Here is a 231,107-nt window from a genome sequence, read left to right as displayed (position 1 = left end):
GATAGAGGTCCCATTTCCTTGAAAGATTGGAGGTTCTAGCAGGGGAGTGCAGCTACTCGTACACCCTTGACTGAAGAACAGTCCTCTCTGTCAGGGACGGTAGTCCTCTTCAACCCAGTGTGCAGCTTTGGGAGGGACACATATAGAGCAGTGAGGGAGGAAGGGGATACCCACTTAGCCAGCCAGATCAGTCGAATCAACCCTTGCAGTCAATGGGGTGACACATGTCACAGATAGATCGCCTTCACATCCCCATTTCCAACAATAACTATAGTTTTCCTTTTATTCAACTAATATATATATTTGTATTTTTCCAAAGTTAGAAGCAGGGAGGCAGTCAGCAAGACTTCCGCATGCACTCTACCAGGATCCACCCGGCATGCCCACTAGGGGGCGATGCTCTACCCATCTGGGGCACTGCTCCATTGTGGCCAGAGACATTCTAGCGCCTGAGGTGGAGGCCACGGAGCCGTCCTTGATGCCAGGGGAAAACTTTGCTCCAATGAAGCCTTGGCTGCAGGAGGGAAAGAGAGAGACAGAGAGGAGGGAGAGGGAGAAAGGTGGAGAAGCAGATGGGCGCTTCTCCTGTGTGCCCTGACTGGGAATCGAACCTGGGACTTCCACACGCTCTACCACTGAGCCAACCAGCCAGAGCCCTATATATTTTTATTTTTAAACCTTTTATTGAGGTATAATTTCATACCATAAAATTTACCCATTTTAAGTGTACAATACAATGATTTTTAGTAAATTACTGAGTTGTGCAGTTTCAGAATATTATCTTCTCAATAAAATCCCTCAAGCCAGTTTACAGTCAATCCTCATTCCCACCCCAGCCCCAGGCAACTACTAACCTATGCTCTGTCTATAGATTTGCCTTTTCTGGACACTTCATATAAACAGAATCATATAACATGTGGTCTTCAAGGCCTGCCTTCTTCTTACATTATACTTAGAAATAATGTGCTCAACCAATATTATTGAGCAGCCATTTTATATCAGGCGCTATCAACTAGACAACTAGTAATCAAAAAGAGACATAAGGTTCTTAGTCTATTGGGGGAGACAAACAGCAATCATATCATCATAAATGTAAATTTTCAATTGTTTCAAGTTTCTCTGAGGACAGAACTGAAGTAACGTTTTGACTAAGGAGACTGAAGAATAGTTGTTAATTAGGCAAAGCAAAGGATTTTATACTGATGGAATGGATGTGTCCAGGAGCAGAAAGGAATGTGTTTACAAGGAACTGAGAAAATGTTGTTTGGCTGGAGTTCAGAGAGAGAATAGTGGCAGATAAGGCTGAAGAGAAAAGCAGGGGATCTAACCAAATTGGGTCTTACGAAGTCATGCTAACAATTTTGATTTCAAAACAAAAGGGAAGCCGAGGAAGTGTTGTAAATTGTGTTGGGGGATCAAGATGGGAGACATGACAGGTTTGTTTTGAGAGACCCACTCTAGCTGCAGACTGGATAAATTGGAAGAGTCAACATGGATACAGGGAGGTCAGCTGGGAGGCTGCTGTGTTAGGTGTGTCTCTTCGGGTCCTCACTGTCATCTAATGCAGATCTTGTCTGGGTGTCATTCACTGGCCTTCATTATGAGTTCCGCAAAGCCAAATAGCATGGGTTAAATAATGGGCTCTATTGTGGAAAACAAAAATTTATAGGGATGGGACAGCTAGAGAAAAGAAGGCAGAGACTACTCATCCTCCTATCATCCTGTGGGGAGGCAACCTATGGGCTGGAATGTTTGGTCTCAATAAGAACATATCCACAATTTAGTACCGCTTTTTATAGGGCAGGTGTGAAGACACAGTCTTATCAAAGGCGCTGAGCAACAGGCAGTTTGGATTTAGGATGCCAGTGGTTTATAGAGTTTTTCTGGTATTGGGCAAACAAGTGTGTTAGGCTTGCTCCCTGGGACTTTGCCTGATTGGTGCATGAGCACAGGGCAGCACCACGTGTGTATAGTCTATGTGATGCGGCAGATTGTAGATTGCTGATCGCCTGCTGCCACTGGGAGGTGCCGTTTTATGCTATTGTTTGCCTGGCCTGTTTGCTCATCAGCCCTGAGAGAGAGAAGCAGTTTTCCATGTCTGCTTGCTCGTCTACCATTGTGAGACTCCAATAAACAGAGTGGCCCACCATTTTCTGGCTCCAAAGTTCCTCTACCATCTGCCTGAATTCAGTGCAAACCTGCATGGTTGCAACCCTCAGCATTACATCTGGTGCAGCCGGCAGGATTCAGAACTGATTGGTATGGAGGCACCAACACCTTTGAAGGGTGGTCATTGCTCTCCACTGTATGGCTCCCCATGGTTCTCCCTTTGGGGTCTGTGGGCTGAGTGGTTTTTACAGCCCTGTGAGAAGAGAACGAGCACCAGCAATGGCATGAAGTGGAATGAGCATTGGAGAAGGAGGCCGACTGGGTTTGAGAGCTGCAGTGTGAGATGCAGGCTGAACACCAACGGTGCCTGAAACTGGAGTGATCTCTGGAGAAGGAATTACAGGTTTGTGAGCTCCAGTTTGCCCTAGAAGTGGAATGCTGGCACCGACAGTTGGTGGGGAAACAACTGTGGGTTCAAGAGCTTGACTCTCAGCTTCAGGCTGAGAGCCAGCAGCCACAGGAGCCAAAGCAGGTGCTGAAGACGGAGCTGCATTTGAGCAGACAAAGTGGCTCTGAGCCAGTAGAAGCAGATGTTTCTGACTCTTCTGAAAAGGTTTGGGCTGAGGCTGCCATTCAGACTTAGAGCCTGGCCAGTGATCACGCACAAGGTAAAAACCCAGCAGCCAAGAGTCCCTCAGGTGCAGGCACAACCCTTTTCACAGGGGGTGGAGCACTCCATGGTCCAGCCCGACACCCAGGCAGAGCTGATGGAGTGGGGGGCACAATTCAGGCAGAAACCTACTGAGCCCCTGGCAGCCTGGTTGCTACAGTTGTGGGACATAGGGGGTGGATGGCATCATGCTCTCTGGAGCAGAGATGGAGAAATTGGCCGCTATTATCATGTACTCCTCCTTAAGGCAGTGTCTTCAGAACTGCCATGACAACCCAGGAAAGCATACCCTGTTAGAATGGGTGACAGCTGCCATTTGTACAGTCTGGCATAATGCCAGAGACTTGCCAGGAGCAGTGACTAGGTGGCAATGCTACAGTGAGCTAACCAAGGTCCTTTGGGAACTAGGTATGAAGAATGCTGCTTTCAACCTGAGGTCCCGTGAGCCAGATGAGGAAGTGTTTATGGCAGGTATGAGGGCCCTCATTCTCTGCAGTGCCCCATCAGCCCTATTTGGGTCACTAGTGGCTATCTTGGGCCCCTATGGGAGCAGCCCATCAATGCAGTTACGCAGATGGTAGCAGATTTGGGGGAGCTGGAGGCAGCATGGGCTCATAAAGCAGTGAGGGCTGCTGCCCGTAATGCCTGCACCCCCCCACAACTAACAAGGGAAATGGGCCTGTAAAGGTTACCTGGACACACCCATAGGTAACTTTGATTGCAGATGGGGCAAATAGGGAGAAATTAGACGGCAAGTCTAATAAAGTTCTTTTGGAGCTTTGGCAGCAGCCTAAACCAGAACAGAGATTCCAGCCACTGAGATGAAAGACCCCAGCAGCTACCAATAAAATGGCTGGTGAGTGGGTGGCCTTGGCAGCTGCCAAGAAAATGACTGGCATTCAGGTTGCACAGTTGCAGGATTACTTGTTGGAGACAGCTGAGGGAGAGGAGGATCCTCCTCCAGACCCACTGTTCCAGTTTGAATAGGGGGAAGGCCGAGAGACCCACGAACAGGGATGGGCAGGGAGGCCTGAGGCCCCATGTGAAATTGATAATCCATTGATTACCTTCTAATGTGCAGCAGATATTGGCATTAGAAGATAATAAGTGCTTTTTTTTTTTTTTTTTTTTTTTTGCAGTGGCAGCAGCAACAAATAAGAGAACTATCAAGGCGGCACAGGCCTTGAATGTGTTTGACTACACCAGGCCCTTTAAGCTTGCTGAGGGATTTGGATGAGGCTTGTGGCAATGGACAGAGTGCTTACAGAAAGGCGGTGAAGTCCGTTAGTAAAGAGCTGTTTGCCTAGTTGCCTGTAATGGACCTTTACTTTGGTGATGTGCACGGACAGCATTGTGGACTGATCATTGAGCAGTATAATGGACTCTTGGACTGCAACTAGAGGCAGGCACCGGTTCCCTTGTTAGATGGACATGCTGCTTTTGGACAATATGAGAGACCCTGATGGGGGGTGTCATGGCACCTGTGGAGGCCCTCCTGCATTGGGAAGATGCTCTCATCCAGTTGCAGAGATGCACCAAGGACACTTTACAGTTTCCAAGGACACAGCCCTGGACTATACAGGCCTTCCTACCTACTGTTGTGTAGGAGGCTAGAGATGGGCCTCCAGTTAGTACCTTGGGCAGAGAGCTCAGGGAGAAATTGTGAAGGGCACCTTTGTAATTATTGTAATTGTGTAACTTGTGCTGTTGCTGTAGTCTGTTTGTTTATGTAATATACCTCACTCCTCACACAGGGACCATCAGGGAAGATGTCTGTCATGTAGATTGTGAAGGGAGCAACTCTAAAGGGGTGGAATGTTGGGCAAACAAATATGGTAGGCTTGCTCACTTGTACTTTGCCTAACTGGTGCATGAGCACAGGGCAGCACCGTGTATACACAGTCTGTGTAGGGCTGCGGGTGCTTGCCCTCAGGGCGGCAGATTGTACATTGCAGATTGCCTGCCACTATTGCGAGGGGCCATTTTTTGCTATTGTTTGCCTTAGAAGGGGTTCTTCCCTGGGCCTGTTTGCTTGTCAGCCCTTAGAGAAAGAAGTAGTTTTCCCTGCCTGCTTGCTCGTCCGCCATTGCAAGGATCTAATAAATGGAATGGGCCACCATCTTCTGACTCCACAGTTCCTTTACCGTCTGCCTGAATCCAATGTGAACCTGCATGGCCACAACCAATGGCCTTACATCTGGGAATGCCACCTATCCATGGAATGTTACAATTTCCACTACTTGGGTGAACAAGACACTGGTGTGGGACCTGAGCTTGGGTGCAGTCCCTTCCCCCCAGGTCCTAGGAGAAGGGGGAATCCCCAGCCACAACTAGCTCACTCTCCAGGCAAGCCAGAATGAACTGCCAGGTCACAGTCCAACAGTCCTGCTCTTTGCACTGCAGGGGCTACTATAGTTTAGGTATTGGTTGGCAGTTTTGGGGAGTTTTTTGAGATGGGCCATATAGTAAATAGTTTTTGGCTTTGCAAGCCACTCTGTCACAGTGACTCAGGTCTGTTCTTTTAGCAAGAAAGCAGTCATAGACAACAGATAAACAAATGAATGCATCTGTGTATCAATAAAACTGTATTTACAAAAATAGGCAGCAGCTCACATTTGGCCTGTGGGCTGTCGTTTGCTGATCCCTGGTCTAGGCAAGAGATTATGGTCATTTGAATCAGAGAGATGGCAGTGGAAATAAAGTATTTTAGAAATATTTAAAAGATAAAATATGTAGGACTTGGAAATGATTATGGGAAAGGCAAGGGAGAACAAACCTGTCAAGGAACTCATTCATTCATTCCACAATGTTGAATAAGGGCCTATCACAGGGACAGGCACTCTGCCAGCACAAGAGATACAACTGCTAAAAGTTCCCTGCCCTCATGGAGCTTATATTAAATTGGGGGGAGGGGATAAATAAATAGGTGATGGTAAGTGCTAAGAATACTAAAGTAGCCAGAGTGACAGGAGTAGCCTGGGAAGGGGTAAGGCCGGTGGCCATGGCCTTACAGGTTCCCATTGGATTCAGGTAGATCAGGGGTCCCCAAACTTTTTACACAGGGGGCCAGTTCACTGTCCCTCAGACCGTTGGAGGGCCGCCACATATAGTGCTCCTCTCACTGACCACCAATGAAAGAGGTGCCCCTTCCGGAAGTGTGGCAGGGGCCAGATAAATGGCCTCAGGGGGCCGCATGCCATAGTTTGGGGACGCCTGTATCTCTGCCTACTTGCTTGTCTGCAGTTGCGAGACTCTAACAAATGGAAAGGTCCACCAATTTTTGGCTCCACAGTTCCTTTACCATCTGCCTCAGGGGTCCCCAAACTACTGCCTCAGCTGCAGGAGGGGAAGAGAGAGACAGAGAGGAAGGAGAGGGGGAGGGGTGGAGAAGTAGATGGGCACCTCTCCTGTGTGCCCTGGCCAGGAATCGAATCCGGGACTCCTGCACGCCACTCCTGCCACTGAGCTAACCGGCCAGGGCCTATTTAATTTTTTGAATAGGTAATCAATTTACATATCCAAAATGTAATTACGAAGTCTTCCTACATCCTTCTTCTAGCTACTCAGTTCGTCTTCTCAGAGGCACCCGTGTTACTCATTTTTTAAAATGTTATCTTTCCAGTAATATTTTATACAAGTATGTGTACTATATATTCTAGCCATTTTTTTACCTAAATTTTAGTATACCAGATACAGTGCTGTAAATTGTTTTTCCTGTAATTTATAGTTCACATTTCTTGTCTGACTAGTATTTCTTTGTATAATTTAATGATTTAAGCAAATCAGTTTTCCAATAATTTCTTTTTATAAATAATGCTATAACAAATAACTTTGCATTCCATAATCTTGCTAAATCATTTACAAGATAGCGTTTCGAGCTTCAGGGACATTTGTCATTTTGATAGGTACAATGGTGGGGTTTTTTTGTTTTTATTTTTATTAAAGTTATACAAGCATACAGATTAAAGAATCAAATAATTCTACAGGGTTTGTTATATTTTTAAAAACCTAGAGACATCTGTTGGGCAGATAAAATATATTATGCTCACTTTGTTAAAGATGGCGCTGCCCACGTGGAGGCCGTTACCCAGGTGATATTAATGTGTGTTGGCCATGGGCTGTGGGCAGGCAGAATCCTTGTAGGCTTGGTTTTGGGATTAAGCCTTTCCTACCCTTTTTGATGTGGGGTGGTACAATCCAATCATGCCTCGGAGAAGTGACTTTGTATTAGAGACTTCCCTATTTTGTATATTGGATTAAAGGTTTTGAATCTACACTATAAAATGGGGGCAGAACAAGAGTTTGCGCTCTTGGTTCCTGAGATTATCATTAGAGGAGAGAGCAGAGAGGAGAGCAGAAAGAGGCCATGTGGCCAGGAGAAGCAGCCAAGATGGCGGAGTATTGAGTGAGAGGCCAGTTTGTGCAGTTTGATGCTGGAGAAGGAAGGAGAAGGGGAACAGAGGTGAATAAGTCTGGTGAGCTAGAAACCTTTGATTCTAGGAAACTCGGATAAGTCAGTAGCTTTGTGAGCACTGAATGTGAGTGGGTTTTGGAACCCAGTGTGTGTTTTTACTTGCCCGCCGGGTGCAAGCTAGAATTAAAGATGACAGCCCATCAGTTCTTGGCTCCGGTGTTTCTTTACCGACTGTCCGACTCCAAAGCGAGCCTGCATGGGCTGGGCTGCTGTGATGGTAGCCACGGCCACTGGCTTACATCATTTTCAGAGGCACTACTTTTAGCCCCCCCACCACACACACACACTAAAATTTTTTTTACTCCCATGACTCTACATGACACACTGCTGCCTAAATTTCCAGTTTTAGCATTATCCATTGGCTTCCCACTATGGAGGATAAAGATTTGGCTCTTTCCTACCCTGTCTTCATTACACACATTTATCTGCACACCTTTCCAAAGGGCCCTTCCTAAGGTGGTTTCTAAGGGCTCCCAGGCGGCACAATTCGACTAAGCACACAGCACTTCACCTTGGTTGTGACGCTAGACCACACAGAAAGCCGCCCGGAAACGGGCAGGGCGGGGGGCGTTCCCTTTCCATCCCACCTCCTGCGCCTTTCCTGCGTCCGGGCCTCGTAGGCTAGGCCAGAAAAGAGGCGGAACTCTGAGATCTGGGGGAGGTTTCTCCGCCGGACCTAAATGCGCAGTGCCCCGAGTGTCGCGGGAGTAGCTTTCCGGTCCCTTGCTCCCGCGACATGGCCTTCAACTTTGGGGCTCCCTCAGGCACCTCCGGCACCGCTGCAGCCCCCGCAGCCCCCGCGGGTGAGTGATTCCCCCAGACCTTCTCCTGGGAAGGAGGGAGGCTTCTGGTCCGCCTCGGTTTGAATCTCGGGCTTTGGGATCCTGGGGTTTACGGCAGGCGCGGAGACTTAAGGGCTTTGGAAAAGGGCGGGCGGCAGCAGAGCCGGTCCGGGCGGCTCCTAAGGCGGCCGCGGGGGACTCGAGGCCCAACCCGGAGCTCGCACGCTGCGCATGGTCACTGCTGGGCCCTGCCCTCCGCGGGTTCGCTTCCCGCCGCTGGGGAGTTGGGCTCCGAGAGACCGGAGCCCCGCCCTCTGCGCACCTGGGCTTCCCGTGCCGGCGGGAACGCTCGCGGGGCTCGGTGCTGGGCCCCGAGGGAGTAGGGTTGGGGTCCCGGGCGCTGCCCCACGGCTCCTCCGTCCCGGCTCCCGAGGGCGGGAGCCTTCGCCCCGGCTCCTTAGGCCCTCGCTAGAGGACTTCTCGCTCCTGCTCCTCCCTCCTGTCTCCATCTTCGCTTTCTTAACTCGTTTGGAGCGAAGTAAAGGTTTGTCTTTTGTTCACTTCTGTGAAACTTCCTACAGACTCTTCTAATCCTGTCTTGCTTTCTTTTCTTTTTCTCCTTCCCCCTCTCCCCTTTTAAATTTTGTTTGTTTGTTTGTTTCTTTGCCTACACGCCTAGCAGGATTTGGTGGGCTTGAGACTGCCAACTCCACCGCCAGTGGGTTTAATTTTGGGGGTTTCGGATTAACTGCTAATCCTGCAGTGAACTTTAATATTGGGAATTTCGGTGTTCCTACTACCTCGGCGACTCCGTTCAATTTTGGTAACAGTCTGGCAAGTGCAGGTAGATACTGCGGGTCGTATGTGTAACGAATGCTGGGAGCTGGAGTCCAAGAACATTTAGTGATTCCTAAAATTTGGTAAAGAACAGCTACTTGGCTGTTAAGAAAAGGAAATTTATATCCTAACGTGGAATCAGTAACAGTTGTGTGAAGTTTTGACTGTCTTAAGAGATTTGGTTTGGTGAAGTCTTGCAAGTCATACTATTCCTTTGTTAAATTCGTACTTAATGAACAGGGTATAATTTCCAAGTGGTAAGAATTTGGAATGGATTAGTATTTTTGAATAGAACATATTTTCCAAATTATTAGATACCTCTTCCAAAGTAAAAGCTCAGTAATCAGGACCATTTTCCTGGGTTTCTTGGACTCCTGCAGTCACTTTTCTCCCCCATTTTTTTCTGCATCTTTCATTGGAATTCCATTTGATTGTCCTTGTGTTTTCCAAGAGAAGTCTTATACGAACAGCAGTAACCTGTCTTATTTTTTAACATGTATAATAATAAGGCATTTCTTTGTTCAACTCAGCAGATTAGTATACATTTATGTAAGATATGTAATTATAGAAAGAATCCCCATTCTTTCCTAAAAATTTTAAGAAATGATCAGAGAGTGCAATTTAATTTATTGTCAGCATTGAGTTCTAAAAGTAGGCTAGACATCTTTGCATTAAAAAAAGATAATGGTGAAGATTTTACTATCTAGATGGATTGTTTAAAGTTCATTGTAAAATTTGCAAAACACAAACTTCAGGTGAAGTGTGTATAGTATAAATTTAAAATAGGTATTTTACAGACAAAAACCCGATAGAAAAATCTTGTTCCTCAGCTGCTCGTATATGAATTTATTGTCCATATTCTCTTACATTATGCCACTTATGCCCATGCCAATTATATGCATTTGATAAACTTCCTTCAAAGTTATTTATTCCCTGAAACTTACTTGGGAAGCCTGGTAATTTGTGCACTCACTTATTACTGTATTGTATCATCTTAGCATCTGATTTGAAAACATTTTAAGGAATACTTAAAAATTCCAAAGATAAAATAATCTATTATTAAGATATATTTAAAGTGATTATGTATTACTATCATTTGGTATATTTACTTTTCTCTGGTTGCTTAAAATTGGCACTGGGTAAAACAGAAACATTATTTTCAAATTTCTGTTTCCTGACAAAGTCACCCAGTTATAATTCATCAACAATAATAAATATGTTGGAATTTGCTTGATTTTATGTTCATTTGGAGTTATCATTGTTAAGTTTTGAAGTGCTAATATAATTGTGTTTTAATTACTCTTATATACATATGTTCATTAACTTTGCCTTCAGCAGAGGGTTGATAGAAATTTTTGTCTGGTTTTTAATTTTATATCCTTGCAGATCCACTATTCATGATAAACATGATAAAATACATGATACGATTATGGCTATTTTTATTAGGTAGCCAATTCAGCATATGTCCTTGTTTTTCTATGGAAGTGAGGAGTAATGAAAAAGATTAAGAACAGTGTTCAGTATCAAAAATGTTTAGTTTTGCAGTACTGCACTAGAACATATCATACAAGTAGATAGAGTGGTTGTACCTGCATACAACATGCAGTCTACTGAGTTAATTTTCCATATCAGAATTATATAATAAATATCAAAAGGTTGGCTTTTTTTCCTCCTTATATCTTCTGTGTTGCAGTATTGATGAATCTCTGTCTCTTACGCCAAAAATATATGAAATTAAAAGTTAGACTCCCAGAAAACTTGCAGCAGAGCTCAGAGCACACTAATGGTTCAAACATCTGTCTTAAAAGTTTTTTTGGCATCACATTGGTAATCAGGTAAAGACTGACAAGGGAACAACATAATACAATTTTAGATTAGCTAGTATTTTATTCCATTCCTATGTCAAGTTAGATATAGTTAAGATTAATTTTGTTTCTAGACTTACACAAAAAAAGGAATTTCTATATCTGTCCGAGTTGCCAAACTGATAGATACCACAGAGGCTTGTGATAGCCACTTGTGGGGGTTTTTTTTCTATCCTTCATGAAACACATTCTTGTTGTATAGAGGTCAGTGTATTGGTATGTTTTCTTTGAAAAGTTGCTTAGTCTCAGTGGAAACTAAGTAGGAATATAAGCTAAAGAAGAATATAAATTAATTGACCAAAGCCAAGATTGCAAATTGGCAACACACTGCTATTATGATGTGTTTGGCACACTGTTTTAAAAGCATTTGAATTAGTTGCAGGAAAAAGCCCACAAAAAAACACAAAACAAAACCAATTGAATTAGGGTTAAAAATTCTGTAAATTTCATTTCAAAAATCTGGATCTTCTATTTCTTTTGGAAGAATATATGTATATATAACACTGCTCAACTACCATTCTCCTGTATCAGTAGTCTGCTGGAATTTAGGAACTGATGCCATTTTTAAAAACATAGTTCATATTGAACAGTTCCACCACTCATTAATGTTATCAAACTAAATCTTGTAGACACTTGAATTTGGGATCCCTACTCCAGAAGTATACTGCTCACAAAAATTAGGGGATATTTCAAAATGAATATGAAGCAATAAAATATCCTCTAATTTTTGTGAGCAGAATATATATGTAATCATTTTAGAGTTTGTTAAAACATAATGGCAGTAGGCTTAATATATTATGTCAGCTGTAACTGTTAATCACCCTGTTAGTTGAAAGGTATATATTGCATTGTGGCATTCTAGTTTAAATTACTTTGTTGCGTAGTTCTTGCAACATTGACTTCTTGATTAGTAGAATATTTTTTTTAATGATGTTCAAAGTAGAAAAAGGAAAATTAGATCAATATATTTTGTCTTTATATGTAGCAGTTACTTATAATTTGAAAAAGAAGTTACCTTATGTATACAAAAATTCTTTTTATTTTCTTTATCCACTTGTAATTAGGTGGGTTTGGAGGATTTGGCACAGCACCTACTACAACAGCAGGTTCTGCATTCAGTTTTTCTGCTCCAACTAACACAGGCTCTACTGGTAAGAGAACAATATTGAGTCATTTGTAGAAGTAAATGAGCTAGAGGTCAGATTTTTTAAATTTAGGCAATTTCAATTTTTCATTCAAAGGACTCTTCGGTGGTACCCAGAACAAAGGTTTTGGATTTGGTACTGGTTTTGGCACAACAACTGGAAGTAGTACTGGTTTAGGTACTGGTTTGGGAACTGGACTGGGATTTGGAGGATTTAATACACAGCAGCAGCAGCAACAACAAACTAGTAAGTATGAGGTATTCATTTTCCAATATAAAATTAAAACTATATTGCTAACTTTTTTGAGTGTATGTTCAAAACACTTTAATGCATTACAAGAGTTATAAATTTTATTTTTAAAGAGTTATAAATATTATATTCCACAGGATTCCAACAGCTGTTTTTCATGTGTATATATGATGGTAACTGGGGAGAAGACTGATTGACATGATTAGGATTATAAATCCTCTGTGTTTAGTATCATTCCATTCAAATTTCTGTTGTTGCTAAAAAAAAAACAAAACCCCCAAAAAACACAAATATGGAAAACTGCATAAAAACAGCTTAATGAATAATATATACTGCTCACAAAAATTAGGGGATATTTCAGAATGAATATGAAGCAATAAAAAAGGAAGCATTTTATTTATTTTTTATTAAACAAGAACATCAGAAAAGCAAACAAGTCAAAGAAAGTTGTTTGATTATGCAAATGAGATGCAAAACCAAGTTTTATATCATTGGTGAAAATACACTATACAAAAGGCTGAAAGTACTGGAGTATCTGCACACATGTTCCCTGATCCCCTAATTTTTGTGAGCAGTGTATAAGGTGAACACCCTTGTAACCACTTGCCTATCAGAGAATCTATAGAGTCCTTTTTTCTTTTTTTTTTTTTTTTTCTTTCATTTTTCTGAAGCTGGAAACAGGGAGAGACAGTCAGACAGACTCCCGCATGCGCCCGACCGGGATCCACCCGGCACGCCCACCAGGGGCGACGCTCTGCCCACCAGGGGGCGATGCTCTGCCCATCCTGGGCGTCGCCATGTTGTGACCAGAGCCACTCTAGCGCCTGAGGCAGAGGCCACAGAGCCATCCCCAGCGCCCGGGCCATCCTTGCTCCAATGGAGCCTTGGCTGCGGGAGGGGAAGAGAGAGACAGAGAGGAAAGTGCGGCGGAGGGGTGGAGAAGCAAATGGGCGCTTCTCCTGTGTGCCCTGGCCGGGAATCGAACCCGGGTCCTCCGCACGCTAGGCCGACGCTCTACCGCTGAGCCAACCGGCCAGGGCCTCCTTTTTTCTTTTACGATGATCATTTCTCTTATGTGTATAAACAGTATTGCTTTGTCTTAAATCTCTTTAAACTTCCTTTTTTAGCTTTTTTATTTTTCAGTTTGTTGAAATTAGCTCATTTGTTCTATAGAACTTTTCAGTCAGGACTTGACTGATTACAGTCCTGTGGTAAAATTTAACATATTCCTTTGTCCCCTGTATTTCTTGGTACAAATGGAAAACCAGTATCATTTACTATGAAGAAAAGATCAACATTAAGTACAAAGAAATATAATAGTGTTCATAAATTCTAGCCAGCGTGACCAGGCAGTGGCACAGTGGATAGAGCGCTGGCCTGGGACGCTCAGGACCCAGATTCGAAACCCCAAGGTCCCCAGCTTGAGAGTGGGATCATAGACATGATCCCATGGTTGCTGGCTTGAGCTCAAGGTTGCTGGCTTGAGCAAGGGGTCACTGGCTCTGCTGTAGCCCTCCAGTCAAGGCACATATGAGAAAGCAATTAATGAACAACTAAGGTGTTGCAGCTATGAGTTGATGCTTCTCATCTCTCTCTTCATGTCTGTCTCTCTCTAAAAAAAATAATAAATTCCAGCTAGAAACCTTTTTGCCTTAAGCTCTGAGCCTTAGACTTGTTTAACACTTAAAAAGTGAGATAAGCAGTTGTTGTGAAACATTAATGGTATATTGGCACCAAACTGAGCCATTTTTAGGAAATAGAATCAGATAAAAAATTTTAATTTATTTTTATTATTTTTTAGTTTCTTTTTTATTAAGTGAGAGGCAAGGAGGCAGAAAGACAGATTCCCGCACGTGTCCCAGGATCAACACGGCAGGTGCCCTGTTGGGCAATGCTCTCTGCCCATATGGGGCCACTGCTCTGTTGCTCAGCAACCAAGCTGTTTTAGTGCCTGAAGTGAAGCCATGGAGCCATCCTCAGTCGTCGTTGCCCCCCCCCCCCAACTTGATCAAATCATTCAAGCCATGACTGTGGGGGGGGGGGGAGAGGGGGAGGAAGAGAGAAAAAGAGAAAAGGAGGAGGGATAGAGAAGCAGATGGTCGCTGTGTATGCACTGACTGGGAATGGAACTGGGACTTCCACACACCAGGCTGATGCTCTGAGCCAACCAGCCAGGGCTGAGTCAGATAATTAAGAGACTTTCATGTTAGGTGAATTAGTCCATTTAGTAACTCAGCTGTTTGTTGCTTGATGGTTATGTCGTGTACCAGGGGTACTTACTTATCTTGCACTTTGGAAATATTGATCTGATCTAGCAACTTTGCCTTTCTTTCTTTTGGAGAAGTTGTAACATAGAGAGGTTAAGTAACTTGCCCAAAGTTACACAGCCAGCTAAAGCTTTATCCTAGAATCCTGATTGTTAGTCTATTAATTTTTTTCATTATCTCTTTGGAATAAGAGAAGGAAAAGTGTTTATAAAGCTGATCTTGGTAAACATTGATATAGTGATTCTTCCTGTTTATTTTGTATACTCCAATTTATATTTATTGGAGTATACACCAATAAAGGCTGTTATAACACCAATAAAGGCTGTTAAAAGATAATTTTGCAACTTCACAAAGTTTACTTTTCCATAACCATGTTCTTTTTTATTTTTGGTGTGGGTCTAATATTGTGGCTCCAACTTTGTGTTCTGGTAATGGAGTTAATTGTATTAAGATGATATCATTAGAAAAGCAAATTTAACATTAGAAGGATTGTCCTAGTATATTAGTTTCTTATTGTTGTCATAACAAAGTATCACAAATTTAGTGGCTTAAAACAACAAAAATTTATTATCTTACAGTTCTGTACATCAGAAATCCAGAAATGGGTTTCACCGGGTTGAATCAGTGTGTCAGCAGGGCTGTGCTGCTTCTGCAGGCTCTAGGGGACATCTGTCCCTTTGCCTTGTCCAGATTCTAGAGTCTCTCTGGATTTCTTGGCTTATAGCCTCTTCCTCTATCTACAGATTTCACTTTGATGCTGACTTCCCTTTTCCCTTTTAAAGACCCTTATGATTATGTTCAGTCCTCTTTGATATTCCAGGATAATTCCAAGAAAATGTTTATTTTTTTTCCAATTTAATTTTAAGCACACGAGAGAGAGACAGAAAGGGAGAGAGATGAGAAGCTTCAACTCAAGAGTTGCGGCACCTTAGTTGTTCACTGATTGCTTCTCAAATATGCCTTGACCAGGGTGCTCCAGCAGAGCCAAGTGACCCCTTGCTTAAGCCAGCAACCTTGGGTTAAAAGCCAGTGACTATGGTGTTGATGTCTATAACCCACTCAAGCTGGTGACCTCAGGGTTTTGAACCTGGGTCATCATCCCAGGCTGGTGCTCTATCCACTGCTCTACCACCTGGTCAGATTCACTTTTATCTCTCAATCACATCTTCAGAGTCCCTTCTGCTGTATAAGGTAACATATTTACAGGTTAGGAGGATTAGGATGTGGATGGACATCTTTGTGTGTTTGGGGAAGGGGTCATTTTCTCTACCTACGACTCCTAGGATCTGAATTAATTTTTTTTTTTTTTTGAAGTACTAATTTTGGGGTATATTTTTAGCATTAGGTGGTCTCTTCAGTCAGCCTGCACAAGCTCCTGCTCAGTCCAACCAACTGATAAACACGGCAAGTGCTCTTTCTGCTCCAACGCTGTTAGGAGATGAGAGAGATGCTATTTTGGCAAAGTGGAATCAACTGCAGGCCTTTTGGGGAACAGGAAAAGGATATTTCAACAATAACATTCCACCTGTGGAATTCACACAAGAAAATCCCTTTTGCCGATTTAAGGTATCAGTACAACTTTTGATCTTCACTTGAAGAGTGTGAAGGAGAGAGAATATGATTTTGGGGTTTAAAATAATACCAAGGAAATAATTGCTTGGTTTTTCAGTACTTCTTGAACAATTATACTTTTGTTTTAAAAATAAAAAAATTGTAAAATTGAAATGATTTCATATATGTGTGATTGAGGTGACTAGACTAGAATATGACGGAAAGGAGGTGCGACTAGAATGTAATTTATAACTGAGGAAGGAATGTTAACAGAACTGGAATGGTCTGCTTGATATCCATTAGAAGGAGACAAAACTAGAATTTAGTGGTGTTTATCTAACATTGTCCAGGAAAATACACCCTAACCAGCATACAGGATTATCTGTCTGGTTGGCATATGTAATTCTGTTGTCGCTACTATAGCTGGGTGTCAAAGCCATTAAAACAATGTAGTCTGTACTGTGTTCTGATTCCATGCCTAATAAAACAACCTTCTTATTTGAATTTGACTTTTCAGATTCTGTTCCATCAGCCAGTGAGAGTATTTAAGTCAACCTGTGGTATATTTTTCATGGCAAAGTAATATATTGCAATCCAGTTTACTTCAGCCTTTCAGTTTGATTTATACATAAGCCTGCATTTGGAGCTGCAAAGCTTATACTCAGACCCTTGAACATGGTTAAGCAACAAAAAGTGGCCAGCTGATCTTACTCTTGTTAGAGAACATCTCTTTATCACTCTGACAAAAAGAAAGGGTTTTTGAGTGTGTTAATACCTTTAATTAATACCTTTATTTAGTGAGTAAGATGTATACAGTAGATATAGGTTGAATATAACAATTCAATTTTTTCCTTTTTTAAAAGAAATTGATAACATGGTTTTAAAATGCATAATGAACTAATTTAGAGTGAATTTAAATTCTTTTTAAAAACTTGCATTATAACTGGTGGCAAAAGAAAAGGCTTTTTTTTTTTTTTTTTTTACAGAGAGAGAGTCAGAGAGAGGGATAGATAGGAACAGAGAGAGAGGAGAAGCATCAATTATCAGTTTTTCGTTGCAACACCTTAGTTGTTCATTGATTGCTTTCTTATATGTGCCTTGACCGTGGGGCTACAGCAGACAAACCCCTTGCTCAAGCCAGCAACCTTGGGTCCAAGCTGGTGAGCTTTGCTCAAACCAGATGAGCCTGTGCTCAAGCTGGCGACCTTGGGGTCTTGAACCTGGGTCCTCTGCATCCCAGTCCAATGCTCTATCCACTGTGCCACCGCCTGGTCAGGCAAAAAGAAAAGGCTTTTAAAGATATAGTTCATGAGTCCAATGTATAGTAAGGTGTAACTTACACTTTGGGCCATGCCTTTTGCAGTTATTTTTTACGATATTTGGAGTTGTTTTGGCTGTGTAGAAGCACCCAACAACAATGGGTATTGGAAGTTTTTCAGAGACAAAAGCTACTTACTCTGTTGCAAAGGAATTTTTAATTTCACTCTAAGTTTATTATGGGATAAAAAAATTTCTTTATAATGGTAATGTTGTAGGGCACAAGCAGGTAAGAATCATTATTTCCTTCACTACCAGACATTAACCTGTTTTCCTCATTTTAGCAGCTATCAAACTATTAACATTAAATACTGAATTTAATACTGTACATGTTCTTGATATCATTTATTTTGTCATCCCACAGGCAGTAGGTTATAGTTGTATGCCCAATAATAAAGATGAAGATGGACTAGTGGTTTTAGTTTTCAACAAGAAAGAAACAGATATTCGAAGCCAGCAACAGCAGTTGGTAGAATCGTTGCATAAAGTTTTGGGAGGAAACCAGACCCTCACAATAAATGTAGAGGGTATTAAAACATTGCCAGATGATCAGTAAGTACAGTAATATACTAATTTCTGAGTGCCTTGGTCCAGAGAGTGAGCAAGTGGTTTTTTTTGCTAAAGCCCCAGTTAAATTTCAGAGCAGAATTTTATTTATCAGCTAGTGATTTTTCAATATTTATATAGAAATATTTAAAAGCTTTTTTCTTAATCTTGGATTTTGTAACTTATTAGATGGTAATAATTTTTTAGATTTTTCACTTAGACAAACAGCAAGAAACATTAATCATGGCTGTATGAACATCAAGTGCCACAATGACTTTAATGGAAGGTTCTAACTGATTACTTACTATTCATGTTCATTTATGGATAAATATGATTAACTTCCCTTTCCTATAATTTTCATAATAGTGGCAAGACATTTACTTTAGGATAATAAATGAAGTCAGATTTTACTTCTTGCTCTTACTTGCAGTAAAGTAACCCATAAGCTTTAATAGAATCTCCAAAGTATTTCTTGAATCTAGAAAAAATAATAAATATTTATATAGAACTTTGCAGCTAAGCAAACCTTTTACAAAATTATTTGCCTGTCTCATTTTAACTTTATCATTTAAGTTGATTTATAAGTGGAACAGAACATTGAGAGTTGTTATTCAAGATTAAAGAAAAAAAATTTTTTTTTACTAATTTTAATGGGGTGGCATTGATCGATCAGGGTACATAAGTTTAGAGAAAACATCTCCAGGTTATTTTGACATTTGATTATGTTGCATACCCATCACCCAAAGTCAAATTGTCTTCGATCACCTTCTATCTGGTTTTCTTTGTGCCCCTCCCCTCCCTCCACCCCCTTCCTCTCCTTCCTCTACCTCCCCAAGAAAAGATATTTTAATTCTTTTACAAAGCAACCATTTCTTTATTCAGCTAGTGCCCTTTTAAAATCACAAGCTGCATTGATATTTGTGACTGTGAGTAATATGCTGCATACTTTATAACTTGTTTACTTTTTTCCCCAGGACAGAAGTTGTCATTTATGTTATTGAGCGTTCTCCAAATGGTACTTCAAGAAGAGTTCCAGCTACAACACTATATTCCCATTTTGAACAAAGCAATATAAAAACACAACTGCAGCAACTTGGTGTAACACTTTCTATGACTAGAACAGAACTTTCTCCTGCACAAATCAAACAGCTTTTACAGAATCCTCCTGCTGGTATGTTTCTGTGCCCATAGACTTGAGATGAAAGACTTAGAAATATATGCTCCCTGCATTTGGGAGGTGTTGAATGGTTATTAATGTTAATAAAACCAGTGTCAGCTTATTTATCACTTTTGCTTATTTGGGTCATAGTTTTTAATTTTATTCATTTGTCTAGTGTTTTTGCTTTTTGTTTTTAAATTAATATATCCTGGGCTGGCTTGGTCCTCCCCCTTCTTGCTCCCCCTTTCTTGCTCTTCCCCCTTCTCTCTCTCTCTCTCCTCTAAAATGAATGAATATCTTTAAAAAAAAATCTTTAAATAAATAAAGTATATAGCTAACATTTTAGAAATTTTGGGAAATAATAAGCTGAAGAAAAATAGTCTATAATTCATCTTCTCAAAGGTAATTTACTCTTAATATTTTGATTTATTTTTTTCTAATTTATGTTTGAGTCTTCAATTAAAACCTGAATGTGTTATCATCATCAAAGAGTCTCCATCCCCCCATATCTCTCTCTCTCTCTCTCTCTCTCTCTCTCTCTCTCACCAATTGGGGGGGGGGGGAAGATTCTCATATCCTTTCCCCATTTTTTATTAGATTTTTTTGTCTTCTGGTTAATAGGAGCAGTTTCTATATTCTGAAGTACATCATATCATATAGGTATTTCCTATCTATTTATACCTTTCTTTAGCTTTTGTTTTTTAAAAAAATTTTTTGTAGTCATATATGACAGTCATTTTTCATTACAGCTATGGGTTTTGTGTTTTACTCTGGGAATGTCTTTCATAAAAATATTATAAAAATGGAAAATGGTTCTTTTAGAAAAAATATTTCTTTGTGGTAGGTGTTGATCCTATTATCTGGGAACAAGCCAAGGTGGATAACCCTGATTCTGAAAAGTAAGTGTATCCTCATCTTGTTTTCATATAAGAACTAGTATTTGCTACTAGGGAAGCAAACAAATGCATGATACTAATTATAATTCTTACATTTTAGGTAAGTTTATTTTCATTTCTATTGCTTTATAAAGAATGTTGACTATGGTAAGGCAGCACATTGAAATATGAGTACCAGTACCCTAATTATATTTGCATTTAATAAATGCAACTTTTTACTGAACAATATTTCCTCATTTGTAAAATAGGGAGGTTGGATAAAATCTCTATGGTGTGACACTGATGATTTTATAGTCATAGCTCTGCCTTTAAACTGTAGAAGTTTAATGTGAAATTATATGTTATGAAAACTTTATTAACTTTTATTTTGTAATAATAGATAAGCTGAAAATTGACTACTTGCATTTCTTCAGGTTGATTCCTGTACCCATGGTGGGTTTCAAAGAACTTCTTCGAAGACTGAAGGTTCAAGATCAGATGACGAAGCAGCATCAGACCAGATTAGATGTAAGCATTTACCTTCATTCTCTGGCCCTGGGAGGAGTACAAGGGATCATAGAGATTTCTTTTTACCACATGTTAGTTATTATTTTGTCTTACAGGGAACAATATGGTATGTACTGAAAATTAACAGGTACAGTTTTAGATACCTTTCTTGTAGAGCTGCCAAAATCACATAAATCTGATTTGGTATATTTCAACGATGATTTGGTATATTTTTCTAATTTTTGGCTTAGAAAACTAATTAGACTTACAAAAGTAGACTTGTAATCAGTAACATAGAGGTTCTTAAAAGTCACCTCCAGATTTACTAAATGGAATTCCTGATGAGATATTCATTTATATTGTTTCAGTAATGAAAAGCTTACTGTTTTATGAAGCAACCCATTTCACTGTCTGCTAGCTCTAATTAATACAAATTATCTTTCTTACTTGGATCCATTAATTTCTGCTCTTAATTTGTTTTGGGTGTATTTTTCTCTTCTTTTTCTAGTTACTTAAGGTAGCAACTTAGGTTATTAATATGAGACCTTTTATCTTTTCTAATATTAGCATTCAATGCTATTAATTTCCTTCAAAGCACTGCTTTACTTGAACCCCACAAATTTTGATAATGTATTTTCATCTTTGAGTCAGAACATTTTTAATTTCCCTTGAGAGTTCTGTTTGACTATTGGATTTTTTGACTGATGGATTCTTTAGACATATTTTTATTTCCAAGTATTAGTATTTGGAGGTTTTTCCTGTTACTCTGTTTTGGGTTTCTACTCTAATTCTGTTATGCACAGAGAACTTTGTATGATTTCAATTCTTTTAACTTTGTTAAGGTTTTTAACCCACATACCTTTGAAAAAGATGTGTATTCTGCTGTTCTTGGGTAGAGTTTTCTCTTAGCGTGAGTGAAATCCAGTTGGTTGATAGTTTTTTATATTAATTTTACTGTTTAGTAGTTCTATTGTGAGAGGAGAGTTGAAGTTTCTAGCTACAAATGTTGATCTGTCTTTTTCTCCTTTTTGTTCTATCAGTTTTTGCTTCATGCATTTTGAAGGCCTGTTGTTAGGTACATACGTATCTAGGATTGTTACATTCACTTGGTAGATTTACCTTTTGTTATGTAATGTCCTCTTTGTCCCTAGTAATTTTCTTTGCTCTGAAGTCTGCTTTCCCTGATAGTAACATAAAACCTGTCTAGCTCTCTTTGGAAGTTGGTATGGTATATCTTTTTCCATCCTTTTACTTTCAACCTACCTACAGTCATGTGCCACTGAGAATTGTGTCCTTAGGCACGTTTTATCTTTAAATGTCCCAGAGCGTACTAACACAAACCTAGAGAGTATAACCTGCTACGCACCTAGTCTGTATTTGTCTGGTGTAGCCTACGGCTCTGGGCTACAAGCCTGCATAGTATATTATTGCACATAACAATGTGAGATTAAATCAATCACAAGAGAAAATGATCTAATCAGGAGATTGGGTAAGCAAGAGACAGGTGGCTGCTGCTGGCATAGTGCAGCATACTGTTGTTGTTTTAAAGATTTTAATGGATTTTAGAGTGTGTGTGAGAAAGGCCTGGGTAGCAGGGAGGAGTGGGAAGCACTGACTCCTAGTTGCTTCTCATGTATGCCTTAACCCAGCAAGCCCAGGGTTTCAAACCAGCAGCCTCAGCATTCTAGGTCAATGCTTTATCCACTGTACCACCACAGGTCAGGCTGCAGCTGTTGTTTTTTCAATTACAATTTACATTCAATATTTTCTATTAGTTTCAGGTGTACAGTGCAGTGGTTAGACAACATAGACTTTACAAAGTGCTTCTGCCAATACAGTGTGTCTGTAAAGTCATGGTGCACTTTTGACTGGTCACAGGAAAGCAACAAAAGATGATAGAAATGTGAAATCTGCACCAAATAAAAGGAAAACTCTCCCAGTTTCATACTTATTCAGTGCAGTTCGATGTGGGCTCACGCACAGATTTTTTAGGGCTCCTTAGGTAGCTATCCCATATAGCCTCTGCAGACTTGTCACTGACTGATGGCCTACCAGAACAGGGTTTCTCCACCAAACTGCCGGTTTCCTTCAACTGCTTATCCCACCAAGTAATGTTATTCCTATGTGGTGGTGCTTCATTATAAACGCACCGATATTCACGTTGCACTTTGGTCACAGATTCTAATTTAGCGAGCCACAGAACACACTGAACTTTCCTCTGTACCATCCACATCTCGACTGGCATGGCCGTGGGCTGCTCCGCTGAATACACGGTGTTACGTCATCATCTGCGCATGTGCACATGCTGCCACATCATCCTACAGAAACTGAGAGGATTTTCCTTTTATTTGATGCAGATTTCACATTTCTATCGTCTTTTGTTGCTTTCCTGTGACCGGTCAAAAGTGCCCCATGACTTTACGGACACACTGTATTTCAAGTACCCCCTGGTAGCATACATAGTTAATATAATATTATTGACTATATTCCCAATGTTTTACTTTACATCCCTGTGACGATTTTGTGACTATGACTTTGTACTGGTTCATCTTTTCACTCAGGCCCCCAGCCCCTTACTCTGGCAACCATCAGTTTGATCTCTGTGTCTATTGGGTCTTTATTTTCTTTGTTCGCTTATTTTGTTCCTAGGATTCCGTATGTAAGTGAAATCATATGGTATTGTCTTTCTCTGTCTGACTTCACTTTGCATAATACCTTCTAGGTCCATCTATGCTGTCGCTATGGTAAGATTTCATTCTTTTTTATGGGCAGGGATATCCATTTTATATACATACCACCATTTTATATACATACCACCACTTTTTTAACCGCTCATCTATTGATGAGCACTTAGGGTTGCTTCCATTTCTTGGCTGTTCATTGTAAACAGCACTGCAGTGAGCACAGGGGAGCAGATATTCTTTCGAATTAGTGTTTTGGGTTTCTTCAGATATATACCTAGAAGTGGAATCGCTGGGTCATAAAGCATTTTCGTTTTTAAGATTTTGAGGAACATCCATGCTGTTTTCCACAAGCTGCACCAATCTGCATTCCCGCTTACAGTGCACAAGTGTTACCTTTTTTCCGTATCATTGCCCACACTTGTGTTAAAGGATAGCCTTCTGACAAGTGTGAGGTGATATCGCATGTGGTTTTAATGCATTTTTCTGATGATTAGTGAGGTGAAGCATCTTTTCATATGTCTTTTGGCCATCTGTATGTTCTCTTTGAAGAAGTGTCTATTCAAGTCCTTTCCTCATATTTTAATTGAATTTTTTGGAGTTTTTTTATTACTGAGTTGTATGAGTCCTTTATAAATTTTGGATATTAAGCCCTTATCAGATGTATCATTGGCTAATATGTTCTCCCATCCAGTAGGTTATTTGATTTTGTTAATGGTTTCCTTTGCTGTGCAACAAGTTTCAGTTTAATGTGGTCTCATTTTTTATTTTTCCTTTAGTTTCCTTTGCCCAAAGAGATAAATCAGAAAAAATATTGCTAAGAGAAGTGTCAGAGATTTTATTGCTTATGTTTTCTGCTAGGAGTTTTATGGTTTCAAGTCTTACATCTAAGCCTTTAGCCATTTTGAGTTTATTCTTGTATATGGTGTAAGGAGGTCAGCTAACTTTCTCTTCCCTTCCTTCCTTTCTTTTTTCTTTGCATGTATCTGTTTAATTTTCCCAACACCATTTATTATATAGACTGCCTTTACCTATCTATTCCTTCCTGCTTTGTCATATATTATTTGGGTTTATTTTGGGTTCGTTAGTCTGTTCTGTTGTTCTATGGTGTGGGTTTATTTCTGGGCTCTTTGTTCCGTTCCATGGATCTGTGTGTTTTTATGCCATTACCATGCTATTTTGATTCCTGTAGCCTCATAGTACTTCCAATTTTGTTTTCCTTAAGTGAGAAGAGGGGAGATAGTGAGACAGTCTCCCATGTGTTGCTCCCCTGCCAGGATCCACCTGGCAACCCCTGTCTGGGGCCGATGCTCCAATCAGCTAAGCTATCCTCAGTGCCCAGGACTGAAGCTCAAATATAGCCACTGGCTGCAGGACGGGAAGAGAGACAGAAGGGGGAGAGAAGCAGATGGTTGGTTCTCTTGTGTGCCCTGACCGGGAATCAAACCCAGGACATCATATGCTAGGGTGACACTCTACCATTGAGCCAGCCAGCCAGGGAGAGAATTGAATCTTAACATGTTCATATTGAATGGTTTATTATTACGTTTCTTTACTTGTTGAGGTCTTTTATATCCTTTGAAACAATTTTAAAATACTCTCTTTAAAAATCTTGTGTATCCTTTCTTGGGTTAATTCCTAAATACTGTTAATGGTAATGGCTTGATTTTTTCTCAGTTGGTGCTGGTATAAAACACTACAATGACTCTTGTGTGCAGAAGCCCTCCCATGCTTTTCAAAACTAGGATTGGGAGGGTGCCTAAGTTTCAAAATACAAAACGCGGCCACCTAATTTTATCCCTGCAGCATGGCCTGATATTGGGAAGTTTCCTTAAAAGGTGACATGTGCAGGTGGCCATGCTAAAAATTCTTCTTTTAATATCTCAGTATAAGCCATTGCCATAGAATAGTTAATTATGATAGAAACAATTGCAGGATTAATTCTGATTGGAAAACTTTAATGAAATGGGATTTTAACTCAGTCTATAAGGTTAATTCTTCCAGGCAGAACCTTGGAATTTCAGGCCAAGCAAAGAGCAAATCGGATATCCAAGGCATAAAAATGTGTTTGGTCATATAATTAATATCCTTCCTTCTTTTTTTTTTTTTTACAGGGACAGAGAGAGAGTCAGAGGGATAGATATAGACAGACAGACAGGGACGGAGAGAGATGAGAAGCATCAATCATCGGTTTTTCATTGCAACATCGTAGTTGTTCATTGCTTGCTTTCTCATATGTGCCATGGCCGCGGGCCTTCAGCAGACTGAGTAAACCCCCCCCCCCCCCCCCCCCCCCCCCCCGCTCGAGCCAGTGACCTTGGGTCCATGCTAGTGAGCTTTTTGCTCAAGCCAGATGAGCCCGCGCTCAAGCTGGCAACCCCGGAGTCTCGAACCAGGGTCCTTCCGCATCCCAGTCAGACACACTATCCACTGCGCCACCGCCTGGTCAGGCCTTTCTCCCCTCTAAACTGATCACTCCCTCCAAAGTACTTGTTAACAGTTAATATTGGACCATACTGCATTTTCCACAAATAGTTATATTAATTGTCTATTAAGGCCCATATTCTGAATGTCACTTTATAGCTCTTTTCCCATTCATGGCCTGGTTGTTGGCTCTTTTTCATACTATTGCCTTAAATTCCTTAATTATTTCTGATGTATATGTATTATTTTTCTATACATTTTGCCTCATCAATAAATTTCTTGGAGCTCCAAAGAAATTTTTGAATGGCACTTTTTAAGTTTTAGCTATACAAAGGGAAAGAAATATAAAGACAGATTTAAAGAGAAAGATGACTCTCAGGCTTATTTTAGAAATTAGGCTTTGTATATAGGTGAGCCTGATAAACAGTTGTGATATCTATACTTGATTTACCTTAAAAATTTTTTTTAAACAGATTATAGCTGAAGATATTGGTGAATTACAGAAGAATCAAACTACAACTATGGCCAAAATTGCACAATACAAGAGGAAACTCATGGACCTTTCCCACAGAACCTTACAGGTAGTAATCTATCTTTTCAACATTTGTAACACTATATATGTGATAAAAGTGCTAGATATGGATTTTTTGCAATAGAAAAAACAGACTAAAAGGTAATAATAATAATGATCTGAAACTGAAAGCAGCAGACTTTCCCAGTAAAACCTGGAAATTGGTGGAGCAGTCTCTCTTATTGGGGGGTGGAGGAGCTATAAAAAGTAAATTATCTTGATATAAGGAAAGCATGCATCAGAATATTAATACCTGGTTTTCATAAAATTAGAAAAATACATTTTTGATTTTGAGTGCTAGATAAGGAAGTGTAACCATTAAAGGATGAAAAACAATAGTAGGACTTCCAAGTTAACAAAAGGAAATAAAAGAATGAATATCAACAAAAACTGATTATAAACTCATGAAAACAGAAACATGTCAGAATCAGTGGAGTACAGCAAATGCTCTATCCAGAATAGAATGTATAGCCTTAAAAAGTCATTTTTACAATATAAATACAAATAATAAGGAACTTAGTACTCATTTAAAGCCAAAGGAAACCAGTGAGAAAGATGTGAGATGTGCAAAACAAAAATGATTAATCATAGTAGAAAGAATAAATTGAAAAGCTGCTTCTTTGAAAAGACCATTTAAATGGCTAAACATCTCCTAAGTCTGAAGACAAAAGAGATTAATAAATCTAAAGAAGGAAAAAAAAACTAGTGAGAAAGCAAACATTACCAAAGATATATACAACAATACTGCATAAAATTCAGAGCAACAAATTTGGACACTAGAGGGAATAGATTATTTCTCTAGCAAAGTTAAGATTACCAAAATTAATTTTTACCAGAGAGGTAAAAATTTTAAATTGACAAATAATAGAAGCAGTTGGGGAAGTTATTAATTGTGAAAATATACCAAAGCCTGATAGTTTTATTGCTGAATTTTGTCTCATCACTAAAGAGCTAATTTTAAAGTTATTTTAAGTATTCTAGACAAAAGGAAATTATAGACAGCCTCCCCATTTTGAAAAACAGCTTTTTTGAGATATAATTTACATACTATATAGTGTATGCATGTAAAAGTATATAATTCAGTGGTTTTTAGTGTATTGTCTTCTGTAACCATCACCACAATTTTAGAACATTTTCATCATCCTGTAAAGGAACTCCATACCCATTGGCATCACTCCACATTCTAAACAAACCCCCCCCCAACCTTCTGTCTCTTTGGTTTTGCCTATTTAGGACACTTCGTGTAAATGGAATCATAATCTGTGGGGTTTTTGTGACTGGTTTCTTTTACATAGCATGTTTTTAAGATTCATCTGTGTTACAGCATATAACAGTAGCTTATTCCTTTTTTAGTGTTAAATATTCCATTGTTTACCACATTTTTACTTACCTATTCATCAATTGATGAACATTTTGGTTGTTTCCACTTGTAGCTGTTATAAATAATGTCACTGGTAACACTTGTGTACTACAAGCATTTGCATAACCATATGCTTTCATTTCCCTTGGGTAACCTAGGATGATTAGAATTGCTTGATCATATGGTAACTCTTCCATTAACTTTTTGAGGACCTGCTAAACTTTTTCAAACCAGTTGCACCATGCTACATCCCTGTTTTTTAGTACCTCAAAATAAAAACCTATAAACACATACTTGTTATAGAGATGCAAATTATGCTAAGTGAAAGAAGCCAGATTTAAAGGCTATATATGGCATGATTCCATTCATAATGACATTATGCTCAATACAAAACTGGAGATTATATGTGGATTATACCACAATAAATCTGACCAATAGCCTGACCTGTGGTGGTGCAGTGGGTGAAGCGTCAACCTGGAAACACTGAGGTTGCTGGTTCGAAGCCCTGGGCTTGCCTGGTCAAGGCACATATGGGAGTTGATGCTTCTAGCTCCTCCCCCCTTCTCTCTCTCTGTCTCTCTCTCCTCTCTAAAAAAAAAAATGAATTAAAAAAAAAATCTGACCAATAATACAAAAATGCAGAAATTCTAAATGAAATAAAACCAAAGAGAATCCAATTATTTATCAAAATCTAAAGAAATGTGCTGTAATAAGTAAGACTTCAGGAATATGGGATGGGTTCTATAACAGGAAATCCATCCATTTGATTCATATTAAAACATTAAAAGCACTCTGGCTGGTTAGCTCAGTGGTAGAGCATCTGTCTGGTATATAGTTGTTCAGGGTTCAATTCTTGGTCAGGGACACGGGAGAAGTGACCATCTACTTCTATATGCACACCCCCCTTCCTCCCTCCCTTTCTCTCTCTCTCTCTCTCACTCTAGCTCTTCTCCTGCACCCATGGCTCCGACTGGTTCAAATGCTTTGGTCCCAGACGCAGAGGATGGCCCTGGGAGCCTCTGCCTCAGGCATTAAAAATAGCTCCATTGTGAGCATGGCCCCAGATGGACAGAGCATCGTTCCTAGATGGGGGTTGCTAGGTGGATTGTGTTAGGGGTGCATGTGGGAGTCTATCTCCCCTTCTCTTACTTAGAAAAAGAAGAAAAAAAATTAAAGGAAAAATACACAGTAAAAACTGTTACCAAAAATTAACAGCAAATATTGCAAGAAGCAAAGCACCAAAATCACATTCGGAAACTAAACCTTTATATCCAGTACTATTAGTGTTATCTTGGAGGTTTTCATTAATATAATAAACAGGTAATTAAGTAATATAAACATTGGAGAATAGATTATCTTTTTGCTGATGACATGACTATGTCTAGAATAAGTTATAGAATGTGGTAAGATGTCTATTTACAAAATAAATGTACAAAATTAGTGTTTTATATGGAAACAGGAAAATATTCTATTCAGTATGATGAGAAGATCTGTAATATACTTAGAAATATATTCAGGAGGAAAACTTGAAATCTAATAGTATCTACAAATAGAAGATAAACTATGTTCCTAGATGAGTAAACTAATTAATCCACTTTATGAAATTTAAAATGAATTTGAACTTTAAAATACTGATGATAATCTTTCACTTCATAAATAGGTAAGGGTTTTAATGAATAGTTTCTGAGGAACAAAAAATAGTGCAAGAACTTGTCTTACACAAATTTTAGATCCTATGTTAAAGCTCTTGTAGTCAAATCAACATGGGATGGGTGTATAGTTAGACATGAAGCTCCAGAAAACAGAATAGAGAATCTAGAAATTAAATGCAAGTATATCTTAAAATTTCATACAACAAAAGTTGGATTTCAATTCAGTGGGTTTATTTAATAAATGGAGTAACTGGCTATCCATCTGGAAAAAAATAAAATTGGACCACTGTATCATACCATACACAAAAATAAGGTGGGTTAAAGTCTTAATTCTAAGAAATTTATGAGTCTAGGGATGGGAGAGACTTGGCCAGAAAGTATAAAACAAAATTGGCGACATAAAAATTAGAAAATTTTGTATCGCAGAAGATACCAGAAAGAAACTACTTGTTAATAGTTAAGTGATAAATTTCAGGAAAAAAATTTGAATTTAGATACAGCACAGATTTTGGCTGTAGTATAAATATTCACATACAAAGAAGTCCTGGCCCTGACCAGTTGGCTCAGAGGTAGAGCATCAGCCTGGCATGTGTAAGTCCGGGGTTCAATTCCCGGCTAGGGCACACAGGAGAAGTGCCCATCTGCTTCTCCACCCCTCCCCCTCTCCTTCCCTCCTTCCTCTCTCTCTCTCTTCCCCTCCCACAGCCAAGGCTCCATTGGAGCAACGTTGGCCCAGGCACTGAGGATGGCTCCATGGTCTCTGCCTCAGGCGCGTAGAATGGCTCCGGTTGCAACAGAGCATAGCCCCCTAGTGGGCATGCCGGGTAGATCCCAGTTGGGCACATGCTGGGCGTATGCGGGAGTCTGTCTGACTGCCTCCCCGCTTCTCACTTGGGCGGGGGAGAAGCCCTATAATTTGACAAAAAATTTGAAATATAGGCAAAGAATGTGTTAAGGCAGTTCATAATGTGGAAATGCAGATTAGAGAAAAAAATGTGAGCTACCGGTATACTCACTAGGTTTGGAAAAATTTAACCACCACAACCAATTGCTGACAGAAAAGTGTACTCTCATGTGGCTTGTGAATTTAAATTCTTAGGTTTTTTTGAGAAAGCAATCTAGCAGCTTTTGTTAGACTAAAAACATGCTTTTTAAACCCAGCAATCTCATTCTTGGGTTTATATTAGTAAAGGTACATATTCCAAAATGTTTATTGTAGCATTGTTGATAGTGTCAAAACTAGAAACAAAATATATGCTCCTCAATAGGGGAATGCAATAAATTGGTTGTTAATGCATGAAAAATTATTTGGCCATTGGAAATATCATTGTACTAATGCATCTTGCCTAATAAAAATGGACAATTTAAATCTTGAACTAAGATTCACACTTTGTTGTTAATGAATTATTCAGCTGATTTCTTCAGCAACTGATTGTAGTAAAACTACTTGCAGAACTAAAAAGAAATGATTCTCTTGGTATTGTGGGTCTTCTTGTATAGGTCCTAATCAAACAGGAAATTCAGAGGAAAAGTGGGTATGCCATTCAAGCTGATGAAGAGCAGTTGCGAGTTCAGCTAGATACAATTCAGTGTGAACTAAATGCACCTACTCAGTTTAAGGTAAGCACTTAAATGACCACAAAGTAGGATTTGTTTCAGGTGGATCTGCAGAAAAATATAACTTGGTCTTAAAAAAGGGAGATTTTGCAAAGTTTTTAAAAGTATTTTGTTCTCTTTAATCAAGTTCCTTTCTAAAGTAGACACTTAATCATGATGTTTTTGGCTTGTATTAACATTTCAAATAGTGTACAGAAGGAGAATTATACACCTTTTAATACAGAACCATACTTTTAAAACATTCTCTTTTAGAAGTGGTTGTTATTTTTGGTAGTAGTAATTTGACTTAGTCTTATTTTTAGGGCCGACTAAATGAACTGATGTCCCAAATCAGGATGCAGAATCATTTTGGAGCAGTCAAGTCTGAAGAAAGATATTATATAGATGCAGATCTGTTACGAGAAATCAAGCAGGTAAGTTTTGCTCTATAGTGTGTTTTTTTTTTTTTTTTTTTTCAAGTGAGAGGAGGAGAGATAAGACATATGCCTGCCCCAGTGACCCCCTTCTATGGCCGATGTTCTGCCCATCTGGGGCCATGCTCGCAACCAAGCTATTTTTAGCACTTGAGGCGTAGGCTCCACAGACCCATCCTCAGAGCTTGGGGCTGATGCGCTCAAACCAATCAAGCCATGACTACGGGAGGGGAAGGGAGAGAGAAAGAGGAGGGGGAGAGGTAGAGAAGCGGTGGTTGCCTCTGCTGTGTGCCCTGACTGGGAATTGAACCTGGGACATCCACACACTGGGCTATGCTCTACCACTGAGCCTAACAGCCAGGGCCACAGTGCACTTTTTAAAAAGGTGAGTTCACCACTTCACATCCGTTAGGATGGCTATTATCCCCCCAAAAAAACCCAAAATAAGTGTTGACAAGGATGTGAAGAAAATGGAACCCTTGTGCATTGCTGGTAGCAGTGTAAAATGATGTAGCCACTGTGGAACACAGTTCCTTAAAAAACTAACAGAAGCCTGACCTGTGGTGGCGCAGTGGATAAAGCGTCGACCTGGAAATGCTGAGGTTGCCGGTTTGAAACCCTGGGCTTGCCTGGTCAAGGCACATATGGGAGTTGATGCTTCCAGCTCCTCCCCCCCTTCTCTCTGTCTCTCCTCTCTCTTTCTCTCTCTCTGTCTCTCCCTCTCTGTCTCTCCCTCTCCTCTCTAAAAAAACAAAAAACAAACAAAAAAAACAATTACCATATGACCCAACAATTCTGCTTCTGGGTATATACCTAAAATAATTGAAACGAGCAACTCAAATATTTGTATACCCATGTTCCTAGCAGCATTATTCGCTATAGCGAAAATGTGGAAGCATGTGAAGTGTTCATAGATGGATGAGTGGGTAAACAAAATACGTAGTGGAATATCCAACCTTTAGAAAGGACATCCTGACACTACAACATGGATGAACCTTGAAGACATTATGCCAATGAAATAAGCCAGTTTGAAAGGACCAATATTTTATGATTCTATATATTTATGAGGTACCAAGAGTAGTCCAATTCATAGATGAGAATGGTGGTTGCCAGGAGCTCATTGGGAGGGAAAATGGAGAGTTAGTGATTAAAGGGTACAGAATTTCAGTTTGGAAAGATGAAAAGTTTTAGAGGTAGATTGTTTCATGCTGTTAATGTACTAAATGCTACAGAATTAGATACTTAAAAATGGGCATTTTTATTATATTTTACCATAATAAAAAATAAGTAAATCATTATCTCCCCCACTGCCCCCAAAATCAAAATGAATAGGGGTAATAGAGACACCAAGTTCCCTAGACCCTACTCAATGTGTAGGTGGCGGCAGCACCTGGGAGGTCATTAGAAATGCAGTCTTTCCTTACTCTAGACCTGCTTAATATGCATTTTATCAAGATTATGAAGTAATTTATATGCACGTAAATTAAAGTTTAAGAAATAACTGCTCTATATCATATTTTTCCAACCTATGTGCCGCATAAATTATAAGTATGTGTAGTTACTGACCCCCCTCAGCCCTTGGGGTCCTGGGTGAATGCAGGGCCGGCCAGAACCTCCAGCTCTTTGCTAAGGCTCACATTGTATGAACAAGTTGAGAAGTACTGCTCGAGCTCATTTCCATGAGTATAAATACAGATGGGTTTAATGCAAGCTGTTCAACCACTGACTGTGTGTAAAGAAAATATATTAAGATGGTAAATTTTGTGGAACATTCTATGTAAGACGGTTAGCACGGCACTGAGGGTTTTAGGTGCTTTTAAATGTCATCCATAATTCTCAGTTTATTATGTATTTTAGAATGAATATTTCCATTTTATGCCATTAAAAACTATTTTGGTTCCTAGGTTCTTAGAAACTATGCATACACTCAATTATATTCCATTGTAAATATTTGCAATAAAATTAACTGAGAGATGCCAGCATGTTGAAGAACTATGTTAAAGAGTTTGTATATGCAGTGAAATGGGAAATAATATATAAACACCTACCTAAAATGATGAAAAGTAGTATATTATTTTGGGATTGAATCAGGGCCCCTGACCTAGCTTATGATGTTAAGCAAGTTACTTACCTGCACCTCTATTTCTTTATCTGTAGAGGAGATAATGTACACGAAAAAGGTGCTCAAAAGATTTTAAATGCGTTAGTACCTATGAAGCTCTTCAAATCGCCCTAATACCTGGGAATGACTCTTGAAAGTGCTCTCACTATTAATAGTTACTGTATACTCAATACCCCAAAATATGAAAATTCTGTTTTCAGAATGATTATTTTGCTACTCCTCTGTGTTTGAGTACCTTCTTGCATTGTTTTACTATTATACCCTTTGATTATCAAAGGTTGGGAAAAGGAATTGAAAAAACACCTACATTTTCTGTAAAATTTCTGTTGAAGATATTGTTCCTTAAATTTGTTTGACTTTATTGCTTTTTTACAGTATGTATTTTAACATAAGCAATATAAAAAGTATTAGCAAAAAATTACTGTGTATGCCCACTATATTTAGAGCATCTACTGAGGGCTGTGTTGCCGGTAAAATAGTGAATAGTAGTCATTTTTTCCTGTGAGTAGCTTGCAGTTTAATAATGTATTAATATTTCATTTCTTCTAGCATTTGAAGCAACAACAAGAAGGCCTTAGCCACTTGATTAGCATCATAAAAGATGACCTAGATGACATAAAATTGGTAGAACATGGACTGAATGAAACCATCCACATCAGAGGTGGTGCCTTTAGTTGACAGATCATAGACTTGTGGTAAAGGTTTGTGAAATGCATCTTCTTGCTCCATCAGTCCTTCCCTAAAAAATGAAACTAACCAAGTGGAGAAAAAAAAGAAAATCGTCTCCTGGCTTGGGTTTTTGAGAAGGTTACTGACAAATTATTGTTCTTCAGATTCGAAATAACTCACTTCACAGCTCTTCAAAGACAGCCTTTGAAAGATTGTATCTAAAAGCTGTTATTTACTTTGAGATGTACATAAATTACCAAAAATATGTACTATTGTACATTTTTACAACAGAATTTCTTAAAAATAATCAGTGTTTAATGATTATTCTCCATTGAGCCTGTACTCTGCTTTCCATAGCAAGTAAATATTCAATCGTCTCCTTTGCACATAAAATATATGACTACTTGGCTGTTGGAGATTTGTACTTCAGAATATAAATGTACATCAGTTTTTATATTTGTGAACTCATCTGTAGGAAGAGTAAAGAAAATCCAAGAGTATTTAATGATTAATGTGGTTTTCTTTTTATTCTATAAAGATTTGAAAATATATTTTTATATTATTTTACTTGTTTGGAATTTACAGAACACATGTAAGCAATTAGGATATGACAGAATTACATTTTATCATTTTTGCAACTCTTATTTAAACTTTTTTTATTTCTAAAAGAAATGAAAGCAAATAAATTCTTGATTGTAATTACTGTTATATAATTCCGTCTGGTGCTTTCTTTGGCTCTGGAAGAATAGCCATTCATGTCTGCCACAATTCAAGAATTTTAGTCTTTTGAAGTCTTATTTTTCCCTCCTGAGGAAAATAGATTAGTGCTGCTTATTTGACTTGGCAAATAAAACTTCAGGTATTATCTAGGGTAGATAATTTCCTCATTCATCATTTGGATCTAAAAACACTAGAAAACCTGAATTAGACATCATAATGTGAAATAGTGAGTCTTTCACAACCAGATAGTTTTAAACAACTTTTCTTACTACAAATTGCATACCTGGCTGCATCACGTTTGCTCCTCTAGGAAATGCTTTAACTTAGCATTTCTGTATGATGCTTTGGCATGAGCCTTGCCACTGTGTTTATTATGGGGATAGTGAGGAGCGTGCAGCACTGCATACCTACCCAGAGGCCATCCTCTGTGACCCCACTGAAAGAGTATCTGTCCAGCGTAGACTAGGGAACAGCTGTGTTGGAGACTAGGAATTTAAAAATGATTGATTTATTTCCAAGTTAGCTGCTAGAAGTTTGCAGCCACTTGACCAAATTTATGGCATGCAAACTTGTTCTACTGCTTTGTATACCACCCTCTTTCATACTACTTTCCTCATTGTTACAGTTCCAACAATGTTGGGAGAGAAAGTTCTTTCCTCCTTGGGCCAGAAGATGGGCATTTCCATCCTTCTCATCCACGTAGCTGACTAGAAGGTATCTGTTCCTCTGCACACCCTCTTACCACAGGAAGAGTTGATCTAACTGATGAGAATTGTTACACACTGAGCCACATTCTCTGAAGACCAAATCACTACTCAGTACACCATGCTCACTCTCTAGCTTTTTACTTTTTGTGTTCTGATATTGTTAGGCTCCTAATTTCACAAGATAAATACACCTAAGTAGGGCACAGGGTTTGCCTTTTAAAGGTACACCCAGTAGGCCTTCTAAGTTTTGATCCCAGTGGTGACTTACTGCATGTGTAAGGCAGACTTGATCTATACTACAGATATGTTCCAAGCAAATATTAACCAAGTTCTAGATTTGGGTGAGTAGGAGGAAACAAGACTCAGTTTAGGCTCAGTATGAAGTTGGTGTTCTCCAGCACAATTTACAGAAGTTCTATGTGTAAGTCTTCAGCTGGCTAATGGTTCTTTTGGTGAGTCCACTCAAAGTTCTGAGCATGAAGAGGGGTAAATGGTGGAATTAAAGAACACTGAACCCCTGTCACTTAGATTTTTTTTTTTTTTAATAGATCAGTGTTTTCAACCTCTGGTCTGCAGACAGTTCTATGAGAAATTTCACGCCGGTCCGCAAATGACCGTTCTGATGTTGTCTGAAGATTATAGACCAAATAATCTTAGACAAATTTGCTTATGCTCTGGTGACTTTTGCCTTAGCAGTCCCTGAAATAATTCTATTTTCCCTGGTCCCCAAGTGTAAAAATGTTGAAAACCGCTGGTTTTGAGTTTATGTAAGTTTTCCTGTATCTTTGAAAGTGGCTTTAAATCCTATTTTAGAAACACTGACAAAGTGTAAACAACTGCCAGTTACCCAGTGCCCCGTGCCTAAATCAGTCTCTGTTCAACCATTACGACACCTTGGGGAAAGGGTTATACCGTAAAACCTCATTTCCCTTGCTTATTTATTTAGCATGCACAGAGTCCTATCTACCTTCCAGGATTAACATGAGATTCAAGTTAGGGACTGTTTGTGAAGCACTTGGTAGTAAACTGTTGTGTTTACAGAAACACAAAGTGTTCATATATTGAGGGATGATACTCTTTGAAGTCAAATGCTAATCTTTCAAAGATAAGTAGAACATCTTTAAAATTTTAATTGTTTTGTAACAGTGTGGGGGATGTAGAGGATTTTATGCTAAGTGAAGTAAGTCAGATGGAAAGATATACCTATGATTTAATTTGTATGTGGAATTTAAAGGACAAAACAAAGACTCAGACACAAACAACAGACTGATGGTTACCAGAGGGGGGTTATGTGAAAAGGTGATGGGATTAAGAAGTACTGATTGGTAGGTAGAGAAGAGTCAGGGATGTAAATTATAGAATAGGGAACATAGTATTAACTATGTAAGGGGCCAGGTGGGTGCTTGAAATGTGGAAATCATATACTTTTTAAAGTATACGATTGTCAAACCACTATGCTATACACCTGAAGCTAATATAGAATAATGATGAATATAAACTGTAATTGAAAAGGAACAAAAAATCCCCTCTGCTCAAATTCTAATTCAAGAATTAAATTCCTGTTAACCACTAACATTGGATATTTCAGTATTGGCAAGTCTACTAAAATTATATCTAATAACCTTTAAGTATTTTATTGAATTCAATCAGGACTATAGTATTTTGTAATTATAAGATTAATAATATACAAATAAGGGAAAATGATTTTATGACTTGATGAACTTTCTAAATTTGCAAAGTGAGTAACATAAGTCGTTCAACATTTTATCAATTGACTTATGCCAACAAGTGAAAAATATAACATTCCTTTTGATCATTTCCTGTGGGATCCCTGTAGTGCATTTCAAGTAATAAAGAATATATCAGACTACAGAGCAACAAAGAGATACATAGCAGAAGCACTGATGAAAATGATGAATGTCCCCAGCGGTGGGAGGAGCATTTTGCCAGAGGATGCAGAGGGATGGGTTTTGGGACCTGCAGCTGGAGCTGGACCTGGACCTGGAGCTGGAGCTGGAGCTGTTAACAAGAACACACAGTCATTGACAAGTCTTTTTAACATGAAGTTCATCCACCAACACCATACATCCTGAAGATGAAGCTGCATTAGAAACTAACCTGAAATACTTCTAAGCAGGAACAATTTTCAAATAAGTGTCATTAAGATTTTAGGCTACATTTTCATATAAAAGATGGGGGCAAGAGTAGGTTTACAGTTGTATGTATGGAAAGTAATACAATAAATAATACAATAAATTTGGGTACTCACAACTGTAAACCTACTTTTGCCCCTACCCTGTATTTCATTAGGGTGTGCTGATACAGGTTTTTATCTAGAATTCTTAATTTTATATTTTCATTTTTGCATGTATAGGCAAGGTAAGGTTGACTGTTGTCTATTTCAAGTAAAGTATATTTCATATGGCCCTGGCCGGTTGGCTCAGCAGTAGAGCGTCGGCCTGGCGTGCGGGGGGACCCGGGTTTGATTCCCGGCCAGGGCACATAGGAGAAGCGCCCATTTGCTTCTCCACCCCCCCCTCCCCTTCCTCTCTGTCTCTCTCTTCCCCTCCCGCAGCCAAGGCTCCATTGGAGCAAAGATGGCCTGGGCGCTGGGGATGGCTCCTTGGCCTCTGCCCAGGCGCTAGAGTGGCTCTGGTCGAGGCAGAGCGACGCCCCGGAGGGGCAGAGCATTGCCCCCTGGTGGGCGTGCCGGGTGGATCCCGGCCGGGCGCATGCAGGAGTCTGTCTGACTGTCTCTCCCCGTTTCCAGCTTCAGAAAAATACAAAAAAAAAAAAAAAAAGTATATTTCATATGCATATAATCATACCTACCAATGTACAACTGAATATAGCTGCATTTTTTAACACTTAAGTCCTACAAGCTCATTAAAAACTTTAATTTTTTCTCTCATACATACAGTTTTTTGCTCTGGAGAAAACCGTTTCCCTTCTAGCTGAACTAGTGGAGAGGAACAGTGAAGCCCATCCATCGCAGGATCTGTCTCACATTGCCCTTATACCAGATCCCTGACTTGCAGCTGTGTTCTGGCTTAGACTGTGCAAGGCGGGATTGACTAGAAGTGTCCAACTGGGATCACCACTCAGTTTTCATAAGTGAGGCAAAGAGAAACAGCAAGTAAAGTTTATAAAAACCCTTGATTCATTTTGTCAACTTACTTGCCTTAATTACAAACATTCAGTTACATGTATACAGGGAAGTGGACAGGCCAGATGGACTCATACATTAGTTTGTTATTATAGAGCAGTGGTTCTCAAGGGGGCAGTATTGCCCTTTAAGGGACAGTTGGAAATTTTTGAGGGTATTTTTTAAAAATTTATTTACTGATTGATTTTTGAGAGAGAAGAAGGGAGATAGAAACATCGATTTGTTGTTCCACTTATTTATGCATTCATTGGTTGATTCTTGTATGTGCCCTAACCAGGAATCAGAGCCACAACCTTGGTGTACCAGGATAATGCTCTAACCAACTGAACTACCTGGCCAGAGCTGTGAGGGCGTTTTCTGATTGTCACAAGGGTGAGGTGGAAGTAAATGGTTAATTTTGCACCATAAAAAATCAACCCACTTCCACACAAATTTCAAATGCACTGCTAAACATACTCATAAGTTAAAAACCTATTTATAATGCTCAACCCAGAACTTAAATCAATTTTATATATAAACAAAAGTATTTTTAAAATTTTTAATAAACATTAGTTTCTATCTAGTACCCATAGTATTTCTACACTTTCATTTTCTTATACTTACATAGCTTCCAGTCTTCTCTTAAATCCAAGTTTATTTGCTAAGTAAACAATCTGTATATTACATTATGTCTTCTAGTATAGTCTAGGACAGTGGTCAGCAAACTGTGGCTCGCAAGCCACATGCGGCTCTTTGGCCCCTTGAGTATGGATGGCTCTTCCACAAAATACCACCTGCAGATGCTACCTCGATAAGGAATGTACCTACCTATATAGTTTAAGTTTAAAAAATTTGGCTCTCAAAAGAAATGTCAATCGTACTGTTGATATTTGGCTCTTTTGACTAATGAGTTTGCCAACCACCGATCTAGGCATTAACAATATATATAACGTTACAAATTATAGTCAGGATGTTATGTTGATTTTTTATGGGTGCAGGTAGGTCTTATCTGTGAATCATTTCAAGATAATATAAGGCTTTATAAAATATTTGTCATAAAAAGGGAGAACTGGGTTGACAGTGCTGAGAACAATTGCTCTAAAAAGTCCTCTTGATACACAGTTAAAAATGACTGCTATAATAAAGGTCAGGTTGCCCCCACCATATATGCACATATAAGCATTAGCATATGACATATTGTTATGATGCCTTAAATTCTTGAAACTCTGTTCCTTTAAGAAAAAATAAGTTTCTAACTTTTTCTATATTGCAAACATCAGTAAGGAAATGAGATATTTCTTACTAGGGTTGTTGATATCTTGACTTTTATATTCTAAAATAAAAATAAATTTTTAGTTAACTGCACTGTACGCCTTTTTATCCAGAAGAGAAAAATCTGATTAAATGATTAAGCAAACTCGGTCATTTCTGGTAGTGGGCCCGAGGGGTGGGTGTTAGGGTTAGAGGTCGGTGTGAGCTTGGGGGAAGGGTTTATCACTTGCACTTGGGATTTTCTTTTTTACAACATATATATTTCCATTTAAAGAATTAAAATTTTTATTACAAAAATGTTTACATATTGAATTTAGATTCCCAAATACAATATTAATACCTACACTTTATTGCGTGCTTACTGTCAGTCATTACAGAAATGCTGTATGTATCTGCCACCTTTATTTTTTTTTAATTTTTTTAATTTTTTTGTATTTTTCTGAAGCTGGAAACGGGGAGAGACACTCAGACAGACTCCCGCATGCGCCCGACCGGGATCCACCCAGCACGCCCACCAGGGGCGATGCTCTGCCCCTCCGGGGCATCGCTCTGTCACGACCAGAGCCACTCTAGCGCCTGGGGCAGAGGCCAAGGAGCCATCCCCAGCGCCCGGGCCATCTTTGCTCCAATGGAGCCTTGGCTGCGGGAGGGGAAGAGAGAGACAGAGAGGAAGGAGAGGGGGAGGGGTGGAGAAGCAGATGGGCGCTTCTGTGTGCCCTGGCTGGGAATCAAACCTGGGCTCCTGCACGCCAGGCCGACGCTCTACTACTGAGCCAACCGGCCAGGGCCTGCCACCTTTATTTTTTACAGTCCTAGAATTTAGGTATGGTTATCACTATTATAAAGATGTTTCTCAAAACTTAAAGTCAGAGGTAATCAATGGTACCAATGTCTGATTTCAACACTTCTATTTCTGTTTATTGTACAATACTACCTCCAAGTGTGTGCCTAGCATTGAAATATTGTTACCATATTTTGACAACTTTGAAGCCAAATTCAGTTCTAGGAGCCCAGGATAAAGGAGTTTTATAACCATCTGGGTGAAAAACAAGTATCACAAATGGAGTAAAATTTGAGAAGTTTGAGTCCTGGTTATCTCTTTTTAGCCTTTTACAGGTTCCTTAACCCTCCTATATTCCATACCCTCATCTCTAAAATAACAAAAACAGTATTTATCTTGGATTAAATGAGATTTGGTGTAAATGTTTTGACAAGAAAAAAAGAAAAGCGTGCACTACACACAGGAGAGGGAACAATACAAAACAGTCCCTAAAAAACCTACGCTGCTCATAAAAATTAGGGGATATTGTTTCGTTTTCACTTTGAAATATCCCCTAATTTTTGTGAGCAGTATATTTGTTGGAAGACATGGAGAGCACAGTGAGAACCATGGAATGGCTGGTCCCATTCTGTACAGTTCTCATACACGCCTCTTTGATGATGCTATTCCTGTGACTACAGATTCCCTCACAGTAGCCAGCTCACCCTGGGAAGCCTCCTGCTCTGTTCTGCGATAGACAGGTGCAGCTGGAAGCCAACTGTTCCAGTTTCAGGTCAATCGCCCTTTCATCTGCTTGGCCCAGGGAGCCATAATAACAGCTCACATAGAAAGTTCTTAATATTTCCCCCTTCTAGCTTGCAGACTGGGATGTCAGAAGCTATACAGCCCAGGTATCCTCCCAGACTCCTTAAGATCGAGCTGACTGAATAATTACAGTAAAGGACTCAAAACCTTGTGGCACCTCCACCCTCAATAAAAAAAATTTATTACCAGGTTTTTCAGCTGGTTGTACCACTTTTATTCCTAAATGAGAAAAGATTTTCAGATGATAATAAAGACAGCTACCATTTACTACTATTTTAAGCTGCTCTTCATTTGCCTGTATTTTATCTCATTAGGACTTGAATCAGTCCTACAAGTTTTCTTCATTCTACAGATGTGAGAGGGGAGGTACAGAAAATTGAAATAACTTATAAAAGTTACCCAGAAGAGACGGTCAAGATGGCAACCTAGGTAAATGAGGCACTCAAATCCTCCCACAACCACATCAAAATTACAACTAACCAACAGAACAACCATCACTCACAGAACTACATGAAACCAGGTTGAATGGAAGTCCTACAACTAGGAAATTAAGAAGCCACATTGAGATTGGTAGAAGGGGTGAAGATGAAGAACTGGCTGGTCCCACACACCCACGTGACAGTTTAAAATCGGGAGAGAGATCTTGGCTGTGGAGGAGCCCCTGAGGAGCTAGCATTCCCAGCCCCACACCAGACCTCCCAGCCCAGGGTTCCAGAGGCTCCAGAGAAAACTAAATGAAATGGAAGCAAGCAAACTACCAGATAGAGTTCAAACAATGGTTATCAGGACGCTCAAGAAACTTAGAACTTCAAGGAATTTAGTAAGAACTTCAACGGCATGAAAAAGCACATAGAAACCATAAAAGAAGAACCAGTCAGAAATGAAGGATACACTAACTGAAATGAATAATTTACAGGGAATCAACAGGAGAGTAGATGATGCCAGTAGAGTAGTAGTATGGGGAAGAAAAGTCCCCATAACCTCTGGCTCTAAATACCAATGGGGGTTGTGGCTGAATGATGATGGAGGGCTGCTGGAGTCCCAGAAAGTTCCTCTTAAAGGGCCCACACACAGACTTACTCCCTCTGAGCTCCAGTGGTGGGGCAGCAGCTTGAAAGGAACCAGGGACATACTGGGAGGAACTGAACTGTCTGACATCAGGGTGATCTGGTGGGGCAGGAATGGAGACAATTTCCTTCCAGACAAAAGTGCTGGGAGAGGCCATTGGTCCTTTTATGAGGCCCCCTCCCCCACAGAGCTGACAGGCACCATATCTGAGTCTCCATCAACCTGGCTCATACTGTTTGCCCTGCCCTGGTGATTCCCTGAGACCTACCCCAACCAACTTGCAGTCCCACCCAAACCGTTTCCAGTGGCTTTTCCATATATCTGGTCTCTTTTGCCTCATGCTTTGGACTTTCCTAAAATCTCTCAAGCAAGCAGCATCTAGCCCCTGTGTACCTGTACCTCTTGCTAAGTGGCCCCAGGCCTGGCAGTAGTGGCAGCCAGTCTTGGTTAGCAGCTTGGCCTCTTTTGGTCACGTCCAAACCCAGCACAGTATCACAATCTACAAATCACTCTGTAGCTCATGCCAAGTGGCCCCAGGCAGGGCACAGGCAGTGGCTGACCTTACACCTCCCAGGAGGCCCCAGAGCCAGTGCACCCAGTGCACAGCTTTAGACCACACTGGATTATAACCCTAACACCTCCACGAGTCACACTCAAGATATGAACTGGTGAGCATCAAAGCCCCTACGAAGTAAGTCCTGCTCCATTGGGATGACTCCTACACAGCAGCTCCTTTGCTATAGTTGCAGCCAACCCTTACAGCCAATCAGCTTGGGGGGGGGGGGGTGTCAGTCTCTCCCAGTGATGCCAAATGCAGCAAGGCTCAACTCCAACAGGACAGTGTATACAACCCACACAGGGGCACACCTGGAACGCCCAGCTCAGGTAACTAGGAAGGGTGTGCCACTGGGCCCTACAGGACATCCACTACACAAGGCTACTCTACCAAGCCTGAGAAACGTAAAAGGTCTACCTAATACATAAAACATAGGGAAGCAGCCAAAATGTGAAGAGAAAGAAGCAGGTCCCAAATGAAAGAAGAGGAAAAATCTCCAGAGAAAGAACTAAGTGAAATGGAAGCAAGCAAACTGCCAGATACAGAATTCAAAACAATGGTTATCAGGATGCTCAAGAAACTTAGAACTTCAAGGAATTTAGTAAGAACTTCAACAGCATGAAAAAGCACATAGAAACCATAAAAGAAGAACCAGTCAGAAACGAAGGATAAACTAACTGAAATGAAGAATAATTTACAGGGAATCAACAGAGTAGATGCCAAGAATCAAATCATCAATTTGGAATATAAGGATGCAAAAAATAACAAATCAGAAGAGCAAAAGAAAAAAATCCAAAAGTATGAGGATAGTGTAAGGAGCCTCTGGGACTTCAAGTGCACCACCATTCATATCATGGGAGTGCTGGAAGGAGGAGAGAGAGTAAGAAATTGAAAACCTATTTGAAAAAATGACAGAAACTTCCTTAACCTCATGAAGGAAATAGGACATACAAGTCCAGGAAGCACAGAGAGTTCCAAACAAGATGAACTCAAGAGGCCCACAGAAAGAAACATCATAATTAAAATGCCAAAGGTTAAAAACAAAGAAAAAATCTTAAAAGTAGCAAGAGAAAAGCAGCTAGTTACCGACAACAAAGCTCCCATAAGACTGTCAGCTAAGCCTGACTGGTGGGGGCACAGTGAATAAAGCATTGATCTGGGATTCTGAGGACCCAGGTTTGAATCCCCAAGGTCACTGGCTTGAGCACAGGCTCACCAGCTTAAGTGTGGGATCATAGACATGATCCTGTGGTTGCTGGCTTGAGCCCAAGGTCTCTGGCTTGAGCAAAGGGTCACTGACTTTGCTGGAGCCCCCTGGTTAAGGCAAGTATGAGAAGTAATCAATGAACAACTAAAGTGCTGCAATTCTGAGTTGATGCTTTTCATCTCTCTCTCTCCCTGTCTCTCTCTTGCTTAAAAAACAAACAAACAAAAAAAACCTGTCAGCTGATGTCTCAACAGAAATTTTGTAGGCCAGAAGGGAGTGGCAAGAAATATTCAAAGTGATGAAAAGCAAGGACCTGCAACCAAGATTACTCTACCCAGCAAAGCTATCATTTAGAATCAAAGGACATATAAAGAGCTTCCCAGACAAGAAAAAGCTAAAGTTCATCACTACCAAACCACATGAACAGCCTGACTAGGCAGTGACGCAGTGGATAGAGCGTTGGACTGGGATGCAGAGGATCCAAGTTCAAGACCCCGAGGTCGCCAGCTTGAGTGCGGGCTCATCTGGTTTGAGCAAAGCTCACCAGCTTGGACCCAAGGTCGCTGGCTTAAGCAAGGGGTTACTCGGTCTGCTGAAGGCCCACGGTCAAGGCACATATGAGAAAGTAATCAATGAACAACTAAAGTGTCGCAAAGTGCAACAAAAAATTAATGATTGATGCTTCTCATCTCTCCGTTCCTGTCTGTCTGTCCCTGTCTATCCCTCTCTCTGGCTCTCTGGCTCTGTAAAAAAAAATAATAATAAAAATAAATAGATAAATAAAAGAATAAAATGGTAATAAATACATATCTATCAACAATTTTATCTAAAAATCAATATAAACTAGCAGAACAGAAACAAACTCACAGCTACCCAGAACATTTTGACAGTTGCCAGATGGGAGGGCAGTTGGGTGGGTGGGTGGGGGAGAACGGGGAGGGGATTAAGAAGTACGAATTGGTCATTATGGAATAGTCATGGGAATATAAAGTATACATAGGGAATAGTCAATAATATTCTAATAACTATGTATTATGTCAGATAGGTACAAGACTTACCAGGATAAACAGTAAGTTATCTCATGTCTAATCATTAGGTCTACATGTGAAACTAATAAAATACTGTATGTATGTCAACTGTAATTGAAAAATAAACATGATTTAAAACAAACCACAAAGTTACCCAGACAACAATGGCAGAGGAGAGATTACATGAAGCTGGGTCTCTCTGTCTACACAGTCCCTGTCCATTCCCTCACCCTCACTCTCACCCTCTCAGAAGTTGTGCCTAGTAAGGGGCCTCTGAGAGTACTTTGCTCCTCAGGTCCAAAGAGGTAAAGAGGTGTCACACATAAGGTGTCTCATCAGTGTTGTTAGAGGTTCACATGAACCCTCACTGCAAATCCACACCAAGCGTTTGCCATGGCACCTCACTGAGTCTATCTCTATACCAGGAGAATACTGTATTTTGTTACCTGGAGATCCTAGATGCTGAGATGTTAGCCAAAAGATACCACCTGTCAGCTTCTGCATGAAGTTGAAGTTTCTATGGAGTAACTTTAGTTAAGAACCTAGAAGGTGCTAGACTGCATGTGTCCAGGTTCCAGCAGTCTTGCCTTTTGGCGGTGCCTCTAAGAGAGCTAACTTTACTGCTCTAGGAACAAGAGTAAAGGCACTTTCTCTACTGTCTTCCCCAACTAAGCCTTTGCAGAATGACTGGCAGGCAGCTGTAAAGGAAATGCTAATGAATAACAAGTCTCATGATAATATTCTCCTTAATGCCAAGGGGAATCCGTTTCACCTCATACAGTGGTCCCTGGTCTATCGCAGGGATTAGGTTCCAGAACCCCCCCACCAATGATAGGCGAAAATCTGCAAAGTAGCAACCTTATATTTATTTTATTATTTATATATATATTTTAAGGCTTTATAAACCCTCCCCACACCTTATAAACCTTTCCCACACTGTTATTAACCTTTCTCACTTATTTTGCTTATTTTACCACAAAAAAATCATTAATAAATATATAAAAATACCTATATACCGCAAAATCCTGTGATATAATGAAAAATCTGTGATACAAAATTAGATAAATACAATTTAAAAATCGTGATACAGTGAGACCACAAAAAGTGAACCACAAATGGTGAGGGATGACTGTACTTGGGCTCAGAGACAGAACAGAAATCTGTCTTACCGGGTATTTGGATGGGTTCATGGCTCTTCATACCTAAGGACAGAAATGAATATTGGTTAATGTTAAGCAATTATGTTGCATTGTTAATACTTCCTTTTGTTTATAGGTCCCCCATCTCCAACCCTTAAAAAAATGGAAAACAGTTAACAACAAAAACACCTTTAGATGGCTCTTCATTCTATAACTGGACAAAGTCCAAACTCCTTAGCCTGGACTTCAAGACCCCCTGTGATCTGGCCTGTATGTCTCCCACCTTATCTTCATAAGGCAGTCTTTAGTACATCAGCTTTTAAATGAAACAGTACTGGGCGTAAGACTGCTTGGTTTGGTTCTGTTATCATTATTGTTATTCGTTCTAAGTGATTACGCAGACTTCTTAACCTCTCTGACCTTCAATTCCTTATTTATGCAAAAGAAATACATACCTTGCAGGTTTGTAGTAAGTGATGATTAAAGGAGACACATCACAAAAGTGCTTACACATGAAACATAACAGCACTCAATAAATGAAGTCCTTCTGTTCTGGCTTAACTCATTCCTCAAACTCTCTGTGCCCAGTAATGCCCTTGGTTCTAGGAGTCCTTGTGCTTCCTCTTAACCTTGTAGCTAGTCTCACAGAGTGAGTAAAAAGATTACTTATGGCCCTGGCCGGTTGACTCAGTGGTAGAGCGTTGGCTGGCATATGGAAGTCCTGGGTTCAGTTCCCAGTCAGGACACAAAGGAGAAGCGACTATTTGCCAGATAGATCCTTGCTAGGTGGATCCTGGTCAAGTCAGGGCATATGTGGGAATCTGTCTCTACCTCCCTGCCTCACTTAATTTAAAAAAAAAAAAATTACTTACCAGGTAAGACAGTGGACTCCTGGTTTTTCATTCCTAAAGATGAGAATAGAAACTATTTAATGAAAAATGCATTTGGCTTGAAAAATCAATTTAACCTTATATTTATAAGACTATTTATACAGTGGAAAACTCTAACAGCTTTGAGACATGACAGAGGACAGAGTAAAGGAGAGAAGATTTAATCCACTGAAGCCTAATTTTTGGTAAGAACAATGGCTAGTGACCCCAGGATCTCTTGCCCAGTCTAAGTAAAACAGCTGTTATGTATTTCTTTCTTTCTTTTCTTTTTTTTTAGATTCAGTCCAAGGACTTTCCAACCAATATTTGTCATGATGTATTTCTTTAAATAACATTTCTTATATAATACATTATAATTACAGATAATTCAGAAAAATATAGGAAATTATTAAAAATTACTCTTAATCACAAATATCAGAGCTACTTGTGCTTAACATTTTTGGTATCTTTCCTTTCAATATCTTTGCTATGGATACATATATCCACATACATAATTTTAGCATATTTTCCATTATTATTGAGACATAATTGGCATACAACACTGTATACATTTAAGGTATGCAGTATAATGACGTAACTTATACACTGTGCGATGATTAACATAAGTTTAGTTAACAGCTGTCATCTCATATAAATACAAAAAAAAAAAAAAACAAAAGAAAAACAACCCTGTTTTTTCCTTGTGAGAACTTGTAGGATCTACTCTCTTAGCAACTTTCAAATACACACTACAGCAGTGTTAACAACAGTCACCGTGTTGTACATAAAATCCTCAGTACTTATTTATGTTACAATTGGAAGTTTGTGCTTTTCCACATTTTAAAACAAAATTGATATTATACTTTATATAGCTGTTTTATATCCTGTTTTTATTTGCCACTGTATATGAGTACTTTCTCATATCCTTAAATATTTTTCAAATTTAGTGTTTCATAATATGGGCATTTTATTTAATAATACCCACCTGTGGGACAGTAAAGTTATTGATAAATTTTAGAAACCATAACACTATGTAAATATTTTTATACACATTTTATACATAAATCTTTATGATTATTTCTTTAGGACAATATATAAAAGTGTTAAAACTGAGTTAAAAGGTATGAATATTTTTAAAGCTAGTAATACTATCGAACTGTCTTCCAGGAAAGTTCCAATTTATAATCTCACCACTAATTTATGGGTGTTCCTGTCCTAGCATCCTTGAGGACATTTGAATAATATTATTTTTTAAAAAGACAAAAACGAAAACTTGGGAATATATTAAATAATCAAGTAGACATAGCTAACAGCATCTGTTAGATTGCTGGAAGCAGAAATAAATAAACAAAATCATAATATTAATTTAGAAAGAAAAGTAATGTCATTTTTTAATGCCCCTGTCCAACACCCTAGGTTACAAGAGTTTGTGGAATAATTTGTCACACTTCCTCTATCCATGTAAGTGCCAGCATAAAGCAGAAAATAATAGGTTCACTAGAATTAGTTGTTCCACAGCAAAGAGGAAAGACTATTCTCCCACCCCCACTCCACCCCCAGCACCTCCCAGCCCCAGGCCTGGGGGCCTACAGGCTGTGAGTGGACACGTAGCCCTGCCCACCTTCCCTCTCCACTGCTGCCCCACGTCTGTGGGATGTTTTGGTTCTATGAATAAATGTAATTCCCTTCTGGAAAAATGATGATCTAAAGATTGTCATCTAATAGACACAGCGAAGCTGCTGTACCATCTTTATAAAGAAGTCTATCAGAAACTCAGGAGGGTCCCTGATATATCAAACTAGCGAGCTAAAGTAGTTCTTGCCTCTTTCCACTGTTTCTTACTATGCTGTGCCCACCAGCACCCCCCCCCCCCCAAGGGAGCTGTCTTGCAAATGTAAGGCCCCAGAGTTTATGAAATTGTCTTACCATGGTCTTCAGGCTTCTGGTTTTTATCACCTAAGTTTCAAAAAGAAACTTTAATTTTAAAGATAAAATAAAATCATTGGAAGTCAGTATAGGTAGAGCAAAACTATTTTCAGGAAATATGGCCATAAAGAACCATTTGGTACATCAATCAGTAAATTAATGAATGCTACTAAAGTTAAGTGTCAGCCAGAATCTAAATGCACCTACCTGGCCTAATTGGGCTGTAACCTTCCTCTGGTATCTCAAGAAAAACGATCACATATAATAAGTCTCCTGGGGGTTCTCAATGAGCTAGAAAAATGTCTGTCTTGAAGAGTTAGCTGAGGTCTCTGCAAAGTGACCAGTAAAACTTTTGGCTGCTCTAGGCCAATAAGAAGTGTTGCCAAGAAAGTCCTCAGGGGCATGAAATGTTTCACATCAGGACAGGAGATTATCTTCCTAACATCAAGTAAATTGCATACTTAAGGCAAGGCCAGATACCTTTCTCTTTTCAGTAAAAAAAATTTTATTGTAGCAGCATGAGCCAAACACATAGGGAAACTTAATGCACAGAAGTGATTTGGGCCATGTCACCATAATTGCAAACTCAGGGAGGAAATAACATCTTATTACTCAGATATTTTAGTCAGATGATACCAAACATTAGCATATTTCGGAGGTGCAAATGACTAACTGCTACTTTCATCTGAATGGTGTCACATAGGTGACACACAGGTGACTGAATATAGAGTCCTCAGACCTCCCAAGAGGGACTAACTCTTCAGGTGCCACCAATCTCATTCCCCAGAATCTTTCCATATTGTTCAGCTCTCCAGAGTGCCAACCCTCTCACTTAGAGAGAGGCAAATTTCCCCAGAATTGATTTTTTCCTTTTTCCCTCATATCTGCCAAGTTACTCCTTCATATCTACAAAATACTCTCTTTCCTCAGCTAAGGATTATTTTTAAACATGAGAGCATACTTACCCGGTCTGGAGACATAGATGGGTTGAAAATAATCTGAAATATAAACATGTTTTCATTATACAGTACTATGCTCAGATGTGACTGTCAGGTTCAGTCTATTTTTAAACATTTATTAATGATAAAAATTTGAATTGCCTCACATTTAAGATACATACAAAATTTGGTGAGATGAGAAATACAAAATATTCAATATCAAAAACAAATGTGGCCCTGGCTGGTTGGTTTAGTGGTAGAGCGTTGGCCTGACGTGTGGATATCCGGGGTTCAATTTCTGGCGAGGGCACACAGGAGAAGCATCCATCTGCTTCTCCACCCCTCCCCTTCTCCTTTCTCTTTATGTCTCTCTTCCCCTCCCACAGCCAAGGTTCCACTGGAGCAAAGTTGGCCGGGGAACTAAGGATAGTAGCTTCATGGCCTCCACCTCAGGCACTAGAATAGCTCCAGTTGCAACAGAGCAATGATGCCCCAGATAAGCAGAGCATCGCCCTCTAGTGGGCATGCCGGGTGGATCCTGGTTGGGCATATATGGGAGTCTGTCTCTCTGCCTCCCCTCTTCTCACTTCAGAAAAGATACAAAAAAAGAAAGAAAAGAAAATGCAAATATATTTATTTTAATTGCATGAAGAAGAATTCATAGGAAAACCAGCTAGGAAGACAGCTAGAAATAGACCCTTAGTTCAAACCTCTTAATGAGAAAATCTTCAAAAACCACCCAAAGCATGCATTAGAGCCCAAACTATTTTCTGGCAACTTTAGTTCAAATATTTTGGGCCTATCTAGTAATATTATTCTTGAATGCTCTTAGCATTCCTATTTACCTCCCCAAGGCTTTCCCATGATCCTCTAAGCAAGATTATCTTTTGTTACATCCTCCTATTTTTCCCTGAGGAATCTAAAACAGACTGCATTCCCATTATATCCTCCCACCTTGAGCCATGTTCACTCTATTCCTTCATTAGTCTCCCAAAGATTATTTCCTAAGATATCAAAACACAGAGTTATCATTCTAACTCCATACACAGAAGTCATGTACGGGCATTCAGGAGTCCTTAAGCTCCTGCAAGGATAGGTTAGGGTGACAGTGGAATGGTACCACATGCCCAAGATAAATGCAGTGTTAGAGAGGACAGCCACAGGCAAGGCTAGGGGAGGGCTGGGGGAGGGATGCCACCAGCATAGGCTCCTGGGCCTTCCACCTGCAAAAGGAGAGCAGCAGTACAACTCTGCCTTGAGAAAATGACGGCTGACAGTATGGCAGTATGGTCAGATGCCTCTGACCCCACCTGTGAGAAATAACACTGCTAAAATTCCCATGGTAGAGATAACACTTGAAAGCATCACTTACCCATATTCTCAACACAATTTGAAGTTTTTAGTCCTGAAACATAAAGAAAAAGCTTTATTAGACACAATCTACCCTAATAAAGAGTTCAAACTGGTCTGTGGCTATTAGTAATTAATCTGGCAGCTCTATCAGACCCATAAGTTAGTGCGATGCACACTGTGGAACAATTACATTTCTAATTAATTATTTTTAAAAATTTATTGATTTTGGAGAGGAAGGGGAAGAGAGAAAAGGAAGGAGTGAGAGGGAAGGAAGGAGGCAAGAAGGAAAGGAGGGTGGAAGAAATATTCATTGTTCCTCTTCATTGTGCACTAATTGGTTGCTTCCCATATTTGCTCTGACCAGGGATCAAACCTGCAACCTTGACATTTGGGAAGATATTCCAACCAACTGAGCTAACCGGCCATGGCTAACACTTTTGTATTCATATTATAGCCATCAAAAAGCAGTATGGTCTTTGATAAAGCATCTAACATTTATGAAATTCAGCTTTCTTATCTGTATCTTTTAGTGGGAGACTACTTCAAATGACCTCCGAAAGCCCATCCAAAGCTAACACTTAATGATTCTAGTTTATGATTAGTCTGAAAAAGTTAGAAAATTTACTTATCTGTTCAATTAATCTTCTCTTCAGATACTAAATGTTCTCAACAGTAAACCTATGTCTTTATTATGACAATTCTTATACATCAGAGAAAAAGAATCTCAATCAGAGCTTCAAGATCCTTGAATATATGAACAAAGATCCTTCACATGTGTATGGAGAAACAGAGTAGGTCTGCCCCCAAACACTGATCTGTATAAAGAAATGCATGGTTTTTGGGGAACAGGAACATGGCATCTAACAGGTCCTAGAGACTTCTTGCTAGTGATGCCCTGGAAAAAAATCATCAGTGCAGCAGCAGTTCCCCTCAGACTTGACATAAAGGGAAATCTGTTAGCCTGCCCAACAGTAATGAAGGCAAGAATGTCAGTGAAAGGGTGCTTAGATTTAGTGCCAGCACGAGCCATGGAGGGTGTCCCAGAATGCCACCAAAAGGTCGAGCTATCCTACAGTCTCTTCTCTATGACTGGCTAACTCAATTATCTGAGGATAAGACTCTCCATCTAAGATGAGGGAGTTCCTGAAAGGCCTGGCTACACTATGAGCTGTGATCTTCTACGAGGTGCTCTCAAATCCCGCTACATAAAAATAATAATAATAAAAAAAAATCCTGCTACATCTGTGCAGTTTGAACCAAGAATTCAGGTGACTTAATCTAGTTTCTACTGGTCCAGCAATTGGTACAGTTCTTTTAGAATCTGATGGTACCCTGAGGCTAATCTCAGGTGTTTGGCTAGACTAGACATTTAAAAAACAGTTCTAGAGACAATTACAAAATGTTGCCTTGCCGCGCTAACCAGTGTGACTAGTAATTCCAGGTCCTGAGGGAGAACGGCGTGGAATTAAGAAAATAGACTCACCAAGAAAAGAGGATGGGATTGGGAGGCCTCTGCAATGCTGATGGCAAGATCAGAGAGCGAGAGCCCCCAATCTTGCTTTATTATATAGCGTAAACCAGGGGTAGTCAACCTTTTTATACCTACCATCCACTTTTGTATCTCTGTTAGTAGTAAAATTTTCTAACCGCCCACCGGTTCCACAGTAATGGTGATTTATAAAGTAGGGAAGTAATTCTACTTTATAAAATTTATAAAGCAGAGTTACAGCAAGTTAAAGCATATAATAATAATTACTTACCAAGTAATTTATGTTGGATTTTTGCTAAGTTTGGCAGAATAAATCTTTATAAAACAACTTACTATACTTAAATCTATCTTTTTATTTATACTTTGGTTGCTCTGCTACCACCCACCATGAAAGCTGGAACGCCCACTAGTAGGCAGTAGGGACCAGGTTGACTACCACTGAGTTAGAGCTTAGAGCATCGTCCCAAAACACAGAGGTTGCTGGTTTGATCCTCGATCAGGGTACATACAGGAACAGATCGATATTCCTGTTTCTCCTCATTCCTCTCTAGCTTAATCAATAAATAAAATAAATAAATAAAATAAAAGCTCTAGTTATTGTCCTTGATAGTGTTTCAAACAGACTCACTTTAATGATCGAGTTTTTGGCCCTTGGTTCCCATTAATTAACTGTAGATGGCAGCAGAGGACATTGGTTAGATTTCAATTTGGATTTAAATCAACACAAAAGTGCAGTGACCTAGCTCTGTCAGAGCTCTCCAAACAAACAGTGCATGCGAGCTTCCATAAAGGTCTCCCCTTGGGACTGGTTTGAGCATTAACCTGCCGTGTGCCCTCTGTCTGACCTTGTGGGCATGCCCACAGAGGTGTGCCCCCTCCCCTTTCCCCTTCCTTACATGGAACTCATAATGCACTTGCCCATGCAGGTCTGAGCCCCAGATCATTCTGGTTCAACCCAATGGCTCCACCCCTCTTTTTCATCATAATCCCACTCATAAATATGAACCCTGTGGGCTTCACTGTCCACTCTGTCAATCAACCAGATACCAGTGATTGATCTGACCTATAGCTACTACAGCCAGGGTTTCTGTATAACCAATGCCTCCACAAATGACATTTGGCTAAATGCATCAGGAACACCAAAACTGGCATCATTTTGTCATTTTGTCAGTCCATATGCAATTGGGTTTCTAGCTATGATGTGCTAGTCAAGTCGAACAAGTTCTGCAGTGGGGGTCGGTGGTCCTGATTTGTAGTGTTTGCTGATTTTTATGGTATAACTCAACCATGGCCAATTTCAAGCTACCGTGATATAAGAGAAACTGGGAAGAGATACATGCCTACAATCAACTCCCATGAGTTGATATGAGCTTCCTCACACTGGCTTGCTTTTTGGTCAGTTAATGTATGGTTGGTGAGGGGTATGGGGCACCTTTCCTCTCTATACAAGTTTACTCACTACAGTCATCATCTGCCCCTCGAGGTGAGTAGTCTCACTTACTTGCAACTCAGGGCCAGAATCAGGGTGAAGCAAATGAGGTGCCAAGTGCAAACTTGAAGGAAGCACTCATTCTTAGGATCGTGCAAGTACAAATTCTGCAAGTGTACAACCCTGAGACTGCGGATCTCCTTAAATTCTGTGTCCCAGGCCCCTGAACGGCTACATAGCTTCTGAAAATTAAATCATAAGTGGATCAGACTCTCACTCAGGCATGACGTCTCATTAGCACTTCCTCACCTAGTCTTTTTTATCTCATAGGGCCTTGGCTACATTGAGTCAAAATCTAAATGTCCATCCCACTTCTGAGGCCCTATTGCCTTGTTCACTCTGCTGGACCAGCAGCCATGGTTTAGGGTTCAGATAGATAATCACACTAATAAGACCCCAAAAGGCCATCACCTCACCAGCTTTGCAGAAGAATGCAAGGCAGGGAACACAGCATACTGTTTAGCAATAGGACAGCATGAGATACATCCCTTCCATGCAAGTCCTTAGAACAGTCCAGGGCTATTAGCCCCCAGAATGATGCTCAGTTATAAGGAAACAAGACTACACAGATGGGTGCAGGAACCATCCTAACTTAGTAGCCTTATGCTACAAATCTGAAACAGAGACAGTATCTCCTATACCAGTTCATAAATGTAATTCCAGGACTCAGCAAGAACAGCTGGCTATGTCACAATACATTCAGGAAATCCCAATACCGTGGCCCCCTCCCCCAAGTATTTAGAGTTAATTCCCAATCCTCCCAGATCAGATGCATGTTACCAATCAAGGATTAAGTCTACCATTAGTCATTCCACCTTTCTAGATTTGAGAAAAAAAGTGCTAGAACATCAACGGAAGGCCAATTTCATAGGAGGAAGTAGAAAGAATATTTACATACAGGGCACAACATCATAAAATTTCAGAATGTTGGGGACAAAGAAAATATCTTAAAACCTTCTGGAGAAAAAATAAAAGGTCCCATTCAAAGTTTTAGTAATTAGAAGGGCTTCACATTTTTCAACAGCAGCACCAGAAACTAGAAGATAGTGGAGGAACATCTCCAAATTCTTAGGAAAATAATTTCTGAAACAGAAATACAAATTGTCTGACTGGTGGTTGCACAGTGTGTGAAATGTTGACCTAGAACCCTGAGGTGGCAAATTCAAAACCCTGAGGTCACCAGCTCTGAGTGTAGGCTTCTCAGAGTGGAGTCACTGGCTTGAGCAGGGGATTGCCCACATGATCCTAAAGCTTGCCAGGTTGAGCCCAAAGGTTACTGCTGGTATGAAAAGCCCAAGATCACTAGCTTGAGCAAGGGGACACTGAGATGGCCCCAGTCAAGGCACATATGAGAAGCTCAATGCATAAGTAAAGTGAAAGCAACTGCAAGTTGATGCCTCTCACCTTCTCTCTCCCTTCCTGTCTCTCTCTCTCAAAGAAATAAAAAAATCTATACCTATTATTATTCAAACATAAAGGTATATTTTTCAGACATATAGTTTGAAAAAAGAAAATTTAGCCTGATTTGTGATGGTGCAGTGGATGAAGTGTTGACCTGGAACGCTGAGGTCACTGGTTCAAAACCCTGGGCTTGCCAGGTCAAGGCGCATACGAGAAGTAACTACTAGGAATTGATGCTCTGCTCCCCACCCCACCCCCACCATTTCTCTCTCTCTAAAATCATTTTTAAAAATCTTTAAAAAAGAGGCCTGACCTGCGGTGGCACAGTGGATAAAGTGTCGACCTGGAAATGCTGAGGTCGCCGGTTCGAAACCCTGGGCTTGCCTGGTCAAAGCACATATGGGAGTTGATGCTTCCTGCTCCTCCCCCTTCTCTCTCTCTGTTTCTCTCTCTCTCCCTCTCTCTCTCCTTTCTAAAATGAATAAATAAAATTTAAAAAAAATCTTTAAAAAAGAAAAAAAAATTTGCCTCAATGTGTCTTCTCAGAAATCTTCCAGAGAACCCTTATCCCACCAAACAAAGGAATCACTCAGAAGAGGAAGAAATCCAAGATAGAGGGGATTCCTCACAGGAGAGAAGCAAGAGAAAGTCTCAGAATAGTCCTGAGGAGAAATGTCAGGATATTCAACAGGCCTGCAGAGCATGTCATACAGCAGGATGACGGGGGAATATAGAAGGTATATGTCCAGAAGGAAAAGAGAGTATCTGACTGTACTAAGAGGAGATTTGTATTTCTAAGGATGTAGAGGTAAATTACCGATGGGATATAAAAAACTAAAACAAACAAACAAAAAAAAACCCTTAAAACTAATAATCCTAAGGTAAAAAAAGGTACTTAGAGAGGTGCCAGTCTTTATTACACTGTGAGAATGAGAAGAGGGAAATGCACAAATACTAAGGAGGAAGGTGGTGATTATGAGAAACTTAGGTTACTGACTGAAAAGCTATTCCTAATTCCCTACTCCCTTGTTTCCTGCACTGTACAGGCTGAAAATGCTATTAACCCCCTGCCTACAAGGTTTTCTTATAGTTATGAATGGCTGTTCTAGTCAATGACATGTAATCAGAAATCTACTAAGAGTTTCTGGGAAAATGTTTACTTTCCTGATTAAAATAGGTAGATTAGGCTGTCATCCCTCTTTTCCTTTTTGTCTTGAACATGGATTGATGTCAACAGTGACAACAGTCACACTGCAAACATGAATCAACAAACTAATATGCTAAGATAGGTGGAACAGAAAGAACCCGAGTTACTGATGACACAGTTGAGCCACAGTACCAACCCTGGACTTCTTATTAAATGAGAGTTATCAGGTAAAATTTTTGTTGCAGCTAAATACAATAAAGAATTTCTAACTAGCCTGATCAGGCGGTGGTGCAGTGGATAGAGCATCAGACAGGGACACGGAGGACCCAGGTTCAAAACCCCGAGGTTGCCGGCTTGAGCGTGGGCTCATTCAGCTTGAGTGCGGGGTTGCTGGCTTAAGTGTGGGATCATAAACATGACCCCATGGTTGCTGGCTTGAACCCAAAGTTCGCTAGCTTGAAGCCCAAGGTTGCTGGCTTGAGCCCAAGGTCACTTGCTTGAGCAAGGGGTTACTCAGTCTGCTGTAGCCCCCCCCCCCAACAAGGCACATATGAGAAAGCAATCAATGAACAATTAAGATGCCGCAACGAAGAATTGATGCATCTCATCTCTCCCTTCCTGACTGTCTATCCCTATCTGTCCCTCTCTCTGCCTCTCTCTGTCTCTGTCAAAAAATATTTTTTCTAACTAATGAATGGTTTGTGAGAGCTAAATACTCATTCTCTATACTATGAAGTCAATAGATAAAAATCAAGAAATAACATGCTGAAGTATATTTACTTAGAAACATGACAATAAATACATGAAAAAATAGCTTAAAAAGTTCAAATGGAGGCGACCAAGGAGTGGCAAATGGGAAGGGGCTGCTCTTCTCCACTGTAGCTCGACAGTAGCATTTGGGGCAGGTACTTTTTGGTTGTGGGGGGCTGTTCTGTGCATTGTTTAATATTGTCCCTGGCCTCTACCCAGTAGATGCTAGTAGCAACTAGGGATGGTTGTGACAAAATGTTTCTAGCCATTGCCAAATGACCCGGAGGGGCAAGCTGCCCTTGGTTGAGAATGACTGCCATATAGTACTATTTTATATTTCTTAACTTTCAGTGATACTGTAAACATGTTACTTTGATAAAATTAAAATTTGGAAAAAGAAACTAATAGTATGAAAGGAGCTAGAGACCACCGATGTCATTTTTTATTTCAAATATCTCTCAATTTCTTTCCTGACCTTCCCTCCCAGACAAACACAGAACGGAGACACTTACCTCCTAGAAATGCACACTCATAATGGCTGCAGGTCTTGTTTGTGCTTTGAAGGATAAGGTTATTGCCAGCCTCATCCTGTGACACATGAAAAACCTCATTCAGAGGTATTAAGATAATTCTTTCGCTTTCATTTTCTTTATCAAAAAAGTTCCCAATGGCAACGCCAAAGCATGTGTGAATGGCTAACAGAATGTGTTGGTCATCTGCAGCCTGAGGTTTGGCCGAATATGCCAAGGTGAAGCGGCCAAACCTGGCTTGGTGGAGCCCTCCAAAGGTAAATGAAGTCCCCTGGCTTGTGCTGTACACCACATTTTTGTAACTGTCCTCACAAGGTCTTCTCAGCAGCTGCAGGGCTTTTGTTAGGTAAAAATGAAAGGCTTTGAACTGGAAGCCATAGACATAATCTTTTCGAGATTGTCCGGCCATCTGCACAGCCTCACTGAACAGATGGTAAAACGGAGTTTGCTGCTGAGCCTCAGAAATATATGCCATCAGGGCGATTCCATGGTTATCCTTAAAACTCGGAGGGAGAAAGAGCTGAGTCTTCCGAGCTTCCCATTTGGCTTTTGCATTTTCCCACACGTCTTCCAAAAGCTGATGGCTTGCTTTTTCTTCATTGAGCAGTTTGGGAACATATTTGATTTCCATCCGGTCAGTACATTTCTGGTATTCATCATCAAATGCATTATGAGCCATGTCTAACATATTAGCCTTCACCTTCAAAGGAAAAAGAAATTAATACTCTTGAAGTGAGACATTTGTGTCATTTTCTCTCACATTGTTGCCTCCCCACTCTCATGCCCTGCTGGAATCTCCTTGCTTACAACCAACTTTGGCTATGTTTTTATGAAGTACATTCCATTGCTACTGATAGCTTTCCTCAACTATGACCTATTTGTGTAAAAGAGTAAGTGTTAGAGGATGAGATATGGATATGATTATGCCTGTAACTCATTCATTGAAACCTTGTGGTGCAGAGGAAAAAACAATGAGTATAACATAAAAGAAATGGGTGGCAGTACTGGCTTTGAAAATAGTCTTAGCCAGATTTACTCAACCCCTCAAAATTGTTGAGTGAATATGAAATATCATGCATGAAAATACTATACACGATAAATACATAATGGCAAATATTACCCCTTTTCTTTTAGTGACATCCTCTTCCTTGTGTATGTGGTTTGGGTAGGACTGATTCTGCCCCTTCAGCCCCAGTGATAAGAAGAGATGAATCTGGCTCAAAACCCAGAGCACTCTTTCTTTCTCTAAAACCATAAGCTTTTAGTCCCATGGAGAATCCTAGGCTTGCAGAGCTGAGAGGTGGATAGGATGAGGCCCTGACAACATTACTTAAGGCCCTGGGTCTGGAAGTACCTGAAGGCTGTATTTCAGTTTGTCATTAGAAACAACAAATGCCTTATTTGCGTGAGCAAGTTTGCATTATTTCTGCCATTTACAAATGAAAAAGGCTTAATCCACCTTTATATATGATACATGTAAGAAGCAGGGTGGTGAATGTAATTAACTCTAGCTTGGAGTAGGACAGTTATATGTTCCAATTCTATTTCTGTTGATAACTAGGTACTAATTAGGTACGGGAAAGTTACTTGGCATTTCTAAGCTTCAATTTTTTTCATAGAAATACGAGGATAAAGTATAGAAATAACATTTTAATTATAGAATTAGATTTAAGGATTAAATGATACAATGAATATATACAAAGCCTTGGCTCCAGCCTGGCACATACCAAGCCTTCAACAAACTGTAGTTATTTTTAATTATTTCATGATAGAAATATATGTATTATACTCTAAGTTCCTCAAGGACAGGATCTGCATTATATTTATCTTTCAAAGTTCAAGCATCTACATATTCAAGTGAATTAAATAAGAACCTGTACACTGGCATACTGATAAAAAAAATAGGATGAGCAAATCTACCCAGGGACCCCAATGAAGGGTTCTACAAATAAAAGGATAGCGTCCTCCACATCATTCTCTTTGCACTATTCTATACTACTTTTATGGCACATTGGTTGCATAAGCTACACTCTCAACTGGTGACCTTAGTGGGAGAAGTTCTAGACACAGATTGAGTAACTTGTCTGAAATTGATATTTAAACTGGGCAATCTAGCTACAAAGTCTGTCTGTCTCTCTAATCAAATGTTTCCAATGATGGAGACCATTGAAATTTATGTAGCACTTTTCAAAATGTTTTATTTTGTTCTCAGAACAATCCTTAGCTTGACCAGGTGGTGGCACAGTGGATAGAGCGTCAGACTGGGACACAGAGGACCCAGGTTCCAAACCCTGAGATCACCAGCTTGAGCACGGGCTCATCTGGTTTGAGTAAGGCTCACTAGCTTGAGCCCAAGTTCACTGGCTTGAGCAAGGGGCCACTCAGTCTGCTATAGCCCCCAGTTAAGGCACATATGAGAAAGCAGTCAATGAACAACTAAGGTGCTGCAACGAAGAATTGATGTTTCTCATCTCTCTCCCTTCCTGTCTGTCTGTCCCTATCTGTCCCTCTGTCTCTGTCACAAAAAAGAAAAAAGAATAACCTTTATAAAAGTTGAGCAGACAATTCATTATACCATTTTACAAACTGTTTTTCTTGATTACCAGCCACAGAATATTCTGCTGGGAAAGACCCCTATACTCTGAATGTGTAGGTCAGTTTCTTGAACACAGAATTTGAGCGTTAGGAGACTGAATCATGGCTCTCCTAGCCAAGAAATTCACTTTCCTCTACAGCACAGAATGTACTGAAGGTATCTTGGGCACAATTCCTGATTTATCTTTAAGACTTCAACATATTACAAGACATCATACCCTGAAGCCACCACCTCCTGCCACATTCCTCATATCACATCCGAGTTGATCCGTTGTGTTCCTGTCTGTTCCTATGCCTCTCGCCAGTCTCCGCATGTCTAATTTTAGACACTGAGTCTTTCTGGCCCAAGGCCACAGTTGATTGTGTGTTCTGTACAGTGAGTGCCTTGAACAGTGAAAAAGTTCAGAAATGCCACCACCACTCAGGGACCACTGGATGGACATTAAGGGACAGATACGAAAGGGTAGGTGAACATACTGATTATATTTTCTTCCTCCAATTTATCCACTGAAACAAAGGCCAATACTGATGAAATGATCTAAATGTTCAAGAAAAGAAATTATGGAGATTTATAACATATTTTAAAATTATATGTTGCTAAAGAATATTAAAAGTGCAAATCAAAACCACAATGAGATACTAATTCATAATCATTAGGGTGGTTATATTAAGGAAAAAAAAGTAATTAAGTGTTGGCAAGATGTAGAGAAATTGAACCCTCATACATTGCGGTGGGAATGTTAAGATGTTACAGCTACTGTGGAAAACAGTCTGGCAGCTGCTCAAAGTGTTCCACATAGAGTCACCATATAGCCCAGCAACTCTGCTCCTAGGTACATACCAAGAGAATTGAAAATATATGTTCACACAAAAACTTGTACATGAAAGTTCATAGCAGCACTACTCACTCATAAGAGCCAAAAAGTAGGAACAACCCAAGTGTCCATAAACTGATGGATGGATAAACAAAATGTGGTATAACCATACAATGGAGTATTATCCTGCTATAAAAAAGAATAAAGAACTAATAAATGCTGCAACACAGGTGAAGCTTAAAAATGTTATCATAAATGAAAGAAGCCAAACAAAAGGACCGATGTTGCTGATTCCATTCAGATGAAATGTCCGGAATGTCTAGAACAGGCAAATCCATAGAGACAGAACACAGGTGGGATGGCCAGGAGATGCAGGGAAGAAAGAATTGCAACCGACTGCAAAAAGCTAAAGGATTTTGTTGGGGGGAGGTTGATGAAAATGCTCTGTAATGAGATAGTGTGAAACTATGCATAACACGGTGAATCTAAAATAACCACTGAACTGTGCACTTTTTAAATGGTAATTTTTATATGTGAGTTATATCTCAATTAAAAATCACACAATACAGCCTGACTGGGCAGTGGCGCAGTGGATAGAGCGTCGGACTGGGATGCGGAAGACCCAGGTTTGAGACCCCGAGGTTGCTACCTTGAGCGAGGGGTTACTCGGTCTGCTGAAGGCCCGCGGTCAAGGTATGTATGAGAAGGCAATCAATGAACAACTAAGGTGTTGCAATGCGCAATGAAAAACTAACGATGGATGCTTCTCATCTCTCCATTCCTGTCTGTCTGTCCCTGTCTATCCCTCTCTTTACTCTCTCTCTGTCTCTGTAAAAATAAATAAATAAAAATGAAAATAAAATAAAAATCACACAATACAGGCAAGAGAATACATGATTGTTCTATAGACAAGGGATCAGAATATTAAATTCAAAAGTGGATAAAATTTTATGAATTCAAAATATTTTAAAAGCAGCACCTCAAATCAGTAAACAAATAGTAGTGATATGACAGCTAATAATGTGGGGGGGAAATTAAGTGAGATACCAAGCTCCTATTTTACATAAAAATATGTTATAGAATATTTAAAGATTCAACTGCAAAAAAATAAAATAAAGGCACTATCATAAAAAAAATAGTGAATGTGAGAAAATGTCCTTATATAGTAATTTAGTGGAAAACATGCAACCAAACACTGCAATGTCATCTTATTTGGAAAAATACATATTTTCAGAATATTTAATGACCTAGAGAGCCATTTGTAGCACAGTATTAACTTCAAAAGGTAAAAAATATATGAACTGTATGAACCCATTTTGTAAATTAAATACACACACCCAAACATTCACACTTGTAAAATTGCTGAGAACACTATACACCAACAGCTTGTCTTTCTCTCTAAGTAGAGAGACTGTAGATGCTTTTTACTCTCCTGTTTTGACTTAATTTTAATTTTTTCAACTCTCCATAATTAACATGTATCATACGTATAAAATGAAAAGATGAAAGCTACTTGAAAAAATGGATTTATCCATTCTGTCTGCTCTCATTTGCATTATGAACCCACACAGATGCCTTAAGTTATGTTATATTAAGAGTTCCCAGTCCAATGACCATGCTTCCCATTCCCAACATTACCTGGAAGATATCCACTAGCATCACAGCTGACAGCAGCATGGTGATCATTTCAAAATGTCCTGTCTTCATTTTTCTCTTCTAAATTAAAGTGAAGAAATACCAATTTAGTAGACTTTTAAAAAGAGGCTTAGAGACGATACACAACACATATTTTCATTCTGGGTGAAAGTGGGTATCATGATGCTCAGAAAGCGATTATCAATAAATTCCAGTGGATGGAGGGCCTGGATCTTGCCTACTGGTCTACCACCCCCATTCAGATGAGGAAACAAAACCTCAGAAAACTTCAGGAAATGGCATTAGATTGAGTCTATCCATTTCCATCCTCCGCCAGATATACTGTCTCTCCCACCACAGCCACTGGTGCTCATATTTTCTTGCTATCATTGTATTTCTTCTCTGTACACATAGGAAATTAACACCAACTAAAATGAAACAAAAACAAAAACATTTCAAAATTGGTTTCTCAACTCCCAGTTTCTAAGAATCCTCCAGGAGTTAGGGCCCAGTACTTCATCCACTCTTCTATCTTCTTTGCAAACCAAATCATACCCATCTGGGCAGGATGAAGGAGAGGATGAAGCCAGTAGGGATACGAGGCAGAAGGCTATCCAAGGGGACCTCCTTCTCTCAGACATTCACATTCAAGAGAAGCCCAAGGATAAGACCAGTGTGTTGCTAACTTTCTGAAGGCAGGATGAGAATAAGCAGGAACTGGGTATGCGGCAATTCTAATAAGATTATACAACTTTGCTGGCTCTAACTGCTGACTGATTGCCCAATATTCTCCCAATGTTTATGAGACTGAAAGGGGTAAGTAGGAGGACAAGAGGCCATAAGGCTGAAGCTGTCTCAGAGTCATTAAATAATTCAAATAAAGGTGTTCTACAATTCTCTCCACATACAAAACAATTGACATACTGGAACTGAACTAAAATCTCTATTTGATCGTATCAACACAATATTCAGGCATCTGAATATGAGAATAAAAGCACCGAGGGAAGGAGGCAGTCTTCCCTTTGGCCCTAGGTTCCCACCTTTAGGAGCTGTTTGTTTTGCTAAAGATATTACAATATAATACCAAAAATGACACTTTTGTTTTAAACTTCCCTTTCCAAAAAAGATTTGGCCTATAAGACTCGGCAAGCAACTGTCCCAAGGCAGTAAGTGCCAAGAAATCTCAGATAACAGGGTTTTTCTCGTTTGTTTTCTTTTTTAATTCTTCACTTCTGTAGTCTGAGTGTAAGTAAATAAAAATGTTTACCTGGCTTTTCTGCATTTAAATGATGCTAGGTCTCAAACTGTTTCCCCACTCTCTCAGTTGTGGTGAGCGTGTCTCCAGAATGGGAGCCTGTTGACAGTGAGAGCTGAGAAGGGAATGCTTTTCTTTTTATAAACACCCCAGCAGTAGCTGGCAGTGGCACATTACCCCATTTGTGTTCTGCTATTTATATCTGGCCCCCACACTGGCCCTTGGAATCACGGCTGTTAACACATGAAATCTCCAAGAGGCTTGTAAAGCCACAGCAATTCCCTCTAACCACACGGCATATTCAGTTCTGAGCCCTCAGTTCTGGGTTTCTCAGAGTGATCACTTCCCATTCCTAACCCTTTGACTCTGAGATGTTGAACTAAAGCAAGACTTTACCCTAGCTAGACGGTTCACATAACTAAGGGGACTTGCTGTGTTAATTGCTGGCAATGATGACAGTATCGCCATCACTCAACCAGCTTACTATATTTCAGGTGCTGTGTCTGATGCTGGGATACACAAGCAAGTAAAGTACATTGACAATCTAATAAAAGATATGAATATACATATTTAACCAGAATACATGTCAAGAATCTTAAGTATAGACAAAGCCTAGTGACAACACTAAGAAGGGAAGGATTTGGTAATACCTATCACTATAACTCTCATCTGAGTGAGGTACACACAGTTAATATATTGACTGCAAAGCTGAAGAACATTCAAGAGTTCACCAATGGGATAAAAAAAACTGTGAGTGTTCTAGGAAATTCATGCAAATGTACATCAAAATATATTAACTGAATGTATTAGATAGTAGCACTATTCATAATAGCCAAAAACTATAAACTGTACAAATGCCTATCAATAAAAGAATGGGTAAATTGTGGTATATTTATACAATTTATACAAAATGGATTTTGTATAGCATTAAAAATAAATAAACTCCAACCACATATTACAAATGAGAATAAATCTCACAAACTGTATTATGACCAAAAGAGATACACACCTGCATATACTGCATAACTTATTTTACATAGAGTACAAAATCAGGCAAAACACATCTATAGTGTTAGATGTCAAACAGTGGTTATTCCGGGTGGGAGGTAGTAACTGGAAGAGATGGGGCACAAGGAGAGCACCTGGGATGCTGCGTAGTTCTGGGTGTTGATTACATTGCTATTCAGTTTGTGAAAATTCAACAACCTATATAATTATGTATATTTTTCTGTGTTTTTCTGAGCACATATATATATGTGTGTGTGTGTATATATATATATATGAGCACATACATATATATATTTATTTACTGGTCAAAGGAAAGCAACAAAAGACGATAGAAATGTGAAATCTGCACCAAATGAAAGGAAAACTCTCCCAGTTAATGTAAGATGATGTGGCAGCATGTGCACATGTGCAGATGATGACGTAACACCGTGTATAAAGCGGAGCAGCCCACGGCCATGCCAGTCGAGATGTGGACGGTACAGAGGAAAGTTCAATGTGTTCTGTGGCTCGCTAAATTCGAATCCGTGACCAAAGTGCAACGTGAATATCGGTGCGTTTATAACGAAGCGCCACCACATAGGAATAACATTACTCAGTGGGATAAGCAGCTGAAGGAAACCGGCAGTTTGGTGGAGAAACCCTGTTCTGGTAGGCCATCAGTCAGTGATGAGTCTGTAGAGGCTATAAGGGATAGCTACCTAAGGAGCCCTAAAAAATCTGTGTGTGAGCCCACATCGAACTGCACTGAATAGGTATGAAACTGGGAGACTTTTCCTTTTATTTGGTGCAGATTTCACATTTCTATCGTCTTTTGTTGCTTTCCTGTGACCGATCAAAAGTGCACCATGACTTTACAGACACACTGTATATACTGTTCAGAAAAATTAGAGGATATTCCAAAATGAATATGAAGCAATAAAAAAAGAGAAGCATATTCTTTTTTTTATTAAACAAGAACATCAGAAAAGCAAACGACAAGTCAAAGTAAGTTGTTCAATTATGCAAATAAGATGCAAAACTAACTTTTTGATCATTGGTGAAAATGCACTATACAAAAGGCTGGAAGTACTAGAGTATCTGCATGGTCCCTAATCCCCTCATTTTTGTGAGCAGTGTATTATTCAATGAGACATTTTAAATTATCATGAAATGCATCCACTTTTACAAAACTTATCTCATCTCTCCTCTTCAGACTCTTCAAAACCTCTAACCTCTTCCCACCTTACTAGTAAGCAATTTAATATTAAATACACTAAATATGCTCCTAGTAATAGTATCATTTTTAAAAAAATGCAGTTTGGTTAGGAAGAAAAAAGAATGTTTGTACATGTTTTCAGGCCTATGCTTATGCTGACCTGCTTTTTTAAAAATTAAATTTATTGGGGTGACATTGGTTATTAGGATCATGTAAGTTTTAAGTGTACATTTCTATGATACATCATCTGTATATTGCATTGTGTGCTCATCACTCAAAGTCAAACCATCCTCTGTCACCATATATTTGGACTCCTTTACCTCCCTCCCCCTTCCCTCTGGAAACCACCATATTACCCTCTAACTTTCCTTTTTAAGTTCCAGGCAAGTGGGCCTATAGAAAATGTGATAGTGGGGTTTTCCTGCCTTTGGTCTTCTCAAACCTATCAGATTCATTTATATATAACACAAAAGACTGAGTCCACCAAAAAGAACATAAACACTGCATGATGTTCAAGGTATTTTTCCTTGTTTATTCCCAATACTGTATGCCTTTGCTCCACTCCTGTTTTCTTCCAGTTTTGTCTTTCTAAATATTTTATTCTTTTTATGTAAGAGTAGGGGAGATAGACAGAAAAGTGGTCAGGCAGAGGGAATTCAAGCAGTCCAGTATAGCTGGAACAGAAGACTAGTAGGTAAGGGAAGAGTATAGTTGGAGGTAAAGTCAGGGAGGTAAGCAGGGTGTTAGGAAGATCGTGTCTTTGTAGGCCACTGTAAGAATGTTAGAGTTTACTAGAAGGGGAACAAATCACAAGGTTTGAGCAGAGGTATAGCAGGAGATGACTACTTTTTAAAGAGAATCATCCTGGCTGTTATACTGAGAATAATCTGTAAGGTAAAAGCAGGAAGACCAGTTTATAGGTTATTATAATAATGCTAGCAGATATCATGGTGGATCAAACGAGGATGGTAGCAGTAAAAGTGGTGAGGGGTGAGTGTGTGTGTTGTCATTTTGTTAGAAACAGGCCATCTTTATTTGAGCTTGTTAAAAATACTAGTTTTGAAGATTAAATTAAGCATATTTTCAGATATGATAAGGAAAAGTATTTGTGGGTTCTAAAAAGCTATTATATTTTCAAAAATGTGATGTTATTAAAAAGGAAATTGAAATGACCTGTAGTGATACTAATTTCCTACATGATAAAAATGTTTGAACTGAAATTCAGAATATATATTTAAGACTCAAGCAGTAGGATACACTGACAGATTGGATGTGGGCTGCAAGAGAAAGAGAGGGGTAAAGGATAATTCCAAAATTTTTAGCTTGAATAAGTGGAAGGATAAAGAGGTCAATAACTAAAATAGAAAAAAACTACGTGATAAATATCCTGGAAATCAAGTGAAGAAAACATTTTCAAGAGAAAGGAAAGATCAAAAGTGTCAAATGCTTCTCAGGTCAAAACCGATCAGGACTGAGAAGTGATCAGTGGATTTAGCTATGTAGAGGCCACTGACAGCCTTGGAAAGAGTAATTTTAATGGATACTGGGCGTGAAAGCCTGGTTGAAATGGCGTAAGAAAGAATGGAAAGAAAAAGAATTGGGAAAAGCCAAATACTCAACTCTTCTGGAAGTTTTGCTGTAAAGGAGAGAAAAAAATGAGACAATGGCTCGATGGCAAGGATGGAGAAAAGATAAAGAAGAGGATCCAAGCCTGACCAGGCAGTGGTGCAGTGGATAGAGCATTGGACTGGGATGCGGAGGCCCAGGTTCGAGATCCCGAGGTCAGCAGCTTGAGCGCGGGCTCATCTGGTTTGAGCAAAGCTCATCAGCTTGGACCCAACAAGGTTGCTGGCTCGAGCAGGGGGTTACTCGGTCTGCTGAAGGCCCACGATCAAGGCACATATGAGAAAGCAATCAATGAACAACTAAGGTGTTGCAAGAAAAAATTAATGATTGATGCTTCTCATCTCTCTCCATTTCTGTCTGTCCCTATCTCTCTCTCTCTCTGACTCTCTCTGTCTCTGAAAAAAAAAAAAAAAGAGGGCCCTGGCCAGTTGGCTCAGTGGTAGAGCGTCAGTCTGGCGTGCAGAAGCCCCGGGTTTGATTCCCGGCCAGGGCACACAGGAGAAGCGCCCATCTGCTTCTCCACCCCTCCCCCTTTCCTTCCTCTCTGTCTCTCTCTTCCCCTCCTGCAGCCGAGGCTCCATTGGAGTAGGGATGACCCCGGCGCTGGGGATGGCTCCTTGGCCTCTGCCCCAGGCGCTAGAGTGGCTCTGGTTGCAGCAGAGCGACGCCCGGGAGGGGCAGAGCATTGCCCCCTGGTGGGCAGAGCGTCGCCCCCTGGTGGGCGTGCCTGGTGGATCCCGGTCGGGCGCATGCAGGAGTCTGACTGTCTCTCCCCGTTTCCAGCTTCAGAAAAGTACAAAAAAAAAAAAAGAGGATCTAAGAGAAAAAATTGTAAAGATAAAAAATAATAGCATATTTAAATAATGATTCAGTAGAGAAGGTAAAAATTGGTAGTATGGGAGAGGGAGGAGAGAGTTGATAATATAGAAGAAAGGAGGGAGAAATACTGGATCGACATCCTTGAGTAGGCAAAAGGGGGCGGGACCTGGCATACAAGTCAATGAGGTGGCCTTAGATGAGAGCAGGAGGCAGGGAAGGACAGTATACTGACATGCTGGAAAGTAGGGATTGTGATGCTGAGGATGCTTTCCAAATTGTTTCAATTTTCTTAAAAAACAATCATAACAAAAGATGATGGTTGAACTGGTAAAGATTTGATAAGATTGGAGAAGATATAAAATAGTCATCAAGAAAAATAGAAGAGTAAATGAAGTATGATTGCTGGACTGCATGAGGGCCCACCGGCCCTCATGTCAGAATGACAGCACTGTGTTTTTCTCCAGCTACCGTCCATGTGTAGAGGTGGCAGAGGCAAAATTGAACACTGTAGCTTTTTCAAGCAAGGGAAGATTGATTTTAATGATTGGTGTGGGCAAAAGATTTGAACTGATATTTCACCAAGGAAAATGTATGAATGACAAACAAGCAGAAGAGATGTTCAACATCACTAGGCATCAGTAAATGTAATTAAAACCATGATATATTCACCACTAGAATGGCTATGATTAAAAAGATTGACAACATCAAATGCTGATGAGGATGACCATGAAGCAATTCTCATGCACTGCTAGTGGAAATGCGAAACAGTACAGCTACTTTTAAAAAACAATTAGCAGTTTTTATCAAGTTAAACATATATTAATATTTACAATAAGACCCAGTAATACTACTCCTAGATATTTACCCAAGAAAAAGTAAAGCATATGTTCACATGGACTTGTACTCAAATGCTCATAACAGCAATATTCATAATAGTCAAAAGATAGAAACAATCCAAATTTCCATCAACTGGTCAATGAAAAACACATAGAATTCTACCTAGCAATAAAAAGAAACAAACTTCCTTCTTTAGATTAGTAGTTCAGTAACTTACTATAGTCGTTGTTGCATTAATTCTATGAATATACTAAAAACTAAACTACTCACTTGTACATTTTAAATGGGTGGATTGTATGGTATCTGAATTACATCTCAATGCTGTTTTTTTTTTGTTTTGTTTTGTTTTTTAATTTTTCTTTTTTTTCTTTTTTTTCCCTGTATCTTTCTGAAGCTGGAAACGGGGAGAGACAGTCAGACAGACTCCCGCATGCACCCGACCGGGATCCACCTGGCACACCCACCAGGGGGGCAACGTTCTGCCCACCAGGGGGCGATGCTCTGCCCCTCCGGGGTGTTGCTCTGCTGCGACCAGAGCCACTCTAGAGCCTGGGGCAGAGGCCGAGGAGCCATCCCCAGCGCCTGGGCCATCCTTGCTCCAATGGAGCCTCGGCTGCGGGAGGGGAAGAGAGAGACAGAGAGGAAGGAGAGGGGGAGGGGTGGAGAAGCAAATGGGCGCCTCTCCTGTGTGCCCTGGCCGGGAATCGAACCCGGGACTTCTGCACGCCAGGCTGATGCTCTACCACTGAGCCAACCGGCCAGGGTCTCAATGCTGTTTTTAAAAAAGGAATGAACTACTGATACATAACATCACAGATGAATCTCAAAAACATTATGCTAAAAAGTCAGTCACAACCAGCTACATACTGTAGGGCAGTGGTAGTCAACCTGGTCCCTATCGCCCCTTAGTGGGCGTTCCAGCTTTCATGGTGGGTGGTAGCGGAGCAACCAAAGTATAATATAAATAAAAAGACAGATTTAACTATAGTAAGTTGTTTTATAAAGATTTATTCTGCCAAACTTAGTGAAAATCCAACATAAAGTAAGTAATTATTATTATATGCTTTAACTTGCTATAACTCTGCTTTATAAATTTTATAAAGTAAAGTTACTTCCCTACTTTATAAATCATCATTACTGTGGAACCGGTGGGTGGTTAGAAAATTTTACTACTAACAGAGATACAAAAGTGGGCGGTAGGTATAAAAAGGTTGACTACTCCTGCTGTAGGGTAACATTTAAATGATATTCTAGACAAGGCAAACTGTAGTGACAGAAAGCAGATCAGTGATTGCCAGGGCCTTGGGCTGAGGGAGGAGATGACCATAAAGAACATGAAAATTTGATGAAATGTTTTATATAATGATTGCATGGTAGTTATATGATGACAGACATTTGCCAAAAGTTACAGAATTATACATTTAAAATAGATGAATTTTATGTATATGTTATATCCAAATACATCTGATTTTTTTAAATGATAAAAAAAGAATCTGGTTCACATACTCCTTGGAATGTCTCTGTGTGCCCTCAGAGATATTTGTATCTCGATTTAGACTACCACTGTAAAGCATCTGAAATGTTGTAATGACCCATGGGAGAGGCTGAAAGATCCAAAGGAGCTTAGAGTTGTGATAAGGTAATGTAAGTACATATATAGTGTATTGTAGAGACTGGAGGCTAAGTTAAGATATTACAGCAGTGACTATAAATTATCCTCATCCAAATACCAAGGAGGATCAGACGCTCACTGAAGGCCAATGACCACTAGAGGTCAGCACCAGAACATGACACCTCTATCCAAAGGCACAGCAGATTGGTCGGTCTTCGGGAGGGCAGGAGAGAAAAAGGAAAAGAATTTTGAATTTAAATGTTTACTTTAAAAAGACTGTCTAAACTCCTAAGTGACTAAATTTTAATTGGAAAGATTGTTTCTACCATAAGTGGGCATGATAGTTTGTGAATTAAGTTGATTTCCAATACAGAGAAATACAGTTTCCTTTTTGTATGTGGTTCTTCATCCACACTGTGATATTCTGCTGTTGGGGAAAACTGTAGTCTGTTTCCTGCTAGCTTTAACTGTTAGTCTTTTCTCTAGAAATGCTGACATTTAATTACTGGTTCAGTAACTTAGTACTTTCTACAGATTTGGGGGCTCAATTGGTAAATTCCCCCAGTCACAGCCCCCCAGCATTGGGTATTCTACAAGTGCATTCTCTAACCCCTGAACATGGAGCCCTTGCCTGCATTGGGTATTCTAAAGAACAATTTCTATGTCCTCTCACCTTACTAGGTGGTCTTCCCCTAAACCCTAGATAAGCTTCCTTGGCCTTGCTAAACATCTTATAGGTCATAGCTGGTTTGTGCCGGTTACCCTCACTAGGCCTAAAGCAAAACCTAGGAATGTATATCACTACCTTGATTTTATAGAACACTGGAGAGGGATCTATGTCTACTGCCAGTTATTTCTGCCATTTGCTACCCCAACTTATTGCTTGGGTGGTCCTACATTAGATACGGTGCTTTTCTAAGAGATCTCAAAAATAGCCCTGGGAGCCTGACCAGGCGGTGGCGCAGTGGATAGAGCGTCGGACTGGGATGCGGAGGACCCAGGTTCAAGACCCCGAGGTCGCAAGCTTGAGTGTGAGCTCATCTGGTTTGAGCAAAGCTCACCAGCTTGGACCCAAGGTCACTGGCTTGAGCAAGGGGTTACTCAGTCTGCTGAAGGCCTGGAATCAAGGCACATATGAGAAAGCAATCAATGAACAACTAAGGTGTTTCAACGTAAAACTGATAATTGATGCTTCTCATCTCTCTCCATCCTTATCTATCCCTGTCTCTGACTCTCTTTCTGTCTCTGTAAAAAAAAAATAAAAAAAAAATAGCCCTGGGAGAGGCAAGAAAATAATTTCCACTGCTCTAAGATTTCCTGAAACCTACTGGGTTGTTTCTAAACTGCTACATCAACATTTTCCAGGGTTTCAGTCCAGAGGAGCCAGGATATAGGAGTCTAATCTTTTCCCCTTATCCTTTTCTTTCAGTTCTGGGATCAATTCTTCTACTCACAAGTCCAGTTAGGGGTACTTACTATATGCTAGTTCCTTCTCCTCTATCCTATGAACCAATGTTTTGGCATTATCTAACTTTTCCTGCCTTTGGACTTAATCTCAGTGGTGATCAGCATACAGACAAAACAGACTTCATAGAGGGAATGAAAAGCATATCTACTTAGTATTTTCAAAAGAATTCAGAATGTTATCCTTATAACATTCAGTACATAATTATTATAATATAATATATATATTTGTGAACACGTTTCTGTTGGTAGATGTTTAAGTTACTAGGCTTTAATTCTCAACTTCTTTTCCTACTGCAGTGACACACACACATTTTTTTTTTTTAAAATAAATTTTTATTAATGGTAATGGGATGACATTAATAAATCAGGGTACATATATTCAAAGAAAACATGTCTAGGTTATTTTGTCATTAACTTATGTTGCATACCCCTCGCCCAAAGTCAGATTGTCCTTCGCCACCCTCTATCTAGTTCTCTGTGCCCCTCCCCCTCCCCCTAACTCTCCCCCTGTCCTCCCTCCCCCCACCCCTGGTAACCACCACACTCTTGTCCATGTCTCTTAGTCTCATTTTTATGTTCCACCAATGTATGGAATCATGTAGTTCTTGTTTTTTTCTGATTTACTTATTTCACTCCTTATAATGTTATCAAGATCCCACCATTTTGCTGTAAATGATCTGATGTCATCGTTTCTTATGGCTGAGTAGTATTCCATAGTGTATATGTGCCACATCTTCTTTATCCAGTCTTCTATTGAAGGGCTTTTTGGTTGTTTCCATGTCTTGGCCACTGTGAACAGTGCTGCAATGAACATGGGGCTACATGTGTCTTCACGTATCAATGTTTCTGAGGTTTTGGGGTATATACCCAGTAGAGGGATTGCTGGGTCATAAGGTAGTTCTATTTGCAGTTTTTTGAGGAACCACCATACTTTCCTCCATAATGGTTGTACTACTTTACAGTCCCACCAACAGTGAATGAGGGTTCCTTTTTCTCCACAGCCTCTCCAACATTTGCTATTACCCGTCTTGTTGATCATAGCTAATCTAACAGGGGTGAGGTGGTATCTCATTGTAGCTTTGATTTGCATTTCCCTAATAACTAATGAAGCTGAGCATTTTTTCATATATCTGTTGGCCATTTGTATCTCTTCCTGGGAGAAGTGTCTCTTCATGTCTTCTTCCCATTTTTTTATTGGATTGTTTGTTTGTTTGTTGTTGAGTTTTATGAGTTCTTTGTAAATTTTGGAAATTAGGCCCTTATCTGAGCTGTTGTTTGAAAATATCATTTCCCATTTAGTTGGCTGTCTCTTTATTTTTATATCAGTTTCTCTTGCTGAGCAAAAACTTTTTATTCTGATGTAGTCCCATTCATTTATCTTTGCCTTCACTTCTCTTGCCATTGGAGTCAAGTTCATAAAATGTTCTTTAAAACCCAGGTCCATGAGTTTAGTACCTATGTCTTCTTCTATGTACTTTATTGTTTCAGGTCTTATATTTAGGTCTTTGATCCATTTTGAATTAATTTTAGTACACGGGGACAGGCTGTAGTCGAGTTTCATTCTTTTGCATGTGGCTTTCCAGTTTTCCCAACACCATTTGTTGAAGAGGCTTTCTTTTCTCCATTGTGTGTTGTTGGCCCCTTTATCAAAGATTATTTGACCATATATATGTGGTTTTATTTCTGGGCTTTCTATTCTGTTCCATTGGTCTGAGTGTCTATTTTTCTGCCAATACCATGCTGTTTTGATTATTGTGGCCCTATAATATAGTTTAAAGTCAGGTATTGTAATGCCCCCAGCTTCATTCTTTTTCTTTAGGATTGTTTTGGCTATTCGGGGTTTTTTATAGTTCCATATAAATCTGATGGTTTTTTGTTCCATTTCTTTAAAAAATCTCATAGGAATTTTGATGGGAATTGCATTAAATTTGTATATTGCTTTGGGTAATATGGCCATTTTGATTATATTTATTCTTCCTATCCAAGAACAAGGAATATTTTTCCATCTCATTGTATCTTTTTCGATTTCCCTTAACAATGCTTTGTAATTTTCATTATATAGGTCCTTTACGTTCTTTGTTATGTTTATTCCAAGGTATTTTATTTTTTTTGTTGCAATCGTGAAGGGGATTATTTTTTTGAGTTCGTTTTCTAATATTTCATTGTTGGCATAGAGAAAGGCTATGGACTTCTGTATGTTAATTTTGTATCCTGCGACCTTACTGTATTGGTTTATTGTTTCTAATAATCTTTTTGTGGAGTCCTTCGGGTTTTCGATGTATAGGATCATATCATCAGCAAAAAGTGATACCTTTATTTCTTCTTTTCCAATATGGATGCCTTTTATTTCTTTGTCTTGTCTGATTGCTCTGGCCAGAACTTCTAGCACCACGTTAAATAAGAGTGGAGAGAGTGGACAACCCTGTCTTGTTCCTGATTTAAGGGGGAAAGCCTTCAGTTTAGTGCCATTTAATATGATGTTAGCTGATGGTTTATCATATATGGTCTTTATCATGTTGAGATATTTTCCTTCTATACCCATTTTGTTGAGAGTCTTAAACATAAAATTGTGTTGTATTTTATCAAAAGCCTTTTCTGCATCTATTGATAAGATCATGTGGTTTTTGTTCTTTGTTTTGTTGATATGGTGTATTACGTTAACCGTTTTGCGTATGTTGAACCATCCTTGAGATTCTGGGATGAATCCCACTTGATCATGATGTATTATTTTTTTAATATGTTGTTGTATTCGGTTTGCCAGTATTTTGTTTAGAATTTTAGCATCTGTATTCATTAGAGATATTGGTCTGTAGTTTTCTTTCTTTGTGCCATCCTTGCCAGGTTTTGGTATGAGGGTTATGTTGGCCTCATAAAATGTGTTCGGAAGTATTGCTTCTTCTTCAATTTTTTGGAAGACTTTGAGTAGAATAGGAACCAAGTCTTCTTTGAATGTTTGATAGAATTCACTAGTATAACCGTCTGGGCCTGGACTTTTATTTTTGGGGAGGTTTTTAATAGTTTTTTCTATTTCCTCCCTGCTGATTGGTCTGTTTAGGCTTTCTGCTTCTTCATGACTCAGTCTAGGAAGGTTGTATTGTTCTAGGAATTTATCCATTTCTTCTAGATTGTTGTATTTGGTGGCATATAATTTTTCATAGTATTCTACAATAATTCTTTGTATATCTATGATGTCTGTGGTGGTCTCTCCTCTTTCATTTTGGATTTTATTTATTTGAGTCCTGTGCCTTTTTTCCTTGGTGAGTCTTGCCAAGGGTTTGTCAATTTTGTTGACCTTTTCAAAGAACCAGCTCCTTGTTTTATTGATTTTTTCTATAGTTTTTCTGTTCTCTATTTCATTTATTTCTGCTCTGATTTTTATTATCTCGTTTCTTCGGCTGGTTTTGGGTTGTCTTTGTTCTTCTTTTTCTAGTTCCTTAAGGTGTGAAGTTAAGTGGTTTACTTCGGCTCTCTCTTGTTTGTTCATATAGGCCTGAAGTGATATGAACTTTCCTCTTATTACTGCTTTTGCTGCATCCCAGAGATTCTGATATGTCGTATTTTCATTTTCATTTGTCTGTATGTATCTTTTGATCTCTGCGCTTATTTCTTCTTTGACCCATTCATTTTTTAGAAGTATGTTGTTTAGTTTCCACATTTTTGTGGGTTTTTCCCCCTCTTTTTTGCAGTTGAATTCTAGTTTCAAGGCTTTATGATCAGAAAATATGCTTGGTACAATTTCAATTTTTCTAAATTTGCTGATATTGTCTTTGTGGCCCAACATATGGTCAATTCTTGAGAATGTTCCATGTACACTAGAGAAAAATGTATACTCTGTCGCTTTGGGATGAAGTGTCCTGTAGATGTCTATCATATCCAGGTGTTCTAGTATTTCGTTCAAGTCCACTATATCTTTATTGATTCTCTGTTTGGATGACCGATCTAGAGCCGTCAGCGGAGTATTGAGGTCTCCAAGTATGATTGTATTTTTGTTAGTTTTTGTTTTAAGGTCAATAAGTAGCTGTCTTATATATTTTGGTGCTCCTTGGTTTGGTGCATATATATTAAGGATTGTTATGTCTTCTTGATTCAGTGTCCCCTTAATCATTATGAAGTGACCATTTTTGTCTCTGAGTACTTTTTCTGTCTTGTAGTCAGCATGATCAGATATGAGTATTGCTACACCTGCTTTTTTTTGGGTGTTGTTTGCTTGGAGTATTGTTTTCCAGCCTTTCACTTTGAATTTGTTTTTATCCTTGTTGCTTAGATGTGTTTCTTGTAGGCAGCATATAGTTGGATTTTCTTTTTTAATCCATTCTGCTACTCTGTGTCTTTTTATTGGTAAGTTTAATCCATTTACATTTAGTGTAATTATTGACACTTGTGGGTTCCCTACTGCCATTTTATAAATTGCTTTCTGTTAGTTTTGTATCTAGTTTGATTCTTCTCTTTTGTTTTTCTATCATTTGTTTCTGTTTGTTTGTGTTCCATACTTCTTTCCTCTGTTGCTACCTTTTTTAAGTCATGTGTTTTTGTGGTGGTTTTTTCTAGGGTGGTTACCATTAAGTAATGAAAAGGGTACCTACCATATTCATTGTAGTACCCTATCTTATAAGTATTTCTGCACTTCATCGTCCTTTGCTACTGTTAATCTCCATTCTCTCCCCCCCCCCTTTTTTTTTCCTTTGTTGTCACAGTTTAAGTTTGGTTTTATTGTGTTCTTGGTGGAGCTGTTACTTGTGGTGTTGTTTTCTTTTGTTCTTTGAATCTGGTTGGAAAACCCCCTTTAGTATTTCCTGGAGTGGGGGCTTTCTCGTGATAAATTCTCTCATCTTTTCTGTATTTGTGAATGTTTTTATATCTCCTTCATACTTGAAGGATAGCTTTGATGGGTATAGTATTCTTGGCTGAAAGTTCCTCTCTTTCAGGGCTTTAAATATTGGGGTCCACTCTCTTCTAGCTTGTAGAGTTTCTGCTGAGAAATCTGATGATAATCTAATAGGCCTTCCTTTATATGTTGTACTCTTCTTTTCCCTGGCTGCCTTGAGAATTTTTTCTTTGTCATTGGTTTGTGTCATCTTTATTATGATGTGCCTTGGAGTGGGTTTGTTGGGGTTAAGAAAACTCGGTGTTCTGTTTGCTTCTTGAATTTGAGGCTTTAGTTCTTTCCACAGGCTTGGGAAGTTCTCGTCTATTATTTGTTTGAGTATATTCTCCATTCCATTTTCTTTCTCTTCTCCCTCTGATATACCTATTATTCTTATGTTATTCTTTCTGATGGAGTCAGATAATTCCTGTAGGGCTTTCTCGTTTTTTATTATTTTTGAGTCTCTTTCTTCTTCTCTCTGTTGTGCCTCAAGTTGTTTGTCTTCTATTTCACTAATCCTATCTTCAATCTGGGTTGTTCTGCTAGCTAAGCTTGTTACCTCGTTTTTCAGTTCGTGAATTGAGTTTTTCATTTCTGTTTGATTTGTTTTTATAGTTTCAATTTCCTTGGTAATATATTCTTTGTGTTCATTGAGTTGTTTTCTGATCTCCCTATATTGCCTTTCCGTGTTTTCTTGTATATCTCTAAGTATTTTTAAGATTTCTATTTTAAATTCTCTGTCATTTAGCTCCAAGGCTTCCAATATGTTAAGTCTTTTCTCCATAGATTTTTCCACATCTATTTGTGTTACCTCTCTTTCTTTTGTATCCATAATATTCTATTTCCTCTTTCTTATTGGCATCTGAGGGTGGTCTTGTTGATAGCACTAATTAGAATTAATAAAGAGTAAAAAGTAAAAAACAAAACAAAAAAAAAACAAAAACAAAAAAAAAACAAAAGCAACAACAACAACAAAAAAAAAACAAAAAAAAAAAAACAAAGGGTAAAACACCCCACAAAAAAAAGCAGTAATAATTTACTATTTCCCCCTTTTTTTTTCTTTGTTCTCCTTCCCTCCTCTCCCCTCCTCAGGGAAATATCGTGCCTATAATGGAGGGCCTGGTTTGCGGTGAAGAGTTCAAGGGGGCAAAAAATAAAAAAATAAAAAAAAATAAAAAAATAAAAAAATAAAAAAAGGAAGAAAATCTTAGACAAGCATAAGTTGATCTGCCTGCGGGTGACGGTCAACCAAGAGATATAATGAGAGGGACAAGAGGGAACCAGAAAAAAGGACAAAAAAAGGAATAATCAAGAAGAAAAAATAAAAATAATAAGTAAAAATACGTTGTATTAAGTGGAGCAAAGACCAAATACAATGGAGACCTTGGGTTGGGAGGACCCAAAATGCCACAAAAACAAACCAACCAGAAAAAAACAAAAACAAAACCGAAAAAGAAAAACAAAGCCAAAAAAAACCTTGAGTCCCAAATTAACTAATTTGTTCGTGATTGAGGATTAAATGGGAGGAAAGTAAAACGAGAAAAGAAAAAATGAATAGAAAGGAAAAAATAAGAAAAAGAGAAAAACGAAGGAAGAAATAAAAAAGGAAGAGAAAAAGACAAAATAAGGCAAAAAAAAACAAAAGAGGAGAGAGTGAGAATTAAGTGTCCTGGAGTATAACCCCAAAGGAGGGTGAGGATGAAGAAGAGAAATAAAATGTAACACTTATGGGTAGTGTAGTTCAAGAAAAGGGAAGCATAAGATGGACAGAGAATAGAAGGACTGAGGTGGAGGAAATAAAGGCAATAAGATAGAAGGAACAAACAACAACAACAACAAAAAAACAACAACAAAAAAAAAAACCAACAAACAGTGGAACAAGCTGCAAAGTCTGTGGATTTTTCCTGATTTTGAGATGTCAACCTCTTCCTCCTTCTCCTCTCTCCCTCTTCCCGGTCGGCGACTCTGCACCCCAGGCCCTGCCCCTGCGCCACACCCAGGCAGGGACTTGCAGTTGATGGGGTTCTATGGCAATGTCACACAATTGGCTTTAGTCTTGTTGGTAGTCAAGGCCTGCCGGCGTCTGCAGGGTCTAACGACGAGAGAGTTCGCCTTCGTGGATTCTCTCTCCCAGTCCCCCCCTCCCGAACCAGCAGCCTGGCGATCCAGCCACAAGGCTGCCACTGCTTCTGCCTGGGGAGTAAGAGACTCAAAGAGCTGGGAAATCCCCACTCTATCCCCACTCAGTGCAAGGCTCTGGGAAGGGCTCTGACAGTCAGGGCCTCCAGCACACACACATTTTTAACAAGGACAACAGTTCTCTATGGCAATGGTTTCAAAGTGTATATGTGCATTTGAGGAGTGGGTTATATTAAAGTGTGGACGGTATGTCTTTTTTCCAAAAACACTCATTCAGAAATTTCACATATGTCACTCATATGTTAACATATCTTCACATCTCCTGGAATGTTTAGTATGTTTTTCATACTATAGGCACTTCATAAGGAAAGAGAGGGATGGAGAGAGGGAAGAAAGAAACTAAGTAGCCTTACTAAGCAGATTTCCAGGAAAAACATTAGCAGGAACAGTATCAGCATAAGGGCAACTAATTAGTTCAGGGGTCAGGAACCATTTTGGCTGAGATAGCCATGAATGCCACATATTTTAAAATGTAATTCTGTGAGAGCCATAGAATGACCCGTGTACGTTACGCATTATCCAATAAAAATTTGGTGTTGTCCTGGAGGACAGCTGTGATTGGCTCCAGCCACCCTCAACCATGAACATGAGCGGTAGGAAATGAATGGATTGTAATACATGAAATTGTTTTATATTTTTAACGTTATTATTTTTTTTATTAAAGATTTGTCTGCAAGCCAGATGCAGCCATCAAAAGAGCCACATCTGGCTCCCAAGCCATAGGTTCCCAACCCCTGAGTTAGTTGGTGTGTTCACTTCCTTGAGAAGAAGCTTTATTCATAAGGACTTTCCAGTGAAAGTGATAAGGTGTCCTATTTTGGGTCACTGTAACTTTTCATTTTGGCTTCACTTAACAACACTAGATGAACTGACTTCAAATTATATACCCTATGACTTAGTAGCCTTGTACTATTAGACCCTGTTACACAGACACACTCAGCCACAAGTTCACATACAACACTGTGTGCCAGACCATAGTATTCAATGTCAATCCTTTACTATTTATAAATTAACTTAATCACCATTGTGACAGGAGCACCTGCAGGTGGGACAATTTAAGTTATCCAGTGACTATTTTCCTGTGTGCTGGACAGAAGCTGAAGCCAAGTGAATTGTGACTGTTTCCAGGTAACCATTATGGGCTTACAAATCTCTTTTGCAGCCCTAGATTTCACCTCAGAAATTTTCTACTACATTGAAATCTATAGTCAGCCTTTATGTTATTTAAATCATATAACTTGGTTGGTGCTCAAGAAATCTAGACCAAGACCTTGAAGTTAGCAATTCTCTCTTTTGTGAAGCAAAGCTCTAGAGTCCAACCCACATACATTCACCACAGAAATAAAGTAACTGAGACTACAATTTTTAAAAACTATCTAGGGAAGGCCCTGGCCAGTTGGCTCAGTGGTAGAGCATCGGCCTGGCGTGCAGAAGTCCCGGGTTTGATTCCCGGCCAGGGCACACAGGAGAGGCGCCCATTTGCTTCTCCACCCCTCCCCCTCTCCTTCCTCTCTGTCTCTCTCTTCCCCTCCCGCAGCCGAGGCTCCATTGGAGCAAAGATGGCCCGGGCGCTGAGGATGGCTCCTTGGCCTCTGCCCCAGGTGCTAGAGTGGCTCTGGTCGCGACAGAGCGACGCCCCGGAGGGGCAGAGCATCGCCCCCTGGTGGGCAGAGCGTTGCCCCCTGGTGGGCGTGCCGGGTGGATCCTGGTCGGGCGCATGCGGGAGTCTGTCTGACTGTCTCTCCCCATTTCCAGCTTCAGAAAAATACAAAAAAAAAACAAACAAAAAAAAAAAACCAAAAAAAAAACAAACCTATCTAGGGAAACATTTTATTGAGCACTCAAAATGCTCTAGGACAGTGATTTTCAACCTTTTTCATCTCATGGCACACATAAACTGATTACTAAAATATATTATTTTCTGATCTGACAAAAAATTAGGTACAGTTTTGATTCATTCACACAGGACAGCTATTGCTGTGTTGGCTGCTATCATGTTTTTTTTTGGTTTTTGTTTTGACAGAGAGTCAGAGAGAGGGACAAATAGGACGGGAGAGAGATGAGAAGCATCAATTCTTCATTGCAGCCCCTTAGTTGTTCACTGATTGCTTTCTCATATGAGCCTTGATGGGGGTGGGGGGGGCTACAGCAGAGCAAGTGACCCCTTGCTCAAGCCAGCGACCTTCGGCTTCAAGCCAGCAACCTTTGGGCTCAAGCCAGCAACCATGGGGTCATGTCTATGATCCTATGCATAAGCCCATGCTCAAGCTGGATGAGCCTGTGCTCAAGCTGGTGACATTGGGGCTTCGAACCCGGGTCCTCCACATCCCAGTTCGATGCTCTATCCACTGTACTATCACCTGGTCAGGCTCATTTTTTTTTTATTTGACAAGCTAATGGAAAAGAAGTCAGTGCCCCTGACTAAAGAGTCAGGTATTGTATATTTTAAAAATGCTTGCAGCACACTGGTTGAGAATTGCTGCTGTAAACAGACATCATTGAACCAAGTATGAATGACCCATGGTAATTGTTGAAGATTTGCTTTCTCATATACTAATCACTTATTTTGGACAAAAAATCACCACTGAGGAAAGCAATAAGAGCATGTGACAGTTCTCCCTTGCACTCTGTCCTTTCAGAAAGAAACTTCCTAACCATGCAAAGCAAGATTTTGGGACAATGACTATAAATGAAACTTCTGACTGAGAACAATGTTGACACTAAGGAAGGTAGAAAACCAAGAACTGAAATATGGCATTACTAAAATTAGAAGTTCCCTTGTGCTCATGAAGTACTTCAGAAAAGGTATTAATAATCTAGGAAGATACTGAAACGATATTATCTAGAAAAAGCAGATGCAAGAATAAAGCACACATAAGTCAACATCAGAATTATCCAGGCAAGGGTCCATTCTCGGGTGACTGATTAATCATACAGGTCACTCCAGAGATTAGATTTTGTGAGACTCTCTGTATTCATATGGTTCTGCAAAAATATTCATTCATTCACTCAAATATTTGCTCAAAAAATACCTGAGTTGTCCACTATGTACCAGACCATAAAGTTCAATGTCAAAGCTCTGATATTCACAAATTTATTTCATCACCATTGTGAATGGAACACTTGCAAATGGGAAGCAATGAATTAATTATTGGAGAGTATTTTCTGAGGTACTGGGTGGAAACTAAAACCAAGTGAATGTGGTATCTCTATATTTCATTCTTGCTTCTAAACAGGGTAACCCGAACCTTAACTGAACACAAGTTTTATACAAACACGTAACTCACAAATATTTATTGAGTGTTGTGTGTTCAGTCAGATGAGAGACATTAAAAACTTTAAGACAGGCCCTGGCCAGTTGGCTTAGTGGTAGAGCATCAGCCCGGCATACAGAGTCCTAGGTTTGATTCCCAGTCAGGGCATACAGGAGAAGCGACCACCTGCTTCGTCCCCCCCCCCCCCCCCAGTCTCTAGCTCTCTCTCTTCCCCTCCTGCAGCCATGGCTCAAACGGTTTGAGTACAATTGGTCTTGGGCACTGAGTATGGCTACATGGCCTCACCTCTGGTGTTAGAATGGCTCGGTTGACGAGCAATGGAGCAGCAACCCAGACAGGCAGAGCATCGCCTGGTAGGGGGCTTGTTGGGTGGATCCTGGTCGGGGCGCATGCAGGAGTCTATCTCTGTCTCCCCGCCTCTCACTTAATAATAGTTATAATAAAAATTTTAAGACAGAGTCCTTAGCCTCAACATACTGTCTGGTGATGATAACAAATTTAAAATGAGGAAGTTTGAGAATCATGATATTGCTAGGAAAGAAAAGAGAAGTCTTTATAAAAAGCAAATTCTTTCTTACAAATACATAATTTGGCCCTAGTCAGTTTGCTCAGTGATAGAGTGTGGGTCCAGCATGTGGATGTCTCAGGTTTGATTCCTGGTCAGGGAACACAGAAGAAGCAACCATCTGCTTCTCTACCCCATCTCTCTTTCTCTCTTTCTCTCTCTCTCTCTCTCTCTCTCTCTCTCTCTCTCTCCTTCTCCGGCAGCCATGGCTCAATTGGTTTGAGTGCCTTGGCCCGAGCGCTGAGGATGGCTCTGAGGAGCCTCCACCTCTGGTGCTAAAAATAGCTCGGTTGAGAGCATGGCCCCAGATGAGCATAGCATTGGCCCCAGATGGAGGTTTCCAGGTGGATCCTAGCCAGAGCACATGCAGGAGCCTATCTCCCTTTTTTCAATTGGGGGGGGGGGATATATATATAAAATTCACTTTTCCTCCAAAGAATATTGGCTTAAAAATATTTCTCCTTACAAATACATCAATTTCAAAGTTATCTATTTATCTAAGGCCTCATGAAGTTAATTTTTTAAATTAAAAAATTTTATACAAGTAATTCTTATGCATAGTTCCAGCATCAAATATTTCAGAGGGCTTATAAAAATAAACAATAATAAGCAACAATCCTTGCTCCATTTGTTCCCAGAAATCACTTTTAACTATTTTAAGTTATTTGGTTTGTATACTAGTAATATTTACTTATACTACTACTGTACTACTAGTATATCTACTTGATAACAAATCTGACTTTTTTACCATTATAAACATTTTACTCACATTATACTAAATCCCTCTTCCTCCCTTTATTGATAATTGTAATGGTATTTTTAGTATCTTTAAAAAGCATCAGCTTTCAACATTCTCTTTCTGGTACTCATTCTGTAATAGGAGGACATTAGCTACTCTCATCCCTCCTTTCATCTCGTTTCTGCCTTCTACTTTCCAACAACTGTCAGTTCTTCAATGTACATTGCTAAAATTTAACAGCATTTTTTTTTTTCTGTTCTACAGCTATAATAATATCTTCCATGCTTTGGTTATAGGTCTATTCTAAAATAAAAAATAAAAAATATTGTTTTTATATTGCAACCATGTAAATATTCTTTAGTAAAAAGCCTAGAAACACAATAGAATTTTATTTCCAACTCCACTGTTCCAATGTCATGATCACTATCACATTCAAATTAAAGCATTCTTATGTTACAATCAAATGCATAACCCTTCCTAGGGGAATATACTCCACTGATCACTTGAAAGCATGTCCTACTTTGGTCTGCTTTATTTTTGCAGCATTTCAATATTTTATTTTTTCCTTGAGTTTCTGAATGCCTTTGTTGTTGTTAGGAGAAAAAAATGTTTGTCTCCATCATATCCCTAATGTATTTCTATTTCTATTGCTTGGAATCCATTTTGTGGTTGATCTTAAAGCCTAGTTTTAATCTGGACCAACTGCTTTCCAGACTAACAATTATCACAACATTTCTTAAAAAGACTATCTTAGTTAAGTGTAACTTTTAGAACTGAAATTATCCTTTTCCATTGTCATTGTTTTCAACTAGTTTTCAATTACAGGTTTTAGATACTTTTAGTTTTTCTATTTGTCATGTTCCTCAAGTCTCTGTCAAACAGTTAATGATATATAAACATATAACTACTTAAATACTTACTGGGAAATTCTCAAAGAATTTATGAGCACAAACAGAGACTCCACACTTTAAGCCAATTCTCTGCTGTCTGTAACAGAATGCAGCATTTTCCATATTTTCTCTTCTCTTTTTGTGACTCTTGCCTTCCTACCCGATTATAAGTTTCTTTTGTACTCCTCATTTCTTTCCTCATTATTTCCAGCTTAAAACACCATGAAAGTACAAAGAACGGGCCTGACCAGGTGGTGGCACAGTGGATAGAGCATTGTATTGGGACCTTGAGGACCTAAGTTCGAAACTCGGAGGTCATCAGCTTGAGTGCGGGGTCCCTGGCTTGGGCGTGGGATCATAGACATGACCCCATGGTCGCTGGCTTGAGCAAGGGGTCACTAGCTCTGCTGGAGCCCCTGCCCCTCCCCTATCAAGGCACATATGAGAAAACAATCAATGAACAACTAAGGTGCTGCAACTATGAGTTATGTTTCTCATCTCTCTCCCTTCCTGTCTGTTGGTCCCTGTTGGTTTCCCCACCTTCTCTCTTGCTAAAAAAAAAACACACACACACACACACACACACACACAAAAACAAAAAACAGTACAGAGAATGCTTCAAGATGCATTTAAGAAGGATTGGCAAATGAAGCTTTTAATTCTAAATTATACTAGAATATAGTATGTATACATATTAATATTTTCAACAAGTTTAATGATTCATTCATTTAATAAATTTAATTTAAATGTGCTTGGCTGTTATAGGCCAAGCACTATTCTATGTGCTGGGATATATCAGTGAACAAACCAAAAATCCCTGTCTTTGGAAAGCTTAGATCTTTCAAGTAGTGAAGGAAAGGGAGGGAGGCAACTGACAATGACAATAATAACCTAACAATTATATAATGAAGGAGAGTGGAGTAAGGCAGGTTGGAAGTATGGAAGGTGGGGAGCCTAGGCCTCACTGAGAAGGTGAGATTTGAGTAAAAACTTGACGGAGGTGAAGGAGTTAGTTCGCCAAGTGGTTATCTGTAAGAAAGCATACCTTACGGAGAACAGCTAGAGCCACACAGTCCAATAACGCCTATGGCTACTAACCAACTGAAATGTGAACTGCTAACTAAAAAACAATTGTTAATTGTATTTCATTTCACTTTATTTAAATTTAAAATCTGTTACATTGATTTATTTTAAAATTTTAAGTATGTTTGTATCAACTCAGGTATGTAAATCTACATCACAACCATAAATTTTATAAAATCTAAATACAGATCAAGTATTTCTGAAAAAAAAATTCAGTGTCCAAATGCAATGTACTATGCTGGGGAACAATTTCTTTTTTTCATTTTGGTTGCATGAGGTTTTAGAACTGTTTCTATATATTTCTGCATCGCTTATTCCAAATCTGAAATCCATTTTTTGGTGCATGTTCTAGTTTTTATGCAATTTTAATTTCTTTTTGTTACAGTTAATGGCATGCATTGGTTTTTAAATTGGGAGTTAAAGGGCCATGACTCTTGAATTGAACATAACCACAAGGCAATTAATGTTTCACAAACATCACTTTTACATAATTGTAGTTGTTTTTAAATGTAAAAAATTATTATCTGATAAAAAACACCCTCTTATTTTGTTTTAAGATTGAATCATGGCTTCTTCGAGTAGGCATAAATGTAAGAATAGTCCTGACACCTTCTGTTATATATGTGGCTGTTACACACTTCAATGTCAAAGGCACAATATTTCGTCATTTGTGACACGTGCATATATTGCCTATTTTCAAGTTACCCTTGGTTTATCAAGACAAGAATTGGGCTCCTCATATTGTGTGTCATAATTGTGAGGAAATGCTTTGTGACTGGACAAAGTAAAAACACAAAGGAATGCCTTTTGGTATTCCCATGGTATGGCGTGAACCTAAGGACCACAGCAGTGACTATTATTTCTGTCTGATCCATAAAAAGGGCATCGGCAAGAAAAAACAGCATATGATCGCATATCCTAATATTCCTTCAGCAATACGACCTATCCCACACTCTGAGACACTCCTGGTTCCAGTTTTCAATGGTTTGATTTTTTTTAAGGACGAAGAAAGTGAACATGGTGATCAAGTGTATTTTGATAAGATGCATGAGGAAATGGTTGTAGAATCTGAAGGGTCTTCTTCTGATGCCAAGCAGTCATTAACCCCTCAGCAGTTTAGCCAACCCAAATAGAATGACTTAGTAAGAGATTTGGGCCTATCAAAGAAAGCAGCTGAGTTATTAGCCTCCAGGCTTCAAGAAAAGAATGTACTTCACTAGTCAGCTAAAGTATCCCATTTCAAGAAGCATGGACTTTTTTTCCAAAGACAAACACTTTGTTTACTGTCATGATATCAGTAGTCTTCTCAGCCAGCTAGGTGTTACCACTTACAGTCCAACAGAATGGCAGCTATTTCTTGACAGCTCTAAACGAAGTCTGAAATGTGTTCTCCTACACAATGGTAATGTTTATGCAGCGGTTCCAATTGGTTATTCAACTCATCTGCAAGAAGATTATAATGAAATAAAAATTGTCTTCGACTTTCTGAAGTGTGAGGAGCATAACTGGATCATTGGTGTGAATCTTAAAATGATAAACTTCCTGCTAGGACAACAGAGAGGTTTCACAACAGCCAAGAGGTTTGGGACAGCCAAGCTCGGGAGAAACACTGGACACAGAAGGAGTGGCTGAAACGTGAAGCTCTGGAAGTAGGGATGCAAAATATTGTGAATGAATCTGTAGTTAATCAAGACAGAATCATTTTCCCCCCACTTTTCATCAAACTTGGCTTAATGAAGCAGTATGTTCAGGCTTTGAATAGAGAAAGTGAATGCTTTCAACATATTATTTCTGCTTTTCCTGCCTTGTCTTTCGAGAAGATAAAAGCAGGTGTATTCGATGGACCTCAAATTCGAACCCTCATACATGATGAAGAATTTGCCAGGAAGATGATAAGGAGGAGAAAGCAGCATGGCAGTCTTTTATGGCAGTTACAAAGAACTTCCTTGGCAACAAAAAGCAGAAAACTATGAACTTTTGGTTCAAAGAATGCTGTTGCCTTTCTGCAACACTGGATGTAACATGAGTGTTAAGATTCACTTCCTGAACAGTCACCTTGATACATTTCCCGAAAATCTTGGAGCTGTTAGTGATGAGCAGACTACTGCTGGAGCATCAAACGAGATTGTCCTCAACAAGTACACAAACACAAGAGCTACAAACGCAAATTTTTGCCTGAATAGAATTTAAATGTTTTGTGCAAATTTTATGATTAAAATAAGTGTTTTCATATGTTCTATTTTGAAATTGTAGATGAATTCTGATGCAGTCATATCTTTTAGTGTATTAGTGTATTTACTGCATTATATATATAATTATATTTTCACAAAGATGATGTCCAAGAAGACGTCCTACTTAATTATGTTAAACTAAGTGTTAAAAATTTTACAATAAGATGAAAACCTAAAATCTTGAATTGCAAAAAAAAATGAGGCTTACAGAGAAATACTAGTGTCAGATTTGAGATCAGCACACTTGAATTAGGTAAGAACAAGTGTTTTTGTGGATACAACAAAAATTTTGTTCCCCAGTGTTATCAGTGTAATATTCAACAGATCTCAAAGACATAGTAAGGAGATAAAAATTAAAGCATCTTATTTAACTATATTGGATAAAATATGATACATTAATAAAATTTCTCTTGCTTCTTTATTTTTTTAAATGTGGATGCTAGAAATTTTAAAATTACATGTATGGCTTACTTTTGGACAACACTGAGCTAGCTAGAACAGGGAGCCTTCCTGCTATGTCTGAGGAAAACCAGAATGGCTCAGACGTAACTGGGCTGAGGTGAGTGAGTAGATGATGAATCAGAGAGTGAAAGGGTCCACGTCATGTAGGTTCTCAAATACCTTTTCAGTCTTTCTATAACAATGACAATGACTAAAATTGCAAGATTGAAGGTCCAATTAACACCTGCAACCTCTACTTCTTTTGTCAGAAATTTCTAGAAAATCATTTGGCTATACATTTGTACCCTTACCATGCCAATGTACTTTAACAAGCCACAAGGTATGATGAAGGTAAGAAAAGAATTACAGTCAAGCCTCATTAAAGTCTTGACAGTAGGCAGTACTGGACAACCTTTAGAGAGCAGGCTAATCCTATTCCCATGGTGCCAGACCCACAGATAGAGACTCCAGTAGTTTCAAGACAGAGTAAGTCCATCGTTCCTTCATTTTTTCTCCACACCTCTCTAATTCATTACCTCCTTCCATCCAAACTTGCTTCTCCTCAAATAGTAAGAAAAGAAAAACAAAAACAAAAACAGCTCTATGAATTTCCTTTATTTATATATACTATGGATAATTTAATTATCATCATTATTATCTGTGCAATGGCCATATATATATATTTTTTACTAAGATTTCATTTTTTAAGAAAAGTTAAAGCAATAGCTATATTTTCTTCTGCAATTTTTTCTCCCCTTAACACAAAATTGATTATTAACGTAGGTTTAGGGGGAAAAAAGGCTTCTAAACGGGATGGAAAAAAAGCTGTTTCCATTAATTTATCAACTCTAAGGTCTCCGCAACTGCGTGGGATCTTGTGGAGTAAGGACACTAAATGGGTAAACGGGCCCTGATTTACTGACTGGAAAGGCCCTGTGGAAGTTATGTCTTCCTAAGTAAGACGGGAATAAAAAAAAGAGAGTTTTTCTTGTAGACCTGTACATTTCCTTTTTAAATGCACATATGAAAACTATGAAAAAGGTGAGAATTTATGTAACATGAAGATCAGAGCAAGCTCTGTCCCTGAACATGGCTAGTGTTGTAATCAAGAGTTTAGTTATTCTTTTCCCAAAGCTGGAAATCCCCATTAAGTAACTATTATTGGAACATCTTTCAAACTTAAAAGGAAACTGAAGGTAACTTTATGCTTTTAAATGTAGTCCTACTCCCTTCTGGAACAGGAAATCTCAGCTTTTAAAAAAAAGGGAAGCAAAACTAAAAGGGGTAGTCCCTCTTGTAAATGAGAAGAACTGATGGTTACATAAATGGGTCTGGTGCCTTTCCATTTTTGTTTGTTTTTTTAAAATGCTTTGGTTTGCTATCTTATTTTATTTTAATGAGGTAGAATTGTCATAGAACATTATGTTAGTTTCAGGTGTACAACATAATCATTTGGTATCTGTACACTCTACAAAGTGATCACCACAACAAGTCTAGTTAACCTCTTTCACCACACAATAGACCCCCTTCACCCATTTTGCCCACTCCCAATCCCTTCCCCTTTGGTAAACCACCAGTATGTTCTCGGTATCTATGAGACTGGTTTTGTTTTCTTTGGTTTTGACTATTTGTTTTGGCTTTTAGATTCCACTTATAAGTGAAATCATACAATATTCACTTTTCTCTGATTTATTTCACTTAATATAACACCATAAAGATCCATCCATATTGTTGCAAATGGCAAGATTTCCTTCTTTTTTTGGCTGAATAGTATATATACCATATTTTCTTTATCCATTCATACGTCAGTGAACACTTAGGTTTTTTCCTATAGTTTATTAGCTATTGTAAATGATTCTGCAATGAACATATGATGTGTGTGTGTGTATATATTTTTTCAAATTAATGTTTTCCTTTTTTTTTCAGATAAATACCCAGAAATAAAATAGCTGGATCATATGGTAGTTCTGTTTTTAATTTTTGAAAAACTTCAATACTGTTTTCCATAGTGCCTGAACCCATCTACCTTCCTATGAACAGTGTATAATGACTCCCTTTTCTCCAAATCCTATCCAACAATTGTTATTTTATGTCTTTTTTATTATAGCTATTCTAACAGGTGTGAGGTGATAACTCATTGTGGTTTTGATTTGCATTCCACTAATAATTAGTGATATTGAACATATTCTCATGTGCCTGTTGGAAACTGTCTATTCAGATCTTCTGTCCATTTTTTAATGGCATTGTTTGGGGTTCTTTTTTTATTTTGCAACTGAGTTATTTCTGTTTTTTAGATATTTTCCATATTAACCTCTCATTGGGTATATAATTTGCAATTATTTTCTACTGTTAGAGGAATGCCTTTTCATTTTGTTGATAGTTTCTTTTGCTGTGCAGAAGCTTTTTAGTCTGATGTAGTACCACTTGTTTATGTTTCCTTTTGTTGCCGTTGCTTTTAGAGTTAGATCCAAAAATTCATCACCAAGATCAATGTTAAGGAGATGAGCACCTATGATTCCTCCTAAGACTTTAATGATTTTAGGGCTTACATTCAAGTCTTTCATTTTGAGTTCATTTTTGTGTATGGTGTAGGATGATGGTCTAGTTTCGTTCTTTCACATGTCGCTGTCCAGTTTTCCCAAAACCATTTATTGACAAGACTATCCTTTCCCCATTGTATATTCTTGGCTTTTCTGACATAAATTAATTGACCATACATGTGTAGGTTAATTTCTGGGCTCTTTATTCTGTTTCATGGATCTATGTGTCTGTTTTTATGCCATTACTATATTATCTTAATTACTATAGTTTTGTAATATAGACTGAAATCAAGGTAACTAGTACCCCCAGCTTTGTTCTTCTTTCTCAAGGTTGTTTTGGCTTTAGGGGTATTTTGTGTTTCCACAATTTTTGAATTTAGTTCTGTAAAGAATAACTTTAGGATTTGCTTATGCTCAATAATTTCTGCCTTAGTGGTCCCGAAATAATGCTATTTTCATTGGTCCCCAAGTGTAAAAAGATTAAAAACCACTGATCTAATGTGTCATTTAAGGTGAATGTTTCCTTATTGATTTTCAGTCTGGATGATCTATCCATTGATATAAGTGGTATATTAAAGTCCGCTAATATTATTTTATTGCTGTCACTTTCTCCCTTTAGACCTGTAAATATTTCCTTTAAATATTTAGGCATTTCTACATTGGGTGCATAAATATTTACAAATGTTATATTCTCCTGTTGGACTGACCCCTTTATCATTATGAAGTGCCCATTTTTGTCCTTTATTAAGTCTTTGTTTTAAAGTCTCTTTTGTCTAATATAAATATAGCTACACCAGCTTCTTTTTCATTTCCATTTTCATGGAATATCTTTTTCCATCCCTTCACTTTTAGTATATGTGTGTCTTTACATCTGAAGTGAGTCGCTTATATGCAGCACATAAATTAAGTCCTGTTTTTTAATCCATTCATCCACTCTATGTCTTTTGATTGAGAATTCAATCCATTTACATTTAGAGTAATTGTTGCTAGGTATATACTTACTGCCATTTTGTTAACTATTTTCTAGCTGTTTTTGTAGTTCCTCTCTGTCTTTCCTTTTTCTCTTGCTCTCTTCCCTTGTGGTTTGATGAGTTTCTTTAGCATCAAGTTTAGATTTCTTTCTTGGGCTGATGTGCAAGGGAGGTATGCTTCTGGAGACAGGTGCAGGGACACTTCATGGGAGCTGGGCAGAAGCTAGGATAGCTACCAACTCCTGGCCTGGACCAGTGAGGAGATCTGGGGACCTGGTCTGGCCTGGTGCTCCCATCCTTATCCATCATGTGCCTCATGCCTAGGCCTGCTGTGTGCAGCTCACAGACTTCCTTGAAGGTAAAAGCTTTTCTATCAGATGTTCCACCATAATAATGCTGGAGTTAAGAAGTCTCTGTTCCACAACCTTTACTATATATTTACCTTTACTAGTGAGATTTTTACTTTCATGTTACAAGTTAGTGCATTTCTTTACAGCTTAGTGAAGAACTTCTAACATTTCTTGTAAGGCTGGTTTAGTTAGAAATTCTTTTAACTTTTGCTTGTCTGGAAAACTCTCCTTCAATTCTGACCAATAAGTTGGGTAGGATATTCTTGCAGTCTTTTCCATTCAACATTTTGTATATTTCATACCACTTCCATCTGGCCTGCAAAGTTTCTGCTGAAAAATCAGCTGATGGGGGTACCCCTGTACATAGCAACCTGTTTTTACTCTTGCTGCGTTTAGGATTTTGTCTTATCTTTAAGTTTTCACATTTTTATTACAATGTGTGTTGATATAGATCTCTTTAGATTAATTATATTTGTAACTCTGTGCTTTCTGGACTTGAATGTCTGTTTCCTTCCCCAAGTTAGGGAACTTTTTAGCCATTATTTCTTCAAATAAGTTTTCTTCCCTTTCTCTCTCCCTTCTCTTTCTAGGGACACTATAATATGAATGTTATTCCATGTGATGTTGCCCTCCTAAAGGTCCCTTAATCTATCTCTTCTTTTTTCTTTTTAATGTTTACAAATATGAATGGAAAGATTCAACGGACATACAAGGAAAATCATCCAATTCTTTGCCCCTTCCCTAAATATCATTTTCTTTCTTTCTTTTTTTGAAAGAGAGTGGTAAGGAGAGACAGAAACATCAAGCTGCTCCCGTATGTGCCCTGACTGGGGAATGAGTCAGCAACCTCTGCAGTCCAGGACAACACTCCAGCCAACTGAGCTTTCTGGCCAGGGCTTAATTTATTTTATTCATTGATTGATTCTTAGAGAGACAGAGAGAGAGGCAGGGGAAGGGAAGCATTCATTTGTTGTTCCACTCAGTCATGCATTCATTGATTGCTTCTCGTGTGTGCCCCAACTGGGGATCAAATTTGCAACATTATCATTTCGAGATGATGATCTTAACCAACCAGGGCCTAGGTATCTTTATGTTTTTAAATTCTTTCTTCTTTTGACTGCTGTTTGGGTAAGTTCCAACATCCTGTCTTCCAAGTTGCTGATCTGTTTTTCTTCATCTGGTCTGCAGTTGAACCCCTGTAGTATATTTTTCAGTTCCGTTATTGTATGTTTCAGCTCTGTGACTTCTATTTGGTACTTTCTTATATTTTCTCTCTTTGTTGAATTTCTCAGACTGTTCATTCATTCTTCCCCTGAAGTCAGTGAGCAATTTCATGACCATTACTTTTAATTCATTACTTTGAGCTTTTTATCAGTACGTTACCTATCTACATTTCATTAAGGTCTCTACTGAGATTGCATTTTATTTTTTGGTTTAAAACATATTCCTTCCCTGGCTGGTTGGCTCAATGGCAGAGCATCAGACCAGAATGTGGATGTCCTGAGTTTGATTCCTGGTCAGAACACACAGGAGAATTGACCGTCTGTTTCTCTACCCCTCCCTGTAGCCATGGCTCAACCAGTTTGAGTGCATTGGCCCTGGGTGCTGAGGATGGCTACATGTAGCCTCTGCCTCAGGTGTTAAAAATAGCTCGGTTATAAGCATGGTCCCAGATGGGTAGAGCATCGCCTCAGATAGGGGCTGCCAGGTGGATCCCAGTTGGGGTGCATGCAGGAGTCTATCTCCCTGCCTCTCAACTTGAAAAAACATAGCCCTGTATTTCTTCTTCTTCTTCTTCCTTTTTTTTTTTTTTTTTTTGCATTTTTTCCGAAGTTGGGGGGGCGGTGGCAGACAGACTCCAGCATGTCCCTGACCAGGATCCACCCAGCATGCCCACCAGGGGGCAATGCTCTGCCCATCTGGGCCATTACTCAGGTGCAATTGGAGCCATTCTAGCGCCTGAGGCGGTGGCCATGGAGCCATCCTCAGTGCCCTGGCCAACTTTGCTCCAATGGAGCCTTGGCTGCAGGAGGGGAAGAGAGAGATAGAGAGAAAAGAGAGGGGGAAGGGTGGAGAAGCAGATAGATATTTCTCTTTTGTGCTCTGGCCGAGAATCAAACCCGGAACATCCACACACCAGGCCGACGCTCTACTGGCCAGGGCTCTTCATTTTTCTTGACTCTCTGTGTTTGTTTCTATGTGTTAAGTGAAACAGCTATTTCTCTCACTCTTAAAGGAGTGACCTTGTGTAAGAAACAAATCTTATCATTCAACCTTGGGCTAGCTCTTGGTTGTCTCTCTAACCTTTGTGATTGTATAGTGAGCCTAATTTACTCTTGATAGGTCCCAGTTGTTGACAGTGTACCAAGACCTGTCAGTGTTCCAAGGGAGGGATTTCAGCCAGCACCTAGTTTCAGACTGATTGGAAGCCAGACCCTCAGGCAGCAGCTTTTAAAGCATTAAAATATATATAGTTCTGTGGGACTGCAATCATAAACTCTGCTGAACCCCCAGATCTGGAGATATCCCTAGGGGACAGCTGAAAAAATCAGGACTTCAGATAAGTATATAAGCTCCGTTTTGGAGGTACCAGTCAGCTGTTGTAAGACCAAAGTAGGGTGCCAAGATGGTGTCTCCCTGCCTATGTTTCCTGAGACTGCTTCCATACCCTCTAGATGTGTGGCAAACCTGGAGCCTATCTCTTAAGTTGAAGTCCCAGGACTAGTAAATAGATTGTTTTCACAGGAAGGCTAAGGGTGTGTTTCAGTCTTCTGTTTGTGCACTGCCCTGCATATGGTAGCCTGCCAAGAACTGTCTTTTCAATTATTACAATCCCATGGGGCCCAGGAAGGTAAGCCCTGCCTTGGCCACCAGGGTCAGGCAATCAAGAGGTATTTCCTGTGTGGAGTGCATCATCCACCAACATCAACAATGAAGGAAGAGTCCTGATAGTGAGGTACATCTATGGCTGTAGCAAGGCTGGGGAAAAGCTCTGGGGTGGGGCATGCCCACAAGCTTTAGCCAGGCAGTAGGAGAATGCTGTGCCTGTGCCTATTTGCCAGAACTAGCAAGGTAGAGGGAGACTGCAAAAATGGCATCCAGCAACACCTCCTTCACTGGAGAAAATCCCAAATCGTCCCTGCCCCTCTGGCAGACACTTTGAGATTAGCAAATTCTCTTCTTTACAGATAGTCTAGGCACTGGTTCCCAGAACGAGTGAATCCAAAAGCAAGCCCTTTAAAAAGAGTGTCTCAAATCCCTAAAGCCCTTTGAGTCCACTAGATGTAAGCCCTGTTGGTTTTCAAAGCCAGATACTTTTAGGGCCTGTCTCTCCAGTGCATGTTCCAAAAGTTGGGGTACCTGATGTAGGACATGAGCACCTTGCTCCTCGGGAAAATGCCAGACTTGCAAAATCCCTTATTGTGCTTCACTGCACTAGGGGTGGGAGTGTGTGTGTGTGACAGAAACACAGAGAGAGACAGAGAGAGGGACAGATAGGGAAAGACAGGAAGGGAGAGAGTTGAGAAACATCCATTCTTTGTTGCAGCACCTTAGTTGCTCATTGATTGCTTTCTCTTATGTGCCTTGACTGGGGGGGCTACAGCAGACCAAGACACCTTGCTCAAGCCAGCGACCTTGGGCTTCAAGTCAGTGACCTTAGGCTTCAAGCCAGTGACCATGGGGTCATGCCTATGATTCTACGTTCAAGCCAGCAATCCTGTGCTCAAACTGGTGACCTTGGAGTTTCAAACCTTAGGTCCTCTGTGTCCCAGTTCAATGCTCTATCCACTTTACCACTGCCTGGTCAGGCTGGGATTTATAACAAGACCCCTTCTCTGCCTTTCTTACTCACCATAGAGGAGCTGTTCAGCTAGTTTTCAGGTCTTTTTCAGTGGTAATTGCTCTACATACAGCTGTAAATTTGATGTGACTGTGGGAGGAGGTAAGTTCAAGATCTTCCTATGCCAGCATCTTGGACTGCCCACCAGTCTGGTAATTTTATTTTATTTTATTATTTTATTTTTTTGGTATTTTTCTGAAGCTGGAAACAGGGAGAAACAGTCAGACAGACTCCCGCATGCGCCCAACCGGGATCCACCTGGCACGCCCACCAGGGGGCGACGCTCTGCCCACCAGGGGGCGATGCTCTGCCCCTCCAGGGCGTCGCTCGGCCGCAACCAGAGCCATTCTAGCGCCTGGGGCAGAGGCCAAGGAGCCATCCCCAGTGCCCGGGCCATCTTTGCTCCAATGGAGCCTTGGCTGCGGGAGGGGAAGAGAGAGACAGAGAGGAAGAAGAGGGGGAGGGGTGGAGAAGCAGATGGGCGCCTCTCCTGCGTGCCCTGGCCGGGAATCAAACCTGGGACTTCTGCACGCCAGGCCGACGCTCTACCACTGAGCCAACCGGCCAGGGCCCAGTCTGGTAATTTTAGAGAGAGAAGAAGAAAGTGTGTGTGTGTGTGGAGGGCGAGGGGGGAAATAGAGAAACATCGACTTTTTGTTCCACTTATTTATGCATTTATTGGTTGTTTCTTATATGTGTCCTGATCAGGGACTGAATCCACAAACTTGACACATCAGGAGGATGTTCTAACCTACTGAGCTACTTACCAGAGCATGGTAGCTTTCTTACATTGTTGCATCATCTATATTGGCTTTCTCTTCTTAAGTAATTTTTTCAGTGAGTTCCTGCCTACTCTTACCACAAATACCAAATTCAAATATTCGCTTGTTAGCTTTTAGATAAAACTGATCAAAGGCTACATTAAACTATCTCAACAACACTGTTATGTAAGGTCCCTAGAATATCCAGGGAAAAACACTCTAAAATTTCATGTAAAAACCTACTTTTGTGGCTCACAATTCTTAGGCTTTGGCATTTTCATTCACTCCTTAACCCAGTGAAAAACATCACCTTTTTTTGGATTTCTTTTATATTTATAGACGTTCCAGTTGTTTCACACTGCCTATCCCAGTATCTGGGGTAAATAGTTGAAGATTTTTATTTAAGAGTTTCCTTCCTAAACTTTTGTAGCATTAGAATGAATGAAGACTTCTCATTTATCAATGAAAGACTTAAGTAGACTATATGACAATGCTAATAAAATTTGGAAATAGTTATTTAACTCCATAATTCAAGATTCCTCCATTATTTAATCCTAATGCACCTTTAGTATACTGATTATTAAACATCCTTTATATACCATCTCAGCATCAAAAGACTAGCTCACTAACCAGAAAGATACTGAGATTTCCCATTATTTTATGCCTCCCCTTCATTGTCTATTGCAAATACCAGGTTTTCCTGAAATCCTAACTGTCCCAATTTACTCTTCTTGTCCTAGAATAGAGTCAGGTACAGGTCTGCAGTGACTTGTGTCCAGAAATAAAAAGGAAAGAGAGAACAAAGCTGCAGCAACAACTCTGAAAGACATACATTGGTGTGTAAAGACAAATGCACCCCCATATTTATCACAGCATTATTCATGGTGGCCAAGACATGGAAACAACCAAAGTGTACTTCAATACACTTTCAACAGAGGATTGGATAAAAAGGATGTGATATATATGTATATATAATGGAATACTACTCAGCCATAAGAAATGATGACATAATGACATTTACGACATGGATGGACCTTGAGAACATTATACTGAGTGAAATAAGTAAATCAGAAAAACTTAAGAAATGCATGATTTAACACATAGGTGGGATATAAAACTAAGACTAATGGACATAGATAGAAGTGAAGTGGTTACCAGGAAAAGGGGAATGTGGGTGAAGGGTGGGAGGGAGTAAAGAAGGACAAATATATGGTGAGGGAAAATGATTTAATTTTGAGTGATGGGTATACAACATACCACATTTCATCATGTATAAGATGCACCTTAATTTTGGGGCCTGAAATTTCAAAAACAAATATACATAAAGTTATTGAACTCAAGTTTTATTCATCATAAAATTCATACAACTCCTCATCACTGTCAAAAATCCCATCCATTAGCTTGTCCTCATCTGCATCTGATGACGAATCCCTGTTTTCATATATTACCTTGTCCTCAATTCCATCTATGGCATTTTATGCCACAACCACTGTATAAGACACACTCAGTTTTTAGACTCAAATTTTTTGAAAAAGGGTGCATCTTATACATGGGGAAATACGGTAAGCAATAGTTCAAATGCTATAGAAAAGTTTACCTAAAACCTATGTGCTCTTATTGATCAATGTCACCCTGTTAAATTTAATTTCTAAATAAAAATTTAAAAAAAGGATGAATGTCACAAGAATTGACATCACAAGATGTTAATTTTTAAAGAGAAAACAATTGTTTATAGTAGGAAAAATTTGAGATAGTTAAAACAAATAAATAATTTAAAAATTTTAATAAAGCCCTGGCCGAATAAAGTGTAGTCCTGGTGCACCAAGGTCAAGGGTTCAATCCTCAGTCAGGGCACATCTGAGAAGCAATCAATGAGTATACAACTAAATGGAACAACCAGTTGATGCTTCTCTCTCTCCAATAAGTCAATCAAATTTTTTAAAAGACGAACAATATGACTTCTTGAGGAAAGTTTTCCTTAAAAAATTAATCAAGAAAATCTTAAAACTTATCATAGGAAATCAGGTGTATTGATATTTTAACCAAAGTTGTTCTTTAATATGTGTTTCTGAAAGTTGAATAACTTACAGTCCCATCGAAACTATTTTAATACCCAACATTCTGGTAGCTTGTCTCCAATCCATTATCATCTATACTTATATGTATGTATGTATTTATGTATGTATTAAAGAAAAAGGAAGAACTAGTCTGAAGAATATTTAATCTACTAAACTTTGATTGTATTCTCATTTTTAAAATTACCCTTTGAAGGCCCTGGTGGTTGGCTCAGTGGTAAAGCGTTGGCCTGGCGTGCAGGAGTCCCGGGTTCAATTCCAGGCCAGGGCACACAGGAGAAGCGCCCATCTGCTTCTCCACCCCTCCTCCTCTCCTTCCTCTCTGTCTCTCTCTTCCCCTCCCGCAGCTGAGGCTCCACTGGAGCAAAGTTGGCCCGGTGCTGAAGATGGCTCTGTGGCCTCCGCCTCAGGCGCTAGAATGGCTCTGATTGCAGCAGAGCGACGCCCCACGATGGGCAGAGCATCACCCCTGGTAGGCATGCTGGGTGGATCCCGGTCAGGCGCATGCAGGAGTCTGTCTGACTGCCTCCCCATTTCCAACTTCAGAAAAATACAAAAATAAATAAATAAATAATTAATTATCCTTTGAAAATAGGAAATTTGTAACCTTGAAATTTTAATAGAATTTCACTGGGAAACAAAATTTTGTTGTATCCACAAAAACACTTGTTCTTACCTAATTCGAGTGTGCTGATCTCAAATCTGACATTAGTTTTTCTCTGTAAGCTACATAAGCTACAGTTTCTTTGCAATTCAAGATTTTAGGTTTTCATTTTATTGTACCAGTTATCATTTATTAAGCTATTGGGACTATCTAGAACACTACTGGAAACAATACACAGATTGTGCTTCCAAGAGAACAGTACTCATTTTCCTCAGATTTCAGAAGCATCTACCTAGTGTACACTGAATCAAGTTTTAGTGGGTGGTGCTATGGACGGTGCATTGCTTCTCACTGTGCTCTAGTGAAAGCCACTGTGGTTACAAGGAGACGTGCTGGGGGTTGGGAATCAAAGGATCTGAGTTCAAATTCTAATGACATCAGTTTCTATTTGTGCCACCCTACCCAAGTGAAACATGTCTGAATCTCAGTGTCTTCATTTGTAAAAGTATACTGGCCCTGCCTACCTCACAAAGACTGTATTTTGCACATCAGATTGTATGATACATCGAAATCCCCAAAGTCAAAATGCTAAAAAAAATGGCATAGGTTGTTAATAAGTCACTTCATTTTACCTGTTTTCTCACTGTAGCAAGGATTATAAAATAACCTAATTGCTTTGAGCTTATGAGTACAAGTACTTTGATTTCTGAGAAGTCTTGCCATCTGAAGCTTTATAAGCACCCAAGAAGTTGTCACAGAGAATGAAGAGCTCGGAATGGGGGAATAACATGGTTTGAATGACATTTCTAGAAAGAAAAAAAGTCCTGGTAGAGTAGTTTTAAGAATAGTTAACAGATCTGAAGAAATCTTCAGGGTAATCTCAGATAAGTATGCAACTGATTGCCATGCCCAGAGTCACAGTTCAGAAAAACCAGGCTCAGTATGGGGCATAGTTACGTCTACTCCTCCTCCTCCAGTGTGAAGGTAGGTGCTAAGAGTGATGACAGTAAGTGAAATACAAAGAACACTCATAAATGCTAAAAAATTTCTGGTGAATTAAACTATTACTGCATATTAGTTTTTCTTTGATAAATGACTGTATTATGGAAGAATATGATTTAATCATGAAGTTTAGTCTTTTGTAGCTTTAGGTTTGTTTCAAACTATACATATACTTAATTGAGAAAAAGTCCATCAATATTTGGTTAAAATATTTTTTAATTATTTGAAAGTAGTGTGTTTTTATTTACATTTATATTTATTAGTAAAAATTATGATATGGAAGGTTTTATAGCTCTATGCAACATTAATGATGCACTAATAAAAGCAATGAAAAAAATTAAGAATGGAGAGAGAGAATAGGATTGGGGATGTGAATGAATACTGAAGGGGGAAAAAGAAAGTCAAAAGGAAAGGAAGATAGTAAGAAAACTAAAGGAACTTTGGCATTTGGACTTTCCAAAGCAAATTTCTACCTTTAGATTATTCCCCTTAACTGTGACTCCAAAGGCAACAGAAAAGCCACCACTGCTGTTTACAGATTTTAATTCAAAACATAGGGGCAAATGCCCTAACTATGGAAAAAGACAAGCATAAGGTGTTTCTGTAGCAACTACATGCTTGATGTGTTTGTAGTATGTGTGTATATATAAATAGGCAGGAAATTCCTGCTGTCTTTCTCACCTTTTAAATAAATAGTTTCTTTTCTTTTTTCACCCAAGATGACAGAAAGATAGAAATGAATTTCTCTATACAAATGCATCAGCTATGATTGATTTCTAGAATTATAAAGCTTACTGCATCAGTAACTGTTAATATATGCATTTTATCAACTTTCTATATCACTCAAAGATGGAATCTTTCTTTAGAGCAATATATACCTTGTGGGACCCTCTGCCTCTGGCAGTTATAGAAAGTTCAGGTTCAGTCTCTACATTATCTGGTAACTCAGACTCCAAAAGAACTCTTATCTACAGTATTCTACACATCATAATCTTTCTTCAATTTTAAAGAATCCAAACCCAAATAACAAACAATACAAAGCCACTGTTACAATGGCTACAAATTTTGGTTTTTTAAGAGTAAATAAGTAATGATACTGAGAAGAAAAAGGCATTTACACTAATCAAAATATCCATGAGAGTGACAGAACTTCTTCGCTAAATTCTAAACGAAATCTGATTCTACTTAATTTTACTGTACAGACTGCACCTAGTAGTTATGAACAATTAGCACTTTTTTTTGTATTTTTCCAAAGTTAGAAGCAGCAAGGCAGTCAGACACCCAGGATCTGTCTGGCATGCCCACCAAGGGCATTACTGGGGGCGGGGCATTGCTCTGTTGTGGCTGGGACCATTCTAGCACCTGAGGTGGAGGCCAGGGAGCCATCCTCAGCGCTCATGAAGCCTTGGCTGTTGGAGGGAGAGAGATAGAGAGGAAGGAGAGGGAGAAGGGTGGAGAAGCAGATAGGCGCTTCTCTTGTGTGCCCTAAGAATCGAACCCAGGACTTCCACACTCTGGGCCGACACTCTACCGCTGAACCAACTGGCCAGGGCAGGTAGCACTTTCTTAATAAAGTTTCCTCTTTGACCAACTCAGATGGGATTCCCTAGTTTCCAACATTGTTATTTATGATAGTCAACGTGCCAAGAGAAGCTTCTGAAAAGAGAACAAAACATTTCCACAGCAGAGCTTAGAATATTATGGATAAAAACCAAACTGGGCTGCTATCAATGTTTAAAGAGTAAATTCCTCTCTGAAGAATTAAAGAATAAAACTAGTAATAGAGATTGTCTCAGTGGAGGATAGATCTGTTTTTGGCATGTCTGAGTTATTTTTAAACCATGTGTATATATGGCATACTGAAAGTCAGTATGATATAATGGATTTCTGGATTCACAATGCCTCAGTTCAAATTCAACTCAGCCACTGTCTAGCTATGTGACCACTTAATAACCATGTGATGTCGAACATATTTCTTACTTCTCTGTATCCAGTTTCCTCTTCTGTCAACCAGGGATAATAACAGTTCCCTTCACAGGATTGTTGAGAGGAATCAAAGAGTAGTAAACAGTATGTAAGTATTAGATATTATTTTTAACTTTTTATTTTGAGATAATTTTAGACTTACAGATAACTGCAAAAATAGCACAAAGGATTCTTACCTCCCACCTCTTCTAATATTAACATCTTAGTACAAGTATCAAGAACAGAAAAGAACATTGATGTTATTGATGTTACTATTGTTTATCTAAACCACAGACTTTATTTAAATTTCACCAATTTTTCCACTAATGTCCTTTGTCTAGAATTATCCAGGATCCACATTGCATTTAGTTATTTCTCCTGATTCTTCTCAGTCTGCATAGTTTTCCCTGGCAGGTACAAACTTAACCCAATGATCAAAGTAAATATCACTAAATAATAAGTCATGTCAACATTATAGATTCCTTAATATGATATATTGAAAATAAAAAACAGCATTTTTTAGTTTTCTTGTCAAAAATACATAACCTCATTCCAATTATGAGAAAACATGACAAGCTAAAATTGAGGGACATTCTATAAAATAACTGGTCAGTACTTTTCAAAAGTATCACTATTATTTTTTAACTTTTTAAAGATTCAAAGTAAATTATCTTTTTAATGAATATCTATAAGCAATGATCTCAAAGTTTGGCTAACTTTAATTCCCTACTTATCAATGAAACCTAATTTGAAAGTTTATTTAAAGACCCATTAGTTTATACTAAAGTGTTTTGTTTTTTTTTCATGACACAGCCTATACTTTAAGTTCTCTATGATGTAATTCTATTTTATTTTAGCAGGCTGGCCTAGAAATTGAATTTATATGTATTCTTTTTCTAGGGAGAAATGTATTATAGATCTCAACTTGAGATGTCAGAAATGTATCCTTTTCTCTTATTCACTCTGTCCCCAACCTGATGGCCAACAGGAATTCTGCCTCTTTCCTCATCTATTTAAATACATCCAACATCCCATTACTATGTTACTGTAACCAGAATGCTGGTTCTTGGCAATTCCCAGGCCTGCTCCCCTCTTACTTTAAAACTGCTTCTCTTTTCTCTTTCCTTAACTCTTGAATCCCTGATGATTTGAGACTTGTTTTAGGAGCCCTCTGTTTTGGCAATATGTATACATGTTTCTCTGGCTTTCTTGATTCAACTCTGACTCTAAGCATTCTTTGGAATTGGGATGACTCCACAGGTCTAAGTAGAATTCTCCCTCCACTAGATTAACTCTTAACTCCATCTACTAGCTGGGCTGAACCCTGGCATCCTTCCAAATATGTAAAGTCATCAAACTTCAAGAGTTCTGGAGTGGGAGGGGCCTGGGATGAGGGAACAAATAAGAGCTACTATTTAGAAGGTAGAATGTACTCATTTAGAATACAGGCTGAGAAAAGGAGAAAGGTAGTGGGAGGGCGGGATGGGAATGAAGGAGCAGCACTGTCACTGATGCCCTACGGCAGTTCCCTGTCCTCCTCCTCCTCTATCCTTCCCTGTTTCTCCTGGGAGGGTCTAAGGCCCTCATCTGGTATAAATTCCCAGGGACAAGGATCAGCCTTACTGTTGCCTCAGACCAGGGTTTCTGTCCACCTCACTGAACTGTAGAAAGAACACAGGCTTTTTCCTGTTTTTTCTATCACTGGAATAAGCATTAATTGTCAAGTTTTCTAGGGGTTACTACTGCCAGTCATGATGGGGAAATAAAGGATAAAACATTAATACAAAAGAACAAGTTTTAAGAAGTCTCACAGTAATCGTTCTCCTGCTATTCAGTGGAATATAAGTTAAATGTTTTTCTACTTACTTTCTCACCAGGACCCTCAGATTCTATGTATCCCATTATTTTATACTTAATCGCCTACTCCAATCATTTATTGAGTTTTCTATTTTTTAAGGAGCCGTGGGCCTGGGAGTTATACAGTCAGATATGCAAGGTGGCCTTTTCACTCCCCAGTCTTCATCACAGAAGGGAACTCAAGTGTGTTTTCCTGCTGCTGTCCCCTGACTCTGTTTACTGAATGTATTAAATGATTTGGGTGAGGAGTAATACAATCTTTTGGGCCTCATTTTCTTCTCTTTTTTTTTTTTAAAAAAAAGGTTCTTTCTTACAGAATTATTGTGAGAACTAGTGAGACACTATATACAATAATAATATCTGGCACATGGCAAGCATCCAAACAAACATAGTAATTATTACAGTATTTGCCACTCATTCTGCTACCTCCGTACACCCAGCTCCGCACTTGTAAAGATGCAAGGTGAGAGACAGGAAACCAGAGCTGGGGAAGAAGCCACACGTTTCCCCTGCCACATCTCGTAATGCTCACCTACCCACACAGTAAAAGTAAAAACTGACAGTAAGCTAGTTTGTGCATGATTCTAAGGCAGAACCAAGAAGTTAGGAAAATCTTAGAAATAGGAAAATGAGAAGAATGCCTTGTTGGCTTTTTATTAAGAAGAAAAATAGTATTTAGCAAAATGTACAAAGTAAAAATAATGTATAGCGTATCTAAATATTCTTGTTTTGAATCCAAAAGAAAGTCATTCTAAGTATCAAGATAATATAATATTTCCATCATTAATGTCCTTCCTATCCTCTTTTTTCACATTCTTTACTATATCCTAACTGTATAACTTAAAACATTATATTTAGTTTAACCCTTAGTTCATACTGGCAAGCCACGCGTACTGAAATGTTACATAAAAATGGACACTTGACTAAATCTATAAAAACACATACAAATAACTCCAATGCAGCTTCCTACCTTACATACATAGCTCCTCTGACATTCCCACGGAGGACACAGCTCTTCAGCAGAATCTTTCTGTGCACTGCTCTTTCCAATTAGCCCTGAAGGAGCATCAGCCAGAACTACTTTCCCCTCTCTTCCAGCTTCTGGGTAGTAAGGTAATAAACTAGTGATAAAGGAAGCTACCGCAAATTTCCCTTCCTATAATTGAATCAAACTTTCTTCATTTGGTTGTTTATAAAGTTGCTCATTGCTAATCTCTCATGTGTTTTTATCCCCTAACAATAAGCATGCTGTTTCCCAACTTGGAAAATGCACATTAACATCTACATCAACTTGGCAGTTGTCGATGGCAGTCATTTTCTAGGCAGCCAACTTAAGGCCATGCACAGAGATGCCTTTGTTATGAGAAAAAAGATTTCTCTGAAGTTTCTGGTGAAGTTGAAGCTGTTTTGTACAACCCACTGCTCCTGGCTCAAATACATGCAAATGGCAGCAAATGTTCTGAGAAGAGTATAGAAGGCATTGAAAAGAGGGTTGATCTATTCAACGAGGTAACATACTTAATAGTTTTTTCTTCTGTGCTCCAAATTTTAACATATGAAGTTTTAAAATTTTACGAAAAATTCTAAAGGAAAGCAATTCATTTCAAACCTATATTCTTTTTATTCCTTCTGAATTACTGTAAAAATAAATCAAGTAACTTCTCTTTGGCCTTTGTTAATTATACCATTATAAATAAAACCAACTCGGCAGTGTTCACTTGACAAAAAGTAACATTCCAAGGCAAGTAAATTTAGTTCTAAATAAAAGAAACAGTATTTATAAACTGTGTTTTTCCAGGTTGAGAAAAAAAAAGGATATGATGATTATTTGATAATAGTCCTTCCAAAAAAGTAACATAAGTTTTCTTTTTAGAAGAGAAATGGTTGATCAAAATCATAATTAATTCCCAGGGAAACCAAAGAGTTGTAGTTCAATAAATCACTGTTAGCTTAGCTGTTCCAGGAAACCTCTCCTTTTCAGTAAATTTAAGACAACGGAAAACTATCCAACACCAGAAACAAGATATAGATAGTTTGTGTCTGATCAGCATAAAGAGGCATAGTTAAAAGCAAAGTAAATTGAATTGTCAGGAACTATTTTTCAAATCTTCAATCTCTAAGTTAAAAGCTTATTTCTTCTCTTTGTGCTCATCTTTCAGAGTACAGATATCTGTCTCTCCTTTAACGTCAGAAATCTGGTACAGAGTTCAGTAATCTTTCATACAAGGTGTGACAAGGTTCTGATTTCATTCCTTCTGGCATTTTGACGAGGAGAGGAAAGGTAGATGGCTGGCAGTGGCTCTCTCAAGCATACAGAGGTCAGTAAGGCAATGGGGGCCAATTGGAAATTGCTCCTTCTTCTGTCCGTCTACTTGATACTACAATGTTTAGGGTATCACATATCAAGGATGAAGGTGTCCTTAGGAAATGTGAGGTCTGGTACATCTCATTCTCAAATACCAGGTTATATTAGCAGGATACAGATTTTGCGAATGTCTTCTTATGTTCAAGTCCCAGAAACAGATCAAGTACACACTCAGAAACATCCTTCTTCAAAATTCACTCTCTCTCTGGAATGTTTTCAAATAGCAATGAAATATGCACAATTAATGCCTTAATGATTTTTTAGTTGTGTCAACAACTTTCTCCAACTCTTTTGGAAAAACACAGCCTCCCCAGTCCCTAACGGCTGCCTAGATATATCCTGCAGGATTTGTGGAATTTCTAGGAAGAGTATTTAAATAATGTTCTAAGAAAATCACATAATGCTGGTCATTTGGCTCAGTGGTAAAGCATCGGCCAGCATGTGGATGTCCTAGGTTTGATTACTGGTCAGGGCACACAGGAGAAATGTCTATCTGCTTCTCCACCCCTCCCCCTCTTGCATCTCTCTCTCTCTCTCTCTCTCTCTCTCTCTCTCTCTCTCTCTCTCTCTCCCTCTTCCCCTCCTGCAGCCACAACTTAATTGGAGCAAGTTGACCCAGGGCACTAAAGATGGCTCCATGGCCTCTGTCACAGGACTAAAGACAGCTTGGTTGCTGAGCAACAGAACAACACCCTAGATGGGCAGAGCATCACCCCCTAGTGAACTTGCTGGGTAGATCCTGGTGGGGGCGCATGCAGGAGTCTGTCTCTGCCTCCCCTCCTCTCACTGAATAAAAAAAAGAAAAGAAAATCACATAAGTGGTATTCCATTAGGGGTTCCTGAAAATTTCCACTGGCAGCTCCCTAAATATCTTAATCCCCTTATGAAAGAGAATCAGGCCTGACCAGGCAGTGGCGCAGTGGATAGAGCGTCGGACTGGGATGCGGAGGACCCAGGTTCGAGACCCCGAGGTTGCCAGCTTGACCGCAGGCTCATCTGGTTTGAGCAAAAGCTCACCAGCTTAGACCCAAGGTCGCTGGCCAAGGCACATATGAGAAAGCAATCAATAAACAGCGAAGGTGTTGCAATGCGCAACGAAAAACTAATGATTGATGCTTCTCATCTCTCTGTTCTTGTCTGTCTGTCCGTGTCTATCCCTCACTTTGACTCTCTGTCTCTGTAAAAAAAAAAAGAAAGAAAGAAAGAAAGAGAATTAGGTACTGTATTACTGCACTTTTAAGAGATAAGGACTCTACCTCAATCTGTTCAGTATAGTCACATTAATTTAGGTACCTATCACATGTGTGACAACCTCTTCCCTAGGATTGAGTCATGTACCTTCTGTAAATACTAAACAGAATTCTGTCATGTAATATTGATTTACAATAAATAGGAATGTTAGTTTCCATTTCTAACCCACTTTTCACTAATTTAACTGGGAAAATATCCTTGATATTACTTTTTATTTTTGCAGACTATCTATTTTTCAGACAGTGAATGGTGGGTTGAGAATTAAATCTTTAAATGTTTTGCATTAATCTCTTCCCACTTAAAATATTTTTAAACAGTTGAAAAATTTTGAAAAATCTATATTAACTGGATTATTTAAGATCATAACTAAAACTTTAGATGAATGACAGATTGTAGGGTTTTTAAGATGAAAGGATCTTTGGTGATTAATTATAGAAACTAGATTAATTTCTTGTGATTCTCCTATAAATTCAAGGGGAAACTTATTCGAGTGAGTGAACCTGAAACAGTTCAGTTCCAGAAACAACAAGAAAACAGGCAAACACTAAAAAGATGGAGAATGCAGTTTAATCTTTTTCCTGTTTAATCAAAGAGGAAGAATAATGAGATGTATTGACTTAGTAAACAGAGAATAAACAAAAGGGCTAGGGCGACTTAGAAAAGTTTCTAAAACAAAATGAAACTAAAAGCACAGTATTTTTCCTCTCCATCCCATTTATTTAAAATTAAGTATCGAAGCAGTATAATATGCTAAATGCCAAATAAATAACTAGACTTAGAGTATCCAATATGGTAGCCCCTAAGCACATGGCAACTAAGCATTTGAAATGTTGCTTGTCCAATTTGAACTTACTATATTTCCCCATGTATAAGATGCTCCTCATGTATAAGACGCACCTTAATTTTGGGGCCCGAAATTTGAAAAAAAAAATGTATTACATAAAGCTATTGAATTCGTTTTACTCATCATAAAATCCATACAACTCCTGATCACTGTCAAAACTCTCATCCATTAGCTTGTCCTCATCTGTGTCTGATGATGAATCACTGTCTTCAACAATGAGCGCAAAAACAAGTGCGAAAAAGCGAGAAAGGCAAGTAAAAAAGTCTACAACCACTGTGTAAGATGCACCCAATTTTTAGACCCCAAATTTTTTGAAAATATGTGTGTCTTATACATGGGGAAATACGGTAGTACTGAAAAAACTCATTTAATATTTTTATATTGATTATACATTGAAATCATTTTTTCATGTTTTAGACTAAATAAATATATTGTTAAAATTAATTTCAACTGTTTCTTTTTACTTTTAAATGTGGCTACTAGAATAGTTAAAATTAAATATGTAGCTCACATTAGGCTTGCATTAAATTTTCTACCAGATAAAGCTAGACAAGACAGTAAGTGCTATAAAGCCAAGAGGAGAAGAAATCACTGTTTTGAAGGTGGATTCATAAAGATATCACAACTTAAAAAAAAAAGAAAGGATTCCAGAAAGTAGAAAAAACTAAAGGAACTGTATTATATGAATAGAAAGAATCTCTCGGCCCTGGCCGGTTGGCTCAGCGGTAGAGCGTCGGCCTGGAGTGCGGGGGACCTGGGTTCGATTCCCAGCCAGGGCACATAGGAGAAGCGCCCATGTGCTTTTCCACTCCCCCCTCCTTCCTCTCTGTCTCTCTCTTCCCCTCCCGCAGCCAGGGCTCCATTGGAGCAAAGATGGCCCGGGCGCTGGGGATGGCTCCTTGGCTTCTGCCCCAGGCGCTAGAGTGGCTCTGGTCGCGGCAGAGCGACGCCCTGGAGGGGCAGAGCATCGTCCCCTGGTGGGCAGAGTGTGGCCCCTGGTGGGCGTACCCGGTGGGTCCCGGTAGGGCGCATGCGGGAGTCTGTCTGATTGTCTTTCCCCGTTTCCAGTTTCAGAAAAATACAAAAAATACAAAAAATAAAAAATAAAGAATCTCCCAAGTTCACTAGATGAGGGGATATGCTGAAAAAAAATTAATCTCCTTATGTGATATTAGAGAATATTTAGTCAAGAAAAAGTCATAGTCCTGAAAACACACATCTACAGAAACAGCCGAAATCAAGCAGACTATCTTCTACAATGAGTTAGTTAGCTGCACACAAAAAGTAACTTGGTTGGTTTTGTTCACTGTCCTATGTTCAACATTCAAGAATGCCAGGCATGTACAAAACAGCTAAAACAAATGTTTGTTAAATGAATGTATAAGCAAATTAACTACTGTAGAAAAAGGTATGCTTTCTGGTAGACTTTAAATCAGGGACACTGAGAGAGGCAGTAAAGTGTTAAGTAGAGACTTCCATCCGTATGAGCATCTGTCAGAACCTATTGAGAAAGTCTTAGCTCACTTTCTGTATCACTCAAGAAAATGAGGTGAAAATATCAAAACACAAATCCAATCCCTCTCCCAACTCTGCATTATTTTAAATTTAGTATCTGAGGACTTGAAATGAAGAACTAAATAAATCTTCCTCAGCATCCAAACTGCAATTCAGCTCTGAGGAAAAGTAGACAAGGCTGCATCCACACAGGTAGGAATAGCCCCATCTTCTGGGGTCATACACAAGTAGCAGCAGCCCCCTCCTTATGTACTACTGGGTGGTCTTCCTCACAGAAAGAGGAAGGGTTATTTTCTTCTCCCTTATTTCCTCCTAGAATATTTAGAAATACACACCTGACCAGGTGGTAGTGCAGTGGATAGAATGTCGTCGGCCTGGGATGCTGAGGACCCAGATTCAAAACCTCAAGGTTGCCAGCTTGAGCACAGGCTCATCTGGCTTGAGTGCGGGCTCACCAGCTTGAGCATGGGGTTGATGGCTTGAGCCCAAGGTTGCTGAGTTGAGCAATGGGTCACTGGCTCAGCTGGAGAACCCCGGTCAAGGCACATATGAGAAAACAATCAATGAACAACTAAGGTCCCATAACAAAGAATTGACACTTCTCATCTCTCTCCCTTTCTGTCTATCTCTCTCTCACTTAAAAAAAAAAAAAAGGAAATATACCCTGACACATGGAAATGTATGAAAAATATATGCATGTATCCAAAGGAGGGATAAACTAGTTTCTGATGTTTTTACAATTATGTACTACAACTGTAGGAATGGAAGACAATAAAACAGCATACACAGAGTTCTGAAGGAGAAAGTTGCGACCCACAAGTTTTCTACCCAGCTAAACAGTAATTCACACATGAAGGCAAAAGGAAAAGAGGTTATTCATGTTTGATGAAAATTTGAATTATGCCTATTTAAAACAATATGACATAGAACATGAATCAAGTCTTAGTTTGTACATAAATTTTTAAAGGTTACTACCAAAAAGTAAAACTATTCCTTTCAAATCACATAAGAAAAAATGTTAAAGAAAATATAGTTAATGTTAGAAAAAAAAACAATAAAATATATAAAGACAGAAAAGAAATGGCAAGAGAGCATTTTAAAATCTTACAAATTATCACTTATACAATAAATACTACATTTACCCATTTAAAAATCCCTTGGGTATGATTTTTTTTAAGTATCTACAAGTAATATATTTAAAACAAATAGATTTAGAAAGCTTAACAGAAAAGGGTAAAGATAAAAAGAAAACAGGGGTTACATCCAAGTAGAAACCAAGACATAAAAAACATTACATGAAAAAAGAGGATCGGAGTGACGTCATGGAAATGGCGCCGTGAGCTGCGCGTCCGACAGCTCTCCCCTAAATCACAACAAATTTATCAACTAGAAACAGAAAAATCTATCCTCGGAGCATTCCGGAATTCCACACAAACTGATAGCAAAAGGACTGTTATCACTTGAATCTGAGAGACCAGGGTGTAGAGGAAGCTACCGCAGGGACGTTCATTCAAGCCGCGAGGAAGTGAGCCTGTGGTGAGTTAGCCCACACTCGGGAGCCGCGAGCCGCCGTGAGCCGAGCCGCCACGAGCCGCGGGGGCGCGCGCCCGGTCCGGTTGCAGAGTGAGCACCACTTACGTTCCCAGTGGCCCGCGCACTACGAGTGAGAGTCGCCAGCCACCGGTGCCCGGAGCACCCCATTCGCGCACGTGCCCTGGGCATTCCACGCGTCCAGAGCGCCCTACTGGCCCGCACACCCAGGGGGCCCCATTATCCTGCGCCTGGTGCGATCCAGCCGCCAGCGGCAGGGCGAGCGGGAGAGGCTTGGGAGATTCTCTCCGTGGGCGGGGCACCTCACCCAGCCATTCAAGCTAACAATCAAGCGTTGGGGGAGGGGCGCACGCAGGCAGCCTAAAATACCTTCGGGAGCACAGCTGCGACCCAATCACTGAAATTAGCTTAACCCATGAAATCTGCGCACCCTCGGTTCTAACTGATAAGATCTCTCTCAGTTCAGCGATCCAAGACAAGAGGCGTGATATTTTTTAGTGCCTCTCGCTAAAGGGGCGGGGGCAACTTCTGATTGATAGAGCCTCCATATTCAGGGATAAACGCTAACAAGAAGGACTTGGCAGATAATAAGATCTATACTACACTAGTCGCAAGCAGAGACTAGTGCCTCTTCTTCCCAGCAAAAACAGGCTACAAAGTGTGGAAAGCCTGGGTTGAGAGGTCCAACTGAATGATAGGCGCTGAACAGTCACCTTGACAACAATTGACTCCCACCCCCGCCTGATTACACTGGAGGCCCTGACTGCCAGAGCCTTTCCCAAAGCCTTGCACTGAGTGGGGATAGAGTGGGGATTTCCCAGCTCTTTGAGCCTCTTACTCCCCAGGCAGAAGCAGTTGCAGCCTTATAGCTGGATCACCAGGCTGCTAATTCAGAAAGGGGGGACTAGGAGAGAGAATCCAGGAAAGCAAACTCTCTCATCATTGGACCCTGCAAACGCCAACAAGCCTTGACTACCAGCAAGACTAAAGCCAATTATATGACATTGCCATAGAATCCCATCAACTGCAAATCCCTACCTAAGTGTGACACAGGGGCAGAGCCTGGGGTACAGAGTCACCGACCAGGAAGAGGGAGAGAAAAGAAAAAGGAAGAAGTTAACCTCTCAAAATCAAGAAAAATCCACAGACTTTACAACTTGTTCCACTAATTCTTTTTTTGTTGTTGTTGTTTGTTTCTTCTATCTTATTGCCTTTATTTCCTCCACCTCGGTCCTTCTATTCTCTGCCCATCTTATGCTTCCCTTTTCTTGAACTACACTACCCATGAGTGTTACATTTTATTTCTCTTCTTCATCCTCACCCTCCTTTAAGGTTATACTCCAAAACACTTAACTCTCACTCTCTCCTCTTTTGTTTTTTTTTGTCTTGCTTTATTTTGTTTTTTTTCTCTTCCTATTTTATTTCTTCCTTCGTTTTTCTCTTTTTCTTATTTTTTCCTTTCTATTCGTTTTTTCTTTTCTCATTTTACTTTCCTCCCATTTAATCCTCAATCACGAACAAATTAGTTAATTTGGGACTCAAGGCATTTTTTGGCTTTATTTTTCTTTTTTGCTTTTGTTTTTATTTTTTTTTCTTGTTTGTTTATTTTTGTGGCATTTTGGGTCCTCCCATCCCAAGGTCTCCATTGTATTTAGTCTTCGCTCCACTTAATACAACAGATTTTTACTTATTATTTTTATTTTTTTCTTCTTTATTATTCTTTTTTGGTCCTTTTTTCTGGTTCCCTCTTATCCCTCTCATTATATCTCTTAGTTGACCATCATTTACAAGCAAATCATCTTATGCTTGTCTAAGATTTTCTTCCTTTTTTTTTTTTTTTTTTGCATTTAGTAGGTCCCTACTCCCTTTTTTTGCCCCTTGAACTCTTCACCCCAAATCAGGCCCTCCATTATAGGCACGATATTTCCCTGAGGAGGGGAGAGGAGGGAAAGAGAAGAAATAAAAAAGGGGGAAATAATAAATTATTACTGTTTTTTTTTGTGGGGTGTTTTACCTTTTTTTTTTTTTTTTTTTTTTTTTTTTTTTACTTTTTACTCTTTATTAATTCTAATTAGTGCTATCAACAAGACCACCCTCAGATGCCGATAAGAAAGAGGAAATCGAATATTATGGATACAAAAGAAAGAGAGGTAACACAAATAGATGTGGAAAAATCTATGGAGAAATGATTTAACATATTGGAAGCCTTGGAGCTAAATGACAGAGAATTTAAAATAGAAATCTTAAAAATACTCAGAGCTATACAAGAAAACACAGAAAGGCAATATAGGGAGATCAGAAAACAACTCAATGAACACAAAGAATATATTACCAAGGAAATTGAAACTATAAAAACAAATCAAACAGAAATGAAAAACTCAATTCACGAGCTGAAAAACGAGGTAACAAGCTTAGCTAACAGAACAGCCCAGATTGAAGATAGGATTAGTGAAATAGAAGACAAACAACTTGAGGCACAACAGAGAGAAAAGAAAGAGACTCAAAAATAATAAAAAACGAGAAAGCCCTACAGGAATTGTCTGACTCCATCAGAAAGAATAACATAAGAATAATAGGTATATCAGAGGGAGAAGAAAAAGAAAATGGAATGGAGAATATACTCAAACAAATAATAGACGAGAATTTCCCAAGCCTGTGGAAAGAACTAAAGCCTCAAATTCAAGAAGTAAACAGAACACCGAGTTTTCTTAACCCCAACAAACCCACTCTAAGGCACATCATAATAAAGATGACACAAACCAATGACAAAGAAAAAATTCTCAAGGCAGCCAGGGAAAAGAAGAGTACAACATATAAAGGAAGGCCTATTAGATTATCATCAGATTTCTCAGCAGAAACTCTACAAGCTAGAAGAGAGTGGACCCCAATATTTAAAGCCCTGAAAGAGAGGAACTTTCAGCCAAGAATACTATACCCATCAAAGCTATCCTTCAAGTATGAAGGAGATATAAAAACATTCACAAATACAGAAAAAATGAGAGAATTTATCAACAGAAAGCCCCCACTCCAGGAAATACTAAAGGGGGTTTTCCAACCAGATTCAAAGAACAAAAGAAAACAACACCACAAGTAACAGCTCCACCAAGAACACAATAAAACCAAACTTAAACTGTGACAACAAAGGAAAAAAAGGGGGGAGAGGATGGAGATTAACAGTAGCAAAGGACGATGAAGTGCAGAAATACTTATAAGATAGGGTACTACAATGAATATGGTAGGTACCCTTTTCATTACTTAATGGTAAACACCCTTGAAAAAACCACCACAAAAACACTTGACTTAAAAAAGGTAGCAACAGAGGAAAGAAGTATGGAACACAAACAAACAAAAACAAATGATAGAAAAACAAAAGAGAAGAATCAAACTAGATACAAAACTAACAGAAAGCAATTTATAAAATGGCAGTAGGGAACCCACAAGTGTCAATAATTACACTAAATGTAAATGGATTAAACTTACCAATAAAAAGACACAGAGTAGCAGAATGGATTAAAAAAGAAAATCCAATTATATGCTGCCTACAAGAAACACATCTAAGCAACAAGGATAAAAACAAATTCAAAGTGAAAGGCTGGAAAACAATACTCCAAGCAAACAACACCCAAAAAAAAGCAGGTGTAGCAATACTCATATCTAATAATGCTGACTACAAGACAGAAAAAGTACTCAGAGACAAAAATGGTCATTTCATAATGATTAAGGGGAAGTTGAATCAAGAAGACATAACAATCCTTAATATATATGCACCAAACCAAGGAGCACCAAAATATATAAGACAGCTACTTATTGACCTTAAAACAAAAACCAACAAAAATACAATCATACTTGGAGACCTCAATACACCGCTGACGGCTCTAGATCGGTCATCCAAACAGAGAATCAACAAAGACATAGTGGCCTTAAACGAAATACTAGAACACCTGGATATGATAGGCATCTACAGGACACTTCATCCCAAAGCGACAGAGTATACATTTTTCTCTAGTGTACATGGAACATTCTCAAGAATTGACCATATGTTGGGCCACAAAGACAATATCAGCAAATTTAGAAAAATTGAAATTGTACCAAGCATATTTTCTGATCATAAAGCCTTGAAACTAGAATTCAACTGCAAAAAAGAGGGGGAAAAACCCACAAAAATGTGGAAACTAAACAACATACTTCTAAAAAATGAATGGGTCAAAGAAGAAATAAGCGCAGAGATCAAAAGATATATACAGACAAATGAAAATGAAAATACGACATATCAGAATCTCTGGGATGCAGCAAAAGCAGTAATAAGAGGAAAGTTCATATCACTTCAGGCCTATATGAACAAACAAGAGAGAGCCCAAGTAAACCACTTAACTTCACACCTTAAGGAACTAGAAAAAGAAGAACAAAGACAACCCAAAACCAGCCGAAGAAAGGAGATAATAAAAATCAGAGCAGAAATAAATGAAATAGAGAACAGAAAAATTATAGAAAAAATCAATAAAACAAGGAGCTGGTTCTTTGAAAAGATCAACAAAATTGACAAACCCTTGGCAAGACTCACCAAGGAAAAAAGGCACAGGACTCAAATAAACAAAATCCAAAATGAAAGAGGAGAGATCACCACAGACATCATAGATATACAAAGAATTATTGTAGAATACTATGAAAAATTATATGCCACCAAATACAACAATCTAGAAGAAATGGATAAATTCCTAGAACAATACAACCTTCCTAGACTGAGTCATGAAGAAGCAGAAAGCCTAAACAGACCAATCAGCAGGGAGGAAATAGAAAAAACTATTAAAAACCTCCCCAAAAATAAAAGTCCAGGCCCAGACGGTTATACTAGTGAATTCTATCAAACATTCAAAGAAGACTTGGTTCCTATTCTACTCAAAGTCTTCCAAAAAATTGAAGAAGAAGCAATATTTCCAAACACATTTTATGAGGCCAACATAACCCTCATACCAAAACCTGGCAAGGATGGCACAAAGAAAGAAAACTACAGACCAATATCTCTAATGAATACAGATGCTAAAATACTAAACAAAATACTGGCAAACCGAATACAACAACATATTAAAAAAATAATACATCATGATCAAGTGGGATTCATCCCAGAATCTCAAGGATGGTTCAACATACGCAAAACGGTTAACGTAATACACCATATCAACAAAACAAAGAACAAAAACCACATGATCTTATCAATAGATGCAGAAAAGGCTTTTGATAAAATACAACACAATTTTATGTTTAAGACTCTCAACAAAATGGGTATAGAAGGAAAATATCTCAACATGATAAAGGCCATATATGATAAACCATCAGCCAACATCCTATTAAACGGCATAAAACTGAGGACTTTCTACCTTAAATCAGGAACAAGACAGGGTTGTCCACTCTCTCCACTCTTATTTAACGTGGTGCTAGAAGTTCTGGCCAGAGCAATCAGACAAGACAAAGAAATAAAAGGCATCCATATCGGAAAAGAAGAAGTAAAGGTATCACTTTTTGCTGATGATATGATCCTATACATCGAAAACCCGAAGGACTCCACAAAAAGATTATTAGAAACAATAAACCAATACAGTAAGGTCGCAGGATACAAAATTAACATACAAAAGTCCATAGCCTTTCTATATGCCAACAATGAAATACTAGAAAACGAACTCAAAAAAATAATCCCCTTCACGATTGCAACAAAAAAAATAAAATACCTAGGAATAAACATAACAAAGAACGTAAAGGACCTATATAATGAAAATTACAAAGCATTGTTAAGAGAAATCGAAAAAGATACAATGAGATGGAAAAATATTCCTTGTTCTTGGATAGGAAGAATAAATATAATCAAAATGGCCATATTACCCAAAGCAATATACAAATTTAATGCAATTCCCATCAAAATCCCTATGAGATTTTTTAAAGAAATGGAACAAAAAATCATCAGATTTATATGGAACTATAAAAAACCCTGAATAGCCAAAACAATCCTAAGGAAAAAGAATGAAGCTGGGGGCATTACAATACCTGACTTTAAACTATATTATAGGGCCACGATAATCAAAACAGCATGGTATTGGCAGAAAAATAGACACTCAGACCAATGGAACAGAATAGAAAGTCCAGAAATAAAACCACATATATATGGTCAAATAATCTTTGATAAAGGGGCCAACAACACACAATGGAGAAAAGAAAGCCTCTTCAACAAATGGTGTTGGGAAAACTGGAAAGCCACATGCAAAAGAATGAAACTCGACTACAGCCTGTCCCCGTGTACTAAAATTAATTCAAAATGGATCAAAGACCTAAATATAAGACCTGAAACAATAAAGTACATAGAAGAAGACATAGGTACTAAAATCATGGACCTGGGTTTTAAAGAACATTTTATGAACTTGACTCCAATGGCAAGAGAAGTGAAGGCAAAGATAAATGAATGGGACTACATCAGAATAAAAAGTTTCTGCTCAGCAAGAGAAACTGATATCAAAATAAACAGACAGCCAACTAAATGGGAAATGATATTTTCAAACAACAGCTCAGATAAGGGCCTAATATCCAAAATTTACAAAGAACTCATAAAACTCAACAACAAACAAACAAACAATCCAATAAAAAAATGGGAAGAGGACATGAACAGACACTTCTCCCAGGAAGAGATACAAATGGCCAACAGATATATGAAAAGATGCTCAGCTTCATTAGTTATTAGAGAAATGCAAATCAAAACTACAATGAGATACCACCTCACTCCTGTTAGATTAGCTATTATCAACAAGACGGGTAATAGCAAATGTTGGAGAGGCTGTGGAGAAAAAGGAACCCTCATTCACTGTTGGTGGGAATGTAAAGTAGTACAACCATTATGGAGGAAAGTATGGTGGTTCCTCAAAAAACTGCAAATAGAACTACCTTATGACCCAGCAATCCCTCTACTGGGTATATACCCCAAAACCTCAGAAACATTGATACGTGAAGACACATGTAGCCCCATGTTCATTGCAGCACTGTTCACAGTGGCCAAGACATGGAAACAACCAAAAAGCCCTTCAATAGAAGACTGGATAAAGAAGATGTGGCACATATACACTATGGAATACTACTCAGCCATAAGAAATGATGACATCAGATCATTTACAGCAAAATGGTGGGATCTTGATAACATTATAAGGAGTGAAATAAGTAAATCAGAAAAAAACAAGAACTACATGATTCCATACATTGGTGGAACATAAAAATGAGACTAAGAGACATGGACAAGAGTGTGGTGGTTACCAAGGGTGGGGGGAGGGAGGACATGGGAGGGAGGGAGGGAGAGAGTTAGGGGGAGGGGGAGGGGCACAGAGAACTAGATAGAGGGTGGCGGAGGACAGTCTGACTTTGGACGAGGGGTTTGCAACATAATTTAATGACAAAATAACCTAGACATGTTTTCTTTGAATATATGTACCCTGATTTATTAATGTCATCCCATTACCATTAATAAAAATTTATTATAAAAAAAAAAGGAAAAAAGAGGATCATTTTTTAAAAATCCACAACTCATAGAACTTAATGTGCTAAATAACAGTGCTAAAATATATATAAAGTAAAAGCTGTTAAATATTCAAAAAGAAATTAATACAAATTCAGAAGTATATAGGAAGACTTCTTTAGACATGCAATTATAGTTGGCAAAAATATACATAGGTTAAATAAAAGTTAATGTCAAAGAATGTAGGACTTGTATAAATAAGAATTTGGGCTTAAAAGCAACAGTTAAATGATAAAAAAATGATTTTTTAAAAATGTTCTTTTGTATAGTTATGTGAAGGATGGAGGATGAAAGAAATAATAATAGGATGACAATCTTCCTCAATGAAAGAATGAATGGCAATTAGAATTCCACTGCCAATAATCAAATACATTTCTAAGAAATACTGCCTTATCCAGGAAGGCTGGTTCCCATCTGGATATATAGCTCTTCATTCTTTACAGTAAACAGTGCTTTCATATTAGTGTTACTTTGACACTTTGATAGGAAGGGACAGTAATATTTAGAGAAGAACAAAAGAGAAACTCATGGATACAAGAAAGGAGCATGACTCAAGAAGGGAAATTCCTGTTGCCAATTAGAAGACTACGGGTGTATAAAATGCCCTATATATGCCAACTAAGAATTCACTTCCATGCTCAGCATTTCTACTTTCTCCAAGAAGAGTATCAAAGCTGAAGCAGCAGCAACAAACATGAGTGTGAAGGGCATGGCTATAGTCTTGGCTGTGATAGTCTGTGCTACAATTGCTCAAGGTATATGGTACTTTTTATTTCTTAGAGTATAAATTTCTTTTCTAATTCTTCAAATGTCTTTTCTCCCACTTTTATCCTAAAATATGCTCTAATTTTTTATTTAACCTCACACATTAGAAGTTACTACAGCTTTGAAAGAATGTTGGAAAAGTTTGAGGCACTAGAGATAAGTACTGAAACTAGAGATGATAAACTCCCTGGAATTTTTTATTTGGCATAAAATCTGGCAAGAGCCTTTAGCAATAGTTTTAAATGTCTGTTAAAAATTCTTTTCCGAGATAATATTACTAGCTTCCTGGAAATATTCTTGAGCATAAAAGAGGCAAATAAGTTTGATCTCCAATAAACCTCTTTCATGCCGCCTTCTATCCTTTAGTGGTTTGCTTACAAATTTAAAGAGAAAAATCACTAACAACTTTAGCTCCTTTCCCAGTAGTAGTGTCAAGTGCCATTTGACAAATAGCATCTTTATCCTTAACGAGAATTTGGCCTTCTTCACCAGGATTATAAACCAGTCATCTGTTGCAATCAGATTCACAAACTGATGCTCTGGTCTGTCTTAGGTTTCCCAATGTTTAAAGGGGGACGCTGTCTTTGCATAGGCTCTGGAGTAAAGGGAGTGAGAATGGCAAATATTGAGAAAATCTCTGTAATTTACCCAAGTATCAACTGTGACAAAACAGAAGTGATGTAAGTAATGAACCTTCTAAAGATGACTATGGTGGAGGCATTTGGGCGTTTCTTTGCTTATACTTTTCCATCCATAATTTAATCTTCCCTTAACAGTATCACCTTGAAAGCGCATAAAGGGCAAAGATGTCTAAATCCCAGATCGAAACAAGGAAATTATATAATAAAGGTAGGTTACCAGACTACTTCCATTTTATAATGTATCTAAGACAGAGCTTTTGAAAAAATAGACAACTGCAGAAAGATTCTATGATCCTGTGTGAAGTGTTTTCATAAGGGGTCTTTGGTTATAATTAGTTTTTCTTCCTTTTTATATATTTTTACATGTCAACTCTTAATCACTTGGAAACAAGAACAGTCCAAGTTTATATAAAACTCTTATTTTCTTATTACAGAATGTTGAAAGGATGAATTTTTTAAAACAACGAAACACCTGAAGTCCTGGAAAAAAAGATTTGAAAACTCAGAACAAGTTTAACCATAACAATGAAATGATAAGAACTCTGTAATGGGGAAATGACTTTCCATTACCTATTGACATGTACATTCACACATCTGTAGGTTAGGTAATCTTCTAGAAGATTTGATGCTTATAACTATTCTGCTGTGATTTAAGAACATTTCTCTTTATGTTATCTGTCTATACTTGATCTATATTCCATATTATAATCTGCATTTATAATAAAAATATTATTACTGAAGTCAAGATCTTATGAGTCAAAAGCATTCATGTATATAATAAACATTACCCAAATAATTTTTAATGCAAATCCAGTTCTTTTCCCAAAAATCATATAGTACACGCGTATGTGTAGGAAAAAGGTTCTTACGTGTCATCTTTTATAAAAAGGCTGTAATTCATGAAATATATTATGAAAAAAAATGATAGCCTAAAGGAAACTAGTAAGAATGCAAATACTTCATAACTGAATTAGCAGCTCTGTTCTTAATTTGATTTTAATAACTTTGTTTCTCATTGAGATGTTGTGAAGCAATTAGGATATGTGTATTTACTGTGCATTTTGGTTTTATCTATTCTTATAAATTATAGCAATATTTTGGACATATTTTAAATATAGATATATGTGCATATCTGGAAATCACCTTTACTTTCTCTGTTTCTTTTTCTTAGGAAAATACATAATCTTATTTTTTTAAGTCATGCCTATACTATACAATTTAGGAATATCTAAGATAGTTTTACTTTAAAAAGAATAAAAATTGTTCTCTAATAAGGTACCGCTTTGGTTGGTTGGCTCAGTGGTAGAGCATCAGCCCTGCATGTGGATGTCCCGGGTTTGATTCCTGATCAGGGCACACAGGAGAAGCATCCATCTGCTTCATCACCCTTCACCTTCTTTCTTCTCTCTCTCTCTCTCTCTCCTCCTCCTCCTACAGCCATGGCTCAATTGGAGCAAGTTGGCCCCGGGCATTGGATGACTCTGGCTTCCACCTCAGGCACTAAGAAGAGCTCAGTTGCTGAGCAATGGAGCAATGCCCCAGCTGGGCAGAGCAACACCCCCTAGTGGGCTTGCCGGGTGGATCCCAGTCAGGGCACATGCAGGAGTCTATATCTGCCTACTCTTCTCTCACTGAATAATAAATACATAAATAAATAAAGTACCACAATCTTTTTGTAGATGTAAGAATGTCTATACCAGCGGTTCTCAACCTGTGGGTCGCGACCCCAGCGGGGTTGCCTAAAGCCACCGGAAAATACATAATGCATATCAGGTATTTACATTCTGAATCATAACTGTAGCAAAATTACAGTTATGAAGTAACCACCAAAATTATTTTGTTTTGGGGTCACCGCAACATGAGGAACTGTATTGCAGGGTCACGGCATTAGAAAGGTTGAGAACCACTGGTCTATACCTATAAAGAAGTTTATTTGAGTCAACTGATAACTTTTGGGAAGCAAAATCTCAATGCATTGAGAAAATGCTCCAGAAAATGGCAGTTTTGCAGCTTATTTTATACATACAATCAAAAGAGAAGATGTAAGAAGGGTTATGTGAAATCCACTGTGGTAGATTAGGGAGGTGGGAGAAAGCAAAGTGGGGAAATCTCTGAGATTGGATAAAGAGTAAAATGGAGACCCTGGCCAGGTAGTTAGTTTGGTTAGAACACCATCTTGATACACCAAGGTTGCAGGTTTGACCCTTGGTCAGGGTACATACAGGAATCAACCAATGAGTGTATAAATGAGTGAAACAACAAATGGATGTTTCTCTGTCTCCCTTCCTCTCTCTCTCTCTAAAATCAATAAAAAAATTTATTTAAAAAAAAAGTAAAATCAAGAGACATATTTCATTTACACTGGTGAGTATAGGATAGTTAACAATGAACATTTACAGAGCACACACACACACACACAAAAACATTTACAGCACACAGAGATAGTATTTGAACAAGACTAAAGTGAAGGGCTCCGTGCTCTAGTAGGAGATTGTACCCTGAGGGATCTGGAAAAGGAGATTTGTTGGGGACCATAGCCGACAGGGTCTTTGTGGTTTAGATTTTGGGGGAACAGAGGTGTGGGGAACTGGCAGTAAGCTGACAATCTGCCCAAACCCCCACCTCACTTGCTTAGTGACGTTGCTAAAGGCTGTTCTTCCCCACACCTCCATGTTAGCTGTGGTGCTGGATTGTTTCTACTCGTCCTATCCTCCATGTCCCTCAGAGAGACTGGAAGCTGTTTCATTTTTATTCTTTGTTTTGTGAAGTTAAGATGTTATGTATGGTAGGAGTTTTCTGCACTGGGAGAATTCTTGGGTTGCCTTGGAAATGTGACTTGTTTTAATATCTTTGATTTGCTAATGACCTCACTTTGCCCTATAAATAAAGCAGGTAGGGGAGTGGAGGCTAGCTTTTTAAAAATTTATTTAATTTATTGTGTTTACATAGATTCTAGTGTATCCTTGAATGCATCCCCTCTTCCCCGTATTCCCCTCAACATCTCTCTTGCCCCCTCCCAACAGCTCCCTCACCCCCTTCCCTTCAGGTTTAATTTCATTCCTCAGTTCACACTGTTCCTTGGATTCCTCAAATGAGGGAGGTCATATGATATTTTTCTTTCTCTGCCTGGCTTATTTCACTTAACATAATAGTTTCCAGGTCCATCCATGTTGTTGCAAAAGGTAAGATTTCCTTCTTTTTCATGGCCCCATAGTATTCCACTCATCCACTGACAGACACTTGAGCTGTTTCCAGATCTTCGCTATTGTGAACAATGCCGCCATAAACATGGGGGTGCATTTCTTCTTTTGAATCAGTGATATGGTGTTCTTGGGATATATTCCTAAAAGTGGGATGGCTGCTGGTGGGAATGCAGACTGGTGCAGCCCCTGTGAAAAACAGTATGGAGATTCCTCAAAAAATTAAAAATGGAACTGCCTTTTGGAGGCTGGCTTTTTGCAAGCTATCTTTTTGCATTGCAAAGAGTCCTCCCAAGCCCATCCTTTTTCTCCTTAAGGTTATTTTCTTAATTCTGCACTGTCCCCACTCAGGACCTGGAATTACTAGCCACACTAGTTCATGGCAGAGATTATCTGACATTTCAAGGGTATGGTATTGTAGATGCAAAAGGACAACAGACAGGCTCAGTTAATATAAAGACTGACCTTTGTCAAGGAAGATACAGGCTCAAGACATGACTACCCATCATGACTTGCTTTTAGTTAGGAAATTTGAATTTCAGACCATCCTATGTGGTTTCTTTCATTCTCTTAAGTTTGTGAGGGCTGTCATGCAGGCCTGCCCTGAGCTTGCCAGCTTTAATATGCGGCTCCTTTGTTGTCCACACTTTGTAAAACAAATAATCATATGTCTTCCAAAAATCTGATATAACTTTAACAATTTCACCTTGTACTTTCAAGAAGCATACAATTTATTGTTTAGAAATATAGTTTAATGGGAAGTTGTGAAGGAAAACTGTCTCTTTTTTAAAGGGATCTTCCTAAATCCAAACCTCCTTACTACTTGAGGCAAATCCCATATTATCTGAGTCTTGGTGGGAGTCTGAAAAAGAGAAGTGAAAGGAAGGAGATCCTTCCTGGCAGCCAGAACAAGGTCTCAGCCAGGCCACTCCTACCCTGGACTTTGAATTCCAGTTAACATTTCAATATATGATCAGTGAGAAAAGTTATTAAACTGGCAGTGGTAGTAGTGTAAGTCCTAACACATTCAGTCTTCCTTTGGATTGTTCAACTACCAATTAAATTATTTTTCTGCTGAATCTAACTAGAGTTGATTTCTCTGCACGTAACCAAAAACCTTAGCTGACACAACACTCTTTCTATAGATAACTATACATTTTAAAAATAAAAATATTTGTTACAAAATCACCAAAAAAAGATATTTCTGCTTATTTGAAAAAAATAACAATTTTAATGTATCTTTTGTGTACCCTTCCCATTGATATCAGATAGCCAATCATAAAGCAGATCAGAGAATTGATAGAAACGTAAATAGCAGAGGAGGATGCCAGGAACCTAACAGGCCCTGTTACTGACTGGCTTTTTGATGGGTGCCTACAAGCAATAATGAGAAGCCAAAATGTTATCCAGGGAATTTGTATATAAATCTATATAACTTGTAGCATATATTTATTCCATAATATATAATATACAGATATATAATTAATAGTATGGCCCTGGCCGGTTGGTTTGTGGTAGACCGTGAGCCTGGTATGTGGATGTAACAGGTTTGATTCCTGGTCAGGGCACACAGGAGAAGCAATTGTCTGTTTCTCCACCCCTCCCCCCTCTCAATGTTCTCTCTCCCCCCTCCCCTTCCCCTCCTGCAGTCATGGCTTGATTGGAGTGAGTTGGCTTCGGGTGCTGAGGAGGGTTCCATGGCCTCTGCCGCAGGCACTAAGAAGAGCTCTGTTGCAGAACAATGGAGCAACACCCCAGATGGGCAGAACATCGCCCCCCGGTGGGTTTACTAGGTGGATCCCAGTTGCAGCGCATGTGGGAGTCTGTCTCTGCCTCCCTTCCTCTCACTGAATAAAAAATGAATATATAGTATAAATTTATAATATATAGTGTAAATATATTAAATATAGACACAGTATACACAAAAATATATAATATTAGTTATCAAATCTACATAAATCTCTATATAGAAATAGGACTTCCATATAAATTCCCAAGATAGTTTTAAGACTTGAATCTAATATTTGACTGACAGAGATTTTTTTTTTAGAGTATCTTGAAAAATAAATTCATTGAGCTAGGACTACATGATAAATTTTTTAAAGTAATGTAGTACAGACCAGTACCTGATTATTGAGAAGACACCATATGCTTAGATTTATTCAGGGAAAAATAAACAGATAAAAGAATGAACAGAGTACTTAAGCCATGATCCTTTTTACCTAAGTACCATTGAACATACTACTCCCTCTCCATTTCTTCACTAAGATAATGCCAACTTGTCACTTAGTACACATACTGCCGAAGTGAGCACTGCCTACTAGTCACTTAGCTCACAGCTTAATTAACATTTTTGGCAATGGTTGTCCTTTACCACCTCTTAAATCTCAGCTAGATTAGGTGTCCTATTTGTTTTCATAAGACTCTCTACTTTTCCATCACACTATTAATTGCAATTGTCACTAAAAAATCATTCCTGCAGTTAATATTTGTTCTTTCATAAGTGCAAGTTCAATAAGAAAGCCACTGTAGTCCTAGCCCTCAGTACAATGCCTGGCATATATCAGAACCTCAATAAATATTTGAGAATGGAATGACTAAACTAAGGGGAAAGGAACTTACATAGATAGCACTGGCATGAGAATGCATAGTGGTAGGAAGGTATAAGGTGGGTTAAAATAATAATTAGATTGATTTGGTTGGAGTAAAGGATGAAGGACATCTAATATCTAGCTAAATAACCTTGAATTTTTTTATTTATTTTTTTTCTGAAGCTGTAAACGGGGAGAGACAGTCAGACAGACTCCCGCATGCGCCCAACCAGGATCCACCCGGCACGCCCACCAGGGGGCGATGCTCTGCCCCTCCGGGGCGTCGCTCTGTTGCGACCAGAGCCACTCTAGCGCCTGGGGCAGAGGCCAAGGAGCCATCCCCAGCACCCGGGCCATCTCTGCTCCAATGGAGCCTCGGCTGCAGGAGGGGAAGAGAGAGACAGAGAGGAAGGAGAGGGGGAGGGGTGGAGAAGCAGATGGGCGCTTCTCCTGTGTGCCCTGGCCGGAAATCGAACCCGGGACTTCCACATGCCAGGCCGACGCTCTACCACTGAGCCAACCGGCCAAGGCCATAACCTTGAATTTAACTCTATAAAATGGGGTTTAAATGTTCATGAATAAAAGAATGACCCCATCTCAGTTACTCTAAATTATTCTGGGAACGGCATAGAAGGTTGATTGGAAATGGGAAAGACTGAGAAGGGCTTTGCTGCCATAGCTCAGATCTCTAGTTTCCAAACTTCAAGTCATTTTCATATCATCTTTACAAGTTTTTACAACATTTCTGATCAATCTTTATTATATTTTGCAAATTCTATGTTACCATCTTTATTTTACATATATTTACATGAAAAGCAAACTTTCATTATTGTACATGTGAAATCAGCATCACTTGCTATAGAAATAAAATGCAACAATAAAAGGAAATACAATTTCCTAAATCTCAGCTAGACACCATTGTATGCCAAAGGTCTGAAGTATCAGGCCTGCTCTGTATTTGTTAAAAAGGAAATTAATATAGTTAGTGAGATGTTTGAAAGCCATACTAATACTCTTCATGATTTAATCAGAGGGACTGATTTGCTGGGTAAATCCCAGTCAGGGCACATGCAGGAGTCTGTCTGTCTCCCCTTCTCTCACAAAAAAAAAAGAAAAAAAATATTCTGAAAATAATCTAAATTGCCCTTAAGCTCGATTGGTGGTAGCACAGTGGATAGAGTGTCAACCTGGGATTCTGGGGACCCAGGTTTGAAACGTCTAGGTCACCAGCTTGAGTGTGGGCTCATCTGGTTTGAGCATAGGCTCACCAGCTTGAGTGCAAGGTCATTGGTTTGAGTGTGGAATCATCGACATGATTCCATGGTCGCTGGCTTCAGCCCAAAGATCACTGATTTGAGCCCAAAGATCACTGGCTTGAAGCCCAAAGTCCCAGGCTTGAACCCAAGGTTGCTGGTTTGAGCAAGGGATCCCTGGCTCAGCCGAAGACCCCCAGTCAAGGCACATATGAGAAGCAATTAATGAACAACTAAAAAAAAGTGCTACAACTAACAGTTGATGCTTTTCCTCTCTCCCTTCCTGTCTCTCTCCCCCCTATCCCCATTAAAAATAATACTAAAAATAACAAATTGCTTTTAATATGTATGCCAACACAATAATATCTCTATACAGGCACAAAAATATATATTCCATTCAGCCCATTAAAAAAAATAAAAAGTAAAGCAAGGACTAGAAACCTCTTGCCATTTATATTCATACAATCCATATCACATAAATTTTTTCCAATTCATCCCTTTCTCTACTATCTCTATGGTTAAAGCTTTAGATCAGGTCTCAGTTGGCTTTTTTTTAAATCTTATTTTTATTAATTTTAATGCAGTGACATTGATAAATCAGGGTACATATGTTCCGAGAAACCATCTCCAGATTATTTTGACCTTTGATTATGCTGCATACCCCTCACTCAAAGTCAAATCATCCTCCATCACCTTCTATCTGGTTTTCTTTGTGCCCCTACCCTCCCCCCACTCCCTCCCTCTCCTTCTTCGCCCCCTCCCCACCCCTCCACCCCATTCCCTGTTACCATCACATTCTTGTCCATGTCTCTGAGTCTCATTTTTATGTCCCATCTATGCATGGGTTCATATAGCTCTTAGTTTTCTCTGATTTACTTATTTCACTCCGTATAATGTTATCAGGGTCCATCCATGTTATTGTAAATGATCCGATGTCATCATTTCTTATGGCTGAGTAGTATTCCATAATATATATGTACCAAAGCTTTTTAATCCACTCGTCCTCTGACGGACACTTGGGCTGTTTCCAGATCTTCGCTATTGTGAACAATTTTGCTATGAACATGGGGGTGCATTTCTCCCTCTGGAACCCTTCTATGGTGTCCTTGGGGTATATTTCTAAAAGTGGGATGGCTGGGTCAAAAGGCAGTTCGATTTTTAATTTTTTGAGGAATCTCCATACTGTTTTCCACAGAGGCTGCACCAGTCTGCATTCCCACCAGCAGTGCAGGAGGGTTCCCTTTTCTCCACATCCTTGCCAGCACTTATTCTGTGTTGTTTTGTTGACGAGTGCCATTCTGACCAGTGTGAGGTGATAATCTCATTGTGGTTTTAATTTGCATTTCTCTAATGATTAGTGATGTTGAGCATTTTTTCATATGTCTATTGGCCATCTGTATGTCCTCTTTGGAGAAGTGTCTATTCATTTCTTTTGCCCATTTTTGGATTGGATTGTTTGTCTTTCTGGTGTTGACATTTACAAGTTCTTTATAAATTTTGGTTATTAACCCCTTATCAGACGTACTGTCAAATATGTTCTCCCATTGTGTAGTTTGTCTTTTTATTCTGCTCTTATTGTCTTTGGCTGTGCAAAAGCTTTTTAGTTTGATATAGTCCCATTTGTTTATCCTGTCTTTTATTTCCCTTGCCCGTGGAGATAAATCAGCAAATATATCGCTGCGAGAGATGTCGGAGAGCTTACTTTCTATGTTTTCTTCTAAGATGCTTATGGTTTCACGCCTTACATTTAAGTTTTATCCATTTTGAGTTTATTTTTGTGAATGGTGTAAGTTGGTGGTCTAGTTTCATTTTTTTGCAGGTTGCTGTCCAATTTTCCCAACACCATTTGTTGAAGAGGCTGTCTTTACTCCATTGTATTTCCTTACTTCCTTTGTCAAATATCAGTTGTCCATAGAGCTGTGGGTTTATTTCTGGGTTCTCCGTTCTGTTCCATTGATCTATGTGCCTGTTCTTATGCCAGTACCAGGCTGTTTTGAGTACAATGGCCTTGTAGTATAGCTTGATATCAGGAAGTGTGATACCTCCCCCTTTATTCTTTTTTAAGATTGCTGAGGCTATTCGTGTTCTTTTTTGGTTCCATATAAATTTTTGGAATATGTGATCTATATCTTTAAAGTATGTCATTGGTATTTTAATTGGTATTGCATTAAATTTATAAATTGCTTTGGGTAATATAGACATTTTAATGATGTTTATTCTTCCTAACCATGAGCATGGTATATGCTTCCATTTGTTTGTATCTTCCTTGATTTCTTATATCAATGTTTTATAATTTTCCAAGTACAAGTCTTTAGTCTCCTTGGTTAAATGTACTCCTAGGTACTTTATTTCTTTGGTTGCAATGGTGAAGGGGATTGTTTCCTTAATTTCTCTTTCTGACTGTTCATTGTTGGTGTATAAAAATGCCTCTAATTTCTGAGTATTAATTTTATATCCTGCCACCTTGCTGAATTCATTTATCAGGTCCAGTAGTTTTTTGACTGAGACTTTAGGATTTTCCTATATACAATATCATATAATCTGCAAATAATGATAGCTTTATTTCTTCTTTTCCAACTTGAATGCCTTTTATTTCTTCTTCTTGTCTGATTGCTGTGGCTAGGACTTCCAGGACTATGTTGAATAAGAGTGGTGAAAGAGGGCACCCCTGCCTTGTTCCTGATCTTAAAGGGATTGCTTTTAATTTTTGCCCATTGAGTATGATGTTGGCTGTGGGTTTGTCATAGATGGCCTTTATCATGTTGAGGTATGTTCCCTGTATTCCCACTTTGTTGAGAGTTTTGATCATGAATGGGTGCTGGATTTTATCAAATGCTTTTTCTGCATCTATTAAAATTATCATGTGGTTTTTCTCCTTCCTTTTGTTTATGTGATGAATAACATTGATAGATTTGCAAATATTGTACCAGCCTTGCCTCCCCAGAATAAATCCCACTTGATCATGGTGTATGATTTTTTCCATATATTGTTGGATCCGGTTTGCTAATATTTTGTTGAGGATTTTAGCATCTATATTCATCAGGGATATTGGCCTATAATTTTCTTTCTTTGTGTTGTCTTTGCCTGGTTTTGGAATCAGAATTACGCTCGCCTCATAAAAGGAGCTTGGAAGTCTTCCTTCCTCTTGAATTTTTTGAAATAGCTTGAGAAGGACAGGAGTTAGTTCTTTGAATATTTGGTAGAATTCACTTGTGAAGCCATCTGGCCCAGGACTTTTCTTTGTTGGGAGTTTTTTGATAACTGTTTCGATCTCATTTGGTGTAATTGGTCTGTTTAGGTTTTCTAATTCTCCCAGATTGATTTTTGGAAGATTGTATGTTTCAAGAAATTTATCCATTTTATCTAGGTTGTCTAGTTTTTTGGCATACAGTTCTTCATAGTATTTTCTTACAATCCTTTGTATTTCTGTTGTGTCACTTGTTATTTCTCCACTCTCATTTCTAATTTTATTTATTTGAGTCCCCTCTTTTTCTTGGTGAGTCTAGTTAAAGGTTCATCAATCTTGTTTATCTTTTCAAAAAACCAGCTCCTACTTTCATTGATCCTCTGTATTGTTTCTTTAGTCTCTATGTCATTTATTTCTGCTCTGATCTTTATTATTTCCTTCCTTCTACTACATTTGGGCTTTACTTGCTGTTATTTTTCTAGTTCTTTTAGATGCAGGGTTAAGTTGTTTATTTGAGCTTTTCCTAGCTTCTTAAAGTGTGCCTGTAGTGTTATGAACTTCCCTCTCAGTACTGCTTTTGCTGTGTCCCATAAATTTTGAGTTGTTGTATGCTCATTATCATTCGTTTCTAGGAATTTTTTTATTTCTTCTTTGATCTCATTCTTAATCCATTCGTTATTTAACAACCTGCTATTTAGTTTCCATGTGTTTGAGAATTTTTGAGCTTTTCTGTTGTGGTTGATTTCTAGTTTCATGCCATTGTGATCAGAGAAAGTGTTTGATATGATTTCAATCTTCTTAAATTTGTCGAGAGCACTTTTGTGCCCTAACATGTGGTCTATCCTAGAGAATGTACCATGAGCACTTGAAAAGAATGTATATTCTGCTGCTTTAGGATGAAAGGTTCGGTAGATATCTATTAGATCGAGTTGATCTAGTGTGTCCTTTAAGTCTGCTGTTTTGGCCCTGGCCGGTTGGCTCAGCAGTGGAGCTTCGGCCTGGCGTGCGGGGGACCTGGGTTCGATTCCCGGCCAGGGCACATAGTGTTTCTTTGTTAATTTTCTTTCTTGAGGATCTATCTAATGATGTTAGTGGGGTATTAAAATCCCCTACTATTATAGTGTTGCTGTTGATCTCACTCTTTATATCCATCAAAGTCTGCTTTATATATTTAGGTGCTCCTATATTAGGTGAGTATATATTTATAATAGTTATATCTTCCTATTGGATTGCTCCCTTTATTATTATGTAGTGGCCTTCTTTATCTCTTACTATATTCTTTGTTTTAAAGTCCATTTTGTCTGATATAAGTATTGCTACCCAGCTTTTTTTTTCATTTCCATTTGCATGAAATGTTTTTTGCCATCCTTTTACCTTCAACCTATGTGCATCTTTTGTTTTAAGGTCTGTCTCTTGTAGACAGCATATGTATGGGTCTTTTTTTCTTATCCATGCAGCTACCCTATGTCTTTATTGGATCATTTAATCCATTTACATTTAAGGTTATTATTGATATGTAGTTGTTTGTTGCCATTTTATTCTTTAAAGCTGTATTCCTCTTTTGCTATATTCTTTTCCCACTTTGATCTGTTTACACCATGCCCCTTAACATTTCCTGCAGCACTGGTTTGGTTGTAATGAATTCTTTGAGTTTGTTTTTTTTTGTCTGGGAAACTTTTTATTTCTCCTTCAATTTTAAATGATAGCCTTGCTGGATAAAGTAGTCTTGGTTGTAGGTTCTTGTTCTGCATTACTTTTAATATTTCTTGCCATTCCCTTCTGGCTTCAAGTGTTTCTGTTGAGAAGTCTGATGTCATCCTTATGGGGGCTCCTTTGTAGGTGATAGCCTTTTTTTTTTATCTCACAGCTTTTAATATTTTCTCTTTGTCACTTAGCTTTGGTATTTTAATTATGATGTGTCTTGGTGTAGGTTTCTTTGGGTTTCTTTTTAGTGGAGTTCTCTGTGCTTCTTGAATTTGTGAGAGTTTCTCCTGCATTAATTTAGGGAAGTTTTCAGCTATGATATGATTGAATAAAGCCTCTACCCCTTGTTCTTTCTCTTCTTCTTCAGGAACCCCTATGATGCATATGTTATTTCTCTTTATGCTGTCACAGAGCTCTCTAAGAGTTTCCTCAGACTTTTTGAGTCTTTTCTTTCTTCTTCTCTGCTTTCATGCCTTCATTCCAGTTGTCCTCCAACTCGCTGATTCGATCCTCAGCTCTATCTAACCTGTTTTGAATTCCTTCCTTTGTGGTCTTCATTTCTGATATTGTATTTGTCATGTCCCACTGATTTTTTTTTAATATTTCAATATCCTTTTTTATACTTGCTATTTCTTTATTTAGGTGTTCGTGATAACCATCCATTGTTGTTCTAAGATCCCTAAGCATCCTTACAATCATTATTTTAAACTCCACATCCGGAAGTTTGATTATTTCCATATCACTCAGTTCATATCCTGAAGGTCTCTCTTGTGGTTTCATTTGGATTGCACTTCTTTGTCTTCTCATTGTGTCTGGGTGTCTGGGTGTTTTCTTTGTAGAGCTGGTTGAGTCTAGGCTTGGTGTTGTCTGCCTCCAGTTTTTTGTTTTTTTTTTAATTTTTTTTTATTTATTCATTTTTAGAGAGGAGAGGGAGAGAAAGAGAGAGAGACAGAGAGAGAGAGAAGGGGGGAGGAGCTGGAAGCATCAACTCCCACATGTGCCCCGACCAGGCAAGCCCAGGGTTTCGAACCGGGGACCTCAGCATTTCCAGGTTGACACTTTATCCACTGCGCCACCACAGGTCAGGCTGCCTCCAGTTTTTACTTGTGTTGTTTCTAGGTCTTGGGTTGGCATCAGCTATTATTTGTAATCCACTTTAGGATTTGGGCCGCTTTGAAGTCTCGATTTGTTTGTTTTCTTAACAGGTGATTGTCTTGTTTGCTGATCTCAGTAGGGGGCTTATTTGAAACTGTATCCAGGAATGCAGTGGGTGTGAACTGAGGCTCTGAAGTCCTCTTTTGCCAGTTAATCTCTCGGGGGGGGGGGGGGTGGGTTGCTTTCTCAGCTTCAGTAGGGGGAGGTATATCTCAGATCTCCATGGAGACCTGAGTTACTGCCCCTCCTCCCCACTTCTTGTTTTCAGCTATGTCTTGTTGGGCTGATTGGAGCTGGAGAGATGTCTGTATCTCTGTGACCTGGAAGTACCTTTGTATTTTGCTTTGTGGAAGGTTCAGCCCCTCCCCCAGTTATGGCCGCCTCCAGCACTGAATGAGTCAGCTTTTTATGTCATCACCTATGTTCCTCTCCCCCTCACCATCCATTTCTCTCTCTCTCTCCTTTCTTTCTGGAAGACAAGCGGGCCCTTTCAACACACCTCGTTCCCTGGTCACCAGGCAAGTGGCTGTGAGCAGTATTTATTGCTCTTTTCCTTGGAGTGAGAGCCCAGCCTCACCACTCCCCTCTGTTCCTGTAAGCAGGGGAGATTCAGGCGCTCCCTACCAGGTTTGTTGTGGCTTCTTCTTTGTTCCTTGATTTTTAAAAGCTGTTCTTGTAGTCCAGATTTGGTTTTTCACGCTGATTGTTTATAAATTAGTTTATAATCCAGTTCGGTGGTGTGAGCTGGGAGTCTGTGCGTCTGCGTACTCCACTGCCATCTTCAGGTCTCTCTTCAGTTGGCTCTTATTCAGACTACTGTAAGAGCTTCCTTAGCTTCCTTGTCTCTCAGTCTTCCACCCTCGAACAGTGCTCCAAAGGAACCTTTGACAAAGACTCTCCTTGACCAAGCTTTAAGCTTGCACCTCTGAACCCTCTTCTCAACAAGGCCTTGACCTTTGGGCTCCTCTGTTCATCTTTGCAGAATTCAGTTTCAGCAAGAATCCCCCACCCAGGCTATCTGATCATTCTCCACATTTGGTCAAATTCCTCATCTCCCACCATCCCCTAGTGAAATCTGATTTACTTTGGTCTGCCTTCAGCAAGAATTCTGTCACATCATTTAGCAAAAATTACCCTCTCTGTTAATTATTTTCTAACCACTAACCCCACACACACACACACACACACTCCTTAAGTACAAATCTCTACTATTCCATGCTGTATTCAGAATTGCGCCTACTTCTATACTGAGATCTCTTTACTTCTTTTGCAGTGGTTCTTTACTCTTTACTTCTCTTACAGTGGTTCTTTTCTCTTTACTTCTTTTGCAGTGGTTCTTTACTCTTTACTTCTTTTGCAGTGGTTCCTGAACAAAATCTGTTTTATTGCTTTAGCTATTGAAGAGCTATGGTTTTCTCTGACACATTCTAAAATGCAAATCTGATATTACTCTCCTTTTAAAATCTGTAATACCTTTTCATTGCCTTCAGAATAAAAAGTCCATATTGCTCAACCTGTCTCTCTAAATGCTGCTGCTAAATGTCATCTTCTTGAACTCTCTATTCTGGTCATATTAAATTATTTGCCATTTCCATGCTGTTTTCTATCTGAAATGCCCTTATCCTTTATCTACTTGTCCAATACCTACTCATCTTTCAAGACTCTATTTGAGTTACCTGTCATAATCCTTTCCTGAGGCTCCCCACGCATATACACTTCAGAATGGATCACTCCACCTAACTACCCCCACTAAAACACAGCATTCTTCTTGGCAGCTATGTCTTCCTCTCCTAGGAGACTCCAAGACTTCTTTCAGCAATCATGGGATTTCTTTAATGGTTTCTGAACTTCCATGGTCACCAGCCAATGGTTATCTCACAATACTAGCCTTTTCATCCTGACACTATGATCTACTTAATTGTACTCCTGTAGCACCCCTGGGATAATACCCTGGGAGGTTCTCAACACTTGCTAGTAAAATAGAATTTTTGGTGCCTAAAGCACCAGAAACCAAAGGGTTTACACCAGATTCTGCATGAAGTGGTCCTCTAGTTATATAGTAAGTTATCTTCATATTTGTATAGTTGGCATGTGTTGTATTGAATAATGCTCACAGAACTTGTATGTGCTTCAAATACTTGTGGTTTTCTAATTTATAGTAGTGATAGCCTTGTGAATCAATATATATTTTTTGATTTATTGATTTTATCAAGAGAGGAAGGAAGAGGGAGGAGTGAAGGAGAGAGAAAGCGAGAGGAACACTGATTTGTTGTTTCACTTATTGATGCAATCATTGGTTGCTTCTAGTATGTGCCCTGACCAGAAATCAAACCTGCAAACTTGGTATTATCGGAACAACACTCTAACCAACCAGAGAAATCATTTATATTTTTTCATTAATTTCTTTTGTCATTACTGTTCTGGTTTTTGTTTATTTTGCATTAAGGGTTCTAATAAATATAACCATTGAATATCATACATGTACTCTGTGGTAGTAGTTTTATATTCAATGTGGAACAAGTATGAAAGGGTTGAATGCACACAGATTATACTATACCATAGTACAGGGGACCCCAAACCTTTTACACAGGGGGCCAGTTCACTATCCCTCAGACCGTTGGAGGGCCAGACTATAAAAAAAACTATGAACAAATCCCTATGCACACTGCACATATCTTATTTTAAAGTAAAAAAACAAAACGGGAACAAATACAATATTTAAAATAAAGACCAAGTAAATTTAAATCAACAAACTGACCAGTATTTCAATGGGAACTATGCTCCTCTCACTGACCACCAATGAAAGAGGTGCCCCTTCCAGAAGTGCAGCGGGGGCCAGATAAATGGCCTCAGGGGGCCGCATGTGGCCCACGGGCCATAGTTTGGGGACCCCTGCCATAGTATATTATAAAACACGAGTTTCCAAAGTGTGACACTCCTTCCTCTCCCTTCTTAGGGCCCCTGAAACACTTTCAGGAAGTCCATAAAGTCAAAACTAATTTTGTAATATTATTAACATGTTAGTGGTCTTTTTTATTCCCATTCTCTCATAAGTTTCCTAGAGCTTACATGACATGTAATATTGCAGCATATTAAATGCAGTAGTGAGAGTCCAGCTACCTTCTATTAAACCTGCCACTCTTTTCAGTAAGTCATTTTTTGGTATGTAAAATAGTTCTTATTCATAAAAATATTATTTGATATGTAATGGGCTTATCATTAGGTTCCAGTAACATTTTTCCTTATCTGCCTCTTTTCTAAGAAATCATAATAGCTTCCCACTGGACACCGTCAACATCCCTTGTTGGTTCCTTTAAACTTGTCTGCACTTCTGTAAGTAGAACTGTCATTAAAATCTTTTCAAAATCCCAGATGAACATGTACTCTGTTTCCTTCCAGGTCCCCATGTGATGCACACTACTCTTGATCCTGGTCAGGCAAATTCAGCAAGAGGTTTTGATTCTTACTGAGGGGCAACTCATGATATAAATTTAAGATGACCAGGTGCCTTGATTTGTTGATTGGTGCCATAGATTTTGTCAATGAAGACTGATAACAAAAGCAACTCAGATAGTATAGTAGAGTGATTAAGAGGCTCTGAAATTAGATGACCTGCATTTGAATTTTACTATGGAATCCCAATTTAGCTTATTAAAAAAAAAACAGGTACACCTTATAGAGTGATTAAGATTAAATGTGATAAATTTTTTAAAAAGCACAGCCTAGCACAAAAAAGCATATAGTATTAATTTAATGTATTATTTTCAATAAAATAAATTCTAATACTAAGCAGTTTATGCAGATAGTTAATATGGAAGGTAGCAATTGTCCAAAATCTTTGTATTAAGAACCATTCATAACTTGAAACCTCCTATATTAGGATCTGTCAGTATATCTTTTTTTTAATTAATTTTAATGGGGTGACATTGATAAATCAGGGTACATATATTCAGAGAAAACATCTCCAGGTTATTTTGACATTTGATTATGTTGCATATCCATCACCCAAAGTCAAATTGTCTTCCGTCACCTTCTATCTAGTTTTCTTTGTGCCCCTCCCCTCCCCCCTCCCCCTCCCCCCCTAACCACCACACTCTTGTCGTGTCTAAGTCTCTTTTTATGTCCCACCTATATATGGAATCATATATTTCTTATTTTTTTCTGATTTACTTATTTCACTCAGTATAATGTTATCAAGGTCCATCACGTTGTTGTAAATGATCCGATGTCATCATTTCTTATGACTGAGTAGTATTCCATAGTGTATATGTACCACATCTTCTTTATCCAGTCATCTATTGAAGGTCTTTTTGGTTGTTTCCATGTCTTGGCCACTGTGAACAATGCTGCAATGAACATGGGGCTGCATGTGTCAATATATCTTAATCCATAGTTGTCCTACCCTACTAGAGACATGAAGAAAAGAGACAGAGAAAAAAAAAAGACATAGAGGAGAGAAGTGGAAGAAAGAAGGGAGTTAAAGAAAGAAATAAAGAATGAAATAAAAAAAAGAGAGAAACACAGTGGGAGGTGGGAAAGAATGGAAACCAATTCCCACCTACTTCTCTGCCTATCTTTTGTTTCTATCTCCTACCATCTCATCTATTCAACTTAATTTACTAACCATAATCTTTCTATCTCTCCACTTACAGTTCTTTGATCTCTGGGTTAACAACTCAGTGACCCTCTCTGAAGAGCAGGCTGATTATTTTTTTAATCAACTGAGAGGCAGGGAGGCACGGAGACAGACTCCCACATGTGCTCCAACTGCCAGGATCTGGACCAGTGGAAGCTCTGCTCAAGTGGAGCCGCTGCTCCACTGCTCGACAACTGAGCTGTTTTAGCAGCTGAGGTGAGGCCATGGAGCCATCCTCAGTGCCCAGGGCCAACTTGCTCAAACCATTTCTAGCCATGGCTGTGAGAGGGGAAGGGGGGGTGAAGGGTGGAGAAGCTGATGGTTGCTTCTCCTGTGTGCCCTGACCAGGAATCAAACCTGGGACTTCCACACTTAGTCAACCAGCTAGGGCCAAGAACAGGCTAATTTAAACTTATCAATCACTCTGTTAAGTCAAAATATTGTTACAATTTAATAGAGATTCTTGGAAATTTCCCATGTTTCTTATTAAAATAAAAAATTACTCCAATAAAATTAAATTTAAAAGATGACTCAGAAAAGTAGTGACATAATTATGCTATTTTTGGCATCTCTCCAAAGGAGAAACGAGGAAGCTAAAACTTAGTTATACTATTTCTCTGTAATGAGAATTTTGTGGTAAAGTAATTTTTAGTGGACCTAAAAATTAGTGGACAGATTTGGATTAATCATCATTTTAGTTGATGATACATACACTGTCATCTCTGATCCATGCATACATAAACTTATACACATATAATGAAGACCCATGAACTCACCACCCAAAAATCAAGAACTAGGACATTAACAATAACTTAAAATATAGCTGTGTTCTGCCTGACTGGGTGGTGGCGCAGTGGATGGAACATCAGGCTACGATGCAGAGGACCCAGGTTTGAGACCCTGAGGTCACCGGCTTGAGCGTGGGCTAATAAGACATGAGTGCGGGGTCACTGGCTTGGGCGTGGGATCATAGACACGACCCCATGATCGCTGGCTTGAAGTCCAAGGTCGCTCACCTGAGCCCAAGGTTGCTGGTTTGAGCAAGAGGTCACTCACTCTGTGGTAGCCCCTGAGTCAGGGCACATATGAGAAAGCAATCAATGAACAACTAATGTGTTGCAATGAAGAATTGATGCTTCTCATCTTTCTCCCTTCCTGTCTGTCCCTATTTGTCATTCTCTCCCTATCTCTGTCAAAAAACAACAACAACAAAAAACATAGCTGTGTTCCTTCCCTGTCCCATTGCCCTGCTCCTCCAACTCGAAGATAATCATTATCCTGAATTCTATATTTATTATTCCCTTGCTTTTGCAAAATACACATAACTTAACATTTTACTATCTTAACCATTTTTAAGTGTATAGTTCAGTGGCATTAAATATGTTCATGTTGTTGTGCAACCATCACTCCCTTGCTTTTTCAAAATAGTTTTATATATATATATATATATATATATATATATATGTATATGTATATATAAACAAAATATTTAGCTTTGCTGAGCTTTATCAAAAGGATAATCATTCTGTATTTAATCTCAATATTCTTTTACTTGACATTATTTTTAAAAGAGGCATCTACATTTTCTGCAAACAAATCTTGCTTGCCCTCTGTTACTTTAACTCCTATTTTATGTTTTTTGTTTGTTTGTTTGTTTGTTTGTTTGCTTTTTTCTGAAGTTGGAAATGGGGAGGCAGCCAGACAGACTCCCGCACACGCCCAACTAGGATCCACCCGGCATGCCCACCAGGGGGCGATGCTCTGCCCATCTTGGGGCGTCGCTCTGCCACAAACACAGCCACTCTAGCGCCTGAGGCAGAGGCCACAGAGCCATCCTCAGTGCCTGGGCAAACTTTGCTCCAATGGAGCCTTGGCTGTGGGAGGGGAAGAGAGAGACAGAGAGGAAGGAGAGGGGGAGGGGTGGAGAAGCAGATGGGTGCTTCTCCTGTGTGCCCTGGCCAGGAATTGAACCCAGGACTCCCGCATGCCAGGCTGATGCTCTACCACTGAGCCAACCGGCCAGGGCCTACTTTATGTTTTTAAGTATTTATGGTCGCTACTATAAAGATAACTTATATTTAAAAGATAATCTCTATTTGCTACAGATGTAGAAAGTGTAATACACTGAACTTCTATCCATCTTGGATAAATTCAATTATTTCTAAAACTTGGTAAATTTGCCTGAGCAGGCGGTGATGCAGTGGATGGAACTTCGGACTGGGATGCGGAGGACCCAGGCTCGAGACCCTGAGGTCACTAGCTTGAGCGCAGGCTCATCTGGTTTGAGCAAAAAAGCTCACCAGCTTGGACCCAAGGTTGCTGGCTTGAGCAAGGGGTTACTTGGTCTGCTGTGGCCCCACAGTCAAGGCACATATGAGAAAGCAATCAATGAACAACTAAGGTGTCACAACGAAAAACTGATGATTGATGCTTCTCATCTTTCTCCATTTCTGTCTGTCTGTCCCTATCTATCCTTCTCTCTGACTCTCTTTCTGTCTCTGAAAAAAGAAAAGAAAAACAAAAAACTTGGTAAATTCTTTTGGGTTTTCTATGCAAACTTTTCTGAAAAATTTTATTTCTTCCTTTCCAATTCCTATGGCTTTAATTTTCTTTTTTGTTTTATTTTTCAGGCTAGGACCTACAATACAATAAAAAGAAGTAAAAATGCACAGCCTTGTCTTGTTTTGTAAAGTCACAGTGCACTTCTATTTATTGTAGGTGAGCCAGATTATCCAAATAAGTCCTTTCCTAAGAGAATTCAATATCATTTTATATTAGTTTCAAGTATATAGTATAGTAGCTAGACAATCATTTACTTTACAAAGTGGTCCTACCGGTCGCAGCAACAATGAACTAACTACTCGGAGACCAGTTGACATGCTCTGAGGGGCCAAGGGGAAGCAACAGCCCCAGGCTGAAGACTGAAGGACTGAAGCTCCATCCCCAGCCTTACTCAGATATTTATTATCCAGTAGAAATAACTCAAGGAAGCAGACAGTAGAAGTTTTCAGAGGGTGAAGTAAAGGACAAGGAACATGCTGACTCCTGATCTCTGTTCTGACAGCCTAAACATTTGTGTTACTGAATCTTACCCTGTTGTGTTGCTATTTCCAGCACACACTGTTTCCAGTACAGGTCAGAGAGGTCCCTGGACTCTTGTCTGCTCAGGGCTTTCACCTAGGGTGCCTCTCTGTCTCTAATTGTTGTCCTAACTCTGCATATTTTTCAGAGCATATTCCTACATCCACAAATATTTCAAGTACCCACCTGGCACCATACATATTACAATATTATTGACTATATTTCCTATGCTGTACTTTACATCCCTATGACTATTTTGCAACTACCAATTTGTACTTCTTCCCTTAAGCTTTTTCATCCAATCCCCCAACACTCCTCCCCCCAGGCAACCATCAGTCTGTTTCCTGTCTCTATGATTCTGTTCCTATTTTGTTTATTTTGTTCTTTAGATTCCACTGTAATTGAAAAATAATTTTTAATTAAAAAATGTTCTTTAAAAAAGTAAATACTGCATGATTAAGCCCTCAGTTCTACCAGGAGAGTCATGCCTTAGCTAGTGACTGCTGTCAACTAACACATACATCTTACCACACAAATAACTGCATTATTGTCTAGAGAGAAAATATTATTTGTTGCACCTGGCAGATAAGCTGAAACTTGGCCTGAAAGCTGGCTGTATCTGTGAAATGTTAGCCAGTGAAAAATTCATTTAGACTTGTTAAAATACATTTTTAATCTCCTGGCATCTTTATAGAGCTACCTGAAAGGTGGATGGGTTAGTTATCACAATGGACTTTTTAAAAATTCTTTAAAATTTTTTTGCATTGATTGATTGGAAAGAGGGAGAGAAAGAGAGAGGAAGGTGGGGGTGGGAGGGGAATAAAGAGAGAGAAAAACACTGAATTGTAGTTCCACTTATTTATGTACTTATTTGTTGATTCTTGAATGTGTCCTGACTGAGGGATTGAACCTGTAACTGTGATGTGTCGGGATGATGCTCTAACCAACTGAACTAGCCAGCCAAGGCCATATTGCACATTTGAAGATAAGAAAAATTAAGTATAAACAGGCCAAAGAATTTGTCCAACATCACAAAAGCAAGTGGGAGACAAAACTATATCCTGTATCTCTAGATTCCCAGCCCATCTCATCATCCCATCAAGTGTGAAAAAAACAAAGCACTGCATGATCTAAAATGCATCCAATCAGAAGCTACTCTCAGTTCTCTCAAGAATGATGATGGGAAGGGTCCACCAACTATTTTGGCCTTTGCTCAGGCTGGCTGTGAAGGGTTAATTCAAAAGTATGTAATCAGGATTTTTACTAGGCACCGTGAGCAAAGGAAATCCTGTAGGAGCTCAGTCAAAGCTTTGGTACATATATACTATAGAATACTACTCAGCCATAAGAAATGATGACATCGGATCATTTACAACAACATGGATGAACCTTGATAACATTATCCTGAGCGAAATAAGTAAATCAGAAAATACTAAGAACTATATGATTCCATACATAGGTGGGACATAAAAATGAGACTCCGAGACATGGACAAGAGTGTGGGGGTTACGGGGTGGAGGGGAGGGGAGGAGAGGGAGGGGGTTGGGGGAGGGGAGGGGCATAAACAGAACCAGTTAGAAGGTGACGAAAGAATATTGGACTTTGGGTGATGGGAATGCAGCATAAGCAAATGTCAAAATAACCTAGAGCTGTTTTCTCTGAACATATGTACCCTGATGTATCAATGTCACCCCATTAAAATTAATAATAATAAAAAAAGAAAACTATGAAAGGGAAAACTCTCTGCCCTCCTCTTTCATACTTTCCAAGGAGTACTGCTCCCTGTAGCTGAGGGGATTCCCAGGCTACAAAAATCACTGAACTAGTCCTCTGGCTTTTTAGGAATTTCTTCTAAGCACATTGGTTTCTCGGAAAGTATTTTTTTTCTGGGCCATAACAAGTCTGTCAGGGCAGACTCTTTCCTTTGGCCTGATGCCATAATTAAAGATTTAAAGATTAAGCAACAGCATTGGAAAGTGAAACTAAAGATGGGATACTTCCTTAACTCCTGTTTTCTCCCAAACTAGACTCAGATCAGTGAATGCTAAGAAAGTGAATATATCAAAAGTCTTGCAAAAATTTAGAGAAATATAAATTTGAAAAGAGTTATAATTTAGACTTTTATTCAAATGATTTGTGTACAGTGGGCTATGGATGTAACATATAATAGTTAGCTTGCTATTGTCTCTAAAAGCTGGATTTTTTTTTCTGAATTCTTCTCCACATTGATCACACTTATAAAGTTTCTCCCTCAGCAGAGCCTCATTCAAAACAAAAGAAGGGTCCTTTGTTTTGATTGTGTACTCACCAGAAAACATTCCAATTATTACTCCAACTTCCCAGGTATTCTGATACTGAGAAAGGGTGACTTGGATACCAGACCCAACCATCCCACTCACTGAAAGGTCCTCAGTATAAATAATTAAATTATCTTTTAAAATTTGTATATTTGGCCTTGGCCGATTGGCTCAGTGGTAGAGTGTCGGCCCAGCGTGTGGAAGTCCCGGGTTTGATTCCCAGTCAGGGCACACAGGAGAAGCGCCTATCTGTTTCTCCACCCTTCCCTCTCTCCTTCCTCTCTGTCTCTCTCTTCCCCTCCCGCAGCCAAGGCTCCATTGGAGCAAAGTTGGCCCAGGCGCTGAGGATGGCTCCATGGTTTCCACCTCAGGCACTAGAATGGCTCCGGTTGCAATGGAGCAATGCCCCAAATAGGCAGAGCATCGCCCCCTGGTGGGCATGCTGGGTGGATCCCAGTCGGGCTCATGCGGGAGTCTCTCCGCCTCCCCACTTCTCACTTCAGAAAAATACAAAAAAAAAAAGTATTTCTGTCTCTTGTACTTTGGTTAGTTAGGAGAATTAACTCTGAGGACATGTTTACTATGGATTAGAAAAAAATGGGAGTTTTTCTGGAACTGCAAAACTGAGGAGCAGATCCTATAAAATCCTAATAAGGTATTACCATCCATCCAAGACTCTACCAACCTGCCTGACTTGTTTGCTGGCGTCCCTCTATACTATTTTTGTGGTATTTCTCTAATTGCATATGCTTTCCCTTCCTGTCCACTTGTCTAAGTACAATTCACACTTTAAAGTTCATGTGTGCATATATATATACACACACACACACACACATACATACATACCAGTATATTAAGTGAGAGGAGGAGAGAGAGTGAGACAGACTTTTGCATGCACCCCAACCAGGATCCACCTGGCAACCCCAGGTCTGGGGCCCAAGTTATCCCAAATCCCGAATCAACTGAGTTATCCTCAGCGCCCTCGAACCAATCAAGCCACTTGCTGTGAGAGGAGAAGAGAAAGAGAAGGAGGAGAGGGAGAGAAAAAGAAGCAGATGGTCGTGTCTCATGTATGCCCTGACTGGGGACCAAACCCGGATGTCCACACACTGGGCCAATGCTCTATCCACTGAGCCAAATGGCCAGGGCCAACCCCAATATTACTTATTGTCTATATGTACTACTCATATAACACTGATCATACAGTTTGTTTTATTGATACTTATTATTTCATATTTGTTGGTCTTTCCAATTAGAATACAAGTCCATCAAAGACAGACATGGGATCTTATCCATACTAGTATCCTCTGAGATTAGCTTGGTTCCCTACACAAAGTACAAAGACAATAATGAGAATATGTACAATTCTCCTCATTCCTCTTCTAACACCATCCACGGCCACATATGTAACATGCACTGAAGAGATTTGCATTCCTTCATTCATTCAATGCATAATTACAGAGAATCTCCTATGAGTAATTAAGCATCTTTGTATATTTACCCCAGTAATCCTCGAATGAAGACTGTGGCCCATAGATAGCTGAGAATATCTGTATTGATTCTACCTACCTCAATCTGTGCTAACTTCTGAGGAAATTATAGTCTCTTTAAGTGAAACTTGGTTCCTAAAGTTAAGAGAAAAAAATAATATCCATGTCCTAATATAGAAATCTGATGAGTCAATGAAAATTTTCTTTGAAGATGTACAATTCTTATTTATGCTATTTCTTAAAGTCTGGAAAAATTGATCTATTCATTCATCCACCCAATATTTACTGAATATCTTCCATATGCCAGGTAATGATGTTCTAGCTGCTGGAAATGTAGCTATAAATAACACTGATAAGGTTCCTGCTCTTCTGGGGCTTACAGTCTAGTGTGAGTAAATAGAAAGTAAGGGAATAAAAAATAAACCAAATATCAGTGAGAAATCCCATGCAGAGAATTAGAATAAGGTCATGGCTGCTTTAGACTGTATTTAGCTAAAATCCAAATATGCAAAGAACAGGGGGAAAGCATTCTAGATAAAGAAAACAGGCAGTGTAATGGCTTCTGTGATGGAGTGTGTAGTTGAGAGGGAATAATGTGAAATGGGCTTGGAAAGATAGATAGCAGGCAGATCACAGAAGACTCAGTAAAAGTGGACTAATTCTAAGTATAACTGGAAATTGTTGGAGGGTCTTAACTAGAGTTTTGACATGATAACTTATTTTTTAAAAAATCCCTCTGTTCTACCAAAAATGAAAGCATATGACCAGAAGAAAATTTGTACAAAAATCTTCATAACAGTTTTATATATAATAACTGCAAGGTCAGTGGATAATGGGGGATGGTCACGTGGGGAACCCAGACCCACAAACTTTGGCTAGGACCGCCCACAACCAAGCGCGCCAAAAGAGGCTTCGGAGGAACCCTATGGGAAAAAGCGACCGTCTGCCAGCCAGTGAGATTTCACCACGTCATATTAGCCCAACTCCCCTAGAGGACCTCTTTAAATATCTCTCACGCTTTTTAATCCTGGCAACTTCTGTGGCCTCCATCTGGCCTCCATCTTTCCTCGGGGCCAGGGAACCTAGCCGGGCGGGATGCACTCTGTACTAAATAAAGCCTTTTGTCATTCCACACTTTGAGGCTCCAGGCCCCTTCCTTCCTTCCTTCTCAGTGGGGAAAATACCTTACAATAACTAAAGTCTAGAAACAATCTCTGGATTGTTACAAGAGAATGGATAAACCAACTGGTATATTTGTGTAATGTAATACTGTGCAGCGATAAAAAGGAACAAACTACTGATTTATGCAACTACAGAAACAAAGCTAAAAAAATTATACCAAAAGAAGCCTTGTATAAAAAAGTATGCATTAAAATGGTTCCATTTACATCAAGTTCTAGAATAAGCAAAAGCAATCTACAGTGAAAAATCAGGAAAGCAGTTGTGTCAAGAGTAGAGGAGGTGGGGTGAAGCCTGATCGGTGGCATGAAAAAACTCTCTGGAGTGGTTGTAAATGTTTTATAACTTGACAGGGGGTTGGACTACTTAAGTATATGTATTTTTTTTAATTCATCTAATGGTACAATTACGAGCTGAACATTTCAATGTATGTAAATTTTACCAAAACAAACAAACAAAATAAATATAGAAAACACTTCTGGTATGGTAGAGTAAGGAACTCTGAAAATATGCTCCTGTGTAAATGCAAAAAAGCAAAAAGAACACTGGAAAAAAACTGTCATAACCTGTAAAGCCAGTAGCCACAGCCACCATCACAGCTACCTGGCCCATGCAGGTTCACATTTGATTCGGACAGATGGTAATGAAATAGTGGAGCCAAGAACTGGTGGACCATTAGCTTTAATCCTAGCTTGCACCTGGTGGGCAAGAAATACACACAGGGGGAAAACACTTCCCTTTGCATTCAGGGCTCCCAAAGCCACTGACTTATCCGGGTTTTCCTAGGATCAAAGGTTTGTACCTCACCAGCCTTATTCACTTCTGTTTCCCATCTCCTTCTCTCTGCACAAACTCTGCACAAATTGGCTTCTCCTTTAGCACTCCACCATCTTGGTTGCTTCTCTTCTCCTCTACATGGCCTTTCTCTGCTCTTCCAGTATAGGCTTCTCTGCTCCATTTTATAGTATAGAAGTCAAAACCTTTAATCCAATATACAAACAAGGAAGTCTTTAATACAAAGTCACTTATCTGAGGCATAATGGGATTCCTCATGAGAGTGCACCACCCCACATCATGCAACAGTCAAGGGTGTGGGGAAAAGCTTAATTTTAAAACTAAGCCTTAGGCTATAAGGATCCTGCCTGCTTACCTCACACCCAATGCAAACTATAAGCGAGCAAACATATATATCATATTTACAAACTTATTTGACCAACAAAACCCACTTTTTCAGAACTTTGGAAATTAGCCACAGGTTTGCAGCAATCCAGAGACTATCTAAACCAAATCTCAGTGTAAAGCCAGGAGCCACGGCCAGGGCCACTATCACAGCAGCCCGGCCCATGCAGGTTCGCATTGGATTCGGACAGTCGGTAAAGAAACAAAGGAGCCAAAAACTGATGGGCCATAGCCTTTAATCCTACCTTGCACCCGGCGGGCAAGTAAGAATACACACTGGGCTCCAAAACCCAGTCACACTCAGTGCTCACAAAGCCACTGACTTATCCGAGTTTCCTAGAATCAAAGGTTTCTAGCTCACCAGCCTTCTTCTCCTCAGTTCCCCATCTCCTTCCTTATCCCAGATACAAAACTCTACACAAACTGGCATCTCACTCAGCTCTCCGCCATCTTGGCTGCTTCTCCTGGCCTCCTCCACGTGGCCTCCTTTAGCTGCTGGCTCTCCTCTCTCCGCTCTCTCATGCTAACCTCAGGAACCAAGAGCCAAACTCCCGCTCCGTTCCCATTTTATAGTGTAGAAATCCAAACCCTTAATCCAATATACATAATAGGGAAGTCTCTAATACAAAGTCACTTCTCTGAGGCATGATAGGATTGTACCACCTTACACCAAAAAGGGTAGGAAAGGCTTAATCCCAAAACCAAGCCCCAGGCTACAAGGATTCTGCCTGCCTTTAGCCCACCCCAACACACATTAATACCACCTGGGCAACGGCCTCTTTAACAAAGTGAGCATAATACATTTTATCTGCCCAACACTTAGTAAGACAGAAAACTGTGGCATTTTTCTTTTCTTTTTTCTTTTTTTTTTTTTTTTTTTTATTCATTTTAGAGAGGAAAGGGAGAGACAGAGGAGAGAGAGAAGGAGGGGAGGAGCTGGAAGCATCAACTCCCATATGTGCCTTGACCAGGCAAGCCCAGGGTTTCGAACCGGTGACCTCAGCATTTCCAGGTCAACGCTTTATCCACTGCACCCCCACAGGTCAGGCGCTGTGGCATTTTTCATTGTTATATTCTCATTCCTTTCTCTTCTGGCTCTAACAGTAACCTTGAAAAACAGCCCCATAATTACATAGCTCTGAAAAACTGCCTAGAAACCAGCTTCCCAAATGCCCAGTTCTCTGATAATTATCTCTACTGACCTATTTGAAAACTTCCTTAAAAGCTTACAGGAATTTTCTTTATTTGATCTGATTCTGAGCTCACTTGGTGCAAACAATCCTACCCCTAGGACCTATGCTGAAAACAATCAAAAGCAATTGTTTCATAATTAGCTGAGGTGACTACACCAGTTGGGTCTAATAAGAGGCTAAAATTTTTAAAGGAAAAATAGAAGAATGAGATGTCTATACAATGCTTTTAAAACTTCCAACATATTTCTAGGAATCTAGAAGGCCACATGTATGTGCAGGCCTGTACACATACTCAGAAAAGACCTGGGAAGGCCCTATCTCTCACCTTAGGCTGGCCTTGAGGCTCTGCACAAACAGAGTGAAGGCTAAGGCAGAAATGTAAACTTGCCAGAGGATTGAAGGCATACCCCACCACATACAGAGTCACTCAGTAAAGGTTGGAAGGCTTATTGGGTCAGGGCATTTAAGGAAATCTTAGTCTAATCACTAGCTGACAATTAGCTAACTGAACAAAGACTTCAGTGGCTACACACAATAAATAATAAAGATATTACAAAATTAGTTCAGGAAAGTCATTAAACAAACAGCAACAATAGCAAATTCTGATTTCCAAAGTTGCCACATAATTTAAAATACCCAATTTCAACAACAAAAAAATTACAATACATGCAAAAAAAACAGCAAAGTATGGCTCACACATACTTAAAAATCAGTCAATAAAAACTGTCCCTGAGGAATCCTAGGGATTTCTTCATTAGATTTCCTAGAAAAAGACTTTAAATTAGCTATTATGAACATATTTAAAGAACTAAAAATATCATATCTAAAGAATTAAAAGAAAGTATAAGAAAACATCTCATCACATAGGGGGTATCAATAAAAAATTATAAAATAGAACCTCTGCCTGACCTGTGGTGGCGCAGTGGATAAAGCATCGACCTGGAAATGCTGAGGTCGCCGGTTCAAAACCCTGGGCTTGCCTGGTCAAGGCATATATGGGAGTTGATGCTTCCAGCTCCTCCCCCCTGTCTCTCTCTTCTCTCTCTCTCTCTCTCTCTCTCTCTCTCTCTCTCTCTCCCTCTCCCTCTCTCTCTCCTCTCTAAAATGAATAGATTAAAAAAAAAACAAAAACTTCCAAGCTAAAATAGAACCTCTGACTTTGAAAAGAACAATATAAAGCCAGTAGCCACGGCCACCATCACAGCCACCTGGCCCATGCAGGTTTGCATTTGATTCGGACAGACGGTAATGAAACAACGGAGCCAAGAACTGGTGGGCCATCATCTTTAATTTAGCTTGCAACCAGCAGGCAAGAAATACACACAGTGGGAAAACACTTCCCTTTCCATTCAGGGCTCCCAAAGCCACTGACTTATCCGAGTTTCCTAGAATCAAAGGTTTCTAGCTCACCAGCCTTATTCACCTCTGTTCCTCATCTCCTTCTCTCTGCACAAACTGGCCTCTCCTTCAGCACTCTGCCATCTTGGCTGCTTCTCCTCTCCTCCCGTGGCCTTTCTCTGCTCTCTCCTCTCTAATGCTAATCTCAGGAACCGTGAAAGAGAGAGCAAGCCCCGGTCTGCCCCATTTTATAGTGTAGAAATTGAAACCTTTAAGCTAATCTACAAATAAGAAAGTCTCTGATACAAAGTCACTTATCTGAGGCATAATGGGATTCCTCATGAGAGTGCACCACCCCACATCATGCAACAGTCAAGGGTGGGAAAGGCTTAGTCTTAAAACTAAGCCTTAGGCTATAATTACCCTGCCTGCTTACAGCCTGTCCCCCACACGCAATGCAAACTATAAGGCGAGCAAACATATATCATATATCATATTTACAAGCTTATTTGACCAATAAACAATAACCAAAATGAAAAATTCACTAGACTGATTCAACAGCTAACTTGAATTGGTGAAAGAATAAATCAGAAAACCTAAAAACAATTTCATTGAAATTATTCATTCTGAGGAATAGGAAAAAAAGAAAGAAAAATGAACCGAGCCTCAGAGATGTATGGAACACCATCAAGTACACCAACATGCATATAAGAGGATAGAGAATGGGGCAGAAGGAATAGTTATAAAATTAATGGCCAAAATTTCCTCACATTTTATTAGAAACATTAATATATACATCCTAGAAGCTCAACAAATTCTGGATATTCACACTGAGACACATCATAGTCAAAAGCCAAAGACAAAGAGAGAATCCTGGAAGCAACAAGAGAAAAGTGTCTCGTCAAGTACAAAGGAGCCTCAATAAAATTAACACCTAAGTTTTCATCAGAAACCATGGAGACCAGAAGGAAGAAGAATGACATATTCAAAGTACTAAAAAGAAAAATGCTGTTGCCAAGAATTTTAAAATGATCCTTCAAAAGAAGATAACTGTTGTACAACTCTGTGAACTACTGAATATATTTTATATGAATAAATTATATTGTATGTGAGTTATGTCACAATAAAACTGTTGCATTTTAAAAATGGAAAAATCAAAACATTCCTGATAAACAAAATCTCACAGAGAGAATATCACTAGAAGGCCTGCACTACAAGAAATACAAAAGGAAGTCCCGCAGGCTTAAATAAAAGAACACTAGAGAGTAAAGCATCAGTTAAAAATAACTACTTGGGGGCCCTGGCCAGTTGGCTCAGTGGTAGAGCGTCGGCCTGGCGTGCGGGGGACCCGGGTTTGATTCCCGGCCAGGGCACATAGGAGAAGCGCCCATTTGCTTCTCCACCACCCCCCTCCTTCCTCTCTGTCTCTCTCTTCCCCTCCCGCAGCCAAGGCTCCATTGGAGCAAAGATGGCCCGGGCGCTGGGGATGGCTCCTTGGCCTCTGCCCCAGGCGCTAGAGTGGCTCTGGTCGCGGCAGAGCGACGCTCCAGAGGGGCAGAGCATCGCCCCCTGGTGGACAGAGCGTCGCTCCTGGTGGGCGTGCGGGTGGATCCCAGTAGGGCGCATGTGGGAGTCTGTCTGACTGTCTCTCCCCGTTTCCAGCTTCAGAAAAATGCAAAAACTAAAATAAAATAAAATAACTACTTGGGTAAATATAAAAGATGGTATAATTGTGTCTTCCTTTTCTGATTTAAAGACAACTGTATAAAACAGTAATTATAAAACTGTACTGATGGGCTAATAAAGCATAAAGATTTAACTTGTATGATAACAGCACAAATGAGGAAAGGAACAGAGCTATAATGGAGATGCTGGAGCAAAATTTTGTATACTACTGAAATTAAATTTGTATTATACTATACTGTTTGAAATTAAGGTGTTAATTATAATCCCCAGGTAATCACTAAGAAAATAACCCAAAAAATATATAGTAAAAGAAATGACAAAGATGCCAGTCATACGACATGAATAGAATAGTCAAATCTATAAAAAGAGAAAGTACATTAGTGATTATCTAGGGCTGGGCAGGGTAGGATGTTGGTGGACAATAGGTAGAAATATATAGTTTCTTAATGGAATAATAAAAATATTTTAAAATTGATTATGGTGATGGTTGCAAAACTCTTTGAATATACTAAAAGTCATTGAAATTTATTCCTTAAATGGGTTCATTGTATATGTGTAAATTATATCTCAATAAACCCATTTAAAAAATGAAATTAATATGATATACAGTACTAGAAAATATTTATTTAATATAAAAGACGGGAGGCCTAGAGAAGCAAAAAAGACAAGACATTAAGAAAACAAATAGCAAAATGGTAGATGTAAGTCTTTCCTTATTATTACGTACATTAAATGTACATAGAATAAACATTCCAATCAAAAGCCAGATATTGGCAGAATGGATTTTGAAATGTAGTATGATCCCACTGTACACTTTTCACAGAAGACATAATTTAGATTAAAAGACACAAACAGCCTGACCACGTGGTGTTGCAGTGGATGGAGTGTCGGCCTGGGACACTAAGGACCCAGGTTTGAAACCCCAAGGTCACCATTTGAGTGTGGGCTCATCAGCTTGAGCGCAGGGTAGCTATAGACATGACCCCATATTTACTGGCTTAAGCCCAAAGGTTGCTGGCTTGAAGCCTAAGGTCGCTGGATTAAACCCAAGGTCGCTGGCTTGAGCAAGGGGTCACTGGCTTAGCTGAAGCCCCCACATCAAGGCACATATAAGAAAGCAATCAAGCCTGACCAGGCAGTGGCGCAGTGGATAGAGCGTTGGACTGGGATGCAGAGGACCCAGGTTCAAGACCCTGAGGTCACCAGCTGAAGCACGGGCTCATCTGGTTTGAGCAAAGCTCACCAGCTTGGACCCAAAGTCACTGGCTTGAGCAAGGGGTTACTCAGTCTGCTGAAGGCCTGGGGTCAAGGCACATATGAGAAAGCAATCAATGAACAACTAAGGTGTCGCATTGCGCAATGAAAAACTAATGATTGATGCTTCTCATCTCTCCGTTCCTGTCTGTCTGTCCCTGTCTATCCCCCCCCTCTCTCTCTGTCTCTGTAAAAAAAAAAAAAAGAAAGCAATCAATGAACATGAACAACTAAGGTGCCACAAGTTGATGCTTCCCATCTCTCTCTGCCCTCCTGTCTGTCCCTTTATGTCCCTCTCTCTTGCTCACTCACTAAAAATAAATAAATAAATAAATAAATAAATAAATAAATAAATAAATAAAGACACAAACAGATTATGTTAAAGAATAGAAAAAGATATATTAACAGTAACCAAAAAAGAGCTGGCGTAGCTACACTAATAGACAAAAGTTGCTAGTAGAGACAATGGACATTTTATAATGAGGTATCCAGCAATTTCTGCCTGGCCTACGCAATAATTCATTCACTGTTCTTATGATAGGGCTACTACATTTGAGGTTCCAAGTCTTATGTGTGTCCAGTCTGCAGATATGGGCTTTTATCTTGGCTTCTTTGCTAAGTTTTGGGCCAGAAGTTGCCAGATGCACTAGCCTAATCCTACGCTACCAGCCTTGCCTTTCCCTGGCCTGTCTCTGCATTGTTGTGGTTTCCCTGACTATGAAGAGACTTCCCAGATATTTTTCCCTAGGTTCTAAGTGTCACCTGCAGATTTCCCACTGCAGGATGATGCTTGCATTTGAAACAGTATTTCAGCTTGGATACCGTTACCAACCCCTTGCAAAAAATACAACCAGACTTGGATCCTATTGCATGTTATAGGGGTATCACCTACTTCCTACCGATATTATCTGCTGTGAATAATCAGCCAAGTAATAAATGCTAAGACATAAAGTTTGCCCTTGTCATCCAGTTGAAATTGTACTGATTTCAGTTATCTGTTATCAGTTCAATGGCTAATACTTTTTCCCTTTGCTTTGCAGTTTACTCTTCTTAGAGATGTACTCACCCTAAATCAACCTCTCTGTTTCCCTGTTCTCCCAAGGTCTGCTCTACTCTTTTTATTTTATTTATATTTTATTTTATTTTTTATTTATTTATTTTATTTTATGTGAGAGGAGGGAGGCAGAAAGACAGACTCTCGCATGCACCCCAACTGGGTGCTCTGGCCATCTGGGGATGTTGCTATGTTGCAACTGAAGTCATTTCTGTAGCGCCAGTGGCAGAGGTCAGGGAGCCATCCTCAGCACCCAAGGACAACTCACTTGAACCAATCAAGCCATGGCTTGTGGGGGGGGGGTGGGGAAAGAAGGAGGAGGGATGGAGAAGCAGACAGTCACTTCTCCTATGTGCCCTGACTAGGAATCGAACCTGGGACATCCACACTCCAGGTGGATGCTCCATCACTAAGTCAACCAGGCAGGCCCTCTACTCTTTTAAATTTATTTCTTCAAAGAGCATCCTTTGTTTTTTCAATAATCCTATTATAACTATGAATCCTTTTCTTACTCCATTCTTGATATTATGATGTTTTTATTCAAGGGCTGACTGTAATACATGAAAGGTTTTTACTAACACACTAGATTTCAAATATCCAAATTTCCCCTCAAAATAGTTACGTTGAAGGCTATTCACTTATACTAATGATGTTGTAAATGGCAAAACATTTCTAAAATTCTTTGAAACTTGCCAGTTCCATATTTATAACCTTCTCCAAGAAGATCAAACCTGTTACTTTATAGTATCTGATTAGAGGGCAATGCCTGGCTAAATTATTGTTTCCAGAAATTAGATTTACTACAAAAAATGAAAAAAAAAATCCATTACTGATGAATTTTTTTAAATTGCTTAGAGAAATTATAAAAAATTACTTAGCCTCTGAAAGTAATTACAGAAGTTTAAAATAAATGTTGAGAAAAAGACATAGTTAGAATAAACAAATGGCAACACAATTATCTAACCTCTAAGATTATTCTTCCATATCTAAAATGAAGAAAATTCTTACAGGGTTATTATAGGGATACAACAAGAAAGTAAAAGACATCTCTGAAACCCATTAAGTGAATAAATGTAAGATATTCCCAATCATGCCTAACTGCTGCAAATTAAGAAGGACTCAAAACACAATAATAAGACATAAGCATTTTAAAACTGTATTTAGGGATTTCATTTGAGGATTAAATTGACATTTTTATTTTGCAGAGGTTAAAGATGAGAATCCAAGATCCATTTAAAAAAGTATTACTCTATGCAGTAAAGATCAGTTTTTCAAGAAATAGTTCATGATTTGGAAAGTGAAACTTAACAAAAAAGAAAGAAAGAAAGTAGGATGGAGGGAAATTCCATAACTCAAAAGCCACAATAAAGACAAATAACACCTTCAATCAGCAACATGGGACTTCCCCAAGAAACAGCCAGCAGGTTTTGCTGAGTCAAGTGGAATGTTATCCAATCAGCGTCAGAGAGGAAAGGCGCCCTTACAAATAAATACTGTGGCCTAGCCTCACGTTTTCTAAGACATTCCTCAACTGCTTAGACATTCTGAGCTTACTGCAGAGGAACCTCCAGGCACAACACCATGAACCAAAGTGCTGTTTTTATTTTCTGCCTTATGCTTCTTCTGACTCTGAGTGGAGCTCAAGGTAAGGAACATCAAGGGATTATTATTATTATTATTATTATTATTTGAGAAAGAGAGACAGAGAGAGAGCGAAAGGAAGAGGAAAAGATGAGAAGCATGAACTTGTAGCTGCAGCACTTCAGTTGTTCACTGATTGCTTCTCATACATGCCTTGACCAGGGGGCTCAGCCCAGCCAGTGAGCCCTTGCTCAAGCCAGCGACCTTGGGCTTCAAACAGAAACCTTTGGGCTTCAAGCCAGCAACCATGGGCTCATGTCTCTGATCCCATGCTCAGGCGAGCAAGCCTGTGTTCAAGCTGGTGAGCCCGTGCTCAAGCTGGATGAACCTACACTCAAGCTAGGGATCTCAGGGTTTCAAAACTGGGACATCAGAGTCCCAGGTCGACGATCCATCCACTGCACCACCACCAGTCAGGCTCAAGGGATATTTAATTTGTAAGGTTAGAAATAGAACTGGGTACAAATATAGAAATAGTGTATTTGCAAAGTTTTATAGGCTGTTATGAATAAAGGGTAAGTAAGCAGAGATTCCCTCTGGTCACAGAATTTATGGTCAGAGAAGCAACTGGAATAAGTGGGAAGAGGAGGAAGATGGGAGCAGAAGAGGAGGGGAAAAGAGAGTACAGATACTGGGAAGGAATGAGAAGATGACACAGATATACCCTTAGTTAACTCAGCTTAAGTAACCAATGAATGAACTGTGCTCAAGGGTATGAACTTAAAATCAGAAGTTGCAATTACATTCTTTCAGCTAATCAACTAATTAATCATTCAGAGCTATTTCATAATGGAATCATCCCTTCTCAGATTAAGTGACTATGTGATGACAGGGGCATACAGGTTCTGCTAGGCACCACTTAATCCACATTAATTGCCTAAAATGACAACTGTGCTAACCTCCCCTGCTGTACCTGTCGTTTCTTTTTTCTGCAGGAATACCTCTCTCTAGAACTACACGCTGTAGCTGCATCACGATTAGTGATAAACCTGTTAATCCAAGGTCCTTAGAAAAACTTGAAATGATTCCTGCAAGTCAATCTTGTCCACATGTGGAGATCATGTGAGTAGAATATCATCTGATGATCATCTCCCTGGCTGTAATCACATAAAAATATTTACTGATCACAAAAGATCAGCAAAGGGTTTGTGATGATTCTAAGACTTCTGTATATTAAAGAGAAAGATATAGAGTAAAACTTAAATGTCTAACTTAAAAACTATATATTGCATCTGTTTATTGGCCCAATATTATTTTAAATATTTTTACTCCTATTTACTTCTTTAGTGTCACAATGAAAAAGAACAGGGGAAAAAGATGTCTGAATCCAGAGTCTAAACTCGTCAAGAATATACTGAAATCATTTAGCAAGAGGAGGTAGGTTTGCTGTTTACTTGCAGAACTAACTGTTCTTTAAGAAATGTCGATTTTGGGAAGTTAGAAATATTTGCATTGAGCTTTCCTGTGGGATCCTTGGCTTAAAAGTGTGTTACCACCATATCCTCTTCTCTACTTCCAATTATTTATATACAAAGGTGCCGTCTCTGTGGTATCAAAAGTTCCCTGACTACACATCTAAAAGTGTCTATAAATGCCCTGGCCGGTTGGCTCAGCGGTAGAGCGTCGGCCTAGCGTGCGGAGGACCCGGGTTTGATTCCTGGCCAGGGCACATAGGAGAAGCGCTCATTTGCTTCTCCACCCCTCCGCCGCGCCTTCCTCTCTGTCTCTCTCTTCCCCTCCCGCAGCTAAGGCTCCATTGGAGCAAAGATGGCCCGGGCGCTGGGATGGCTCTGTAGCCTCTGCCCCAGGCACTAGAGTGGCTCTGGTCGCAACATGGCGACGCCCAGGATGGGCCGAGCATCGCCCCCTGGTGGGCAGAGCGTCGCCTCATGGTGGGCGTGCCGGGTGGATCCCGGTCGGGCGCATGCGGGAGTCTGTCTGACTGTCTCTCCCTGTTTCCAGCTTCAGAAAAGAAAATGCAAAAAAAAAAAAAAAAAATTAAAAAAATAAATAAATAAAAGTGTCTATAAATCACTTCAACCTTGAGGCAGAGGTGTAATTATCCAAGCAAAGCTGACAAACATCGCTCGTGCCTTCCCTGGCCTTAAAAAAAGCAGCACCTGTAATCCACAGTGAGTGTGTAGCAGCAGGAAAGCTAACTACACACTTCACCTGAGGATTTGGGGTTATCGATGAACTCAGCAAGTTTCAAGTAGAACCCAGACTGAAGCCAGAGTTGAGGGTTTCACACTTTTGCACCCCCTTTCTCTTTTTACAGCTCTACGAGATCTTCTTGAACACAGAGAGAAGCATAATCACTGCACTGTTGTTAAGGATGGACCATCATTCCCTTACATATAGTATATGTCAAGCCCAAACTGTCCCTGGATTGTAGTTCTCCTAAAAGGTGACCAACCACAGTCACCAAATTAGCTGCTGCTATTCCTGCAGGGAGGTGGCCGGCTCATCATCCCAAGCTGTTCAGTAGTAACTCTGCCCTGGACTGTCCTATAAGCTATGCTCAGGTGCTAAATTCTCAGTGAATGTGCTAGTCCTAGCCCTGCTTTCCTCACCTTTCCTATCTTATAAAGGTTATTAAGAGAGCTTTCCACCTCTAGGCTTACCAGAGTTGTTAGAAATCTCAAATAACTAAAAGTACAATCAAAATAACACAAATCTGCTTTTTAAAGAAAGATCTTTACTCCCTGGGCTTCTACTGCCAACCTCCTAAGGGGCTCAGATTCTTCTGGAAGTTATATATAAAATTCAAAATACATAGGAGCAGCTAGAAATGTCTGAAAAGGTATATGAAAACAGTATTATTTAAGACTATAAAAAGTAGATTCTTAGATGTATGTTCTTTATATTGTTTTCAGTGTTTATGAAATAACTTGTATAATTAAGTACTACACATGAAGAACAGAAGACATTTTAAAATCTAGATATTTTTCTCTGCACGTCATGTAAGACAATATGCTAGATGTTTTTCAAAATAAAAATGGTGTGCTCTTCTGGAAATATTAAGAAAGATTGTTTAACTGTTGAGAGACCAAGAAGATAATAAAATAATTACAACTATGATGAAGTGTCTGGTGTGTCATTTGGCTGGGATATTTATTTCATATGAAGCTTAAATTGGAGAATTCATAGCCTAGAGAAGTTGGGATGAGTAGAGGACAAATGAGATTGAAAATTATCATATTCCTTCTACCTGTACTCTCCTGAAAGGCCCATCATACAAGATTCCTTCAGGACTGAGTGGCGTAACTGATGTGTCCTGAGCTTCAGACCCTTATTGCCAACTTTCTAGGAGATATCTCCATGTGGATATCCCATAAGAACATCAAACTCCAAAATATCTTAAATTAATTCCCCTCTCCCCCAGATCTATTTCTCCTCCTCTACTGTGTGTCCTACTTTAATAGCGCCATCATCCACTCTTGCCCAAACTGGAGACTGGGGAGTAATTCTATATTCCTTCTTCATCCTCACCTTCTATATCCAAGTAGTCATTGAATTCAGTTGGCAAATTATTAGTATTGAGAACATATTTTTTAAACTCCTATGGCTAGAAAAGAGAAAGCTAGACAACTAATAGAAAAATGAAAAACAGAAGTGAATAGGAATTACACAGAAGGAAAAAAGCATACACCCTTAACATATGAAAAGATGTCCAACCTCATTAATTAGGGCAGGGGTCCCCAAACTTTTTACACAGGGGGCCAGTTCACTGTCCCTCAGACCGTTGGAGGGCCGGACTATAAAAAAACTATGAACAAATCCCTATGCACACTGCACATATCTTATTTTAAAGTAAAAAAACAAAACGGGAACAAATACAATATTTAAAATAAAGAACAAGTAAATTTAAATCAACAAACTGACCAGTATTTCAATGGGAACTATGCTCCTCTCACTGACCACCAATAAAAGAAGTGCCCCTTCCGGAAGTGTGGCGGGGGCCGAATAAATGGCCTTAGGGGGCCGCATGTGGCCCGCAGGCCATAGTTTGGGGACCCCTGAATTGGGGACATATCCATTCAAATCATTATGGGATGCCATTTCATTTTTTTTCTTTTTAGTATTTTTCTGAAGCTGGAAACGGGGAAAGACAGTCAGACAGACTCCCACATGCACCCGACCAGGATCCACCCAACACGCCCACCAGGGGTGATGCTCTGCCCACCAGGGGGCGATGCTCTGCCCCTCCGGGGCGTCGCTCTGCTGCGACCAGAGCCACTCTAGCGCCTGGGGCAGAGGCCAAGGAGCCATCCCCAGCGCCCGGGCCATCTTTGCTCCAATGGAGCCTTGGCTGTGGGAGGGGAAGAGAGAGACAGAGAGGAAGTGGGGGGTGGAGAAGCAAATGGGCGCTTCTCCTATGTGCCCTGGCCGGGAACCGAACCCGGGTCCCCCGCGCCAGGCTGACGCTCTACCACTGAGCCAACCGGCCAGGGCCATATGGGATGCCATTTCATACCACCAGACTGGCAATTTTTAAAATTTTTTATTATCTTTAATTTATTGTGTTAACATGGATTCAAGTGTCCCACTCAATATACCCCACCCCCATGTACCCCATTACACCCCTTTGCTCCCCTACCCCTAACTCCCTCCCCCTCCCCTCTGGGATTTGCTGTCCTGTTTTCTGTATATATGTGTTATGTATATATAATTTCTCTAATCCCTTCACCTTCTCTGATCCCATCCCCTCATGCCCCTTCCCTCTGACTGCTGTCCCTCTGCTCCCTGTGTCCTGCCTCTGCCTCTATTCTGTTCTTCAGTTCACTTTGTTCATTAGGTTCCACATATAAGTGAAACCATACGATATTTGTCTTTCTCTGCCTGGCTTATTTCACTTAGCATAATAATCTCCAGGTCCATCAATGCTGTCACAAAAGGTAACATTTCCTTCTTTTTCACAGCCACGTAGTATTCCATTGTGTATATGTACTACTGCTTTTAATCTACTTGTCCACTGAGGGACACTTGGGCTGTTTCCAGATCTTGGCTACTGTAAACAATGCTGCAATAAACATGGGGGTGCATATCTTCTTTTGAATCAGTGATTTGGTATTCTTAGGCTATATTTCTAAAAGTTGGATAGCTGGGTCAAAAGGCAGTTCCATTTTTAATTTTTTGAGGAATCACCATACCGTTTTCCAGAGTGGCTGCACAAGTTTGCATTCCCATCAGCATTGCAGGAGGGTTCCCTTTTCTCTACACCCTCTCCAGCACTTAGTGTGTGTTGACTTGTTAATGATTGCCATTCTGACAGGTGTGAGGCAGTATCTCATTGTGGTTTTAATTTGCATTTCTCTGATGATTAGTGACGTTGAACATTTTTTCATATGCCTATTGGCTATCTGTATGTCCTCTTTGGAAAAGTGTTCAGTTCTTTTGCCCATTTTTTAATTGGATTGTTTATCTTCCTGATGTTAAATTTTAGAAGTTCTTTATAAATTTTGGTTATTAACCCCTTATCAGCTGTATTGGCAAATATGTTCTCCCATTGTGTGGGTTGTCTTATTATTTTTTTCATAGTGTCTTTTGCTGTGCAAAAGCTTTTTAGTTTGATATATCCCATTTGTTTATCCTGTCCTTTATTTCACTTGCCCATGGAGATAAATCAGCAAAAATATTGCTATGAGAGATATCAGAGAGTTTACTGCCTATGTTTTCTTCCAAGATATTTATGGTTTTGTGATTTACGTTTAAGTTGTTTATCCATTTTGGGTTTATTTTTGTGGATGGTGTAAGTTGGTGGTCTAGTTTCATTTTTTTGCATGTACCTATCCAATTTTCCCAATACCATTTATTCAAGACACTGTCTTTACTCCATTGTATGCTCTTACCTCCTTTGTCAAATATCAATTGACCATAAAGGCGTGGGTTTATTTCTGGGTTCTCTGTTCTGTTCCCTTGATCTGTGTGCCTGTTCCTATGCCAGTACCAAGATGTTTTGAGTAAAATAGCCTGGTAGTATAACTTGATATCAGGAAGTGTCATACCTCCTACTTTATTCTTCATTTTCAAGATTGCTGAGGCTATTTGTGTTCTTTTTTGGTTCCATATAAATTTTTGGAATATTTGTTCTATATCTTTGAAGTATGTCATTGCTATTTTAATAGGAATTGCATTGAATCTATAGATTGCTTTGGGTAATATATATATTTTAATGATGTTTATTCTTACTATTCATGAACACAGTATATGCTTCTACTTGTTTGTATCTTCCTTGATTTCTTTTTTCAATGTCTTATAATTTTCTGAGTACAAGTCTTTTACCTCCTTAGTTAAATTTACTCCTAGGTACTTTTTTTGTTGTTGCAATAGTGAAGGGGATTGTTTCCTTCATTTCTCTTTTGGACAGTTTATTGTTGGTGTATAAAAATGTCACTGATTTCTGAATATTTATTTTAAATCCTGCTACCCTACCAAATTCATTTATCATGTCTAGTAGTTTTTTTGACTGGGACTTTAGGGTTTTCTATGTACAGTATCATGTCATTAGCAAATAACAATAGTTTTACTTTATTTCCATTTGGATGCCTTTTATTTCTTCTTCTTGTCTGATTGCTATGGCTAGGACTTCCAGAATTATGTTGAATAAGAGTGGTGAAAGAGGGCATCCCTGCCTTGTTCCTGATCTTAAGGGGATTGCTTTTAATTTTTCCCCATTGAGTATGATGTTGGCTGTCAGTTTATCATAGATGGCCTTTATCATGTTGAGGTATGTTCGCTGTATTTCCACTCTGCTTAGAGTTTTAATCCTACATGGGTGCTGTATTTAATCAAATGCTTTTTCTTCATCTATTGATATAATTATGTGATTTTTGTCCTTCCTTTTGTTTATGTGATGAATCACATTGATTGATTTGCGAATATTGTACCAGCCTTGCCTCCCCAGAATAAATCCCACTTGATCATGATGTATGATTTTTTTTAATGTATTGCTGGATCTGGTTTGCTAATATTTTGTTGAGAATTTTAGTATCTATGTTCATCAGAGATATTGGCCTATAATTTTCTTTCTTTGTAGGGTCTTTACCTGATTTTGGAATAAGAATAATGCTTGCCTCATAAAGGGAGCTTGGAGGTCTTTCCTCCTCTTGAATTTTTTGAAATAGCTTGAGAAGGATAGGTGTTAGTTCTTCCTTGAATATTTAGTAAAATTTGCCTGTGAAGAAATCCGGTCTAGGACTTTTGTTTGCTGGGAGTTTTTTGATAACTGTTTCAATTTCATTTGTTGTAATCGGTCTCTTTAGATTTTCTGATTCTTCCAGATTGAGTTTGGAAGATTGATTGTATGTTTCTAGGAATTTATCCATTTCACCTAGGTTGTCCAATTTTTTGGCATATAGATCTTCATAGTATCAAATATTTTCTTACAATCCCTTCTATTTCTGCAGTCTCAGTTGTTACTTCTCCATTTTCTTTATAATTTTATTTATTTGAGCTCTCTCTTTTTTTTTCTTGATGAAGACTGGAAAATATTTTTAACTTGAGTAATACCAAAAGTGAGGAAGGACTCAGAGCAATCAAGAATGCCCCGGTCAGAGTAATGGCGGGGTAGGAAGCGATACCGACAAATCTCCCCCAAAACACAACAAGATCTTCAACCAGAAACAGAAAAACCTATCCTTGGAGCCTCCAGATGTTTTGCAATATACCCGAAGGTATGGTTGAGCGAAAAATTGGCTAAATATATAACCAAACCCCGAAGGAAATAGGGAGTAAGAAATGCTCCACCTTCCTCACTAACCTAAATAGGGCGGCTTTCTCTGGGATCCGTGAATATAGAAACTGAGGCAGGCAAAGGGGGTGAATAGATCCAGGCCGCGGCACAAACGGCCGAACTAGGCTGTGGCACAGAGATCCAAGCCGAGGAAAAACTGATCCTGTGGCAACCCGGGCAATACAAGCTAACACTCGCGCCAAACCCAAACAAAGAAAGACAAGCGGGTCAGCCATTTTACCCGATCTCCTGCTCGGCGCGCACAGATTTCTTCCTAAGCCCCAGGAGTGGGTGCCCATGTTACCCCACAGAAAGGCAGAGTCAGAGGCCTTTCTGTGGGCCAAGGGCGGAATCTCTGGGCAGCCCCAGGGCCCTGGGAAGGCCGCGCACGGGAGGGAGCGAGAACTAATTCCAACGGTGGAACTTTTCCGTGCTGGTACAGGATTCACTCAGAGGGAAACGCGGCCGGCCTCATATCCTGGTCTGCGTGCGCAGATAGTGAGCGAGAGATTTCTCCAAGTGCCTCAGCAGTGCGCGCCCGTGTTATCGCACAGAGGGGCAGAGTCAGGGGCCTTTGTGTGGGCCAAAGCGGAATCTCGGGCCGCCCCAGCGCCTTGCAAAAGCCGCGCAAGGGGACGGAGAGAGAGCCAATTCCAACGCTGCAACTTTTCCATGCGGTTGGGGGTTTCACTCAGAGCGTGAGACTGCTGGCCGGATATCCTGGTCTGCGCGTGCAGATAGTGAGCGAGAGTTTCCTCCAAGCGCCCCAGAAGTGGGCACCCGCCTGTGTTACCAGACAGAGTGGCAGAGCCAGAGGTCTTTGAGTGGGCGGAAACCCTGCCTGATTATGCTAGCAGCTCTGACTGACTGAGCCTTACCCAGAGCCCTGTACTGAGTGGAAATAGAGTGGGGAGTTGCCAGCTCTTGGAGCCTCTTACTATCCAGGCAGAGGCAGCAGCAACCCCATAGCTGGATTATCAGGCTACTAATTGAGGAAGGAAAGACTAGGAGAAAGGCTCCAGGAACACGGACTCTCTCACTGTCGGAGCCTATAAATGCTAATGAGCCTCGACTGCCGACGAGACTAAAGCACAATACATGACATCACCATAGAGACTTATCAACTGCAAACCTCTACCTGAGCGTGCCAAAGGGGCAGAACCTGGGGTACAGAGTCACCAACCAGGAAGAGGGAGAGAAAAGAAAAAGCAAGAAGATAACCTCTCAAAATCAAGAATAATCTGCAGACTTTATAACCTATCCCATTTTATTATATTTGTTCGTTTGTTTCTCTTATCTTCATTCTTGATATTTTTTTTCCTCCTCCAATTTGGCCGATTAACTCTCTGCCGGTCTTACTCTCTCCTCTCCTTGAACTACACTACCCATAAGTGTTACATCTCCCATTATCTTTTCTATCCTCTTCCTTTCTCTCTATGAGGGTTGCACTCCAAAACCCTTAACTCTCTCTCTCTCTCTCTCTCTCTTTTTTCTTTTTTCATCTTTTAGTGGTTCCTTCTTTTTATTCTCTCTCTCTCTTGCTTTTCTCCTTCTATATTAGTTTCTTCCTTTCTCCTTTACATCTCCTCTCATTCAAACCTCAATAACAAACAAATTATCTTATCTGGGACTCAAACTTATGTTTGTGGTATTTTGGGTTTTTTTACTTCACCTTTTTAACTCACTAGCAGTGCTCCCATCCCTGGCTCTCCATTTTATCTAGTTCTTGTTCCACTAAATACAATAGTAATTTTTTAATTTGTCCCCCCATTTTTCTGTTTTCCTCTTATTCCTCTCATCATAACTCTTAATCAACCAACACCTAAAAGCAAATCATTTTATTCTTGACCCAAATTTTTTCCTTATTTGCTTTTTGTGGGTCCATACCCCCTTCTTTTCTTTTTTTCTTTTTTTTGCCCCTTTATTACTTTTCCCCAATTCAGGACCTCCATTACAGGCATTGTTTGTTATAATTCACAGTTCACCACAAGATTTTTCTCAAGAAAGAGGGGAGAGGAGAGGAGAGGAAAAAAGGAGGGGGGAATAATTTCCTTTTTTTTTAATTTTTATTTTATTTTATTTTTATTTCATTATTAATTTAAAAAAAAACTTTTTGATTTTTTATTTTTTTAACTTTTTATTCTTTATTAAATCTCATTAATACTATCAACAAAACCACCCTCAGATGCCATTAAGGAAGAGAAAATTGAATATCATGGATACAAAAGAAAGAGAGGTTACACAGATAGAAGAGGAAAAATCTATGGAGAAAAAATTTAATATATTGAAAACCTTGGAGCTAAATGACAGAGAATACAAGATAGAAATCCTAAAAATCCTTCGAGATATACAAGAAAACACAGAAAGACAATTTAGGGAGCTCAGAAAACAACTCAATGAACACAAAGAATATATGTCCAAGGAAATTGAAACTATAAAAACAAATCAAACAGAGATGAAAAACTCAATTCACGAGCTGAAACATGAAGTAACAAGCTTAGCTAATAGAACAGGTCAGATAGAAGAGAGGATTAGTGAAATAGAAGACAAGCAACTTGAGGCACAACAGAGAGAAGAAGAAAGACTCAAAAATTAAAAAAAATGAGATAGCCCTACAAAAATTATCTGACTCCATCAAAAAGAATAACATAAGAATAATAGGTATATCAGAGGGAGAAGAGAGAGAAAATGGAATGGAGAACATACTCAAACAAATAATAGATGAGAACTTCCCAAGCCTGTGGAAAGAACTAAAGCCTCAAGTTCAAGAAGCAAACAGAACTCCGAGTTTTCTTAACCCCAACAAACCTACTCCAAGGCATATCATAATGAAATTGACACAAACCAACAGCAAAGAAAAAATTCTCAAGGCAGCCAGGGAAAAGAAGAATACAACATATAAAGGAAGGCCCATTAGATTATCATCAGATTTCTCAGCAGAAACTCTACAAGCTAGAAGAGAGTGGACCCCAATATTTAAAGTCCTGAAAGAGAGGAACTTTCAGCTACGAATACTATACCCATCAAAGCTATCCTTCAAATATGAAGGAGAAATCAAAACATTCACAGATACAGAAAAGATGAGGGAATTTATCATCAGAAAACCCCCACTCCAGGAATTACTAAAGGGGGTTCTCCAATCAGATACAAAGAACAAAAAAAAAAACAGAGCCACAAGTAAAAGCTCCAAGAAGAACACAATAAAACCAAATTTAAACTGTGACAACAACAAAAAGAAAGAGGGGGAGAAGATGGAGATTAACAGTAGCAAAGGAAGATGGAGTGCAAAAGTACTCACAAAATAGTTCGCTACAATGAACAGGGTAGGGACCCTTTTCATTATTCAAAGGTAACCACCATTGAAAAAACCACCACAGAAGCACATGAGATAAAAAAGATAGCAACAGTGGAAAGATGTATGGAATACAACCAAATAAAAACAAACGATAGAAAAACGAAAGAGAAGGATCAAACAAGACACAAAACTAACAGAAAGCAAGATATAAAATGGCAATAGGGAACTCATAAGTATCAATAATTACACTAAATGTAAACGGATTAAACTCACCAATAAAAAGGCACAGAGTAGCAGAATGGATTAAAAAAGAAAATCCAACTGTATGCTGCCTACAGGAAACTCATCTAAGTAACAAGGATAAAAACAAATTCAAAGTGAAAGGCTGGAAAACAATACTCCAAGCAAATAACATCCAAAAAAAAGCAGGTGTAGCAATACTCATATCGGATAATGCTGACTACAAGACAGGAAAAGTACTCAGAGACAAAAATGGCCATTTCATAATGGCTAAGGGGACACTGAATCAAGAAGACATAACAATTCTTAATATATATGCACCAAACCAAGGAACACCAAAATATATAAGACAGCTACTTATTGATCTTAAAACAAAAACTGAAAAAAACACAATCATACTTGGAGACCTCAATACACCGCTGACGGCTCTAGATCGGTCATCCAAACAGAGAATCAACAAAGACATAGTGGCCTTAAACAAAACACTAGAGCACCTGGATATGATAGACATCTACAGGACATTTCATCCCAAAGTGACTGAGTATACATTTTTCTCCAGTGTACATGGATCATTCTCAAGAATTGACCATAAGTTGGGCCACAAAAACAACATCAGCAAATTCAGAAAAATCGAAGTTGTACCAAGCATATTTTCTGATCATAAAGCCTTGAAACTAGAATTCAACTGCAAAAAAGAGGAAAAAAATCCCACAAAAATGTGGAAACTAAACAACATACTTTTAAAAAATGAATGGGTCAAAGAAGAAATAAGTGCAGAGATCAAAAGATATATACAGACGAATGAAAATGACAATACGACATATCAGAATCTATGGGATGCAGCAAAAGCAGTGATAAGAGGGAAGTTCATATCACTTCAGGCATATATGAACAAACAAGAGAGAGCCCAAGTGAACCACTTAACTTCCCACCTTAAGGAACTAGAAAAAGAAGAACAAAGACAACCCAAAACCAGCCGAAGAAAGGAGATAATAAAAATCAGAGCAGAAATAAATGAATTAGAGAACAGAAAAACTATAGAAAAAATTAATAGAACAAGGAGCTGGTTCTTTGAAAAGATCAACAAAATTGACAAACCCTTGGCAAGACTTACCAAGGAAAAAAGAGAAAGAACTCATATAAACAAAATCCAAAATGAAAGAGGAGAAATCACCACGGACACCGTAGATATACAAAGAATTATTGTAGAATACTATGAAAAACTTTATGCCACTAAATTCAACAACCTAGAAGAAATGGATAAATTCCTAGAAAAATACAACCTTCCTAGACTGAGTCAAGAAGAAGCAGAAAGCCTAAACAGACCTATCAGTAGAGAAGAAATAGAAAAAACCATTAAAAACCTCCCCAAAAATAAAAGTCCAGGTCCTGATGGCTATACCAGCGAATTTTATCAAACATTCAAAGAAGACTTGGTTCCTATTCTACTCAAAGTCTTCCAAAAAATTGAAGAAGAAGCAATACTTCCAAACACATTTTACGAAGCCAACATAACCCTCATACCAAAACCAGGCAAGGATGGCACAAAAAAAAGAAAACTACAGACCAATATCTCTAATGAATACAGATGCTAAAATACTAAACAAAATACTAGCAAATCAAATACAACAACATATTAAAAAAATAATACATCATGATCAAGTGGGATTCATCCCAGAATCTCAAGGATGGTTCAACATACGTAAAACGGTTAATGTAATACACCATATCAACAAAACAAAGAACAAAAACCACATGATCTTATCAATAGACGCAGAAAAGGCTTTCGATAAAATACAACACAATTTTATGTTTAAGACTCTCAACAAAATGGGTATAGAAGGAAAATATCTCAACATGATAAAGGCCATATATGATAAACCATTAGCTAACATCATATTAAATGGCACTAAACTGAAGGCTTTCCCCCTTAAATCAGGAACAAGACAGGGTTGTCCACTCTCTCCACTCTTATTTAATGTGGTACTAGAGGTTCTAGCCAGAGCAATCAGACAAGACAAAGAAATAAAAGGCATCCATATCGGAAAAGAAGAAGTAAAGGTATCACTTTTTGCAGATGATATAATACTATACATCGAAAACCCCAAAGAATCCACAAAAAGACTACTAGAAACAATAAGCCAATACAGTAAGGTCGCAGGATACAAAATTAACATACAGAAGTCAATAGCCTTTCTATATGCCAACAATGAAACAACTGAGAAGGAACTCAAAAGAATAATCCCCTTCACGATTGCAACAAAAAAAATAAAATACTTAGGAATAAACATAACAAAGAATGTAAAGGACTTATATAATGAAAACTATAAACCATTGTTAAGGGAAATCGAAAAAGATATAATGAGATGGAAGAATATACCTTGTTCTTGGCTAGGAAGAATAAATATAATCAAGATGGCTATATTACCCAAAGCAATATACAAATTTAATGCAATTCCCATCAAACTTCCAATGACATTTTTTAAAGAAATAGAGCAAAAAATCATCAGATTTATATGGAACTATAAAAAACCCCGAATAGCCAAAGCAATCCTAAAGAAAAAGAATGAAGCTGGGGGCATTTCAATACCTGACTTCAAACTCTATTATAGGGCCACGACAATCAAAACAGCATGGTATTGGCAGAAAAATAGACACTCAGACCAATGGAACAGAATAGAAAGTCCAGAAATAAAACCACATATATATAGTCAAATAATTTTTGATAAAGGGGCCAACAACACACAATGGAGAAAAGAAAGCCTCTTCAATAAATGGTGCTGGGAAAACTGGAAAGCCACATGCAAAAGAATGAAACTGGACTACAGTCTCTCCCCCTGTACAAAAATTAACTCAAAATGGATCAAAGATCTAAACATAAGACCTGAAACAATTAAGTACATAGAAGAAGACATAGGTACTCAACTCAGGGACCTGGGTTTTAAAGAGCATTTTATGAATTTGACTCCAGTGGCAAGAGAAGTGAAGGCAAAAATTAATGAATGGGACTACATCAGACTAAGAAGTTTTTGCTCAGCAAGAGAAACTGATAACAAAATAAACAGAAAGCCAACTAAATGGGAAATGATTTTTTCAAACGACAGCTCAGATGAGGGCCTAATATCCAAAATATACAAAGAACTCATAAAACTCAACAACAAACAAACAAACAATCCAATAAAAAAATGGGAAGAGGATATGAATAGACACTTCTCCCAGGAAGAAATACAAATGGCCAACAGATATATGAAAAGATGCTCATCTTCTTTAGCTATTAGAGAAATGCAAATCAAAACGGCAATGAGATACCACCTCACACCTGTTCGATTAGCTGTTATTAGCAAGTCAGGTAACAGCAAATGTTGGAGAGGCTGTGGAGAAAAAGGAACCCTCATACACTGTTGGTGGGAATGTAAAGTAGTACAACCATTATGGAAGAAAGTATGGTGGTTCCTCAAAAAACTGCAAATAGAACTACCTTATGACCCAGCAATCCCTCTACTGGGTATATATCCCAAAAACTCAGAAACATTGATACGTAAAGACACATGCAGCCCCATGTTTATTGCAGCATTGCAAACTTCCAATGACATTTTTTAAAGAAATAGAGCAAAAAATCATCAGATTTATATGGAACTATAAAAAACCCCGAATTGCCAAAGCAATCCTAAAGAAAAAGAATGAAGCTGGGGGCATTACAATACCTGACTTCAAACTCTATTATAGGGCCACGACAATCAAAACAGCATGGTATTGGCAGAAAAATAGACACTCAGACCAATGGAACAGAATAGAAAGTCCAGAAATAAAACCACATATATATAGTCAAATAATTTTTGATAAAGGGGCCAACAACACACAATGGAGAAAAGAAAGCCTCTTCAATAAATGGTGCTGGGAAAACTGGAAAGCCACATGCAAAAGAATGAAACTGGACTACAGTTTGTCCCCCTGTACAAAATTTAACTCAAAATGGATCAAAGATCTAAACATAAGACCTGAAACAATTAAGTACAGAGAAGAAGACATAGGTACTCAACTCATGGACCTGGGTTTTAAAGAGCATTTTATGAATTTGACTCCACAGGCAAGAGAAGTGAAGGCAAAAATTAATGAATGGGACTACATCAGACTAAGAAGTTTTTGCTCAGCAAGAGAAACTGATAACAAAATAAACAGAAAGCCAACTAAATGGGAAATGATATTTTCAAACAACAGCTCAGATAAGGGCCTAATATCCAAAATATACAAAGAACTCATAAAACTCAACAACAAACAAACAAACAAACAATCCAATAAAAAATGGGAAGAGGATATGAACAGACACTTCTCCCAGGAAGAAATACAAATGGCCAACAGATATATGAAAAGATGCTCATTTCAGTAGCTATGAGAGAAATGCAAATCAAAACTGCAATGAGATACCACCTCACACCTGTTCGATTAACTATTATTAGCAAGACAGGTAATAGCAAATGTTGGAGAGGCTGTGGAGAAAAAGGAACCCTCATACAATGTTGGTGGGAATGTAAAGTAGTACAATCATTATGGAAGAAAGTATGGTGGTTCCTCAAAAAACTGAAAATAGAACTACCTTATGACCCAGCAATCCCTCTACTGGGTATATACCCCAAAAACTCAGAAACATTGATACGTCAAGACACATTGCAGCATTGTTCACAGTGGCCAGGACATGGAAACAACCAAAAAGCCCGTCAATAGATGACTGGATAAAGAAGATGTGGCACATATACACTATGGAATACTACTCAGCCATAAGAAATGATGACATCGGAACATTTACAGCAAAATGGTGGGATCTTGATAACATGATACGAAACGAAATAAGTAAATCAGAAAAAACCAGGAACTGCATTATTCCATACGTAGGTGGGACATAAAAGTGAAACTAAGAGACATTGATAAGAGTGGTGGTTGCGGGGGGGGGGGGGGGGGGAGGGGGGAATGGGAGAGGGAAAGGGGGAGGGGGAGGGGCACAAAGAGAACTAGATAGAAGGTGACAGAGGACAATCTGACTTTGGGTGATGGGTATGCAACATAATTGAACGACAAGATAACCTGGACTTGTTACCTTTGAATATATGTATCCTGATTTATTGATGTCACCCCATTAAAAAAATAAAATTATTAAAAAAAAAGAATGCCCCTCCACTGCTAGTGAAAGAGAAAATAGCTATGACTACTTTAGAAGACAATTTAATATTATCTTATAAAATTTAACATGTGCACATTCTGTGTCCTAGAAATTCTACTACTATGTTGATAACATAAGCAAATTCTTGCAAAGGACAGAAATGAAAGACTGTTATAGCAGCACTGTTTATAACAGCAAAACTCTTGACACAAGCCAAATGTCCATAAATAGAATGAGTGAGTAAATTAGAATATGTTAATTCAATGGAATATTATAGAGCAGTGGTAATAAATGAAGTACAACTATACACATTAACATAGATGAATCTCAAAAATTATCTTGCACATAAAAAGCATGTCATAGAAAAGTACATGAAGTATGACTCCATTTACTAAGTTTTAAAACAGGTAAACTTAACACTGCATTGCAGAGTTAAGACATATACGATGAAAACAAACAGAAATGATATCCATAAAATTCAGGATCGTGATTACTTCAGGAGGTGAGAAGGGAATTCAATCAGGGAGGGGCACATAAAGGGTTTCTGAACTATGATAAAGTTCTATTTTTGACCTATGTAGTGAGCATATGAGAATTTGTTCTTTTTTTTAAATTTTTTATTTATTCATTTTTAGAGAAGAGAGGGAGAGACAGAGAGAGATGAGGGGAGGAGCTGGAAGCATCAACTCCCATATGTGCCTTGACCAGGCAAGCCCAGGGTTTCGAACCGGCAACCTCAGCATTTCCAGGTGGACGCTTTATCCACTGCGCCACCACAGGTCAGGCGAGAATTTGTTCTTTAATCCAGTGTTTTCAACCACCAGTCTGCTGACCAGTATCAGTCCACCAGAAACTTCATGCTAGTCCACAAAAGAATTAACAACCTTGATGTATGTTGAAAAACATTGCTTTAATCTGTATCCACACATTTTAATGTTGTAACATGTGCTTTATTTTACACTGAAAAGGCAAAACAAAATAACAAAGAAAAAAACTCTTTGATATTACCAGTTGTGAGGTGTCTTCATGAATATCAAGCAACTTTACATAGCAAAAAGAAGGAATAAGAGAGTTATCACTGGAGATGTAATGTATTAGCATGGTGACTACAGTTAATAATATTGTATTACATATTTAAAAGTTTCTAAGAGAATAGATATTAAAAGTTCTCATCAGAAGGAAAAAATGTGTAACTGTACCTGGCTAGGGAGGTTAAACTAGACTTACTGTGGTAATCATTTCAACAAATATCAAATCATTATGTTGTACACCTAAAACTAATACAATGTTTGTATCTCAATGGAGGAAACTAGAAAAAAATCCAATGCAGTATCAAAAAAGAGAGAAAGAGAAACTGCAATCACATTCTGGTATATGACAAATGAATACAGAATATAACTCTGAGAGCCTTAACTGATCACAGGAAAACTGTTAAGTTACAGAATTTCTCCTCCCTGCTCTCTCGTTTTTTTTTCTTCCTAACCCCCTAAATCTATCTGATTCTCAACTGACTTATCAACTAATTTTTAGGATGGTATTAACCAATAAAGATTTAAACTGCTCTCTGTTCAAAAGTAGGGCATTTATTTAACAAATATTTATTTATGCCCCCTACATACCAGGTTATAAGAAATGACAATATTGCAAGTTTATAACTTACTATTAATGACATATATAAAAGTAAATAAATTTGAAATTAAAAACTCCAAATGTATAAAGAAAATGGAGAAAATCAGGGAAGCCTGACTGAGAAAATGAACTAAAACTAAAAAAGTGATGGAGATGTGGAATTTGAAAGATTTGTATGTATCCAGTAGGTAGAAGGAAAAAAGTGAATTCTACCAGAGGAAACAGTATGTGCAAAGACAAAGGTGTGAGGCATGTGTTCAATCTGGAAAAATATAAGTATAAAGTTAGAGGTATGAATATTGTGGGAAATAATGTTGGAGAGACAGATAGGGATTAGATCATGAAAGCCTTTCTATGCTGTGCTAAGTATGCCATCACCACCATTATATAGCTATAAGCTATATACATGTTATAAAACATACATTAAAAACAATGTAGAAGATTGCTAGACTATGCTGTAGAAAGTAACAACGTTTCCAAAATATTAAAGACCTAACACATTAAAAGTTTACTTCTTGCTCACACCAAGTTCCATGTAAATTGGCAGGGCCTCTATGCTAAATCGGGAATATAAGCTCCATCTGTCTCAATTGAGGTCTGCCATGACAGGAAAGAGAAGGATGGAAGTGGCATACTGACTCTTAAATGCTCCAGTTCACATGACCTTGTCCAGAGCAAAGGATTGTCTTACTTAACTGTTACGAGGGATAGACACTGAACATAAGGGAAAATGTACTTGTCTCTGCTACAATAGAAAAATAATAAAATGAGGTTTTTAAAAATTAAAATAAATCCATAAAACAAGGCTCATGCAGAAATATAGCTCAGAAAGAAAAGTCTAGACAGGTATTTAAGAAAATAAAAGGTTATCTTCTTAGGGAAGTTAGATCAGAAGTGAAAAATTATTTCTTTTTTTGTATAGAAAGTTCACCATGTACTGTGTAAATAGTAAATATAGTAAAATAGTAAATTTAATGTACACAATGAACAAATAGACACATACTGTAATACAGTTTGTTATAAATCTCAGGGGAGAATCTCTTTTCCTGGGTATATATATGACCATAATGATCAAAATGTTGCAACCTGCCCTGGCCGGTTGGCTCAGCGGTAGAGCGTCGGCCTGGCGTGCGGGGGACCCGGGTTCAATTCCCGGCCAGGGCACATAGAAGAAGCACCCATTTGCTTCTCCACCCCCCACCCCCTCCTTCCTCTCTGTCTCTCTCTTCCCCTCCCGCAGCCAAGGCTCCATTGGAGCAAAGATGGCCCGGGCGCTGGGGATGGCTCCTTGGCCTCTGCCCCAGGTGCTAGAGTGGCTCTGGTCGCAACACAGTGACGCCCCGGAGGGGCAGAGCATCGCCCCCTGGTGGGCAGAGCGTCGCCCCTGGTGGGCATGCCAGGTGGATCCCGGTCGGGCGCATGCAGGAGTCTGTCTGACTGTCTCTCCCCGTTTCCAGCTTCAGAAAAATACAAAAAAAAAAAAAATGTTGCAACCTGATGTAAAAGCATTGGCCTACAAGGAATGGAAAGAGGAAAATGATTGTCTATTAATTTTGTCGAGCCATACTTAGTGAATTAACTTACATATCTAGAGCTTGATAAGTGACTAACACTGTTCTCCCTCTCTGTTCAGGGGCTGGCTGAAAACCTCAACAGAGCAGTAAGAATATGACAACTGCTATGATGATTCTGAACAGGTCATTAAAGCTCTGTGTTCTCATTTATAAAAGCAGAAATAGCAATCTTCCAGAAATGTTGCTAAGATAAAATAACTGTAAAGACTTCATTTAAAGCCTGAGAAGTAGTGGTGCAGTGGATAGAGCATTGACTCACAACACTGAGGTTGCCAATTCGAAATCCTGAGGTTGCTGGCTTGAGCACAGGCTTACTAGCTTGAGCCTAAGATCAATGACAGGATCCCGGTCACCGACTTGAATTCAAAGATCACTGGCTTGAGTCCAAGGTCACCAGCTTGAGCAAGGGGTCGCTGGCTCGGCTTGAGTCCAAGGTCCATCCACTGGTCAAGGCACTTACAAGAAGGAATCAATTCGATTCCCGGCCAGGGCACACAGGAGAAGCGCCCATTTGCTTCTCCACCCCTCTGCCGCGCTTTCCTCTCTGTCTCTCTCTTCCCCTCCCGCAGCCAAGGCTCCATTGGAGCAAAGATGGCCCGGGCGCTGGGGATGGCTCTGTGGCCTCTGCCTCAGGCGCTAGAGTGGCTCTGGTCGCAACATGGCGACGCCCAGGATGGGCAGAGCATCACCCCCTGGTGGGCAGAGCGTCGCCCCTGGTGGGCGTGCCGGGTGGATCCCGGTCAGGCGCATGCGGGAGTCTGTCTGACTGTCTCTCCCTGTTTCCAGCTTCAGAAAAATGAAAACAAAACAAACAAACAAAAAAAAAAAACAAAAAAAAAAAACAAGAAGGAATCAATGCACAACTAAAGTGAAGCAACTACAAGTTTACATTTCTATCTCTCTCCCTCTCTCTCAAAAAAAGTTATTTAAAAAAAGTATTTCTAAATTTTAGGATTAGAAATTATTTTATTTCTTTTCTAAATTTTCTACAAATAACATCTTTACTGTTTTTAATTAGAAGAAATTATAAAATGGAAACCAATTTTCAAAAACACTAAATTATGCTCTTTTTCTTTCTTTTTTTTTTTTTTTTGTATTTTTCCAAAGTTAGAAGCAGGGAGGCAGTCATACAGACTCTAGCATGTGCCCAACTGGGATCCACCCGGCAAGCCCACCAGGGGGCAATGCTTGGCCCCTCTGGGGCTTTGCTCTGCTGCAATCAGAGCCATTCTAGTGCCTGAGGTGGAGCCCATGGAGCCGTCCTCAGTGCCCCGGCCAACTTGGCTCCAATGGAGCCTTGGCTGCGGGAGGGGAAGAGAGAGATAGAGAGGAAGGAGAGGGGGAGGGGTGGAGAAGCAGATGGGCGCTTCTCCTGTGTGCCCTGGCTGGGAATCAAACCCAGGACTTCCACACGTTGGGCTGACACTCTATCACTGAGCCAACCAGCCAGGGCCTATGCTCATCATTTTAAAAGATTTTATTGATGACATCAGAGTAATGGCACGGTAGGAAGTGATACCGATAAATCTCCCCAAAAACTCAACAAGATCTTCAACCAGCAACAGAAAAATCTATCCTTGGAGCCTCCAGATGTTCTGCAATACACCCGAAGGTATGGTCGAGTGAAAAATTGGCTAAATATATAATCATTAACCCCGAAGGAAATGAGTAAGAAATTCTCCGCCTTCCTCACTAACCTAAATAGGGCGGCTTTCACTGAGAACTGAGAGTATAGAAACTGAGGCGGGCAAAGGGGGTGAATAGATCCAGGCCACGGCACAAACGGCCGAATCAGGCTGTGGCACAGAGATCCAAGCCGAGGAAAAACTGTGCCTGTGGCAACCCAGGCAATACAAGCTAACACCCATGCCAATCCCAGACAAAGAAAGACAAGTGGGGCAGCCATTCGCCCGATCTCCTGGTCGGCGGGCGCAGATAGTGGGCAAGAGATTCCCCCTAGAGCCCCGGGAGTGGGCGCTCGTGTTACTCCACAGAGAGGCAGAGTCAGGGGCCTTTGTGTGGGCCGAAAGCGGAATTTCAGGCCGCCCCAGCACCCTGAAAAAGCCGCGCATGGGGAGGGAGCGAGAGCTAATTCCAATGCTGGAACTTTTCCGTGCGGGTGGGGGTTTCACTCAGAGGGTGAGATTGCTGGCCTGATATCCTGGTCGATGCGTGCAGATAGTAAGCGAGAGATTCCTCCGAGTGCCCCAGGAGTGGGCGCCCGCCTGCCCGTGTTACCGGACAGAGTAGCAGAGTCAGAGGTCTTGTGTGGGCGGAAGCCCCACCTGATTATGCTAGCAGCTCTGACTGACTGAGCCTTACCCAGAGCCCTGTGCTGAGCGGGAATAGAGTGGGGAGTTGCCAGCTCTTTGAGCCTCTTACTATCCAGGCAGAGACAGCAGCAACCCCATAGCTAGATTATCAGGCTACTAACTGAGGAAGCAAAGACTAGGAGAGAGGCTCTGGGAACACGGACTCTCTCACTGTCGGAGCCTACAAATGCTAATGAGCCTCGACTGCCAATGAGACTGAAGCCCAATACATGGCATTGCCATAGAGACTTATCATCTGCAAACCTCTACCTGAGCGTGCCACAGGGGCAGAACCTGGGGTACAGAGTCACCGACCAGGAAGAGGGAGAGAAAAGAAAAAGCAAGAAGATAACCTCTCAAAATCAAGAATAATCCACAGACTTTATAACCTATCCCATTTTATTATATTTGTTCGTTTGTTTCTCTTATCTTCATTCTTGATTTTTTTTTTCTCCTCTTCCAATTTGGTCGTTTAATTCTCTGCTGGTCTTACTCTCTCCTGTCCTTGAACTACACTACCCATAAGTGTTACATCTCCCATTATCTTTTCTTTCCTCTTCCTTTCTCTCTATGAGGGTTGCACTCCAAAAAACCCTTAACTCTCTCTCTCTCTTTTTTTTTCTTCTTTTAGTGGTTCCCTCTTTTTTCTCTCTCTCTCTTTCTTTTCTCCCTCTATATTAGTTTCTTCCTTTCTCCTTTACATCTCCTCTCATTCAATCCGCAATAATGAACAAATTATCTTATCTGGGACTCAAACTTATGTTTGTGGCATTTTGGGGGGTTTTTACTTCACCTTTTGAACTCACTAGCAGTGCTCCCAAACCTGGCTCTCCATTTTATCTAGTTCTTGTTCCACTAAATACAATAGTAATTTTTTAAATCCCCCCCCCCCCATTTTCCTGTTTCCCTCTTATTCCTCTTATCATATCTCTTAGTCAACCAACACCTAAAAGCAAATCATTTTATTCTTGACCCAAATTTTTTCCTTATTTGCATTTTGTGGGTCCATACCCCCTTCTTTTGCCACTTTATTACTTCTGTCCAACTCAGGCCCTCCATTATAGGCATTGTTTGTTCTACTTAGTACAATATAATTCACAGTTCCCCACAAGATTTTCTCAAGAAAGAGGGGAGAGGAGAGAAGAGGAAAAAAGGAGGGGGGAATAATTTTCTTTTTTTTTAATTAAAAAAAAACTCTTTTCTATTTTTTTTTTATTTTTTTAACTTTTTATTCTTTATTAAATCTCATTAATACTATCAACAAAACCACCCTCAGATGCCATTAAAAAAGAGAAAATCAAATATCATGGATACAAAAGAAAGAGAGGTTACACAGATAGATGAGGAAAAATCTATGGAGAAAAAATTTAAGATATTGGAAACCTTGGAAGTAAATGACAGAGAATTTAAAATAGAAATCCTAAAAATACTCAGAGATATACAAGAAAACACAGAAAGGCAATTTAGGGAGCTCAGAAAACAACTCAATGAACACAAAGAATATATGTCCAAGGAAATTGAAACAATAAAAACAAATCAAACAGAGATGAAAAACTCAATTCACGAGCTGAAAAATGAGGTAACAAGCTTAGCTAATAGAACAGGCCAGATAGAAGGTAGGATTAGTGAAATAGAAGACAAGCAACTTGAGGCACAACAGAGAGAAGAAGAAACTCAAAAACTTTAAAAAATGGCCCTGGCTGGTTGGCTCAGCGGTAGAGCGTCAGCCTCGCGCGCGGGGGACCCGGGTTCGATTCTCGGCCAGGGTACATAGGAGAAGCGCCCATTTGCTTCTCCACCCCCACCCCCTCCTTCCTATCTGTCTCTCTCTTCCCCTCCAAGGCTCCATTGGAGCAAAGATGGCCTGGGTGCTGGGGATGGCTCCTTGGCCTCTGCCCCAGGCGCTAGAGTGGCTCTGGTCGCAGCAGATCGATGCCCCGGAGGAGCAGAGCATCACCCCCTGGTGGGCAGAGCGTCACCCCTGGTGGGCATGCTGAGTGGATCCTGGTCGGGCGCATGCGGGAGTCTGTCTGACTGTCTCTCCCTGTTTCCTGCTTCAGAAAAATACCAAAAAAAAAAATTAAAAAAATGAGATAGCCCTACAGGAATTATTTGATTCCATCAAAAAGAATAACAAAAGAATAATAGGTATATCAGAGGGAGAAGAGAGAGAAAATGGAATGGAGAACATACTCAAATAATAGATGAGAACTTCCCAAGCCTGTGGAAAGAACTAAAGCCTCAAATTCAAGAAGCAAACAGAACTCCAAGTTTTCTTAACCCCAACAAACCTACTCCAAGGCACATCATAATGAAATTGGCACAAATCAACGGCAAAGAAAAAATTCTCAAGGCAGCCAGGGAAAAGAAGAATACAACATATAAAGGAAGACCCATTAGATTATCATCCGATTTCTCAACAGAAACTCTACAAGCTAGAAGAGAGTGGACCCCAATATTTAAAGTCCTGAAAGAGAGGAACTTTCAGCCATGAATACTATACCCATCAAAGCTATCCTTCAAATATGAAGGAGAAATAAAATCATTCATAGATACAGAAAAGATGAGGGAATTTATCATCAGAAAACCCCCACTCCAGGAATTACTAAAGGGGGTTCTCCAATCAGATACAAAGAACAACAAAAAAAACAAAGCCACAAGTAAAAGCTCCAAGAAGAACACAATAAAACCAAATTTAAACTACGACAACAACAAAAAGAAACGGGGGAAGAGGATGGAGATTAACAGTAGCAAAGGACGATGGAGTGCAAAAGTACTCACAAAATAGTGCACGACAATGAACATAGTAGCTACCCTTTTCACTACTTAATGGTAACCACCATTGAAAAAACCAACACAGAAGCACATGATTTAAAAAAGATAGCAACAGAGGAAAGATGTATGGAATACAACAAATAAAAACAAAAGATAGAAAAATGAAAGAGAAGGATCAAACAAGACACAAAACTAACAGAAAGCAAGATTTAAAATGGCAATAGGAAACTCACAAGTGTCAATAATTACACTAAATGTAAATGGATTAAACTCACCAATAAAAAGGCACAGAGTAGCAGAATGGATTAAAAAAGAAAATCCAACTGTATGCTGCCTACAAGAAACTCATCTAAGCACCAAGGATAAAAATAAATTCAAAGTTAAAGGCTGGAAAACAATACTCCAAGCAAATAACATCCAAAAAAAAGCAGGTGTAGCAATACTCATATCTGATAATGCTGACTACAAAACAGGAAAAGTACTCAGAGATAAAAATGGCCATTTCATAATGGCTAAGGGGACACTGAATCAAGAAGACATAACAATTCTTAATATATATGCACCAAACCAAGGAGCACCAAAATATATAAGACAGCTACTTATTGACCTTAAAACAAAAACTGACAAAAATACAATCATACTTGGAGACCTCAATACACTGCTGACGGCTTGAGATCAGTCATCCAAACAGAGAATCAACAAAGACATAGTGGCCTTAAAACACTAGAGCACCTGGATATGATAGACATCTACAGGACATTTCATCCTAAAGTGACAGAGTATACATTTTTCTCCAGTGTACATGGATCATTCTCAAGAATTGATCATATGTTGGGCAACAAAACAACATCAGCAAATTCAGAAAAATCAAAGTTGTACCAAGCATCTTTTCTGATCATAAAGCCTTGAAACTAGAATCCAACTGCAAAAAAGAGGGAAAAAATCCCACAAAAATGTGGAAACTAAACAACATACTTTTAAAAAATGAATGGGTCAAAGAAGAAATAAGTACAGAGATCAAAACATATATACAGACAAATGAAAATGACAATACAACATATCAGAATCTCTGGGATGCAGCAAAAGCAGTGATAAGAGAGAAGTTCATATCACTTCAGGCATATATGAACAAACAAGAGAGAGCCCAAGTGAACCACTTGACTTCACACCTTAAGGAAATGGAAAAAGAAGAACAAAGACAACCCAAAACCAGCAGAAAAAAGGAGGCAATAAAAATCAGAGCAGAAATAAATGAAATAGAGAACAGAAAAACTATAGAAAAAATTAATAGAACAAGGAGCTGGTTCTTTGAAAAGATCAACAAAATTGACAAACCCTTGGCAAGACTTACCAAGGAAAAAAGAGAAAGAACTCATATAAACAAAACCCAAAATGAAAGAGGAGAAATCAGTACAACCATTATGGAAGAAAGTATGGTGGTTCCTCAAAAAAACTGAAAATATAACTACCTTATGACCCAGCAATCCCTCTACTGGGTATATATCCCAAAAACTCAGAAACATTGATACATAAAGACACATGCAGCCCCATGTTTATTGCAGCATTGTTCACAGTGGCCAGGACATGGAAACAACCAAAAAGCCCATCAATAGATGACTGGATAAAGAAGATGTGGCACATATACACTATGGAATACTACTCAGCCATAAGAAATGATGACATCGGAACATTTACAGCAAAATGGTGGGATCTTGATAACATGATACGAAGCGAAATAAGTAAATCAGAAAAAAACAGGAACTGTATTATTCCATACGTAGGTGGGACATAATAGTGAAACTAAGAGACATTTACAAGAGTGTGGTGGTTACAGGGGGGGGAGGGGGGAATGGGAGAGGGATAGGGGGTGGGGAGGGGCACAAAGAAAACAAGATAGAAGGTGACAGAGGACAATCTGACTTTGGGTGGTGGGTATGCAACATAATTGAACGAAAAGATAACCTGGACTTGTTATCTTTGAATATATGTATCCTGATTTATTGATGTCACCCCATTAAAAAATAAAATTATATAAAGAAATCAAAAAAAAAAAAAAAGAAAGAGGAGAAATCACCACGGACATTGTAGATATACAAAGAATTATTGTATAATAGAATACTATGAAAAACTTTATGCCATGAAATTCAACAACCTAGAAGAAATGGATAAATTCCTAGAACAATACAACCTTCCTAGACTGAGTTAAGAAGAAGCAGAGCCTGACCTGTGGTGGCGCAGTGGATAAAGCATCGGCCTGGAAATGCTGAGGTCGCCGGTTCGAAACCCTGGGCTTGCCTGGTCAAGGCACATATGGGAGTTGATGCTTCCAGCTCCTCCCCCTTCTCTCTCTCTGTCTCTCTCTCCTCTCTCTCCCTCTCTGTCTCTCTCCTCTCTGAAAATGAATAAATAAAATTACAAAAAAAAAGGTAAACAATCTTTAAAAAAAAAAAAAGCAGAAAGCCTAAACAGACCTATTGGTAGAGAAGAAATAGAAAAAAACCATTAAAAACCTCCCCAAAAATAAAAGTCCAGCCCCAGACGGCTATACCAATGAATTTTATCAAACATTAAAAGAAGACTTGGTTCCTATTCTATTGAAAGTCTTTCAAAAAATTGAAGAAGCGGCCCTGGCCATTGGCTCGGTGGTAGAGCGTTGGCCTGGCGTGCGGAAGTCCCGGGTTCGATTCCCGGCCAGGGCACACAGGAGAGGCGCCCATCTGCTTCTCCATCCTTCCCCTTCTCCTTCCTCTCTGTCTCTCTCTTCCCCTCCCGCAGCCAAGGCTCCATTGGAGCAAAAGATTGCCCGGGCACTGGGGATGGCTCCTTGGCCTCTGCCCCAGGCGCTAGAGTGGCTCTGGTCGTGACATAGCGATGCCCCAGATGGGCAGAGCATCGCCCCCTGGTGGGCATGCCGGGTGGATCCCAGTCGGGTGCATGCGGGAGTCTGTCTGATTGCTTCCCATTTCCATCCTCAGAAAAATACAAAAAAAAAAAATTGAAGAAGGCCCTGGCCGGTTGGCTCAGTGGTAGAGCGTCGGCCTGGCGTGCGGGGGACCCGGGTTCGATTCCCAGCCAGGGCACACAGGAGAAGCGCCCATTTGCTTCTCCACCCCGCCCCATCCTTCCTCTCTGTCTCTCTCTTCCCCTCCCACAGCCAAGGCTCCATTGGAGCAAAGATGGCCTGGGTGCTGGGGTGGCTCCTTGGCCTCTGCCCCAGGCGCTAGAGTAGCTCTGGTCGCGGCAGAGTGACGCCCTGAAGGGGCAGAGCATCGCCCCCTGGTGGGCAGAGCGTCGCCCCTGGTGGGCGTGCCTGGTGGATCCCGGTCGGGTGCATGCGGGAGTCTGTCTGACTGTCTCTCCCCATTTCCAGCTTCAGAAAAATACAAAAAAAAAAAATAAATAAAAAATAAAAAAAAAAAAAAAATTGAAGAAGCAATACTTCCAAACACATTTTATGAGGCCAACATAACCTTCATACCAAAACCAGGCAAGGATGGCACAATAAAAGAAAACTACAGGCCCTGGCCAGTTGGCTCAGTGGTAGAGCGTTGGCCTGGCATGCAGAAGTCCCGGGTTCAATTCCCAGCCAGGGCACACAGGAGAAGCACCCATCTGCTTCTCCACCCCTCCCCCTCTCCTTCCTCTTTGTCTCTCTTCCCCTCCCGCAGCCGAGGCTCCATTGCAGCAAAGATCGCCCGGGCGCTGGGGATGGCTCCTTGGCCTCTGCCCCAGACGCAAGAATGGCTCTGGTCGCGGCAGAGCGACGCCCCGGAGGGGCAGAGCATCGCCCCCTGGTGGGCAGAGCGTCGCCCCCTGGTGGGCATGCCATGTGGATTCCGGTCGGGCGCATGCAGGAGTCTGTCTGACTGTCTCTCCCATTTCTAGCTTCGGAAAAAAAAAAAAATAATAAAAAGAAAACTACAGACCAATATCTCTAATGAATACAGATGCTAAAATACTAAACAAAATACTAGCAAATTGAATACAACAACATATTAAAAAAATAATACACCATGATCATGAGGGATTCATCCCAGAATCTCAAGGATGGTTCAACATACGTAAAACGGTTAACGTAATACACCATATCAACAAAACAAAGAACAAAAACCATATGATCTTATCAATAGATGCAGAAAAGGCTTTCGATAAAATACAACACAATTTTATGTTTAAGACTCTCAACAAAATGGGTATAGAAAGAAAATATCTCAACCTGATAAAGGCCATATATGATAAACCATCAGCTAACATCATATTAAATGGCACTAAACTGAAGGCTTTCCCCCTTAAATCAGGAACAAGACAGGGTTGTCCACTCTCTCCACTCTTATTTAATGTGGTACTAGAGGTTCTAGCCAGAGCAATCGGACAAGACAAAGAAATAAAAGGCATCCATATTGGAAAAGAAGAAGCAAAGGTATTACTTTTTGCAGATGATATGATCCTATACATAGAAAACCCCAAAGAATCCACAAAAAGACTACTAGAAACAATAAGCCAATACAGTAAGGTCGCAGGATACAAAATTAACATACAGAAGTCAATAGCCTTTCTATATGCCAACAATAAAACATTTGAGAATGAACTAAAAAAAATAATCCCCTTCACAACTGCAACAAAAAAAATAAAATACCTAGGAATAAACATAACAAAGAATGTAAAGGACTTATATAATGAAAACTACAAACCATTGTTAAGGGAAATCGAAAAAGATATAATGAGATGGAAGAATATTCCTTGTTCTTGATTAGGAAGAATAAATATAATCAATATGGCCATATTACCCAAAGCAATATACAAATTTAATGCAATTCCCATCAAAATTCCAATTACATTTTTTAAAGAAATGGAGCAAAAAATCATCAGATTTATATGGAACTATAAAAAACCCCGAAAAGCCAAAGCAATCCTAAAGAAAAAGAATGAAGCTGGGGCATTACAATACCTGACTTCAAACTATATTATAGGGCCACGACAATCAAAACAGGATGGTATTGGCAGAAAAACAGACACTCAGACCAATGGAACAGAACAGAAAGCCCAGAAATAAAACCACATATATAGAGTCAAATAATTTTTGATAAAGGGGCCAACAACACACAATGGAGAAAAGAAAGCCTCTTCAATAAATGGTGCTGGGAAAACTGGAAAGCCACATGCAAAAGAATGAAACTCGACTCAAGTTTGTCCCCTTCTACTAAAATTAACTCAAAATGGATCAAAGATTTAAACATAAGTCCTGAAACAATAAAGTACATAGAAGAAGACATAGGTACCAAACTCATGGACCTGGGTTTTAAAGAGCATTTTATGAATTTGACTCCAAAGGTAAGAGAAGTGAAGGCAAAAATTAATGAATGGGACTACATCAGACTAAGAAGTTTTTGCTCAGCAAGAGAAACTGGTAACAAAATAAACAGACAGCCAACTAAATGGGAAATGATATTTTCAAACAACAGCTCAGATAAGGGCCTAATATCCAAAATATACAAAGAACTCATAAAACTCAACAACAAACAAACAATCCAATAAAAAAATGGGAAGAGGACATGAACAGACACTTCTCCCAGGAAGAAATACAAATGGCCAACAGATATATGAAAAGATGCTCATCTTTTTTAGTTATTAGAGAAATGCAAATCAAAACTGCAATGAGATACCACCTCACACCTGTTAGATTAGTTATTATTAACAAGACAGTAATAGCAAATGTTGGAGAGGCTGTGGAGAAAAAGGAACCCTCATTCACTGTTGGTAGGAATGTAAAGTAGTACAACCATTATGGAAGAAAGTATGGTGGTTCCTCAAAAAACTGAAAATAGAACTACCTTATGACCCAGCAATCCCTCTACTGGGTATATACCCCCAAAACTCAGAAACATGGATACGTAAAGACACATGCAGCCTCATGTTCATTGCAGCATTGTTCATAGTGGCCAGGACATGGAAACAACCAAAAAGCCCATCAATAGATGACTGGATAAAGAAGATGTGGCACATATACACTATGGAATACTACTCAGCCATAAGAAATGATGACATTGGATCATTTACAGCAAAATGGTGGGATCTTGATAACATTATACGAAGTGAAGTAAGTAAATCAGAAAAAAACAGGAACTGCATTATTCCATACGTAGGTGGGACATAAAAGCGAGACTAAGAGACATTGATAAGAGTGTGGTGGTTACGGGGGGTGGGGGGAGAGGGAGAGGGAAAGGGGGAGGGGGTGGGGCACAAAGAAAACTAGATAGAAGGTGACAGGACAATCTGACTTTGGGTGCTGGGTATGCAACATAATTGAATGACAAGATAACCTGGACATGTTTTCTTTGAATATATGTACCCTGATTTATTGATGTCACCCCATTAAAAAAATAAAATTAAAAAAAATTTTTTTATTGATTTGAGAGAGGGAGAGAAACATTGATTTGTTGTTCCACTTATTCATGCATTCATTGGTTGATGTTTTTTTATTCTTTTTTGAAAGAGAAACAGGAAGGGAGAGAGAGAGGAAAAAGAGAGAGATGAGAAGCATCAACTCATAGTTGCTTCACTGTAGTTGTTTATTGATTGCTTCTCATACTTGCCTTGACCAGGGGGCTCAACCCAAGCCAGTGACCCCATGCTTAAGCCAGCGACCTTGGGCTTCCAGCTAGCAATCTTTGGGTCCAAGCCAGCAATTTTGGGATCATGTCAATGATCCTGCACTCAAACTGACAGCCTGTGCTCTAGCCAGAGACCTCAGGATTTTGAACCCAGGCCCTCAGCATCCTGGGCCAATGCTCAATCCATTGCACCACCACCAGTCAAGAGTCATAGGTTGATTATTATATGTGCCCTGACCAAGGATTGAACCTACAACTCTGGCATACTGGGATGATGCTCTAACCAACTGAGCTAGCCTGCCAGGGCCTAAATCCTAGTCTTTTAATTTACAGTCTCAGTGACCTTCATCAAATTCCTCATTTCTGAGAAAGATCTGTACTGAAAATAGAGTCATATACATACCAGAATTTCTCCATGCTAGGTAAAAATAAATGGCCTGTGTTAAAAGTCATTAAACAATTACTGGGAATATTTCAGGTCACCAGATAATAGTGCCTGTCATTATTAGTCTTCCTGCTCATCCTCTTGCCTACCACCATGTATTCTATACAAAACAACCAAGGTAAGAATTCTAAACCATAAATGAGATTACGGCTCTCCTCTGGTCTCATCCTTCCAATAGTGTACTATCACACATTAAATGAAATCCAAAATCTTTTCTCATATATAACTATCCTACTTCATTCCTACTAGTCTCCATCTCCACCTTTCTACTCCAGCCAGACTGGCATCCTATTGCTTCTCAAGTACAACAAACATATTCCAATAATTTCCATAGCTTACTGAACTTTATTCAGGTCTCTACTCAATATTAACTTCTTAGAGAAGGCTTTCCTCACCAATCTATTGGAAATAACACCATTTCTTTTACTCTCAATTTCTTTACCCTATTTTAATTTTGTTTATAGCCTTTATCACTATCTGTGTGTATATGTATACATACACATACATATACACATACATATATATGTTATATATTTACTTCTTTATCTATGTATTCTCTATCCCCACAAAGTTCTGTGACAGCACGGGCTACAGCTGTCTTATTTACCACTATATCCTTGGTACCTACAAGAGTATTTGGTACACAATAATGCTCAATACATGTTGACTGAATGAATAAATGAGTTACTGATATCTGCCATAATACTTTGGAAATTCCCTCCAAGGACAGACCTTATATAGTTCTTAAACCTTAGGAGAAAGTAAAATTGAAAATAAAGAGAAGCTGACCAAGCGGTGGAGCAGTGAATAGAGTGTCAGACTGGGACACAAGAGGATACAGGTTCCAAACCCCGAGGTCACTGGCTTGAGCACAGGATCATAGACATGACCCCAAAACCGCTGGCTTGAACCCAAAGGTTGCTGGCTTGAAGCCCAAGGGTGCTGGCTTCAGCAAGGGGTCACATACTTTGCTGTAGCCCCCTGGTCAAGGCACATATTAGAAAGTGATTAATGAACAACTAAGTTGCCATAACGAAGACTTGATGCTTCTCATTTCTCACCCTTCCTGCCTGTGTCCCTAGCTGTCCCTCTCTCTGTCTCTGTCAAACACACACACACACACACACACACACACACACAGAAAGAAACTTACTAGTTTTGTTTAACCATCAGGTAGGCAACAGAAGGAACAGTGAACTCCCATTACAACATCCAATATGTGCATTGGCAAACAGTTTACTAGATTATGAGAGCTCTTATATGGAGAAGAAATAAGGTTTAGACAGGAGTTTACATGATTTTCAAAAATGAAACCATTTCAAAATGAATTTTAATGCTTTAATAGCCACAGCTGTTAAGAGGAGGGGAAATCCATACTCCCCAGAGATTCACCCCAAGAGACTTTGTTCAAGAAAAACAAAACAAAATTTGTCTTATAGTCACTTGTGATAGAGACAAGAATGTTGTTTACCTATTACGTAACATTTTCCGAGACACTAACCTAATTAGTGACAGACAAGTTTGGTATCTCATTTCCTAGGCTCAGATGTAAGAAAAAAGCCCCTCAGTCAACTTTAGAATGGGAAAGAGGAGAAAAAGAAAAACAAATTGAAAAATGTTAACAATCAATCTGAACTGGAGATTAACTCTACAATGCCATCATCACCAGTGCAAAGGGTTTTTATCTTGGGATGCGTGATTTTTAGGGCTCAATAACTTCCCTAAAATTATAAGGAAAATGTATAAATGTACATATATCAGCTCACCAGATTCTCACAGAGTTTTATAGCCTCTAATAGTTAAAAATCATTAATGACTCATCCATAACTCATCATTGACATTGAAAAGACCACATCAGTTTGCAGAGCATTTACTTTAGGTCATAGGAACACCAATTTATATGCCTCATGTCTGGGTAATCTTATATGCAAACAACACTGGAAATTAATAATCAGGTTAGTTTGAAGATTTGCTTAAGAAATGTAAGTTGACCCCAACAATCAGGGCCCTAAAAGAGACATTACTGGTTCTTAATTCCAAGATATTTCTACAATTTCAAAGACTATCTGGACTATATTATTAATGATAATAATACACTTCTTTCTTTATCTCTAGAAACACGGAAACACAAACTTGCTCTGTTGTTAAAAATTAAAGACCTCCTTCAAATTATTTTAAGAGATGAAAAAGACAGATTTCTGGAATATTCTCAGTTCAACTTGATAAATATTGTGATGGATGATGTCAGAGTAATGGTGGTGTGAGAGATACTCCTGATCTCTCCCCTTGAAATTTCACCAAATTGAACAAATATAACGCAGTGAAGGGATTCCAGTTGGGATCACAGGTGCACCGGGAAGATCCACACACCAAATGGACTAAAGGGGCCAGAAGATAAAACACAACTGCAGCCCTGGCCGGTTGGCTCAGTGGTAGAGCGTTGGCCTGGCGTGTAGAAGTCCCGGGTTCGATTTCCAGCCAGGGCACACAGGAGAAGTGCCCATCTGCTTCTCCACCCCTCCCCCTCTCCTTCCTCTCTGTCTCTCTCTTCCCCTCCCGCAGCCAAGGCTCCATTGGAGCAAAGATGGCCCGGGCGCTGGGGATGGCTCCTTGGCCTCTGCCCCAGGTGCTAGAGTGGCTCTGGTCACAACAGAGCGACGCCCCAGAGGGGCAGAGCATCACCCCCTGGTGGGCAGAGCGCCGCCCCCTGGTGGGCATGCCGGGTGGATCCTGGTCGGGCGCATGCAGGAGTCTGTCTGATTGTCTCTCCGTTTCCAGCTTCAGAAAAATACAAAAAAAAAAAAAAAACACAACTGTGGTGGGCTTTGGAAAGGAGACAACCCAAGAGTGACTTCTTTTTCTCTATTGGACTATGGGGAAGAGGGAAGCTTGGGCTCTCCGGATTTTGTCTGAGGGGTACAGATTGGGATACTCAGAGTGACTGGGTCTCCTTCTGCTGGGAGGAGTGGTGAGATAGAAGTGCAGAGGGAGAGATAAACCAAGCAGCCAGAGCGCCAGGTCACAGCCAGTGTTCCTGCAGTCTGTTTGCAGCACGCACTCGGCAGAGACAGAGAAAACTAAAGTGCGGGCCCCAGCTTCCTAGACCCTGCCTCCCTCACCTCAAATATAGAGGGTAGCAAAGAGAAACCCCACAGCTAGCTCTCCAGAGTCACTCTCTCCCCTGAAGAACAGAGGTACTCAACCACCAGGTTCCAGGTCTGTTAAAACATGAGAAGGAGCACCTGCAAGCCTGAGATCACCATTGCTAGAGCCATAAAACAGGAAAGCTGAAGCAGTAAAGCCAAAGCCATAAAGCCCTCACAACACACCCCACTCACCAACATAACTGCAGCCCTGCCTACATCATTGCACAGCAACATCTCAGCAAACAGTCCAGGAACTTCACAAAGTTAAAAGTTGTTAATACAGCAACAACTACTGGAAGAAACCTCTCAAAACCCAAATTTTGTTTTCTTTCCCCTTCTTTCCTTTTTTCTTTTTTTTCTTCTTATTCTTTTTTCTCTTTTTCATTTTTGAATTTCATTTTTAAAATTTTTATTCTTATTTTTTATGGGTGTTTTGTTTTGTTTTTTGCTTGCTTTCTATCCTTTTTCCTGTGGTTTTTCTTCTTTACTTGCTATAATTTTAAAATTTTTTATATTTTCTCTAGTATTTCTTTTTCATTTTTAATTTTTTTAATGGCTTTTTTGTTAGGGTTCTTAAAAATACCACTCTCGCCTGACCTGTGGTGGCGCAGTGGATAAAGTGTCAACCTGGAAACACTGAGGTTGCCAGTTCAAAACCCTGGGCTTGCCTGGTCAAGGCACATATGGGAGTTGATGTTTTCTGCTCCTCCCCCCTTCTCTCTCTCTCTCTCTCTCTCTCCCCTCTCTAAAATGAATAAATAAAATCTTTATAAAAAAAATACCACTCTCAAATGCCATCAAGTAAGAAGAAATAAAATACCATGGCTTCACAAGACAGAGATGTATTTTTAAAAGAAAATGAAAAATATCTCAATCACATAAAGCCTTGGAGTTAAATGATAGAAAATTCAAAATTGAAGTTCTGAAAATACTTGAGATGAGAGAAGACACCAATAGGTAACTTAATAAGCTCAGAAAACAAAGAACAAAATGAATACCTCACCAAGGAGATTGAAACTTTAAAAACAGAAATGAAGAACTCAAGATGTGAACTGAAGACTGAGGGTAACAAGTTTAGCTAATAGAACAAGCCAGATAGAGGAAAGAATCAGTGACATCGAAGACAGGCAACTAAAGATGTTACAGAGAGAAGAGGAGAGAGACTCACAAATTTAAAAAAATGAGAGAGCTCTATAAAAATTGTCTTATATCACCAGACAGAGCAATATAGAATAATGGGTATATTAGAAGAAGAAAGAGTTAGAGCCTCGAATCCAAGAAGCAAACAGAACATCAAGTTATCACAACCCAAACAGACCTACTACAAGGCACATCATAATAAAATTGTCAAAAATCAATGACAAAGAAAAAATCCTCAAGGCAGCTAGGGAAAAGAAGACCATAACATATAAAAGAAAGCCCACTAGATTATCATCAGACTTCTCAGCAGAAGTTCAACAAGCCAGAAGAGAGTGGAGCCAAATATTGAAAGTACTGAAAGAGGAATTATCAGCCAAGAATACTATATCCACCAAAGTTATCCTTCAAATATGATGGAGAAATAAAAACTTTTACAGGCATACAGAAGTTGAGGGAATTTATCACCAAAAAACAGTCACTGCAGGAAATACTCATGGGGTTATTCAACCAGACACAAAGAACAAAACTAATCAAAACTACAAGTAAAAGCTCCAACAAGCTCACAATAAAAACAAGGATAATCTATGATAACAATAACAAAAGGGAAGAGGATAAAGATCTGCAGTGGCAAATGAGGATGGAGTACAGAAGCACTCATATGACAAAGGACTCTTGTACATATGAACATTTTTTTTCTTAACCTAATGGTAACCACCCACAAAAAAGCCACTACTGAAACACACAGCTTAAAAAAGAAGAAATGGGAAAGAAGTATGGAACACCACCAGACAAATACAACTGACAGAAACAAAAAAGAACCTAACAAGAAAGACACAGAGATACCAGAACACAAAACATAAAATGGCTATAGGAAATTCTCAAGTGTCAATAATTATCCTAAATGTAAATGGACTGAACTCACCAATAAAGAGGCACAAAGTGGCAGATTGGATCAAAAAGCAAAACCCAACCCTATGCTGCCTTCAAGAGACACATCTAAGCTATAAGGACAAAAGTAGATTCAAAGTGAAAGACTGGAAAACAATTCTCCAAGCAAATAATATCCAAAGAAAATCAGGTGTAGCCATACTCATATCTGATGATGCTGACTTCAAGACAACAAAGGTAAACAGAGACAAAGATAGACATTTCATAGTGATAAAGGGGAAATTGTATCAAGAAGACATAACACTTCTTAATATATATGCACTGAACCAGGCAGCACCAAAATATATAAAACATCTACTAACTGATCTAAAAATAGAAGCAGACATAAACATAATCATACTTGGAGATTTCAACATACCATTGATGGCTCTAGATAGATCCAAACAGAAAATCAATAAATATCAGCCTTGGACCAAATGGAGATAATAGACATTTACAGGACATTTCATCCCAAAGGTCAGATTATACATTCTTCTCCGGTGTGTATAGAACATTCTCAAGAATAGACCATATGTTGGGCCACAAAACTAACATCAACAAATTCAGAAAGACTGAAATTATACCAAGTATATTTTCTGATCATAAGGCTTTGAAATTAGAATTCATTGTAAAACAGAAGTAAAGAAACCCACAAAAATGTGGAAATTAAACAACATACTTCCAAAAAATGACAGGGTCCAAAAAGAAATAAAAGCAGAGATCAAAAGATATATTATACAGACAAATGAAAATGACAACATAACATACCAAAATTTCTGGGATGCAGCAAAAGCAGAAATAAGAGGAAAGTTGATATCATTACAGCTTATATCAAGAAACAAGAGCGATTATACCAAGTAAACAACCTAACATTACACCTTAAGGAATGAGAAAAAAAGGACAAAGGCAACCCAAAGTCAGCAGAAGAAAGGAAATAGTAAAAATTAGAGTGGAACTAAATGAAATAGAGAAAAAAACTATAAAATATTAATATAACAAAGAGCTGGTTCTTTGAAAAGATCAATAATATCAACAAACCACTGGCTGAACTCACTAAGAAAAAAAAGAAGGACTCATAAAAATAAAATCTGAAATGAAAGAGGAGAAATAACCACAGACATCATAGACATACAAAAGATCAGAGTAGAATACTATGAAAGACTATATGACACCAAATTCAACAACCTAGATGAAATGGATAAATTCTTAGAACTATACAATCTTCCTAGACTGAGCCATGAAGTGGAAAACCTAAATAGACCAATAAGCATGGAGGAAATAGAAACAATTATCAAAAATCTCCCCCCCCCCAAAAAAAAAAAAGTCTGGGACCAGGAGGTAGAATACACTAGTGAATTCTACCAAACATTCAAAGAAGATTTGGTACCTATCCTAAAAGTCTTCCAAAAAATAGAAAAAGAAGCAATACTCTCCAACACATTTTATGAGATCAACATAACCCTAATACCAAAACTTGGCAAGGACAACAAAAAAAGGGAAAACTACAGTCCAATATCTCTAATCAATACAGATGAAAAAAATCCTAAACAAAATACTAGCAAATCAAATACAACAACACATTAAAAAAATAATACATCACAATCAAGTGGGATTCATTCCAGGAGCACAAGGGTGATTCAACATATGGAAATCATCAACGGAATATACCACATCAACAAAACAAAGAACAAAAATCATATGATCCTATCAACAGAAGCAGAAAAGACATTTGATAAGATACATCCCTCTATGTTTAAAACACTCAATAAAATCAGAATAGAAGGAAAGTACTTCAACATAATGAAGGCCATATATGACAAACTATCAGCGAATATCATACTAAATGGTGAAAAATTAAGGCTTTTCCTCTAAAATCAGGAATGAGACAAGGCTACCCACCCTCTCCAGTCTTATTCAACATAGTTCTATAAGTTTTAGCCGGAGCGATCAAGCAAGATAAAGAAATAAAAGGTATCCATATCTGGAAAGAAGTAAAGGTATCACTTTTTGTAGATGACATGACCCTGTATATAGAAAACCCTAAAGACTCTACCAAAAAAAATTATTAAAAACAATAAGCCAATACAGTAAAGTCACAGTATACAAAATCAATATACAAAAGTCTACTGCTTTTCAATATGCCAACAAAGAAACTTCAGAAAATGAACTAAAAAAACCAACCCCTTTAACAATTGCAACAAATACAAATAAAGTACCTAGGAATAAACTTAACAAAGGATGTGAAAGATATATATTCTGAAAACCACAAAACATTATTGAAAGAAATTGAAGAAGACTCAATGAAATGGAAAAAATGTTCACAGGTTGGAAGAATATAGTTAAAACAGCCATATAACCCGAAGTAATATACAAATTTAATTCAATTCCCATCAAAATCCCAATGTCATTTTCTAAAGAAATAGAACAAAAAATTACCAGGTTTGTATGGATCCATAAAAAAAACCAAATAGCCAAAGCAATCCTGAAGAAAAAGAATGAAGCCGAAAGTATCACACTACCTGACTTCAAATTATACTAATGAGCCACGATAGTCAAAACAGCATGGTATTGGCAGAAACCAGACATACAGACCAATGGAAGAGAACTGATAGTCCAAAAAAAAAAAAAAAAAACCATATATATGGACAGATAGATCATCTTTGACAAAGCAGCCAAAAACACACAATGGAGAAAAGAAACCTCGTCAATAAATGGTGCTGGGAAAATTGGAAAGCCACATGCAAAAGAATGAAACCTGACTACAGTTTGTCCCCCTGCACAAAAATTAATTCAAAATGGATCAAAGACCTAAATATAAGACCTGAAACTATAAATTACATAGAAGAAAACATAGGTGTACTAAGCTCATGGACCTTGGCCATAGAGAACAATTTATGAATTTGACCTCAAAAGCAAGGGAAGTAAAGACAAAAATAAATGAATGGGACTAGATTAAACTCTATAGCTTCTGCACAGCAAAAGAAACTGACGACAAAACAAATAGGCAGCCAACTAAATGGGAGATGATATTTGCAAACAACAGCTCTGATAAGGGGTTAATATCCAAAATATATAAAGAACTCACAAAGCTCAGCAACAAACAAGCAAACAATTTAATTAAAAATGGGGAGAGGACCTGAACAGACACTTCTCCCAAGAGGACATACAGATGGCCAATAGGTATATGAAAAGATGCTCATCTTCACTAGCCATTAGAGAAATGCAAATCAAAACTACAATGATACCACCTTATACCTGTTAGATTGGCTATTATCAACAAGATAGATAATAACAATTGTTGGAGAGACTATGGAGAAAAAGGAACCCTCATTCACTGCTGGTGGGAATGCAAATTTGTATAACCATTATGGAAGATAGTATGGTGGTTTCTTAAAAAATTAAGAAAAGAATTAGCATATGACCCAGCAATCTCTCTACTGGGTATCTACCCCAAAAACTCAAAAACATTGATTCGTAAAAACACATGCACCTCCGCCCTGGCCGGTTGGCTCAGCGGTAGAGCGTCGGCCTAGCGTGCGGAGGACCCGGGTTCGATTCCCGGCCAGGGCACATAGGAGAAGCGCCCATTTGCTTCTCCACCCCTCCGCCGCGCTTTCCTCTCTGTCTCTCTCTTCCCCTCCCGCAGCCGAGGCTCCATTGGAGCAAGGATGGCCCGGGCGCTGGGCATGGCTCTGTGGCCTCTGCCTCAGGCGCTAGAGTGGCTCTGGTCGCAATATGGCGACGCCCAGGATGGGCAGAGCATCGCCCCCTGGGGGGCAGAGCACCGCCCCTGGTGGGCATGCCGGGTGGATCCCGGTCGGGCGCATGCGGGAGTCTGTCTGACTGTCACTCCCTGTTTCCAGCTTCAGAAAAATGAAAAAAAAAAAAAAAAAAAACAAAAAAAAACACATGCACCTCCATGTTTATCACAGCATTATTCACTGTGGCCAAGACATGAAAACCACCAAAGTATCCCCCAACAGAGGACTGGATAAAGAAGATATGGTACATATATACAATGGAGTACTACTCAGCCATAAGAAATAATGACATAGTGACATTTATGACAACATGGATGGACCTTGAGAACATTATCCTGAGTGAAATAAGTAAATCAGAAAAAGCTAAGAAATTTATTTCACACATAGGTGGGATATAAAACTGAGACCTATGTACATAGATAAAAGTGAAGTGGTTACCAGGGGGAAGGGTGGAGCCAAGGGTGTAAAGAGGAAGAAATATAAGGTAACACAAAACGATTTGATTTTGGGTGATGGGTATACAACATCAACAATTCAAATGCTATAGAAATGTTCAGCTGAAACCTATGTACTCTTATTGATCAATGTCAGCCTGTTAAAACTAATTTTATAAATAAATTTAAAAATTAAAAAGACGTAAATAAATGGAAAAACACCCCTTCAAATAAATAAATATGTAAATAAATAAATATTACTGTACATCTACTATATTTAAGATCCAATACAACCTGACCAGGCAGTGGCATAGCAGATAGAGCACTAACTTGGGATGCTGAGGACCCAGGTTCAAAACCCCCAGGTTGCCGGCTTGAGCACAGGCTTATCTGGCTTAAGCACAGGGTCACAGACATGAACCCATTATCGCTGGCTTGAAGCCCAAGATCGCTGGCTTGAGCAAGGGGACACTGGCTCTGCTACAGCCTCCCCACCCCCCACCCCAGTCAAGGCACATATGAGAAAGCAATCAATGAACAACTAAGATGCCGCAGCTATGACTTGATGCTTCTCATTTCTTTCCCTTCCTGTCTATTCCTCTCCCTCCCTCTCTCTGTCACACAAAAAAAGATCCAATACAGCAAACAGAAACAAATCAAGACATGATACCTGCCTGACCAGGTGGTGGCGCAGTGGATAGAGCATTGGACTGGGATGCGGAAGGACCCAGGTTTGAGACCCCGAGGTCGCCAGCTTGAGCATGGGCTCATCTGATTTGATCATAGCTCACCAGCTTGGACTCAAGGTCGCTGGCTTGAGCAAGGGTTACTCGGTCTGCTGAAGGCCCACGGTCAAGGCACATATGAGAGAGCAATCAATGAACAACTAAGGTGTCACAATGAAAAACTGATGATTGATGCCTCTCATCTCTCTCTGTTCCTGTCGGTCTGTCCCTGTCTATCCCTCTCTCTGACTCTCTCTCTCTGTCCCTGTAAAAAAAAAAAAAAAAAAAAAAAAGGACATGATACCTGACCTCAAAATTATTATAATATAGCTGAAGAAATAAAGCAAATATATAAACCAAATGTCACCAACAATGAAAGGTAAGGAATACTAATGTTAAGATATGAGTTATTTGTAAGTAATGCTGATCAAAAAAGAATCTATTATGTTAGAAGTGATAGATATCTATAATAGATACATTTACAATCACAACAACAATTTAAAAAAAGGGTACCTAGGAATAAATTTAACCAAGGAGGTAAAAGACCTCTGCTTGAAAAATTATATGATACCGAAGAAAGAAATTTAGGAAGGTACAAATAAGTAGAAGCATATACCATGCTCATGAATAGGCAAAATTAACATTATTAAAATGTTCATACTACCCAAAGCAATCTATAGATTCAATTCAATTTCTATCAAGATTCTAATGGCATATATCACAGAACAAACATTCCAAAAACTTATATGGAACCACAAAAGACCCCAAATAGCCTTAACAATCTTGAGAAAGAAGAACAAAGTTGCAGGTATCAGCTACCTGATGCCAGACTACACTACAAGGCCAGAGTAATCAAAACAGCATGGTACTAGCCCTTTCTAGGTAGCTCAGTTGGTTAGAGTGTCATCCCAACATGCTGAGGTTACGGGATTAAATCCACACATACAAGGACAGGGATAATACAAGAATCAACCAATGACAGCATGAATAAGTAGAATACCAAATTGATGTTTCTCTCCCTCTCTCTCTCTCCCTTCCTCTCTCTCTAAAGATCAATAAGTAAATAAATTTTTAATAGCATGGTACTGCCTGACCAAGCAGTGGCGCAGTGGATAGAGTGTCGGACTGGGATGCAGAGGACCCAGGTTCAAAACCCCGAGGTCACCAGCTTGAGCACAGGCTCATCTGGTTTGAGCAAGGCTCACCAGCTTGAGCCCAAGGTCGCTGGCTCGAGCAAGGGGTTACTCAGTCTGCTGTAGCCCTCCGGTCAAGGCACATATGAGAAAGCAATCAATGAACAACTAAGGTGTCACAACGAAGAACTGATGCATCTCTTTCCCTTCCTGTCTGTCCCCTCTCTGACTCTCATGAAATAAATTCATTAATTAAATTAAAATAGCATGGTACTGGCATAAAAACAGGCATAGAGATCAATGAAACAGAGTAAAAAGCCCAGAAATAAATCTATGCCTTTATGGTCAATTAAAGGAGGAAAATATCCCAAGAAAGTAAAATCTTTGGAAAATAAAAACAACTCAATGCCTAGCACTCAGAGAATAAACCACAAATATGAAGGACTATATTTAAAATAAAGAAACGATGTAAATACAAAGAAATATTATATAAGAACAATATTTGAAATATAAAAATGTAGATACAAAGAAATATTTATATAAGAACAATATTTAAAATATAAAAACTATGTAGATACAAAGAAATGTTTATAAAGAATACAATTAATTAAAAGATACATTTTAGCAAGGAGTCATATGTGTGCCTGAATTTCCTTAGTAGTCCCCTTGATTGAAATCCTTCAATGTCTCCTCACCACACAGAGATTTACAATCATCCTCTGGTTTCTGCTCCATTTCTAGCTTCATTTCTCACCACTCCCCCATCATCACTTTTTACCCTTCACCTTTCTGAAAGATACTGCAGTTTCTGAAATCTGGCACGCTTTCTCATGCCTTCTATTCAGAATGCCTCCTCCCCACGTTCTTCTAATAACAAATTCCAGCCAATTCTTCCAGACCTAGTACAAGCAACTGTGTTTGAGTCCATCAGCCTGTTTTGTGACCTTCTCTGCACCTTCAATAACTGTATACAATCCTCTATACCATTTCTTCTATAAAATTGTTAATTTACATGTGGCTTTCCTACTAAATTGTGGGGGAAGAGATTATTGTTTATATTTGTGTCCTCAGAGTCTGAAATCATAATAAAAGCTTAATGAATGACAAACAGGAAATGGAGGGCTTCAAGAACATGAATTTTTTCTTGTAAAGTTACTTATATAAGTAATTTTAATGTCTTTAAATTAAACTATGGGTATTTTATTTACTTATTTATTTATTATTTTTAATTCATTGAGAGGAGGGGAGGAAGAAACAGACTCCCACATGCACCCCTACCAGATCCACTGATGCTCTGCCGATCTGGGGCCATTGCTCCATTGCTCCAACTGACCTTTTTTTAGTGCCTGAGGAAGAGGACATGGAGCCATCCTCAGCACCTGGGGCCAAATGCAGAAGGGGGAGGAGGAGGAGGGGGAGGAGGAGGGGGAGGAGGAGGAGGAGGAGGAGGAGGAGGAGGAGGAGGGAGAAAGCGGGGGGAGAGGCGGGGCGGGGGTGTGGGGTGGAGAAGCAGATAGGCGCTTCTCCTGTGTGCTCTGACCAGGAATTGAACCCGGGACATCCACATGCCAGGCTGATGCTCTAACACTGAGCCAACTGGACAGGGCCAACAATGAATGTATTAAGCAAAAGTACTTTCTCTCTTTTCAGAATAATTTTGTTCAAGTTAGGCAGCAGCTTCTTAATGGCTATGGTTACATGTCATCAGACTGTAAACCGACTTGTTAAAAGTCACAGAACAAAAATATTGTGTTACTGCCAGAATTGAGCCACAGCTGTCCTCTAAATGATGTCCCAACATTCCACTGCAGGGCAGTTTATTCACAGATTTCATCCAGTCCTTAAGCTTTAGATAAAAAACATAAACCGGCCAGGCCACATACTAAGATCAGTAGCGGAAGAACTGGTTCCTTCTCTTTGTCACCTGAGATGCACACAGGACCTGAAACGCCCTCAACGATGTTGGCTTGCAGCCAGTTTATCATACTATAATATTTTGGAAGAAAGGAATGACTCCCTGAATGGGGAGAAAACGGGAAGAGGGGGAAAGCAGAATGCTAAGCAGCAGGTTCTGAGGCTTTCAAGAAATAAACCCTTTTCAAATCAGCGTCCTTCAGTACCAGCAAAAAGGAGGGGAAGTCCACAGTGTAATAAATTCACACAGGCCTGAGGGTTTCACTCTAAGAGAAACTTCTCCTTTCACAAGTAAAAGGGAAGACCCTTATTCTCACTGTGACAGCGACTCGCGCTGAGCGCATAACTGAACAGACCGTCCTGGCTCCCTCACCAAAAAGACGGAAGGCGGGGGCGGACGCAGTTGACAAACAGAATCCTGCTCTGCACGGCTTTTGGGGTTATTTATCAGTACAGGTTCCTCTGGGGCAGGTGCTGGAATTGATCCCGGCAACAAAAAGTTAAGACTGTATCCAAAGGGAAACGCAATTATCTGATGTCAACAAGGCTGATAACCCTTGGCTCCTTTCCCAGGACTGTGAGAAATGCCTGCAAAATCTTCTCACCAGGTTTCTGTTTCTCCTAAAAGCCCTGCCTGGCCATAAATGGCCACTTCCACGGGACTTTTCTGTCCTTCTGCCCAGTCAGAAACATGTTTCCTGAGGTTTCAGGAGAGTTTCCAGAAGGAGGCCTGGGAAACACGGGGCCGAGGAGGCCGAGGCGGAGGGAGGGTGGTCTCTGCTTCCCCAGGGAGGGTGGCCTCTGCTTCCCCAGGGAGGGTGGCCTCTGCTTCCCCAGGGAGGGTGGCCTCTGCTTCCCCAGGGAGGGTGGCCTCTGCTTCCCCAGGGAGGGTGGTCTCTGCTTCCCCAGGGAGGGTGGCCTCTGCTTCCCCAGGGAGGGTGGCCTCTGCTTCCCCAGGGAGGGTGGCCTCTGCTTCCCCAGGGAGGGTGGCCTCTGCTTCCCCAGGGAGGGTGGTCTCTGCTTCCCCAGGCCAAGCCGCCCGGGCCTACCGGGGCGCAGCCCCATCCCCCCGGGCCTCTGCAGCCGCCCTGCCAGGCACCACAATCAGCCCTTCTGCATAATAAGATGGGGCCTCGAATGACCCCTGACTGACCCCAACACCTCCTTTCTCTTGTCCAAAAGGCCTCCGTCCCAGTCGCTGCAGTCCACCAGGGGTCCCCAAACTTTTTACACAGGGGGCCACTTCACTGTCCCTCAGACCGTTGGAGGGCCGCCACATACAGTGCTCCTCTCACTGACCACCAATGAAAGAGGTGCCCCTTCCGGGAGTGCGGCGGGGGCTGGATAAATGGCCTCAGGGGGCCGCATGCGGCCCGCGGGCCGTAGTTTGGGGACGCCTGCCACAGACGAAGAACCCTCCTAAGCCTTGACCATCGGCCTCCGCTTAGTGACCAGGCCCCTTCCAAAGCGATCGGGCTCTTTGGCTTCAGCCCGGCTGGTGTGGGAATTGCAAAATGGGTCCGCTCCCGGGTCTCCCCATGGAAGCGAGGCCTCCTCGGGTCAGGAGGCTGTGGGACAGCAGGCGACAGGGAGGAGAGATCCCCAGGGGTACAACCACTACCTTGACCACTACGTAGTTCTCCTGACGCGTCTGCGTGGGCAGCAGGGACACCAGAAGTGGCTCGAGAGCAGTGCAAGGGGCGTAAGCTGTGGCAGTAGCTTCCCCACGGAAGGTTCTGGAAGTTGGCTGGCTGGACACGCACAGTGCGGGCCTCAGCCCCGCAGGGAACCCGGCTGCATTGCGCAGGCGCAGGCGCAAGCGCAGGCGCAGTGTGAAGCCAGGCTGGTAGCCTTTGTTCCTTGGCCCCTTCTCTCAGTCCCCTAAGCACATCTCGTGACCACATGCCGGGTGCCAGGCTCTGTGCTCCGACTGCTCTCAAGGGCCTGTTACTACACACCTCCCTTGTCGTGGCAGAGGGGCTGACCATAAGATTGCAGATAAACTTAACGTTGCCTTGGAAGTGGGCTGAACGAGGACAGGCGCAAGGTGCCATGAAAGCCTGTGAAGGAGGACCTGGCCAAGTCTGGGATGCAGGGAAGTCTTCCCAGGGGACAGGCCGGCTGCCTATCTAAAGTGGGTAAGGTTGCTACCCAGTATGGTAGGGAGGCAGAGCAGGCACAGCATTTCAGGCAGGGAAACAGCATGGGCAGAAACAGTGCGGTGGGAAAGAGCATTGTCCCTTTAAGGAACTGCGTAAAGAAAATGTGATGGTGCAGTTAGGCAACAAGGGGTTGGCAAGGGTAGACCTTGCTGGGCCTCAGTGTTTATTCTAAGAAGTTTTTGTCTTGCTAAAAGAATGGTCACTAGCTGCTTTGCAGTTAAAAATGCATTATTGCCACTTTTTTTTTTCTTTTTTCTTTTTTTTTTTTTTTTTGAGTGAGACAGGAGGGGAGACAGATGAGAAGCGTTAACTTGTTCTGGCACCTTAGTTGTTCATTGATTGCTTTCTCATATGTGCCTCAAGGGGGCATTTCAGCAGCGCCAGTGACCCCTTGCATTCACCTCCACCCTATGCATGGTCAGTCATTACAAAAATTAAGCATAAACAAATGAATAAGCTGTATCTCCACAGTTTTCTTCAAAAAGATTTCTGTAATGTTGTATGTAAGCACTAGTAATCCATCTAGAAACCAGTCTAAAAATGTGTACCATGTAACAGAAAATGGTAATATCTGTTCTTCTTTACTTTACAGCATGCATTCTCAGTTGGGGAGGTGGAGAGCATTGTCCTCACAGAAACAAAATTGGATTAGGGAGACTAAAAAAATTCTCAGATATTAACACCAAAGTTCACCCTTACCCAACAAAATCTTATTTCTTAATACTGTCATATGTTGCTTAATGACTGGGATTTATTCTGAGAAATGTGTTATTAGGTGATTTCATCATTGTGCAAAACACCATAATGTACTTACACAAACCTTGATGATAAAGCCTAATATACACCTAGGAGATATTGCAGGTTGGGTTTCAGACCGCCACAATAAAGCAAGTATCACAATTAAATGATTTATAATCTTTTTGCCAGTGAAGGGCTTGCCTTCAGCTTGTAAAAAAATACAACTCCTGTAAAGCACAATAAAAAGAAGTATGCCTATGTTATATGGTATAACTTATTGCTCCTCAGCTACAACCTGCACAGCATGTTATTGTACTGAGTACCATAGGCAACTATAATACAATGGTGTTTGTGACTCTAAACATAGAATAGGTACAGTAAAAATACAGTATAAAGGACAAAAATAGCCTGACCAGGCAGTGGTGCAGTGGATAGAGCGTTGGACTGGAATGCAGAGGACCCAGATTCGAGACCCCGAGGTCACCAGCTTGAGCGCGGGCTCATCTGGTTTGAGCAAAGCTCACCAGCTTGGACCCAAGGTCACTGGCTTGAGCAAGGGGTTACTCAGTCTGCTGTAGCCCTCCCCACCCCCCACCCTCCCATCAAGGCACATATGAGAAAGAAATCAATGAACAACTAAAGTTCCACAACGAAAAAAAAAATTGATGCTTCTCATCTCTCTCCCTTCCTGTCTGTCTTCCCTATCTATCCCTCTCTCTGACTCTCTCTCTCTCTGTCAAAAACAAACAAACAACAAAAAAGATAAAAATAGTAAGTCTGTATAGGACACTTATGAAAGGAGCTTGCAGGACTGGGAGTTTTTCTGGGTGAGTGAATGAGTGAGTGGTGAATGAATGTGAAGGCCTAGAAAAGGGGTTGGGAACCTATGGCTCGCGAGCCAGATGTGGCTCTTTTGATGGCTGCATCTGGCTTGCAGACAGATCTTTAATAAAAAAAAATAACATTAAAAATATAAAACATTCTCATGTATTACAATCCATTCATTTCCTTCCGCTCATGTTCATGGTTGCGCGTGGCTGGAGCCAATCACAGCTGTCCTCCGGGACAACACCAAATTTTTATTGGATAATGCATAACGTACACGGGTCGTTGTATGGCTCTCATGGAATTACATTTTAAAATCTGTGGCGTTCATGGCTCTCTCAGCCAAATAGGTTCCCGACCCCTGACCTAGAACATTACTATATGCTACTGTAGACTTTTTAAACACTAGACACTTAGCCTACACTACATTTATTTTTTTTTAACTTCTTCAATAGAGACCGGGGTTGCGCTGGAGGCCACAGTAGGCCAGGCCTGTGCACCCCGCGAGCTAGAGCGGTTCAGCCGATTCATGACTGACCTAGAGCGCGTGCTTGGGCTCCTGCTGCTACTGGGCAGTCGCCTGGCTCTCATGTGCAGCGCCCTGGCCCGGACAGGGGTAGACGGTGATCCTGACGAGCAGGCCTCTCTGTTGCAGCGACTCCGGCTCCTGCAGCAGGAGGACGCCAGGGAGTTGAAGGAACATGTGGCGAGGCGCGAGAGGGCCCTACGCGAGATGCTGGGTCGGGTACTCCCCACCCGGGAGCAGCATGCATACTGCACCCTCCTTGCTGGCAAGGCCACTGTCTTGGCCCAGCAGCGCAGCCTCGACGAGCGGATCCGGCTCCTTCAGGACCAACTGGACACCATCAGGAGCGGCCTTGGTCATAGACTTCCATCTCCTGGGCTGGCCTGGCCTCCAGGGACCCGTTCTCCGGATAAACCACCCTTCCCTTCTCTGCTTATTTAGTTGCCGGTGGTGGAGGTCGGGAGCATTGCCCCTGTCTGTCACCCACGCAGCTGAGGGTGACTCTAGTTTACTGGGTGCTTTTCTCTTACACTGGGTATGACCCAGGCTGGGCCCTCCCTCCCAGGATACTTCTTCCAAGTATTGTCATGTGGCCTCACCAAAGTTTTGTGGATTATTTGGTAATTAAATTATGGATTTTTAACAACTACAGTGTACCCCTTTTTGTGATAGGGGCTTGGTCAGCATTGGGTGGAGGGAGAGGAGATAAGTCAGAGTCTCAACTTAAGATGCAAAACCTCCAGATCAGCATCTGGATGTGATTAGTAAACAAGATCTCTCCCCCCCCTCAATAAAAATTGATATGAGAAGTGTGTATGTCAACTGGAACATAGTCTGGGGGGAGGGATCTTGTTTACTGATCACAGGCACCAACTCTACATGATGACAGCAGAAGGAGGATTTGTTGGGGGATATCAGGGAGGTCCAGTAATCAGTTGGAGAGCGGGAGCATCAAGTTTGAAAACAAGAAGGACCAGGGGGATGCTGGGTCCCCACCTCTACTGCCACCAGTATTCTCTGACTGTTCTGGTGACTGCATCGCTACCAAAGACAAGGTCTGATTGACTGAGTCTAACTCTTCTTTGCTGGTTTTACCCAAGCCCCCAACCTCAGGAGTGAAGTGGGATACTGCTTCTCTTCAAAACTCAATGGATAGAGAAAATTCCCAAATAAAAAATAGGTTCAACTGCTCTGCTGTCTAAGAACCCTGAGAAATACCCGGTACACTTGGACATTTGGAGACATTTGTTCCAAGAGCTTTCTTCCTCTTCCGATTATATTATCAAAATTGAGTTTATTCCACTCTCCTTTGTATACTCTACTGGGTCAGCCAGGCTTGAGGAGGGCAGCAGGGAGTAGGAGCAGAAGGTGAGGCATGGGGAACCTGGAGACCTACTATGTGAGGGCTGAGGATATGGAGAGGCAGCTCAGCTTTATGCTAGAGATGCTGATCTGGAGGTGGGCAGGATTGGGAGGAGGGAGTTAGAGGCTGGGACAGGACACACAGTCTCCTGTATTTGTGCATCAGCCCAGTGTACACAGAATCAATGTTAAGTTCTCAAATATACATTTGAAAATCTGCTTTAGTATTTGTAGCTACAAATGCCAGGGAGAAGAACAGTGTTCATGCAAATATTCAGTGTATTTTTGGAAGTTGGGCACATTAAAAGGCATGTGTATGTGTATTTAAAGCCAACTGATAAAAAAAAAATCTTCAATAATAAATTAACCTTGACTTATTATAACCTTGACTTATTTCTAACTTTTTAAACCTTTTAATTTTTTTAACTTTTGACTCCTTTATAACACATTAAAACACAAATACATTGTACGGTTGTACAAAAACATTTTCTTTCTTTATACTCCTATTCTATAAGCTTTTTTCTATTAAATTTTTTGTAAAACTTTCTTTTTGTTAAAAACTAAGTCACAAACACACCCATTAGCCCAGGCCTACACAGAGTCAGGATTATGAATGTCACTGTCTTTCACCTTCACATCTGTCTCACTGGAAGGGAAGGTCTTCAGGGGCAATAACATGCATGGAGTAGTCATCTCCTATGATAACAATGCCTTGTTGTGGAATATCTCCTGAAGGGCCTGCCTGAGACTCTTGAGGTGTCACTCTTTTCAGAGATATGTCCATGATGGTTTGCTTGGGTTGTTCCTTGTTTTTATCACAAATTTGCTTGTAAGCAGATACTGCACTATGACCATTCCTCTTGTCGACAAAAAGGAACCTTTGTAGATTTAAAGGAAGAAAAGGGGTTTGGGGAGAGGGGGCGTCATTTGAGGACATGTTCAAGAGCAAAGTTCCAAGAAGCCTTGAAACAGTGCTCCAACTTTAGGAAAGTAAGGGGATGCTTACACAGGCAGGAGAATGAAGAAAAATATAGCTGTGCGTCAGCAGTTTTATTTACATACATTCGAGGATTAACACTTTCACATCAGGTGAAGAATGTACAGATAAGTTAGGGTCCTAAAGCATCTGGAGTTGGAGTCATGGGAAGCAGTCTGGAAGCGATTATTTCTCCATTTTTATCAAGGTGTAGAAAGAACAGGCACTTCCTTTTATAATCATTTATCTTTTTAATTGGAACTGTTGGAAAGTGTACATGGCTGGTCCCTCGAATGGTTATTGATCAAGTTGGAGCAACTGCTTAGTCAGATAGCCTTTTCTTACTCTCTGTTAATGCAAACCTTTTGCTGTTGAGCTCCATGTTTTCAAACATTCTAAGGAACTTGTACGGTCTGCAGAAGCTTCTGCTAAACCCTCCCCTGTGAAGTTTCTTCTTTTTCTTCTTAAGCAGTTTCTTTTTCTCTTGCCTCTTCTCTAGCAAGGCATTCCTGTCCCAGTCCCAACAACTGCTCCTACATCAGTTACTCAGGAATAACTTCTATGAGATCCTCAAAGTCATCTTCATCGACATCCAGGTCAGAGTTGTTTACCATCTCAGCCACAGCCTTGTTGATTTTTGCAAGCTTACACTATGACGTTACAACAGCTACAACATCACTAGGTTATAGGAATTTTTCAGCTCTATTATAACCTTATGGGATCACTGTCGTATATGTGGTTCATTATTGACCACAACCTTATGCAGTACATGACTATTTAATTTTTTCTTTAGGGAGAAATTTAATTTAATTTAAATTTAAGTTAATTTAAATTTAATTCACCTCAGGAGAGGAACTAATGAAATAAAAGGTCAAGAAACATTGTTCTACATTAGTATAGAACAATAATGGAACATCCAATTTTTCGTGTGTGTGTATTTTTCTGAAGTTGGAAACGGGGAGGCAGTCAGACAGACTCCCGCATGTGCCCGACGAGGATCCACCCGGCACGCCCACCAGGGGGCGATGCTCTGCCCATCTGGGGCGTCGCTCTGTTGCAACCAGAGCCATTCTAGCACCTGAGGCAGAGGCCACAGAGCCATCCTCAACACCCAGGCCAACTTTGCTCCAATGGAGCCTTGGCTGCGGGAGGGGAAGAGAGAGACAGAGAGGAAGGAGAGGGGGAGGGGTGGAGAAGCAGATGGGTGCTTCTCCTGTGTGCCCTGGCCGGGAATCGAACCCAGGACTCCTGCATGCCAGGCCAACACTCTACTACTGAGCCAAGGAACATCCAAATTTTAAGATCACCAGAATCAAAGTACATTTCTTAACTTCCCCTGAAGCTAGGTGTGGCCATATGAATAAGTTCTGGCTTATAAGAAATGATGAAAACTGATGAATACAACTTCCAGAAAGGATCTAAAAAAATAAAAATAAGGAACAAGACCTTTTCTGCTTCTCACCATCCTGTACTTGAAAAGCAGACAGGGTGGCAAGGCTCCTTAGACCATGTGCCAGAGGCCAGCAACCTAGAGATGGCAGTGAAGCAGTGAGATAGAGCTTAGGAGATCTCATGGAACAGAACCACCCATATGCACTTTAATCCACCTGCCTCTGTCAGGGAGAAATGCATTTTTATCTTGATAGCCACTATTATTTTTGGTCTCAGTTACATACAGTCAACCATTTACTCTTTCCTTATAATTTTGATTTAAAAAAAAAAATCAAATTTACCATCTTAACCATTTCTAAGTGTATAGTTCAATAGTCTTAAGTATATCTGCATTGTTGTGCAATAGAGCTCTAGAACTTTTTCATTTTGCAACAGTAAAACTCTATACCCACTAAAGACTAATTTTGCCTCACACTTATCCCCAGCCATTGGCAACCACCCTTCTACATTCTGTTTCTAAGATTTGATTGTAGCTACTTCAGTTGAATATTTGTCTCTTTGTGACTGGCTTATTTCCAGTGGTGGGATTCAAATAATTTAACAACCAGTTCTCTGCCCTAATGACCGTTTTATGTATAAAAGAACTACACCAAAAGGTAGTTTATTTCATGCATTTAATACTTAAGTAAAAACAATAAAAGAGGTACACAAAACTAGATTATATTATAAGAATTTTTAAATATTAATGGAAAATATTAAATAATACCTGACAAAAACCAATAAAACTCTTATTTCCATATTGCTTCTTTTTTTTTTTTTTATTACAGAGACAGAGTCAGAGAGAGGGATAGACAGGGACAGACAGACAGGAACGGAGAGATGAGAAGCATCAATCATTAGTTTTTCGTTGTGCGTTGCGACACCTTAGTTGTTCATTGATTGCTTTCCCATATGTGCCTTGACTGCGGGCCTTCAGCAGATTGAGTAACCCCTTGCTGGAGCCAGTGATCTTGGGTCCAAGCTGGTGAGCTTTTGCTCAAATCAGATGAGCCTGCGCTCAAGCTGGCGACCTCGGGGTCTCAAACCTGGGTCCTTCCACATCCCAGTCCAACGTTCTACCCACTGCGCCACCGCCTGGTCAGGCACCATATTGCTTCTTGATTGGCGTCCTCACTTCCTACTGAAGTAACAAACGTGAAGAATTTACAATGTAGTATTTCATCAAAGGTATAATGAGTTTTATGAAATGAATAAATATTACAAACATAGTTCTGTCAAATTTTTTTCCCCTATGGACGGAATGAACATTACTACGGGCGCTTAGAATATGCTGTTGTGCAGATGAACATTAAAAAAGAGTAAGAAATGTAAATTTTTCTTTTTTTTTCTTTTTCTGTACTTTTCTGAAGCTGGAAACGGGGAGAGACAGTCAGACAGACTCCCGCATGCGCCCGACCGGGATCCACCTGGCACGCCCACCAGGGGCGACGCTCTGCCCACCAGGGGCGATGCTCTGCCCCTCCGGGGCGTCGTTGCTCTGCCGCGACCAGAGCCACTCCAGCGCCTGGGGCAGAGGCCAAGGAGCCATCCCCAGCGCCCGGCCATCTTTGCTCCAATGGAGCCTTGGCTGCGGGATAGGAAGAGAGAGACAGAGAGGAAGGAGGGTGTGGGGGTGGAGAAGCAAATGGGCGCTTCTCCTGTGTGCCCTGGCCGGGAATCGAACCCAGGTCCCCCGCACACCAGGCCGACGCTCTACCGCTAAGCCAACCGGCCAGGGCCGAAATGTAAATTTTTGATTTGCACATTGAGCAGCTGCCCAGGCGCCCGCCTTAGAACACTGATTACAAGTGCCATTTTAACCGGTTCACCGAACTCAACAAAAAATTAGGTATTGGTTCTGCCAAACCATTGGAAACTGGCTGAATCCCACCACTGCTTATCTCCCTTAACATAATTTCCTTAAGGTTCATCCATGTCGTAGCATGGGACAAGATTCTCTTCTTTTTTTAAGGCAACATAAAATTCCACTACATGTATATACCACATTTTCTTCACCCATTTATCTGTCAGTGGACAATTGGGGCACTTCATTTTTGCAAATAAGACTGTTGTGAATAATATTACTGTGAACATGAGTTTGCAGATATCTTTTTGAGATCCTTCTTTGATTTCTTTAGGGCCTATTCCCAGAAGTGGAATTGCTGGATCATATATGGTCATCCTATATTTAATGTTTTGAGGAGCCTCCATATTCTTTTCTATAATGGTAGCACTGTTTTGCATTCCCACCAATAGTGCACAGGGTTCCAACTTCTCCACACCATCACCAACATTTGTTATTTTCTATTTATTGATAAGTGGCATCCTGATGAGTATGAGGTGATATGTTATTGTGGATTTGATGTGCATTTCCCTGACTTTTATGATTATGATGTTGAATATCTTTTCATTTGCCTTTATTGGCCATTTGTGTATCTTCTTTAAAGAAATATCTATTTGAGATACTTATTTTTTAACCATTTTATTGTTGCTTTGTTGTAGAATTTCCTTAATTGTTCTGGATATGAACTCCTAATCAGATACACATTTTGCAATTATTTTTTCTCATGCCATAGGTTGTTATTTTCACTCTGTTGATTGTTTGTTTTTAATGCAAAGGAGTTTTTAAGTTTGATGTAGTCTCATTTGTCTGTTTTTAACTGATCCCTTATTCTAATCAATCTAATCATTAAAAACAATAATAACCTGACCAGGCAGTGGCTCACTGGCTAGAGCGTTGAACTGGGACGCAGAAGAACCAGGTTTGAAATCCCGAGGTCGCCAGCTTGAGTGCGGGCTCATCTGGTTTGAGCAAGGCTCACCAGCTTGAGCCCAAGGTCACTGGCTTGAACAAGTGGTCCCTTTGTCTTCTGTAGCCCCCTAGTCAAGACACATATGAGAAAGCAATCAATGAACAACTAAGGTGTCACAACAAAGAATTGATGCTTCTCATCTCTCTTTCTATCTGTCTGTCCCTATCTGCCCCTCTCTCTGTCTCTGTCACAAATAATAATAATAATAAACAAAATGAGCTTACCACAGTAGGAAATGACCTGGTCCTGAAGGAAATTAGGATGCTTTCTAATTTATCATAAATTAAGGAAAGATAAATCTAGTCATATATAAATAGTAAAGATATTTGAAAGTATATTACTTGTCTGGTCTTTAATACTTCCCATCTGTAAACCACATCTCCAACTTCTGTTGTACGATATTATTATAGTCATTATGTAACCTATACTTCACCCAGGTGAGCAGTTGTGAGTATGCTAACAGCTGCCATTGATACCAGTTTCACATCCCTTACTATAAACCAGCCATTTATGTGAAGTGGAAATAAAGCATGCAGAAATTCCCTTGGATCTAAGAGTAGGATTTCCCCCAGTACAAGTGTTTGTGGTTAGTTTTGTTAGATCAGCTAAAAATATCAGCCAATCAGAGTTTAGGAGGGAAAAGACTTTCCCAAATAAATATGATTCCCAACAGCATGTTCTCTAAAGAATTTTTCAGGCTTGAAATCCTATAGAGAAGTAACTCAGTAGAACTCCATTCTACCACTATGAAGAAAAGTGTTGTTCCTCTCCTTTTGGGTATCATCTTCCTGACTCTGATTGGAGTTCAAGGTAAGGGGTTCTGAGTTACATTAGGCTGTAAAGTGAGAGATGTAAATTGCTTTAAAAGCCTCTTGATTTGCCCCAATAGAGGTAATTGCTTTGCATGCATCAGTAAGTGATATGAGTCACTCATAAAAGCTTATCAGTGATGTGGTTGATTATCCAAAGTTTATATCTTAGACTTGCCAAATCAAAAAAAGTCTTCTCAGTCTTGGTGTGTGAATTCCTGGTATGTTGTAAGCATTGAGTAAATGTTTGTTGAACTGGGTGATAATGAGATGAAAGATTCTGTCTCCTAAGGTAATTTTATCACCGTAATATTGTTTCTTGATAAGTATACCTGTGCTTAACCAATTAAAGATTCAACAATTAAAGAAATTGTCCCTAATCTGTTTACTATCTACGTTTGTAACCTTGGTCAAATTAGTGAGCTTTTCTAGACTTCAGTTTCCTCAGCTGTAAAATGGAGATTTACAGTTATGCTTTTTCACCTACCTCATGATGTATGGCATATAGTAAGCACTGAGTAGATATATGCTGAATGGATGAACATATTAAGGAATAAAGATAGTGTATTTTAAAGAATTTCCAAAAGTTCAAAGCACTATTGAAAAGCAAAGCAGTGGGGAGGATGAGAATGGTGGTGCTAACTAGTTATTTTATGTAGAGCTTTCTGTCTGAACCAACACAAATTGCATTCTACTAAGGTCATATAATAAGTGGATTTGGCAATTGCTTAGGAAACTGTGGTCCACATAGCACACATGAATTATGCATTTGTGTGTCTTGCCTGCAATGGGCATTTATTAAATATTGTGAAAATCTTTTTTCCTAAGGTTCTAGACTATGATAATTACAAGCAATGCCTTTGGACCCAAACTCTTCACCTGCCCTCTACAAGCTGAGTGACTTTGTTCTTTACATAACTTCTCTGAACTTTAGCTTCTTTGTCTGTGAAATGGAGGTAATGACTACTTCAAAAGTTTGTGGTAATGATTATTAGAAACCTAGTCAATGAGTAACAACCATGACTTAGTCAAATGTATCATTTTGAGAGATAACCTAAATTGAGACATTGCCCAGAACTGGTGTGTGCTACTCATTTCTCTTTCTCGTAGGAGCCCCAATGATGAGGAAGGGACGCTGTTCCTGCCCGGTCACTAACCAGGGGACGATCTACTTAAAGTCATTAAAAAACCTTGAACAGTTTCCCCCAAGCCTTTCTTGTGAAAAAACTGAAATCATGTAAGTAAAATCTCATCCAACACATATACTTCATATTGGCAGAAACATTGAATTTAGTGTGATTATTACCCTGGGAATGCTTGCCCATAAAGACACTTAAAATTCAGATTCTTGCTCCTCTGTAAATCTGGCCTACTTCTTTCTTTTCTAAAAATACAAGCAATTTCGGGTAGAGATTAAGAACAAAGAATTACATATTACAAAAGTAATAAATACATGTTCATTGTAGAAAATGTTTAATGCAGATAATACAAAATTAGAAAAATAAATGTTATTTATAATCCTACCCTCAAGTGACAAATACCGTTACCCCTTGGTATGTAGTTTTTCAGATCAGTCTCATTTGCTTTATGTGTACATATATAGACACAAAAAATATATACATATATTTATAAATACAACATATATCTCTATATACACACAAAAAATGAAATTATACTCTACATACTGTTTTATAATCTGCTTTTTCATGAACTCTATATCATGAACATTTTTTGTGTCAGTAAATCTTCTGTAATAATGTCATCTTTTTCTAATAATGTCACTTTAATGGCCAAATTATATTCTATTATATGAATATACCATAATCTGTATGACCAATGCCAAAAGGTAGATTATTTTCAATTTTTTGCTACTGATATCAAACTTATATTGTGGCAATGTTGTGTCTTAAATTCTTTACTATAAGTCATACCTTTCTAAAGTATAGAATTGCTAAGTTAAAGTATATGCATACTTTAAGTCTTTTGAAGTTTAAATCAAAGATGATATGTAGAATGGCTACTCTTATTCTCAGATTATACTGAGAAATTAGAGGAAAAAAACTTAATTTTTCATGGAGGGTCTGCTGTGAGTAAATTTAAGAATTCAACCAATCTGTTAATTTTTTCTTAGGATAATATTTTATGTTTTAAGTAGCTTCCTTAGAAAATTTGGCAAAATTCATGATGATTTTTGTTGTTTCTATAAAAAGAGTAAGTATATTGATAAATTTTCTATTTTGCTTCTTCAGTTAAGCTTAAATAGCTATTTCTAGAACAAAAGAACCAATATCATTTTTAGATATAAGTTTCTTCCATTACATATACCTGTTGGATTTTAACAATTTTATGATTACATACTATCCTAGAAATTTATCTAACTCCCCCTACTCATTTAGAAAATGCTAAGGCAGGAAAAAGTCTGGAAGTCTCAATGCTTATAGTGATGCCACAGTACACTCTAATTGGGGAGTTGAGTTCTGGGAATAAGATGAAGCATTTAAATTATTTAAGTTAAAAAAAAAATCTTGTTGCTATTTTCTTGGTAGTGCTACAATGAAGAATGGCTATCAAACATGTCTAAACCCAGATTCAACAAGTGTGAAAAAATTGATTGAAGAGTGGGAGAAACAGGTTAGTGAAAACAAGGAACAAAATTTTCTTTCTCTCTTTTTTTTTTTTTTTGTATTTTTGTATTTTTCTGAAGCTGGAAATGGGGAGAGACAGTCAGACAGACTCCCGCATGCGCCCAACTGGGATCCACCCGGCACGCCCACCAGGGGCGACACACCAGGGGGCGATGCTCTGCCCACCAGGGGGCGATGCTCTGCCCCTCCGGGGCGTCGCTCTGCCGCGACCAGAGCCACTCTAGCGCCTGGGGCAGAAGCCAAGGAGCCATCCCCAGCGCCCGGGCCATCTTTGCTCCAATGGAGCCTTGGCTGCGGGAGGGGAAGAGAGAGACAGAGAGGAAAGGGGGGGGTGGAGAAGCAAATGGGCGCTTCTCCTATGTGCCCTGGCCGGGAATCAAACCCGGGTCCCCCGCATGCCAGGCCGACGCTCTACCGCTGAGCCAACCGGCCAGGGCCAAAATTTTCTTTCTCTTAGAAATTAAGTTTGGAAGACAAAGAATCTATGTAGTTCCTTTAAAGGTCATTTAAAAAAATTCGTATTATTATGCTCCTATTTTGTTGCTGGAATGATGTCCTCACTTGAGGTATTGTTATAATTCCTGCATAGAGTATCACTTGTCTATCACACCATTAGAATGTGGGTTTAATGAGGGTAGGGAGCTTATCTTTCTTATTCAACACAATAAATACGTGTTGAACTGAATAGTAAGCACTGAGGATAGTAAGGTAATAAGATATAGTATCTTCTTACTATAGCAAATATTCTAACAATAAATTAAAGTACAATGTGAAATATAAAAAATATGTACAAGAATTTTTTTAATTAATTAATTTAATTTTTACAGAGACAGAGAGTGAGTCAGAGAGAGGGATAGACAGGGACAGACAGACAGGAACAGAGAGAGATGAGAAGCATCAATCATTAGTTTTTCATTGCGCGTTGCAACACCTTAGTTGTACATTGATTGCTTTCTCATATGTGCCTTGACCGCGGGCCTTCAGCAGACTGAGTAACCCCTTGCTGGAGCCAGCGACCTTGGGTTCAAGCTGGTGGGCTTTTTGCTCAAACCAGATGAGCCCGCGCTCAAGCTGGCGACCTCGGGGTCTTGAACTTGGGTCCTCCGCATCCCAGTCCGACGCTCTATCCACTGCGCCACCGCCTGGTCAGGCAAGAATCTTGAAGGTTATAGAAGAAAGAGTAATTAATTTTGCTGGAGGGAAGGGCAAGGACAAACTATTAAGGAAGACTTTTCATACATATCAGGTGACATTTGATTTGGGTCTTGAAGGATAAGTATACTAATCAGAAAAATTAGGGGATGTTTCAAAATGAATATGAAGCTATAAAATATCCCCTAAATTTTATGAGCATAATTAGGGGATATTTAAAAATGAATACAAAGTGCCTGACCTGTGGTGGTGCAGTGGATAAAGTGTCGACCTGGAAATGCTGAGGTTGCTGGTTCGAAACCCTGGGCTTGCCTGGTCAAGGCACATATGGGAGTTGATGCTTCCAGCTCCTCCCCCCCTTCTCTCTGTCTTTCCTCTCTCTCTCTCCTTCTCTCTCTCTCCCTCTCCTCTCTAAAATGAATAAATAAAAAAAATTAAAAATAAGTGTATAAAAAATTATAAAAATGAATACGAAGCAATAAAATATCCCCTAATTTTGCCTGACCAGGCAGTGGAGCAGTGGATAGAGCATCAGACTGGGACACAGAGGACCCAGGTTCAAAACCCTGAGGTCCCCAGCTTGAGCATCTGGTGTGAGCAAGGCTCACCAGCTTGAGCCCAAGATTGCTGGCTCGAGCAAAGGGTCTACTCAGTCTGCTGTAGCCCCCCAGTCAAGGCACATATGAAAAAGCAATCAATGCACAACTAAGGTGCCACAACAAAGAATTGGTGCTTCTCATCTCCCTTCCTGTCTGTCTGTCCTTGTCTGTCCCTCTCTCTGACTCTGTCTCTGTCAAAAAAAAAGAAAAAGAAAAAAGAATATCCCCTAATTTTTGTTAGCAGTATAGTTCACCAGGAGGGTAAGAACATAATGAAAAAAAAAAAGAATAGAATCATGAGAGAGCTTGCTATGTTCAGGAAGTAATGTGTGTGGCGTTCAAGTAATGTGTATGGCGTTTGCATTAAGGGTTTGAGGTAAAAAAGTATACTAGGACAAAGTGGGAAGAATCCTGTATGACATGCTAAGGTATTATGTTTAAAGAGGGCTACAGACTAAGTCAGTGGTAGTCAACCTGGTCCCTACCACCCACTAGTGGGCGTTCCAGCTTTCATGGTGGATGGTAGCGGAGCAACCAAAGTATAAATAAAAAGACAGATTTAACTATAGTAAGTTGTTTTAGAAAGATTTATTCTGCCAAACTTAGCGAAAATCCGACATAAAGTACTTGGTAAGTAATTGTTATTATATGCTTTAACTTGCTGTAACTCTGCTTTATAAATTTTATAAAGTAAAGTTACTTCCCTGTTTTCTAAATCACCATTACTGTGGAACCGGTGGGCAGTTAGAAAATTTTACTACTAACAGAGATACAAAAGTGGGCGGTAGGTATAAAAAGGTTGACTACCCCCAGACTACGTAGCCAGGAGCAAGGCTTCCAGAGTCTGACAGAATAGTGGTCCTATCACATACTAGCTCTTCAACTTTGGGCAAGTCATGCTCTCCAAGCTCCAGTCTCCCCACTGGTAAAAAGTGGGTGATAATAGTACCAACTTCAGAAGGTTGTGCGTGGGTCAGTTAGGTCTTAAGCAAGGTTGGAGTGAAGATAGTAATAAGCCAGGAGAATGACAAAAGAAGACCAGTTAGAGGCTTTTACCTCCTCCTCAAAGTGGGTGAAGTAGAGAGAATCAAAAGGAGACCCTTTGAGAGTGAAGCAACTTTAAACCAGTTTTGAGGACAAAGAAGGGGGCCACAGTCTGAAGAGATCAAATATAATATAAGAAAGAAGAAATGGTACAATAAAGAAATACTGCTTTTCCCTCCCCCCTCTCCTTACAGGTCAGCCAAAAGAAAATGCAAAAGAAAGGGAAAAAAAATTTAAAAAGAAGGAAATTTCTGAAGGCTAAAAGATCTCAACGTCTTCATCAAAAGAAGATCACATAAACAATCACTTTACCTTTGTGTAAAAAAGGTTCTTTTTAACTATGCTGAAATAATTCCAATAGAGGATGGCACCTTAATCCATATGTTTGTTGATCTGACTAGAAATTTTAAAGCATCATTAAGCAATTGTAATTAAAACCAGAAAGTGGCTTTTAAAATCCAAATGTTGAGAATTGTTAGGGGCTACAGTTTGTCCTTATTCTTCCGCCTACAGTCAGCTGTATTTCATCATGCTTAAGGGAATGATCTAAGAACACCCACATGAGGACACATGCCCACACACCAGCTGCCTGGGACAGCAGCCCAAGCTCCCTAGACCGCAGCCTGCGGTATCCAGAGAGTATTCTGAGGTACTATCAGCAAGCCCCAAGTTTGTCAGCATGCTGATAAGCCAAGCAGTTTGGCATTGAGCTGGATCTCACAAAGCTGCCATGGCATCAGTATCTGTATTTGTGTCAGCCTACAGGCCTCACACAGTGTATCTGAGAGGTAAATGCTGGTTGTTTCCAGGGACTACCACTGCAGAACACTAGCAGTTAGCTTTCAGAACCTTCTGTCTTACTTTGAGGCCATGTGACTGACTCCATCCTGCCTACTAAGGCTGTCTGCTTTCTCTCCCTTCCTTCCTTCCTTCCTCCCTCCCTCCCTCCCTCCCTCCCTCCCTCCCTTTCTTCCTTCCTTCCTTCCTCTCTCTCTCTCTCTCTCTCTCTCTCTCTCTCTCTTTTTACCACTTTATTTCTATTGTTCCCCTTTGCCTCAGTCAAGCCAGAGAGTTCCTCACTGTCCTACCACAATTCAGTGCCTGCTTCCTCTACTGCGCAGGCAATGATCTTGCTGACCTGAGTCTGCTCTTTTCTCATTCTTTCCCCAACACCCCAAAGGAATGCCTTCTTCTCCCCACTCATCTTCACTTGACCTAGGCTCCAAGATTCAGTTCAATCCTGCCCCTTAAATAATACTCTCTGTATACAAATTAGCTTAAAACTTCTATTTCACTTGTGCTCTACACCACAGAGGTAAGCACTTGTTTTCTAATTACTTTTTGTATTTATTCTATCTCTCCAACCAGATTGTCAGCTCTTTTAGGTCAGGGGCCACAGTTTATCTTCCTAAATCTGCCACCATGCCTCATATACTGTGGAACTAGGTTTTGAATAATTTCTTAGTTGCAGTGGTTACAGGTAGAACAACCAGACCATCTCCTCAGAGCAGGAAGTGGCTTTCTATTGGCTCCTCAATATTGAGTAACCCCTGGTAACCTCTTTGACTTATTATCTTCAGGCCATTGTCCCTGAAGGCAGTGGGGTTGATGATGCCATATCCTTGTCGTTATGACAGAATGTTAACTTGTCCTCGTTGGCAATTAAGAAGGATATTTTTAAACATTTATGAATATTCATAAAATATACAAAGTAGCTAGAATTGTAGAATCTTAAAATGGGACTCTTCCAAGTAGCTTAAAAATCAACCTGTATCCAACCTTTCCCCTCCCCATACAAAAATTCCTTTAGTACCGTTTCTGACAATCCTCGGTTTTTTATGATCTGACAAGAAAGCTACCAACATCCTTTTGAAAACTCATTTTAGATAAATATTGTCTTTAAATGTCATTAAACTTTTCAGATTTTAAAGTAATGTGACTATCAAAACCTCACCAGGTCTCATGAAGAAAGGGGATATTAAGATACCAAAAGCAAAACCGATTAGTGTAGACATAGCTGGTGCCCACTTAACCTCTGCAGGGCTTGGAAACTCTCTTAAAAGGGAGGTTGAGTGGATTGTATAGGACAGGATGTCTTTGGCCAGAATTTAAACATAGACTACTTTCCCCAATTTTTTTACTCCTTCCACTATAGATGCTTTCAGTGCTGTCCAGTGGTGATACCACCCCCACAACGTCTTAGCTAATCATGAACCTCTAGCTCCTTCCATTAACTCACCTGAAAAATCTAAATGTTCCTTAATTTGAGATTCTTTGACCCAGTTACCATGCATCTCATAGGTAAAGTGGACAGTGTATAACTAAAAACCAGAAACCACATGTTATGGCATATAGGTACATGATAATCACTTGTCATTTATATATATATATATATATATATATATATATATATATATATACACACACATGTATACTCTTTAAGCAAATAAGTAAGTTCAAAGCAGTATTGGCATATATACCTTGTACTCTGAAATAATTTCTTTGTAAAAAGACAATGGTATCAATAAATAAACCATTAATCAAACAAATGTTGATTTTTTTAATGTCTTGAACATATACTTCAACTGTTGTATGCTTAACAGGAATTCTCACGTCTTTAATCATTGGCTTTCATCTTAGATAAGGTGTAATTGAAATAAAGACAAGGAGATCCTTTAAAGGGCTCTTTGGGGACAGAAAAAAAAACCTCTACGGGAAATTCAACAATAATGCCTTATAACAATATTGACTTATAAGCAGAGACAGATTAAGGTCGGTTGAGGCCCCGGGTGCAGAAGAAAATATTGGGCCCCTTAAAAAAAGAGAGAGAGACAGGGAAAATCAAAATACATGTTAACCATATTTTTAAATAAATAAAAAATATTATGTACTATTAATGTTAAAATTGTACATATGAAGGCACACTTGGTGTCATTAGAAAAAAGTGTAAAGTTGGGGTTTTGCGTGGTCCTTCAGAAGTCAGGGCGCACTGGGCACGTGCCTACTGTTAAATCCACCTTTGCTTGTTAGACTTATGTGGGCTGATGCAGTGGATAAAGCATCGAACTGGGATGCTGAGGCCACTGGTTCAAAACCCTGGACTTGCCTGGTCAAGACACACATGAGAAGCAACTACTATAAAGTTGATACTTCCTGCTTCTTCCTCCTCTTTCTCTCCCCTCTCTCTAAACCAATAAATAAAATCTTTAATAGAGTTATGTGGAATGAAATTTATTTCCTAATCCTGAAGAATAGTTCTATTCAAATGAGATATACACCCAGAAAAAAAAGGAAGAGTCCTCTTTTTCATATTCTAAAAGTATATATGTTTAAATATTTATAAAGCCTTAAGTAGTTGTGGTGGAGATCTAAGCATAAGCTATTAAGAGTGCAGGAAATTTGGACTGGAGATATTATGTAGAATGGATGCTCTAAGAAGGTTGAGAGTGGACAAAGAGTATCAGCCTGGTACATTTGAGGTACACTTGAGAGGCCAGACAGGTGTGATGTTTGGGCAGGTAGCAGCTGCTGACTATGGACATGACTACCCACAAGGGCCTTAACCTGAAAGACAGCAGGATGCTTTGGAGAGAGCTGATTCTGGATTCTGAAATATCTGGGCTAAACCCAAAAGCCCACCACTGAGCTGTATGACCTTGGTTCACATACACTATTTAACCTTTCGGTGCACCTGTCCTCATTCAGGGCTATTGTGAGGAACATGCCCAGCATAGATCTTGGTGCATAGAAAGTACTTGGTGTCAGTTTCACCTTTCTCTGACTATTCACCTCTGATGCACCTCCCTTACAATGAAGGGTGTTCCACATCTTATACACAGAAGGATGTTTCCAGCGCTGAAAAAATATGTTGGAGAAATGAGATTAAATGCCTGAATGCCCAGTTCTTCATATCTATATTTTTATTGTCAAAGTCCAGGCCATCACTATCTCTTTAGTAGGCTACCAAAATAGCCTCCTATTTCCCCTGCTGTCCTTTTTCTTCAACCTAAATCTTCCTTCCTTACCATTCATGACAGCTGGAATGATCCTTTCAAAGAAAAACTCATAGAATGTCACCACCTTGCTAAAAATCCAGTAATTTAGAATTAAATCAGCCATACCATGCCCTACCAAGCCATATAAGAGCTAAGCTCTGCCTGCTTCTCTTGTTGCAGGAACCAAGGAAGCGACTCCCGAAGGAGAAATTCAGACAAGATTCTGGGGGGAAGAGGTTTTATCAGCTAGCGAAACAGCATGACCTTCTAGGCATCACAACATGAGCTCTCCAAAGTTAGCTTTTCTGAGTCTTATATACCTTTACAGCTTTAGCTTGTGTGTGACAAGTGCCTGATTTCTTTGACTTCTTTGTCTGCAGACCCACATGACTTTCGTGTCTCCAGGAGGGGAGGGAGTATGAGAGAAGGTTCAAACCGTTTGTCCTTGACTATTCACATACCCCATTTTTCTTGTTTGTGTTGCAAGTTATTTCACGGAGCGGATAAAGGCGCTGCACAGCTGTGGTTTGTTACTTTTCAAACTAACTCAGTCAGCCCTTCGAGCTCTTCCTCCTCACTCTGACTATGCTCACTCTATTCCCTCCCCATGTGTTGAGATCCAGCTTCACCTTCTTTCTATCTCTCAAGCACACTGAGTTTATTTCCTTCTCAAGGCATTTGCATATGCTGTTTCCTGTTGTGCTTTATTAACTTCGTTAAGCTGGGAACTCTGTTTCCCAGAATTCCCTTCCCTGTGTGGTTGTAGGTTAGAATTAGCCAAAGAGATACTTGTGCAAGATATATAAAATAGAAGCGAAGAAGTGGCCACTACTCTTAATTAGATATAACAACAGACACCTTGGAAGTAGTGGATCCCAGCTTACCTTTGCTCTCCTCCACATTTATTTTGTTTTCAAGACTTTGGCCTCAGGACCAGCACTGGTCCCAGGCTCTCCACCAGATCTTGGAAGTGTACTGTTGGGAAAACAGCTGTGTTAGGCTTGCTCGCTTGTATCTATTTTGCCTAATCAGTGCATGAACATGGGGCAGTGCCATGTGTATATAGTCTATGTAAGGCTATGGGCGCTTGTGCTCAGGGCAGATTGCAGATGGCAGATTGCAGATTGTCTGTGCAGCACTGGGAGGGGCCATTTTGTGGCCATTTTGCTGTTCATTTGCCTGAGAAGCAGTTTTCCCCTGCCTGTGTGCTTGTCTGCCACTGCGAGACTTTATTAAACGGGAATGGCCCAACACTTTCCAGCTCCACAGCTCCTCTACCATCTGCCTGAATCCATTGTGGACCTTGGCCACCTACATTACATGTACCCACAGAAGCTGTAGTTACACAAAAGCCACAGCTTCCCACAGGCCTCTAGCAGTCCCAGTTCGGCAGCTGGACAGGGCTTGGCTTCTTGGATTTCTCTCATGAGCTCTTATAGTCCAACTGGACCAGTGCTTCTGATGGCTTCGCCAGTGAATCTTTCTCCAACCCCTTCGTTATCCTCCCAGACTTTCTCTTCTTGAGATTCCTCTTCATCTGTGTAAGATCTGATCCCTGTAGTAAATTCTTTAATTCTATAATATTCAGAATGGCTCTGCTTCCCTAACTGATATACCTGTACCTGAAGTACTCTTGGCACGGCTGTTCCCACCTCATCGTTTGAGTTTCAGCCTGGCAATCACGGTCTCCTTCCTTTCTACCATTAGAGAGATGGCCATTCTCTCCCAGGCCCTCTTTAGTGTAGTGTTTTTCAAAGTGGGGTGTGTGCACCCCATAGGGTGGATAAAACGAGGATATTTACAGCATATTTAATACATTAAAACATATATTGGAACATAATATATGTAACGTTTTAACTAGTAAAAAAGAACCAAAGATACTAGAAATCTGAATCCAGCAAATGGTACTGGCATCTTCAGTCAATGCATTTGTCTGGCGATAGTCTGCCCATTTCCTGTAGAAAAAGTGAGAATTCCACAACTGGGAGGGATTGACATGTGTCCTCATTCAGCCAGTTACTTTCTTTCTGCACTTGGCAATGATGAGTTGCTACTAATATGGGCACACTCCTCTTTGGCTAATTCTAAACTAGAACCAGGATCATGAAGATTATCAGATAGATTGCTATCTAAACCAAAATTAACAAAATGAGCAAGTGGCTTTAAAATATTCCTACCAAGAAAGCCATATGGAAGGTAATACTAATAATGTAAATGTAAACAAGAGAATAAACATACATACAGGTGATACCTGTTCTAACTTTACTGAAAAGAGCACAGAATTTAAAAGAACTTTGTGGCTATAGTTCGTTTCATTCTTTTTTATTACAATCAGATAAATCAATCAAGCTTCATCACAATCTGAAATTATCTTTTAAAAATATTTACATCGTTATTCTCTGTCCACTATCACATCACAAACATTAAGTTTCTTTTCTTTTTTTTTTTAAATAAATTTTTATTAATGGTAATGGGATGACATTAATAAATCAGGGTACATATATTCAAAGAAAACATGTCTAGGTTACCTTGTCATTAAATTATGTTGCATACCCCTCGCCCAAAGTCAGATTGTCCTTCGCCACCCTCTATCTAGTTCTCTGTGCCTAAAGAAAACTTGGTCCTCTTCACCACTGCATCCATAGTGCCTGGTATTTAGGGGGCACTTAATATGTGTTTTTTGTTGATTGATATGTACTTCACTGCCGTGGACCAGCGCGGCTCCAAATAACGGTGCGGAATTAAGGAAACACACTTTGTCAGAACAAAACTGATGGGACCGGGAGGACTCTTCAAACTGCCTGGCAGTATCTGAGTGTCCCATAGCCCCAGTTCGCTTTATTATATAGACCTATGCAAATCAAGGACCCTGATACAAAGTTGCACATTAAAGGCTAAGACAGGAACTCTCCCAAGGCAAAAACAGGATACATTAGTGAAATCTACAAACATCTGAAACAAACAAAGAGTCAGAAGAAGGGCATGTATTGATATATTGCTTCCTGCAACCCAAGGAAGGAAGTGGAGTGGGTGGAAATACTCAGCATCAAAGCCAAATATGGAGATAGAGGGGGGAGAACTTAGCCCCCTGCCAAGCCTCGAATCTATAATGGCTTTTTGCCATTAACGGTCCACAACACTTCACCACAATTTTTTTCCCAGGCCTTCTTCAAATCAATCTCAGCTACTCTTAACATGGTCATCCAAACTTACCATGCTCACTCCACCCTCAGCTTTGCTCATGCTCTTCTGTTCATCTGCTCCCCTCAACAGCCCCCACAATCTATCTGGCTCTCACCTACACATGGTTCAAGTCTTGCTTTTCTGTGATTGCTCCCAGAATGCTCCCAGTTACGCTGAAATCCTCCACTTGTGATTTCCCTGTCATAAAGTGACTTTAATTATTAGGAAGTATTCTCTGATATAAAATTTAAATTATTTTGCTATACCAGAAAGCAGTTTGGGCCCTGGCCGGCTTGCTCAGTGCATAGAGCATCAGCCAGCTTGCAGATGTCCTGGCTTTGATTTCCGGTCAGGGCACACATAAGAAGCGCCTACCTGCTTCTCTTCCCCTCCTCCTCTCCCCCTTTCCTCTCTCTCTCTCTTCCTCTTTCACAACCAGTGCCTCGATTGGTTCGAGTGTCAGCTCTGGGTGCTGAGGATAGCTCGGTTGGTCCAAGTATCGTCCCCAGATAGGGGTTGCCAGTTGGATCCAGGTCAGGGCACATGCGGGAGTCTATCTATCTCCCCTCCTCTCACTTTAAAAAAAAAAAAAAGAATTTGAGCCCTGGCTAGATAGCTCAGTTGGCTAGAGCATCGTTCTGAAACACAGAGAAAGCAGTTTGTTTCTAAACAAAAATTATATATTGGAGTCATTGGTAAAGAAATCAATAAAAATTTTAATCTGTAAACTCTACTTTAGAATTTAAATGCCAGTGTTATTGCAGTCAGTTAATTAGGAGAAAGACATTTCTTTATACCTCCTGGGAAAATAGAAAGCTGCTTTCTCATTAGAAAGGACTATAAAGAGAAAGATTGCAATCACGTGTGCTTTAGTGTACTATCACTTTCCTTTTTGCCTATCTAGAATCAAGATGACATTGTGAAAAAAATAAATAGGCAACTGATAAGGAGTTAATTATCTTCTAGTTTAAGAGACCACCTGAGGCATTTGACACTGAGTTCATTAAAAGTTCAAAGTGTAAGGTCGGTGGATAGAGGGCTGGTCAGTAGGGACTCAGACCCGCCCACTTTGGCTAGGACCACCCACAATCAAGCCCGCTAAAAGGAAGCTTCCCAGGAACCATTTGGAAAGAAGCGATCGTCTGCCAGCCAGTGAAATTTTACCACATCATAGTAGCTCCACTTCCCTAGAGGGACCCTTTAAATATCTGCCACGCGGTTTAATCTTTGCAACTTCTCTGGCCTCCATGTTTCCTCAGGGCCAGGGAACCTTGCCGGGCGGGGTGTGCGCTCTGTACTCAATAAAGCCGTTTATTATTCCATACTTTGCGGCTCCGGCCCTCTTCCTTCCTTCTCGGTGGGGAAAAATACCTTACACAAAGGAGGAATTTTAACCCTACATTATAAGAAAGCACACAAATCACAAAGGCACAATCAAATTCAAGTCTGTGAATAAGATTATGAGCTGGTGTAAACTGATAAAAGATTAGAGGCAAAGATGTCAACTTATACATAACTATTTGCTTTCCTTAAAAGTCTGCTAGTCCTGGCTGGTTTGCAGGGTTGATTAGAGCATCATCCCAATATGCTAAGGTTGCGGGTTCAATCTCCAGTCAGGGCACATACAAGAATCAACCAATGAATGAATGCATAATTAATGTCTCTTGCTCTTCTCTCTCCCTCTTCCTCTCTCTCTAAAATAAATTTTTTTAAAAGCTGCTATACAAATAAAGAAATCTCATTCTTTATATATAGTACTTCAATATACTGTTTCAAGTTGACTGTTTTCGTAAAGAACTTATTGTTTTAAAAAAGAAAAGAGTTGCCTGACCTGTGGTGGTGCAGTGGGATAAAGTGTCGACCTGGAACACTGAGGTCGCCGGTTCGAAACCTTGGGCTTGCCTGGTCAAGGCACATATGGGAGTTGATGCTTCCTGCTCCTCCTCCTCTCTCTCTCTGTCTCTCTCTCTCACTCCTCTCTCTCTAAAAAATCAATAAATAAAATTTAAAAAAAAAAAAAAGGAAAGAGTTGCTGGTATCCCCATCTCCAGGGAAAGAGGCCTTGCCTCTGCCCGTGTGTAGAGTGTAGGACGAAGTAGGTCCAGCCACCTACAATCAGTTCTTCTTAGCCATTGGAGTAGACAGCCTGAACTTCAACCAGAAGGAGGAACTAAACACCAAAATCCATAAATTTGAGAAGAGAAATGTCAAAGTAAACCATATAACAGAGAGAAAAAATATATGCATTGTTACTTCAAAAGAGAACTGCCAGTTATCACATCTACAATGTTTTTTTTTCTTCTTTTCTTTTCTTTTTTTCTTGAGAGAGGCCGGGAAAGAGAGACAGAAACATTGGGCTGCTCATGTATGTGCCCTGGCAAGATCCATGCTCCAAGACGATGCTCCAACCAACTGAACTGTCCGGCCAGGGCTTAATTTTTATTGATTTTTTTTTTTTTTTTTTTTAGAAAGAGGAAGAGAGAGAGAGGGGAGAGAGAAGGGAAGCGTTTATTAACCCAGTCAGTCATGCATTCTTTGGTTTCTTCCCATGTGTGTCTTGACCAGGAGTCGAGCCTGCAACCTTGTTGTTTCAGGGTGATGCTCTTAATTGACTAGGCTAACTGGCCAGGGCCACATCTGCAATCTTAAAAGCAGCAGAATTTACCTCAGACTGGATGTCTCTTGTTTGGGGCCTTTGATTAGGGCCAAACTAGCAAGGAGTTTTTATGTAATGGAAGTTAAAGCAAAAGTGAGCTCAATTTCTCTGAATAATAAGGAGACAGGAATTGTCTCTGGCAGCCAGGGAGTCTGTTGGGGAAGCTGGAAGAGGGAAAAGAAGAAGCAGTGGAGGGAGATGGAAGGGAGGCTGTAAAAATGATGGCAGGCTGGATGAAAGGCAGAGGAGCGCAGTGAGAAGTTTCCTGTGGTCGGACCACCAGCTTTAAAACACTGGTGTGTAACACTCAGCTTTAAATGTAAGCCTTCCTGAGACCCTCTGGAAATATTGGGGAAAGTTTTGGATTTCTCATCATTGGTGGAATAGGGGCTTCAGTGACTTTATTCAAATATTGAATGTAACTCCAGAATGATAAAAAAAAACTTTGCAGCCACTTGGGTTATGTAGCAGCCATGGAGGTGTGCTGTTGGGATCACCCTTCAACAAAGAACTTACTGATGGGCCACAAGAAGGGCAGTTAGGCCCTGGCCGGTTGGCTCAGTGGTAGAGCGTCGGCCTGGCGTGCAGGAGTCCTGGGTTCAATTCCCAGCCAGGGCACACAGGAGAAGCATCCATCTGCTTCTCCACCCCTCCCCCTCTCCTTCCTCTCTGTCTCTCTCTTCCCCTCCCACAGCTGAGGCTCCATTGAAGCAAAGTTGGCCCGGGCGCTGGGGATGGCTCCATGGCCTCTGCCTCAGGCGCTAGAATGGCTCTGGTTGTGACAGAACAATGCCCCAGATGGGCAGAGCATCGCCCCCTGGTGGGCATGCCAGGTGGATCCTGTTCAGGCGCATGCAGGAGTCTGTCTGACTGCCTCCCCATTTCCAACTTCAGAAAAAATACAAAATAAAAATAAATAAGGGCAGTTGACTGACACCCTCTAGCTGTCTCTCTGGAGAGGAGACTCGGTTCAGGTTTCAAGGTGAGGCCAACTTCAAGCAGTCTCCAGCCAATGACTGACTACAGAAGAAATACCAGGGACTGATCATTTCTGCACAATGCAGGATTCCTCCAGTGGGCAATCTTCAATCAGGTGCTCCCCCTTAGTTTGCTAAGACTTTCTCAGATCTCCATTGCAGTCTGAGGCAGTCTTTGCCCAATTCATCTTTTCTCCACTTTTATTTTCATTAGAGCTATCTCTAGTAAACTTCTTGTGCATCTGCTTCTGTCTCAGTGCCTACTTCTCAGAGATCCCAAATGACATAGGTTATATATAATATACTTTTTATTTAGAGCAATAAATATTAGTATCTCATATGGCCCCCCACACAGACTTTTAACACCAGGAGAAACCTTGCAGATGGTTATACAACAACGAGCCTGGAAATTAAGAGACTGGAGTCTGTTTCTGGTCCTGCCACTCATTGGCTGAGTAGCCTTGACAAGTCTCATATCCTCTCTGAGTAGCAATTTCCTCATCTGCAGACTGAAGAATGAGAGACTGTGACCTTTAAGGTTTCTCCCAGTACAGCCTGGCTTGTGGTGGCACAGTGGATAAAGTGTTGACCTGGAATGCAGAAGTCACTAGTTCAAAGTCCAGGGCGTGCCCCGTCAAGGCACATATGGGAAGCAACCAATGTGAACATAGGGGAACAACTAAAGTGAAGCAACTATGACTTGATACTTCTTACTTGCCACCCCCTCTTCTCTCAGTAAAATCAATAAATAAAATTTTATTTAATTCTTTCCTTTCATGGTCTATACAGTAGATCATAGTAGGTTAATAGCTACTTGATGACTTAACTTGGCCATCTTTTGTAATGATGTTTCTTGTACTCCTTTAAATATGTTTAAATATTAAAATAATTGTCATGTGTAACTAGTTTAAGACTGCCAGAATGTGAGAATGCCACTTCTCTGGGGTTAAATTATTTTGATAACAATGAGATGGAAATTAGAAAACTACAAAAGGAGTTCATTCTTTCTTTATTCTCTATCAAATACTATGCCAAATAATGTCCAGGTATTTCCCACTTGCTTCATTCCTCTGCTTGAAGGTAAGAATCTCTAATCATCCAGCTACCCCTGTAGGTCTCCCAGGTTGGGGACAGACAACAGAAAGGAGGCTGGTTTTTTTAGAATGAAGTCCCGAGGATCATATAACCAGGAGCACATTCCAGGGGAGGGGCGAGAGGTGTTCTCACCACTTTCATTTATTTCCTGAAATAAATAGGATCCTTGAGGTTGTGGATCCGTGAAGACATCTCACCACAACTTCCATATCATTTGAGTTACAGAGGAATCAGTTTCTTCCTAGTAATTTCTAGAAATAAAAAAGCAAGCAAG

The 231,107-nt window shown here is 39.6% G+C and overlaps 5 protein-coding genes across 11 annotated transcripts; 4 read left to right on the top strand and 1 right to left on the bottom strand.

The window, feature by feature from the left end:
* The first annotated feature begins 7,923 nt into the window (after positions 1-7,923).
* NUP54 (nucleoporin 54) lies at positions 7,924-36,252 on the top strand. 3 transcript variants are annotated; one of them, XM_066387243.1, is made up of 13 exons: positions 7,928-8,056; positions 8,718-8,879; positions 11,802-11,888; positions 11,979-12,128; positions 15,738-15,964; positions 17,631-17,818; positions 18,787-18,983; positions 19,816-19,870; positions 20,281-20,374; positions 25,932-26,039; positions 30,542-30,661; positions 30,961-31,071; positions 33,743-36,252. In XM_066387243.1, the coding sequence occupies exons 1-13, from the start codon at positions 7,990-7,992 to the stop codon at positions 33,869-33,871; spliced, it is 1,695 nt and encodes a 564-aa protein (XP_066243340.1). In that variant the 5' UTR covers positions 7,928-7,989; the 3' UTR covers positions 33,872-36,252. The 3 variants fall into 3 exon arrangements, with proteins under 3 accessions (XP_066243341.1, XP_066243340.1, XP_066243338.1); XM_066387244.1 differs by lacking the exon at positions 8,718-8,879 and having other exon boundaries at positions 7,924-8,056; XM_066387241.1 differs by lacking the exons at positions 7,928-8,056; positions 8,718-8,879 and adding an exon at positions 8,252-8,579.
* A 229-nt stretch (positions 36,253-36,481) lies between these two features.
* ART3 (ADP-ribosyltransferase 3 (inactive)) lies at positions 36,482-203,592 on the bottom strand. Of its 5 annotated transcripts, none has more exons than XM_066387247.1 (10): positions 203,467-203,592; positions 63,230-63,307; positions 58,164-58,881; positions 51,395-51,427; positions 50,050-50,082; positions 49,085-49,114; positions 47,162-47,194; positions 46,320-46,352; positions 41,478-41,510; positions 36,482-37,308 (listed from the first exon to the last, which is right to left on the bottom strand). In XM_066387247.1, exons 2-10 carry the CDS (start codon positions 63,296-63,298, stop codon positions 37,157-37,159), a joined length of 1,134 nt encoding a protein of 377 aa, XP_066243344.1. In that variant the 5' UTR covers positions 63,299-63,307; positions 203,467-203,592; the 3' UTR covers positions 36,482-37,156. The 5 variants fall into 5 exon arrangements, with proteins under 5 accessions (XP_066243344.1, XP_066243342.1, XP_066243343.1 ...); XM_066387245.1 differs by lacking the exon at positions 203,467-203,592 and adding an exon at positions 64,494-64,588; XM_066387246.1 differs by lacking the exon at positions 203,467-203,592 and adding an exon at positions 63,782-63,924.
* On the top strand, positions 121,014-122,584 carry CXCL11 (C-X-C motif chemokine ligand 11). The gene is made up of 4 exons (XM_066385613.1): positions 121,014-121,125; positions 121,689-121,815; positions 121,912-121,984; positions 122,211-122,584. Exons 1-4 carry the CDS (start codon positions 121,065-121,067, stop codon positions 122,250-122,252), a joined length of 303 nt encoding a protein of 100 aa, XP_066241710.1. The 5' UTR covers positions 121,014-121,064; the 3' UTR covers positions 122,253-122,584.
* CXCL10 (C-X-C motif chemokine ligand 10) lies at positions 156,771-159,975 on the top strand. The gene is made up of 4 exons (XM_066384863.1): positions 156,771-156,898; positions 157,830-157,956; positions 158,182-158,271; positions 159,173-159,975. The coding sequence occupies exons 1-4, from the start codon at positions 156,835-156,837 to the stop codon at positions 159,189-159,191; spliced, it is 300 nt and encodes a 99-aa protein (XP_066240960.1). The 5' UTR covers positions 156,771-156,834; the 3' UTR covers positions 159,192-159,975.
* A 9,782-nt stretch (positions 203,593-213,374) lies between the features above and the next one.
* On the top strand, positions 213,375-221,325 carry CXCL9 (C-X-C motif chemokine ligand 9). Its single transcript, XM_066385934.1, has 4 exons — positions 213,375-213,488; positions 214,598-214,724; positions 216,034-216,118; positions 219,122-221,325. The coding sequence occupies exons 1-4, from the start codon at positions 213,425-213,427 to the stop codon at positions 219,224-219,226; spliced, it is 381 nt and encodes a 126-aa protein (XP_066242031.1). The 5' UTR covers positions 213,375-213,424; the 3' UTR covers positions 219,227-221,325.
* The last annotated feature ends 9,782 nt before the right edge of the window (positions 221,326-231,107 follow it).

This window comes from Saccopteryx leptura, chromosome 5, assembly GCF_036850995.1.
Source record: "Saccopteryx leptura isolate mSacLep1 chromosome 5, mSacLep1_pri_phased_curated, whole genome shotgun sequence".
NCBI classification, from domain to species: domain Eukaryota; kingdom Metazoa; phylum Chordata; class Mammalia; order Chiroptera; family Emballonuridae; genus Saccopteryx; species Saccopteryx leptura.
The sequence above is the reverse complement of the archived record's forward strand: the minus strand, read 5'-3'. Positions and strand labels throughout refer to the sequence as shown.

Coding starts and splice junctions, on each gene's coding strand:
- CXCL11 (XM_066385613.1), top strand. CDS start 121,065: ATGAGTGTGAAGGGCATGGCTATAGTCTTGGCTGTGATAGTCTGTGCT. Junction 121,126..121,688: donor CTGTGCTACAATTGCTCAAG/GTATATGGTACT, acceptor GGTCTGTCTTAG/GTTTCCCAATGTTTAAAGGG. Junction 121,985..122,210: donor AAGGAAATTATATAATAAAG/GTAGGTTACCAG, acceptor TTCTTATTACAG/AATGTTGAAAGGATGAATTT.
- CXCL10 (XM_066384863.1), top strand. CDS start 156,835: ATGAACCAAAGTGCTGTTTTTATTTTCTGCCTTATGCTTCTTCTGACT. Junction 156,899..157,829: donor GACTCTGAGTGGAGCTCAAG/GTAAGGAACATC, acceptor TTTTTTCTGCAG/GAATACCTCTCTCTAGAACT. Junction 157,957..158,181: donor TGTCCACATGTGGAGATCAT/GTGAGTAGAATA, acceptor TTACTTCTTTAG/TGTCACAATGAAAAAGAACA.
- NUP54 (XM_066387241.1), top strand. CDS start 8,267: ATGGTCACTGCTGGGCCCTGCCCTCCGCGGGTTCGCTTCCCGCCGCTG. Junction 17,819..18,786: donor AAAACATTGCCAGATGATCA/GTAAGTACAGTA, acceptor TTTTTTCCCCAG/GACAGAAGTTGTCATTTATG. Junction 20,375..25,931: donor AGCATCAGACCAGATTAGAT/GTAAGCATTTAC, acceptor TTTTTTAAACAG/ATTATAGCTGAAGATATTGG.
- CXCL9 (XM_066385934.1), top strand. CDS start 213,425: ATGAAGAAAAGTGTTGTTCCTCTCCTTTTGGGTATCATCTTCCTGACT. Junction 213,489..214,597: donor GACTCTGATTGGAGTTCAAG/GTAAGGGGTTCT, acceptor TCTTTCTCGTAG/GAGCCCCAATGATGAGGAAG. Junction 216,119..219,121: donor TTGAAGAGTGGGAGAAACAG/GTTAGTGAAAAC, acceptor CTCTCCTTACAG/GTCAGCCAAAAGAAAATGCA.
- ART3 (XM_066387245.1), bottom strand. Junction 58,882..63,229: donor TGCTAGTGGATATCTTCCAG/GTAATGTTGGGA, acceptor TTTCCTTTGAAG/GTGAAGGCTAATATGTTAGA. Junction 51,428..58,163: donor TGAGTGTGCATTTCTAGGAG/GTAAGTGTCTCC, acceptor TTTATGTTTCAG/GACTAAAAACTTCAAATTGT.